Raw genomic sequence first — 285,741 nt, forward strand, 5'->3', positions numbered from 1 at the left:
GGCCAAACAGAGAGACAGCAGCCCCTGCCTGGCTCTTTGGAGGCTGCAATACTCCTGGGACCTGTCTACCTTCAGCCCTCAGTTCCCATGGTGGAGGCAGCAGCTGTTTTGGGGGAAGTATGAAAGAGCCTTCCAAACCTCAGCCCATCCCCCTGTAAGTGTATGAGCCGTTTCTCATTGGGCTTCAGGAACAGGCCAGGGCATTGAACAAGCTCAGACACACACAGAGTGATCCCAGGAGTGTGTGGCCTCTCCCCATATCATGAACTCAGCCCTATCACTGATACCATCTGTTGTTGGTTAAAGATTGTAGGCAGCTAAGTACCGTAAAATGGCTTTCTCGCTCCCTGGAAGTGGCATGGGGAAGAGAATCAGAAGGGTAAAAGTAAGAATACCTCTGGGCTGAGACAAAGGACAGATTAATAGTTAAAGCAAAACCTGTTCACACAGGCGCTCCCAGGAGCCAGCTCCCACACTAGTTGTTCTGTTAGGTCTTACATCCATCCTTGCTTCTTTTCCACCACCTGCCCCTTATGAGTCTGAAGAGATCCTTCCCCAGCAGCTTTGACAGGTGCTACATGGAGCCCAATCCTGGAAACAAGAAGACAACAGGATCCAGGCCTTGGAAATGTCTCTCTCCGGCTCCTTTCCAAGGAGTGGGCAAGCCCTGGCACTACCAGATGGCACAAGAGAAGCTGCTGACGCACTTAGCGGCCAAGGGCTGCGGACAAACGTACTCACCTGGGAAACACGAGGTCACTGCCAGAAGCCGCCTGGGAAGGGGAGTTCTTTCTGCCTGATGCGGCTGAATCTCTCGTCCCTGGCCTCTGCAGGAGAGAGACACCCAGGTGAGACCATTGCCAGGAAGGGATCCTGTTGTTAACCAAGGCAGCTGGCCTGTGGGCTGCTAAGGCAGCAAGCTGCCTTCTGGCAGAGCTCCCTGTCCTCAGCGTTAACCCCTCTTTATTAGGAGCAGGAGCTGCACAGTGAGCTCCTGCACCTGGGTGATAACACTGCCTGGCTTTGTGCAAGGGCAAGAGGCAGCTGTCTCAAGCAGGAGGCGAGTCAGACGCACGGGGAGACATCACTGCCAGTGGCCTCTCAGGGCATTTCCCAAGAACCCACGGCAGTGCTGGCAGAGAGAGACACTCACGCTGAGGAAAGATTTCAGCAGGTGGCCGGTGCTATCCAGAGCGCGAAGAAACTCTGCAGAAAACTGCATTTTGACATTTTTGTTCTGGAAGCGCAGGCAGCCAATGTCCTTGAAGATGAAGTCCACGTTCTGCTTGTTTGCCAGAGTGTAGGACAGAAAAAGCAGGGTCTCTTGAGCACAGTGCAGTACAATTTTCTGAGGAAAATGGGAACATGCAGTGCCGCACCATGTCCCAAGGAACATGGGTGTCCAGGGATGCCGAAGCATAATTCAAGAGAACAATCATAGAAGCACATGGGGAAAAGCAAATGGGGAGCAAATTAAGTTAGAGCTGAAGTGGAGGACTTCAAGTTTGGGCAAGCTGCTGAGCCAACAGACAAAGCTCAGCCAGAGAGCTGTCTTGCAGATTCTTCTGGTGCAGCTCAAAAATGAGGACTGTGTAGCCCCTTCCTGCTCTCTGCTCAAAGCATTCTCTGGGCTGAAGTACCCAGGAGACAGCAAGGATCTCTTAATAACACCAAGCCTGGGTTGCCCCCATGAGGAATCTTCTGCCTTCCAACCACACCCAGCAATTTGCTTTCCTGGGGAAGTTGTCCGTACATGGCACAGTTTTGGGGGACTGAGTCCTGTCCCCCAGGATACTGATCCCACACTATTAGAGCGAAGAGGATCCACATTGCAAAGAAGACAGTCTCTGAAAACAGGCTCCAAGGGCCTGATGCCTCACACCCATGGTGCATTGCTGGGGCCTCAGCACATCCTCCCTGCTGCTGCGAGCAGAAGCAACAGCCAGTGCGGCGAGCAAACAGTGCCGAGAGGGACCTTTTCAGGAGCTGCTGCTTGACAGACAGTGGAAGGTTTGGGACTGTCTTTGCCTGTGAGGAGCTCAGGCTGCTGTAAGGACCTTCTGAGGGAGCTCTAGGCTCCTCTCAGTCCCCTGGCAGCAGCAGTTCAGCATGTACCCCAAAGGCCCTGTAAGAGAAATCCATCCAGTTCATACAGAATCACACAGATTCATCTAGGTTGGAAAGGACCCTGGACATCATCTAGTCCAACCGTTCGCCTAGCACAGTTCCAGCCTACAGCATATCCTTAAGCTCTAAATCGACCCGACTCTTGAACACCTCCAGGGATGGGGACTCCACCACCTCCCTGAGTAGCCCATTCCAACGCCCAACAACCCCTTCTGGAAAGAAATGCTTCCTAATATCTAGTCTGAACTTTCCCTGGCGCAAATTGAGGCCATTCCCTCTTGTCCTGTCACTTTCTACTAGGTTAAAGAGGCTCATCCCCAGCTCTCTGCACCCTCCTTTCAGGTAGTTGGAGAGGGAGGTAAGGTCTCCCCTCAGCCTCCTCTTCTCCAGACTAAACCCCCCCAGTTCCCTCAGCCGTTCCCCGTATGACCTGTGCTCCAGACCCTGCACCAGCTCCGTTGCCCTTCTCTGGACACGCTCGAGTCATTCAATGTCCTTTTTGTAGTGAGGGGCCCAAAACTGAACCCAGGAATCGAGGGGCGGCCTCACCAGTGCCGAGTACAGGGGTCAGATCCCTTCCCTGTCCCTGCTGGCCACGCTATTGCTGACACAAGCCAGGATGCCATTGGCCTTCTTGGCCACCTGGGCACACTGCTGGCTCCTGTTCAGCCGGCTGTCAATCACCCCCCCAGGTCCTTCTCTGACTGGCAGCTCTCCAGTCACTCTTCCCCAAGCCTGTAGAGTTGCCTGGGGTTGTTGTGGCCCAAGGGCAGCCCCCGGCATTTGGCCTTATAGAAGCTCATACAATTGGCCTCAGCCCATCACTCCAGTCTATCCAGATCCCTCTGCAGAGCCTCCCTACCCTCAGCAGATCAACACACCTGCCCAACTTAGTGTTGTCTGCAAACTGACTGAGGCTGCACTCGATCCCCTCATCCAGATCACTGATAAAGATATTAACCAGAACTGGCCCCAGTACTGAGCCCTGGGGAACAACACTTGTGACCGGCCACCAGCTGGCCTGAACTCCATTCACCACAAGTCTCTGGGACTGGCCATCCAGACAGATTTCTACACAGCAAGGAGTACACCTGTCCAAGGCATGAGCAGTTTCTCCAGGAGAATGCTGTGGGAAACGGTGCCAAAGGCTTTACTAAAGTCCAGGTAAACAACATCCACAGCCTCTCCCTCATCAGCTAAGCCGGTCACCTTGTCATAGAAGGAAATCACGGTAGTCAAGGAGGACCTGCCTTTCCTAAACCCCTTCTGCAGTTGGGCCTTCTTGCCCACCATGCGAGATCATTCCCCGGTCACAGATCACCACTGCTGAGCAGTTACACTTTGACTTTCCCCATCGCTGAGCATGAAAACCCCGTTCTATGGCTTCTGGAAAAAAAAAACACCTGTCACAGAGTCACTGTCACAGAATCACTGAGGTTGGAAGGGACCTCTGCAGGCCATCTGGTTCAGCCCTCAGCTCAGGCACGGCAACCTAGAGCTGGCTCAGCTTCTTTGCTGCAAAAGCCTGCCTAGCAGCGATGCAGTGAATAAATTTCATGGGCCATGCTATCTCTGCAACCTTACCCCTCAATCTGTAGGGTGCTTTTAATTCCAGTCCAAGCAGCCTCTCCATCAGTGCTTACACGGGCACAGGTTTTCCATGAAACATTATTTTTATTAAAGAAAAAATTTAATGTTTAGAATATAGATTCTCTGGAACATCTTTCCTTCAGTAGCTCACAAAAAAAAGTAGCTCGCTGTGTACTTCATTATTGAAACAGCATCTAAGAAATACCATAAGCTGAGACATGTCAGAAACGTCTGGACTTTCATCCAGCTGCACAGCAACCCTCCCACATGGCCTCCCACAAATTCTTCTAATACTGGGGTCTTCAAATCTTCAGCAGTGTGTTTGCTGCACCTTCCAACAGTACTTGCTGACAAGGGAATGCATGTTAGCTTGTTGCCATACCATTCCCCTGTATTCTTTCAGCCATTTTTACCAGGGCAAAAAGAACAAATCTTTCACCCAACAGTATGTGGCTTTTTGTCTTTTGCTGTTAAGTAAGAAACTTCAGTGGAGGCTTCTCTGTCATTAACCTTAGCGTGGCTTCTCTCCGCAGGCCACAGGTCCTGCCAGCAGCCTGCTCCAGCGTGGGCTCCCCACGGGGTCACAGCCTCCTTCGGGCATCCCCTGCTCCGGCGTGGGCTCCTCCCCGGGCTGCAGGTGGGTCTCTGCTCCCCCGTGGAGCTCCATGGGTGCCGGGCACAGCTGCCTCCCCATGGGCTGCCCCACGGCCTGCAGGGGAACCTCTGCTCTGGGCCTGGAGCACCTCCTGCCCCTCCTCCTGCACTGACCTGGGGGGCTGCAGGGTTGTTCCTCTCACCTGTTCTCACTCCAGCTACTGTTGTGCAGCAGTTTTCACCCCTTAAGTATATCATCACAGAGGAGCTACCACGGTTGCTGATGGGCTCGGTTGGCCAGTGGCAGGTCTGTCTTGGAGATGGCTGGAACTGTCTCTGTCTGACATGGGGACAGCTTCTGGCATCTTCTCGTACAAACCACCCCTGCAGCCCCCCTCTTACCAAAACCTTGCCACATAAACCCAGTACAGTGAGCATGGAGGTTTCTACCTCTTCCCCACTCTGTCCTGCACCAAGCACCTCTTCATCCAAGCTCACCAGGCGCTCTTCTTCCTAAACTACTCATTGACTCCACCCTGTAGCCTGGCACTGCTCCTCCAGTTAGCTCTCTTGCCCAAGGCCACAGAGGTCTGGGGCTTCAGGGAAGGAGAAGGCTCTTTTTTTTGGAGGAAAAGCCATCTTTGTGGCAGGCACAAGAGAAGGACCAATGGCAGGAATTCTTCCCACACTAGATTGCTCTCTCTTGACCTCCCTCCCAACAAGAATGCCCCATAAGAACCCAGAGCAGCATTTTGGACCACCCAGCAGTGCTTATAGAGGTGTCAAGAGAGGAGGGATGCCCCCCCCCGGGTGCCTGTCCCGTGGAGTGTCAGTATTGGTCTCTCTGTCCCAAGGGGAAGGCCTGCATCTGAGCACGCCAGGCAGCAGTCCACAGCTGAGCAGCACAGCTGGAGGCTACTGCTCTGTGCATTGCACCATTTTCCAGCAGCCATGCCTTCTGCTGCACACATGGGTAACCTTGGGCTGAGCACAGGCTGAGGAGGAAACTCCTCCTGTTGTGTGTCTGCAGACTGCTCCCATCATGGGAGGGCAGCTCCGGCGGGATGCCAGAAGGTCAGCAAGAGACAGAGCCCAGAGGGAGAACTTTGTCTGAGATGGGCATAAGGGAGCCGGAAAGGCACCTTCTGTACCTCTGTGGCATTAGTGTCTGTATTTCACAAATGATGAGGAGCAGCAGTAGAGAGCAGAAGAGGAGAAGTGCCTCTGGGCTGATTTTCAGGCTCACACACAACACTTTTAGAGGGAGAGGGCACGGGCATGGGAGGCACTTTTAGATGTCTCCCAGAACAGCCATTGCCTCCTCCAGGGGAGCTGGGGTGCCCCATGTTCCAGGGGTATCGTTGTCCTCAGAGAGCCAGGCAGGGGCTGCTGTCTCTCTGGCTGGGCTCATCCCTACAAGGCATGACAGACATCACCCACAAACCCAGAGGGTAAAAAGAGGCCCCTCTGTGGCAAGGGCATGGCTTGATCCTCTCTCTCATGCATTCCAGCAGCCCAAGAATTAGGGGCTTCCCGGGGGTGGGCTGACCCCAGGGGAGAGACAAGCATCACTGGAACCCAGATGCCCTGGAGGGGCCCAACGGCCAGCTCATGAGGAGTCCCCCCTAATTGTGACGCGGGGGCGCTGTGACAATGAGGACAATTGTCACCTAGCAACACTTGGCTCCAAGGCCCTCAGGAGAGAGGTGCTGGCTGCTGCTCTGGCTGCCACTTGACTCTTGAGGAGACACCGTGCAGTGAGGAGCAGAAAGCACCTGGAGGGAATGAACCAGCGTGGCACAGCTGCTCGGCGAAGGGTGGAGGAGGTCTGGAGCCAGATGGAGGCCAGGAGTGCTCCCATCCTGCGTAGTGGACGCCTCATGCTTCCAACACTCATGCACCTCTCGGATGATGGTGAGGCCATGGGGAGGTGTGTGATGAGTGCTGCTGCAGGACAGGCTCACCCTCTTGTGGCAGCGTTCATCCTGGGGAGGGGGAAGGTGTATCCCAGGACACTGGCACCGGCCACCTTGGTGCCTTGGGCTGACAGAGAGCATGAACTCCCTTTCTCTTGCTTTCCAGACACTGTGAGAATTTGGGATGGGGTATCCCGCTACATCCGCCAGCAGATGGCGCTGAAGAAGGTGGGTTTTGCCATCGCCTCATCTCCTCCTACCCTGCTTGTCCCAGGAGTGCTCAACTTGCAAAACACCTCCTAAAGCAGAAGAAACATCCCAGAGGTAGCCCGTGGGCTACTACTGCCTCGACACTCGGGACAAAACAAAGAGCCCAGCTGCAGCGGAAGGAACTTATCCATGCTGCCGGCAGCTTGCTCATTGCCCACGACCAGTGTGGGCAGCCCAGCATCCAGCCTGAGCCATTTCTCCAGGCTTCCCCTACTTGCTGGAAAGCCCTTGAGGGGTCCTCCCCAGCTGAGGGTGTTGCTCTGCTCTTATTATGGCATCTCTTCTTGAGAGAGCAAACTGGAGGGAGGTGAAAAAGGATGGATGGGGACATCTCCAAAGCTCTCCACACTGCTACCGTCCAACCCCTTCCCCATAAGCTGGGCTACAACAGCCCATCACTTGCTTGCAGAAGCTATGTGACATCTCAGAAAGATTGAGCCCCGTTCTGCCTTTGGTCTCTTTTCAGGGTGTCACAATACCTGGGCTGGGCACCTTCTGCCTTATTCCATACTCTTTGCCCATGAGGAGCTCTCAGCTCCCGCCCATGCAGAGGCCCATCTTCCAGCTCTCGGAGAACTTTGCATGGGTTCACGGGCTCCAGTATGAGAAAGGAATTTTTCCAGGTAAGAAGGCAGATGAACACGATGGATTTCTCTCACAGGGCCTTTGGGGTACATGCTGAACTGCTGCTGCCAGGGGACTGAGAGGAGCCTAGAGCTCCCTCAGAAGGTCCTTACAGCAGCCTGAGCTCCTCACAGGCAAAGACAGGCCCCCACCTTCCACTGTCTGCCAAGAAGCAGCTCCTGAAAAGGTCCCTCTCGGCACTGTTTGGCCCCTGATGGCCGCACTGGCTGTTGCTTCTGCTCATGGCAGCCAGCACAGCTGCAGGTGCAGGCTGGCGAGAGGGAGGATGTGCTGTGACACGAGTGATGCACCACCAGTGTGGGGCGCCAGGCCCTCGGAACACTGTCTTTTCAGGGATTCTCTTCTCTCCAGTGTTGCCTCCCAGCCTGGAGAGTGCTCTGAGCTGGGCACGGCATGAGGCTGTGAACACTGCATTTTGGGGCTGCACCACAGCAGTATGCTAGACAAACTCTGCAGCAGAGCTTTGCCCGTGGGCTCAGCAGCTGCCCACATTTGCCCGTCGTCCACCTGAGCAAAGCTACTTCACTCCTTGCTTCTTTTTTCCTAGATGCTTCCCCCAGTGTACTGCTGAATTACACCTCAGTGTCCTTGGACACCCGCATTCCTCCGGACACGGTGCAGCGCTGCATTCAAGAGACCCTGCTTTTTCTGTCCTACACTCTGGCAAACAAGCAGAACGTGGACTTCATCTTCAAGGACATTGGCTGCCTGCGCTTCCAGAACAAAAATGTCAAAATGCAGTTTTCTGCAGAGTTTCTTCGCGCTCTGGATAGCACCGGCCACCTGCTGAAATCTTTCCTCAGCGTGAGTGTCTCTCTCTGCCAGCACTGCCGTGGGTTCTTGGGAAATGCCCTGAGAGGCCACTGGCAGTGATGTCTCCCCGTGCGTCTGACTCGCCTCCTGCTTGAGACAGCTGCCTCTTGCCCTTGCACAAAGCCAGGCAGTGTTATCACCCAGGTGCAGGAGCTCACTGTGCAGCTCCTGCTCCTAATAAAGAGGGGTTAACGCTGAGGACAGGGAGCTCTGCCAGAAGGCAGCTTGCTGCCTTAGCAGCCCACAGGCCAGCTGCCTTGGTTAACAACAGGATCCCTTCCTGGCAATGGTCTCACCTGGGTGTCTCTCTCCTGCAGAGGCCAGGGACGAGAGATTCAGCCGCATCAGGCAGAAAGAACTCCCCTTCCCAGGCGGCTTCTGGCAGTGACCTCGTGTTTCCCAGGTGAGTACGTTTGTCCGCAGCCCTTGGCCGCTAAGTGCGTCAGCAGCTTCTCTTGTGCCATCTGGTGGTGCCAGGGCTTGCCCACTGCTTGAAAAGGAGTCGAAGGGAGATTTTTTTTTTTTTCCCCAAGGCCTGGATCCCCCATTATTTCACACTTGCTCCTTTTTTTCTCGGAACAGGGCTGTATTCACAGCACAGCCCACGGGCTAGTGATTGCCCCTTCCTTTCCTAACCCACAGCAAGCATCTCTCAGAAGGTGGCACCGAGGCCAAAGCCCTGCAAGCCTGGGAGGGGGCACCCTGGAATCAAACTGGTGTTGTTTTCTTGCTTCCAGGGTTGGGCTCTACCTATCACCTGGAAGGGCTGCCAGGGAAGGGCCTCTCCAGACACACAAGGGGCAGCTGGAGGAGAAGAAGAAGGGAGAAGCAAGGAGGGAGGAAGAGGCTAAGAGATCAGGTACTGTGAGAGCTGGCTCCTGGCAGCAATGGCTCCTGCAAGACATCTCTGTCCTTCTTGCCTTTTGCACCTTCTCCTAAGGGCAAGGGGTCAGAGCCATGGCTGGAAGGCTGTGCGTTGTACAGGATGAGGTCCTCCTGCGACTGATTCCCTGTGCCAGTAGCTGTGCAGGGCCTTGGGAGGGACCAAGGTGGCGGGGCAGCCCAGCGCTTCCAGTTGCATTCAGTAACGCTCAGGTTCCTTCTGCAATGGGCTCCTGTATCTCCTGTCTCCTGACAACTCCTGCGTGGGCTTGATGTGCCCAGCAGGACACTCTGGGGCCACGACAGCAGCAGAGACCCAAGGCTCGCTTCCTGTGAAATGCAAGGGAGAAAGAAAGGGCAGTGGGAGCACTGTCGGGCCACAGAAAGGAAAAGCTGGGCAAGGTTCAGAGGGAGAAATCTCCAGGCACACATTGGCACGCAAGAGTGTCCCTGTGCCCCTCTGCTAGCCCCCTTCCCCACTGGCATGCAGGGAGGCTCGGTCCCTGCCTGGCCGCGTGGTCACCAAGGGGCTGCTCTGACGAGCCTTTCTGTCGCCTTCTTACAGGGTCTCTCACTGACAAGCGCCGGCTGCTCTCCCGAGAACGTCTCTCTCCGGCCAGACTGCCCCGGCTGACAGTGGAAGGAGAGCTGGGCAAGGCTGCCAGGGCAACAGAGCCTCTCAGGTGAGACTGGTGGGGAGCTGGAGGAGGCAACCCCAGGGCTCTGGTCCTTGAGGCAGCGACAGCCTGTCTTTGGACAGAGGGTCTTGGTGAACTCCAAAACCACTGTCATGTGTCCTGGCAAACCCCTTTTCCTTGCTGGGCAGCGAGCAGAAAGCAGGTTTTTGCAGGGGTTGCTCTCCTGCCCCTGCTGCCAGCATGAAGCCCTGTTGGAAAGTGCCTGCAGAAGCTCTCAGCAGAAGGCTGCAGCTGACTTCACATTCTCCAGAGCTGCAAGGGAGCCTCCCTCCTCTTTTGGTCAGAGGAGAGCAGGGCTCAGGGACTGGCAAGGGAAAAGGTTCCTCTGGAGGGGGTCTGGATCTGGCACCTGGACTCTGCTTCACGGGGGACCTGGTGCCACAGCTTGGGTTACAGCTTCTCCTTGGCATAGAGCACAGAGAAGAGAGGAGGGCTGATCCACACAGAGAGCTGCCGAAGCACCACCCAGCTGGTGAGCACAAGCCATAGCAGAAACTCCCCTCTTGTGTGCTTGCAGGCTGCCGGCAGTGCGCGAGGAGAGCTCTTCAAGGAAGGGAGAAGAGGGGAAGCGCAAGCCCTCTGCTACAGCCTGGCCCCAAACGTTACCCCCAGTGTACGAGGGCCACCGCAGAGCAGGACAGGTAACTCCCGTGGACGGCATGCCTGCCGTGTCAGATGGATACTGATCCCGTGTATTTCCTTCTTTAACATCTCTCTCACCGTTGCATGCTTTTCCTCCCGGCAGGCAGTACACTCCCTGTGCATGCAGCGGGATGAAAGAAAGCTCCAGGCGTTGCTGGCTGAGGAGCGGCTCCAGAAAAATGAAAGAAAGGAAGAGCGCATTCGGGCAGAGTACCAGGCTCGCAGGGAGAGGAATGAGGCATGGAGTGTCTGGGTATGTCAAGCCTTTTAAAGCACCCCAAAACCTAACTTTTCTCTGCCCAGGGGGTGCCTGTGCAGAGACCTTTACCCTCTCTGAGTCTGATCTGTAAGCTTCCCTCCAGGAGAAAGACCAGCCTCTTCTTCCTCCTCCCTTGAGGACAAGGGCTCCTTCCAAGCCCATTCAGGGAAAGCCGTCTTCCCCTTGGCTCCAGAGGCTGACGGCTGAAGCCTTTCCTTCTAACTTTCTTGGAGACAAAAAGTGGCAGAAAAAAACGTCCTGAGCGTGGGCAAACCCCTGCCATGCTGTCGAGCGACAGCTCCTGGCTTTGTGCCACCAATGAGTTCTGTGCTTTTGCTTGCCCCGTAGCCGAAAACGTAGGCTGGCAAGCTGAAGCCGCATCCTCCCCGCGGCTCGTAGAGCTGGAAAGGAAGGGGAAGGCTGGCCAGAGCACACCAAGTTCTGTAGGTGCCTTTTCTGGGAGGGAAGGCTATGCCTGCCCTAGGAGCTTCCTTGCCAAGGCTGGGGCATTGTCTTCCCAACGTGCAGGATTCAAAGCGAACCACTTGAGGGCTGTAGAGGACTTCTAACCGTAGCTTTTGCCTAGCCGAGAAGGTCCTTTCAGTGATACATCACATTTTACCAGGGACTGAAGCAGTGGCAATATTATTTTCTTGTCCAATCTTGTACAAGAAAAACTTCCTGTAGAGTCACTCCTTACTGAAATCAGAAATTGCTGTGTCGCTGCCCTACAAGGACACATTAACTAGTAAAAGAAATTAAATCAGCGAAGGAAAAACACAAGCTGAATATTGGGGTACTTTTAGCTGCTGTCTGCTTGTGTTTTGCTTTCTAATTTACAGCATATAATTTTGGATTTTTCCATTTGATCTTTTGCTCCCACTTTTACTCTCAGCAGCAGCAGAACAAGTCCTCTTTCCTAAAGTGTCTTTTTCTCTTCCTTTGAAAAATGAGGTGATTTGAAAGCAGTGACAAAAATAGCATAAATACAAGAAAAATATATCAGTACAGGTAATAATGTGGCAATATTAATACCTATTTCAAGCCCAGAAAGGATCACTGTGGCATCCTAACATGGTGCTAAGCCTAGCAGTTGACTGATATCTGAATTACCTCTGCCAGGAAAAACTTTCGCTCCTCTTTGCCTCATCATTCATATCTCTCCTCTTATTTAACAAAAATGCATCTTATTTATAATCCTAGCTGGTCTGCATCAGTCAGGTAGCATTTGACCCATACTAAAAGATGTTCTCCCTTCCCCAGCAGGGCCCATCTCTCAGCCAAGCCAGGGCATCGATGGGAGCATCTGCGGCAGGCTGCAGCACCGGCTCATCCCCAGCATCCAGGAGCCAGCGTGTAGCTCGGACAGCCAAAAGGTCTCTGAGCAATACAACAAAAATAAATTAGATTGAAGTCAGGGCCATGCTCCTCTGGCCCGGATTTTTCTTCAGCCTTTGTGCCTGATGTTTCTGTCAGCTGGCTCTAGGCCTGAAGGGCCAACTAATCCAGAAAAAATATCAGTCACCGACTACTCTGGGATACAATTCAGGTTATCTGATCATCCCATTCATGCTTAGCACACCAGGCATATTCTTACAAGCAGCCACCCCAAATTAAACCTCTACTCTTCCAAGTCCTTTTCTGAGGCTTCTTACTCACAAGGCTTGACTTCGTGTGCAAATTGGAGGTACTTGTCTTGCCCGCACTGCAAGGGTGTGCTGACATTTTGGTCCTGACAGGAGAATCTTGATAAAATCTCTAATTAATGACTGAGTTTGACTCATTTGTCCCAGACAATGTGGATAAACAAAGAAGCTAAAGGTCTGGCTATTAAACAGGAAAGAAAGGTTTTTCTTCATAGTGAGGTTCGCTGTTCAAATACCTAAAATGGTGGTAACTGATTTATATCCAATTATTTGAGTGCAGAGAAGCAATTATAGCTATTCTTCAAAGCCCAGCTCTACTGCGAAGTGTTACTATGCGAAAAATTATTCCCTCTGAGTGATCCCCTGAGGCGCCACGGCCGCCCTCGCCCCCGCCGGCCACACGCCGCCTTTCCCGCCCTGCCGCCATTTTCCTCCCGCCGCCCCCTCCCCGTGGGCACGGCGAGCCCGGGGGAAGCGCACACTGTGCCCGCAGCAACTCTGCTGTGGCGTCGGGCGCTGGGAGAGGAGGAGGGCGAGGAGGAGAAGGAGGAGAGGAGGAAGGAGAGGGTGCGGCGATACCGGCGGACTCCCGGCCCGTGTGCTGTGAGGGGCCGCCCTGCCCACGGCCGCCGCCGCGCGGTGCGACGGGCTCTGCCGTGCTCCTCCCTCCCCTTTCCGGCCCCGAGGGCCCGGGCAGCCCCGGCCGCCCCCTCAGCAGCGCCGCGGCGGCAGCCTGGATTCCTGAAACTGCTTCAGCGTTTTTTCCTCTCTGTGGCAACCCCAAATCGGCCTGAGCACTACTGTCACGCTACAGTCTATGTGAAAATGGGCACAGGTAAATTGTGAAGGCCATTTTAAATTGTATTTAGTGCTTTTTTACGTGTATTGCAAACATGTTCATGCAGTATCTCATTTATATCCTTTAATATTTATCTCAAACTGTGTAACAATTTTAGCTACTACTACTGTTTCTTCTCCACAGGGAGAGAAGCGGAGGCACCTTAAGACCTACGTTTTCATGCTTGCTTGACTTGCAAAACAGCAGCCCACCTCTTCAAGACTTCTAATTGTGAAATCTTGTGAAAGTGTTAGTGCATTTTGGTACTGAAATGATGACAACTATAGAAGGTGATTACAAATTGGTTTAGGTTCCTCTTATGCTTGGCTATCTGATGTTAGCCCTCGCAGCCATTCAACTTCTTCTCATTAATGCAACTAGAGAATAATAGTCCAACTCAGGAGTCCAACTCGACTCACCCAGGCTGTATTCATATAGTCAGCAGACAGAACAATAAACGGTTTTTTAATCTGTAACTCCTGCAGATTGCTTTGGAAACTCACTGAGATTTCCAGGGCTCTCGCTATGAACCTCACATTTAACTGTTGGAAGGAAAGAACACTTTTCAGGGTGCTCAGTCTCAATACCCAGAGAAGCATTCCAGCTAGTTTAGGAGCTGGACACATCAAAAAGACACGGCAGGAGAAGGAAATACTCTGTATGTCATACTAAGGCAGGGTCCAGCATAGCTCTCAAGGCCACCCTGCAGCATTGTCTCAGCCTGAATCCACAGCAGAGACCTGAGTACACTCAGCACAGGCTCAAGCTCTTCTCCCTGAGGTTTGCACAACTACCTGCAGAAAGGGCCATGTCTGCTACATATCAGAGAAATGGGTCATGCGCATCAGTTCCTATAAACTCATTACTGTTTCCCACAGTTTGTCAGCCTCCAGGGCAGCAATTTTTCCTCCACAGAAAGAAAAAAAAAAAAAAAAAAAGTAAATAATCTATATGCTGGAAATTATATGTGTTTTGACTGCAAACAAGATTCTGTTGCAACAAGAAAAACAGATTTTTAAAACTGAGCTAGAAGAACTTGCCCACATAGATAGATAATAATGGTCAAGTAAGAGGTGACAAGGTACAAGAAAATCAAATTTTGGGACAAATTCAATGCCTTGCTTCATCCCACAAAAGCAATATTGATTCTCACATAGTTCTAGCCAAGCTGATGGGAATTTTTTTTTGGCTTTAGTGAGAAATTGCTTAGGCTGACATTTCTTTTGATTTTCACTAGATTCACAAATGTCTTTTCATGCATGAAGTGTCTAAATACAAGCTTCAGTGTCTTTCAGTGAAGGAGAAGAGTAAAATCACTGCATGGAGAATAGGACTGCCATGCTAAAGAAAAACTTGGTGTAATGAGGAAAAAAAATGGAGAAATCCTGAGAAATTATTAGGAGCAATAGAGCAGCACCAAGTGCCAAACAGGGTGGGACCCGTGGGCATGCATACACCCATCCAGCAGAATAACAGACTCTGAACAGTTTCCTGCCTGGATGAGCTTGAAACACGAAGCAGTCACAGGTTGCCTCTTCATGTATAGCAAACTACTTGGTAGAGAAGGGAGGGCCTGATGGAGCCAGCAGTAATGAGGACGTCAGGTTTTGTGCTACAGCCAAAACTACACCCAAAACGCTGACTATTAGAGCAAAGAGGCTCAACATTGCAAAGAAGACAGTCTCTGAAAACAGGCTCCAAGGGCCTGATGCCTCACACCCATGGTGCATTGCTGGGGCCTCAGCACATCCTCCCTGCTGCCGCGAGCAGAAGCAACAGCCAGTGCGGCGAGCAAACAGTGCCGAGAGGGACCTTTTCAGGAGCTGCTGCTTGACAGACAGTGGAAGGTTTGGGACTGTCTTTGCCTGTGAGGAGCTCAGGCTGCTGTAAGGACCTTCTGAGGGAGCTCTAGGCTCCTCTCAGTCCCCTGGCAGCAGCAGTTCAGCATGTACCCCAAAGGCCCTGTAAGAGAAATCCATCGTGTTCATCTGCTCTTTGTAGACAGGCTTCTGCATGTGCAGGAGATCGGGGTCACCCCATGGACAAAGAGTATGGAATAAGGCAGAAGGTGCCCAGCCCAGGTATTGTGACACCCTGAAAAGAGACTAAAGACAGAATGGGGCTCATTCTTTCTGAGATGGCACATAGCTTCTGCGAGCAAGGTGATGGGCTGTTGTAGCCCATCTTATGGGGAAGGGGTTGGACAGTAGTAGTGTGGAGAGCTTTGGAGAGGGCCTCATCCTCTGGGCCTTTTTCACCTCTCTCTGGTTTTCATGGTACCCCTTGAAATGAATTAAACACACTTTTTTGCTTAAATAATAATAATTAAACAGTAAAGAACATCACAGAAGGCAGAGTCCTACTTCTATAAATATGTCTGCACGGAGTCTGGAAAGATGCATCACAAGGCAATTCCTTTGTACCACCAGCACAAATCCTGTGAAGGTCAGCATGGGGTACCTGGAGTCTAACCCCCAGCCCAGGTCTGCTACTCAAAAGTGCCCTCTGCACACCGGCATTCCAGGATTGCTACAAGACAGCGCTAGAGCTCTTTTGTATCTCATCACCAAGATAAACTTCACTCCCTTACAAGGAGTCCTTCTATCTCTGGCATTCATCCTCCCAGCCAGTTTCAAAGAATCATGGAATCATTTATGTTGGAAAAGACCCTTCAGATCACTGAGTCCAACCATTAACCTCACACTGCCAAGCCCACCACTAAACCGTATCCCTAAGCACCACATCTACACGTCTTTTAAATACCCCCAGGGATGGTGATTCAACCACTGCCCTGGGCAGCCTGTTCCAATGCTTGACAACCCTTTCAGTGCAGAAATTTTTCCAACTATCCAATCTAAACTTCACCCGATATAACTTGAGGTCATTTCCTCCCGTCCTATCACTTGTTCCTTGGGAAAAGATACCAACCCCCACCTTGCTACAGCCTCCTTCCAGGTAGCTGCAGCGTGCAATGAGGTCTCCCCCGAGCCTCCTTTTCTCCAGGCTGAACAACCCCAGTTCCTCAGCTGTTCCTCATAAAACTTGTGCTCTAGACTTGTCACCATTTTCATTGCTCTTCTCTGGGCACGCTCAGCACCTCAATGTCTTTATTGTAGTGAGGGGCCCAAAACTGAACCCAGGAATCGAGGGGCGGCCCACCAGTGCCGAGTACAGGGGTCAGATCCCTTCCCTGTCCCTGCTGGCCAAGCTAGTGCTGACACAAGCCAGGATGCCATTGGCCTTCTTGGCCACCTGGGCACACTGCTGGCTCCTGTTCAGCCGGCTGTTGACCAACATGCCCAAGTCTGTTTCCACCCCTGTGGTGGTTTAAGCCCTGCCGGGAACGGAGAGCACGTTGCCGTTGCACTTCCCCCACTCTCAGCCAGTCAGGCTGGCAGTGAGGCACAAACCCCAGGTTAAAATAAAAAAAGATTTAATACAACAGTGTGATAAATAACAATCTGAACAACAACAGTAGCAATGATAACAACAATAAACAGCAATAACAGTAAACAAGACAAAAGACATACAGAGAAATACTGCAATGGACACAGCCAGCCCGCTGTGTGCTCCCCGCGACAAAAGCCACAAAGGAAAGCTTCCTGTGCTGCCACGCTGGACCTGACATCAGCGTGGTATGAATAACCCGGCTGGAAATCCCTTCACCCTGCTTGGAGAAACTTAACCCTATCCTAGCTGAACCAGGACTACCAGGCAGCTTTCCAGTCACTCTTCCCCAAGCCTGTAGAGTTGCGTGGGGTTGTTGTGACTCGAGTGCAGGACCCAGCACTGAGACTTGTTGAAGCTCATACAATTGGCCTCAGCCCATCACTCCAGTCTATCCAGATCCCTCTGCAGAGCCTCCCTACCCTCAGCAGATCAACACACCTGCCCAACTTAGTGTTGTCTGCAAACTGACTGAGGCTGCACTCGATCCCCTCATCCAGATCACTGATAAAGATATTAACCAGAACTGGCCCCAGTACTGAGCCCTGGGGAACAACACTTGTGAGCGGCCACCAGCTGGCCTGAACTCCATTCACCACAAAACTCTGGGACTGGCCATCCAGACAGATTTTTACACAGCAAGGAGTACACCTGTCCAAGGCATGAGCACAGTTTCTCCAGGACAATGCTGTGGGAAACGGTGCCAAAGGCTTTACTAAAGTCCAGGTAAACAACATCCACAGCCTCTCCCTCATCAGCTAAGCCGGTCACCTTGTCATAGAAGGAAATCACGGTAGCCAAGGAGGACCTGCCTTTCCTAAACCCCTTCTGCAGTTGGGCCTTCTTGCCCACCATGCGAGATCATTCCCCGGTCACAGATCACCACTGCTGAGCAGTTACACTTTGACTTTCCCCATCGCTGAGCATGAAAACCCCGTTCTATGGCTTCTGGAAAAAAAAAACACCTGTCACAGAGTCACTGTCACAGAATCACTGAGGTTGGAAGGGACCTCTGCAGGCCATCTGGTTCAGCCCTCAGCTCAGGCACGGCAACCTAGAGCTGGCTCAGCTTCTTTGCTGCAAAAGCCTGCCTAGCAGCGATGCAGTGAATAAATTTCATGGGCCATGCTATCTCTGCAACCTTACCCCTCAATCTGTAGGGTGCTTTTAATTCCAGTCCAAGCAGCCTCTCCATCAGTGCTTACACGGGCACAGGTTTTCTATGAAACATTATTTTTATTAAAGAAAAAATTTAATGTTTAGAATATAGATTCTCTGGAACATCTTTCCTTCAGTAGCTCACAAAAAAAAGTAGCTCGCTGTGTACTTCATTATTGAAACAGCATCTAAGAAATACCATAAGCTAAGACATGTCAGAAACGTCTGGACTTTCATCCAGCTGCACAGCAACCCTCCCACATGGCCTCCCACAAATTCTTCTAATACTGGGGTCTTCAAATCTTCAGCAGTGTGTTTGCTGCACCTTCCAACAGTACTTGCTGACGAGGGAATGCATGTTAGCTTGTTGCCATACCATTCCCCTGTATTCTTTCAGCCATTTTTACCAGGGCAAAAAGAACAAATCTTTCACCCAACAGTATGTGGCTTTTTGTCTTTTGCTGTTAAGTAAGAAACTTCAGTGGAGGCTTCTCTGTCATTAACCTTAGCGTGGCTTCTCTCCGCAGGCCACAGGTCCTGCCAGCAGCCTGCTCCAGCGTGGGCTCCCCACGGGGTCACAGCCTCCTTCGGGCACCCGCCTGCTCCGGTGTGGGCTCCTCCCCGGGCTGCAGGTGGGTCTCTGCTCCCCCGTGGAGCTCCATGGGTGCCGGGCACAGCTGCCTCCCCATGGGCTGCCCCACGGCCTGCAGGGGAACCTCTGCTCTGGGCCTGGAGCACCTCCTGCCCCTCCTCCTGCACTGACCTGGGGGGCTGCAGGGTTGTTCCTCTCACCTGTTCTCACTCCAGCTACTGTTGTGCAGCAGTTTTCACCCCTTAAGTATATCATCACAGAGGAGCTACCACGGTTGCTGATGGGCTCGGTTGGCCAGTGGCAGGTCTGTCTTAGAGATGGCTGGAACTGTCTCTGTCTGACATGGGGACAGCTTCTGGCATCTTCTCGTACAAACCACCCCTGCAGCCCCCCTCTTACCAAAACCTTGCCACATAAACCCAGTACAGTGAGCATGGAGGTTTCTACCTCTTCCCCACTCTGTCCTGCACCAAGCACCTCTTCATCCAAGCTCACCAGGCGCTCTTCTTCCTAAACTACTCATTGACTCCACCCTGTAGCCTGGCACTGCTCCTCCAGTTAGCTCTCTTGCCCAAGGCCACAGAGGTCTGGGGCTTCAGGGAAGGAGAAGGCTCTTTTTTTTGGAGGAAAAGCCATCTTTGTGGCAGGCACAAGAGAAGGACCAATGGCAGGAATTCTTCCCACACTAGATTGCTCTCTCTTGACCTCCCTCCCAACAAGAATGCCCCATAAGAACCCAGAGCAGCATTTTGGACCACCCAGCAGTGCTTATAGAGGTGTCAAGAGAGGAGGGATGCCCCCCCCCGGGTGCCTGTCCCGTGGAGTGTCAGTATTGGTCTCTCTGTCCCAAGGGGAAGGCCTGCATCTGAGCACGCCAGGCAGCAGTCCACAGCTGAGCAGCACAGCTGGAGGCTACTGCTCTGTGCATTGCACCATTTTCCAGCAGCCATGCCTTCTGCTGCACACATGGGTAACCTTGGGCTGAGCACAGGCTGAGGAGGAAACTCCTCCTGTTGTGTGTCTGCAGACTGCTCCCATCATGGGAGGGCAGCTCCGGCGGGATGCCAGAAGGTCAGCAAGAGACAGAGCCCAGAGGGAGAACTTTGTCTGAGATGGGCATAAGGGAGCCGGAAAGGCACCTTCTGTACCTCTGTGGCATTAGTGTCTGTATTTCACAAATGATGAGGAGCAGCAGTAGAGAGCAGAAGAGGAGAAGTGCCTCTGGGCTGATTTCCAGGCTCACACACAACACTTTTAGAGGGAGAGGGCACGGGCATGGGAGGCACTTTTAGATGTCTCCCAGAACAGCCATTGCCTCCTCCAGGGGAGCTGGGGTGCCCCATGTTCCAGGGGTATCGTTGTCCTCAGAGAGCCAGGCAGGGGCTGCTGTCTCTCTGGCTGGGCTCATCCCTACAAGGCATGACAGACATCACCCACAAACCCAGAGGGTAAAAAGAGGCCCCTCTGTGGCAGGGGCATGGCTTGATCCTCTCTCTCATGCATTCCAGCAGCCCAAGAATTAGGGGCTTCCCGGGGGTGGGCTGACCCCAGGGGAGAGACAAGCATCACTGGAACCCAGATGCCCTGGAGGGGCCCAACGGCCAGCTCATGAGGAGTCCCCCCTAATTGTGACGCGGGGGCGCTGTGACAATGAGGACAATTGTCACCTAGCAACACTTGGCTCCAAGGCCCTCAGGAGAGAGGTGCTGGCTGCTGCTCTGGCTGCCACTTGACTCTTGAGGAGACACCGTGCAGTGAGGAGCAGAAAGCACCTGGAGGGAATGAACCAGCGTGGCACAGCTGCTCGGCGAAGGGTGGAGGAGGTCTGGAGCCAGATGGAGGCCAGGAGTGCTCCCATCCTGCGTAGTGGACGCCTCATGCTTCCAACACTCATGCACCTCTCGGATGATGGTGAGGCCATGGGGAGGTGTGTGATGAGTGCTGCTGCAGGACAGGCTCACCCTCTTGTGGCAGCGTTCATCCTGGGGAGGGGGAAGGTGTATCCCAGGACACTGGCACCGGCCACCTTGGTGCCTTGGGCTGACAGAGAGCATGAACTCCCTTTCTCTTGCTTTCCAGACACTGTGAGAATTTGGGATGGGGTATCCCGCTACATCCGCCAGCAGATGGCGCTGAAGAAGGTGGGTTTTGCCATCGCCTCATCTCCTCCTACCCTGCTTGTCCCAGGAGTGCTCAACTTGCAAAACACCTCCTAAAGCAGAAGAAACATCCCAGAGGTAGCCCGTGGGCTACTACTGCCTTGACACTCGGGACAAAACAAAGAGTCCAGCTGCAGCGGAAGGAACTTATCCATGCTGCCGGCAGCTTGCTCATTGCCCACGACCAGTGTGGGCAGCCCAGCATCCAGCCTGAGCCATTTCTCCAGGCTTCCCCTACTTGCTGGAAAGCCCTTGAGGGGTCCTCCCCAGCTGAGGGTGTTGCTCTGCTCTTATTATGGCATCTCTTCTTGAGAGAGCAAACTGGAGGGAGGTGAAAAAGGATGGATGGGGACATCTCCAAAGCTCTCCACACTGCTACCGTCCAACCCCTTCCCCATAAGCTGGGCTACAACAGCCCATCACTTGCTTGCAGAAGCTATGTGACATCTCAGAAAGATTGAGCCCCGTTCTGCCTTTGGTCTCTTTTCAGGGTGTCACAATACCTGGGCTGGGCACCTTCTGCCTTATTCCATACTCTTTGCCCATGAGGAGCTCTCAGCTCCCGCCCATGCAGAGGCCCATCTTCCAGCTCTCGGAGAACTTTGCATGGGTTCACGGGCTCCAGTATGAGAAAGGAATTTTTCCAGGTAAGAAGGCAGATGAACACGATGGATTTCTCTCACAGGGCCTTTGGGGTACATGCTGAACTGCTGCTGCCAGGGGACTGAGAGGAGCCTAGAGCTCCCTCAGAAGGTCCTTACAGCAGCCTGAGCTCCTCACAGGCAAAGACAGGCCCCCACCTTCCACCGTCTGCCAAGAAGCAGCTCCTGAAAAGGTCCCTCTCGGCACTGTTTGGCCCCTGATGGCCGCACTGGCTGTTGCTTCTGCTCATGGCAGCCAGCACAGCTGCAGGTGCAGGCTGGCGAGAGGGAGGATGTGCTGTGGCACGAGTGATGCACCACCAGTGTGGGGCGCCAGGCCCTCGGAACACTGTCTTTTCAGGGATTCTCTTCTCTCCAGTGTTGCCTCCCAGCCTGGAGAGTGCTCTGAGCTGGGCACGGCATGAGGCTGTGAACACTGCATTTTGGGGCTGCACCACAGCAGTATGCTAGACAAACTCTGCAGCAGAGCTTTGCCCGTGGGCTCAGCAGCTGCCCACATTTGCCCGTCGTCCACCTGAGCAAAGCTACTTCACTCCTTGCTTCTTTTTTCCTAGATGCTTCCCCCAGTGTACTGCTGAATTACACCTCAGTGTCCTTGGACACCCGCATTCCTCCGGACACGGTGCAGCGCTGCATTCAAGAGACCCTGCTTTTTCTGTCCTACACTCTGGCAAACAAGCAGAACGTGGACTTCATCTTCAAGGACATTGGCTGCCTGCGCTTCCAGAACAAAAATGTCAAAATGCAGTTTTCTGCAGAGTTTCTTCGCGCTCTGGATAGCACCGGCCACCTGCTGAAATCTTTCCTCAGCGTGAGTGTCTCTCTCTGCCAGCACTGCCGTGGGTTCTTGGGAAATGCCCTGAGAGGCCACTGGCAGTGATGTCTCCCCGTGCGTCTGACTCGCCTCCTGCTTGAGACAGCTGCCTCTTGCCCTTGAACAAAGCCAGGCAGTGTTATCACCCAGGTGCAGGAGCTCACTGTGCAGCTCCTGCTCCTAATAAAGAGGGGTTAACGCTGAGGACAGGGAGCTCTGCCAGAAGGCAGCTTGCTGCCTTAGCAGCCCACAGGCCAGCTGCCTTGGTTAACAACAGGATCCCTTCCTGGCAATGGTCTCACCTGGGTGTCTCTCTCCTGCAGAGGCCAGGGACGAGAGATTCAGCTGCATCAGGCAGAAAGAACTCCCCTTCCCAGGCGGCTTCTGGCAGTGACCTCGTGTTTCCCAGGTGAGTACGTTTGTCCGCAGCCCTTGGCCGCTAAGTGCGTCAGCAGCTTCTCTTGTGCCATCTGGTAGTGCCAGGGCTTGCCCACTGCTTGAAAAGGAGTCGAAGGGAGATTTTTTTTTTTTTTCCCCCAAGGCCTGGATCCCCCATTATTTCACACTTGCTCCTTTTTTTCTCGGAACAGGGCTGTATTCACAGCACAGCCCACGGGCTAGTGATTGCCCCTTCCTTTCCTAACCCACAGCAAGCATCTCTCAGAAGGTGGCACCGAGGCCAAAGCCCTGCAAGCCTGGGAGGGGGCACCCTGGAATCAAACTGGTGTTGTTTTCTTGCTTCCAGGGTCGGGCTCTACCTATCACCTGGAAGGGCTGCCAGGGAAGGGCCTCTCCAGACACACAAGGGGCAGCTGGAGGAGAAGAAGAAGGGAGAAGCAAGGAGGGAGGAAGAGGCTAAGAGATCAGGTACTGTGAGAGCTGGCTCCTGGCAGCAATGGCTCCTGCAAGACATCTCTGTCCTTCTTGCCTTTTGCACCTTCTCCTAAGGGCAAGGGGTCAGAGCCATGGCTGGAAGGCTGTGCGTTGTACAGGATGAGGTCCTCCTGCGACTGATTCCCTGTGCCAGTAGCTGTGCAGGGCCTTGGGAGGGACCAAGGTGGCGGGGCAGCCCAGCGCTTCCAGTTGCATTCAGTAACGCTCAGGTTCCTTCTGCAATGGGCTCCTGTATCTCCTGTCTCCTGACAACTCCTGCGTGGGCTTGATGTGCCCAGCAGGACACTCTGGGGCCACGACAGCAGCAGAGACCCAAGGCTCGCTTCCTGTGAAATGCAAGGGAGAAAGAAAGGGCAGTGGGAGCACTGTCGGGCCACAGAAAGGAAAAGCTGGGCAAGGTTCAGAGGGAGAAATCTCCAGGCACACATTGGCACGCAAGAGTGTCCCTGTGCCCCTCTGCTAGCCCCCTTCCCCACTGGCATGCAGGGAGGCTCGGTCCCTGCCTGGCCGCGTGGTCACCAAGGGGCTGCTCTGACGAGCCTTTCTGTCGCCTTCTTACAGGGTCTCTCACTGACAAGCGCCGGCTGCTCTCCCGAGAACGTCTCTCTCCGGCCAGACTGCCCCGGCTGACAGTGGAAGGAGAGCTGGGCAAGGCTGCCAGGGCAACAGAGCCTCTCAGGTGAGACTGGTGGGGAGCTGGAGGAGGCAACCCCAGGGCTCTGGTCCTTGAGGCAGCGACAGCCTGTCTTTGGACAGAGGGTCTTGGTGAACTCCAAAACCACTGTCATGTGTCCTGGCAAACCCCTTTTCCTTGCTGGGCAGCGAGCAGAAAGCAGGTTTTTGCAGGGGTTGCTCTCCTGCCCCTGCTGCCAGCATGAAGCCCTGTTGGAAAGTGCCTGCAGAAGCTCTCAGCAGAAGGCTGCAGCTGACTTCACATTCTCCAGAGCTGCAAGGGAGCCTCCCTCCTCTTTTGGTCAGAGGAGAGCAGGGCTCAGGGACTGGCAAGGGAAAAGGTTCCTCTGGAGGGGGTCTGGATCTGGGCACCTGGACTCTGCTTCACGGGGGACCTGGTGCCACAGCTTGGGTTACAGCTTCTCCTTGGCATAGAGCCCAGAGAAGAGAGGAGGGCTGATCCACACAGAGAGCTGCCGAAGCACCACCCAGCTGGTGAGCACAAGCCATAGCAGAAACTCCCCTCTTGTGTGCTTGCAGGCTGCCGGCAGTGCGCGAGGAGAGCTCTTCAAGGAAGGGAGAAGAGGGGAAGCGCAAGCCCTCTGCTACAGCCTGGCCCCAAACGTTACCCCCAGTGTACGAGGGCCACCGCAGAGCAGGACAGGTAACTCCCGTGGACGGCATGCCTGCCGTGTCAGATGGATACCGATCCCGTGTATTTCCTTCTTTAACATCTCTCTCACCGTTGCATGCTTTTCCTCCCGGCAGGCAGTACACTCCCTGTGCATGCAGCGGGATGAAAGAAAGCTCCAGGCGTTGCTGGCTGAGGAGCGGCTCCAGAAAAATGAAAGAAAGGAAGAGCGCATTCGGGCAGAGTACCAGGCTCGCAGGGAGAGGAATGAGGCACGGAGTGTCTGGGTATGTCAAGCCTTTTAAAGCACCCCAAAACCTAACTTTTCTCTGCCCAGGGGGTGCCTGTGCAGAGACCTTTACCCTCTCTGAGTCTGATCTGTAAGCTTCCCTCCAGGAGAAAGACCAGCCTCTTCTTCCTCCTCCCTTGAGGACAAGGGCTCCTTCCAAGCCCATTCAGGGAAAGCCGTCTTCCCCTTGGCTCCAGAGGCTGAGGGCTGAAGCCTTTCCTTCTAACTTTCTTGGAGACAAAAAGTGGCAGGAAAAACCGTCCTGAGCGTGGGCAAACCCCTGCCATGCTGTCGAGCGACAGCTCCTGGCTTTGTGCCACCAATGAGTTCTGTGCTTTTGCTTGCCCCGTAGCCGAAAACGTAGGCTGGCAAGCTGAAGCCGCATCCTCCCCGCGGCTCGTAGAGCTGGAAAGGAAGGGGAAGGCTGGCCAGAGCACACCAAGTTCTGTAGGTGCCTTTTCTGGGAGGGAAGGCTATGCCTGCCCTAGGAGCTTCCTTGCCAAGGCTGGGGCATTGTCTTCCCAACGTGCAGGATTCAAAGCGAACCACTTGAGGGCTGTAGAGGACTTCTAACCGTAGCTTTTGCCTAGCCGAGAAGGTCCTTTCAGTGATACATCACATTTTACCAGGGACTGAAGCAGTGGCAATATTATTTTCTTGTCCAATCTTGTACAAGAAAAACTTCCTGTAGAGTCACTCCTTACTGAAATCAGAAATTGCTGTGTCGCTGCCCTACAAGGACACATTAACTAGTAAAAGAAATTAAATCAGCGAAGGAAAAACACAAGCTGAATATTGGGGTACTTTCTAATTTACAGCATATAATTTTGGATTTTTCCATTTGATCTTTTGCTCCCACTTTTACTCTCAGCAGCAGCAGAACAAGTCCTCTTTCCTAAAGTGTCTTTTTCTCTTCCTTTGAAAAATGAGGTGATTTGAAAGCAGTGACAAAAATAGCATAAATACAAGAAAAATATATCAGTACAGGTAATAATGTGGCAATATTAATACCTATTTCAAGCCCAGAAAGGATCACTGTGGCATCCTAACATGGTGCTAAGCCTAGCAGTTGACTGATATCTGAATTACCTCTGCCAGGAAAAACTTTCACTCCTCTTTGCCTCATCATTCATATCTCTCCTCTTATTTAACAAAAATGCATCTTATTTATAATCCTAGCTGGTCTGCATCAGTCAGGTAGCATCTGACCCATACTAAAAGATGTTCTCCCTTCCCCAGCAGGGCCCATCTCTCAGCCAAGCCAGGGCATCGATGGGAGCATCTGCGGCAGGCTGCAGCACCGGCTCATCCCCAGCATCCAGGAGCCAGCGTGTAGCTCAGACAGCCAAAAGGTCTCTGAGCAATACAATAAAAATAAATTAGATTGAAGTCAGGGCCATGCTCCTCTGGCCCGGATTTTTCTTCAGCCTTTGTGCCTGATGTTTCTGTCAGCTGGCTCTAGGCCTGAAGGGCCAACTAATCCAGAAAAAATATCAGTCACTGACTACTCTGGGATACAATTCAGGTTATCTGATCATCCCATTCATGCTTAGCACACCAGGCATATTCTTACAAGCAGCCACCCCAAATTAAACCTCTACTCTTCCAAGTCCTTTTCTGAGGCTTCTTACTCACAAGGCTTGACTTCGTGTGCAAATTGGAGGTACTTGTCTTGCCCGCACTGCAAGGGTGTGCTGACATTTTGGTCCTGACAGGAGAATCTTGATAAAATCTCTAATTAATGACTGAGTTTGACTCATTTGTCCCAGACAATGTGGATAAACAAAGAAGCTAAAGGTCTGGCTATTAAACAGGAAAGAAAGGTTTTTCTTCATAGAGTGAGGTTCGCTGTTCAAATACCTAAAATGGTGGTAATTGATTTATATCCAATTATTTGAGTGCAGAGAAGCAATTATAGCTATTCTTCAAAGCCCAGCTCTACTGCGAAGTGTTACTATGCGAAAAATTATTCCTTATTAGTTATCCGCTGATGAAAAATGGTGGTAGAAAGATGGATTTTCCCTTTTATTTAGAATTCACACCCGATTTTACCATCTGATCTCTGCTCTCTGTATATTGGGAACAGGGCTCTTTACTCCAGACCTAACGAATCAAGCTGACAAACCACTGACAGGGAAGGGACTGCTAGAACTGGGAGGGGATTTGATCACAAAATTGTAACACTGGCTGATGTTATTCAAACAAGATCTGTAAGAGTCCAATTCAACTCACTCCCCCAGGCTGTATTCATATAGTCAGCAGACAGAACAATAAACGGTTTTTTAATCTGTAACTCCTGCAGATTGCTTTGGAAACACACTGAGATTTCCAGGGCTCTCGCTATGAACCTCACATTTAACTGTTGGAAGGAAAGAACACTTTTCAGGGTGCTCAGTCTCAATACCCAGAGAAGCATTCCAGCTAGTTTAGGAGCTGGACACATCAAAAAGACACGGCAGGAGAAGGAAATACTCTGTATGTCATACTAAGGCAGGGTCCAGCATAGCTCTCAAGGCCACCCTGCAGCATTGTCTCAGCCTGAATCCACAGCAGAGACCTGAGTACACTCAGCACAGGCTCAAGCTCTTCTCCCTGAGGTTTGCACAACTACCTGCAGAAAGGGCCATGTCTGCTACATATCAGAGAAATGGGTCATGCGCATCAGTTCCTGTAAACTCACTCTTTACCCTGTAGTATAGAAAAGCCTGTATCACAGTCTGCAGTCAAGAAAATGAGAAGAGATAAAATCTGGGCCACTGCCTCTCCTGTACCATTATCCCTTGTCCAGCAGCCTGTGTCAGAATTCTTTACATTTGAAGAATGTCTTGGCAACATCAAATTAAAAATCATTCACTGTATTTTCACCACTGTGGAGGCACACAGAGGTCTAAGCAGTGGGCCTGTATCTTGTATAAAGCTGAACAACAGAAAAAAATTTAGTAATGATAATGCCCACCTTCTACTCAATCAGAAATCAGTATTCCCTGTCTACAGCTGCTAGCAAAGTAATACTGATGTCACCCAGTTTCTCAGGTTTAACTAACTCTCAGTCTGCACAGATTTGCTTAGCTGAGCTGTGGCTGAAGCGGCTGAGCTGAACTCCAGCCATTTCTGAGCTACTTGGTACGACCCCCAGATCACTTCAAACCATCCTTGAAGATGGAGCTGGGCACTGGGCACAGGGTGGAGTAACGGAGGCACAGGCACAGTTCCCTTCAGTACACACAGCCAAGGGATGGCAAAGAAACAGGGCAGCAAATGGGGACAGTCCCCTCTTCAGCTGGCACAGCAGGATTTGCCAGAACTTGTTCAGCAGAGGCTGCAGACTGAATAACAATTAGCTGCTAAGGCTGAGGCAGCCTAAAATGCTCAGGAGGAGACACCCTAACACACAGAACATGCACTAACAGGAGCACCAGAACCCATCAGTACAAAGCTTGAATCCTGTCCTCCTTCCCTTATTACAGACCAATCCAGATTTTCTTATATGCCCAGCATTGTTGGGGAATACCTGGAGGGAGAACAGGGTAAAGCATGAAGTTCTAGCTGCCTCTGGGAGGGTCACGGAGATTTCCTAAGACAGACACGACTCCCCCATTTCAGAGGAGAGATGAAGGATCATTTGAGAAATGCTGCATGTTCCTCAAATCCTACACGCGGCAATTCAAGTAATTAAAAAAATTTTCCATGGACAGCAATGTGGTGATGTTGAGTCTGTGATCTCTGAACAACTGTGGGTCTGTGGCTTACAACCAAAATCACCACGAAAAATAAGAGTTTGACAGTGCCAGTGCATTTACATTTGACACAGAGAGGGTCCAAAAAGCATAAAAGGCTGAAAACCTCCAGTCTAGTGAAGAAATTCTCTACCAGGGAGGGGAGTCACCAAGGATAATCAACGTTACAGTGAGGTACTGAAAAATATTATAAAACACATAAAATAGAAGTGATCCCCTCACCTTTCATAACAGCACCTTTCAGCAAGCCTCTGCCAGTCTTTACCCACACAGATTTTGGGAGGGGGGGTGTCACTGCAATACACTCTATTTTTACTCTTTTACGTAGACGTGTTACAAAACCCACTGGATTTTAAACAAGTGTTTACCAATCTTAAAAATGAGAGATGAGTTTATTTGCTGAGTTTATTTGCAGAGAGGGCAGGCTGCAGTCTTCAGTCAATATCAAACTATCCTAAAAGCATTCCCAACTCTCATTTCATATAGTCTGGTCTGTAGGCTTGAACTCTCACATTTCCATCTTAATTGTGTGCACATCAGTACAGAATTGCTCTACCACCTTTTTCCTCCTGTTGCCAATAACTGCAGAATGACCTTCAGATTTTGCACTGTTGCCAAAAGCAGTTTATTCAAAAAGTCAGAAAACAAAAAGAGTTTACAATAAACTTCTGTATCTTTTTTACTAACATTGTTTGAACAACTACCTAAGCTCATCGAAGACGACTCATCATCGATGGTCAGGCTGTATTAGAGCAATCTCAAGGTCAGGTCATTAAATAGTTAGTGAGCCTGTTTCAAAGAGAATAAAGGAATCGTTCTGCTTTCTTGAAGCAGCTTTGGAAAAGACCCAGAACGTTTAAGTCACAAAATATTGAGACACAGTAATAACTATTCATGGTGAACCCTTTGTTATTGATCAGCAAGTCACTGTTAAGGAAAGGTAAGAGTCACTCACTTAAAAAGAGAACACAGGGTTCTTGTTATTCCCCTTTATCATCCTTGACAGCACATGAAAAATTATTAAGATGTATATGCTTTTCCACCAAAATGTCCTGTAAAATCAGATAATATGTGTAAAATACACCAGCAACAAAATGGAATTTAGTGTATTTGAGGAACTCAGTGCAGACTTTGTAAAACTAGTTTGATAGTCTGACCTTGATCCAACCAAACAGAACCCCCTTCCATTCAAAGAGACACACTTCTTTTAAGACAGAAAAGCTGAAAAGGCTCAGCTTTAGTTCCTAGGGACAGGAACTCGTAAAAGTGCACCAGAGAAACCAAAATATCTTGCTCGTTTACAAAAGGTTTTATTCTTACAGATGCTTAAGATGATGCTCTTCAGTGTTTCAGCGGTGAAAGCAATTTCCCAAGGGTGTTTCTGAGTGAGACGCTCATGTGGCATTTTCAGTGCCTGCACTATTCAAACTGGGGGCAACAAGGGCAACAGAAAGAGCCCACACATGCACAAAGAAGAGAAAGGATGCAGCTCCGCTAGATGGCAATCCCTGGTCTGGTAGCGGTGCCTCCTCCGCAGCGCGGAGAGGAGCTCCACCGCTCCTCCCAGGTTGTACAGAAGTCCTTTGTCTGGCCTCTGCTGTGGGAAAAACTGCCGGGATCGACCCAGCCATTGTTAGCCCCTTTCCAGCCTTAGCAGACTTCCCATAGCAGGTACTCCTCAAATACACCCTCTGGCAGAAATGCAGCAGTACTTCGAAGAATACTTAGACTAACTTATCTTTTTTTTTTTCCTTTTTTTTTTTTTTTTTTCCTAGTGAAGCTCCTACAAACTGAAAATCCTCCTTTAAGGAATTTTTGCACAATAGAGGCTAAACTGAAGCAACATCTGCAGCTGCTGCTCAGTTAGGCTGACTCCTAGAGCCTGCCCCAACTTCTTGCAAGAACCCTCCCAGCCTGGCAGCATCGGGAGCAGGCTGCCACGCCAGTTTTATACCAGCCCAGCCCAGCTGACACCCACAGAGCTGCTTCTCCCACTGGTTTGAGACAAGATCTCACCCAAGAAGGCTGATGATGCTCAGCTGCTGAGCATCACAGGTCACCATCTACAAGGGAGCAGAGCACCACAAACGAGTGAATACCACCAGCAGGTCAGATTTGTGGCATTTCACACTACTTGGAATAAAAAGGTGAGGCCTGTGGGCAACCAAACCACTCAGGTTTGCAACGCCTACCCAGCCTATCCCAAAGTCTGTTCCTGAAGACGTCTTTCAGAATTTTTTTAAACAGTCTCACTGACATCTGTGAGATGGCTGACGGGCTGTAAAGTCTCTGGGATTAGATTCCTGGTTAATACATATTTGCATATTGAGCTTGTGAAGTAAATAAATTGCTTAGTGAAATCTTAAGTGAAAGAAGGTGTTTTCTTTCCTTAGCAGAGACCAGAGCATTATCAGCTTCCCCTTCATTTGCTTGGCCTGCCAAAAGCGCAGATCTCGGGCACACAGCTCAGGTGAGAAAACTGTTGTAAGATACATTAGTGCAGCACCACTGAGCTGAAATACTCCAAGCAGCTACCAGTATGTGCTACAAATTCACATGAATTGAAGCTGTTGCTAAACAAACAAACAAAACAAAAAACCCACAAACCCCACCTCTCCAACTGAAATAACCCCCCAGTTGTCTGGATAATCTAAAACATAGTTATACACAAGCTCTGCCTGGACCTGGCAGAGCGGCTGCTTGTGGATGCAAACTCACATCGTCTTCCCCGGGAAGTTTGCCAAAGTGAAGAAAGCAGGACTGAGTTCACAGAGTAGGACACTGTCCTGTCATCAAAACCAGCAGCGGGGCAGAATTAACCTAATTTGTAGCTACCTTGGCTGGACTGGCCGCCCGTTGTTTCTCATACTTGTGAAGCTTAAATAAACTACAACAAAATTATACTTGAAAAGAGCATTTCCTTAGAAGCGTTCAGCTATTAGACACTGGAGTGTTGTGGACATTCATCCATGGTGGTTCCTTTCCATACAGCTTGTGGAGAGCTTGGGCAGCTTTTGAGGAGGAAAGAGGCAGCATAAGTGACAGCTCTTGCTGCTTAGAAGTAAAATTAAGCCAATTTCCAAAAGAAATTATCTCACGGTTTATTTCCAAAAGATCTTGCTTCACTTCTCCACACATCCCAACATCTTGACCCAGAGTCTCTGAAAAGTTAAATCTAGGCTGATGAATGAAGAAAGCTGTTCTACCTTTCACTTTATCTTTTAAAAGACAGAAGGCACAAGGATTTGTCACGGCCGAGGGTAAAACCTCAGGCTGATCCGTATGTGGGTCCCGTTACAAAAACAAACAATCCACTCGGTACTGGCGGGGAGCCAGACCGCAGAATTGCCTTTTAAGACTCGCATCTCAATAGGAAACCTCCGAGTATTTTGATCTGTTTTCATAACTGTAACAATTTTCATGCCTTGGCTTTGTAGCGTATTATCATTCCCTCCTTTCTAGTAAGTTAAAGGAACAGCCGGTACAAATGAAGGCAAAACAAGCACGGGTCGCTGTGGGTAAAATACAGCATTTCAAAAGATTTAGGAAAGACAAAACCCACTGCCTGTCTTAACTCCTGCCAAGAAACCATTACAGAGGATGGAGGCGCAGTGAAAGCCCCTTGAACGCTGCATTTCAACAGCAGTAACAACCACAGATCTTAGATCTATTGTGTAGCTTTATTTTTATAGGACCTATCATAGACTCTTTTACATAACTTAAATGATTATCAAATAATCTCCTGTACACAATGAGACCGAGCCACATTGCTTTCCGAGCTTTGACAAATTCCTGGAAGAAATCCAACGGTCTGTAGGAATCACATCGCTGCGGTGGCTACAGTACATTTTTGTCCCGAACTTACGCCATCAATTAACTTACATACCGCTGTAAATCGCTGTTTGCAAGATCCTGCAAGACATTGTTAAATTTCAGGACACTAAGTTTTGGTAGCAGCATTTTTAATTTTGCTTCACTTCAACACCAACGCTTTTTTTTTTTTTTTCCCCCTTGACTTTTGTGTCCTCAGCTGAACATCCGCCAATACTTGCGACGCACGCGAGCCTGGGAAAAAATTTAAGTGCACCGCAAGAGTTGACGGAGTTTTAGTTTTAGACTGAAATTCTTTACAAGTGGTCACGGCCGCCTTCAAGAAGAGCAGCCCCCGTTGCAACGGCGCCTAAGACAGGGACACCAAGCCACGTCCGCCTACAGTAAGACAACACCTGACCCCTAAGGAAGGCTAAAGGAAAGGTCGTCACCGGCCGCTAGAAAAACACCTGAAGGAACCCAATATTTCACATTTTATTTGCAGCGTCTCCCAAACCGCGGGAAGAGGCGACTGGCAGAGCGCAAGGGCGAGTCCTGCGGGCGCCGTGGCCGGGGGTGCGGGTGGGACACGGTCACACGCACACCCGCACACGCGTGGGGGGTGCCCGGCTCTCCCGAGCGTCCGTCAGGTCCCGCGGGCGGGCTCGCCCGCTCCGCTCCCCCCCCGCCCCCCTCCCCCGTTGCGTTTCATGGTCCCCGGCGGGGCGGCCCGGGGCGGGGGGGGCCGAGCCCCCCGGCGCTGCCCTACAGGCCGGGGTAGGCCGGGCGGGGGTAGCCGGCGCCGTAGTCGTAGGGCACCTGCGGGGGGGGCAGCGGGCACTCGGGGAAGAAGGGGGCGAACCCCGCCGCCAAGTGCCCGCCGCCGGGCTCCTCGCCGCCGCCGCCCGGGGCCGGCTCCCCGCCGCCCGGGTAGAGCGGGCGCAGCGCCTCGGCCGGCGGCGCCTTCTTGGGGGGGCTGCAGGGCCCGGCCGGGCTCCAGGGCGGCTCGGGGTAGAGCAGCCCGCCCAGCAGCGGGTGGTGGGCGGCGGGCAGCGGCAGCGGCGCTTCGTAGAGGCCGTGCTCCAGGCCCAGCTCGGCGGCGCGGCCGGGGAAGGCGTCCGGCGGGGCGGCGTGCTCGGGCAGCAGCGCGGCGTACTCGGGGCCCAGCAGCTCGAAGAACTCGCTGGCCTCCGCGCCGCCGCTCTTCTCCAGCTCCTTGGCCCCCGGCGGCGGCCCGCGGGCGGCGGGCAGCGCCGGCTCCGTGAAGAAGGAGGGCGGCAGGTTGCGGTCCCGCAGCGGTACCTTCCGCGGGCCGCCCGCCGCCCCCCCCCCGCCGCCCGCCCCCCCGCCGCCGCCGCCGCCGCCGCCCGCCGCCTCGCCGCCGCCGCCGCCCGCCGCCGCCCCCCGGCCCTGCTGCAGGGAGCCGAAGAGGGCGGCCAGGCTCTTGCTCTGGAGGCTGCTGGCCGCCTGCGAGGCCTCCCGGCGCGGCGGCGGCTTGGCGGGACAGGCGGCGGGCGGGGAGGCGGCGGCGGGCGGCGGCGGGGCGGGCGGCGGGGCGGCGGCGATGATGCCGGTGCAGCGCTTGATCTGCTTCTGCAGGTACTTCCTGTGGTTCACCTTCCGCTTGGACTTCACCGGCTTGTCCAGCGCCAGCTTGATGTTGCTGGAGGCCGAGTCGATGAAGCTCAGCAGGTCCCTGGTGGCTTCCTTAAAGTCCCCCGCGTCGCCCCCGCCGCCGCCCTCGTAGCCCTTCTCCAGGTCGGCATAGCCCAGGAGGCCGCCGGCGGCGGGGAAGCAGAAGGAGAGGAGGTGGTGGGGGCTGAGCAGCGCGGCTGGCACGGCCATGGCCGGCGGCGGGGCGCCGCCGCCCCGAGCTCCGCAGGGCTGCGCCGGGCGGGCGGCGGCGGCGGCGGCGGGGAAAAGGCGGCGGGCGGGCGAGGAGGAGGGCTCAGGAGCGGGGCTGGCCCCGGCCCTCCCCGCCTCCCGCCGGCTGCACCCACCCCCCGGCCGGGGACACCGGCAGCGGCGGAGGGGCGGGACGAGCATCGCCCCCGGGACAGGGACACACCCCCCCGGGACAGGTACACACACCCCCCCGGGACAGGTACACACCCCCCCGGGACAGGTACACACACACACACGGGGACAGGTGCACACATCCTCGGTGACAGGTACAGAGCCCGCGGGACAGGCTGAGAGAACGGGGTTTGTCCAGCCTTGAGAAGGGTCAGGGGAGACCTCATCACCATGTTCCAGTATGTAAAGGGTGGCTACAGAGAAGATGGAGATTCCCTTTCTACAAGGAGACACATGGAAAAGACAAGGGGAAACGGGTACAAGTTACTCCTGGGGAGATTCTGACTGGACACGAGGAAAATTTTTCACAATGAGAATAATCAGCCACTGGAATAATCTCCCTGGGGAAGTGCTGGATTCCCCAGCATTGGATTCTTCTAAGATTCAGCTGGACAGGGTGCTGGGACATCTTGTCTAGACGGTGCTTTTGCCAGAACGGTTGGACCAGATGATCCCTGAGGTTCCTTCCAACCTCCAACCTGGTATTCGATGATTCTGAGGTACACACACCCCCCGGGGCCACATACACAGACATCGCCCAAGCAGATACACACAGTCGCCCTGGACCAGGTACGCAACATCCCCTGAACCCCACCAGTGTGCTCCCCATCACCAGCGTGCAGCCACCCCCAGCGCTGTGCCCCCCTACCGCAGCTGGCACAAAATGTGTTTCTCTGCCCGAGGATGGAGCCGGTGGCGCTGGATCACCTGCACGGCTCTAGGTGCAAGGGCACAGTGGCACAGTCTTGCTCTGACACCTGCCAGGATGAGCGAGCCTAAATTAATTTGCAAAGGGTTTTTTTCCAAGCTCATAGCTATGCACATTACCCGGCATATTGTATTTTCCTAGCCAGGTCAAGTCCTGAGAAAATCCAGCACTCTGCTCCAGTAGGGATTTTAAATGACAGGGCTGCATTCAGTTAAATCTGATGATTTTTACTTGCAGGGCTTTAGTGAAGCAGCAGTATAAATCTTCCATGTGGAAGGCATAAAAATTAGTGAAATGATTACTGGAAGTACTGATAACTGCTCCTGAAAGAACAATCCTGTCTTTTGTGGCGGGAAAAGGTGTTTGGTTGATTTTCCTTTAGAAAAATTTTACATTGATGCAGAACAACCTCAAGCCTTTGAGCTCCAGATTTATTTTCAATCATTTTATATGTCCAAAGATGAATAAAAATGCATATCTGATTTTTATGGAAATGAAGTGAGCTTTCTTAGTCTGCATTGATTCATTAGAGATGCAGCAGTTTTGTGTTGGAAGGAAAGAACAGGAAGCAAAACTGCAGAAGAAAAAGGAAACAGACTCCTAAGACTGTACTTAGTGGTAAAAAATGGAAAAATCAGCCACACGCACCTCACTGTGGTTTCAAACACTTGTTGAATGCAAAGCAAATATTGCATGGAAAAAAAAAGAGGAGAAAGTACTTATTTCATGAGAGGGGAAAAAAGGCTCAAAATCCTCTACAAAATGAAAATGCTGATTTTCTTTATCTCTCACCTGCATCTCAGCAGGTCTCAGCAGGGTCCCAGCGGCAGGCAGGGCCTCACGGTCCCAGGGGCAGCCTTGGCTCTGGTGCCAGCACATCTGGACTGGGTCTCCTTGCAAAACCTGCTCAGCTGGAGCCTCCCAGAGTCTCTTACTTGGGGAGCTGCTCTGAGTGCAACTGAAGCAAAGAACCCTGGTAGGCAGAGTGCCATGGGAAATCTGTGTCCCTCCATGTCAGAATATCTACATAGAAGGTGGATTTAAACTACTTAGCTCCAATACGAGTGACATGGATTAGCTACCCAAGCTTTTACCCTCAGGTCCTGTCAAGCCCTGTCAAGCTTTGCAGCCTGCTTCTGTATCTTTATTGATGGGGAAATGTAAAGAACACATATATATCCCCTGTATGCTCCACTAGATAGCTTTGCATCCACCTTGAGGTCACTTCATACTGCAAATGGGTCTAAAAATTAGGAAATCACTCACTGTCGCTGGATGTGCAGCCAGTTAGGGACCATTTCTTAGCTGAGCAACGTGAAACAACTCTAAATAGAGCAGCAACTAGGTTGTCCTCAAGTTAGTATCTGATTCAGCATTATAGCGGCAATATTTCATAGCCCGTCTAAAGGAGGTTGTTAATGAGTCTGGGTGGTATTATATGCAGAGTGGCTAAATATCCGGTGGCTTAGAGAAAAAAAAAAAAAAAAGAAAGCTGAAAGCCCTGGCTTCTCTTCTGTAAGGCTGAATTCATTCAATTAAACAGCTTTGAGAGCTCAGCTACGGTTTAGCGGGAGACTTTATTACCTCCTAAAAATTGGAGAGTATTAAAACAATTGTCAGGCATGCAAAGGAAAGTTTGCATTCAGTTGTGCTAAGCAGCTGAATTTACATATTCTCAACCAGATCGGGAGATTTAGAAAGCCTTCATAATTGCATTAAACATGCTTATTCTCTGTGTTCTCTCAAGCAGAGCTGATTACCCCAAGTCGGGCAATGCCTGGAGGGAAATTTGCTAAGCCACATGATGTCAACAACTCGCAAAAGAAACTTAATTTTTCCAGGGAAATAGCGGTTTGGTTATTCCTGCAAAACATGTCTCTTTCCCAGCGGCTGTACGAGCCAATGCTTGTCTTCCGCTTGTGCTCTTTCGGGATGACGATGCTCAGGCCGCGCAGGGTGGCTCCCACGCCCCACCAGCCACCCACCTCAGCTCACTGGCAAGGTCTAATGTCCAGGCAGTGGTGGCATTAGACCCACAGAATAACCCCAACCCCAGGAAAATGTTTGGACCAGATGTCCTGCTCCCTACACTCTTTCCCCGTCAGACCGAGGTGAGTGAAGTGGCTACAGAAATGCTTTCCCTGCCCCAAACTCCATCCCGCAGAAGAGCTTTCAGTGCTCACTAAGGGGCTCTACTGCTATTTTCTTGCCCACTTTTGTGTAGGAAATTTACCTGGGTTTTTTTATGTTCTTGCTCATTATAGGTAGCAGCATCTCAACCAGCTCTGGGGATTAAACCATGGCTTTCCAGAACGATGCCCTTGGCATCGAGCTTGGCTTTTTAGAGGGAACTGCAGCACAGTGACCCTGTGAATCAAAGGGAGCGGGGACACGCCGTGCCCACTAATGCTTTGCATAAATTGAGCTCATAGCCACACGATCAAGCCCTTTGCAAGAAGAACAATTTGTTATCCTTACAGACCAAGCGGGCCAGAAAGGAGAGAGCGGCTTACGCAAACAAGAAAGCCTTGCACAGCTGAGGACTGTGTTCCGATGCCAGCACTTATGTGAAGCAGCTCCTCACTGGAGGCGGTTGCAGAAGCTGAATCTGCCCTCCAGATGCTCATGGGACTGCCCGTCTGTGTCCAACACCAGGGTAAATCCTCTGCAAGGCAGGCATAGGATCCCACTGGGATCCAGCCTGAAACATCTCATGCTGTGCCCCAACTCTAAAATAGGGTAGATTCAGGCTGATAGAAGGAAGACTTTTTTACAATGAGGGTGGTGAAACACTGGCAGGGTTTACCCAGAGAGGCGGAAGATGCCTCATCCCTGGAAACATTCAAAGCCAGGTTGGACGGGGCTCTGAGCAACCTGATCAAGTTGAAGATGTCCCTGCTCATTGCAGGGGGGTTGGACTAGATGGCATTTAAAGGTCCCTTCCAACTAAAACCATTCTATAATTTTATGATCACTAGCAAAACCTTCCCTTGCAGAAGGCAAACCAAATCCAGCGCTGAGCCCAGCCCTCACAATTCATAACACACGTTTTCCTTCCACCACGGCATCAGGAAGGCAGCATGAAAGTAAGACAATCTCTACAACCAGGGAGGGAGGGCTTTTTTTTTTTTTCCCCTGCCTGGCTGTATGGCCCATATGGTTATCGAGTTATGGGAAAATCTGGCTGCCCAAACAGGTGTCACTGCTCACAACCTACGGCCTCATTTCCTGATCGCATCTTAATCGGCGAGTTGGTTGTGAAAGTTGATTTCTTGCACATTCTTATATCAGTGGGAATTTCTGCCCTTCCCTGACAAGTATTATAGGCAGCCTTTGACATACAGCCCTACAGGACCTAAATAGGCTGCTATTCTTTCCCTACGCTGAAAGGAAGCTTTGTGCCAGGGATTCATTAAACTGCACTGCACAGCCCTTCATAAATGGGCTCAATAATGAACAGTCGATTTAACTGGAAAAGCTGCTGGAGCTGTTAAATTAAAGGGAAATAAAGTGCACTTCAGGCTCAGTCTGCCAGAAGAAAATGTTGACCTAAAAAAAAAAAAAATCTTCATTTTACTCAATCTCTTGCAAACAGGCTAAAATCTTCAGGAAGTTTATACTTGTAATAGTGGGAGAAATTTTAAAACACACTGGTTTGTTTCCCCACTAACAAAGAAAGCAAAACTGACAATAAAATATTCAATAAAATCAGAAGAAGGGATGAAAGGCATATTCTGCTTGAGCCAAATTTAAGCCACTTAACCCAAATTTAATATATGTGTGTAGCTACAAGTTTGTGTGGCTTATGTAGATCCAGCCCTCACGTGTCTTCAGTCACTATAGACCCCTTCAAATGATGCACGTTCATGCATGTGCATATACATGATTCCTTCCTTTATGGTCTTGGCTTCTTAAAGATGCTATTTTATTCAGATGAAATTATTAGTGGACACAGGACTGCAGATCTGCCACCCTGTAAACAAAGCCCTGTTTTCCTCCTGTAGCTTCTGGATGCCGTTGTCTCAGTTTCCCTTTCCTGCTTTCAGTCTCAGTGTGTGTTTCATGTTCTCCTGGGATATATTCCCTCCAGAATAAAGGGCAAAGCAGGCTTTGGTTGTTCTGTCTGTGTTTAGGGCATCATCACTCCACCAGGAGATCCTGTAAAGGCTCTCCTGGTCCTTGCCTGGGCTGGGCTGAGCTCTGAGATGCCACTGGAGACTTCTGGGTTTCAGCAAACTATTGCTGAGCTAAAGACAAGTGTCTGAGGTGGACTTTAACCATTTAACCTGAGATTTTTTTGTGCACTTATTTTAAGCAATCAAGGAAAAAAGAACATATATGGTTTAGAACTGGAAAAGAAATAGTGGGTCCCTTAGGGCCCTCATCCAATCAACTTTGTATATCCAAAGCTTCCACTGAAACTGAGTTCATAAATCCATCAGGGAGATACTTTAATTCCTATTTGCCAGTATTTTCTGAAACCTCAGGGATTTACGCAGCCCAGTCCTGCAGCACCCGTTTCTGGGATCATGTCGCTCATAAGGCAATGGTTGTTTCACCCACGTGAGGACTGCAGAACCCAGATGAAACGCGGACCACACATGGGGGAACTGTAATTCATCTTCTGGATGAACAGGAAAGTCCATCATTCAGCTGAGCCTGACCCAACTCGTGGTTTTAGAAGAGTAGAATTCCTTATTTCAGTGAGGTTACTTCAGCATAAAACTGGGGTTGCTTAGCAGTGACGCAGCTCTTCCATCACAGCCATCTCATTCTCCTTCATCCCAACAGACATAAATGCTGTTCCACAGCTGTGGTATGCCCTTTATACATGATATATTGTGAAGGAAATCTATGGGAAGGTAGACTGGAAGCTTGAGGACAACAAGATCAGAAGCAGCAGGCAATGGGGAAGGGACCATGCCCAAGTCTAATTCCTGGGGCAGCTCATCTGAAAACAGATCTCAGCACCACCTTAAAAAACTGTGTGTGGCTTTCACTGTTTCAGATTGTAGATTGGTTTTTCATTATATAAACTTTCCAGTTGGAGAAACACTCATCTTCTTCATCCTATTGTGAGTTTTGTTCAAATCTTCTACATAATTTTAAATGTGATGGCAGCAAGCTTTCAGCTCTTCACTGAAGTTGCCTTTAGTAGGTTAAATATTTTTTCATACTCCTGAAAATATGAGCATTAAGGAGGAGTATTAGCTGTAATATATGAGTCTTCCACCTATATTTTGCATAATTATGTATGGCTTGATTAAAATTTACATGGTATAGATCAAAATCTCACAAAAGTTGCAAAACCATGAACTTGTCTGCCACTTTATGAGTTTTGTGGGCTGCTTTCTTGAGTGCAGCACTTGGGTGTATCGCTGACGGCTCTCTGCCACCACCACAAGAGCTGTGCAAAACCCACTACTTGCCTCTTCAGGAAAGAGTTTTGGGGGTTCAAACTGTAATTTAATTTCACTAAATCCTGCTCCAAGTCCAGCATTTGGCTACTAATATGAATATGCATCGAGGAAATATTTACAGATACTTGAAAAGAATGAGAAAGGAAGTTATTTTTCATGTTATCGAGCAATGCTTTTTCATATATAATATGATAATATATATATATTATAATATATATAATTCCTCAGTTCCTGTGTATTCTTTGAAATCTGCAGAGTTTTATCTTCACTCAGAGACATTTCTGCAGGTAAATGTGTGGTGAGATCAAACTCATTCCTTTATTTTCGCTACCAGTGCAGGGTGCTGCTTGGAAGAGCTTTGCTGAGTGGAAATAAAATGTGAAATGCAAACAAATAGCAACTAATGATGTCAAGCGCTGTCTTGTTTGCTGCACACTATCCTTCCACTAATGTCTGTTTGCTTGGTCGGAACCAGTTTATTTGATCTCATGTTCCTGACAGGCTTTGCTGGGAGGTGCCGCATGGCTTTGGGGAAGGACAGGAGCCTCTCAGAGCTTACCTGATGCAAACAGTGAGGATTTTGCAAATGCTGCAAAATAGTCTTCATGTATCTCAGAATGGTCACTGAAACCAAAGGCACTGGGGTGTTTCTCAGAGGTCTGACCATGCACCATCCACAAAATGGGGGAGGGCTGGATGCTGTTTGGTGTGTGGTCCGTGGTCACACACTAGTGTTTCAGAAAGAATTGTCTTCTCATTTGTTATTTATGCTCTGAAGTAAGGATCCGGTCCAACTCCCAGTGAAGCCATTTCCACTGACTTTCACTGAGTGATGAATAACCCTGATTTATGGACCTAATTTTCAGAATTGCTGAGCATCAGCAACTCCCATGACTCTGATGAGCCAGTTCCTGTCTCTTTGCTCTCCATTTGAGAATAACCAATTTTCTTGGGCCAGGAAACTCCATGCCAAAATCTTCATGCGACATGTAGTATCTTTCCTCCATGTAGCTATTTGCTAAACTCTGCTTGTCTTTCCAGGTCTCCCACGGCCTGGGCTCAAGGCCTCTCTCCCACTCCAGGTAGCTCTCAAATGATGCTTCAACCATGCTGAAGAGTCTCTGACTTGGAGGTAACTTCAGGTACCTGTGATCACAGCTATGCTATCATAACTCTTTTTATCCTTTATGACTCTTAAACAAACCAGGTGCAGCTCAGCTGATGGATTTGTAATGTGATGTGGCAACAAAGGGGCCTCTGCCTATGGAAGCTGCTCCGGCACCACCTCATCTGTGTCCACACCAGGGAGACAGCTGGGGCTCGGGTGCTGAAATGGTGGGGGCTGTGTGACCCCATGGCAGACAACAACAGACCCCAATCCTCACAGGTATTTAGCTAAAGGAATTTTTTTTTTTCCTGGGGTCATCTTTAAAAATGTTGGTCAGCACCATGTCCCTGTATTTAAATGATTAAACTCTGTTTCTTTCCAACATTTTTTTAAAAAAAGAAAAAACTTTCCAATGTTTTTTTTTTTTTTCATAAAAAAGGACAACTGTGGAATTTTTAATTGCTTTATTTTAACTGAAAATACTATCAAAACTGTGGCCACTTTTGCCTATTAAAAAATGACCATGAGAAAGGTTCAAGCAGTTTTTAATAAGCTTAACTAAACAGGCAAATATGATTTTCTATTCCCAGCCTCACCACCCATCCACTGCAGCACTGGGCTGCTCTAAGGAGGCCTCCAAGACCTGGAACTGGACCAGGTATATGTTTTTGCCATTGTGACAGATTAATGTCAAAGGGGACAGATCCATGTTAGATGTAGGACAGCTGATGCCCCTTGCTGAGCTACTGTAGGGAAATCCAGATCTCAAATGTATTCCATGTTCTCTTGATACCAGCAACAATTTTATTAACTCCCTTTATATTTTTTTCACCATTTATTTTCTCCCCTGCTGAAGTATGTCTGAAGGGAGTTTAATCCCATCAGGAGCACAGATTGTTCCCAAGACCCCTTTCTTCCAGAAAAAATAACCTTCTTGGTGGTGCAGCACAATCCGCAGGCTGAGATGGCCGCCTGTCCGCAGGACCTGGGGACGGCAGGAGTCCCTGCTCCTGCACAAAGCACTTCTTTGGCCCACCCTTGGCCATGATACGTTCTCACATGGAAAGCCCCAGACCCTAAATCAGCACAGCGCAAGCATCAGCCAGCCAAGTCAGCCTCTGGATTTCAATGGGCTCACTCTCATGCTTAGGTTTGGGCGCATCTTGCTGAACTGAAGATTTTGTTCACAGCAAGAGGGGTCCAAAACCACTCTGTGGGGCACAGCTACCTTTTAAATGTTCATAGGATTCATTAAGAGTTTAAATCCTAATATTTCACTTGTCTATAAATTATCTAGTTAAACACATAATAAATCATTATATATACATACATACCCAGAGTGGGCGCATACTGTGGTCGTATGCTTTGCATACAGCTCTCTAAATACAGACTAAAAATACTGTAAAAAAAAAAAAAATAATGCCTTTTTTAAAAAAGCTATAGCTAACAAAAATGTTGGGTTTTTGGTTGCCACAAATGTTTTCTTAACCAGATGTTTTCAGTCTTTTCTTAACGGAGCCATTCGCAGATTGTTCCCTGAATTATTTCATGTTTAAAAATGGTGTCTTGTTAAAAGAGAGAGGGAGACGGAGGGAGAGAGTCGCACAAACTGCCATTATCATGCAAATAGCCCCAGAGGAAAAAGGACAGTGAAAATGATAGCACTGATCTAATTATCTGCAGGCCAATATAGCTAAGTCACTGAAAGAGGCCCACAGAAAAGGCTGCCACAGAAACACAAAAAACAGCCAGAAAACAATAAGGAACTTAGCAACAGTATAAAAACGGACTTCTTTCTGTGCACAAAGAGTAGTTTTATGAGCATTTTTCTTGCTTTCAGTTTGCAGAAAAGGTTAGAGCACATTTTAAATTCTATGCCAGGATTTTTTTCCCCCCTCTCAGCCCCTAAAGATCCTTTGGCACGCTGTCATATCGCTCCACGCCCGGCGGTGGGAACGCGGCCGCTCCTGCTTAGCATGTCCGAACTGCCATGCGTGTTGGGAGCTGCTGAGTTTGTGCGAGGTGGATTTTGGCAGCGCCCGGCTCAGGGGCTTGGATTTTGACCAAGACATTCAAGCTTTGACCTTTTTGTGTGTTAACGCTCTTATCTTCCTTCTGGGGCTCCCAGGGGGTTCCCAGCTGGAGGATGGAGGTTTGTATGCTGCCCACCCTCCCTCCGGTGACTCGTGCGAGGGTCTTGGTGCTCCCTCCACGGGGAGCCACAGGAGGAGCCCCGCTATTGCAGCCTCAACCCATCCACAGCCGTCCCCACAGCCATAATTCACCTCTGTAAGGACTTCAGTAAGGACCACAAGATGCTGCCCAAATACAGACACCGGCAAGCAACTACAAAAAAAACAAAAAACTGATCACAGTTGTCAAAGAGGACCTTACATAAGCTTCTCACCCTCAAGTCTCTTGTTTGTGAAGAGAAACAGGCAGCTCTAGAGTAACTTCTCTGCCCTATTTTAGAGATCTTGCCTTGCAATGGCCTGTTTTCCTGCTGAGCTTGATGGGAGGCCCCATAAACAATTTAATCAAACTAATCCCACGCAGATCTTAAAAGCTCAGGGCACATGCCAACTCGGCCCAATGTCTTCTGGAGATACAGGTGTCAAACCAGTGCAGGGCAATTGCCAAAACTGTCCTGAAACTGCTTTTTAGCCACTCAGAGGTCACCAAACTCCTTTTTGAGGGGGAAAACTCCCAGACAGTAACTGTTTCTGTTCACTGCACATTTAAACTGGACTGGGACCAAAGTTGGAAAGAGAAAAAATGCAGAGCATCTCTGTCTCCAAATTCTCCAAGTCATCTAATCCCTCCTACTCCCACTTTTAAACTTAACAAGCTTAATAATACCTCAAAATATTCACAATTAGCCTAATGTCAAGAACGTACAGACACTACAACAAAGACTTGCCAGATGTGGTAAGCCTTGTCCATATGGCTGGATGCTCTAGGAGAGTGAAGGTGAGGAAGGGCAATATCTTCTCTGGGGTATGGCTTTGAATTTTTTCTTTGGGGCCTATGGAAGGGACTTTTAAGAAGAATCTGAATGGCAACATGGAGAACTTGGATGGGGAGAGTCATCAATACAGGCAAAATTCAGTCTTCTGGCACCAGCACAATGAAGAAGAAGAGAAACCACTGGGAAACCCTGAGGCATGAGGGGATTCAGGCTACATCCGCAGGGGTGGGCACTTTTGCCATCGACTCAAGTCAGTTCTGAGCCTGGCACCCCTCACAAACAGCCAGGCATGCAAGATATGGTAATACAAACATTATGCACTCAATTTTGCCCAGAGACAGTTTGTTTAGTCCTGCACGGGGGAAATCTGATGATTTTTTTGTAAGGGACAATCTTTAAGCCATTCCTCTGCAGTCTGGGGCCTTCAGCTGTGATCTTCAGGTAAGGACCACTAGGTTTGGACCACTGCAGAGTGAACCTGGCCCGGATGCACTATTTAAAGGTGGATTTTCCGTAGAAGAGTGGTATGGGTTCATGGGATGGTATGAGCTTCATGGGGGAAGAATCAGAAGGAGAAAGAAGGTAGAAAGACTCAAATGAAAAAAAAAACCAAAACCAAAACAATGGACTTTTGGAAGGGATGAGCAGATTCACTTGAAGAATTAGGTATGTAAATGCTCAAGTGTGTAAAAAATTAATTGTGGATAAGGCTTGTTCTATCTAGCCAGCAAGTGCTTCTTGCCCTCCTGCCCAGTCTGTGCCCTAAGAGGACAAACTGGGGATTCAAAGTGCACATGACTTGAGTGGAGATCCATGGAAACACGAGTCAGTAAAGGGTATTAGTCTGGGCAGCATAGCCCTGTTAGATTAGAAATCTGCTAGCGGCCACAGACAGACCTGTGTGCACCTGCCCAGGTCCTTCCTTCCTCTCCTGCCTCAGCTCCAGCTCCCACCATGGAGCAAACATCGTGTGCAGCCCCATGGTGAACAGCCTGAGGAGCTGCTCAAAGCTAAACCTCTCCTTTTTCAATCTTGCCAGGTTCATCTGAACCCTGATCAACTTCCCAGTGCCCTTCACTGCATCACCAAGCACCTGTACCACCTTTTCTTTACTTCCTGAAAATACAGCAGAGAAAGAAAGAGCAGAAGTCAAGTTGGCATGAAGAGCGTGGCACGTAGCTCTTTCTCCAGCATGGCCATCCAACTGCACAAAGTCTTTCTGTATCTGAAGGCGCAACACAACAAAAGAAATAAATCAGATGACAGAAACTACGACAGATACTAAGATGGAGAAATAAAAAGCACTCAGCCCCTCCATCCACCTCTCTGGAGCACTCAGTACATCTAATTTGGACTTTATAAAGTGTCCCCAAAACTCACCTATTTCCTAGGAGAGCTTTGCTAGCATTTATACTATAGGAGGGGGGACTGTCATTTCTGTGAATAGTCGGTTAAGGTCGGAAAACAGATTTTGGTGGCAAAATTGGCTGTGTCAGATAAATGTTAGTCATGGTGATTATCTGCCAGGAACGTGAACAGGCTACAAAGCGATAAGAGGAGCTGCTGGCACCAGAGATCCTGTTTAAATTTGTTCCATGTACATGGAATTTAATTTATGCAGGCTTTGCAAACAACATCTGATCGCTGCGTCAGATGGTCCGGCAGCAGATCAGCAGCCACCAAACTTGTACCCAGTCAAACTCACCTCCTCATCTGCTGCACTGGAGAGAGATGGAAGGGATTTGAGCCTTCTTCCTCACAACATTTTGTGCATTTTTTAGGTCTTCCACACAGCAATTCTCTCCCCATCTGATCTCTTTTGTGACAGTATCTACCCAATACACATTCTTCCTTCCCTGTATTTTTTTTTACTTGCTGCTTTCCAGGCCACTCTGTTGGAAAAAGTGACATCATCAGAGAAATATCTGACATTTCAGATGACCTAAATTCAAAATACACTGAGTATTGAATAGCATGGCACAGCACACAAAGACCACTGACAGTCACAGGCCATAGCAGATACATCAGGGAGGAACTAGATCAAGAGCTACTTTGGCTAACATGGACCATGAAAACTAGACTTAATTGTCAATATCTAAACCACACCCTTATAATTTCAGTATGTAGCAGGTTTAATTCCTTTCTGTGTTTCCCAGATGCAAAATACACACCAGTAATCTGCTGTGATGGAAGCACGGAGATGGGCCTTGCAGTCTGATATCCACAGTCCATTATTATCCCATAAGAAGGGCTATGTAGAAAGGTCCGGCAGTAACCCAAGGGGGTAACACTTCCTTAGGACTCCTCTGGATTATGGGGGGAAGGGAGTTGAAACCAGAGGTGACACTGTGAGGATGCCCTGGGCCAGGCATCATCAGCATGCCTGGAAGGGCTGCCCATCTAAGCACCCCAGCTCTTCCCATCACCAAGCAAAAATATGACCTTTTTTTTTAAGTGCCTGGGATACACAGATCCCTTTCAGAGAGCATGGAGGATGTGTTTGTGCTGGTAGCCAGGAAGCTGTTTTCCAGCCACTTTGACTAATAGTCTGATTTCTGGCTTGCCCTAATCCTTGCCCTGGTTGATCCTGCTGGCCCGAGACCATAGTCACTGGCCAAGGAGGGAGTGGTTATGCCCCTAAGACATTAGCCGTAATTGGGCACTTGGGGCCACAGGAGCTGCCTGGGTGGTGTGGGACCAGAAGACACTACCTGGGCCACAAAGCCCAGACAGCTACACAGTAAGAGGTCCCCAAGTCACAAATTGGAAGAGGATGGGGACAGTCTAGGGGAGTGCTGCTCTGTGCTCATCCCATTCTTATGGCTCTTCCCAAGGGTCTCCTCTGACATCAAGCTGCTATAGCAGTTCAGAAAGATCTGTAGAGCATCCATTTTTCTTGCCACTACACGTGCTGGACCATAGGAAATAAACTCCATCAAAAGACCAAATCAACAACTGTAACGTGCCTCAGGAGGAGAGGAGGGCAGACCTGCAGCATTAGTGTCTGGGCTTCTACAATAGCAGAGAATTCACGGACTAAAATCTTAGATGATGCTATGAAGTGCCCCAAGATTCACTATGCAGCAGAAGGAAAATAAAATGCTATTTTAAAAACACAGTGCAGAAGAAGTTGACTTGCACTCCTCACACCGGTGTCCAATAATTCAGGATCCATAGGGACAGAGAACAGAAGTGTTCTTGCAGCTTCATTCCGAAGGTACCTGCAAGGGAAGGGAAGCCCTGGGTTCAGGTATCTGCCTCCAGTGCTGCTTTGGTATTTAACATGAAGGACCAAACTGCTGCCTCCTCTCACTTCCATCCTCCCCATCTCCTCCTCCATCAGCAATGACTGATGGACGTCCTTGCATCCCCAGGACGTTCCCTGATATGTCCCCTTCAGCTGTGACAGCAACCCTCTGCCCTGAGGAGGAGCCCCAAAGACAAGGATGTTTTATCCATTGGGGTTTTAACTGGAGATCAGATATAAATCCCTGCCTTTGCTTGGGACATTTCTTGGGCCAGACCTTGAGGCTCTCACCCCTAGAGGTGCCCAATCTCTACCTGTTTCTGGTGTGAGCCAGGGAATATTGCCTGAATTCAGAGATGAGCTGTGATGGCAAATGTCCAGGGCTGTAAGACTTAAAGGAGAATATGTCACACTTGGTCAGGTACAATCCCTTCCAAGTAAAGTAAATCAAAAAGAAGAAATAATTTAAAAAAATAAACCACCCAAATACTTTAGAAAATTTATCAGGTTTTATCTATATTTTCCAGTTTTTCTTTTTCTATTTGCCACACACAGTATTATACTTCTGCGTTTGAAAAAGATAGAAAAATGAAGTAGGAAATAGTAAAAGAAACCATTTTCTATCTTGTCAGGGAAGCAGCCTCTCCATTTAAAAAGAATAAAAACATCAGATTTTTTTATTTTGAGAATAACACTTGGTAAAAGCAATCTGACTCAGAAGTCTCAGCCAGCTCTTGGTAACAAGCTGCCCTAAGAGCAGCACTGTATTCCCGTGTCCATCACCACGGCAGTTGCACGGGCACATCATTCACGCCGCCTTTCTTCTTCCCTGACATAACATCGCTGCAAACACAAGGGCGAGCAGCTCGTGATCTCCCAGAGCTGCCTCCCTCCGCTGGCCACCGCCTGCCCTGGTGTGGGTCAGGGCCAGCCTTGGCCCTGTGCATGTGTCTGCGTGGGCAAATCCCCATGCCAAGCACGGGGCTGCTGTAGCAAGTTAAATTCCCATGCTAATCAAGGGGCTTTCTCTTAATAAAAGATGCGCACACCTCATAACTTGCTGCTGTTATTTTCCTCTTTTTTTCAGTGCAAAAACTTACCCAAAAGCAGTTATCTAAAAGATGTAATCAGCTAATTCCTTATAACTGCAATAACCTGGAAAGAGCAAAACTGGAGGACCGGTAATGTGGGATCCCTACCCATCCTGAGGGCACAGACCACTAAGGGGGGGCCAAAGCTGCCAGATCATTTTTGGGAGCCAATCGTTTCCTGACTGGGGTTACCCAAGGGTAAGAGCACAGTGGTCATTGCACTAAAATCCTGTTCTTCACTCCGGATTTGAGCTTACCGTGACCACAGGAGCAAAGGGACCCTTTGATGGCACCAAGCTGTAGGTCCAATCCCAGAGCAGCCCCACACATACATCAACAAACCCACCAGGACATCACTTATGTCACCCTCCCAAGCTCTCAGGGCTGTTTCTCCAGGAGCCACTTATTGACTTGCCTCAACCCAAAACAATGACGTCAGTCATCATTCCTCTTCCTGGCTCCATCCTCCCCCCAGAGTAAGGAAAAGCGTCGAATAATCCTCCTCCGTTCGGTGTGTGGTCTGGTTTTCCGTGTCGTCATGCAGACAGTACAGAGACGGGGGGTCAGGCGGGTCATCAGAATGCTAATAAGAAATCTGATTGATGAGCCGGTGCCTCGGGGATGAATGGGATACTTAATTAATGACTTCTGCTCTGTTTAAGAAAAAGTTTCCCTTAACTCCCATCTCTCTTTTTCTTAAAAAAAAAAAAAAAAAAGAAAAAGAAAAAAAGAAAAAAACCCTCTATAATCCCAAGTTTTCCAAACAACATAAAGGGAACTTCAAAGACAGACATGGTCAGTTTTTATGTGTTGGGTTGGTTCAGTGATTCTTTCCTTTCTTTGTTTACAAGGGCAGCCAGGCTTGATTCCAAGGCTGAAAAAGAAAAGGCCACATTGTTCAACCAGATTCTGGATTTTTACAAGAAATTTCCTCCTTCCCAGTAGGGCAATTAACTGCTTCATTTCTGGGTCCGCGAGTACCAAACCACGCTGCCAGCCCTGTGAAACACGGCAGCGGTCAGTTCCTGCCAAAACACAGCTCTGCTTCGGAAACAAGACATGCTATGGAGACACTATTGCCCCTTTAAAAGCTAACCAGCAAGCCAGGACTTGGGGACGGAGTTACAGGAAAATAAAAGCCCGTTGGGAAAAATACCTGATAGACACTTAGCTTAGGAACATCAGACTGTATTCAGGGTGATTCAAATGGGATTTCAAACCAGCAATTAGCAATGGGAAAGAAGCAACACTTTCAAATTATCTCTTCCGGATTGATTTGGAAGGTTATTTCATGCTAAATGAATAGCAGCAGGAAAGAAGATGAAAAGGAAAAAAAAAAAAAAAAAAAAAGAAAGGAAACCCACACAAATGAATTTTTTAACTCTGAGGTCTTTCTTTAGGAACCAGCTCAGCTGCAGCATTCAGGGTAGAACAAGCTGCAAAGTGTCAGTGCTGGGCAGATGGGAGATGGCAACAAAGCAACGCAGGGGACGGCTTGGGACCCATGTGTTTCCCACCCAAATTCGGTCACTCCCAGCTGGCAGCTCTGGCCACTCTGTGGGCGCAAACGCCACGACACACAGCCAGGCCCGTGTGCTCAGCAGAGCTGAGGGAAGGAAGGGGGGAAGGAAGTGTCACCCTTCAACCCCACATGGGCTTCATCCACCCTTCACTTGGGTTTAAGGACATCCTAAATGTTAGGCCCATTGCAAGCACATTTTGGTAAGCAGGAGCTGCTCATGCACTTGAAGTGTATATTTAAGTGACTGTTGATCTAAAGTGGGAGGAAGAGATGAATCCTGCCCAAGCCAGTGGCTTCCCCTGGCAGCAATGCTCAGCCCGGGCTCACAGGACCTGCAGGCTGCCTTCTGCTACATTGCTGGAGCTGAATTTTGATGTTGATGTCTTGTTTTTCACTTCTCCTTGCAGTAATCCTGTGTGTATTTGACATAACCTGCAGATCTGTTCAGCTGTAGCTTTAAAAACAATTAAAAATAATTTGTTTTTAAAAAGTCAAGAGAACCTGAGGGCACAGAGAGTCCATATCAGTCTGCAATTTGGGCATGTAAGAAAATGTGCCAACTGCAGAAGAAGAAATTGCAGACATGGCTTCAACCTGTCAGCCTAGTCTACTATTTGTAGTTTCAGAAAGAATAGTGCATGAATTTTCTCAGTGAGTAAACACCTACTTTGTCTTAAGGGTTCAGAGCACCAGTTACTCTCATCAGCTTCATTGGTTAGAATCCCACTTGTCCCAGTCCCACTCATGGGTGATTTAGGAGCCCCTCTTTTAGCTATTTTATTACCTAAAAAGCACTGATCTGTTTAAAGCAATGGGAAAGTTCAGAGTCACCTTCTTCCCTCTGATCTTGACTCCCTGCAGCCATGATGTCCTACTCGATTTTGTCCAGATGAACCCTGCAGAGAGGCAGCAAAGTAGGAATATAAAGTGCCCAAATGTTCTCATCTGGGACCAGTGTGGCTCGCTTGGTCATGATTTTAGGGAATTTGAGTGAGTCCTAGTTTATTTTTAGCCCTTCAGCTCTTTCTGCTCAAGGAGTTAATAAACAAACAGGCTTTAAACAAGTTAGGCAACAGCAGGAGGAGTAGGATGAAGAAGAGAAGGGCAGAGGTGTGGGAATGGAGCAGGTCTTTGACCCTCCTGGGGACCTTGCTTCAGACACACGGGCTAAAGGAAAGGGAGGAAAAGAAACAAGTGAGAAAAGACCCGCCAAGCAATGCTGGGCAGCCAGGAAAAAAAAAAAACAAAAACAAACAACAAACCAACATTTACCGCCTGGAGCTGATTTGCATTTGTATTGGGTACTTGTGGAATACGGATAAAACACTCTTTTATTTTTCAGGGGAATTCAGGGAATATCAGCAGCAACATCCGTGCATAAGCACAAAAGGGAAAACAGAAGTATTTTGGTGATCCTGATCTTAGGCAGCAACAGTGATAACAACAGAATAACACATCTCTCACCCCTTTTTCCTGGGTCTCATCAAGAAAAGCAGCACAGGCACAAAATTACAATTGCTTCTGGCAGTGACACGTGTGGGAGAAGTCAAAAGGGAGGTTCATCGGGGAGGGTGGATGTCACTAGCAATTTATTGCTAAACTGTGAACAAGAGGCAGGGCCCAGAGTCTAAAACTAACATCAGAGCCCTCCGTACCTCCTGTCATCGATGCTGGCAAGTGCTCTGTGGCCCTCCTGTCTGTCAGCTGGGCACTGGCAGCCTAAAAGCAAAGCAAAACCAAAAATTGGAAGAGAACACCAGCCAAACACTGAAAAAAGCCACTGCAAGAGGAGTTATTTGCGGCCAGTGAAGCAAGTTGTATGGCTGAGCTGCTTCCTAAACCTCAGGCTGTGACAGCTCACCATGGGTGTAGGACACAGTCGTCGATCCTGGATCCCCCCAGTTCCCAGACAGGGATGCCATCTGCATGTTTCCATAGATAGAATGGTTTGGGTTGGAAGGGACCTTTAAAGATCATCTAGTCCAACCCCCCTGCCATGGACAGGGGCATCTTTCTCTAGATCAGGTTGCTCAAAGGCCCATCCAACCTGACCTTGAACACTTCCAGGGAGGGGACATCCATCCAGTTATAGGACTGTGTATCTCTGCATTGCCCAAACACATTAAATGCCTTCCTGGTGGATTTGCAGGTTCAGGGGCACCTCTCCTGGGCAGATGGACTTCTATCAGTTGCTGGACCTCTGCTTAATTATGATTTCATTAAACAGCCATCTGAATTCTACCTAAGCTATGAAAAAGCAGTGAATTGGCTAAAGTTGTGACAGATGGAAAAGGAGAACCACGCTGTGTGCTTCATTTTCTTATAGGAAACATGAAGACTCGTCCCAGGGGCTGCTCCACTCTGTCTCCACTGGGGATGTGACAGCATTCCAGACTGTGTTCTGGCAGCCCCTGGTCCAGTAACACAATTATAGTTTTTTTGACAATGGAGTCAGTGAGTCTTGTTACAGCTGTAAGTGCTTTGCTGGATCGTGGGCCCAGACAGCTCTGAGGACAGACCCATGTTCACTCCTTGCATACCAGACACTCTCAGTGGAGGATGAACTGGTCCACCAGGTAGGGTATCGACTACCACCAGGCAGCTTCTTTTTTGTGGCACAATTTTCTGGAGATATACTCATTTTGCACTTTTAAGGACCAAAGAAAACCAATGAGTTAATCTCATACCCCAAGTCAAAGTGTTGATGCTCCTACTCCTGTAACCACCTCAGCCTGTGGCCACAGTGATGCCCCAGGAGGACTCCATGCAAAGCAGGGCACCACAGGCACAACAGTCACCTCACAGTCACCTATCATCTCCCACACACGTAATGGATCAAATGAGGACATGGGTCTACCACCTCAGGTAGTGTCTGAGGCATCAGCCTAGCTCTATTACCATGTTAAAGGAACAGCTCAGACAAAAATCTCTTCTGCTATAAACCAACGTTTGCTATTTATTCCTGAGATGATGGCCAGGAAGCCTTCTCTGCTCCTTTAAATGCCCTTGAGAAACATTTACCCCCACGTTTAAATAAACTATGTGCTCCTCTGCACGAGGAAGGGTCGAAACCAGGGAAGTTTTTCTTGTCTTCTTGGTACACACTGTACCAGATCAAAGCAAGGTAGTAAGTAGCCTTCCACTATCATTTCCCAGCTGAGAAACAACTAACTAAGGTTACTTCAGGCTTGATTTGCTTCAGGCTTCGCCTACGTAATTCCTTACTGCATCTTTGCAGCAATCTTTAAGCTATGTAGAGCTTCAGTTGGGTGAGGAAGGGTCACCAGACCCAAAGCAGTGCTGTAAAATGGTTTAAAATTGCAGCTGTGGCAATGTTACCCTGTCGACACTCACATCTGCTGGCACCTGTGTGCCAGGGTCCATACACATCGCAGAAGATGTCGCACGCTACCCCTGCTCTAAGGTTTTACATATGTCCTCTTCATCCAGGAAGTCTCCATTCACAAAAAGAAGTTTCTGCTGCCATTTCTAAATGTTTTGGAGGATGGGGGTTTGGAGAAGAAGGGAGGGACGGAGATAGCAGAGGTCGAGCCCCAGGCTTACTCTGCTGATCAAATCCCGGCTGTGGCATTACCTTCCTTTTCAGCTGACCCAGTTCGAGCGCTGTGACTGCCTATTCCCACGCCACGTCAAAGAGAAGGTTTACATTGTTCACTGGATATTAATTTAAATTATTCTAGGGTGCCTGGAAACCACCTCCCCCCCCCCGCCCCCATTCAGTCTCCATGGGGACTATCACAGAGGCTGGGAGATATAAATGAGCAGCCACTGACACACCGATCTTCCTCCCCTGCTGAAAACTGCCCTGAGCAATTTTCACTGTCGAAGGGGACGCATTAATATTTCACTGAATGACTTGCTAGGACAAGATAGACAGATTTTTTTACTCGTTAGAGACTGGTACAATATCCTATTAATACTATTTTCCATTTGTTCCTTAGGTTCACACGCTTGTGTTGTGGTTCTTTTCTTCACACCAACATCCTGCTGCTTGTTGATGGTATTAATAATACACCCAGCAGGAGGCTGTGCCCCCCAGGGTCCGAGCTGTCTGGATAATTATTGAATGACATTAGGGTTGTTCTGTAAATTACTTTGTGACCCAGGAATTCAGCAGGTTACCACTATAACTCAGGCTCTCGCACTTGATTGCACTCACCTCCCGCTGCCCTGACATTTATTAGTCTAGTTTGCGTAGCAAGTACTGACTTCATCTGTTGGGAGGAAAGGTGGGAGCCTCCGCTCTCCTCCAGCGTGACCTGGGAGGGCCTGGCCCTTTTTAATGGGCTTGTTCATGGTGATTGAGAATGGGGGACTGGTCTTTGCAGAGAAATAACATCCTTCACTTCATCTCCTGTCCTCTCTGGCACATGGTGAAATGTTAAGGGGCAGCCAAAGAGCCCAGTTTGCAAGGTTTCAAGGTTTCAAGCCATCAGCAGGCTGCAAAGGGGGAGAAGGTGGTAATTCCTTTCTTTCTGGAGGAGGAACACTATTTTTTTTTTCCGTGCATGCTCACACATATATATACCTTCCATAAAGGGGGGGCCCACCATTTTCCCCTTGGACCAACGGAATGGGGCTCCACATCACCAGAGCCTGCCTCAGCCAGGAAGCTAAGGGCAGCCAGTGGATCTGTGAGATGCCTGGAGGATCACCAACGGGAGTTAGACACAGCAAGAAGTTGAGTTGCTTCCTATCAAACTGGTGCACATGCCGGTGTGGAAGCAGAGCTCTGGGTGCTTGGGGAAGCCCAGTGTTGGGAATAGTGACCCACTGGACCATGCTTGCCATCCCTTCTGAAACCCCCCAAGCATCTGCCCAGTTGTACCAGATAACTTCCTCGGGAGGGCTGAGCAGCCCTGGAGCACCACTCAAGATTTGGGCAGTGATATCACATGAAAAGGTTTATAATTCCTCCTGAAGAAAAACAGTCAAGACCTCTCTGGTCTTATTCTGGTCCCAATTCCTCACTTATGAAATGGTGATATAATACCTGTGATAAAACAACAGTGATCCAAGGCATAGTTCTCTCAGACTCATTTGACCACATGAACCAAAATCCCTTGCTGTTTGCAAAGAGATAGCCCAGGCCAGTCTTCTTCCCCATGCCAGTTGTTTGGACAGTGCTTAAATGTTGAACCTGCTCCACAGACCCGTGCAGAAAAGACTGGGTTCTGTTTTCATTGCAGCATGGAGGCTGAGGTGACTCCGGCACTGCACTGGAGATCAGGCACTGCAGCAAGGCACATCTAAAAGCCCTGATGTACGTCACAGCTCGGAGGACAGAGCACCATGGGGCTTTCCTCCCTCATCCTGGCAGCTGGTCAGATCTCAGCTGCAGAATCCATGGCAGAATTGATGTAAGGATGCAGAGAGCAAGAAGGTAGTCAGGAAAGATATCATCCTTTCAGTGGAAGTCCTTTCAATCCTTTCTGGCCTCTGCTATACAAAAAAGCTGTGGACAGGCTGGAGAGGGTCCAGAGGAGGGACACAAAGATGATCAAGGGACTGGACAGCCTGTCATGTGAGGAAAGGCTGAGAGAATTGGGTTTGTTCAGCCTTGAGAAGAGAAGGCTTAGGGGAGACCTTAACACCATGTTCCAGTATTTAAAGGGTGGCTACAGAGAAGATGGAAATTCCCTTTTTACAAGGAGTCACCTGGAAAAGACAAGGGGGAACGGGTACAAGTTATTCCTGGGGAGATTCTGACTGGACACAAGAGGAAAATTTTTCACAATGAGAATAATAAGCCACTGGAATAATCTCCCTGGGGAAGAGGTGGATTCCCCAACACTGGGCACTTTTAAGATTCAACTGGAGAGAGCTCTGGGCCACCTTGTTTAGACCATGCTTTTACCAAGAAAGGTTGGACCAGATGATCCTTGAGGTTCCTTTCAACCTGGTATTCTATGATTCTGTGATTCAATGCTGTGAATACTTTAGAGAACAAGTGCTTTTCAAGGCCAAGCATATCTTCTACAACAGAGATAAAAAAGAAACTATGTTGTTCTTTCTCAGGTTTCAAATTCTTTGGCATTTCTTAATCTTGCAGCTGACACCAAGTTGGATGGAACAGTTGATACGCTCAAGGAAGGGTGGCCATTCAGACAGACATGCTGAAGGAGACAAGAACCCCATGGAATTCAGTGAGACCAAGCACAAACTCCTGCCCGTTTATGAAGGAAGGACTCATTGCAGTGGTGCAGGCTGGGCACTGACAGCCTGGGGAGCAGCTCTGTCGAAAAGGTCCCGAGGGTCCTGATGGACATCAAGCTGGGCATGTCCTGGCAGCAGAAAGACCAACAGCCTCCTGGGCCACAGGAACAGAGCCAGAAGATTCAGGAAAGGGATCATCCCCCCCTCGTTGGTGCTTGGTGGCCACAAATCAAATACTGCATCCAGTTTGGGGCCTCCCAGTAGAAGGCATTGTTCAAGTTCAGTGGAGTACCACTGGGATGGTTGGGGTTGGAGGACTTGACCTGTGAGGAAAGGATGGGGGAGCTAGACTTGTTCAGCCTGGAAAAGGAATAGATTTGGGGGCACCTAAGAGTAGCCCCCAGTTCCTACAGGGCTCATCAAGACGACAGAGCAGGGTTCTTCACAATGGTGCATGGTGGGAGGGTAAAAGCACATGTAAACTGAAACAAGAGGTTCAGACTAGATACAAAACATTTCTGCCGTGCAGACAGTTGAGCACGATGCCCAGAGAGGCTGTGCAGGCTCCGTCCTTGGGGGTTTCAGGACCCAACTGGATATATCAGTGAGGAACCCTGTAATCGACCCGGCTGTGAGCAGGAGGTTGGACTAGAGACCTCCTGGAGTCCCTTCAACCTGAACCATCCTACTATTACTGATAGTTCAGCAGCCTGCTGGGGAGATGCCAAGGCCTCATCTGTACAAATTGCTTTCCCTTTTTTCAGAAAATCTAGTTTGTTACAATCTGGGGCTGGTTTTTAGGTTGTGCACAGTCCTTCAATACTGTCTCTCTCCACAACAGAGAGCCCAGTGCCAACTCCACAGCCAGAGTAGCCAGACAAGCATGTAGGGCCACAGCTCAGTGTCTGTCTCCGTGAAGAGGACATGCTGATGTTGAGGTAACTCTTTTCCTTGTGTTACTCTGCTAGGTGCTGAGAGGAGACAGCGTGTTTTCATTCAAACTGGGAAAGGCAGCAGCTCAATATGCTTTTCCTCCTTATGTGCTGTTTTGAGGATGTTTGGATAACAAATTGCAAAAGGCAACACGTTTTCCTCTGATATAAAGCCAAATCCACATGCTAAAGTCCCAAAGCCATGACTTGCTTTGTTAAATACACCGGTAAGGCAGGGGGTTCTATCTATCTTGCTAACTATTGCAGACAAGAGGATTTCCTAATGTTTTTAAGATCTGCGTATCCAGATGGACATGCGGAAATCAAAGATTCACAAGCACAGATCTATGAACAGTGGAGGAGCTGAGCAACACGAGGCTGGTACCAGAAGAGGTCTAGCTATGGCTGCATGCCACAGCATCACCCCTCAGTGCTGTCCTCCCTGTCCGAGCAAGGGCATGTTCACCCCTGCTCAGGCATCACCCTGTGATAACTTATCAGCAGGTCCAAGCCTTTCCAAAGGGTTGATAGGGAAAACAGGACTAAAGCTGTGGATCCGTGTGGGAAGGGCTGCTCACCCAGCACACAGAACCAGACAGGGTCCTGTCATCCACGTAACTGCAGGCAGCTTCCCCGCATGCTCAGAAAGAAAAAAGCATTGCTGTATTTCATGTTGCAGGGAACGTGGTTTTGCAGGGGGGCAAAAGGAGAACCCTCTATTCAGGTGGCAGTCAAAGGGAGAGGAGGGTGCTCGGCTGCCTGCCGGAATTGGCCCCGTATTGGTTACACCCCCAGCTATTTGAGAAAAAACTTGGCCTCTCAAAGCTCTCTGCCTCTCTCCTGCGCCTTTGTATTCTCTAGAAGGTGAAGCGTAAGGGTATAAAAAGCTGCAAACAAGTTCCTACCTCTGGAGACCAGGCATTTACTCTAAGAAAGAAAGACCAATTGCTTCCCAGAGCATTGTCCACCCACATTAGAGAAAGGATTAAGCAGATACATTCAGCTATTCTAACAGATTTTCTTTAAACCTTGAATACGCCTCTCACACTTGGTAAGATAATCACATTAGTTTTGTCATTAAAAGATCCCTTTTATAGAAAGTACCTAAACCGCTTAAACCACCCAGAGAGGTCGCATACATTAGAAAACAACAAGACAAACGGAAGGGATTTGCTATTCCCGGTCTCAGTGTTTCGCTGCCCCTACTTTCTAAACTGGGGGATTGAACTAAAAGATTTTGCAAATCACCAGTGGAGGGGAAAGCCCCTGAGAGCTGGGCAGCAGCCGGCCCTGCCCGCCCCCGGGAGCCCTCGCTCCCCACGGAGGAAACACTTGGATATAGCACTGAGGGGAATGGAAAATACATTTTCCATGTGGAGGTACTCCCGTGTTACAGCCGAAGCACCCCAATACCCAGCTGATTTTCCTGCGCTCAATATCTGGCACACAAAACTCAACTGCAAGATGAGCAACAGCTGGCGTAGCTTATTACTGCCTTGGAGGGCACAAACATGGAGTGCTCCACGCTGAAGGAGCACGTTCTTGCTCTTTACTGCTGTGGGCATTTGTTGTCTCTGCATTGAGCCCCAAGACCAGGGGGACCTCCACTGTGGGGCTGCAGAGAGGACAGAGCGGGTCCCCACCTCCGCAAGGCTCAGAGTAGCAATGTAACTAATGCTATGAAGCAATTTCTTCATCAGGCTTCTAGTACTGAAAGGACACAGAGAAGGAAACTGCCCTAAAGCATGTGGGTGAAAGTTTCAGATTTGCTGGTGAAAATGAGTTGGGCTGGTGGAAAAAAATGAAAGGCTGACTTGGGGCTTCAATGCTTATGTCTCTACACCTGGAGGAAGCACTGTAAATCAAGGAATCAAAGTAATACAGGGGCACAAGTCTATTCATACCAGTTGCCCAGCATCTTAAAAGCAATAAAATCAGGATTTTTTTTTTTTAACGATACAAGGGGAAATTTGGAAAGCATTTAAACACTATGAATTTATCCCAGATATCATCCTCAGTTCAGATGTTTTGCCATTGCTTCACTGCTGAGGTAACATACATTTTCTGCTAACCTGTGCTGCCAAACCAGGCCATTTTAGATTTTTAATATGGACCATCTTAAAAAGGCCAGATTTGTAGTCAGTTTTGTAAGACCAAGGCTTTGGTTTAAAAATATACAAAGAGGCTAGATTATAAAAAAATCTAGAGGCTACAGTAATAACACCCAGTAATATGCTAAACATCACCAGTGACACTATCACAAATGACAGACAGAAGTGTAATAGGAGTCAAACAAACCCCTCCAGAGGATGATTTATAAATTGTTCCTAAGGAGTAGAAATCACATACAAGATTTCAACTTCAGAAAGATTTCTATTTTAAGGAGCAGCAGTGTACTTCGGAAAGATGAGACAGATCAGTTACTCACCCAGCTCTGTGAAGACCTATTTTATCGTTCCAGTGCAAGCACAAGTCTGTGGTGGTCCTGTAGTACAGGCAATTCCTTCACGCTGGTCAAGGCTGTGAGTGCAAGTATCATTGGGTCACAAGTCTGAGCAGTTTCAGACATTTTTAACTACGACAAAAATATTTCAATTTTTCCCTCTGAACACACAGTTTCATGAACATGTATCCCAAGTTGTGCATAGCAATGATGTTCTCCTAAATCAACAGAGGAAAGCAAAAAATGTGAGCTTCAAGTATACGATCCCCTGTGCTTTTAAACCCCATGTTTATGGGTTTTGTAGCATCATCCTGGCTGTCAGAAAGACACAATGATCCCACCATTAGTCCTGGAAGGAGCTAAGCTATCCCCGTGTCTATGTGCAAAGTCTTTAACGCACAAAAAGTTCTTTAGGTCATTTGGTGTTTCCTTAGAGATTAGATTCACAACAGTTAAGTATCCTTTTTAAGAGCAGAGGTAGAAAAAAAATATCCCTTTATTTAAAAGCATACTGACATTTGTCTGCAACTTATTTGGTGGACAGACTGTATGGGAGACAAAACTCGATTCTCATTTTGCATACACTTTTCCTGGGATTAGAAACCAGTTTACAGGTTCCTGGAGAGGCTTTCCTTTCTACAGTCTCCTCTGATGATCTTCAAAGTTAAAATTACCTACAAATACAAGCTGCAGAAGCTATTTAGCTCCTTCCCAAGACCCTGTAGCCTTAGCCCTGCCCAGTTAACTCTTTGGGCTACACAGCCCAGTTAAAACCTCCACTTGCCAGGTCAGGGAGTGTTATGGATCCATTCACACAACCTTCACCATTGCTGACACGTAGGAACCGTGTGTTTGCTTGGGACTGGAATCAGCTTGCAAAAACAAAATGATCTTTCATCATTATAGTTAGCTTAATTGTATTCAACATGGTCATCTACAGAGAATAACCAGGTCATACACCTGCTCCTCACCAGGCAACGAAACCTCTGAAATGAGAAACTCATCTGCACCAGATGAGTGCAGAGACTCACCATCTGACATCCTGACTGCTGTGTGTGTATAACTTGAGGATTACTTTAACTAGTTTTCCTCCCACTCCAGAGTCAAGCACAAACAAGACAACGTTATTTGCAGAACTCTGAATCTGCCAAGGGAAAAAAGTCCATTTCCTTGCAAAACAAAACAAAACAAAAGCCAGTTCCAGAAACTCTTCATTATTTTAATGCATTTTTATTGATACAAACTGCAGTTTCACCAGTAAGATTTGTGCTTTGGGGAAATCATTCATTCTTTTCTTTTTTGCATTTTGCCCAATGAGTACAAAACATACATTTTAAAATTCCAATCATTCAAGACACATGCCAAGGACATACATAAGCCTGAGATGAAGTATGGCCCATCATCACTCACCTGGAAAGAGAAATCAGCCATTTCTCATGGCCCATTTCATTCTCATCTGGATGAATCAAGCAGGAGAGCTAATATTTATGAGGTAGCCAAACACCACAGACAGTCCCTCAGCAGCACACAGATGTGTACATATATTTTTAAGATGAAGTCTGAAAGCTTGGGATAAAAAAGTTTCAACTACTCAACTTGAGGGGAAAAAAAGTAAAAAGAAAGAGCAATTAAAAATAACAGAAAGGCAGTCACCTAATTCATAAGCTGGTCCAAGCAGTAAGAACCTGGTCCAAAATGCACTCTCACTGACAGAAACTGAATGGAGTAAGATAACAAATAAACAAGAAAAAAAAAAGCCCACAAACAAAACCACACTGAACAATTTTTGTCTTTAAACGTAACTTCAAAATTTACAATTGAAAACTGCATGGTTTACGTTTTATTAAAGGCATTTTTTTCTGCTTATGAAAAGAGTGAAGAAATAAAGAGGAATGAAAGTTTAAGTTACTTATGCTGATTGAAACTAAAAAGTGTTTTCCAAACAACAAAGCAGTTCTTTCCTGAGACAGTAAGTTAGCTAGCATGGGAGAGAGAAGGAGACACGAGCTGATTAACAATATACAGGAGCTGTTAATTTAGACTGTTCACAGCTCAATGCATGAATATCCCCACATCTTTCTCCACACAACATGGAAAGGTTTATCCTAGAATTTTCACTTGGAGTAGCACCCTGAGCAATCAGTGGGAGCAGCTGGACCAGGCTCTTCCTTGCTCAGTTAAACCAAATTTGTATTTACTCCTGCAGATTCCATTCCTTGCCTTGCAGTAAACCAGGACATTACCATACATCAATTAACACACAAAAAGATACAATGGTATTTCTAAAAACTTGACTGTAACCCACTTGATTAAGAAAACAATAATTTCTGTTTCTAAAAAATGTAAGGCCACCATGTTATTATAAAGTACACGAGTAAGAGACTGGAGTATATTTACAGGAGAGTGACAAAAAGTAGAACTACTGGAAAAGGTATTACCAACAGCTTTCAGCTGACAGGTTTCAGGCAAATTCTATATAGCTCTTCCTTTTCCCCCTGTGGTGGTTCTTGTTCTCTATAGTCTGTTAAGTAATTATCTTGTTCAAGAGCATGAGAGGTTCAGATTGTGGAGTCTGAACATAAATGCCATGTTTAACACAAGACGAGGGAATGCAGGAACTCTACTGGAAGGAAGATGTACAGGAGTGTGTTTTAAAAGATAAAATTTCAGTGTTGGGTTTACTTTGTTCCCAGAGGATGGGAAGAGACTGGAAACAGAAAAGGCCACCTGGTGTCTTAGGAAAATACTCTACTATCAGGCATATCAAAGCTGAGAAAACTTTTCAACAGAATTGGAATTTTAAGAGTCTGGGGACAAGAAGCCTTGCCCAAGTCTTTCTGAAATGGAGTTGTCCTTTAAACTGCAAAGACTCCTTTCTGAAGAAGGGCTTCAGTGTGAATGAAGCCAAAGCTGGAAAATGAGGGGGCTGCCCCAGCCATTTATTAATGTCAGATATGCTGTCTCATGAATCAGGGCAGTTTGTCTGTTTTGGAAGCCTTACAGAAAGCCCAGTGCACCTGGCTTGTTGAGCTCAGCATCAGGCTTTAGGCTGATCCAAGAGGATAGCTGCATTCTGTGTTTTGAATAGTTTGTCCTGCAAACAATTTTTTTTAAAAGGCTTTTATTGAAGAGCCATCAGCAAACAGATCATGCAGAATTTGAACAATATACAGAATGGGGGAGGGAGGGAGGAACCCACACAAGGCACAGCCCCAATTATTTGTCACTTCATAAAATCTAGCCAGCACAAGTGTCTCTTCAAGAGAATAGCTTCGAAAGCTTCCTGATTTGAAAAAGCTAACTGTTTGGGGGGGGATACATATGCACACACACAAAATATTGCCAGAGTTTTCTTTGGCAACCATCATCACAGTGGCAGATATTTCAGAATTAGCACAAACAGCAAAGGAAGAAATAAAGCCCTGATGCAGATTGTGCATGCTCAGCCAGTTATCAGCAGAATGAGTCTGGGCCCAGCCCTGACCATTCAGTACAGCACAGAATGGAAAAGCCACCTGAGGCAGCTTTGATTAATAAGCTGCCAGAAAACTGAGGGGGCAGGGAAATATATCTATTTACTCTTTTTCAGCATTGATTCCAAAGGGTAAGGGCTGTTTAGTTTCTGTATGAACAGCACAGCCAGCTTCCCCATGCCTTCCCTACCTCTCCGCCAAACATCACAGTAAGATGTTATTTCTGTCCCGCCATTATCTTCATGCCCCTGCCAAGACAGTTTACACCAGCTGAGGAGGTCTTGAAATTCAATCCCACTGAAAGCAGCAGGAGTTTCATCAACAGCACTGCCACTTAATCAACTGTATATACCAGCAGCCAGGACAATCACCTAGTGCAGCGAGGAAGGCATCAAGCCCAGAACAGGAACTCTTTATGGTAAAGTACAGCATTTGAGAAGAGCAGAAGAGGAAAGCAAGCCAGGGCAGGCAGCTCAATCCATGCACTCTGACTAAGGTTCATTATCTGAGAACGCTCTCCACCCATATGCTGCCTGCTTCTCTCACGGGCACAAGCAATGGTTAGCACTGCAACACAGGTGAGGAAGCAGGAGTGAAATGTTCAAATGACCATGTGATAAGGCCTGGCCCTACTCCCAGCAAAGCCAGCAAAGGTATAATGACCACAGTTGTCTCAGGAACACTTCAGTGATTGTGCCTGGCCTTTTCAATCCACTGCTTCATGTAGCAGATTTCCAAGGCTCGAGCTTGCTGCACAGATTTGGGGTCCAAAGGGTTGCGGCTGCGCAGGTCCAGGTGATGGGCTCCATCCGGGATCACAATTGCCACGAGGGAATCGGTGATGTTCTGGGTCACCCCACCTGCAGACCACGGGTCCAGGCCACCATTGCTGTCAGGAAAGAATACTTCATTAGGGTACAGCTGCATTAGGGCTGCGGCTCACGTCAACATATCCACATTGACTTTCAACTAGCCTTGCAAGTGTACTGACAGAAACAGACCTCAGCTCTGTCTCAATGTCTTCTGCCCACTGCTCTGCTGAGAGAAGCCTTCTTGACAGAGGCACAGAGATTAGCAGCTCAAGCAAGGCCATGCTGCTGTTATTAATTATCTGCTAATTCAGATAATAACCTGTAATAGTGTCACAGACTCTGGAGATAAGATATGCTGCAACCTGTCACTGTCATAAAAGGTTCAGGTTCCCCTGTACCAAGACATGTCCAAATTCCAAAATCAAAGCAATTTGCTTTCCTTCTTCACAGTCTGTCATAAACTAATAATCAGCTGGACCCTTTTGGGCTGAATTTTCAGGAAGTTTACCTTTTGCCATCTCAGCTGGATGTCAACCTGTTTTTGCAAGGAAATGCTCAGACCTTCCATTAGTCTCCTTATTTCTAATAATAACCATATTAAAATAAAGTTTTTTATCCCTCAGGAAACTGTCTAAAATGACTCTTCCTCTATGACAAGACAATTTAGTGCAATTTACTCCTTCTCCCTCACCCCAAATCAAGGAAAACATGCCTTGCACTATAGATCTGGCTCCAGATAATGCCTGGGACATGGAGCAAATCAATGGCTGAACAGAGTTGAGAGTTTTTCATCTCTCAAAGCATTCCTAGCTTTGAGAACAAAGTTCTTCTCACATGTGGTCCATCTTTCTGCACAGAGAAAGCAACATCTGTATACTTATGGAACTACATAAATCTAGATCTGCTACTCACGTAAAACACTGGACCTACCCACAAATTTAGAGATTATTATTGTATGTCAGTGTAAAACATCCTTGGACATTAAGAGATATGTACCTAGAAAAATACTACAAAGGCAGCACCAGAAAATAACAGAAAGAAATAGTGAGTAAAAAAGAATATTTTAGAAAGAACTAAGAGACGTCTGAGCTAACATGTTATTTATTTCTCCATTAAAAAAACCCAACAAAATAAAACAAACAACTATCCTGAATCTCTGTAGTTCTTTATTTTCAGTGATTCTAAATATGACTTAGGAGAAGAGAAACATTTTGTATCTGCAAAACAAAAAGCATACAGAACTGACCAATAAGCAAAAAGCATCTGATTTAAAAGGTCGCCTGAATCAGCAGAGCACCTTGGCAACAGGGGGATGAGTTGCTGAGAGACCCAAGATGTACATGAACTTGGATCTTTTGGTCCCAGTCATGTGGAAACTAAACATGCCACAAGAAAACAACACTGTCTCTGGCTTTTCTGGGAGCTGCTGGCTGCATCCTCTGCAGCTCCTGCCAAATGATGGCACTAGAGGCACTGACGCAGTTTGGGAAGTCATACTTGCTGTGAGGAGGGGGATGGAGGGCTCACCACAAAATAACTGTAAGTCTTAACAGTTTAAAAGAATAAGGTAATTCAATACCAACAGGATTATTTATGTGTTAAAACTAAGTATGCATGCAAGTACTCAGTTGCCCATCTTACACGACAAGAGTTTCGCAATGTAAACAGAAGTAAAAGAAAGGGAAGAATTAAAAAAAAAAAAGTCAGCCATTCCTTTCTAGCAGTGGTCAGGCAAGTAGGGCTTAAGAAAAAAAAACCTAATGCAAGATATCAGCACACTAGTCCTGTTTTCAATTCATATTTCCTTGACAGCATAAATAGGGTCCTACCTATCCTACAACAAACAGTTCCCTTTCCCATCATCTCTTCAGAGCCTGCTCAGCCCTCCAGCCCTGCCCAGAACAACGAGAGGTTTTACACAATCTCAGGCAGCACGTCTGTGCATCTGTTTTTAACAGGTCCACTCTCCACAACCGCCAAGTTCCCTTTTATTAGGTTTTTTCTCTCGCCTTTTCTCTTCAGCCAGGCAGCAATCTGCCTTCACTTCTCCTCCATTCCCTTCCTTTATGCTAATAATCCCTGCTCCTGCACACAGCTCTGGTAGCTCTCAAAACAGAGCCTTTGCTTTCTGTCTCTCTCCTGCCAGCGCAGAACTGGATAGGTTGGTGCCCTAACTTAGAAGCATACAACCTAGGTGTGATCCATCCAGATTGAAAAATATCAACTTTTAGACTGTGCACACCAAATTTTGTACTGTCTGATATAACCTGGGCTGATTTTGACTACCACAGTATATTAATGATGAGACGCTACCAGCTGCTACAAGCTCTTTAGGCACCACATGCATGAATAGTGTTAAAACACTTTCCACCACTGTGCAGCACTTCCACACCAAGTACACAGCATGTTCCAGCAAGAGTATCAGGGTGGAAATTGCTGGAAGAGAAAGGGCAAACGGGGTTCTGAAAATCCCAACTTCCTCAAACTAGTGTTTTAATAAAGATGCACTGCCCAGGACAGGCAAGTAATACCTGCCTACAGCCTAAGTAACCACTCACACACTACATACACACCTCGAAGAAGGTACCAAGTGGCAATGGAGATTCCTGTGTCGATTCCATACGATACATATGACATGGTGTGAATCTGCAGTGATGCACTGCTCGCAGAGCAAGAACACTAGTTTAAGCATCCTGGCCAAATGCCACTGCAGCTGGATAAATCCACGCTACAATGTCTCTCTTTAGGTGAAGCGTTCTTCCCTTCCTACACTAAACTTGTGCAAGTTGCCTGACAGTGATTTTTACCCCACAGGCAGCCACATCCCCTGGTAAACATAGGGATATTTTTTGTAAAGCACTCTGCGGTGTTGGAGGATAAAAGGCTCTTATATAAAACGTACAGTGTTGACAATGTATTTGTTTGAAGAGAAACAACCCAGCTTGAGATCCGAAGCTTTGTGTGTACAGCAATGCTTCTTCATTCATTTGGTTGCTTTCAAGCTTTTCTTATTTCAAGCTCTTTCAGCTGGCAGAAATTCTTAAACACTTTAGATTTGTTTGCTTTGTATTGCTTACAAAGCAGATTTCTACTGTACAGAGTTGTGAAGCCTTGGAAATAATCAACACTCTGCAGAAATTAAGTTAAACGAACAATTACTTTTTTTTATTAAAAAGTTTTCAAAAAAAGTTAGAATTTCTCACTCTAGAGCAGATATCCTGCTGGGACAGAAAGAGCAAGAGGCAAACAAGAGGAAAGCAACAAGCCTTTGGAGCCACACAGACCAACACTCACAGTTGAAAATATGGAAAATAATCCCCAATTCAAGTGAGGACTTTCTACTTTTAAAATACACACCTATTTACCAAGCACAGAATAATTTTGAGTTTAGTTTAAAAAAGTGGCAGGGTTTTGGGTTTGGTTGGGTTTTTTTTAAATACCTTGCACAATATTAACCAGAGCACAGAGGAATATATATATATATATATATTTCCAGGAGCTGCCTGCAGCAGGCAATCAGTACAGCAAGTCAGAACTTCTGAAGCAAAATGCCTCCCTACTGTGTAATGACCCTTTGAACAGCCAGTACCTAGCTGTTCAAGATTTTGTATCACCTCACAGCAGAACGAACATCTCTTTAAAAAAAACAGTTTAACCTTAAAATTAAGGAAAGTGAAGACTGAGTAGAGAGCAAGTAGCATGTACTAGTCTGAAACATTTCTTTCACTTTTTATCCACATACAAAGGTGTTTCAGGCAAACTTCAGTATGCCTTGCTAGAATGAAAACATCAGTGTCTGGATCTTACACAGGTTTGTTGAAACTTGCCTAATTATGACTAAAAGGGCAATTAGCAGTGATACAAAGGCACCTCAAGTCACTTCCCTCTTTTCTGCATCAAAGGGAAAGAACAACGCCACACCAGCCCCTCCATAAGACTACTACCCTGAGCAACAGTTTTAGCGACCGAGATCCTGTGTTACAGATAGAGCTTATTTAGACTTTCCTTTCATGGGGAAAAACAGTGCTTTGACTTCATAAAAGCTAAACACACTTACCAGCACGGGAAACGTGGACTTTGGACACAAGATAAGAAAGAATCCACATGGGAAGAAAATCACATTTGGTAGAATCCCAGTTCAGATTCTTCTTTTAGAGTCACACAGTGACAGAAGAGTTGGCTTTTGGCCATTGTAGCTTGACCATTTTACTCTCAAAGCAACACAAATCATGCCCATCATTTATTCAGCTGGAGGGTTGGAGACAGATCCTTTTTCTACATAGGGCAAGCTCTCTGCACTGACAACCCAAACTGGTGCAAGACTCTCCAGAAGCTGAAACAAGACTCACCTGAAGACAATGTTGCTGTGTGAACTGATGTTTTTCCCTCCATACATAGAAAGAATCCAAGAGGGGCGAGGCCTCACTCCCCACAGCCTGTAACACTCTTCTGAAAGTGCATCAAAGTCCCATTTCTGAGGCTCAAACATGTCATTAATGCCATCTGTGCACATGGGCATCACCATCTCGGTGCAAGCCTGAAAGAGTGAGCAGGGCAACAAGGTGTATTCCCAGGATACTGTCCCATAGCTGTTACTGCAGTATTCAAATAAACAAGCTCAAACAGGATTTGATCAGTAATTACCATCAAACTATCATAGAATCATTTAGGTTGGAAAAGACCCTTCAGATCACTGAGTCCAATTGCTCCAGCCTGTCCAGATCCCTCTGCAGAGCCTCCCTACCCTCAGATCAACACTCCCACACAACTTGGTGTCATCTGCAAACTGACTGAGGGTGCACTCGATCCCCTCATCCAGATCACTGATAAAGATATTAACCAGACCTGGCTCCAGTACTGAGCCCTGGGGAACAACACTTGTGACTCGCCACCAGCTGGATTGAACTCCATTCACCAGCACTCTTTGGGCTCAGCCGTTCAACTAGTTTCTACTCAGTGAAGCCATCACCCATCCAAGCCATGAACAGCCAATTTCTCCAGGAGAATGCTGTGGAAAATGGTGTCAAAAGCTTTACTAAAGTCCAGGTAAACAATATCCACAGCCTCTCCCTCATCCACTAACCCTGATCAACTGGTTGCCCTGTACATGTCATGTAATGGCACTCAAGATGATCTGCTCCATAACCTTGCCTGGCACCAAGGTCAGACTGACAGTCCTGTAGTTCCTCAGATCCTCCTTCCAGCCCTTCTTGTAGATCATCCAGAACACAGATACCAAGCAAAAGTTTTGTCTTTCACACAAACTATTCTCTGACACCTTACTCATACTAGCAAAAAAAATAAAATAGATTATACCCTAGAAGCAACACAGTCCCAGCTGTAATCTAACCCTGTCTGTTCCTACTTGCCCCCTTCCCACATGCCTTCAGAAGCAGGCAAGGAACAAGCTGCACAGCGGATGTGTAGTTTTGATGAGCTCAGCTGCCATATTCTTTGTTACACATATGGCACTTTCCCCCTTTCTCAGAGGACAACTTATGAAGTCTGCAGATCTACTGGGGCTGTCTGGCACAAATACATAGGAAACTGTAGTCAAGAGCAGACAGTCATGACCTGAACATTGATTCCTAACACCTTATTTCTGGAAGCAGCTGCCCTGCTCCTCAGAAGTAAGACTGTATATAACTATATTGCATGTGTTTAGTAAATGGGATACGGAGACCAGAATGCCCTGGACATCAGTGATCTGTATTTTTGTTATGTACTTGATAGGAAAGGTTGAGTCTCAGTGAGCTACAGGATAAACAGCTTTAGTGGAAAGAAATTAGTCTCAACATATCCCCACATATTTGCTTGCACAAATTGAGGTGGACAGCTGGGATGGGGGGATTAGAAGACCAAGATGCTGCTGCACATCATTTTCAGTCAATATAAAGAGCTGAAACTCAACAATTAGCTAGATAACGAAGACACAACCTAAACCTCCTGGGGAAGATGCTTCTTTTTTGCAACATGTCCTCTCCACTCTAATCATGCTTGCTTCACACTTACATTTGTCATCAATACATCAGTTACATCTGGTGCAATATATACTGATAGTTAATTGAGCGGACAATTCTCAGCAGCTCCAGCCCCAAAAACCTCACTAAATTACAATGTAGAAAGGATTAAGCACATACCTGATAGTACCAACCCAACTGGCCCAGATTCTTTGTTGCAGTCTCAGACATGTCTAAGCATGAGGCTTGTCCTGAGAAATTGTAGTATAAATTTACTGCCTGGAAAACATTCTGTAGCAACAATTTGTCAGAGAGACTGGGATCCTTCAAGAACTTGCAGACTTCCTGCAACAAAGAGAGAAGGAGGAATTTAAATCTATCAGAAATAAAAATTAATATATGATACCTAATGGGATATCAATTTCTTTTCAAAGTAGTCAGACCACTTCCAGAAAGTGTCTTTCTATGCAATGATATACCTGAGCATTATCATAAAAAACAGTATTCAATTTGCATGGTGCATGCTACTGTGAAGGCCCTGAAACTTTACATTTCCTGATTAAGCCTTTAAAAACAGAGCAACATTAATATTTCGATCACCAAGCTTTTCAATCCATTTCCCATTCTTTACAAGAGATATTACTTAATAAAGAGCATCTAGCTCCTCTATAATGAAAGATAACACATGCAAGTATGTGACGAAGAAGGTCCAGGTATAGATTTGTGTTCCTTGTAGTTTGCTCTAGTATAAATGTAAGGCAAGCTCTAATATTTTTTAAGTCCTTTTATACAGCAGCATTGCAAAATTCTCACTTCTTCATGTTCAGAAAATAGGAGGTGGTAAAACAAGGCACTGTTTCACCAGTGAAAAATTAAGAGCAATGTCAGGCAGAGTTTAATTCAGAATCTTAACTGAGGACACAAGTAGCGGAAAAAACAGAACAAAAAAACAGAAAACAAAAGCTACTGCCCCAGAAAGTTTTTTCATCTTAAAACAGTCTCTTTGGCAAGGCTTTCTCCTTACCCCTGCTCCCATAGAGTTGGGACTAATAAAAGAACAGTGAAGGGCAAAAGCTGTGAATCTGAGCTCCCAGCCCACTGGAAGAATCCAAAGTTACTCTCTGCAGGGAGCAAAGGAGGCACTGCCACTCCAGTGCTGTTCAAGTACAGGGGCACAGCTACATGGACATAACTGTGCATCTTCCAAGGAGTGAACTTCCTATCCTTCCCTCTCCTGTATAATCTTTTTCCCTTATTTTCATTGTGCAGCCTAGAAAACCAATCCCTCTCTTGTTCCCTATAGACAACGCCAGAGCACAGCTTCCACATTTTCCCATTCCAAGTAGGTTTTATCCTTTGGCTAGCTCAGCCATCAGTTCTTAACTCAGCATAGATGTTTGGAAAGCTCACTAATTCATGCAAATATACACTGCAGACAGATAACAAAGCAGAAATAATTTTCAAGGTGTTCATACTGCCCTTTGCAGACAGTCACAGAGGACAGATGAATGTCCCTTCCCTTCTCCATCAGGCAGCTCTACACAAGGGAAAATTTTATTTTATATTTAACTACTGCTTAGCAGCCAAAAATACTAGTATCTTACCTGCCTCACCTGTCAGACCCAGTAACCCAAAGCCATGCAGGGAAATTCAACCAAGGTCTTAAAAAACCCCCAAACACTCCAAGAAAACAGAAATCTTGAAGAAAGCACTGCAGATTAAACAGAACTGCCCAAGTGAAGGTTTTCAAGTGTGAAAAGTGATTCTGCTTTGAGAAGTGGCCCTGCAAGGAATACATACGTGGGGATCCACATTTACTCTCACTTACTTCCCCCACATCAAAAAGTACATAGGCTCAAAACCTTTTCTTTGACTGCAAGCTCTGACAGATAATCTCCCATCGGAAGTTCTAATTGCATGTGCTTTCTGGGCAGCATTTCTGCTCTTCAAGAAATCTGCAGGACACCTGTTTTTCAGTCATCCCTGCCACTTTTCCTCTGGCTCTTGATGCAACTTATTAGCCCTGCAAGTGACAGTCAAACCAGCTGATGCTCACGAAGATATTACCCTGGTTCTCTTTTCAGCCATTGTGCTGGTTTCATGTGGCGGGGTTTTTGGTGGCAGGGGAGGGGGCTACAGCGGTGGCCCCCTCTGAGAAGCTTCTCAAAAGCTCCCCTGGCTCCAAGTCAGACCCAGCTCTGGCCAAGGCCGGGCCAGTTAGTGATGGTGGCTGTGCCTCTGTGATAACATATTTCAGAAGGGGAACCTGAGATGGCGTTGGGACTTATGAAAAGCGGTTACGAGAAGGACACCTGTGGGAACACTGAGGTCAGTGGAAGGAAGGAGGAGGGAGGAAGGAGGGGAGGTGTGCCGGGGGACAGAGTCCTCCTGTATCCTGTGGTGAGATGACAGGGCCGCCCCCCCGCCACCCATGGAAGTCACTGGAGGAGCAGAGATTCACCTGTGGAGGACCCCTGGGACTCTGTGGGAAGAAGCAGCCCCCGCTGTTGTTGTCTGGCACTGGGAGGACTGGGGTGACCCACGCTGGAGCATCTCAAAAAGAATGCATCCCATGGGGAGGACCCATGACAGGGAGAGTTTGTGGAGAACTGTCTCTTATGAGAGGGACGTCACACAGAGCAGGGGGAAGAACGCAGAGAGTGCTTCCCCCGCTTGGAGGAAGAAGAAGCAGACTGACTGCGTCCCCTGCCCCTGTGCTGCTGGGGGCAGAGGTAGAGATATCAGGAACAAAACTGAGCCCAGGAAGAAGGCAGAAGTGGGGGCAGGTGTTTTTAAGATATGGTAACACTTCTCACTGTCCCATTCTGTCTGTTAAGTGTTTTTACAGTTAATGTTTTGAATTAAAGCAATGTCCTTTTTCTTCCCCTAATAAGTCTGTCTTTTGATCATAATGGGTGAGCGACCCCTCCCAAATCTTGATTCCCAAGCCTTTTGCTTCATTTTTGCCCTTCCCAGTGTGGTGCTCAGTTGCCCTCTGGGCTCAAACCATGACAACCCATGTTGGTTCTACAGAGACAAATAAAGGAAAAGATGCAGGCTATGAGACAAGGAGAGAATTAGTTAAACCAAATGGTCAATTCTACAAAACACTGATTCTCGGTTACCTGTATAGGCCAAGCTGGCAGAGGCTGCAGAAAGTCAGCTTTATAGGGATAGTTCACCATAGCCAAGTTTACCCATGTTTCACTCAGCCAATTTTTCAATACAGCAGCATCCTGAAGACTTTTTAATGGGCTGCACAAATGAAAAGTGTTGGAAAGCCACTGTAAACCTGCATCTTCAATAAAAAAATAATAAATTAATGTATTGTGCCATTAACACATAAGACACTTGTTCTGCTGCTAAAAAAATATTTTAGCATAAATAATTTGGTGAAATTATTCCACATACATACAAGCATAGAGATCAAATTTTAGTCAGCACCTCTAAGTGAAGGGAAATACACTCTGCACACTTCAATGTATGGGTATGTCACTGCTAAAGTAACATTATCTAAAAAAACCAAAGACAGATCTACAACACATTTGGCATTTTTCTTGATAGAAAGCAACATCAGGGCACACTTCTTCCAATGAAATAAAAACTTCAAACCAGCTAGCTCACAGTGCAAGGACTATTAATAGATCTCTTGGGACTTTCATTATTTTATCTGGTCTAGAACTTATTCAATTCAGCTTCCTTGATTTTAATTAGTTAACTCATCATACCAGGCTTTCTCTTTAGGACACTGAACTGAAGTAGCAAGATTTTTTTTTTTTTTAATTTAATTCCTTTGCTGTACAGTTACCTCATCTGATACAGGATTATAGAATCATTTAGGTTGGAAAAGACCCCTCAGATCACTAAGTCCAACCATTAACCTCACACTGCCAAGCCCACCACTAAACCGTGTCCCTAAGCACCACATCTACACGTCTTTTAAATACCTCCAGGGATGGTGATTCAACCACTGCCCTGGGCAGCCTGTTCCAATGCTTGACAACCTTTTCAGTGAATAGATTTTTCCTAATATCCAATCTAAACTGCCTCTGGCACAACTTGAGGCCATTTCTTCTCATTCTATCACTTATTACTTGGGAGAAGAGGCCAACACCCACATTGCCACAACCTCCTTTCAATTTCAGTTAGAAAAGATGTTTCAGATTGTTGAGTCCAACAGAGTCCCTAGCACTGAATCCATAAGGATTGCTGTTATTTTTCTGTATCTGACTGCCTCAGTTGGTATGGGTTTGGTTTTTTTTTTTCAGACCAACAACTGTCTGGCCTGCTTTGTTAAAAAGCAATACAAGCCTTGAGGCTCTGATCTGGAGTCACCCTGTCTGACCTTAGGGACATTTGGACCTGGATTCTGAATCACACCAGGCCTGAATGAAGCTTATGATTCAACAAAACAGACATTTAAATAATAATGCTGAGCTCATTTGGCAGTTTTCAGTATTAAGAGTATAGTTTCAAAAAACCAATACATATATACAGGTAAAAGCCATAACACAAGCTTGCTGATTTTATGAAGTCATAACACAATCCTGAGCATTATGACCCTTTGAAAAAGTATTGGGAGGTCTTACCTGTTGAGGAAAGGCGGTTAATGGCGTTCCAGGAATTCCGGATGCTTTCTGAGCAGCCTGTCCCACTCTTTTTGAAATCATTGGTCACTATGCTGAAATAAGCGCCACATGGAACCAGATCACCAAACTGCCAGATTGGGGCAGAGGCCGCCAGAGCTCTGCAAAGGAACATAAAAAGATCCTAAACCCCTGCAAAGTGAACTTCCATCCTCTAGTCAATACCCTTCCCACAGCCACTATCTACACAGCATTTATAATTCAGCTTGGACACTGAGCCCTAGGCAAACTAACCATAATGTTGCAAAACTATTCCACAGGTCTGCATGCAATGGCTGTTGAAGGTTATAAGTCTTCGACACTAGCACAAAGATATCAATAATTACATAAAGTAGAAATTCAGACTTGCTTATTTTATAACTTTTCATTCTCATCTAATAACCAGGTCTTCCTCACTAGGCACTGTGAAAACTCAAGAGAGCCTCTGCCCACAAAAATCTACTGTCTAGGAGGTAAAGATAGGGAAGTTACTATTCTTGTTTCCAAGAAGGGAGCTAAGGTACTGAGGACATTAAAGACCTGCCTCAAGTCACCAGGAAGTCTGCACCTAATTTTTTTAGGGTCGCCAAAGTCAGTGTTCATAATAACTGTTTTCACAAGAGTAACAGATAGTTCTGAAAATATACAACCTGATGACCTACAACTGTCTATTAGGCAAACAGTGCCTCTTCCCAAATTCAAGGTAACTTCATTCCTCCTCTCAATAGTGAAAAATTCAAGCCAGTATGAGTTATGGTGCTTCTAGTGCTGTAATATTTATAGCACGGAAGTAACAAACGCCTGCTCTGTGTTTGAGCAGGATGAGTACACTCACCCAACTACCACATGGGGGTACTTCATCCTAAACCAGGCTGCAAGCATTCCTCCATAAGATCCTCCTATAGCTATGACAGGACTGTAACGGGCTCCTGGAATGGTCATCTTTAAGTACTCAATTAGTACGGCAAAGTCTGCCAGAGCTTGTTCTGACGTCAGGTAATTCAGATGCTTGGAATCCTGAGACAAAGAAAGCAGGTTATATACAGTACAGGAGTGACTTCCAGCAGCAGTCTTTCTATCCCCACAGCAGCTGTAGAGTTTTAAATCCATGCCTGATAACAAATGAAATGTTCTTTGCAGGTGTCTCTAAGTGTTAGAACATCTCAGATTATTTTTTTTTAATCCTAGAATTGATAGTTACAAGAATAGGACAGTTGTGTGATTCTAGCACATTTAAATCTTACTCAGGCTAACAGTCATTGCACTGGCAAGAAATACAGTAGGCAAAATTATGTTTGTATAGAGCACATTTAAGAAAGACAAAAGATGACACTTACACTGAAAGACTCATTCCCAAAGGGCAAAGATTCTCCATAATATCTATGTTCAGCAAATACTAACATGGCATTAAGTTCTTCAGCCACATCCCACATAAAACCCTGGTTGGATGAAAGCAGACATTTAAATAACCAGAATCAATTATTTTCAAAGTCTCTACTTTCAGCCTAGTCTATTCCAACTCTTATTCTCTGATTAGAAAGATATCACTATCAAAATACAACTAGAAAGACAGAGTACAATTTGGTTTTAAACTATTGCTGAAGAAAACACACAAAACAGATATCCACCCAGAGACAGGGACACATACAAATAAAATATGTATATTTTAATGCTGAAAAATATTAAGCAGTATTGTTTTGTGAGTATACACAGGCAATCCTGCCAGAACCCCTATGGCACAAGCTTAATCCACAGGAAATAACTACAGGAGAAAAGCACGCATTTGAGTTAGGACTACATTACAGAAAATACAAAATTTGTTTGGCAATAAGCAATAATCTAGAGCACTGCAATACAATTATATTCAACTAATAAATAACTACAACTTGTTATTACTTGTTGACAGCAGCTTGTTACCACCAGTTATGGAAACAGGCAGACAGAGATCGCCTGCTGACAGAACAAAGTGCGTAAGCAGTCCTTGGTTGCTTTGAGCTCAGCACATGCCACCTCCTGTTGTGTTACTCGACTTTGTATTGAAGTGTCTGAAAAATACCCACACACTTCATTCTGCATTTGTGTCACTCAGGGAAGTAAAAACTTCCACAGGATTGTCAGAGAACAAGAATCATCTACCTTTGATTTCCAGTCCCCTTCATTTCACTTCACATTTTTCTTACAGAAAAAAAATCCCCAAACCCCACAACACCAAATCTTCCCATTTTACTTGGGGAATCTAAAATACTAGGATAGGTATAATTTGGTCCAAAATTTTGCATTCTTAGCTTGAGGCACCTTATAGTGTTTCCTCTAGAAATTTTCTTCACTACTCCAGGAAATTAACACAAGCGTATCCCTTTGATTTCTGCAGGCTTCAAACAGGACCCCAAACCCCCAAAACTTTCTCTGTGCCTTTATTCAGCCTCCTCTTCCTCCTATAGCAATCATAATAACCATTACAAATGTCTCTTAAATGATATTCTGATGCTGTCTCCTCGTTCTTACTTATTTTTTCAGTACACCACTATTGGTAAGAAGGACTGTAATTCAAGAATTTATTTTCTACGTACTGTATTGTTGCAGAACCATGTGATGTCTCCTTCATTGCCTGTATAAAATAGTATCGGTCCATTGTCTTTCTTCCAATGCTGATCTGCTACTAGATACCGCTGCTGGAATGTAAGATTTTCATCAAATCCAAAATGATCAATCTGTAAGAACAAGAAATGTGTTCAGAAAGTTAAAATTGATCCTGGAGTCCACTGGAAGTGCTGACAGTCACTTTGCAGACAACAAATTTTAAAAAGAAAAAAAGTTCTACTAAGATTAAAAAAAAAAAGACATTGAATTAATTTATATTCTTAATACATCAAAATTCTGCTTTATGAAGAAAACCAGCCAAAATTACAGGTGTATACACAGAAGAAGAAATGTTATTTTCAGCCATAAAAAAAAAATCCATGCACTTTTCAGAGTATCATACTTAACATGAGATATTCTAAATATATTTAGGAGATCAGACAAATGTGCTGAGGGGTCAACAAAGTATCTGATGTAATAAAACTGTATCAACAAGTAAGAAGAGTCATTGTCCTGCAATGTTTTGAGTCTTAGGAAAATTCCTTACTAGCCTTATTTATTAAATAAAAAACCCCCAAACCAACCAAACAACCAAAAACCCCCAACTCTTCCTTCTCTCCCCTTTTTGGCATAAGATTGAAACTGAAACAGATACTTGTTAGAAAGTGGAGGTTTTTATTTTAATTCTTAGAAAATACTGATTCTCTGTAGCTATTGTGCTATTGACAGATTTTTCAGATAGTTTTGAGGAACGTGTCTTCTCTCCTTGCAATTTTCACTAATCCACATGCCCTTATTTGAGAGCAAGCCTATGTATATCACTTAACCCAAACCCCACAATGTTATTAGCTTTATTCCCTCATTAGAAATTCAATTTCAATTCCTAAGGTCAATTTTTCAGCTTTTATTCACACTGCTTTCTATGCAGTATTCCCTTGACCCTTTCCCAAGCATTCATCCATACAGGAAAGTTGATCAATCGCTTTTACAAGGTAGCTCCCAGTGTGGGCATAATCTTATTATGGAATACCCATGCAGCTTTTACTATAAAAAAAACCCAAACCAAACCAAAACACAAAATTACTCCTGAAGAGCTATGCTGTTTAATTACCACGTATTCACAAATCAAGACTACTTTTATTCATCAGCTGAAGATGAATTTTGACTTCCGTCAACACAAAGCATCATTTTTTCCTTTCACAGTTCCTTGCTGGCGGTAACAGCCTGACATCTGCTGGCTTGAATATCTCTGCTCGCCCATCTGCCTTTACACCAACAACTCTGCCAAATCTCTCAGCTGCTCCAGGAGCCAACCTTTCACGTTTCCTGTTTTGAGAACATCTGCAAGTTCATGTTAAAAAACAGCAAATCACACACAAACCCAAGCACTCGCTGCTAATGTAGCGACCTAACTGCTAGGCAGAGTCATCCAGACAGCTCAGGAAAGCCTAACTCTTGACCTGCAGGTTCCCACTACTCCACACCATGTACTTATATTTGCTTTGGGCCAAAGAGAGCACAAGAACTTAACATACACGATCTGCTGTCTTTTCCAAACTCTCTCAAAACTTACTCACTCTTGGACTGAAGTGAGAGTACAGTTGTGTTGCAGCTCACTGCTAGCAGAACAACAGGAGTGGTTGAAGGCTGTGCACAGTCTTGACAGACATGAGACAAGGTCTTCACTTTGAGTAAGTTAACTTCAGTGACTGCTTTCAGACCCAAATAAAACTAATTTATGTATGTTCTACTGTTTTGCTCAGTGGGACCATTTACTACCTAGTCATAAGTATGTGGTGATGTTATCATGTGCATATTTAAGATATTCTTTCACTGAATTCAACTGCTGACAATATATGCCAAGCTTATTTTATACTGACAAGGTACCTGCTCCTTTTTCATTTGCACAGTTATTAATTTTAGTTTCACTTTCTATATCAAGCATAATTATGAGTGATTAGATGTAGGGAGTAGATGCAGAAAGGCCAAAACAAGGTCAGCACAGCAACTGAAAGTCTTCGGTCATAAGACCGTTGGACAATTAAAGAAAAGGATTAGGTAAGGCACACCTAATAAAAATCATACTATAGTTTAATAAGCTCAATCACTATCAGAAAGTACAACCAATACAACTTTTGTTCCAGGTCTGTTTGTAAAGGGGAGAAGTTATCTTTTTCCATTTAACTTTTCTAGTTAGGCTGCTAGCCAGAAACCTGAAAAAATAGGCTCATGTGTCCTGTATGTCTTTTATGGAATCATCTAAAATCAAATGTTTAACTTTACAACTTGATTCTGCATCCTTCCTGCCTAAAGCCAGAGCACCAACTACAAGACTACACAACAGGAAGTATTCAGCTTTCCCAAACTACAGAGATATGTACCAAAATGTTCTCAGTGCAGGCATCTTAATATGCAACAGAGCAAAAACATATGGGGGTGTGGGGGGGTGGGTAGGAATCAAAATAGTTTAATGGATAAGAATCCTTTTAGCACCAGGCTGAGCTTATGCAATGGAGTATTGTGCAGAACAAATTCTAAAGCCCATCTTACTACTCCTGTTCCACAGAAGCTGGAAAATTAGGATAGTAATAATCCAGTTAGGATAGTAATCAACCAATATGAATATATTTTCCCAAATGATGGCTAATTTTCTTTAGAGATGATTTACTATGATTTTCTTGTGATCTGTCAGTCTACTTCCACAAAACAGATGCCAGAATCCCAATGCTCTAGCGAGTCTGCCTCAATACCAAGAGGGAGAAAAGTACAGGAGTTTCAGTTTTCTCTTGCCAGTTTAGTAACCACATTGATCAAAGTGTCATGTTTCTCCATCTTGATGCTGAACCATGCTGTAGACCACTCACTGCCATCAGTCACATTCTTCTTTCCCATTCCTCCCTCAATCTGTAAAATTCTGATAGTCTCACAGCAGCTAAACTGCTGCTGCTCATCATATTCATAACACATCAAACCATGGGCATATGTAAGATCCCAAGCAGCACGGTGTCACATCCCGCTCAGACGAGGGGGACAAGTGACTCAGATTCGCAAATCCCCAATTGGAGAAGACAAGTCTCCAAGTTCAAGCATTTAGTAACTACCTACAATGTAGTAACTGAACACACGATTATTGGCTAAGTACAGAGCAAGTTGTGGCGAGCAATATAATTTGCCTTGCATTTCTTAATGGAAAAAGGAAAAGAGGGCGATAGAGGGAATGGGGGAATACAGATCACCAGTCTGGGTTCCTGCACTGATCCCGCCGGCGAGGGTTCCAGGAGGCGGCCCTCTTTTTCGCTGGCACCAGTCTTCACTTCACTGCTCTTTCCAGATGGCCAGGGGGCAGAGGGGGGGCAGGGAGAGGGGCAGAGAGAGAGAGAGCGCCCTTTCTTTCCCCTTTTGATTTATACCAACTTTTCTTGGGTCTGTCCCCTAGGTCGACCCACATAGCTACGTATCCCATGTACAGGGAGGGGTAAGGTGTTTCATGGGATGATGTAATTAGTATGATCATGACAGCCCTCGTTAGCATATTGAGGGGTCTTAACTTTAATATGCATTTCGTGGATAATGAAGCAAAGTTCATTCACCGGACACATGGCCCTTGAAATTTGCCCAGGTGCCCCAGGGCAGAGCCATCCTGTCTCCACAGGGCTCTCTCCCCCAGCTACATCGGGCAGCGTTATCAGCTTCGGCCTCCACAGAATGCACCCTGGGACTCAGAGTTTTATCTTGCGAGTGTTTGAGGCATTTCTTCAATCAGCCTCAACTTTTGCTTTCCCAGGTTGTTTGTCTTAGTTTCTCACAGGCCTGGTTTCTTGTCTCTAACACACGAACACAAGTCCAGACTTCACCAGAAAAAAAAGTCACAAGTACCTATTACTCAACTGAAGAGCAGGAACGCTTTTATTGCTAGATGATGGGGCTTCATACCTTGTAGTAACCTGCCTTTACAAGGGTAAGACACATAACTAAAAAAAAAATACTGTTTGTCTAGCAGACATAGAAAGACAGAGATGTCACAACTGCTGCTTATTGCCAAGAAATTCAAAGAAATTCTGAATCCAGAACATCAAAACAGTTTGGAGCCATCCCAAGGAGTATCTCCTCACAAGAGTAAAAGCTCTCTGAAAATTTACTAAGTCAGGAGGAAGAAGCACAAGAATCAAAGGGAAAGCTGCAGTTCAAGAACAGCAGATGGAGCTGTCGTGTAGCCAAACGGCGCTGCAGAAACCTGCAGGGCTGCGATTGGGAGCTGCTGGTTTTCATTTAAGTCCTTTTCTTCCCCCATCCTTTATAGAACAGGTATGCAAACAATAAACCCCACAAACTGCGAGACGTATTCTTTATAACTCAAATCACCCAGATTTTTTTTTTTAGCTTTTTTTAAAGTCAGATTTCATTAAAAAGTTGAACCAGAAAGTTTCTTTTCCACACTTATATAAAAGGAGTAAGACAAAAACAATGGCTTGCACAAACAGACTTAATTAGAATAGACCACAACAAAAGAAAAAAGCAGTTAAGTACACATTTACAATACCTTAACTGTTGGTTAAAAGTAACAGTGGTAAAGGTGTACTAGCATATATGAGGTATTTCTAATTATAATTTTCATAATTACCATTATTGCCCAGATCTCAGATGTAGAAGGTCCTGAACAACCTAGTACAACTCTGAAATTGGCCCTGATTTTGGAGGGAGGTTGGACCTGATGACATGCAGAGTTCCCTTCCAAACCTAAACTGTTCTAGGATTAATCCAAACCAGTTACAAAGCCTCAAGTTTTAAGGTTCTGTAAACAGGACTACTTAGCAAGTTTTGTTAGAAATGAACAGTCATCATCAGCAATACAACCGCCATGTTACACAAATGAAAGTATGATGTACATAAAACACTGACACAGAAACAGTCAGTCTGGTACTAATAAAAGGAAAGATAAAAATAGAAAAAGGAGTACTGAAAGTAATATGTGAATAAGTTTAAGGGAAGTCAGCTGCGGTAGGCAGGATGGGAATACTCTGGGGAGCTACAGCTGTGAGGTAAAGAAAGTGAGCAACAAAATTTCAGTTCCATGTACAAAAACCTTCATGCATCTTGTTTGATTAAAAAAAAGGAATCACTTTGTATTTTCCTGTACATCTTCGAGTCCAAAGACTCTCAAAGCATTTAAGGAAAATACAAACATGCACACAACAGATTGCTTAAGAGGCAGCCAGCTCCAGATGGAAGACTGCAGCCACTACCCAAAGCACAGCTGCCGAGAACAACACACACTGACTTTGATTTAAAAAGGCAGTAGGCAGCAAAAGACATCGTGCCCAAGAGGCTAATGAGAGCTCCAGACTGAAGGTTCAAGTCAGTAGCTTTGATACTTTAGCTCAGAGAAACTTTCTACAGTGAAGTGCAGCTCATGGGCTCATCACGACCAGTCTTCTCCAGACTGGTCCACTCAACAAACTCACACTGGAAGCAAGGGCCAAAACCCACCTTGCTGTCTTCCACTTGACATACACGGCACATTTCCTTGACTTTACCTTATATGTGCACATGTAATTGTGCTTTTGTTGAGCTCTCAAAGATGACTTATCTCAGGGTGGGTTTTTTAAATGTGCTGTGGTTTTGGAAATCCATTTAAAAATAAAACAAGCCACTCTGCCACACATCTCCCCTGGGGAGGAGACAAAAAAGGCACAACAGATATTAGTTAGTTATTGTACAGATGTTAGTCTGCTTAATATACTCCTGGAAGTATTCAGGAACTATGGAAATGAGTAAAATACAAAGACAAAACAGGACACGTGGGCTAAAACCCACTTCCTCCTCAGCAACACCTTAAAGTCATTAGTGATTACAGAGACAGGACAGCAAACCCAAGACTCTTCCAAAAAAAGCTACAATTCATGGGGTAGCTTCTAACCAAAAGCATTTAAAGCCATTTGAAGTGGTAAATCAACACGTGATGGTTTTGTATTACTGAGTTTCAGGCAAGATTGTGAGTGTCTGAGAGCCCTTCTGTCACGTCTTGAAATTTAATCCTCTATAAAATAGCTTTATTTTCCCAAACTTGGATATTCCACATGAAATCAAGTCAGTTGTTCTACTGGTGAGAAGCCAAGGGACTTTAAGAGTCATGCTCCAACCTCCACACAGGTTCATGGAGTTGTTTTGCGTGCTCATCCTGTCTGAATTATTTCCTGAGGACAGGAAGATACAGGATAGTCTGAGGATATCCTCCTGCATGAACAGTAGTGTGGGCACCAGCCTCTTTGGGATTTCACTGATGTGCTTCTATTCCTGGTTTTACTCCTGACAGGCTGTGGGACCCCAGTCCTGTTAGCTGGCCCTATTAGTTTTGTTCCCTCTTATGATTTTTGCTTCCTCCATTTAAGTTGCAAGTTCATGAGGACAGGGAATGCCTTGTCATCTTCGTACAGCATAGTATTCAGAGGGAACGAAATTTTGTTACAAGTACTACTACATATAATTAAATATCTAAGCTCATAAAAACCATTGCAGCAGTGGAATACCACTAAAAAAAACAACTCACCCACTATTTATGTCTTCATAGCAGGGGAGACACAGAAATGAAAGCTAAATAAAAGTAACTTTTAAAAAAGTCTCCCTCCCTGACACTATTCTTGTTGCTTTGTTTCCTCTTAGCGCACATTTATGTGTATCATAGTCTGCCAGGACTGAGGCTACATCTCACTGACAGCTGGTAAGATTCTCTCAAGTTTGTCCCTGCTCATTTAGTGCAGAAGAAAAGGGAGAAAAAAAGACAAGAAAAATTAAGATTAGCTTTATCTTTTCTGTTTTAAATGCAAAGATTGAGGTGTTTCCTTCCTTTCTAGGATGGTACTTGGGCAAGGGACAACGGAGATTGAAGATGAGCACCAGTCTGTTAAATGCATAATTATTTGATGCTCTGTGAAAGAGAAAGGAGATGTAAACTGCATCTTCTTGAATCAGGCTGTGTTAACCCACTAACTTGAAAGTCCTACATGTAAATAATATAAGAAAATTGGAAGAGATGGACTCTGTCATAGTAATCTTCCACACTCCCCATAATTCAGAGGTGTTGTTCACCAGATTTATTTTTTTCATTAATCTGTCGCATTTAACAAAACACACAGACGTCAAACATATGCTTTTTGACTATCAATTGATTCCAACTTCTATACTACTAGCAATGGTCAAGAGCAACTGACACCAATTTTCCTTCGCTTGGAGTTAAGCTTTCAGCCAAACATGCTCCCCAAAACAAATGCAGGCTTAAGATCCTTGTAATGGAGGGATCTCTTCCACTGCAACTACATCCTTGAGAACACACTGGCCTTTGACTAGAGTCATGCTTTGTGTATTTTACTGAAAATTTCTTCTATGCTGCAGAAACCATGTCACCTGCTCTTGGGAGGCTGCAACTGTTTAAGGAAGTCTGCTTTTAGCACTCATTTATCACTTCAGTGATTAAAAAGCACTGACAAGGAAAACCCCAGACAGGAACTCAACCCCTGCCCTGAGTCACACCGTTTGGACAAGGCACTTGAAAAGACCAAAGAACATTTAAACAGCTACAGGATATGCTGTAGGAAAGCACCAGGCTACTCAGGTCAGCCCTTGTTAGAAACAAACAGTCCCCAAACAGCATGTGATGAAATATTATTTTCATGTTGGAAACCTAAACAGCTAACAAGAACACAAACAAATTGGTTTCAACTTCCACAAACCATGAGTAGTTTTGTGCTGTAACTGAAACTCCAGGTTCTGCTTACCATGTAAAAATGAAGCCCATAAACACATTTAGGCTTTAATTACTTAGGTGTAAAATCCTTCAGCAGTCACAGTGAAGATGCAAGTCCTTGTTAAAACTCCTCCAGCTGAAAGGACAGTCTGAGAGGTCCCACAGGCCCTCCTAACATTTTCTGCCCCAGACTTGAGGGCCACAACACTTCAGCACAAGGGAAAATGGGTGACAAAGGCAGGAGATGGCAGGAATCACTTCAGTCAGCTTTACTGCTGACACACCTTCACCTCACTCTCCATTCCCCTGCCACTCTGCTCCTCTCTTGTGCTGCTGAGAATTAATCAGCTACGTAAATTTATAAAAAACTACTATGGTGATAAACACACCAAATGTTCACATCATCGTTGCTTCCATTCAAGAAATTATTATCCTGGTGAAATCCTTCCATGGGAAAAGGGATGGGGCAAGGCGTAGGGGGCAACCAGGTCAGAGCTATATTACCCAAAGTGTGTTGGTTCATATGGCTAAAATTAGCATGAAGATGCACTACACCAGCAAAACCAAAGTTGGCCTTGTGAAAGATCTCTCAGACCCTTAACATGCAAAGGCCTGTAATTCTTTCCATCTGCCTTCCAGATTGAATTACAAATCCAACACATTTGGAGGATTAACTTCAGAGAAGAGGAAAAAATTGGACATGAACCTTCAATATGTCACAGATTAAGCAGTATAAGAACTTTCCAGTTTTGCTGAGAGTGTCCTAAAGTTTTGAGTAGGACTAATTGATTAAAAAGACTTTACAAAATAAGTTTGATCTTCTCTGATCAAATCAGTTTTCATTTGAAAGGCTTCCTCAGCCCTTTTTTAAAAATAAAGGCATGGGGAAGAAAAGCATTTCAGATTCAAGACAAATATTTTAAATTAGTCAAATTAAATATTTAAAACACTTCTACCCCTCCCCTAAAAAAAGAGCTAGAACTTTCTACTTTGCCAAATATTTTTAAAGGTTCAAGTCACAATTGTTTTACTTCCCAGACTTTCAGAGCTACAACGAAATTTGCCCTATTCTATTGTTCTCCCAGCCTTTGTTCAACCTCTATTATTTTTATTTTATTTTCTACAGCTAATCCCACACAAGACAGATGATCCAAGGAAGAAGAGACAGACATAGCGAAATCAAAGAGGAAAGTGAAATCAAAGAGGTCCTGTCATCCATCTGGGTATTCTTATAATTAGGCAAAGCACAGGCAAAATGGCAAAAGCTCAGTGCAGGGATAGCAGTTTATTTGTATTAAAAGGCACTGAATGCCTACATAAGGTCCAATGCTAGGGATTTTACACATGACACTGAGGATCATTTGTTTAATAGCCACCAATTCTGATGAGCATCTCGGGGGGGGGGGGGGGGAATTTAAAAAAACAAAGCAGCAAAGCAGCAATTAGTCTTAGAGCCTGTATGTAATTGCAAAAATCCCATGTTGCAACTGCTACTTTGGCAAGCTTGCAACATACCTGAACACTGAAGAAAACTGTCTGATTGCAGGGATCCGAGACATAGGTAGATGGGATGACAGGGAGACCAGCAGCATTCAAGGAAATAACAGCCATGGCTCAAGTTTTTCTACAGATAGCTCTATTTTACAACAGAAATGTCCAAGTCTTGTCACAATCATCACAAAAGTTCTCCAGTGACTGAAAAGCTCTTAGCAAACATACAGATAAACGATACAGTGCAGTTAGCACCCAGAACTGAGCTGGACCATAAATGCTTTTCTCCTCATAGCAAAGCAACAGTTTTCTCATCTAAATAGCTCTCAGATCTTTATCCAAAAATACTTTTCTATTTCCATCTGTATTTTCCTTTTTCCACTTAAAAATAGTCAAGAACTTTTTTTCTTATGAACTACCCTGTTCAGAACGGGCTCCATAGACATTGCTAAAAGCCATTTGCCATCATGTTGTAGGACAGGAACTCCTGCCTAGTTGAGAGAACTAAATTCTCCCCCTGGTAACAGTGACTTGCAGGACTGAAAACTGTACACTTGTAGGTGGCCAACCATTTATCACTGTTTAGGAAACAGTACAGAAACAACAGCACTCCCAGAGCAGCATGTGGTTCTGAACAGCTTTTGTGGAAGACTCCATTTTCAGGGAGTCACACAGTAGGGCATACATAGCAAGCTGCTGCTTTGAGGCATAAATCAAATGTTTTGTTAATGCTAGTTTTGCTTTCACCCACTTCCTCTAGTTCAGTCTGGCCTCAGTCCAAACCCTGCTGAAGTCAAAGAGATGCCCATCACTTTTTGTTCCTGTTGACTTGAAAGAAGTTCCTGCATGAAAACTATCATCTAAACCCACCTCCAACTAGATTTTTTTTCCACACCAACTGCCTTTATGGATGCTTTTTTGAAGGGTTGTTTGCCTCACAATGCAATTCCTTGCATTACTCCCCTTTGGAAGCAGAATAAATGAACAAGGAATGCAAGGAGATGCCCCACCAAGTCTGTCTGTATCTAAGCAGTCAGAGGGAGAAGCTAGCACACAGGATCACAGCTCCCTGGATACTCACATTCCATGCAGGCAGGCCTTCCAGTGAACCCCCTCCTCTTCAGGAAAGAGACACACTTCTCAGATCTTACCCTACAAACATCTTTTCCCGATAATCTTCACCTAACCACTCTCACTTTAAGCCTGAGGCAAGGGTAAGCTTGTGCAGAAACTGTATCTTGGCTGTAGTAATGGAAAAAGCTGTTACGTCAATTTGAAGATAGAAACAACAGCCCTAAAGGATCAGAGGTTTTGTTCTTTGCTCACTACATGTGTTTAGAGAACAGTAACCAGACCACAGCACAACTGACTGTATTAAGGCCACTTGGCAGTAGCACTGTAACAGCACTGAGTATCAGTAAATACTCCATGCACACTAGAGCTGAACTAAAGCACAGGAGACAGTAACTAAAAATTTTTAAAAAAAGAAAATTATCCCCCTACACCACAGGCAAGGAGGACAGTATCTACTGACTGTGATTAAAAGAAATGCAATTCCCATTCTTCTGTCCATATTTAACTTTGTTCTTCAGGCATATGAATTCAGAAAGAAATGAACCATTTTGCAAGTATATGGGAAATGACTGAGTACAACCTGGTTTTCCCCATTAAATTTTTTACAAGTTTCACCACTTTAAATATAAAATCTAAATATTCCAGAATGTATGCCATAAAGAAAATTAAGGTATTTCTTCAGTTTTTTGAAGATTTAAAATGAAATAATGAAGTGTGACCTCTAGTCTCTCACCAATTTGGCATAACGTTATAAATCATCTGCACAATCTACCACAACTTCTTATGCTGTTGGCTGGTCTTATCCTCCTATAAGTCAGATGAAGACATCTATACAGAACACATTCTCATCAAATTCCATTTTGAACTTCATTGTCCTCCCTATCTCCCCACACAGCACCACCCCCACCCCCCCAACAAAATCAAGAAATTCAGATCCAAGACTTTGATTCAACTGCTAGAAGCTCATGGACAATTGGTATCAGACAAAATAACTTCAGTGAAGTTAACAGAATTTCTTTCAGGCACGTCCAGTTGTAAACAGCTTCCTACTTCAGTCATAGGCAGTTTTGTTTATTGCTTAGTCCTTTAGACTTCCTTTAATCAAGACGGTCTATCAGAAATCTATCAGTAGCCTATTACAGCTTTTAATTATTAAAGCTAGCGACATAAAAAAATGCTTATTTTCAAGAGAGAGTAGTGACCATTGATGCTTTTCGTAGTCTCTAGTATTAACTGCTCACTTGAAGGAAGAGGCTGTAAGTTGTGAGGAAATTAAGTGTTTCCTGCTTAATTTGAGAAGCTGATGTCTGCATTGTGACCCACAGATAAGTAGTGCATAAAAATAAAAATTCACTGACAAGCTTTAACAAGTACTTCCCTGTTTTCCTGTCCACTGAATAAGAGCTATTGTTTCTGCTTATAGACCTGGTTTATAGCTTACCGCTCCTGTTTTAAATCACACTGTGAAATCACAGAGTAAGAGCTGCCAAGTACTCCTGTACTACTTGATGAGTAAAACATATTCCAAGTAATTCACCTCAGAGACAAACATCAGCATCACTTCTTCTCTAACCACTGACAGAACTTTTAATTGATACCAAGGGGCTCTGTAAAAAGCACTTTGTTTTTTCCTTCACCAGAAAAGTGCTATTGTATTATAGTGCCAGACATGAAAAAAACCCATCTTAGCCATTCCCAACATGTTACTATTCTGAGACATCAACCTGAGTCACAATAAGATGTTGAAAAACCTGCCAATCAGAATTAAAAGTGATAATTTCCATCCATCTTAATATCTTTATAACTGAGTTTAAGGCCCATGGTTGAAAACTACTCCATTAACATTAAAGGAGCTGATATATAACTGTTGCATATACAATTTTAATGCTGCTTGTTTACATACAACAGTGAAAATTTCAAATACTGAAAAATGCTGAATTAGTTTAAAGATATGTTGTTCTGTAATTGTACTCACAAGGAGGAAGTTTACAAGAGATGCAACATTTGCTTAAGAGCAAAACTACACTCGTAGTTTGGATTAATTTGATAAATTAAGACCACATTGTCATCAAAAAGGTGACACAATCTCTTCACCACACTTCCCTTTACTCTTTGCAGCAACCTGACTGAAGTCAATTTGGTTTTTGATGTAGTACTGATTTTCAGTTAAAGTAGGAAAATTCTAGGATTCACTGGCTTCATCTAAATTGGCCCTTCTCATAAAACAGAAAGGCCCATCTCTGAAAAAAATACATCTTTGCTTCTCCTCTGCAGTCCTTCTCAAATTCTCTTTTTCTTATTGAAACTTGCATTCTCATTTTCACACTTTCAGTCAAGGCTTTCATTTTCTATGCTTCAGAACTTCAGTCTGCAACACAAAACAGGGTATTAAAAACACCTGATAAAGCCAAAAAAGATCAAATTGCATTACTTTTTGAACTTCATTACTTTGAAGCTTCAACATAGGTTCCTTTTATGTACACACAATATGAAGTGCAGATGTGTTTTAGAGCACAAAGACTTGCATATGAATTTACCCAGCGATGCAATACTGACATAGGTGTGAAATCTAGGAAGTTATGAAGTCAGAACCTATCTTCTAGAAACGGTGACATAATTGACACGTTTAAAAGACAATCTGATTTAAGCACCAGGCTCAGTAACTTGCTGAACAAAAGTTAGTTGGTACTTGTTACATTGGTTCTTAGACAAGTTCACAGCAGTTCCTAAAGCAAGTGATGTGCTTACAAAGTGTGATTGGGGTGAAGGGTCCACCAGCACATTAAGTCTCACACGGCTGTCAATTATCAACTTGAGTGAAGAGATACCACATCCACTCTCTTTTCCAAAATAACAGTTTATCGCTGAGAAGCCTTCAAATATCAGGAAACTTAAGGCATCATCCTTTCAGCAGTACTGCACCACAAGTTCCCATGCTATGGTTTTTGTAACACTGGTATGTCCATTGAAGACAGAATGGAGAGGTGCAAGACAAGGCTCCCCAAAGATCAGAAAAGCTGCATGACTCCAGACCCTCCCTGCTATGCTGTAAAATTATTTCTACTTGGGTAAAGAGGCGGTTCTTGGATACCTCACCAAGTCCTTCCAGTGAATTTGAATTGTGGTCACACAGCTGCCTACAAAGAAACCATTCAGATAGTGGTGGACTTCCTGCAGCTTTATACATGCTGCACATTATTCTCTCTGTAACGTTCGGTTTTGTATGGATTAGTTCAACACAAAAACTATGAGCAACCTTTTAGCAAGCAAGCTACCAAAGCAGAAGTGAGAATAGTCTTGCCTGCAGAAGCCACACTAGGATATCAGAAGAGCTGAAAAATAGACCAACTTCCCCAATATAGATACAATTTGTTGATGTAAAGATGTGGGTGATGTTAGAGTTTCTCCTTCAAGAGCCATCGACTAATCTAGGATGGCATGAGGTACCTTTATATGGGGGTAATTTCACTCATGCACTGGAGGACTAGAGAGCTGAAAGGCATCAGTTACTTTTGAAGGGGTGGGGAAAAACACACCCCCAAACCAAAATAATAAGAGTTGTTAAGCACATACAAGGCCAGTATGCAAGCTAAGATCCTAGTCACACTGACACAGGAATTGCTTGACTTGTTTCTCAATATTCTAGACTTTAGCCCTGTCGTCAGGGATGTCTGATACTTAAAATGGTAAACAGGAGGAAGTTCAACATAAATGAGTGTTGAGCTGAACTCTGACCCTATTATTTCTCCATTTTTATCAAAGTAGATTTAAATATCATTGCTTCTCAGTAAAGGCTAACACTAAACCCTCAAGCAGTGCCACAGGTCTATAGGTGTTCATGCCAAGAGGCTCCATTTAGAAACTGTAATTCCACATGAAAATTCTCCGCTTCTGAAATTCACTTCTCTGCTGTGCAACATTAATCAATTGTTCACCGTACCCAACAAGTATTTTTAAGCAACAGAATTCATGCAAGAAATCTACTAAGACTTCAAAGTTTTCTTTTGTGGAAGTATTAAATATTTCAAGACTCTATTCAAAGAGATTTTTTAATATAAATAGGTATCAGAATTTTTTGTTTATGACAGCATAGTATTTTGTCATATTATGAGGCAATTTTTATACTGTATGATTTTATATATATAGTTTCAACTGATGTTGAAGACCATCAAAGGGAGAAACAAGCACCAAAACAGGAACTTCAGCTAAGAAGAAAGACGCCACAGCACGGAACAGAAGCAGATGATTCATGTCATAAGCAACTATGATGTAAATAATTAAACTTTAACAACCCTGAGATGTGGCAAAGTATCACCACCCCTATTTAATGTTAATCATGGTATTCATGTTCCACTACAGAATCATAATGTAATTACAGATTTCCAGACAGTAGCACTTGGTGCACGTTTCATAAAGCCTGAAGAGTTTTCCTGTCAGTTCTGCATGCTGCACCACTGATAAAAAGCAGCCTTAGGCCCTCTGCACGATTAGACCTCTTACGTTAACGCTACAGCTTTCAAGTGCGAGGCAGCAGTATTTAAATCTTTGATAAATACAAAAAATACATTAATATACACACATCTCCCACCACGTTCAGCAGTACTAATAAGTCTTCGGAGAAGGAAAGCAAGGCTTCCAAGGACTGTGAATAGGACACCTCTTTTCTGCCAGCAGCCAGTCTCAGCCAATATGATTTTGCTTGAAGTGTGAGGGGAAAAGAATGTGGAAGAGACTGAGGCGAGCAAGATGTGGCATCTACTTTACAACAGGATGTTACTGTGACTCTTCCTTACCTTCTCTCAACATCTATCTACCTCCCAAAATCCACAGATCTCAGGTACACAGCAGCTCTGCCACTTTGCTGGCAGCTGGAAGGCACAAGGGCCGTCTCTGCCGATACCTGAGGAGAATAACCAGGTGATACCACAACCCAGAGAAGGGACGAGGACAGAGGTTTAACAGCATGGTGACAAAGGGCGGTTCAGACCACGGCACAGAATTAGCATCACTGATACTATGACAGCAATGTGTAACAACTGATATGCCAGAACAATTAGGTGTCACACTTAGTGTTACAACACTACCGCCAGGATTGATATCCTGGCCAATGCTGACCACACACTGCAGATGGTATCTGCAGTATGTCACCAGAATTAAGCTTCAGGGCTATTAGAGAAGTTAATGAAGGGACCTAAATCTCAAACCACTACCCAACTGATTGAGAAGTGTTGGACCGAGATGCTTTCATGACACAGGAATTCCATGGTTTATGCAGGGAGACCCCTGACAAAGAAGGTCTCCCAAACCAGTAACACCATCTGCAGAAGAATATAATCTCAATGTATGGATTTGTCTCTAAAATTGTTCCCAACCAATCTCTCACTTCTCTAATGACAGGGACCTTGACTCTAAAATTATTCTGTAGCTGTTCAGGGCACTCTTACAAGGGTTATCTGTTTTCTTCATGTCTGTTCTCTCTCTTCCCATTCTGCTTATTTCATCAAGTTCACCTTCTACAAAGTTGAAACAGGAGATGTTCAATCTACATATCATCCAAGATGCCTGTGAATTAAACACCTTCTCACCAGTCCCTTCATAGACCAGGGCATGAAATTCAGGTGCAGGCTACAAGTTTCTAATGAAACCAAGAGAATACTAAAAAAATACCCTCTCCCCTTACTATGCCTCCCAGTAAGAAGAACCATTATCTCCCCTGTAAAAATCAGGTACAGGACAGGTGAAGATGCAGATGTTCCCTGACACATACAAAGGAACTGTTGACTACTTTTGTGAAAACTTATAAACAAGCGGTGTTTCAAGTTTTCTGCAAGGGGACCAGCACTTGTAGCCAACAATTGTGGCACCCTCTGTTCTGTCCACATGCTATGGATTTTGCCAAGAAATTGCGAGGAGAATTGTTGGAGTAGATGGAAAAACAAAGCTCGGGTTAGTAACAGAAATTCGTTGCATATTTGAAACAATCATCACAAAGCTGCTATTCGCAAATACCATCAGAGTCCACCTGAGGCCCCCCTCGCCCCTCTCTGCCAACATGCGGTGCAGCATATTTTGGAACACAGACTTTGGGGCGCTGATACGGCAGAGTACACTATGTGTCACTAAAGAGTTGCAACTTAAGTGGAATATTCAAGGCCTGGAACATTTTGCAAAAGGGACTAAGCACTGCAGAAATGTGTGAAGACGTACTACTGGCTATACACATAGAAAACGCTCCCCAAATCCCCACGGAAACCCGCTGCCCGAGTCTGACGCGGCCCACCGGCTCGCCAGAGCAGGTGCCCTTGGCTGGGCTACGGGCAAACTTCGCCGTGACAGCCGCTGCGCCGGCAGCACAGCGGTGCGGGCCTGGCCGGGAGACTTCCCCTCAGCAGCACCCCCCCGGCCCCGCACCGCGCCGGGGATCGCTGCCACCACCGCCCAGGAGCGGCCAGAGGCGACCGGCGGCCGCCCCTCTGAAAACAGCCTCTTGATTAATCAGAGCTACCCGGGCGCGGTGTGAGGGAAGGCAGGAGCCGCCCCCCCCGGGCAGCGGCGGGCTCCTACCTGCTGCCTGAGGTAGCGCGTGAGGTAGGGGGCGGCTGGCGGCGCAGCGCCCCGGCGGCGGTGCGGGGGGGCGGCCTGAGCGCCGGGTGCGCCGAGCAGCGGGAGAAGCAGGAGGAGCGGCAGCAGCATGGCGAGGAGGAGCGGAGGCCGCCCGCCGCCCCGCCGCTTTATAGCGGCCCCGCTCCCCCCGCCCGCGGGCTGCCCCGAGCCGGCCCCGCGGGCGGCGGCGGGACCCGGCGGCGGGGCGGGGCGAGCGCCCCCCGCAGGCCGCGCCGGGCGGCCCACCCCGAGGGGGAGGGGCTACCGCACGCGGGGGGGCGGGCACTAAGCAGCGGGGCTTTCCGATTGGCTGAGGCGTCGAGGGCGGCTCGCGCGCGCTTTCGCGGTTGGCTGCGACGACTTAGATAGAGGATTCGGTCGCCGTCCTGCACGAGGCAGCGATTGGCTGCTTGAAGCACGTGATCTGCCCTACTCGTTTTTAGGTGCTGGGGGGAAGCAAATGAGGGCGAGACTGGAATCTTATTGGGCAGGTGGGGCGGTCCTGCCTCTGGGCTGCGTAGCGATTGGGTGAGCACAGCCTCGTCCCCGCCCCCAGCAACCCGCACATCCGTCTTCCGGGCTCTCCTCAGGGCCGGGCCCGGGCCGTGGGGTCGCGCTGCGGGCGGTGCTTCCCCGGGGCTGGGCCCGAGGCCATGGGGGCACGGCCGCGATAAGCGGCGTTTCCTTCCCGTGCGGCCGGGGGGCTCCGAAGGGAGACGCTACCGCTAGCTGCCCGCGTTCCCTTGCCCGGGTGACGGCGGTTCTCCGTTTCCCTTCAGCGCAGTCCCTGGGCCGGGGGGGCGGAGACTCTGTTTGGTCACGGAGCGGTAGAATAGGCACCACGGTAAGAACGATAGTAGCGAAGCGCTTCCTGGGTATCCAGCAAAGCTTAGAGCGGCCAGGGTGGGGTGAAGCCAGACAGCTCCGTCCGGCCTTCGGCGTCCTTGTGCTGCTGTACCCGCTCCCCACTTGTTCGGCCTGGCGGCCCGCTCTGGGGTCATCTCGGGGCTGGAGCGGAAGGAGGCTGTTGGTGAAGGGATGAAAATTGCAGTGTGAGACCTGTTAACAACTTCTCGTGTGTGTTTTGGGTTATTTCTTAGGGCGCGTTTAAGGCGATGAGCCCACTAGAGGGCACCAGGCACTGGTGAAAATCTCGGTGGGACTTGTTGAAAAGTTCTCTGGAGCCTGGCGGTAGGGAGCACCTGAAGTGCCCTGTGATTCCCGGCTGGGTATGTGGGTCCAGAGGTTTGGTTTGTTTATTAAAAAAGAAAAGTAAAACATATATTTATACTGCCCTTTTATATACGTCCAGATAACGAGTATTGTATTTCTACCAAAGAGAAATAGAGGGATAGACCTTGAGTCTGTCTGCACTAAAGGGAACTCAGAACCTGTGTGAATACTTACGTTCTATGCTTTATCTCTCATATTCCAATGAAATACTTGAAGTATTTGCTCCATTTTCCAGGGTGTGGGGATTTTTAAATTTCATTTAAAAACTGCAGATAACAACATACTTTGTTTATGTAGCTCTGAGTTGAAAACCAGTTGGAATGTGAAAGCTGCTGGTTTCTGCAAATCCACCTTTCTTGGGCAATAACAAAATGAGACTTAATTTTGTTACTTCTATATATTGGTATGTTTTCTGCATACCCTTTACTTGTACTGTAACTAAACCAAAGTCATTCTGGTTTGGCAGAATTAAAGGCATGCACCACTTAACAGAGACTCATTTGACCTAATATATTAATATGTGAACTGAAGAGACTTTTTTTTCATTTTTGTTGGCTCTCTTGTAAAGCCTCTACCTTTCCCTGACTCTGTTTTCCTGGCCTTTCTGCCATAGGGAATATTGGGATATGTGATTTTTTTTTTTTTACCTTTTTGAACTACTGGGAGTAATGAGTTTAGTTACTCACATTTTTCTAGTACTCATGTTACAGATCATGTTTTTACCAGAATGCTGAGAATGGTGCCCCTAAGGCCAAAGGGATAACCTGTAAGTTGAACTTTTTTGTGGTGAAGTATGAACAAAACATCACTTGATTATTGAATAGGTTTTAAGATGTAAAAGCTGTACTTGAATCTCCTTTATCTCCTTGGTCTTCTGCCTCCCTAAAGGAGTTCTGGGATGAAGATGTGACATTTGCTCCCTATTCTGAGTTTACCCTGCAGTTTCCCTTAAAAAGTGATGTATATTTAGCTATTACTGTGATAAAAGTGCTCTTGCAAAGAAGGATTTTTAAGGTGTCCTTTAATTCAGCTGTAGAGAACATTTGGGCTGTTTAAGTTGGAACTCTATGATTTGAGGTGCTTTAGGGTATTTTCGTCTACATATTTCTAGCATCTGTGGAGAAAAAAGTTACGCTTTCTAAAATAGGGGATGTTTCCTAAAAATTGGTATTTTTGGACAGTAATAATAAAGGCAAGATAATACTGCAGAAGAGTTATACTGAATAAAAATAATTCCTTTTTATTTAAACATTTGGTTCATCATTTGTCAGATCCATACAGTCTCATCGTTGAATCAATGATATGTACCGTAGAGATGTCCCTTTGGCTCAAAGGGCATGAACATCGTTGCAGTTGCAAGCCCTTTTGAGGTTTTCTGGGCATTCTCTCCTTTCAGAGACCTTGGTATTGAAGGCATTTGCAGAGTTACAAGTGCAGAATCATCTCAGTTTTTAACCCCGTGTTGTAACTTCATTCTAAATTAAGGAAAAAAAACCAAAATGGATTTGTTGCTGTGTTCAAGGATAGTTCTAATAAAGATTCCCTAAATATGAATGGGAATTTGCATGATTTATCTGCAATGGTGTACAAATATCATGAACACTTAGAATTATAGAATCATTTAGGTTGGAAAAGACCCTGAAGGTCATCAGTCCAACCATAAACCTAACACTGTCAAGTCCACCATTAAACCATGTCCCTAAGTGCCATGTCTACTTGTCTTTTAACTACCAGGGATGGGGACTCAACCACAGTCCTGGGCAGCCTGTTGCTTTTTGTGACTTATCTTTTTTTTTTTTTTCTTTTTAGATGGTTGATTAAGGGTAATAAGAGATGTTGCCTCAGCTGGGCTACCCTTTTCAAACAGAGACCATAATTTCCTGAGGGCTGCCTTTCAAAAAGTTCAAAAAACCCAGCTGAAAGCAGTAAATGTTAATATCTCAAAAAATGAGAACTCTCTGCACTATTTTGATTTTCTTGTTTCAGGTGGTACTGTGAGCACATGAGTAGTGTGAGAGGACTCTTGGCTGCCTCTGTAACTTCTGTCCAGAACTCCTGCTTTATCTATCCTGCCTGTAAAAAATGCTTTTCTAGGCTCATACTGGATTCCAGAAGGTACATCCTGTTTTGGGGATCGTTAACTGTCACTGTCAGAGGCCTTGGGAATCTCTGTTAGCCTAACACAAGTTAAAACAAATTGGTGAAAATCTAGCCATTGTAGAAATAAGTTGTAATTTCAGTTACTTACCACTGTTATGATCTCTATATTCCAGTAGCAGCTTGGAGGTTGTTATGGATCAAGAATTCTATTCCATTCAGTGCCATGCACTATTGAAGGGCAGTTTAGGAGAATAAGTTGTATGTGTTAAGAGCTTCAGGTGCATCCCTACAGTCCAGTTCTTCAGTGCTCTTCCTAAATTGGAAACCATTGGTTGAAAGCACCTCCAAATCAAGTCCTGATTTTTTAAAATTTCTTTTCATTTTATATCAGGTCATCCTGTAGGACTCTTCCACTTACTGTGTGTCTAGAAATGTATGAATTTTCCTTTTTAATCCCACTGTTACATGAAATCTATGACACATAGAAGAGTAAATCAATGAATGTCAGCACTAAATGGAAGAAGCTGACTTTGCAGAGCAGGACTATCTGTTGTTTCAAATGCTGAAGTAAAAGATAACAGTGCCGTTTCCTGATGATTTTATTTAAATCTAGGTATTATACTAAAGCTACAGCAAGAAAAATCCTAAACCAGAACAAAATGGAAAAATGGAGGTGCAGGGAATTCAAAATTACTCCATAACAGGTCATTCAAAGCCCACTGTCTCTCTCCAGCTTTACAACAGGCTAGCATTTAATAAATCAGTAAAAGAAGCCAGAGGTGTTCTGTCATGATACAGGCACCTTGCTGAGCCTGTGGTAAGATTAGTGCTTCAAGGAGGAAAGAATAAGAAAGAATTATATAGTTTGTAATGGAACATATGATGTTACATTATAGTAGTAATACTTACAGCTGCCAAGGAGTTCTTACCTCAGTTCTTACCCTTTTTTTTTAATTCCTTTACTGTCTTGTCAGGTTTAATTGTCTAAAATGTGGCTACACAGGTGAAGCTAAAGATGCAAGCTACAGATATAGATTGTCCCTAAAGATTGCTGACACTAATGATTTGTTTGACATTACTGTGTTTGGAAGTTGCTTAGATCCATTCTTCGGGGTCACCGCAGAAAATCTGCAGAGGTAAGGAATGGATTTTTTTCTAACCACATAGCTGTTACTTTTTCTTCAGCCTAAAAAAATTGAGATGGTGGGGAGATGAGTGGGTAGAAGCTGATAAAGTGCTCACTTCCATCGTTTCCTTGATACCCATCACCTTGAGAAAATGCTGAAGTTTGATTCCTTCCTGAAATCTTGAAATTTTGAGATGGATTACTTCTGTGTAAGAGATCCTCTGCTCTTCTACTGAAGGCAGCTACCACCTGCTAAGTGAGTGTCACAATTTGGTTGATTGGGCTGCTTGTGTCCTTCTTTCTTTATTTGAGATTGAATTTTCTTTGTATAATGATAGATTACTGAGTAAGTTGGCTTTTCCAAAGATTTAGAATTTTTCTTTAAGATTTTAAAAGAGTCTTAAGGTAAAGATAGAGCCTCTGCTTTGGGGTGTTGTTTTTTTTTTTCAAGAGTTTGGATTTGAGGGAAAAAAAAGTGTGCACCTTATGATGACTGGTCTTCAGTGTGACCAGATTTTCCTTCAGCAAGGAGGGATTTCTAAGGAAGTCTCTTAGTCCTCAGAGCCTGACCACCTACGTTATAAGCTTCAGACTGATATATGAAACTGCTAGGATGGGAGATAGATTCACTGCTTGTTTCTCAATTCTGTTATTTTTCAATGCCTTGTGTTATCAATGGGTCAAAGGTGAACCCTTCTTAAATCCCATAATAGCCGCATTAATGACATTCTCATGGCAGGCATTCTACACTAGACTGCTGTACTACTGTCAGCTGTGGAAAACCAGTTATTTGCATGTCTTAATGTGGATGCTGCTGTAAAGACGTGGGCAGAAAGGGTGTGTAAGCAATAGCAGCATATTGACAGTGTTATTTAGTCATTGTGTTGATACAGAAATCACATCCACACAGGGAACACCTGAAAGTTGTGTGTATATTAAACCCATTCACATGGTTTGTTTACTTCACTTAACCTGTTAGTGAAATAGAAGTAAACAATTGAATTTACAGGTTCTTGGTTTCCTGTTTTCATTCTATGTTTAGTTTAACGTGCCACAGTATCTTCTCTTTAGCACGTGTCCTACCTATACTACATCTGAAATGCTACGTAAGGCTTCTTCTGTTGGTCCAATAATTGTATGTTTTTACTCAAGGTGTATTCAAGACTTCAATCAGCTGTCAGGAGAAACACACAGAGGTGCATCTCCAGGAGAGTTAGTTCAAGCAGTAGAAACCTGTTTCATTGGAAAAAGATTTATATTTGGAGTGAAGGTAATTTTAAATCCACGTTACTCTCTTACAGTGAGTTTTTTCATTAGTTTGCAGCCAGTTAGGAGCATAGACTGAGTTATCAAAGTATCATGTACCACATCTTTTAGGAATCTGAGAAAATTTAGGGCTAGGACATGGGAAGGATTCTGCTCCTCTTCCCCCAGACTCTTGTGTTGTTTTAAATGAGTCACATCCAAAAGCCATCTTGAATGGCAGCAGTCAGCTTGACAGCTTGTCAGGCCTGCTTTTCAGAGAGCCTGAGCAGTGCCAGCTCCTCTGCATATCAGTAACAGCTTGAAGTCTGTAAAAAACCATGTACAGTTCAAGCAAGAAACAGACTGTCTTTTCAAGCACTGCCCTACCTTGCCCATGCTGTAGTCTCCTGGTGTCTGAAATGTAAGAAGAAACACATCCCCTTGCAGCATTTTGGTATTTCTGGATTTAAGAGCGTGTTTAAAAATGTTGATAAAGTACAGCTGTTCAGCATATGCATCTGTGGCTCTTTTATGTGTTTAACAGACTTTGAAATATTAGTTCTTAGAAGATTGTTTCTATGGAAATACCACTAAGTTCTCTTCAAGTGGTGCTTGTGTGAGTCATATTATGAAGTCTGTGAACTAAATCCTACCTGGCAGGTGTTTTTCCTCTCCCACAGGTACCACGAGGTTTGTATTTGAGCTGAGATTTTCCTAATGCACAGCATCTTAAAGGAAGTTGGAGGACTTTATGGATTAACTTAACTGGAACCATTCCGCAGGTCTCTAGGTCTGATGCCTTTACAAATATAAGTAATTGTACATATTAACAGCCTTATGGCTGCTCTTGCATACACAAGGACTGAACGTGCATTCAAAGACAATTTGTTCAGCCTTTGGCTGTAGATGTTTCTGTATAGTTGTGTTCACCTATGCGTACAGTTGCACTCTCAGATAAAACTCAGGAGTCAACATAAGTCTTGTAAGACTTAACGTAGAAGAGTATTGTCCTTGGCTAACAGCCTTCAGCTCCAACCTTTGCATAGATTCAGGGAGTAGGAGGGTTGCTGAATTTGAAGACAGCTATATTTGCTTTTTTGGCCTCTGGCATTGCCAGACCTTGAAGGGGAAGTGAAAAAGGGTTTATCCACTTCTCAAAACATTAGATAATTCCCTCTACTTTTAATGTCTTTTTTTTCCTGTAATATCTGTGTAGAGAAAAGCAGGTTACATAAAGAATTGCAGCTGAAGCTTCTTTGAAACACTACGCCAAATAAAACTGAGAAGGTAGAGGTTGTATCTTATTTCCCTTTCGCAGAGGTAGCGCACAGAAAATACCCTGCTGGCTTTAGCTGAGCTGCCAAGTCAGGTATCTGGTGCTGGAGTGCTTTGCTTCAAGTACTGCCCAGTGCCTCTGAGATGAAAGAAAAGCATTAGCCTTAGGCAGCTAGCCATTTGCACAGAACTATGCTGGAGGAAGCCCGGAAGCACTTGGTGCCCTAAAGGGAGGAAGACATTTTCTGTGAAGTCCTTTCTTAGAGCTCTTCGTTGTTTTTCCAGCTCCAAAACTCTGCGTAATTGCAACAAGCAAAGCGCCTCTCACTGTGGTGCCCTTTATAGCCCTTGCCAGTGCTTATTTCCCAGGGAGTACTGCTTTGTGTGACAGACAGTTTTGTATTCTCTTCTCTGCAGATCCTGACAAAAAGTGAGACCTAAATTTAAGCCTGACTTAAAAGACACGAGTTAATTTATTTTTTTCTGTCACAAAATAAAGCATTGTACTGTTTGTTTTTTCTTCCCCCCCCAGGGTTGTTCAAGGGAAGATGGAGGGCATTCTGCTGCCAGCAGCGTCTTGCAAAACTGTTCCAGAATTAATAGAAGTACAAAAACCCTTACAGCTTGCCAGATCTTCCTGCCAAATGCTGCTGTTACTGGCTTTACTGTTATCAGCTACTTCTATCGGCTCCTGCAGTCGGCAAAATTCAGGAGCCATAATAACAGCTCATACTTACCTGATGCATCTTCAGCTCCAATAGATGAACCTATCAGTGAGCTCAGCAGCTTGTCTAGCCTGAGCAGAAACTCCTGTTTTGTTCAGTCTAGTGGCAGAGAAAGTTTTTTAGGGTCCTGGCAGCAGTCCTTCAGCCTGACTTCATCTGTTGCTTGGGTAACAGTGGAAGACTTTCCCACTCTGGAAGTGGGAAAGCTGGTGAGTGAACAGCATAAACAAGAAGGGAAGTCTGTGTCTGCAGAATTGTGCACTGTAAGCCACAACAATCAAACCCTTTGGGATTCACAGTATTGCAGCCCTTCTGTGAAGGAAGGGAATAAGGAGGGTAATGAATTGAGTTCACAGCCTAGTCAGACTGACAGTACCTCTGATAAATTAGAGAGACTGTCCTCTTCAAAGACTGAGTGTTTACATGGAAACAGTTCCAGGTTGTTACAACATCCCCTGGAATCTGCAGTAAAAAGCATTTACCCAAAGATTAACAGTAGAAATTATTCTTACCTAGAAAAATCCCACAACTCTCTTTTTTACAAGAGAGATGTCTCAGCGTCTAATCCTGTAAATGTAGCTGGAGTGTCTCAGACAGATTCTGTCCTTTGGGATGAGCTCCCATTCTCAGAAAGCTTAAATGAATTTTTAGCCAGAACAGAAGATGGCAAGAGTGTTGTAACATCACCCAGCCTTGACGCAGGCAAACAGGCCCTTCTTGCAAGTAGCCAGCTGGGTGTAAATATTAACAAATCCTATCCCAGGCAAACCCTAGTAGCTGGTGATTTACCTGAAGAAAATGTCTTGGGGAGGTTCTTGCCACCAGCAGGGAATGGTCGTTGGCAGAACATATCTGCTTGTCTTCACTCGGAGGATTTTGATTTGACCGATAAGGTGTCGCAGTGTGAGTCTTCCTCTAGTGTTTTATCTTCAACTGACAAGGAATGTGGAGCATCTTGCTTTATACCTAACGTTCATCTACCTGTTCTGTCACAGTCCTTGCCATTTACATCAGAGCCTTCTGTTTTGGAGAGCAGGTATGTGCAGCCCAAAGCAGCAAATATTGACATTTCAAAGTTGTCTTGGTCTTTTATTAGTCTGCAGTATACTGCTGAACGTGGAGAGACTTGTTTAAAAAGGAGCAAGTCAGCTACCCGTGTGCATTCTGCACATGATAGTTGTTTGGCTGGTTGTAAAAATAAAGAAAACTATTCTTCTACACCAAGCCTAAGAACAGATCTTACACTGACAGAGGCGTGGGACTCTGATCCAGCAACTCCCAACAATACAAGAAGGATATATAAAAGAGAATTAAAACCACTGACAGAGCTGTCAGAAAATACCTTCAAAAGTGTTAATGGGAGAGAGATGCTGTGGAACAGGATCTTCCCTGAAGGCAGCTACAATGCTTCTGCTGATCTCTTTGATGCAAGTGCAAGAGCAGTAGCAAAACCTGTAGAATTCTCAAATAAATCATGTCATTCCTTAATACAGGAAGATACTTTGACAGAAAAGGTCACAGCTCCTGAATTTGTGCTTTATCCTGGAGATATTCCCAGTAATGGTTCAAAACTGAGCTCATCCCTGCACAGGTCACCTCCTGCTTTTAGTACGCACAGTACACCAGTAACTTTCTCCTTTTGTGATTCGGAATGCAATTCAGTTAGTGCTCAAGACTTTGTTCCCTATTCTCAGTCGACTCCTATGACAAAACCTTTCCAGAAACTCTGGCCTGTTGGGGAAAAAAACTCTTTTGTCACTATCTTCACCCCTAAAAATCCCACTAAAATCCATTCCAAATGCAAGCGATCTAGGTCTTCCTTTCAAAACACTATGTTGCAGCAGCTTACTGGCAGGTTAGGGAAACGTGAAAGGCCAAGTAACAGGGAAGACAAAGGAAGTAATAGCTCTGTTTCACAGCAGTTCCTTAACTTGGAGTGGATCCCCCCATCTGCAAACAAAAGACTGAAACCAACTGCAGCTTTAAAAACAGTTAGCTGGGCTACTGACTTGCAGTCGACCTGTGGGCACACTGGCAGGAACCCTATTTCTGAAAGCAAAGAGGGGAATGGTGAAAAAGATGTGTACTTCCAAAATGAGACACTAAACCCTGGGGATACAGCCAGGATTCTGACAACTCCTGTATCTGCACGTGTCACTGAGGCCTTGTTTTTAAATGATACAGTCTTAGAAACTTGTTCCCCTTCAGAAGGCAAGAATCTCTGCTCAAGTGCGTATTCAGGGAGTGTATTGGAAGGGGCAACTGGCTGGTCTCCTGAGCTGTTCTTCCAGGCGCGGACCCCTTTTTCCAATAAGTCGAAGTACTAAAAAAAAAAGTTATTTCTATGCTGTATTCTCTTTAATTACATTTAAGACTTTTGGGAAGGAGACAGTAGATGGAAAGAGCTATTTAACAATTAGGTTTTTTATATACCTATTGGCATATGTCTTCCTAAGATGAGTTATGTTTATTTGCAGATCTTTGTACCACAGAGATGGGGGAAAAGAATTTGCAGTTACTATATTTTATTGTAAATTAACTCTAGAATGTGCAATAAAAACTTGTGTAAATGTCTGAGTATTTAATAGGTCTCACTTTATCAAGTACAGGTAGGTGAAGTGTTCAGTGTTGCCTTTTCATCACAAGAAGGGCCCAGGAGTCCATGTCTGCTCCAGATTCTTACCTGAGGACTCTCTGGGGAGAAGGGCCAAGTTTTCATCAGAGAATTTCAGATACCATATGGGAGCCTTGTATTGGAGCCCTATGAGAGGGATCCTATGACAGAGTTGAGTTGAGCAGAGTGGACCATCCTGAGAGGTTGGTAGCAGCTCCCAGTTTTCCTGTAGGCTTTTTCAAGTTAAAGTGCTGTCACGTCCCAGTTGGATGAGGGAGACAAGTGACTTAGATTCGTAAATCCTCAATGGAGTCAATGGTGAGACAAGTCTCAAAGTCCATACATAGACATTTATTAATTTCCCACAGTGTACTAACTGGATACACAGTAGTTGACTAAGTGTACAACAAATCAATGGCAAGTGGTGTGATAATGCCTTGTGTTAATGGTAACAAAGGGGGGAAAAGAGAAGAAGATAGAGATGGGACTGCAGGTCACGGTGTGGGTTCTGTGTCAGTCCTGCCATTGAGGGCTCTGTATTCTTTCACTTCACTCCTGTTACCCTTTCAATTTACACATGCTTGGTCCCTCCCCTCCACTGACCCACACATCCACCTATCCCATGTATGGGGAGGGGTAAGATGCTTTATGGGGTGATGTAATTAGCACGATCTTGTTAATGTTCAGGGGTGTCAACTTTAAGATGCAATTTGTGGATAATGAAGCAAAGGTCATTCACCAGACAGATGGCCCTTGAAACCTTACAAGATGCACCAGAGCAGAACCATCCTGCCTTCACAGGGCTCCCTCCTCCAGCTGGATCCTGTGCTGTCCAGGCAGCCTTATCAACTCCAGACTCCACATTATCCACCCTGTGACTATAGTTCTGTGCTTGTGAGTGTTTGAGACATTCCTTGCCTCGGAGGGCCTCCTCCCCCCCATTCCTTATCTTTACCAAGTCTTGTCTCTCAACTTGTTTATGCTTCTCGCAGGCTGCTTCTCTCAAGCCTTGTTTTGGGGAGTTACAAGCCGTCTCTTAAAACTGCTAGTGGCAAATTCCTGGCAGTGTCTTTCCTCTTCCTCGCTTTGGAGTCTTCCATATCCCCCACCCAGAACAGATGCATTTAAGATCATTGAACAGAGAAATCTTTGAGCTGCTGCTGCAAGCTTGTAGGTCAGGTCCTGCAGAAGGATGTGGGAACAGTATGTGATGGCACAGGATCTAATCAGCCTGAAAATGCTGACTTGTAGAACCAGAAGCGGGTCTAAAATTATCTGCTGTGCTTTCTTTTTTTTGTTTATTTATTTGAGGAGTAGAATGAACATGCACCATTTACATTGTGACTGGTGTGACGAAGAGTTTAGTTGGTTCATTCTCTGCTACAAGACAGACATTACTACATTTCTATGTTTGAGACTTCAATTTCTAATGTACCTACTTCAGCTCTAGACTTAGTGTGTTCAGAAGAGTGTTTTGACTGCATACAAGGAAGAAATTGTATCAATACTGAACTAAAGCTCTTTTAGGTTACAAAAACATCACCTCTGCTTTAGGGGCAGAGGTCTCTGCCTGAGAGGCAAAAGTGGCTGGAAGGTAGAAGAGTATTGTGGAAATGTGTCATTTTGTGCTCCTCTTGTTTCTGTGTACTTACTATCTGATGTTAGTCACTGTTGGAGTCAGGGCTAGAAGGGCCTCTTGTGTGACTCTGAAAGGCTTCTCTAACCTCACATTCATTTGGTGTCACCATAGGTACCTCACAGGGACATGCACACAACCCAGTGTGTGAAGGCAGGACCTGCCCAAAACAGCCAATGGAAACCACATTTGGGATGGATAAAGAAACAGACCTTTGAAATTTGAGCTGTAATCTTTGTGTACCTTCATATCTCTTCTATAAAATAATTATGTACCTGCTCATTATTTTCAGGACACTTGAGGAAGTATGAGGGCATTTATTCTCCCCACATTGTCTCTTATCTGCTATTTTTAGCATGGTTCACCCTTGCAGAACATACAGGTAAACCTTTTCAGTTTCTCAGTTCCTACCCTAAGTTCTGCAGCTTCTAATCAAATGCATTTCTCATTGCAGGGTGGGAAGGAGAAGAGTATTTGAAATCAAGCTGCTTTTGCAGCTGAGCAGGGTATTAATGAGATACAGCTTCTCCTACCAAGGGTACGAGTATGCTGAGTCTGCAGGCTGACCAAAGAAAACAGTTCCTCATGGCTACACAGCAAGTCTGCACAGGTAAATTCACCTTACAAAGGGAGTTCTTCCTTAGCAGTCGGTGTTGTTTCAGCTTTTTTTTCCCCCACTACTTAGAGTTGAGGAAATTGAGGCACAGGTTCAAAGACTTGCCCATCATTAAAAGAATGTGGAGCCTAGCTCTGGATGTCACTGGAAGACCTTAACCAGCAATCCATCTTTTCTCCTTGCTGTCCTACCCAGCAAGATACTCAAGCACAACCCAGAAACTCTTCCCAGTTTTTTAAGGATGCTGCAACCGTAGGTGGGGCTTGCAAGAGGCTCAAGGTTTCTTCTTACAGGTCCAAGCCTAGATTCCTGCAGTCCCTGGATCCTAGACATAAACATAAGAAAAAGGAACAGCCAGTTATAGCTAAAAAAGGGGAGAAGAAAGCAGAATTAAACATCATTTATGACCAAAGTAGCTTCAAGCATCGTACCTGTGAGTGAAGTCACTTATTAAGTGCTGTGCCAGTGACACCTGCCTAAACCACCGTTGCAGAACAGGGCAATGCTGTGCTGTAAGGGATGCACGGATCCCTACGCAGGGCTTCCTGGCACCACCAAAGGGACAGGATGGTGACAGAAGAAGACACGTAGCCTTTATAAGCTGTTAAGGGCTTGCCCAGCTGAGCTTCAGTCCTGCACTTGACAGCAAATCAGAGCACCAGAACTGCACCAGGGTTGCTTCAGTCAGGATAGTGCAGGGCTCTAGGGTGAGCCCAAGCAAACAGGCCTGTGGTTTTGCCTGCATTTACCAACACTGTGCCTGTTCAAAAGGTTTTATTTGTTGCAAATAAAATCCTGCTTGATGAATCTATGTTGGGGCAAGTAGAAAAGGAGTAAGAAACATGGCCTGCCTGGAAATGGTAAATCTGCATTGTTATATTATGTAGAAGTAGTAAGAGGAAAGAGCGTTACTCATACCCAAATCACTGAGCACTGGGAAGGCAGTATTGAAAGGGTTTTAAGACATCAGTGCTCAAATAAAGCTTGAAACTTGTTTCTACTACAGCCTCCCACATAATACAAGACTGCAGTATCACTGGCTCTTTAAGCACTCCCTTGTGATAAACTGGACAAACACCTACTTTATCATGGGTGTTAGACTTGATCTAAGTGATACACTAGAGACTTGGTGCAGCTAGCAAACACTGCCAGAACTTCTATATCATACACCTGACAGCATCTTGATGTGAAATTTTTTGTCCAGCATGAGTGATTTCATTCAGCAGAGAATTCATCCACATACTAGGGTAAGTGATGGCTTTGGTGCAAGCTGATGTGATTATAATTATAAGCTTGTAGAAAAAGAATAAAGCTCAGCATGTTTAATTCTGAAGGTAATAAAACTCCTGAAAATACATACCAGGTTTGTGGTTGATTTCCTATGCATAGAAACCCATAAATCAAGACCAGATTTTAAATTAGGTAGGACTGTCTGTACTGTATCATTGAAATTAATGCAGGGCAGTCACATCTCCTATGCTTTGTGTGAGAGGACTGCACATACAGACCAAAAAGTACTGTGTGTGACAGGCCCCTGTCAGCAAGATGACATATTCTGGGCAGAGCTCCCTGAGGGCTCAGTAGGAAGACTTTGTACATGAGAAGGTGGAAGAGAGGCAGTAACCTGTCTCAGTTTTGCTCCTGTAGTCTGTCAGTCTTGCATTTCTTTCTCTGGGCAGTTTGTTCCCTTTTTGCAGGGAGCCTTCACACTTCTACAATCCTTTTACCCACAGCAAAGCCTGGCACAGGCTGTGCCCTTGCTGCTACGCCTGCTGAACAAGAAGGGGAGGGTTGCAGAGCCCACCTGTTACATGCTCCTCGTGAGGAAGAGCTTCCACTCTTCACCTGCCCCTTACCTTTCCTCAGGAAGAACTTGGTCTGGCTTCTCCAGCCATCACTCCCCTGAGGCAACACATTCCAGCCCTCTTCTCTTTCAGTAAATAATCAATGCCTAAGCTTTCTGAGCTCTGAAGATGGTTTTTTTCCCCTCCCTTTGCCAAGTTCCTACCATACAAGCATGCAGGAACTTTTCCCTCTACAACCACCTTTCTGTTTCATCACTGACTCAAACTGCCAGCTTCCTGGGGAACACAGAGCAGATGGTCCAACCCTCATGTCAGACATTTACCAAGGAAGGAGCTTCAAGGTCAGGGTAAGAAGCAATAAAAGACACATGGTGTCTTCAAGCTTCACAGCTCATTTCTCAGTGTAAGTGTTAGCAAAAAACATCTTTGATGTGGAGCAGAGCACTGGGGATGAAACCTGATCCCCACAATGAGTCAGAGCACAAACTATATATTGACCAAAAGACTAAAGGCTTAAAATGGGAGATCTTGTCCAAAAAGACTCTAGGCCCCCAAAACAACAGGTCATTGTGAAACTCCCGTAGAGTTCTATGAGCACAAAAAGAGCAAGGTGATGGATGAAGAGAAGAACCAGCATTAAAAAAAAAAAAAAAAGAGGCACTGGGACAAATAAAAGACAACTGAAGCATCCAACCATCATCTCCATCCAACACAAATCTAGCATCTTGCTAGAACCAGAGTTTAACCAGCTACAGGTTTGCAGTGATAGTGAGTGAAGATGGTACCTCTGTCAAAGACCACCCTCTAGTGACTGATGCTGGCATTTCTTTGGCATTTCAAACTGCTACGCTCTGTTTTGAGTAAACTTTTTCTCCATTCTTGTGTGAAGTGACTGCTCCCATGGACAGCAGCTCTACTTTTGCTCTTCTTGTGAGGTCCCAGTGCTGTAAGAGCCTTGGCATGCTCAAGCCAAGCAGAAAATCCTTAGCAGCCATTCATTTGTTGGTCTGACATTAAATCATGTCAAGTACATATTTTTAAGGCAACTTTGCAGTTCAAAAACCAAACAAATCAAGCACTTTAAACACCAAGTGGAAAGGATTAAACATTTATTTACATACAGATACATATGTAAGCAATTTCTAAGTATAAAAAGGACATTACAAATAAACATGAAGCATCATACATTCGTCATCCTGGTCATCCAAAATACATTCCTTTCTCAACCCCACTGCACCACACTTGACCACAAGAACTTAAAAAACAGACAAGCCAAATGCTTCTGACAGTCAATGATTCACAGTTTGGTGATTTGCTAACACCTATACCCTTCCCAAAGACAGCACTACCCCAGCAACTCAAGATCAATGGTTTGGCCAGCTGTAGTGCATTTTCTCCACTGAAACAGTTGTGCTTGATCAACAAGAAACACATCCTCTCCTCATCCTTCTGACCACATGTTTAGGAAGCAGGATTCTTGCTAAAATTCTGTACATTGTGCTAAATTCACAATTGTTGGGGAAAAGACAGTAGACTTCTGTGGGAAAAACTCCAACCCAGGAAATTCCTTTAATGCTTTCCCTGGCATGGAACTTGCAAACAAAATGCTGCTTTTAGTACTTAACCAGGTTTTTAAACTACAAACTACAGTTGATGGTATAAAACATACTCTGTTCGTGCTTTAAAAAAAATTACGTGCTTCAATATTGATTTGCTAGTAATCAAAGCTGAGAGTAATTCAGGTTTTCTCCTGAGGAAATGAAGATGCCTTTATAAACATCTCTAAAAATGATCATAGCTTTCAGGAAAGAGGAAATATTTTAGACTCAAAAACCTAAAGGTAACCCAGAGCACAATGAACTTGTCAGTTAGATAACATTACAAAGGGAAACAAGCCAGTAAACATAAAATTAAAATGACTACTCAAAGTATTAATGAATTGAAATGAGAGCTGGGTGAGTCTTTCTGTATAGATCAAAGGCAGTTTGAAAAAAATTTCATGATCTGCAAATTCACAGAACAGCCAAATATGCGCAGAACAGAGTGAAGTGGAAATAAAAGAGGAGCAGAAAGAGCCTTGTCCCATATTGACAGCTGAGTGACTGCAGCTGCTCCAATCTCAGGGTGTTTTGTTTTTTTTCCTTTTGTAAACAGCTGTGGGAAATAAAATGGATGTGACATATCTGCAGTGCATCTTATTATGCTAAAAACCATGGCACATTTTAAACTACTTCTCTAATATCCAGAGATATACTTGTCACTCCAAACTAGCATAGCAACAAACTCTGGGCTTCCTCCCTACTCTCATTAGATGGCCTTTTCTCCTCCCAAATGTTGGCTTAAGAAGTTCCTTTTCCCCCTTCAGTGCTGACTGTACTCGGGGGCCAGCAGTAAGGCTTTCTCCCAGTCTGCAAGAGTTGAAGCAGCAGCAGTGCCTGAAATCATGGCAGTTTGCCCCACTACAGACCATTTTATTCTCACTCCATTAAAATGTCAAAACAGCATTCCCTTCTCTTTTGCTTCCCCCTCAGTAAAGGCTTGACTGCTGGGGACACCACGGCCGTTACATTACTGAAGCTCGTGCCAGTGATGCAACTCAGACCCTCGGAGATACTCACACCACCACCCAAGTGATAGCTCAGAATGACTCTCCTCTTCCACAATGGCCATAAATCTCCCTGGATGGAGAGCAGCCTCCACCTGCTCACTGGAGCTTTACTCACACCAACCCCCCACCGACTCTTAACGTCTGAATCTCTTATACTGGTCCCATAAGAAGGGAAACATTCCTCACAGGGTGCCTTGGCGAGAATGGGCTTATCAAATTAGTTAGGTTTATGTTCATAGTAAGAAACTCAAGGTGGCACAAACAACAAGCCACAGATGCTCTTCCTTCGAGCTAAAGCAGGAGTTGGATGCAGTGTTTCATACAACCAGGACTGTTTCCAGCCTGAGACCTCTACAGGCATGAGCAGATTCACGGATGAAAGGTACTAGAGGAATCAGACTTTGAAAAGCTCTGAGGTTTGCATTCATGTGACACCAGGGCCCTTGATCACTGCCCATGAAAGCATGAGAGTAATTTTAACATCCCCTCTCCCCCAGGGAACCATGCACAGCTAAAACCATGACTGACACAGGTTTGGGCCATGTCAGGTGCCTGTGGACCAGGGCTGGACTCCAGAGGATGCTTGGCAGGGACACCACCACAGCGCCCTGACAAGCATGCCTGTCCTTGGGAATGTTACCCCAAGATAAGCAGTTGTGGAAAAAACAAAAGTAAAGGTGGCATCTGCTTCTAGAGCACTAACCAGAGCTAAAATTATCTTCTGAGCTTGCTGGAAAAGGATAACTGGTTCAACAAATGGGATCACATCCAGGAAGTGCTAATAGCTAGTTATTAATGTGAAAACAGACAATCTCTGAGTACAGTACAGCCAGCTCCTGTTTATCCAGACAGATGAGCTGAGCTGTTAACCCTGCTAAACCAGTCTAATTTTTCACTGACGACATTTACAGCCTAAATTACACTCACTACCATCTCAGTTTCTGCTATATCTGGGTTATCTTTCTCCAGGTACCCAGCTGACTGTATTTGGAGAGGCAAGCATCAGAAATGAGGGTATTTCCTGGATCTGTGGCTCCCACTTGGAAAAAAACAAACACCCTCAACTCACATGGCATAGCTTTTACTTCTGGTTTAAGTTACAGCTTATTCACATGAGGGGAAAGGGTGTGATGGCATCCATGGGTGATGACAGCCAGCAATCTCTCTCGACTGGATATAGTACAGTACAGCAAAGGAGACTTTGGGTCAGTTCAGTGAGGTTGTGATTAGCGAGGTAAGTCAAAGCAATGCAGTGGGCTACTTTGGGAGCCTTGCATCACCATCAGCATGATTACCCTGTTGTCTATTTCCCTAGCCAAGATAAATCCTAAACTGAGGCAGATGTGAGATACGTAACCTTTACAGTACATTTAACTGCGGATCGAGTGGATGATCACATTTCAAAGACATGACCAGTTCCAGCTGAGGGTGCTTTGCTTAGGATGTACTACTCGCTTGCAGAAAAGTCAAGCTTAGTGTTTCCCCACCACTTATCATCATAAGACATCAAGACTGTCCTTCAAAATTATGATCCTTTACCACTTGTGAACAGTAACTAGAACTATTATTACCTACCACAACAAGAGGACAGACTTGATGCAAGGATAAAAAGATGGTCTCAAGAGCCAAGTTTGTTCTGACAAGCAAAAACATTTTATACATGGAGGAAGAAAACATTCTGATGTAACATCTTTCACAAGGTTTTCACTACTAGAATTGATCAGAGTATTTCCCTTGGCTCCAGTGGGTTTTCTGGTGAGCCCTTAGGAACATCACCATTTCAGAGAGTTTCCATACTTGTTCATTAGGAATTCACAAAGTGTGCTCTAGAAACACCTTTTTCTAACTGAATTAACTCAAAAAGGTATTTGTTGGTACAAGCAACCCATATAAGGATATTGGGTGCTTTGATATTGAAAGTGAAAGAACACAGAATTTCAGTTAAGACTCAAATTCAAAGCATCCCTTAAACTCCAGAGCAATCAAAATCTAACTCACGGATGTATTTTTTAGAAGAGGATAGGACTGAGAAAATCCTGAGCGAGTAGAACTATCTCTTTGCTTTGCATTTTTTTTGCTCCACACACTCATCTTCCCCCTTGCACAAAGGGCTACAGCACTCAGTCTGCCCCACAGCCAGGAGAGGGTTTCCGTGACAGCTATCTGACCACAGTGGCACCACAGGTCCCCTAAGGGCAGTCTATCATGCACATTTGCTCTGCCTATTTTAATAGCTGGAGATTTTCACCTATTTTCCAACTAAATTCAGTCCCTGACTACAGAAATCACGCTAGCTCAACGTCTCAGCCTGATTTATACAGTTCTTCATACCGAAAAGAGAAGACAAGTGGAAAAGCAGCTGAGCAAACAGCATTCCTTAGGGATAATGAACAAGGCAGAACCCAGTGGGGTATGACTGTAATTGCATCCCTTGTCAGCAAAAGCTCAGGAAAGCCTCTTGTCCCATGTGTGTGCACCCACCATGCTTCTGCATCACTAATTTTGACTTTCCCTCTTTTCAAATCACTGTCTCCTGTGTCAGCCTCAGTCTGCTGCTGTTATTACTGATGCTGAAGGAATTCAATAGCCATTAACCACTAAAGCTAGACTAGCAGGAGCCAACTGTTACTAATAGAGCTATTTCTAAAAAGACAAACAGCACCAGCAGGCTGACAGATTTTAAGGGCTGTTTCATGTGTTCTACAGCAAAGAACAAAGTATCTCGCCTGACAATTTGTCATGTGCGGTTTCCATTAAATAATGATCACAAAGCCATTTAGAATTCGGCACAAACAAATGTCTGACTGCATGCTCAAACAACTCACCTGTAGATCAAATCAGGACTTCAGTGTTAGAGGTAGGAAGAGGCACAGATGTCCTCTTCTTTACAGAGTTCATAATTCTACTTTTTCCATCATAACTCTGACCCGGAAGGGTTTTTCTTCCCCCAGCACTTGGTCTCTCATGGAGAATACAAACAGAAACAGAAGGGAGTCATGGCTTGTCCCAGCAAACTTGCAGTGTAAATACCCAACACAAAATCCCAGCAAGTACTTCATATACAGTGGTCTGCAGCACCGAACATTTGGTGGTTTACCCAAGATCATCCCGACTGAATCCATGGCTGAACTGGAAAACAGAGTTTAGACTATCCAAGTTTTCTGGAGATGCTGTTACTAATCTCTACAAACAGGTTTGCTAGATAAAGCAAACATCTGTTGACCATCCAATACTGGCTTCTGCTTGGACCTACTCACTGTGCTAAAAATTTTTAAGAAAAGGTCTCACTAATATAAAAATTAGTATTAACCCAGAAATAAGCCTAGTACTCCATGGCTGTGAATATATCACCCTGAAAACACATCAAAATCTAGCAACCACTCTAAAAGCAATGCTTTGCTCTCTTGTAGTAGAGAACATTTCCAGTCAGATTTGGTCCCATTATATCAATTCTGCATGGCTTTTGGACACTCAACCCAGCAAGCACCACATTTTACTGAGAGTTCTCTCAAAAATCCCCTCATCTAGCAAGGTGTTGGCCATAGTTGGAGAGCTGATTGTCAAATAATTGAGATCTGTATTTTTTGAATCTCCTTTTATTTTTCAAGACTTTGACCACTACACCACAGCACTAAGCTGTCATTAGCAGTTGATAAAGCTCCTCTTCTAGTTGGGAAGCCTTCAAACAGTGGAACAGACTGCAGGAGAGAAGATAAGCCCTCAGTTCTACACAGAGAAGTGGGTTGTATGCAATACAGAGATATTCAAAGGTGTACAAAAATAACTCCTGCAAAGAAATTACTACAATAAAACATCACTTTTTCAACCGGTAGCGTTTGTTAACTGCAGAAGGAGCAGAGTTTTAAACTACAGCTTTGGCTTATGACCTTATAACGTTTTGCACATAGCATCATTGTTTCCTTTCAACTTTTTAAGTCTACACAGACTAAACCTTGAAAGGAATCAGTTCAGATTTGTTCCTGGAGAAGTCAGGATGTTCACTGTAACATCAGCCCAAATGCAGCACTCCATCTGCCCCCGCTCCAAGCCTGCAAAAGCACATCACTGTTTGGAGACGGAGCCTTTACATGGAGAAGATTTGCTAGCAATAAAAAGAACCAATGCTCCAAGGCTGCTAATAGGCAGCTACTCTCCAAAACAGTCACCTACAGGTTAGGAAAGCACTGGAAAAAGAGACTTAGCCTTCTAGAAACCTCAAAGTGAATATCCAAGAAAAATAAAAGCAGTTTCTGCTACATGACCAGTTCAGCTTGTTTAGTCATGATAATGTGTCAGAGTTCAACCTCCAGAAGTGATGTAAGGAGCACTTCAAAATGCATTTACAGTGGTACTCAGCAGGAATAAGAAGTACCTGCACAGCTTTGATGCTTTTGGAAATCAGACTGAGGAACCCACAGGTGTTTTAGCAAGCAGTCTCCTTCTTCCTGGATTAACTCGATCAAACAGCCTTGCCCTATTTGTTATCAATTCTATGCTGACAAGTCCAGCATCTGGAGAGCAAGAGCTTTTACAAATTAAATAGTCTTAGTACTGATTTTTAACTTGAGTGTTACCTCACACGTAACACCCTGAGCCTTGCTCTAAACAATTACCTAAATAAAAGCCGTGTGGAATCAGCTGTCTCAGAGCTGGGCAGTCTTCACAAGCTCAAATGAAGCTGCACTTGGCAATTTGGGGAGCGCTCAAGACAGACCTTGCTCTTCAGCACAGGCTGTACCACACCGTCCACCACAGCAGGAGCCACCAAGTCCCACACACTTCTAAATCCTCTGGACTACACCATGAGCAGAGACTGAAAACGGACCAGGCCAGTGCAGCAGATGACATGTCCCCCAACATCTCCCACTTACAGAAGCTCTTTGCTAAGTGTTACCTAAATGACAAACAAGCCTTGTACCACAACTTCTACATCGTCCTTTTTACCACTAGTCACAAAAGAAGAAAGTGACCTAAAAAACAGCAAGAAAATATTAAAAATGGACATATGACACACTGATCCCCCCTCTCTGACACAGAGTCAGCTCCCCATTACAGATCAAAGGCACAACATGATACAGCCCAAAGAAATCTTTCCAGGAAAATGTAAAAAAGCATTTTAAAATGCTTTTTTTAATTGTTATTCAAGAAGTACTTACTGGCAGCTTTTTAAGTCAATCCAAAAGCTCTGTCATAATCTTCAGTGAAAGCCAAATAATATTAAGTTGTTTAACTCTAAATTACAGCATATCACAGCCATGTAATTGTCAGGAGAGATTTATCCAGATTAGCTAAACTGAACTCAAACTTCTAAATATAATTTTTCATGTGCGCATTCACTATCTTCCAATTTCACTTTAACATCAACACGTAAATCTGCAATGCATTATTCGCATATGGCACTAGAGGTGTAATAACATCGCAAACTCTATAGCGCCTCCACTTCAGGGGTTTCGTGGGAAGAAATTGCCTAAACAGTTACACATACACTGGAGTCTGGGATTAAGAGTACAAAGCATCAAGTAAATTAAGTGACTCTACAGCCCTGAACTTGAAAGCTACACTAGCAGAGAGACTAGATGCCAAGAAGATACCTTCAAGAGCATCTTAGAGAGCAGTTCCACAAGGTGAGTACTGGATGGGTCACACACAGAATGATACCACTTGCAACCCGTCACTATTTCCACTTAGCATTAAAAAAAACCTTCTACAAAATTGTATGCCTGCCTTTCAACAAGAACTGTATCTACAAGCTTTATTTTTAAGCCAGACATATTGCAGACTGCCACTTCAAAACTGTGCTCTTTGAACCCTTAAACACAATCCATGCACACACAAGATTTTGATCGTGTCTGGTATGCTTCTTCAAACTCCACAAATAACCTTTCCAAAGGCTAATTTTTCACCTTAGGACATTACTAATTAGAGAAGGAACAGTTAATTATTTTTTTCCCCCCCCACTTCTGGAAAGTCTTTTTATTCTATGTTGGATATCAAAGAAGCACGGTCCTTTCCCACTGCGTTCAGGCCTATAAAAAGAGGTAACAAGATTTTTTTATTTTTATGAACAGTGCTTATTAGTGTTTTTTCCTAATCAGTCTAAGTTACACATTCAGAGAACAGTAATGTAGTAAGACTACGTTTGGTCTATGGAATATTTGCTGAACTTCTAGCACCAAAGGGAGCAACTGAACTGTATCCATTTTCTCTTAAATCTTGAAAATGTTGATATATGTAACATTTTTTTTTAAATTTCATGTTCATGAAAGTGCCTGTAGATGAAAGACATAACACTATTTCAAACACCAGAGTCCTCCATGAAGATGTGTGTGCAGACACTATGTACATGTCCTAAGAGCTCACTCACTGGCAGCCCGAAAGATTGCCAGTGTAGTCCAGGGTCAGTGTTCATTGTCGGTTTTCTCTTTTTATTTATTTTAAAAAGGACCAAACACATTGTTCTATACGAGAGACTTTGATCTCTTCAGTGTCTTCAAGAGAGGCTGCTCTAGTCTCTTATAGAAGGAAATGCAGTAGCTCATGTTCTGCATGACATGAAGCACTTGTACAACTCTCTTCTTTGCCTAATCCACTCCAGAGACTGCAAGAAAAACAAAATTTCACCCATGTTATATTCTGCTATGTTGCCATGCAGCAGGAGCCATCAGCCTGCCGTGCTTCCAGGTCTGCAACCTGACTCAAGGTAAGTCAGACGGTTCAAAGTGGCAGGAATTCCCTTCAAGTAGATAAATCCCAGCCAAAAAAAAATCCTCTTGGCCCATGATGGAAGGAAGAATCACATGCCAGCTCTTTAATTAAAATTACAGCAAGTCAAGTAGCTGATACTTTTCCCCTCTCCTGGTAAAGGGGATGAGACATTGTTCACAAGGGTGTTCTGTCGTGCCTCACTAATCAACCGGCAGGCCAAGTCCAGGAAGAGTTTTTCCACATTATCCGATTCTTTCGCTGAGGTCTCCAGATAGTACATGTCCTGTGCTTCAGAAAACTCTGCAGCTCTTTGCTGGAAGACTTCCCTCTTATCAGCTAAATCAATCTTATTACCTGCATTGATAAAATATTTTAGAAAAGAAATTAATTTGACTTCCAAAACAAGATAAACAGAGGTTGATAAGGGATAAAGAAGAGTTTAGTGTTGTACAGATGTATGGACAGTGGGTTTGATGTGAAACTCTTAGTGCTTGCTCTCCTCTCCAAATAATGGATTCTCTAATACAAGCAACCAAGTTCATTTAATGGAATATGCCCAGTGAACATTCAAGTCAGTTAGCTTTAATTTAGCGCCAGTGTATCTGTTTGCTGCTGTCAACCAACATTAAAGGATTTTCATTTTAATATCTATTGAAAATTCTCCTTTTTTCCTCTGAGGAGCACTTAAAATGTCAATTATAGCATACGAGACACTAAATTTGGATTTCTCATGTCATTATAAGCTTTAAAAGAAGCCTGGCATGGAAGGCAACTTTCCTATTTCAATATTCCCATGAAAGATTTGGCTGTTGAGGCTGGAAGAGGGACAGGCTTGGGGGGCACCCACAAAGCAAGGTGGGCCAAGAAACCAGCTCCTTCCTTCAGAGAGGCTGGTTTAGCTGAGAGTTGATTAAACCCTCAAGCAAGCATCTGATATGATTATACCCAACATAATCTGATATGATTACATATATTACCAGCCACTTAACTTCAAACATGATGTTTTTGCAAAAGATCAATCTTACAAAAGATAACAGACCAGGACCTACAATAACAGAGGGCTGGGGACCAGGCAGATTCAGAAGGAAACATTTCCTGGCCTCACTTCTACCAGCAATTTTGTGAGAACTAGTAGGAGGAAAAGACTGCACTTCCACTGGCAAGCCACGTTCTCATTGCCCTCCTCTCAGATGAGATCCCCTTTCTTTCCCGATAAAGCAGTTTCTTGGACATGTTATATACACTGAAATTAACTTTCTGAACAAATCACCACTCAACACAAGCAGTTTATGAGTGTCACCATCTTCAAAGTGTGTGTTATCACACCATCCATTTATACTTTGTGCTGTAGATGTTTATAATCAACTTAGTGTTACCTAAAAAAATCTTGTATACATTTGTTAGTCACATATTATTTCTGTGCCATTCGTACATGTGCCATAGCCTTCTCATGGAGTAGGAGTTTCTTGTATGGAAGCTCCATAAATCCCAAGGCTCACCTGCAATACCACTGGGGCATGTAAAGCTCAAAAGATTTTTTTAAAGCCACCTTAAACACATTTTACAATCCTCTAGATTTTTCTTTTAAACAGCAAGCTATTAAAGGTGATATGAACACTGCAGCATGAAACTTTTTGGCTTTTCCCAAGGTATTTTTCCATTGTTCTTTATATGTTCTTGGGCTTTTAAAAAGCCAAGTCCTGACTATCAGATGCTGTTAGAGCATGGAAAACCACAGGTAGGCAAAATAACATTCACCTTGCTTGTAGCAGACAGATGGCCTGAGGTCTGCTTTAGCTTAATTTGAAGCTCGATGGATTAGCATAACATTGTTATTTATTTTTAGTTTCTCTAAAATCCATGCAAAAATATCCAATCTTCCAGCTCTGCCCTGCCTATGAATGCTATGATCCTCACAACCATCACATCCTGATGTTGTTCCCAGATCCTGACCCACTCTAGACAGGACTCTGCTTGTCCCACAGCTACGGGGTACAGCAACCTGCAGCCATCACCAGTTTGAGCAGATCCTCATATATTTGTAGAGATCCAAGCTGGGAGTCACAAGGGAAACTGCTCTATTCTTAGCTCAGTTGGTAGCTGCACCATCAACACTTTAGTCCCATATGGGACAGACCAGCGGGAAGCATCCACCTCTGCACGCAACAGCCTTAGACCTGAGACAGGACCTCACCTGAAGTGGCCATGGTGCCCTGAACATCACTAATCAGCATCTTGGGGCTATTTGCAGAAGGAAATGTCCAAGCACTGGGTTGGAGATACTGGCTGTATCCTGAGCCAACCTGCAGTTACAACTGGTTGGCAAGAAGATGGCTGCTATACCAGTTCAAACATCCTACACCACCAGTTCACACATGTTTTCCTCCTGCTAACATCTCCATCTGCCACCAAGCCCTCGACACACACAGCTCACCCCCTCATCACACCACCCCACTAGGGACGATTGTCACTTACCCACTAGCACAGTTATGACCTTATTGCTGGCATACTGCTCGATTTCTCGCAGCCACTCGGGGAGACACCGGAAGGATTCTTCACAGGTGATGTCGTAGGTCAAGATTAACGCATTAGCACTGCGATAGTAACTCTGCGTGATGGATCGGAACCGCTCTTGTCCTGCTGTGTCCCAGATCTGCAGCTTTTGGCATAACAAACAAGGGTGGTAAAAGCAAAAAAATATATTTTTTTTTTATTTGATAGCAGCACTGTTTTGACCTAAAAAAAACTCTTCAGGATAAAGCCAATGCTGGGAAAGCACTTAGCTCTTTTCTCCTCTGGCTTCCCCTCCCCCAGAATTTTTTGTTTCCATTTCTGCACTTGTGGATTGAAATGCAAGGCACAAAGTCAGCTGGCACTGCCGCCGATGGTCCCTGGAAGCTGCAGGTCTGTGGGTTTTCATGCAGCTTCTAGCATCTCCCTCTCTGCTGTGGACAGAGCTGCTGGCCTGGTGTTACAACACAGGTGCTGGAGGGAGAAAGTCACTCCTCCTGCCCCTGAAGTCCAACTAGCAGCATCCATCCCAAGAAGAAATAAGCAAGCCTCTCCTCTAGCTCCCCAAACTAGTTACAGTTACACTGAGATGATGCACTGATGGGTGGAAACCACAGGACTGAACAAGAAGTTCAGCTGAAGGCTGATCAGGGACTAACACGCTTCCTCTCTGCAGCTTCAGCCATCTCACTCGGTTTCTTGCCACCTGCCTTCCCAACATGTAGAACTGGTTGACATGTCCTTAACTGTATCGAAGAGGTCATGAGTGTTTGCCAAATCTTCTGGGTCCAGGAAGACAACATGTATTTCCCAATACAAACTAAACTCACACTGTTTTTATAATATGACCACCTGACAGTTTTTGGTGGGTCATAAAAACCTCAGTTCTTCAAAATGCAGTCAAAGAAGCAAATATCCTAAATGAGACCATTTCAGTATAAGAGTACTTCTCTGCTTCAGCTTCTATTTTTTCAAGGCACCCCTCCCTGAAATTAAATATGTGAAAGGATGATTTCCAGCCAGAATCCTGTGTACTTTGGGAAGAAAAAGCTAAAGTATTTGAGATTTTTTCCATATATTCAGCAGCCTGTAACAGAGAAAACTTTATTCTTGCCCAGTTCCAAAGTCAAACTATGCCAGATACTCATCATAAATGTGTTAGTTTGAAATGAGAGCTCCCAGTAGCAGCTTTCAGACATGGGGTACGATTTTTAAAAAGTACATTTTTGCAGAGAACATAACTTGTGGCTGGCTTACAACTCCTGGGCACCTTTGTGCTTCATCTCTTGGCACAGTTGTGTTTAAATGGCTGAACCTGGCACCTACAGTTAAGTGACATATAAAACCAGAAGTGAAGTTACTTGCACATGAAATTCAGATAACAAACGAGCCCCTGTTAAAACAAATGGCATTTGCTGAAGTTCAACAAGGCCAAGTCCCAGGTCCTGCACACAGGTCGAGGCAATCCCATGCACAAATACAGGCTGGGCAATGAGTGGCTGGAGAGCAGCCCTGTGGAGGAGAACTCAGGGGTATCAGAGGATGAAAAACTCACTATGAGCTCACAACATGTGCTCATGGCCCAGAAAGCCAACTGTATCCTCGGCTGCATCAAGAGAAGTGTGGCCAGCAGGTTGAGGGAGGGGATTCTCCCCCTCTACTCTGCTCTGGTGAGACCCCCCCTGCAGTGCTGTGTCCAGCTCTGGGGGCCCTAATAGAAGAAGGACACAGACCTGATTGAACAGGTCCAGAAGAGGCCATGAAGATGCTCAGGGGGCTGGAGCACCTCCCCTGTGAGGACAGGCTGAGAGAGTTGGGGGTGTTCAGCCTGGAGAAGAGAAGGCTCCGGGGAGACCTTTATAACAGCCTTCCAGTGCTTAAAGGGGCTACTGGAAAGATGGGGAGGGACTCTTATCAAGGAGTGTAGCAACAGGGCAAGCGGTAATGGTTTTAAATTCAAATAGCATAGATTTACACTAGATGTAAGGAAGAAATTTTTCCCTGTGAGTTTGGTGAGACACTGGCACAGGTTGCCCAGAGAAGCTGTGGCTGCCCCCTCCCTGGAAGGGTTCCAGGCCAGGTTGGACGGGGCTTTGGGCAACCTGGGCTAGTGGAAGGTGTCCCTGCCCATGGCAGGGGGGTGGAACTAGATGATCTTTAAGGTCCCTTCCAACTCAAACCATTCTATGATTCTATAAAACCAACTCCAAGCTCTGGCATATAGAAAAATACAGAAAATATTGTTGTTGCTCTGCTATTTTCTTATTGGCTACGGTCATGAGTCTACCTGTGAGCTGGGTGCAGAAGGCAGCAAAGAGCCCCCAACCTTACAGCCACTGATAAACTCTTTCTGCACGCAAAACAAACATCTCACTTCAGCCCACTGATTATGCTGCCAAATAAAATATTTTACAGCAACCATTTTACTTGTACCATTTTTTCAGACAAACCAAAGAACAGTGCCTCACTCAGCCTCCACATAACCTAGATGTTTATTTTCTCAGACCCAGCTGAGTTTCCCACTCTCCTACCATTTGCACATATATTTAGCTTTATGTATATGAACACTTCCACCAAGTACAATATCATCACCATATAGCATAGCCCTCTGTCTGCAGGACTGAGGATGCTCAGCTTTGACCTGCACAATTCTTTCTACTTGGCTAAAATTTGTGTAGCCTCTTCATGCAGGTGGTATACATATTTTTGGTTTTATTAGGAAAGGCCAGGCAGATCAAAAGCCCCCTCCACTGCACAGTGCTGTCTCAGCTCATCTGTCAGCAAGCTTTAGTAGCCACTCATATCCAATATGGCTCGCACACAGCTTTTATGCTTGCAAGTTCTCCTCCACAGACATTCAAATGCAATTTTGAAAGCTGGGAAGTATTTTTCCCCAGAAATCTATAATTTATTTTCAAGTCTGAAAACCTTTTTGGTAAACAGCTCTGCTCTCTCATCCTGGATCCCAGCAGATATGCGGCAGATGCTGCCCAGCACAGAAGTGGAGTCACAGCTCGGGCACTGTTAAATAAGCTCACAGTCAGAGAAGCGCCTTGTTTGACTGAGATGTCATTTTTATTGCTCTGTGCTCTGACTCATTTCTGATTTTCCTGCTCATTAAATGTTTATTCTCACTAGCACCATTTACTCAAAAAGTTTTGGCTATAAGATCACTCCCTGAAAGAAATCCGTTTTCCTTTCAGATGCCGGAAGACTCATTCAAACACCCAAATGTATTATACTAAGCTTCCTCCCAAGCTTGGTCATTGTGGCTGAGCTCCGGTGACTCTAATTTACTCCACTGGTGGGGTCGGGAGAGGGATTTTGATTTATCGACTCATTACTTGTTCTGTGAAATATAGCTGGTGTACCAGCTACCACTTGGGGCTGAAACATAAGCCAGCCCCAAGGTCATTAAGAGAGCTGCTTGGGTGAACACTTGTGCATTCACCAGGCATTTGCAGAGCAGCAGGGGTTTACCACACTGATAAGTTTTCATTTAGCTTGTAAAGCTTCCCTAAATGGTCCTTGCTCCTTAGACAGCCCACGTTGGCACAACTGCTCCCAATATTCTCTTAAGGAGTCTTAAAGCTAGTCTTAAAATGAGATTATGTCATGGGAGCAACAAGTCCAACAGACAAATCCTGAGGGTGAGTTCATCTGTCCAAAAACCAGACCTCAGATATAAGCAATGTTTTTAAGGCCCCATCTGTACCTGACAGGGAACCAGATGCTTGGAAAGGAGAGGTGTCTAAAGTGGATGGGATTCACCTTCAAGATTGCTTTTCTCTCTCCATTGACCAGAACAATTTTGAGACAGCTAGTTTAAGCCAGGTTTATAAGAGAAAAAATGAATTCCACCTTCAGTGCAGTACTTAAGCCATTTACCAGCTTAGATTCCCGAGCTGCTCCAATGGAGCTGGTTTTGGCTGAAAGAAGCATCTCTGCTGTCCGAGGAGCCTGGACAAGGAGCATCCGTGTCCTGACCAACCCTGCCATGCCAGACGCCTGCTAATGAGCATCACAACCACTGAACCAAGCACCAACACCACAAGGGCTACACAGGATCCTCACTGCTTTCCTGTCTGCTGCTCTGTCCCACTTTCACAGCCATGCGCTGAATATTAACTCCGACTACATCAGGTGAAGGTATTTACACCTCTTGTCCTTGACCTGCTCAGGTTGGAAGGTCTTCTGCTCAAGGACCATCACTAGCCATAGGTTTGTACATCTCCTCACGCAGCGGGGTGGCAGCCTGCTGACATGATCATGGCTTTTAAAATCTGTCCTAAATTTAAGAATACACCACCTGATTTCCTTCTTAAAAAAATCCCTCTGTGCTGACATGAAGGTTAAAAAAAATCCAAGGCTGAAAACCAGCCCAAGTCCACTGTTTCCATCCCATCACTTACAGAAGCTTAAAAACTGGTCTAGATGTCACATCAGCCACAGACCCACTGCTGCTGCTCTCCCATTTCCTCACTACTAGATTTGATGAGGGCAGCAAGGGGAAAACCACTGTTTTTCCCTTGGATGCCTCTTGATCTAATGCAGGCAGAGTAATTCCAGAAGCAGGTCAGGGCCTCTGGACACCTTGACATCAGAGGCTCAGATAACCATACTCTCATCTCTTGAGCATCACAGTAGGTCTAGCAAAATCTCTGCTAATGAATAAAGTGGCGCCAGCCAACATCTCTGGGTGCTGGAACCTAACCATGGATCCCATTAGAGAGTGAGATTGGCCCCCAGTGTATTTTGGCCCAGGCAAAGTGGGCCAAGCAATGCTCAGGCTCAGTTGGGAAGTCAGCACAGGATAAGGACAGTTTCCCAGCAGCAGTTTGGTTGCAACCACTCTATTTTGGAGAGTGAAAGAGTTAATATAGAGGACATTGCCCTTCTCAATTCAACCTGTTGACTGAAGCACATGTATTGTGATCACCTCCTCCCAAATCCGTAACTCAGCAGAAGTGGAAGATAAGCCCTGCACTGTTGTGCAGAACTGCACAAGTCTGGAAGCCTGCTCTCCCCAGCGACCATCTTGGGAGCTCACAGAAGACCGTCATCAAGCATATCCCAGTGAGAATGCAACAGATTTCTTCTTACCAGAAATGCTGTGAGCAGAAGTTGCACTGAAACACTTTGTGCTTTCTCAACCCCAGTCAGGCACGATCTTAGTGTTTCCTAAGCAAGGACAGAGTTTCACAAGACCTCCCTTTTCTATTTTCTCCCTTAGAGTAGGTTCACTGTTATGATCCTGATGGAGGTTGTGGAGGAGTACAAAGACTGTCGGACCCAGCACTGCCTGAGCCATGCCAGACAGCCCTGCACTCCCCCACGTGCCTTCCAGCAGTGGGAGGGCTGCAGCAAGAAACCTCTGCTATGATACTCCTACATGAGTTTACACTTAAAACCATCAGGCTCCTACCTTTACTTTTTCACCATTTATCTCCACAGTTTTAATCATAAAGTCAACCCCAATCGTGGCTCCTTGACCCGGTGGGAAAAGTCCCTGAAAGAAAACAAGAATTTCATTAAGCAATTTTCTGTAGCAAGACAAAATTCTCTCTGGGCGCTAATTCTCACCCTTTTCTATCCTCAAAACTATTCCTCCCCTGTGACCTTCCCAAGACACTTATTTCCATCATTTCTAGAGGAAAATATGATATTTCCCCAGTACAAAAGTTCAACCCACTGGTGTTTTCATTGCCTACACATCCCTAGTTGTGTAGCAAACTGATGACTTGAGAGCTGGGAAAACAGAAGGAGGATGCATACAGGGAAAAAGAGAGGGTAAAAGCCCTTATGCTTCTGTGCAGCTGGCAGAGGCAGGGGAAGGGTAGATGGAGACACTGTCCCACTTTCCAATGCCTTGAAATAGATGGGAGCGCCTGTGTGGGACAAGATGCCTTTGTTCCTGCAACTTCACACCTTCCCTCTCCCCTCCACCACACACCACGCCATGGGAAGGCATTTCTGGCAGCACCAGGGTCATATCCCTGCATAGCATTTCAGGAGTAAAGCACTGAACCAGCCACTTACTGGTGCCACAGCAATGGCAAGTACCAGCATGACACTGGTGGTCTTTGTAGCACCATTGGAAATGAGCAACAGCAACAAATAAAAAAAATAAGAGAGCTTTTTGATCTCTGGTGTCTAGCTCTACAAAGTCAGGTTGATTTTGGGGTACATCCATCCCCGACAGCAGCTGTGCTGTCAAAGCACAAGCAGAAGTGACTGCAGATTACTGGGGTTAACCCTTTGGGATTGACTAGTTGTATTGCCACCAGCTGTCACATGCAGTTGGAGAGTGTTTAACGTCACCACAACTTTAAAACTAAAATTAACAGTGAAGGGGAAAACTGCTGACAATTTCTAGTGGAGAGTACAACAAAAATCCCACAACTTCTTTCATAGTCCATCAGGCAAAACCTTCTCTTACCCCAGATCACAGAAGCCTGATCCTTTGCCTGTGATTCTGCCACAGAAAAGGTCTGGTGTTTAACAGAAGACACTGGACTGACAGGCCAGGGCCCACATTATTTAATTATCTGCTAATGACAAATAACAGGGAGAGCTTTGTGCAGCAAGGAACAGGGAGAAGGCACTTAGGAGCACTCTAGGAGACATGCTGTTCCTTATAACCACTCCAGAGCATCTCCAAATCAGGAGTTGTCCCAGCAGCTTTCAGAGGGGACTTTTTACCTTCAGAGAGGGATAAGCTTTCTCCAACCCAAGATCCTCAACAGGGCCAAGCAGACCATTAGATACAGATGTGCTGCCTGTATCAGTATGTCACTATAAGTGATGCACACACCAAGAGTGTGGACAACAAAATGCTTTGGAGCCACGACACCAGCAGAGTCCTCAGTACACAGTTATAGGCTCCATTCTCCCATCCCAGTGCTGTCCCCACCCCAATGTCCCATGTCCAAGAGGCAGCCAACCTTACCTGAGTGAAGCGACGGACTAAGCAGGTCTTCCCCACACCGGCGTTGCCAATTAAAACAATTTTGAAGAGGAAATCATAATCTTCCATACTCATTTACGCAGCTGCAAGATAGACAGAAAGTGCAACATGTGAACCAAGGCTTTGGGGAAATGCCCTTATATTCTGGCAGAACTTTATTCCTCCACATATTCAGAACAAAGGTCTCCTGGCACATGCATGGCTCCTCAGATAAGGGAGAAGAGACCTTCCCACTTTGAGCAGGGGCATCCACGTAGTCCAAAGTCAGCTGCTGTGAAACCTCACCCACATTTTGGCTTTAGCACCATCTCACCTGGCCGCCCATGAATTAGAGATGCTGGTTTTCAGCTTCTCAAGAAGCACTCCACAAGCCCAAGCCACCATTTCTCAGGTTTCCCCAAATGTTTGTTTCATTCTTAATATCAGCCCCAATGTGGACTTTGCCACATTGTCCAAGGGCATCGCATAATTTATTTTTGTTAGGGCAATACACAGAAACCCCCCATGAGTTCCTCCAGGTGGGCGTTAGGTACCCACAGAGCAGAGCGAGGGCACACGAGGGCAGAACAGATCAGGAAATTAAAATAATTTTAAAATAAAAGCAGCAGCCTTAAAGACAAAATGAGCCCATTTGTTAAAATCATAGTGAGGAGTGGAGTAACAGTTTGGATGAAGTACAGTAAGATATATTTTTTTAAAAAGAAATAATAGATGTTATTAGGAATATTGCTACTACTGTAATTTTCTTTAGTTTTGTGAGGGAAGCTTGCTTGACGTGAAGCTCAAAGGGGAAGTGAACACAGAGGAGCCTGGTGGGAGAACCCAGCACACATTCCCCCACCAAGTCCAACCTCCTTGGCAGGATGCAGACACCAATGTTTTAGAAATGTCATGGGAATGGGCAGGGTTGTCTACACAGAGGAGGACCTACAGGGCTTCCTTAGGCCACTTGAACTATGGAAAGGACCTAACAGATAAATGTAGTTTGCTGCAGCTGAGCAAGGCATGAGAGATGAGTATCCACATCTCCATCTCCAGTCCACGCAAGGGTATTGTCAAAATTGTGACCAGAGATGGGCTCTGTAACCTTCAAGAAAAGCAACAACAGGCAGAAGAGATAAGGAGATTTTAGGCAGACAGAAAAACCTGCAAAAGGGCAGTGTCCAAGTGCAGCTGTGTCCAGGACCCCCCAGATACTATACAGCATCATCTTGGTTGGAAAAGACCTTGAAGATCATCCAGTCCAACCATTAACCTCACACTGACAGTTCCCAACTCCACCAGATCCCTCAGCGCTATGTCGACCCAACTCTTAAACCCCTCCAGGGATGGGGACTCCACCACCTCCCTGGGCAGCCCATTCCAACGCCCAACAACCCCTTCTGGAAAGAAATGCTTCCTAATATCCAGTCTAAACCTTCCCTGGTGCATCTTGAGGCCATTACCTCTTGTCCTGTTGCTTGTTACTTGGTTCAAGAGGCTCATCCCCAGCTCTCTGCACCCTCCTTTCAGGGAGCTGTAGAGGGCGATGAGGTCTCTCCTCAGCCTCCTCTTCTCCAGACTAAACACCCCCAGTTCCCTCAGCCGCTCCTCGTATGACTTGTGCTCCAGACCCTGCACCAGCTCCGTTGCCCTTCTCTGGACACGCTCGAGTCATTCAATGTCCTTTTTGTAGTGAGGGGCCCAAAACTGAACCCAGGAATCGAGGTGCAGCCTCACCAGTGCCGAGTACAGGGGTCAGATCCCTTCCCTGTCCCTGCTGGCCACTCTAGTGCTGACACAAGCCAGGATGCCATTGGCCTTCTTGGCCCCCTGGGTACACTGCTGGCTCCTGTTCAGCTGACTATGAGTCAACACCCCAGATCCCTCTCTGACTGGCCATGTGTGGTGTCAAAGACCTGTTCTCAAGACTGGTCTGGGGTAACAGCATAAGAGACTTCCATAAAGATTTAGAAACTATTGGTTGAAATACTGGGTAAGGTGATACCTGAGCAATGGTACCTAACCCACCAGTACCTACAGGTTAGGCACTGGATGAAGAAATAGAGCCAAAGATGGGAAGCACAGGATATGGGTGGGGCAAGAAAAGGTAATGAAAAATAGTATTAGGAAGTTACTACCCTCAGTGAAGCCCCAGAATGCTTAGAGGGTTTTTACAGAGATGACAAAGGGAGCAAATGCAGCACAGGTGAAACAAGCTTCCCACACTCAACCCCAAGGCAGAGCGCCCTCTCCCACTGCCTCCAAAAGTCTTTCCTTAGGAGCAGGGTTCATCGCACACCAGAAGGCTGCAGCTACAGACCCCAGTCCCACCATACAGCTGTGATAGTCTTATAGTCAAACAGTCAGAAAGTAAAAGATAAAACTGAGACGGTCTGGTCTGCCTGGCAGGGCACACTGAAACAGCTCTCCCAGCACCACTGAGAGCCTGCTGGACCTGAAGGCAAGAGGTGGAAGACTGACTCAGCTGCTTCATGTCTATGTGACCCTTGGCCTTTCCAGCAGCCTAAAAAAAGGGTAACCACGGCAATTAGTGACTAATGATCTGCATCACATCAGCAGATGGGTAGCAGGGACACAGCTGAGTCACTACACAGATAACGTCACTTTGCCTGGGCCAGTGACACAGCATAGCACTTGCCCTGCTGCTGCTGTGCTGAGCTGGAGCTATGGTCCCCTGCAAAGCACCACCAAACTGCAGCAGCTGGACCTGTCCCAAGGATGCTCTAACCTCGCCTTGCTCCAACACACAACACCTTGCAGCTCCCTCCTATCTCTTAGTAGAGTGAAAGAGTGGGACCTTAAAAAAGCAGCTTCAAAAAATGCCCTTTTTTATTTTCTGGCGTTATTTTGTGTAATCATTTTGTATCTCCATGCCCAGCTTTCCCAGAGTGGGACTGGATAACAGCAGTATTAAGAACATGTTGACAGTGCTCTTACAATGAAGGCTAAATGTTAATGTACGGTTTCAAGCTTTCACACTAGCCAACAAGAAGAAAAACATGATCATCCACTAAAAGCTATTTCAAGACTAACAAGACTTACTCAGCACTGGATAATTATTCCTGGCATGCTTCAAATCCCAGAGGGCACTGCTCCCCCCTGGAGGGATTTCAGTTCTATTACTTGTACCCTAAACAATCCAAAATTCAAATTTATCTTCTCCAGAAGCTTAAAAATAAACTTCCTCTGCAGATCTTTATGCTCAGAACCATTAAATGGCTTGGACATACCCTAGAGTTATGTCTGATCCTCTTCATTAGGCTCCAAGATTAATCAGATATGATAATGACCCCAAAAGGGAACTGGAAGATGAGTCAAGGCCATAAACTGAACAACACAATGATGCACTTAAATGCCAGAACTGAAGAGACACAAAAGTGGGGACACAGGAAGGGAGAAAGCAATGGAAGCAACAAGGAAGGGAGAAGTGATTTAGGAGGTGGAACAGGCAGGTGAGGTTGACCATCCCTGCCCTATCACCCCAGTCACCCAAATAAGCATTTCTCTCCCTGATGTGCATACACACTAACCTACCACGCCATCATCACTCAACACAGAAACATTGCATCAGTTACCATTACGAAATCTTCTCCTGCAAGCCAAACCTCTCGGCCAAGTGACCTTTGCTGCTGACTCAGGCTCACACAACCCTCCCTCTCCCCAGAGAAAATGTGTCTCAACCTCTGCCTGGCTTGCCACAGCCAGGGAATGTGCATCTCAGCAACACATCACACTTTGAATTATAGGCTTAAAAAAAAAATTGAAGACTGCAAATTTTTTGTTTGTTTTTGTTTTCTTGGGGGTTTTTGTGTTGTTTTTTTTTTTTTCTCCTTTCTGTTTTCTTGTGTTTGTAGGTGCAGGGCTCTGCCTTGCATCCCTGCAGTGGTTTAAAGCACTGGGCTGCAGCTGCCTGTCCCACCCTTTGGCAGAGACAAGATCCTGCAGCAAGATCAGGGGATAGGATGCTGTTTTGCCAATTATTAGGCCTAGCATAAAGGACACAGCCAGCATAAAGATGAACCCATAATCAAATTGTATTTGACACAAAAGGGTCAGTACAGGGGTGAGCACTGGGGGTACAAACAAGTCAATCACATTATACATAATAGACATCAATCCCACTGACCCCAACAACACCACCAAACAACCAACAATGGGTGGAATAAACAGTGAAATAGTCTCCCATAGAAGGGACAGGAGACAACCAAGTCAACAAACCAAACACGTAAGACCAAGGAAGCCACGTACTGAATCTCTACACAGCCCGCATTTACAAAAGCCAGACCTGACTGGAGCCCAGTCCCAGGGAGGCGGGAGGTCCTTCCCCAACAGGGAACTCTGCACAGGGCATCCCCCTCACACACAGACACTGCCCCTCCTGCAAGGGGTCCCAGCTTTTATCCCCAGGTGGGACACCTGACCTTGGGTTACTCAATGCTGGACCTGGGGCTCCTTTACCCAACGGCTCTGTCTGCCAGGCCGCAGCACCCTGGAGGGAAGCTTAGAGGGAAACTCACCCCCCCTTTGTGAAGGGCTGTGGCAATCACCCATATGTCAGCCTTAATTTGGGGCTTGGGGTTGAAACCCCAGCATTTCAGATGCCTGTCTGTGCCTCAGCCACCCCCCACCACATTCACTTAAACCATGAACAGGGCTGGCTACAGCACAGAGTCATGCCCTACCATGAGATGAAGCAGGAGCAGAGCCTGAGGCTGGCAGCAGGGCAGAAAATTGGGTTTCACAGCTGTTCTTCCCAGGGGTGATTTACATACCTCCTTGCATCCCAAGCAGCCCCCATGGCCCATGACCCCAACACACCCCCCCCACCCCCCCCAGGCTGTTCTCACCAGCCTCACAGGGATCTCTTTCACAGGGTTTTACTTCACTTGTGTCACTGCTCCGCTCCACTCCATCACATGGCTCCATGCATGGTCACTGTGGGCAGGAACAAGGGGCCAGGAGGGATAAATTGAAGCAGGGCAACCACCCAGAGGGGTGGTCTATCAGCAGGAATGCAGCTGAGGGATGGCAGGACATGTTTTAGGCTCAACTGTTTTGCTTTACTTGGGCAAGACAACACAGTAAATGATCTTGGTATTTATCAATTACTAATTCTAATTTAGCCAAAAGACTGGTGAAATCCACCCACAACAAAAGCACAGGGGCCATGGGCTTTGACCTCTCCTTCCCCCCATGCAGGCTTGTACAAACAAGCTCCAGCTTCTGTGGAGGCACCTGAAAAAGGAGACACAGAAGCCATGGGCTGCCTTCCTCATGCAGCAAGCACTGCTGTGAAGACAGATGCACACCAGTCCTTCCCATTTCTCCCAGTGTCTTGATTGCTAGAAACCCTCCCATAGCATGGTCGGCAGGCCTTGGCCCTCTGTTTCACCCTGCCGTGGGCTCTTCACTACCCGTAGATGTGGGACAGCAGCACAGATGATGGAGAAAGACACATTCCCACCTGCTTCTCCTGCTCACCACGAGTCACAAGGCAAGAAGTTTATTTACAGTAAGTACATGCTTCAGGGAGTAAGATATTCAGATATGTTTTCATTTATTCCCTTATATGATATTCTCTCCCTGCATTTGCTCCATTCACCTCTTAGCTCTCCCTGATCCGCTTGGTTTACCTAACAGTGTTTATAATCTGAACCAATTATTTTATTTTTGCAGTGTTTTGTCACCAATTAGTTTGGAAGGGCACAGAGGGTCCCTCTTCATCTCTGACCATGTCATGCTCATCCTCTAGGTATCAATTAAGTGGCAGAAACACAACGCAGAGGTTCAAATACTACCTGGGAGACATGAATGACTTTGGAGTGATCAAGTTCTCCTTCAAATGGATGAAACCACTATTCTGCCTGTCCCTCATCAGCTTTTACACCAGCACCAGCCTTTGCACAAAACAACCAGCAAGCATGAGTGAAGTTTTTAACTGACAAAGACATCTCTGGCACTTACTCTCTTGATTCCACCTCTAGGAATGTTCAGAGCAGGCTCTATGATGATGATTTTGCCCCGGTTTTCACAGAATCATCTAGGTTAGAAAAGACCTTGAGGATCACCTAGTTCAACCATTAACCTCACACTGACAGTTCCCAACTACACCAGATCCCTCAGCGCTATGTCGACCCGACTCTTAAACCCCTCCAGGGATGGGGACTCCACCACCTCCCTGGGCAGCCCATTCCAATGCTCAACAACCCCTGCTGCAAAGAAATGCTTCCTGACATCTAGTCTAACATTTCTCTGGTGCAATTTGAGGCCATTACCTCTTGTCCTATCGCTTGTTACTTGGTTAAAGAGGCTCATCCCCAGCTCTCTGCACCCTCCTGTCAGGGAGCTGTAGAGGGCGATGAGGTCTCCCCTCAGCCTCCTCTTCTCCAGACTAAACCCCCCCAGTTCCCTCAGCCGCTCCTCGTACAACCTGTGCTCCAGACCCTGCACCAGCTCCGTTGCCCTTCTCTGGACACGCTCGAGTCATTCAATGGCCTTTTTGTAGTGAGGGGCCCAAAACTGAACCCAGGAATCGAGGGGCAGCCTCACCAGTGCCGAGTACAGGGCTCAGATCCCTTCCCTGTCCCTGCTGGCCACGCTAGTGCTGACACAAGCCAGGATGCCATTGGCCTTCTTGGCCCCCTGGGCACACTGCTGGCTCCTGTTCAGCTGGCTGTCAATCACCCCCCCAGGTCCCTCTCTGACTGGCAGCTCTCCAGCCACTCCTCCCCAAGCCTGTAGCGCTGCTGGGGGTTGTTGTGGCCCAAGGGCAGCCCCCGGCATTTGGCCTTATTGAAACTCCTCCAGTTGGCCTCAGCCCATGGCTCCAGCCTGTCCAGATCTCTCTGTAGAGCTCTTTTCTTGGCTCATGGAACCAAAACTGGAATGGGATACTTCAAAAGAGCAAGTTTTCTCAGTCAACCACAAGGTGTGCCAACCTCTGCCTGTCTTTTACCCTCCCTGAAGATCACAAGATAATGTGCTCAGGAAACACAATGGACAGCCTTTGAGTCAGAAAAACCTTTCATGTCTAAAGAATGTTTTGACGCCTTCATTTTAGAAGAACAAAGCAGAAACAACCTGTTATTTCTAAACCTCCATGGTATCTCAGTACTCTCCTGAGTTAGAAGTGCAGGAGTCATGGAGCAGTAGTTCACATATCCACAGAGCCAGGCAACAACTGGAGCAGGGAGTGCATGGCACATCACGGCATCACCTTCTCTCCCCACCAGTGTCACTCATGGATTTTCATTTCCTGTAGCCTGAAGAAGCATCAGAAGGTTTTGTGGCATGTCCTGCTTATAAGCCATGGTGAGGGGACCACTGTCCTCAAAGTAGAAGAGGTCAAATCAGAGCAGGCTTAGTGCAGCCAGGTGATGCAGACCCATGCATGGCTAGAAAATCATAGAATCATTACTTTGGAAAAAACCTTTAAAATCAAGTTGTCCCGATCCAATATCAGTGAGGGTGCTTAAATGATCCCAAGAGGCCGTAGAACCTTGTAAGCTTTATTTCACAAAAATAACTAATAATAGTGACAGGACAGAGAGAAGAAGAAAGAAAAAGTCAGAATACTTAAGCAAGCAAACAAAAAGAAGCAGCAATACTAATTACCACCACCACAAGTCCAGCCATGTCCTGCTGGTCCAGTCCCAGTGCAGGTAAGAAGCTTTGGCAGGCAGGAAGCTTATGCAGGTGATACAGCGAAGACACCCGAAAAACTACCGCAAGTGAATCTTCACTACATAGGAGCATGCAGACCCTTTTACAGAGTCCCTACCACTAGTTCACTCCTTGCCACAGAGCTCATTTCATATTCCCTCCCCGTGTTCCCCCACGTGCCCATGCCCAGATGTCCACAGTGGTCGTACGGGGCGGGGGGGGCATCGGCCATTGACGCCTTCAGCTTCCACACGTCCCCCTCACCCCCCGGCCCTGCACACACCCACAGCTTTTCCATCTCCGGGTGGATTTTGTCCTCCCAGCAACGGGACGTCAAGGCTCAGCCTATGAAATGCCATGGGGCTGAAACAGACAGCTGCCATCTTACACCACCCTGAGGCTTGGGGGGGGTGTGTGTGAGGTGTGTGTAATGGCATATTAGCAATGTTGAGACAAAATGGCTGACAGTCCCTTACACAAGTCCAACCATTACTCTAGCACTGCCAAATGCACCACTAAACTGTGTCCCAAAGCACCAGATACACGTCTTTTAAATACCTTCAGGGATGGTGACTCAACCACTTCCCTGGACAGCCTCTTCCAATGCTCGACAACCATTTCAGTGAATAAATGTTTCCTAATATCCAGTCTAAACCTCCCTTGGCACAACCTGAGGCCATTTCCTCTTGTCCTGTCGCTTGCTCCTTGGGAAAAGATACCAACCCCCACCTCGCTACAGCCTCCTTCCAGGTAGCTGCAGCATGCGATGAGGTCTCCCCTCAGCCTCCTTTTCTCCAGGCTGAACAACCCCAGTTCCTCAGCTGTTCCTAATTAAGACAGCTCTAGACCCATCACCAGCTCTGTTGCCCTTCTCTGGACACGCTCCAGCACCTCAATGTCGTTCTTGTAGTGAGGGGCCCAAAACTGAACCCAGGAATCGAGGGGCGGCCTCACCAGTGCCGAGTACAGGGGTCAGATCCCTTCCCTGTCCCTGCTGGCCACGCTATTGCTGACACAAGCCAGGATGCCATTGGCCTTCTTGGCCCCCTGGGCACACTGCTGGCTCCTGTTCAGCTGGCTGTCCACCAACAACTACAGGGTTTTTTCCACCAGGCAGCTTCCTAGTCACTCTTCCCCAAGCCTGTAGAGTTTCATGGGGTTGTTGCACCCAAGTGGATGACCCGGCACTGAGCCCTGTTGAACCTCATACAATTGTGCTCAGCCCATCGCTCCAGCCTGTCCAGATCCCTCTGCAGAGCCTCCCTACCCTCCAGCAGATCAACACTCCCACCCAACTTGGTGTCATCTGCAAACTGACTGAGGGTGCACTCAATCCCTGTGTCCAGATCACTGATAAAGATATTAACCAGAACTGGCCCCAGTACTGAGCCCTGGGGAACAACACTTGTGACCGGCCACCAGCTGGATTGAACTCCATTTACTATCACTTTTTGGGCCCAGCCATCCAACCAGTTTTCAGATCCAGCAAAGAGTAGGTTGAAAAAAAAAAAATCCACACCTGAAAAGGCTTCTGCACATTTAACAATAAAGACTGAAACTATATTGAGCCAGGAATGCTGACAATTTGCACCTCAGCTTTATCCCACCTCAAAACCTCGTTTACAACCTACTGCTTCAATCAGGCACGGAGAAGGATCTGCAGCCTCTTTCACCTGCTGGATCTAACCAGTAGGTCAAGGTGTGTTTTGAAGTATTTATACAGTTCTTAATGAACAAGTATCTTGTGTTCTTCAACATTCAGCAGCTATAAACAAAAATAAATTTACCTAAACATCTCAGGTTCAAACAGCAGCAGTTATGTATACAGATATTACATTGATTACACATGCCATATGAGCCAGGAAATTCAAAGCGAAGTCTAGTATTTCAAGCAGAAAATTATTCCTTGCCAGCCAGAAAATTGCAGGGAACACAGGTCTGGACATGCTGCTGCATTACGTAACTCAGGATGAAATATTTTCATTTCCAAAACACCGGCCAACTCAAGCAGGCTCCTGCAGTCAGCAAGCATGAACCCAGCTCATGCCCCTCTGCAAACAAGCAGCCTGGATTTTCTTCTGCTCCCTTGCCCACCTTCCTCACTCCTCCTCTCTACAAGGTTTAATTTTGCTTCTATTCACACTGGAAAAATTGAGAGACTTCATCCCCACGAAAGCCTCTGTGCTGCCAGTGGCAAAGCTACAAGCACATTGGATCCATGCTCTCAGATTGGTGCAACATTAAAACTCCAGTGATGTCTTTCCCAAATTCAAGGGAGAAAGATTTACTGCAGGCATCTGGGGTTTCAGAGCCCAGCATTTCCCATCTCCTGCCATCCCACTTGCCATTCCAGGCAAGCAGTATCCAGTTGCCTGTGCACTGGCAATCCTAACCATGCCTCTTATCAAGGATGGTCCCTCACAGGAAGGGAGAAGGTCCTGAGTGCAGAAACACCATGACTAAGTGTGATGTCTCAGGATGAAACACGGCAGCTTTTATCCTGCACACACATCACCTACAGACTATTAGTGCATACCTCTCCATAGAGCATTGGGCTTGCAGCGTGCTCACAGTACCACAGACAAATTCAGGCTCAGTCAGTCCATCCAGCACTTTCAGGAGCCATCAAGCAACTATGCACACAGTGCAGGGAAATGTGGGACTTCCCTGTGCACAGCAGCCCCATCAGCATTGGCTGACCAGCTGTCAGTCACCCAAAAGTCTAGACACATTTAAAAAAAGAGCAAATTGCATCCAAACTTTCCAGATGAAAAAAGCATTATATTATGAAAACTTTGGCCCTACCCTATTTGGAGAGCTTCCTGCTTCTCAACCCTTTGCTCAGGATATTTCTCCTACAGAAACCAAGCAAGCTGTGTAGGTACCATGTACCCCAGGTATGTTTTATCTCACAGATATATTTCTATAAATAACAGGAAAAAGCCAAAGCTGAGGGGTTTTGCATCAATGCCCTCAGAGAGCACACAGCCTTTTCCCTTACCTCTTTTGCCACTGGGGAATATTTGCAGCTCACTGGACTACTTTGATCAGGTCAAGGCTCATGCATTAGTTGGCCTCGAGGAACTTGTGCAAGTGCTACAGAGAAAACTACTAACCAGCAATAACAAGCACTTCACCATAAAACAAACAGGTAAATCTAACACCAATATCAGCCCAAGGATAAGTCTGGAGCATGAGTTCTGCTTTACTGGGCAGAAAGATCTCAGGAAAGCAGGATGCTCAGCTGTGATGCCCACAGTCAACACGAGAGGGCCCAGCCTTGCCACAGCCCACGGCTGGACACCAGCCCTCCTCACTTCCAGAGACTACTGACTGCAGACTGTCCTGCTTTGCCTAACGGTGGAGGTTATAGATCTCACACTCAGGAGCAATCTTTGGTTTTTTTACATGTTCGCATCCTCTGATGGTGCAAAAGGCTTTGTGTCCATGCTGTCCACCTCTAGGTAAAGTCTTCTGAGGGGCTTTGCTAGTATTGGTGTCAAGAGCAGCATTCACGCACATCAATAAAAATTTTTTGTTGGATGGTTGATGGATGGGTCGTATGTGGGTTGGACACTTCCGTGAGTATCTCAGTGCTGCCAAAGGCTCTTCAGGAGAGACCGGGCAAGTCACAGCTTCTGTGGTCTGGAGTCCTCATTTAACTTTCCCACCTCCTGGAGGAAGGAGAGACTGACATTCGTAATGCACTTCAGTGTTGGGAACAGCCATGGAAGTGTAAAATATCACATGCAAAAAAAAGTTATATTCCATCAAATATAGCTATCTGAGGATTGAACTAGTAATCAGCGATGATTCTCCTCGTGCAGATAAATGAACTAATCTGATTTCTGCATTACTTAGGGAAAATGAGATATACACACACACACAATACTTACAAAATAACAAATAGAAAATTAATTCTTCTAGGACTGAAAAAAATGCTGACATGCATGTCCACAATGCCACAACAGTTGCTGACCAAACCACACACCAGCAGCAGCACACCCAGGATGCACATCATATTTGGGAAACTGTTCCTAAGCATGAGAACAGCCCTTCCCTCCATTACTAGCAGAATCTGGGTTCTGACTGAAAAAAAAAGTCAGTGCAACCTTAAAAGATGTTTATAAAAGCATGTGTTAAGACATGCCTGGACACAGACACCTGTGCCCGGACACGGACACCCGTGCCCGGATGCTCAAAACACTCAGTTGATCTTGGCCATGTTTTTGCAAATCATGCAGTCACCGAGCTGTATGCTCTGCAGCAATGCACTGCTGCATGGAAGTGGTTAAAGACTCAGCCAGCACAGCAGACAGGCTGACTTTCAAGCATGGAAAACTGCATTGCCAGAAATGCAACCGAAAAAGGCTGTTTTATCTACTCAAAACCAACAGACTCTTCCCAAAGGAAAAAAGAAAATACAAAATGATTTTTTAAAACTACAGCCAAGCATTAAACTGGATCATGCCTCGCATGGAAAAGCCAGGAAAGCTTCCTAAGCCCAGCTCTCTACAATGGGAAATAAAGCTCCCTCTCCCAGACCTGACCCACTGAAATGGGGAAACCCATCAGCACCTTAGGTGAGAATTACTCCAACTTTATAAACCAGGTGCAGGATCAGGCTTAACCTCAGGTGTCTCCCATGAGCTGGGCAACAATTTTGGGGACAGCAGCCTACAAGCAGAAAGGCAAAGCAGGAGGAATGTTTTGCCTTTGGTGCAGAAAAAAAAAAAGGTATGTGCATGTCAACTACGTAAGAGGCAAAGAAATCTCCTGATGCATTAGTCTGCGGGGCTGACACGGGTTTGAGTGGAGTCACAGTTGCACGTGGAGATGTTTTGACACTGGGTGACAGGGCTCTGATAAAACACTTGCAAGATTAGACAGTTTGACACCAATGTTTTGGAAAAGATAGGAGAAAAGCTATCACAACTAAAGGATTTTAATAAAATATTTAGGAGAACATCATGACTCAAATGAGGTTGCAAATACAAAAGTATCATAAGTGTAAGTATGTCATTAACCAATGACGTAAGTCCCATAAATGTACTGTGGAAATATGAATACATGTATTAGATAGTTTGCGTCATAAAAGACCATCCAAGAAAAATTTTCTTCAGTTTTAACTACAACGACATGTCTTACTGCTGTTGACCATCTTGTTTTGATTGTGCCAGAGATCATGGTATGAACAAATTAAATATTTTTGCTAATAAGGTTTTGGTTTTTAGGAATGTCTTTTAGTTAAAAAAAATACATATTTCCACCTCTTACGTTCTGCTCAAGTTAGCTTGTGACTTACCGGGATTTACATCACTTCTCCATCAAGCCTAGTAGAAATAAAAAGTAATTAAGCCTTATCTAATCTCACTTTCACACAGCTGAGGTCAGTGTCCAGAGAGTTGTGCTTGGTACCCTGCGGCTTGGGCTGCAGGGCCCATGGCACCATGTGTGATACTCCCATGTGGTGCTGTGTTATGCCATGCCATGCCATGCCATCTTCCACTAGACCAGGTTGCTCAAAGCCCCATCCAACCTGGCTTTAAACACTTGCAGGGAGGGACCAGCCACAACCTCTCTGGGCAACCTGTGCCAGGGCCTCATCACCTCACCATTAAGCAAAAAAACAAACCCCAAAAAAATGTCTTGCACACTGTTCTTGACAACATATTTCATCATCCATTGAGACTGTCTTACTAATATTCAGACAGCTACACCTCCTGCGAAGCTGACACAGTACCTATCATTCCTTCATACCAGATTGGGTCCTGCATCCCAGATCACTAAAAAGGAGATGCACACTCTACTGCTGCAGTTACATGCACTTGCACTAGCTCTCTTAAAATAGCAAGAATCAAAGCCAAGACACTACAGCTGCACTGTAGAAGCAGTAAAGAAAAAAAAAGAAAAAAGGGAAAAAAAAAATCACCTTCCTCTGAACATTAGGATTGGTAAGGTTTCAGTAAGAATGTTAACCCCTAAGTAGCACCTCTTCTATTTTATGTTGCAGCCTGAAGTGCAGTGAAGAAGCCTTCTAAGACAATTGCTTGAAGGAGCCTTCTCCAGGAAGGAACACAAAATTATTAGGGCAATTAATCACAGTGCAGGTAACCCACTATCAATCAGACATTTGTATCTGGATTTTGTAAGGTAGCATCTTCCTGGTGACTCAAGAAGGAGGCCGACAGCACCAAGCAAAGCTTTCAGGCATGTCCTCTAATTCAAGAGCACAACCTGCTACTATAGAGTAGGACTGCTAAAAGAAAAGGGGGTTTTGTTGGTTTGGGGTTTGGTTGGTTGGGGTTTTTTTTTAACTTACATGAGGAAATAAAGAAGTGATCCTGCGTTTCAGCTGGAGGCTCCCTTACCACCACCACGCGTGCAACATCAGCCAGCCGCATGGGAGCTGTGCATCACACCCCTGTGCCACCCCACAGGAAAGGTGGCAATTTGCAACAGCGAATTGGTATGTAGGAGGGACTTTGCCTCTGTTATGCATTTTAAAGGAAGGTTTCTTCCCCTGAAATGACAGCTTTTTTTTGAACATGAAGTGATGGAGGAATATAAGAGTTAGCATTAACAGAGCAGAGGCAATGCAACAGCACTGGCTATTTAAATCCAGGGCAGGAGATCAAGATGGACACAATAAGGGCAGCTCAGGGAAGCTCATCTCCCGGGCCTCCATTCCCTCCAAAGATGAGCTTGAAATCCCAAACCAGAGCACCCTCTTTGCCACTAAGATCAAGTTTTGGGTGATGGGTCTAGGCTATCCCTAGGCTAAATATTGCCCCAGTGTTCCCCATTTCATCACCACCTCTTATTTCCAGATGGGAAGCACAATTTACCCATAACATCATACATGATCTTGCACCTGAGCATGTATGCTTTGCTTCCTAACAAAACTACACTGCCAGTGCAAGCATTGTGCCCTCTAAGTAAAGTTTTCCCCTCTAAAAATGCTCTCATTTGATGGAAACGCCCCAAGATGGGATCAGCCAGCCCGTCTGGCAAGTGGCTGAGCTGACAGAGAATATTCTTTGCATTTCTACAAAAAAACACTTCAGTACGGTTTTAACTGTGAGTATATGCCAGAGAAGCAGATGTTTTCATGAAAACAAATTGTTCGGAGAGGGGAGAAAGTAGAAATAGCAGCAACTTGGGTGTAACTTCAGGGCTGATTTAAATTGATTAAGAGGGAAGGTTCCCAACCCTGCCCACACAGCCCTGCCTGCACCCAGCACCCTGACAGCTGCAGGAGCAACCCAAGCCACATGGGAAAAAAATTTGGGGGCAGGGCAACAGATTTAGGTTTTCTATCCCATTTATATTTCATTTTTGTAAAAAAGTATCTTTATTATAACTAGTATCTATAATTGTCATTTGATTATCGTAACAGCTCCCAGGTAAGATTTTTATAAGGGTATCAGAGGTCTCTTCGTTGAGTAAGGAACCGTATTCATGTTCTGGGTAAATTTTAGCTCACACGCTATCACATAGCCTGTTTTCAGTTCCCCTTATAGTTTCAGGTGGTTACAGGACTTGTCATTTGTCCTAAGCCTCCACAAAAGTACAGTTACTCATCTAGGGCAACTACCAGCTGTTAAAACCTCATTTCAGATTCAAGCCAGCTGCAATTCAAGAGACTGCATGGTTTAAATTTAACACTAAAAAGAAAGCCCAAAAAGTAAAAAGCAGCTGCTCTTTAGGGGAAGCTTTCTGCTCTAGGTCTCCTACCACTGCAGGGACATTACTCAAACAGCTTACCTAAAAACCTAAAATGTAAAAAAAAAAGAAAGAAATTATAAATGTGTTCCAGGGGCAGGGCCTTTGAGATTTATTATTTAGAGCTGATGCAGCAAATGGTACCTTGAATGCTAAAGCAGGCAGGCCCCCACAAAAGCAAGCATCACATGTGCATGCACACACAGACCTTAAAAGACAGGGTCGGTCACAGCAGCTCTCTAACCCAGTTAAATCATGTCTTCACCTCTGCACACCTCTCCTCCCAGCTCAGCCACACAGGTTAATAAATTATTGCAGTGATTTGCATTTGGAGAGAAGGTGAAGGCACAATCGCATCTTTCGCAGTGCCATTATTCACGCCTCTGATGTTGTCAATATTCAACAACCTTATGACATAGCCCGGAATCTCCCAAAACACAGTACGTGCATGCCCTTTGCTCAAAAATATATTCCTGTCACAAACACGACCTTTCAGGGCTTTGCTGATACAGACATTACTGTGTTATATATAATACCACATAAAAATTCAGATCAGTCAAGCAGCCTACTGAAATTCTGACCTCTTTGGGACTAATACTAGGAAGCAGAAAGTTACATCCTTTAGTTTACGTAAAGCAAGCAGTAGCCAGTCCTCCACAGGCACTGATGCCAACATGACGTGTGCAGCCTGGGCAGTGCTGTCACTGCCCTGCTAGGGACCTTCACACTCACAGCTTCATGGTCATGGGGATGCAACTTGGCACGTCAGCACCATGTTTGTGACCGTTTATTTTTATTCCTTAGCAACAGAGCAGCTCTTGGGGTTGAGTTTTGGGTTGGGATTTTTTTTTGTGTGTGTTGAATCTATATTTGGCACCCTGGGGAAATTCCTGAGCAGAAGATAGCAATTTTTAAGAGAGGATAAATGCTGGCACTCGAGCTTTGCTGACAGTAACACCACCCCCAGGCTTTCAGTTAGCATGAAGTGCTCAGACCTGGATCTGGCAGGAGTCCTTGCATGGACCAGGCATCAAGAGTCACATACATCACATTTTCTGCCTTTGCAAAACCTTGCTCTGACAGGAGAAGATTTATTAGCTCATCAAGTCTCTAAGCCATTTGTTTCATGTGTAAGCCAGCATCTCCAAGGCTCCGAACCTCATCACTGTTCAGCAGCACTCATGGGTCCCATGATAGTTTTTGTCCTGCAGGAACCAGGACCCCTCAGTAATAGCACTGTCTCAAAGAGAAAACAACAATGAGAAAAAAAAACACAAACAAAAAACAAACCCACAAAGAGACTTCAGTATAATACAGTAAATCTGAACTAAGACACCCTTCTTACCATGAATCATGGAAAGATCAATATCCTCCAGCTCTCTACAGCTCCCAAGCAAACATGCAAATTAAATCCTGCCTAATCTACATGAGAAAAACAAATAACACCTGATGTTTCCCAACTCTGCTAGCAACATCGCCTTTAAAAAAAAAAGATTTAATCATAGGAAGGATAGAGAAATCACATGGCTCGGCAGTTTCATTGGTTGTCATGGTAAATTAAAATCCCTGACTCTGACTTGTGTGTTTTAGAGGAAAGGAGACAACAAAAATGCCCTTTTTTTAATGACTAGAAAGGAATGTTTTCCTAATAATCACTCATGAACCCACTGCACACTATATATATAAACAGCTGCTCCTTCTCAGGGAAAATGTTTGCTGTTTCTTACTGAGCAACTCCCAGGGATCCAAGCAATTCAGCCCCAGCAGACATTCAGGCACGGGTAATGAGAATCATGTGCTTTTAAATGTGGTGACTTCTTGCCTGCCAAAGGGAGTCGGAACTAGCTGGGGGGGGGGTCTCAGCTCCATGACAGCTCCGCCACCAGCTCCTGGGGGAGGCTGCTGGCACGGCACAGCCAGGGGAATCTGGCAGCGGCACAAGTCCCCTCCCCTGCTCCTACACTCAGCATCACTGCAGCATTTCTTGCCACGTGTCTAATAACAGGAGTTTCTTCATGTGTTCTCAAAGCAAGCCAAAACCACAAGTATTTGCGTGAGTTTTAATCTGCCAGACAGGTAACAGTGGCAGAGACACCCCCACATTTGCTCCAACACAGGCAATCCAAAGCACCTTTCCTCCAAAAGCCTGCACGACCAGCACCACACACCTTTGTTAGAGTAGATTTTCTGAATGTAGACAGGAGATAATTTGGCTGTAACTTCAAGAGCAGTTCCCCAGACAGCCAGCTCCTTCCAGCTGTGCTGCCTTTTGTTTTTGGCTGCATGCTAGAAGTCTGGAAAATTGAGGATATCCACACAGCAGATTTACATCACTCATTTCACCACCAGGTCTTACTTGGTTGGCTTTGCCTCCAGCCCTTCCCCTCTTGCAAATCTTTCTCTTCATTCCCAGGCTCTAATGCAAGGCCTTTTGTCTAGAAGGAACAACAGGACCCTAAAGAATAATGTTTATTATATGACATTGTAAGCAATGCTCCTCTGTGGGTTATGTTTTTTCTGCCACCCCTGTCCATCACAGTTGCAGTGGGGCACCCAGAAATTGCACAACCACATTCATGTGGCTGGCTGGAAAACAGGCGCTTCTCTAATGAAAGCCACAAGCTCAGTCCTTTCTATTCCCCAAAAAGCAGCTGCGTACAAAACCACACCACTGCACTCCAACGCTGGCTGCGTATGTACACCGAGAGCCACATCTGACCAAAGCCAGAGGCCTCAGCACGCGTTTGCGCTGCAGAGCCTTCATCACAACCACAACCCGAGCCGGGCTCCTCCCCCGACTTCATCTGCAAAACTGAGCCACAACCAGGGACACCCATGCAAATCAGCGAAAGGCCACAGGATATAACAAGAGTAACTAGTTTGGATCCTTTATCTTTTGGATATGAGGCAGAAGCAAGGACATTCATCACCATCATCCCTGGCCTGCCCACAGGACTGAGTGAGACACCCACCTTCTTATTTACAGCCTGCACATACCAAAAAGAGATCACTTTGTATCGAGCATGAGATAAATTTCCACAATAACTTTTGGCTCAAACACTGAATTGTATCACAAGCCTCATACTTTAACCCTTACCCACACCACGGAGCTGAAACGTTGAGGCTGCTGAAGTTCCTGGAAATGCAATCACAACCCAGGGGACAAGGGAACTCAGCACTTTCACCCAGGCAATAAGCCAAAAACACAGAAAACAGGAGTTTTCCACACAGCACTCCAGCCAGAGTACTCCCCGGCACACCAGTCCCGCAGCATCCCTTCCCTGCAAGGGTTGCTGGCTTAAACACTCAGTCCTCCAGCGGTTCAGGGTCTGGAGCATTTCTAGATTGCTATGGACGTGGGTGGATTCAGGGAGGGATGGGCAAGGAAGAAAGCACAGGCCAAAGGGGAATTAAAAGACAGGCTAAGAAAAAGGAAAATGGAAAGAAAACCAAAACCAAGCAAGAACAACTCTCTTAAGGTGTTACCTTAAGAGTGGGCTCACACTGTTGAACACCACACAGTTTTACTCCTCTAAGTTGAAGGCATGTGACAGAGCAAATGTTTTTCATCCCAACTAGGAGACTTTCTCCCAAGGCTAATGCCAGCTGGTTTCAGGTGTTCAAGATCTTGATACACAATCCTGAAAGAAAAGCCTTTTGGTCACAGAAAAAATACTGCATTAGCAGCTTCTTAAATACATATATACTTTGACATTTTTCTTGAGGATACAGTTTATTAAAGGAGATGGCATGCGCCAGACAGACTGTGCTTATGGGGTAAGGAACATCCCACATTTGTTCATTCCTTGCATTTCCCCAGTTTTACACAGAACTATTTGGACTGCAACCATTTGTTCTTTAACAAAATGGGCAGTGTACCCAAAAACACTACTTGTAATTCAAAACTGAACATAAGGCATTTTCATTTGGTAAAATACAGAATTACCTCTTCATGTTTCAGTTTGCCATTAATTCCACCAAATTCCAGCACAGCCTTGCTGACCCCCATCAAGTATGAAGCAACCCATAAGCACCAGCTCCTGTTGCACAGCAAACTGTCATTAGTTAAACAGGTTTCATGTCTAAGAGCCCGTCTACAGCAAAGAAATGACTTCTGGAAGCTTTGTATTTATTTCTAGTCCATGCTATACGTATTCCTGTACTCCCTGAGACTGAAAGTCGATAATCCTGGACAGTACAAATCAGAGAATAAACAGATGATTATTTTGGGCATGTTTGTCCTCTCAGCAGGGGAGAAAAGGTAAAGACCAAGTCTAGAAGTCAGAATATAAGACGACTTTTCAACTGCTTGCAGGACAGGTCCTACACAGCACTTTAGATTTTATTCTTCCCTATGCAACAGTAGTTGTGTGTATTGCCCTGAAGTGGCACTGCAAGACCAAACCCACCCATCCTGCAAAGCTCTGTGCAAGGAATTTTTGCGGAAGCATTAAGACTTAACTTTGAAAGCATACTTACAAAGTCACTGGTTTTCTCTCTGAAAACAGAGGGTTTAAAACAACTTGCACAATTTTACTGCAGTGAGCTAATTCCTGCAAGAACAAGCAAATTCCAGCTTTGAACCACCTTTTCCAACTACTCCGTTCTCCAATTTATTTAGTTTCTCTCCAAGAGAAGAGAAATCTTCACTGTTAATGTGTGCTGCTGCTCCCTTACAGCATAAGCACCTCAGTGTCTCTGCAATAGTCATGTGCAGAACAACTCATCTGAGCCAACTTGAACAACTGGATACATGTATGATAAAAAGTAGAACAGAAGCTGCTGTGGTGGTAAAGAATCCAGGCAGGGTAACAAAGTCTTGCCAAACTGGCTTCATCTGGACTGGGGTATTTTATTTGCTTATCTGGCAGTACACTGAATTGCTACAGGTAATGGTGAAAAGAAACATGTTATAGTTGTAAAAATCCAGGTTTAAAGGGGGAAAAAAAAGTTCTTTAAAGAGACTGTGGGGCAATTTCAGGTCAGGATTATAAAAGGAAGAAATAAAAGTCATAGGGTGAAAAGACAGGGAAAACAGAAAGCACAGAAAGATACAGGATGAATCTGGGATAAGAATGTTTAGGAGGATGCTGCTGGAGCACCAAGGCATGAGCCCAGCCAGCAGCACTGCGGAGAGGAGCATCCGTGCCCAGCACAGCAAAACGAGGGTAGGAGAAACACAGCCCAGAGGGAATGATGGGAAGAGTAAACTGGCAAAAAATGACCACTAACCCTGGAAAGACACCTGCCAGCTACCTACAGAGACAAAGTCAAAGGCCTTAGGTTTACCTCTGCCAAAAGTCAGAAAACATTCCGTTTTGAAAACGGCAAAGGAGATGTGTCTGCTGGTGAGACTGTGCATTGGGTCGGGGAATCTGAATTCAAACACTGAGCATAAACCAGGTTCAAGTACAAATCTCAGTGCCAGTCTAAAAACAATCATTACAACCCCAGCTAACACATCCATCTGTAATAAAACATGAATTTGTAAGTCACAAAAGGGCTTTTGGTTCACTGACAAAAGCACAAAACAACCCAAGACAAAGGAAAATTAGGTATTAAGTGTCAAGTATCCCATTTGTGGTGCAATACAAGGGGACAGGTTTGAGTATAGTTTTGGCATGGAAATGTAGGTTGGCTTCAGGCAAAGACAAGTGCTCCACATCAAAAAAAGTCTTTGTAGTCTTTGGAGTGAAGAACTTCACCTCCAGTGGAAAAATCCAAGTTTTCACTGTGGGCTCGCTGATCTGCCGCTTTGGTTCACAACTCTATTTCTGCTGCTCTGCAGTAGCCTCACATACTGCCCGGCATTACAGCTGGCAGCTCCAAGTTCTCCCTTAAATTAGTTTGAGTTTCTTTTCTTGGCAACTAATAGCCTCTCTTCCTCCTCCCTCAAAACTGAGTAAGCACAGAGCGAGACTTCCCAGGTACAATACAAGAGTTGCAGATAACAAGGATCACACAGAAAGCACCAGGTTTGCATTTCTTGGTAAATTTATTACACTTAAATAGTCAGCAAAGACAGTGCATGCTCTTTGGAGCCCGTGTGTGTCCTCTCACATCTGCCCCAAAGCCAGCAAAATGAGGTCTGAGCATAGTCACAAACAATCCCCTTCACCCTCAGTACAAATGCACTATTGGGACAGATCCAGATCCTGGTTGTGATGAGCACATAGGGATTAGGAAGCCATGATTAAATATATAATATTGTATCATGTTAAATTACTCATTCATCATGCCATTACAACAACCAACAATTTGAACATGAAACAGATTCAAACATCAGCTCGGTTATTTAAGAGCACAAGAGGAGTGTTACAGACCCAATACATGTGGCTTCTCTGGTTTGCCCACTTCTACAAGCCATTGTGCTCCCTTTTGTTCTTTGCTACTGGTTGGTATACCTCAGTGTGCATGTACACAAGGTTGTATGGGCTCCAACATAAATAGGAATTGTGCTTTGAGAGAACATGTTACAATTTTTTTTGGTCTATCATGTTGAAAGAGGCCTGTGGCATTTTTTAAAAGGTTGAAGTTACAACTCCAAGGCTTCACTCAACATTTAACTATTGCATGGAGGGAGTGTCCAAGCACACTTTCCACCACATGCATGCCCACATCTACACCCTTTAAATTTTAAAGGGAGAGCAAGTTGTGCATAAACAGTATGTACATTTTTCCCCTTTCCTCATCATTAAGAGCTCCTTCAAATTCTCTCCCAGCCACCACTGCCTTAGTGACACCTCCATTCCCAGACTCCAGTAGAAATGCTTTCTATGCTAATTTAACATGCTGCAGGCAGCAATTGAAGTGGTAAAGCTGTGAACGGCAAGAAAATACTGTTTTTCCTTGCGATACAGGTTGGAAGACTCCTCAACAGCAAAAGCAGCTCTGAAGCTCCAGTAGCAAATTGAGGAAGATTTCCAGCTTAAAACAGGCATCATCCACCTCTTCTTAAACCCTCTCCTCCCTTTGCTCCAGAGCACAACCCTTTCCTCCTCAACCAGAACCTCACCAACTATCAGCTTTGCTATTCACACAGGTAACTCATGTGAAGAACTGATTTAATCTCTGTGGCAAGGGAGCTCTTTCCTGCAGAAGTACATCAGTGAAGCCTTCTAAAAAAAAAAGTCCCTTGAGGATTAGTCCAACCCTCACATCTCAGTTGTTGTCCCTCTCTGGCCTTGACAGTCCTCAGCTTGGATCACTGGCATCCCCATTAAAAATTTTGTTAAAGGACAATTTTTCCAGTTTTCCTGATTTGTACTTTCAGGGCTTCCTGTTCTTCCTTCCATGGCTCCCCAACTCCTTATTATCACTTTTCACATTTCTTTTACAGCCTAGCCTACAGCCCACTAATACTCAACACAGCAGCAACTGTGTCAGCCATGCTCTCCCTCATGCATGGTCAGATCTCCCTACAAACACCCACCAAGCTTTCTCCTCCTCTAAAATACTGCTGTTACCTGGCCTTTCCCTGCCTGTTTGTAACTGTGACCTGTTGTCACCCACCACAATCTGCTGGGTCTGCCAAGTGGAAACTGTGTTTTATAAGTGCACAGTTACTTGGGATGCAGTGATGGGCCATAGGATGCTGCAGCAACACACAGCAGCAAGAAGCAGAAGAAGGGATCCTGCTTGGTGGTCCACTCTTAATTTAAAGCAGCAAGTCATTCCTAAAATAGAAATGCCATGCTGTTACTCCCATGTCACTCGTTTTCCTCAGGTCTGATCCAGAGAGAATTGCAATCCCTCCTGCCTCCATCAGGCTGAGATGCTGACAGTGAGTTGAAAGCACATAGCTCAGGTTTCTTGAAAACAGCAGAAGAGCAGGGAATTATGAGTAAGGATTTGAAGCATCACAAGATGTGGTTTTGATATTTACAGGGATTTCTATGACCTCAGAGGGAGCCCTTCCCACTCAAAAGTAGAAGTGTGATGAAGAATATCTTTATTTTCCCAGGAACAACCAAAACAGCCAAACTTGTCCTTTACAAGAAGACAACAACCCCAATCACAGAGACACACCGGGACCCACTTCAGGATTAGAATAAAACGACAGGTATTCCTTTTTAAAACCAGAAGTTGGAGAGTAAAATGTCAGAGCCCTGGACAAAGCCCTCAAATGCCAAACAAGTGTCACAAAACAACCTGTACGTTGGTCCTTCAGCTCCCAAGAACAGCTCACACTCCCAGCAACATGCATGTCTTGCACATGAGAAATCCAGCTGGTTTCAGTGTACAACTTTTTCCAACATAGCCCTATGTATTGCAACACATATTAAGATTCAACTGATACAATCTCCTTTTAAAAAGGGCACACAAGTTACAAGCCCATCCTAAGGAGACAGATGCTGATTACAGGAAGGTGTTCTCCATAACAATTCTCTCCCGAAATCATACCAATTGCCTAGTCCATTTAAAAGATGCATTTGCTATATCAGAAGAAAAAAGACCCTTATTATTAGCAATGTCTGAACCACTAGCCATCAAAGTTGTTTGCATAATGGACATGTTATTTTTTTCTGCATAGTACTTCTTGAATCCCAGTAACACCTTCCCAGACAAAGTTCCATTAACATGCAAATGAAAAGTTCACACTCCTCCTTCCTGCAGTCCTACTCTAGACAGTACATAATTTAAGTCATAAGTGAAGGTAATGAAAGGATCAAGACAAGACAGGTTGGTTACACATGTGACAGTAATGCTTGCAAATCAGTCTCTCCTCTAATTACCACAGTATTTCCAGGAGGAATCGATTACAGCAATATGGATGGGATCCTAAAACTGAAAACATACTGGATTAAACACTAATGTAGTCATTGACTGTTATCAGTATATATATATTTAATGGAGGGTAGGGCCTAGCAAAATACAGAATTGATGGGGTTTTAAATATCTAGAAAGACCAGAATCCTGGACACAGAGGCTTTAAAATAGTCCCATCAACACAGCATACCAAAAATATAAATTAATCCACCAGGCTATAATTATACTTTGTGTTTTGTTTTTATTGTAAAGATTGGCGTAAGCATATAGCCAGGCAGGATGCCAAGCCTCAAACTGTGCTCTATTGACTGCTGAGGTCTCCATTAGCCCAGGGTGCTCCAAACAGAAATATTGGTTTGCCCAGACCAAGCCTAAAGATGATGCAATGCAACCTCTTCTCCACATCAGGCAAGCTTTGGACAAGAATCTAAATTAAACAGGTTTCTAAATTGAACGAGTTCCCCTCTCCTTAAAGCATTATACACACATTACCCTATTTTCTGAGGAAAACAAGCTTTCGTAATTATCTAGCCTGGCCAACAGGCTCAGAAGTTACTGAAGGAAAGACTGCTTCAGCAAAAGTACACAGACAATAAAGCTTCTACAATTTTTGTAACTAACAGGTGGTCGGGATGAGCCCCAGATCAGCATCCACACTGTAACTGTGGGGCTGACCTCTGCCCTTGCCATTTTTTGTTTGGCTGCAGCTGGCTGGTTGCTCAGGACACTGACACCTGTCAACCAAGAGCTCACATAGCAGCCATGCATTTATTCTCCAGATGTTTCTGTCACAGCTTCCAGTTGTAGCTACACATTTGTGTTACCCAGTTTCTACACTTCTCTGTCTTTGTTTTTTAGTAGTTCTGAGCCCTTGAAGCTTCAGCACACAGCCACCAGAGCTGGAAGTGCTCAAAACCACTCCAAAATACATGATCTTGCATAGGACACAAAAGCCAATGAACCTCTTGTTAATAAATGACTTCACAACTTGAGCCCTGTGTCTGGTCTCTTAAAGCACTACTGGTCTGGCAGATTACAGGGTTGCATTATTTTGTCTTACTGACCCTTGAGGAGCTAACCAAAATGTCCAAGGTACTCATATACAAGGTCTGGCCTCCCTACCAAACTGTAAGACAAACATCTCTGAGCATTTCTGAATCTGCCATCTCTCTCCAGTGATGGTATCTGGGACTTACAATAACAACATTCAACTTCAGACAACCCAACTTAGGTGCCTACAATTCTGGGAAGAAGCCAAGGCTCCATCATTAAGTGATCAAACCCAAGTGAACATAAATTCTTAGCCAAGGTATCTTTGCAAAGGTATTCACACTTTCTGAAAGATCTTAAGTCTTAGTTAATGGGACTGCAGTTTGAGAGTAAGTTACCTGGGTTATACTTCCAAGTCTTTTGAATGTACAGAGCAAACTCCAAGTGACTGTATGCCTTTTGCCTCCATAAGAGGAAGAAATTACACAGCCAGCCATACCAGCCTGAGAAACCACTGAAATCCCACTGTTGTACCACAGTATTTGAATGAAGACTCCCAGAAATGTACACCTTCTGCAAGAAAGAAACCCCTCAGAGTTAACAAGGCTCTTTCTGCTCAAGTGGAATTGAGCCAATATTGCAGCACCATGGGACTGCAACAAGAGTGCCACGTTCCACATGAGAGTCTCCTGATCCCTAGGAATCGCTGATCACATCAAAGCTAAAACCACAATTCAGGTAGTGTCATTTTGTCTTCCTATTTCTCTGACTGTGTCAACTCCACCACTTGCAGTATTATTTCTCTTTTTTGCTATCCTCTCACACAGGGCTGCCAGCTGCATTGCAACATCCATCACGCAGCACCTCACTGATAGCTGGTGGCTGCTAAGGCAATATTTACACTACGGTTTGCATTACAGACTATAAAATTCTTTGGAGCTCTTCCAAAGGAGAAGCCCCATGTAAACTGAAGTTATTATTGTCATCTAGCGGCTGAGTCCAGTTAAGAATTCGCTACCACTCACTGTGGAGACTGCGGATGTTTGAGACACTGATCAATGTGCAACAGAGGGGCTGAGCAATAAACTTCATTAACATTGCCCGTAACACTTTTCTTCAGTGGCATACAATAAATCACCGATGAATATTCAAGGCATCCCTCCAAAGGTATCTCAATTTTACAGATGGAGGCAACCAAGAGACAGAAAGTTTAGGAGTGACTTGCCTATAAACACAAAACAAATGCAGAATTCAATTGTCTTGCCTTCAAAGTACAAACTACTTCCTTCTAGAGGAAACAGATTTATATAGATTGATTTGCAGTGAAAGTAAGGAGACCATCATTCTCCAAAATCACTAATGGCTATTTCCACCTCAAGTTACAGCACTGGTTACCCACATTACAGTAACACCTACAGACTGCAGACAACTGCAGATTCACACTGTACAAAGTAGGGACTAACAGATAAAGCCTATACCAAAGACCTTATCATGGCTAATAAAATCCAATCCATACATAAAATACAGGAACAATCAAAAAGAGACTAATGACTCAAACTGCATCAGAGGAAGAACCAGAATGGACCAGTCCTCCAGAGTATCAGACATAACTAAGCATCACCCAACATTGCCCAGGAGATATTTTTAAAACCTTCTTCTGCGTCTCCAAGAACTGATGTCATCAAGCAAAATAAGGAATATTGTGAAAAATGTGTTAACACGATGGAAAGAATTTTTATGTAGTTTCACACATTTTCCAACATGGAGTTTGACATTTAAGCAGGATGGACTGGTTACTAAGGGCTACTCTATGAATTGATGCAACACGATCACTGCTGCAATGACTGACAGCTGCAGTAAACAAACAATAATTCACACCAGGTTCTTTCTCCCTGTGGCAACAGCTTTTGTAAAACTGCAGGACTTAATGAGACACCTTATTTAATATTTATTTCACAATCAGCCTCCTTTAACAGAATTAGCCTCAGCCCACAATGAATGTTTTCCTTCGTTATTTCATTGTGCAAATCAATACTCAATTTATTTTGAATTTCTTCAGTCCTGAATTTCTAACTAGGAGGGATTTGTTTTAAATATGCCTTTGTTTTTATTACTAAATATCAGCTAACCACCCACATGGCTGCAAAGGGAATCCACCTGAGGACACTGTCCCAAAAAAATTAACCTAGCAAACAAGATTAATTTTAAGATTGGTTTTAACCAAGCAGTTTCCCAGTCCAGAAGCACAACAGATTAAAGACAACACTGATACAAATGTGACAGCCATTGACAAGAGACTGAAGGTTTACAATGAGTAAGGTGAAATTACTAATGAAGGATGCACAAACGTCTCTGGCCATGCAGCAGCTTGAGAAGGAGCTTTAAAAATTCCCTGTAATACATTCACATCTGCAGTAGAAAGTTGAGGAATGGTCCATAATAGGGGTGTATAATGGCACAGAACAGGGAAATCTCAAGCATCTCCAGCACAGAGACGTCCAACATGACCCAGCAGACACTTCTCACAGGCCACTTTGAGAAGACACTTTTGTCAATGATTCCCAGTGACATATAGGGACCAACTACCTGCACAGCTAAGTGCAAGTGCACCAAGACACAGTTTTCCTACAGAACTGTCACAGAACTTCTACTTAAAAGGAAAAAAAGGAAAAAAAGTATTTCCTAGTGGAGGGAAATACTGTATTAACAAAAGTAGTTTTCAAGGTTTACAAACATAATGGAAATACTGAGAAGTACCTCTGGATCACAATACGGATATATTTAAGCTTGTTTTCCAGTTTTGGGGGAGGAAAAAGACTTCAGAATTTGGGGTTAGCGACTTAAAAAGACATAGTTCGTTTCTGCATCAAGCACACACTACATCCCTGCAAAAGGTGACCAGGGCATGCCAATGGCCAACAGCAGGTCACAACACAAGAGGAGACCTCATTCCTACAGATACTGCAAACCAGTTTCCAGCTGAGTCGCACACTCACGCCTCCCTCTCCTAAATAGGTCGAGCAGAAATCCATTAGCTCAGATTTAAGAGCTTGACTTTAGACTTCCCATTTGCCTGCTGAAATTAAAGAATTAACAGAAACCTGGGTTTATTTGGGTGCTTTGTACGCACACACATCCATCTATCTATCCCAGCAAAACACTCCTACCGTATTTTAGAAATGTGAATACTGCTGGCTTGAAGAAAATGGGCACAGTTCCCTTTTTAGAAGGAACAAATTGTTCAGAACAAGGACAAATGCAATAAAGAAATCAGGCACTGACTGCTTCTGCTGTTTCAAGCTTCTGGTTCATGCAGCTCAGTTGGATACAGTATTTGCATGATTTTTTTTTTTTAATAGACCCAACATTGTTCAAGAATCCCCCCATAACTACCTAATGCTCTCAAGAGCAAATATTTACAGTGGAGATTTTCATATTATCAGATACATGAGAAATTAGAGGGCACCATTATCTTCTGTTGGCTACAGACAGGAGACAGCTATTCCCCACAGGGCTGGAGTAATTGCGATGGTGCAGATACTCCCTTCACTTGGGTGTATTTTCAATAGAAAATGTGAAATTAGTTGCAAATTGTGTTAAAATGACCCCTTTAGAGCAAAAGCACTGTTCTGTATTTATGTCACAGAAACCATGATTCCAAAGAGGAGCAGAGCCCAAACCCATCATCTCACAGGTTGAACATGCAGCTGTATCTCCAGTTAACCAGGACATGGAGCCTGATGCTGGAACCTAAGCCATCTGGAGCCATCTTAGGGTCCTCAGGAGTCAGTATGTCCTCAGAGACACATGGAAATCCCAAACCTGCCCTTATGCTCTTGTGAAAGCTACAGATTACTCCAGTCTTTGCTGAGGTTTTAATTAAACTCATTACCACGGGTTTATCCGAGTTAATACCTTTTCACCATAGGACACAATGCACCATGAACTTCAGGGGAGATGCAAGAATAAAAAGGCAATGTTATTCCTCTTAATCGTTTTCCCGCTATACAAAAATGAACGATACCCCCACAGCAATTTCAGGCTAGCTGATTCTCACCTCCAAAAATTACTCATCTCAGGATGGCATAACCCGATGTCTCCAAAGGACTAACAGGGATACCAAATCAGTCAGGAAAGCTTTTTCAACCCTACATTTATTTTTCAGTTATTCGTCTTAAAAACAATAAAGCAAGAACAAAAAAATTATATTTTTTTTTCAAGTGACAGTCATCTCCTCTCTCAGTTACTCAAGTTCAGTAGCCTTTATAATAAAGCTTGAATCTCCTGTGTTGGAGAAGATGGCATTTAAAACTCTCTTGTGCCATCAGAAAGCAACAGGTAAATAAGACCACACAGCAGCCCTTAGGGGATTTCTTGAGGTCACTAACAAGAACTTAATTTAAGAAATAAATTTACATACAAGTTTGTCTATGTTTTTTAAAAAAGGATATTATTTTAAATAAAATAAATACTCCCATGCTGCAGCCATAACTGTCATGAAAACACCACACGTTAGACCCTGGAAGCATAAGAAATGGTACTGTGGAGAACTTCACTAATTAGACATGAAGCTGGCTTTCTTAAAAAACTTGTTAGATAAAAAGCCTTCACTGATCTATTTTCCATTACTGTGAGTTCAGGCAATGAAATTTAAATCACACAGAAGTGCTAATGATTATTTTTCAAGTCATCTTTTCATTACTGAAAGCATTATTTGCACCATAGCAAACCCAAAAATCTCTTTTCTAATCCTGGCAATCCCTTTTACCTGTTCTTTGATCAACTGTAAATCTGCACATTGGTGTTCACCTCTCAACTCAAGGTGTTGATCTACATCCTGAACATGGATCTGGGATTTTTCTGGAGCATAGATTTTTCTGGATCTCCCATCATTTCTGTATTTATGGATGAATGGGTATTTGGAGCGAAAGAATGACAAAAGACAGGAGGGCTTGACAAGTTCCTGGGCCTTAAATTTCACCCACCACAGGGCAGAGGATTGGTTGCCTGATCTACTAATCAGATACACATTCTTCTTTCTACCCAAAATCTTTAATAACCTGCTCCCTATTGGAGAGTCATCTGAAGAAGACATGATGCCATTTATGCCCATTCACAGCATTCCTCAGATTCATTCATAGTTGGGGAGTAGCCAAGCTCCCAAAGGTTATTGCTGAACATCACTAGATAGAAGAAAAGCAAGAGGGCTTCGAAGGGGAGGTGGGGGTGCTGCACTGGAGCAAAGAGAGGCTTAGGCAGATGAAAAACAAGCACAGAGAAAGCAGTTGGAAACAAGCCTGCCCACAGTTCCCCTCAAGCTGGTACTGTCTCAGCAGTGACACCCCAAACGAAACATCCCATACAACCCCATGCAGCTTTGTCAGAGGGCAACAGAGCTGGTGAAAGGGCTGGAAGGCATGTCCTGTAAGGAGTGGGTAAGGACTTTGGGTTTGTCTAGTTTGGAGAAAAAGAGGCTGAGGGGTGACCTCACTGCTCCCTGCTGCTCAGGGAGGTGCTCATCTCTTCTCCCTGGTATCCAGTGTCAGGACACATGGAAATGGTTCAGAATTGCACCAGGGGAGGTTTAGACTGGACATTAGGCAGCATTTCTTTACCGAGAGGGTGGTCAAACACTGGAACAGGCTTCCTAGAGAAGTGGTTGATGCCCCAAACCTGTCAGTGTTTAAGAAGCATTTGGACAATGCCCTTAATAACATACTTTAACTTTACGTAAGCCCTGAATTGGTCAGGCAGTTGGACTAGATGATCCTTGCAGGTCCCTTCCAACTGAAAATATTCTGTTCTAACCACCTGACTACTGTGGAGAGGGATCCCACATTCCACAGCCAGGTAAGGGAGTGATCCCTCCTGCCAAAGAAATAAAAGCTCGGTTTTTTTGGATGCAAAGGGCTTAGTCCAAAACACTCTGGCAAGCATACACAACCGATTGCTACTGTGGGATCCAAGAGTCTCATGTGCAGCTGGATTCATTTTCTTCACTGTTCCAAACAAAGTGCCATCAAGGCTCAGCACCAGCCTACAGGATGGTAGCTCAATGGCGATTCCCTTTGTCAATAATGGGCTGGATTTATATCAAGAAATACTCCAACTTTAAATGCACACATGCTGCCCCTTGAGTAACTGACTTTTTGCTTAATCAAAAAAGCAGAATTTAGTTTTCATACAGAGAAGCAGCAGCACCATGCAGTACTGGGTTGGGCTGCCAGGGCCCTGCATTAAGTTCCTCTATCTGTGAAGAGTATCTTCAGCAGGACAGAGTTACTCAAGCACTGCTTGACTTTTGTGCACTTTGGCATCTCTAACACCATTTTTTTTTACCCTACTCTTAAATTCACCCTGCAGGATATAGTCTTTTGAGAAACCATGTGCAAACTCACATTTTGTCATACCAGCACAGCCTTTCCTCCCCTTCCTCTTCTCTCTCCTCCCTTTCCCATTACTCTTTTCAAGGTCTAAAAGAAAACACTATTCAAATATTTAAAGGTTACAGTTAACTTTTAGTTCAGCAGTACATAAAAGAAAGTATTTCTGCTAAAAGAAAAGCAAATAAACAGGGTATCCTGTGATCTTTAAAAGGACAGTGGCAGATTTCCATGAGGCGCTCTCTATATCAAGCAAAGCAAGACCTTACAGAAGGTTTTCTCCTCTGTACAAATACTCCTTAATTATCTCAGGAAACTAATAGCTAGGTTAGTTTAAACAGGTGGCTTAAATTTTGCCTTAAGTATGTAAGGGAAAAGTGCACCTCTGCATACAGAAGTGCAGTGTAGCAAGAGCATTAACTCCAGGAGAGGCAAGATGACAAATAACAATTCAGTCTCAAGCTGTTTGCAACCTAAATATCTACCCCCAGCTCAATGCAACAAAACTCTCTAATGATTTTTACCTACGCAGGGTGAAATCAAATGACATTATAACACAAATCTCATTAAGCCCTTATTCAGGGGCAATGTTTAGTAGCATGGATTAATTATGAAGGTGCTCTAGCAACAACGGACTTTAACATGGTCTTGACTATGTTTAAATACTGACAATGATTTTAAGGGACAAGTTCATCCCTGTTCTGCCCTTATTAATTCAACATACTAGCACCTAAGGAATATTTGACTCACAGACACTTTAAATTCATGATTTAAGCACAGGCTGACCAAGAGGTACCAGGATGATGAGACAAACGTGACAGATCAGTTGTTTCACGTTGTAAGAGCGCCATTAAAAATAAAATGAGGATTTAGTTAGCTATTGACAGAATCACTGGGGGGCAGGAAGCTAAGTAATTTGCTGCAGAATGAAATTATGGGAACTGGAGAGTCAATCAAAACATTGCCTTAGGTCATCTCATCACCTCCAGCCAAAGCAGGGCTGTTGCTGAGCATCTTTTCCCCAAAGGTCGATGTTTTTGGTGTCAGAAACCCATCTGTAATACAGAAGATGATTTCATTGTCTCCTCAATCTCCTGCTGTGAAGTCTCTCAAGCACCCATGTGAGCTTCCCGGTTTAACCAGCCTCATCACCGCAAGGTATGCCCACCCTGAGAGCCACAGTATTGCAATGAATCCCTCAAACTTTTGCATTGCCTGGTTATTTGGCAATACCCACAAACAAGCTCCTAGCACATTCCCCACTCCTCTTTCTGTACTTGCCAAGAGCAAGGCTTGCACTCAAACTGTTGGTTCTGCTCTAAAAAAAAAAAGGCAATATGCCTTAAAATCTAATTCTCAGCTATTATAATTTCTTATTTGGCAATATTTTATGTAAAAATATTAAAATGCCAACAACCCTATACCCCCTCCACAAAAAACAAACCCAACTGCAGATACATCTGCCTGGGACACACCACAAAACTTAGAGCAAGCGCCTCAATTTGCAGGTTGATGGATGCCAGCACGGCTGTCACAGCAAGGACCGAACAAGGGCAGCTCCAGAGCTAAAACCAGAAGCTCTGCAGCTTGAGTTAGAGCCCCCCAGTGCTCCAGCTCAGGCTGCAAGCAAGATCTACCACCTGCAGCTGGGCCTGAGAAGAGGAGCATGCAGCCTAGATCTGGGGAAGGCAACAAATGGAGTTTCGGTTTACTTGCAGACACATTTCTCCCACTCCTCAATTCTCACCTTCCCTCCCCATGCCTGTTTGCAAAGTGACTACTCACTTCTCCCTAAGACCCTTCTTCATCCATCCACCTCTCCCTTCAGAAACTCCAGGTGCCTCACCAGACCCCAACTCCAGGCTGGGGGGGGAAATCACTGTCCTCTCATAGCTCAGCTCTGGGGCAGAGATGAAAGTGAAGTTTAAGGGACAGCAAGTCTGCCCAGCTTTGCTTTTCCCAGTTCCCTTATCTTACCAATCTTTGAGTCCCCCTATACCTGAGGTTGGGAGACAGAGCAGCTTGAACCTCCTCCTGCAATAGTTCTAGGATAGGCAACTTAATACAGCACAGGGTGTGTAAGTGATGCCAATAAAGCCAATTTGCAAAGATGTGATTTTTGGCTTTACTAACAAGCCAGTCAACAGCATCAAACTCAATTTGATTAAGAATGGAACTAAAATACAAGAAAACTGTACAGAGTATGACCACAAGACCATCTAGCCCTGAATCCCCTTTCAGAAACTGAACACTAGGAAGAAATTGGGGAAAAAGTAAGAGACCAGAAATATTTAGTGTTGCCTTCCTGGGACAGCCTCCCTGCTTCCAGCAACTGGCATCTCAGGGACTTCTTGAATCACAGTAAATGCATACATTGCATCTAGGTCTTTGTAAAATCAGGACTCAAATTACTCAAAAGGAAGGGTGCCTTAGCTGATCTGTGCTTTTTTCACAGCAATTACTCATCAGCTGAGTGATTTGCAGCTTTTGGCCCATATTTATGTGTCTATATTTCTGTTCCTACAAGGCAAAATTTCATCTTATTAATAGTGTGGATTTCTGAGCTATATTTTTAATCCATCTCTTACTGTAATATAACACAGCTTCAAATGCCAGCATGCAGGACAACATTGTCACAAGTCTCTCTAAATTCAATAAATCTAATAATTTGGAAAAATAATACCAAGAAGCATCAATAACAATATATACATATTTGTAAAGATGAAAGCAGAATCAAAAAGAGGGACAGCACAAAAATTGTATCACTTAAATACAGAAGCCCTGACCATGGATTTCTTGCTTGTTCTCCCCAACTTGTGTATCAATATTTCCCAGAACAATTCCCAGGCTACACTTTCAAATTATCACTTCATTTCCAGTGTGTTCTCTCCACAGCTAACAAAATCACTGCTATAAAACTTCCGCTTTTACAGCCAAGATGGGAAACCCTCTATTAGATTACCCATTTCCCTCCCTTGTAAAGTAAAGAGGAAAATGTTATTCCAGGAAATAAAAATGTTAAAAAAAGACCAACCAAACAAAGGCAACTCCTGCACACACTGTTGTTCTTCCCCTTTAAGTCAGTAACAAAGAGGAAGGAAGGAAAAAACACAGATAAAATAAAAGCAAGGAGGAGGTGTGGATGCAGCATGTTTATCCCACTTGAAGAGGGGAGGCTGTAAAAAGCCGTGCACTGCATACAGACACCCCAACCACCGCCTCGGTGTTTACAAACACTTTCATCAAACCAAACAGGGAGTTTCATTGTCCCCACTGCACTCATGTCACCCGTCCCCCAGCGCTGCAATTCCAGGGAGAGTCTGCCAGAGGACACACAGTGCCAGTTACACAAGAGAAGCGCAGAAGCAAATATGCAGCAGAGGGAAAGGGGAAAAAAAAAAATCTCCGCTCAGCTGCACGCTCTCTTCCTGCCCTCAGAACAGCCTCCAAGTCGGGCTTTGGAGCGGATTAACTTTAAAGGGCATGGAAAGATGCTGAGAGATTTGAGGTGAGCAGGACCCCTCTGCATTCACGCATTGCACTGCCACCAGCACAAAATTAGATGTGCAGGGTCCACGAGCAGTTGCAGCGATAATGTAGCTACAGAAGGGGATAAAACCTTCTTATGTGATGCACTAAGGAAAAAAAATTTAGTATCTTGCACTAATATTATAGCACTGTTCAAGTAAAGACCTGAACTGCACCTCGCAAACAGCACGGAACAGGGAAACAAATAAAAAAGCCACACTAAAATAAAGCTCTGCTGGACCGCAAAGTTTTTACAAAGTTTAAAATATACACACTTCTTAATGATAAAAAGAAAAAAGACCAGAGTGATAGTTCGGAAGTTGAAATAAGCCATCGGGCTGTCTAACCGACAATTTTTAAGATGCATAGCACTGATAAGACTTGGAAAAGAAACCTGGACCAACTACACGCAGCTGGAATTCAGAGTCAGCTTGACTCAGATTCCCATTTCCCTGAAAGAAGGGAGGAACGAGAATGCCAAAACATTGAAGTTGCACGACACCAGCAGCCTAAAACCGATCCTATACCAGACCTCGTTTATTCAACTTTATAATTGTTGTGGGTCGTCCCCCCCCCCCCCCGAAACCCCGGGTCTCAGAGGCGCTCAGTAGCACTTAACGACAGCAATTTGAAATCCATCTTATTTTCCGCTCCTTTATAGTGCGGAAGACAAACGGGACAGGGCTCGCCCTCAGTGTCCGCCGTTGAGGATCGCGCTATTTCGAGGTGCCCAGAGCATCCCCGAGTTGCGGGAGTTGCCCGGAGGCTGTGGGACGCGCAGCGCGGCCGCGGCGGGGACGTACCTGCCCGCCGAACCCGAAGGTCTTCGCAGTAATTCTCTGATTTAAAGGTTTAATTGGTTTTTGGTTTTTCCCCCCTTTTTCAGCCATGCCAGGGAAAGGCGGGGCAACCCCGCTCCGCAGCGCTTCTGCCCGCTGGGGAATGCACAGTGCGGGGAAGCGCATCGGGAGATGGGGGGGTGGGATAGAGGAGATAGGTAAAAGGAGAAGAAAAACACACACAAAAAAATAAGAGGATCACAGAACTCACCTGGTTTGGGATTTTTCCTCCCTCTCCACGACCATAAAACAAGGCGGGAGCCAGGAGCCGGTGACCGGCGATGGGAGAAGGCTGGCAGCCCCGGGCCGCCCCACGCCGGCGCGAGCGGGGCTGGGTGCGGCGCAGCCCCCACACCCCCAGGGGTAGGTGCTGGGCCGCCCCCAGCGCGGCGCAGCCCCCGGGATGGGTGCAAGGCAGCCCGCTCCCCCGGGGATGGGTGCTGGCCACCCACCCGGCGCAGGGCAGCTCCCCAGGATGAGTGCAGCGGGGCTGGGCGCAGGGCAGCCCCGCTCGGAGATGGGTGCTGAGCCCGAGCCCTCCCCGTGCAGCGAACCCCCCCCCCCCCCCGGAATAGGTGCTGAGCCACCCTCGAGCCAGGACAGCCCCCCCCGGGATGGGTGCAGCGGGGCTCGGTGCGAGGCAACCCTCCTCGGGGAGGGCTGCAGGGCCACCCCCGGTGCAGGGCAGCCCCCCAGGCTGGTTGCAGGAGCAGGGCCACCCCGGGCCGGTGCTAGGGGGCCTGAGCGCAGCGAGAGCAGGAGCGGGGCCCCCCCGCCGTGGCCAGCCGCGGCAGCGGGAGGCGGCACCGGCGGAGCACAATGAACGGCGGCGCGCCCCCGCGGCCGCCCGCTGGGCAATGACATCACCCCTCTCGCCCGCCGGGGCGGGGCGAGCGGCCGCGCCGCCGCCTCCCCATTGGTTGGCGCCCGCCGGGGCCGGAGCCTTCTGGGAGTTGTAGTTTTCTGGGAGAGGTCCCGGGCGGCGGCCCGCGGGGCGGGGACTCGGTTTCCCGGCAGCCCCCGCGCTGCGCGGCCGCCGGGCGGAACGGGGGAAGGAGGAGGATGCGGTGGCGGCCGCCATGTTGATGGCGTGGGATGCTTTTAGCTCGGGAGAAGCGACCAGGGAACTGGGTTAAGATGTTTGGAAAAAGGGGGCGGGTGGGAGCCAGGAGTTGGTTCAGGGGGTGAAAAGAGCTTGCGCGAGGGGGTGAGCGAGAAGGGGGAGGTTGGAGGGGCGTGGTGGGTTGTGGAGGGCCCTGAAGGGCATCGTGTGGCGGCCGCTTGCCCTTCGGTGCCCGGGGGCTCTGGGTAGGGTAATGCCTCACCGTGGAGGGAGCGAGGTGTGGGGTGGGAGGCTTTTACCGGGGCTCGCCCCTGCGTGGGCCGGAGGGGCCTGTGCGCCCCGGCAGCGGGGCCCTGGGGCGGGCGGGCCTCGGCGGGGTGGGAGCGGCGCCCGCTGAGGCGGGTCTGTGGAAGGAGCTGGAGGGTGGGGGTGGAAGGGGCCGCTGGTCGCGGTTGCGAGGGCAGGTGGGTGCTGTGCATGGCGGGGCTGGGATGGGGGTGGTGTTTGGAGAGGTAGGCAGCCGTGTGTGGTGGAGGAAGCCGGGGTGGCTCCGGTGGCCCTCGGGGTGCTGTCCCTTGCGCCTTCGGGGAAGAGGGGTCACTGGCGGGGTCTGTATCTGCTGAGGTGTTCGGCCTTTGCCTCGGATGAAGTATAGAGAGCGGTTTGAAGAGCAAGGCTGAGCTCTTGGCCTGGCCTTGGTGAGGGAGGCCCTCAGCATGGAGCAGGCTGGGATGTGCCCTTGTCAAACACCAGGCGACAGCCTGTGCTTGCTGATTTGGGGCTCTTTGTAAGGGTTGTGGCTTCTGTCTGTCTGATAACGACACTAATAGCGCTTTGCTGTCATAGATACGTTGCTTAGTGTGACCAGCAGGTGGAGCTTTGCTCCCGCCTAAAGGTAGTTGTCCTCAGTATGACCATGGAGACATAAATCAACCTTGAAAAAGCTGAGAGTGGATGAGGTGGTGTAAGACCTCTCAGCATGGTATGGGAGCAGTCAAGCTAACTTGCTTCCCAGTTTTTCACCTGTGCTTGCTGTCTAGTGTTGGCATGGGTTAGCCAGCTGACTAGGTGCTGTCTGAGTTCAGCATGCCCTCTGACTGGTGTGTAGGAGGTAGGCTAGATTTTGAGCAGCAAGTTGTAGACTTTCTATACTGAACATCATCCCTGCTTGTGCTTGTCTTTGTGCTGCGGAATGGGAAATGAGCCCTTCACCAAATGAGAGACTAATTAAATCTCACTTAGACTTAAGGGGACTGAAGTTAAATAATGTGGAAGATCTCTGGTCAAAACTGGAAAGGAAGATATTCAAAGTATTGCATGGTTTGTGAAATAACACCATTTCTAGTTACAGCTGATTCCTGTTAAATAAAGTATTATTTCAAGAAGATACTCCATTAAAAGAGTTGTAAAGAGTTTTGCAGGCTCGCTGGAAGTCTTGGCTAAAGTCCAGTAGTAGTCGTGTAGCTCATGAAAAAGGGGGTTACAAGTTTTTATTTTATACTTTGGCTCCTCCTGGAGGTAAGTAAAATGCATTTGCTCAGGATATTTCCTCAGTAACTACACAGCTATAGTAGTCTGTTAGCCCCAGGATACACTTGAAAGGTAGAGGAAGGATATCATGAAATGTTCTGTGATGCAGTTACTTAACTTGAACCTTTCAGCCTCTCAAGATTTGTTGATATTACAGCAGTGTGTGCCATTCTTCTCTCTCTTTAAATACAGCTCCCTCCAGTTAAAGAATTTGAACCAATTGCTTGCCTTCCTGTAAAATGTGCAGTGTCCTGGGTCAGGAGGTGCTTCTCCCCACCCCCAGCTTGTCCAGTTTTGCATGTTAATCACTGAAGAAAAGAAGTGGAGAGAATGTAATGCTCTGTTGCTTCTATAACTTTCAGTAATAGTTTCATATGTCTGAAAAATTCTGGATTACAGGTACAGCCCCTTCTTTTCTACTTCTGTTTCTTTACACAGGTACCTTTAGATTAGGTGTGCTGTAGGTGGGGAAAAAAGGGGCAGTGACATGATGTCTTCTGTCACAACAGTTGCCCACTGTAGGCTTTAAGTCTGCTCATCTGTGCAGCTGATGCCAAGCAACGATGGTAAGTATTGCAGTGGGATAACGGGGCAGCTTGGTTCTCTTTTCTATAACTGGCAGAAAACATGTATGTGAAATCTTCCATCTGAGATGATCTGCTGACCTAATGATGTTATACTTTGTTTTTTAAACTGGTTAGAAGCAATTGGTTTCACCGGCACCGATTCCCTCTCTTCCTCCCTTTCCCCATTGTGTCCTCTAGGGAGGAGACAAGGATGCATCCTGCTTTACAGATAACTTTATTTCATTGTTTAGACCATGTTTATCTGAATATGTAGATGCCACAGATGTCTCAGCTAAGAGTTGCTGTATCATATTGAAATGCAGAAAAAAAGAATTGTAGAAAAGTTACAGAAAAAAGGAAATACAGAAACAAGGCAAATGAATGCCTGATGCAAGAGACAAGTAAAATAGTTCTCTGTGTGTGTAGTTCCCTTTGTCATTTTGGAGTGTGTCTGCTATATCAGTGTATGGATTTACTTACTGATCACAACTTGTCAGAAATGTTAATGGTGAAACCTGTGTTATATGTCTCAGGCTTCGATACTCAGTTCACCTGAAAGCGCTCATGTCCAAGTTTCTTCTGACCTAACAGGTCTTAACTGCAAGATCCACAAGAAGCTTACAGTCCGATTGCAGAAATAAGTTGTCTCAGCATTTCATATGAGAAGACATAAGCTGATGATAGATTTGAAAGCCTGCCTTTGGTGTTTCTTAAATACATGGTTAAACTCTGGTTCAGTACTGTTTAATGAAAAGTTTTTCCGGTGTCTGTACGTCCTGAGTCTGTGATGCTTAGACTTTGTACTGGGCTACTATGCTGATACCCTACACTGCAGAAACTACAGGTTGTCTTTGTTCCTAAAGTGAATTTGGTCACTGTGGAGTCAGGTAAGCAACCACCCGGTGTCCTGAGGACCAGGAGAAGCACTTGGAGGACCCTGCAGGATGGATGTAGAAGATAAGTATGAATGTGTGATGCCTTTGTTCAAAGAAGAAATTGCTTAATCGAAGTCCGTATGTAGTAACCTGGCTTCATATCTTGGCTTTTATTCTGACAAGTTCTTGCTTTTAAGTAAAACCTCAAGGTTTGGGATGCTCTAAATTGAGCCTGCACTGGATAGCACACCAAAACCATCTCTGCAGCCTGCATGAGAAATACACGGATTTATGAGACTAAGTATACAAATAATTCTTAAGGTGTCTGTTACTTTGGTGTTGTGGTGTCAACATCCATGTCAGTGCAGCAGAGAGGACTGTCAGGATGTTGGGGTTGTCTCAGTTCTTGCAAATTGTCAGGCCTACATAATTCCTAGTATGCAAATTAGCTGGATGAAAGGATTTTCATACGCGCTCAAGCAGGGACTGCAGTATGGTTTCTAAGGGTGGTTGATAGGATCTATGCTAGTCTTGGCACATAATTTTTGTTTTACAATCCCTTTTTCTTAATTATCCCAGCTGTAAAGTTTAGTTGTCCACAGTCCCCTTGGAGGAAGGAGGAGAGTTGAAGTGTCACTGACCAACTGTTTGCTTCAAAGCCTATGGGGGAAGGGTGTAAACTCTTTAACATCAAAGTTACTGCTCAGATTCTGGAGGCTGATGAAGCTGCTGTGAAAGTTTTTTTGTTTGTCTTCCATGGATGTAACACAACTATTTCCCAAAGAGTCTGGAACTGCAATGTGAAAGGTAAGAGAGTTAATTGAGCTGAATAGAATAGGTAAGTACTTCTATATTGTGTTACAGTTTCCAGGTATCTTGCTGATAACTACAGAAAAATACATTGCGTTGTCTTTTTTGTTCTCAAACAGGAAGAGCTTGAAGAAACAGCTAAGAGTGGAAGGCTTCTGTGCCTTGTTAAGCATTCTCAATGAAATTGTGGGAAGGTAGCTGTCAAAGCAATTTCTGGAAGAACCCAGTATTTCTGCATAGCCAGAAAAGTGTGTAAAGCATCTCTGAAAATAATTCCAGTGACTAATTATAAAGTGTTAATTTATTTTATCTTTCAGTACAAGAAGAGTGCTCTAAGAGCAGTGGACAACCTCTTCAGGCAGCACAGACATGCTCTTCAACTGAGACATGGCAGCAGTTCAATGGCAGTTACACAACACAAAAGGGTGTGGAGGTTACTGCAAGTCCCGGGGTTCATAAGAACTGGTATCTGAAAGAACTCACTTTAGAGAGAAAAAAAACTTGGTTTCTTCCCCAACTTTTAACTCCCTTGAATTTTAAGTGACAACTCACCTGATACTGAAACAGGAAATTACTTTTATTGTAGATGCTGGAGAAGGGCATCAGAATAGTGGACTTAAAAGTGCTAGTCAGGGCACTGTCATGGGCTTCGGAAGAACTGCAGGTAGTTTGAGTACAAGAGACTCCAGTTGTGGGAAGCTCCTTTTTGAGAAGGCACCCTAGCAGTGGGGGAAACCTGCTCCACAGAGGAGACTCAAAAGTTGTGTATGTTCTGCAGCTGTTTCTTGGGTACATACAGCTATCTCAAGGTGGGATGGCCTAAGATGACCACTGACGAGAGCATATATGCAACTATCCAGAACCACCTAAACCGCTTCAGTTTTTGTTGAATTAAGTATTTCCTGATTTAAAAATAATAGTTTTGTTTGGTTCACCTAACTCCTGCAGAGCTGTTTGGCTGATTGCAGCACTGCTCTGAGGATAAGAAACCTTCCCCACCCATGGGTTGCTGGAGACTGGCACACAAACATGACTCAGATGGGCTCCAGGGCTGAGGGTAAATCCTTTGGTTGCCCGTGTTCCAGTTTAATGTACACACCAGGTGCACCTAAGCATTTCCATGTCGAGCAAGAAAACACAGGCTGTGCTGGTTCAGGTGAGCTTTGTGTGCACAGCCCTCTTCAGCACAAAAGTAAAACCCTGTATTGCATAAAGCAGGTAGGGGTATCATGCTGTGGTTACACTCTGCACCTCATTTGCCACTAATCCTGGAAAGGTCCCTTTTTGTTGTGTAAGTGGTAAAACTGAGTTGGTAACTGATACTGCTCAGCTGATGTGCACATCTTGCAGACAAGCAGTCTGTGAGCTGACATCCTCAAGCATGGTACTAGCTCTTACTCCTTAAAAAAAAAAAAAAAAGGCAGCAGGGAATTTGTTGGAAGGGTCAACATAAACTACTGAAATTAACAGCCCGCTAAAAATATCTTTGTGGCTATAATATGTTTTGGCAAATGATGAATGGTGTGACAAAGGTAACGTGAACATTCAGTTATGGCAGACTTCCAACACTTGTCTTGTTTTGGTGAAGTTTGTAGGGGAAAAGAGTTGGAGAATGTGCAAGCCATAACCAGAGGTAAAAAATTAATTTTAACAACTGGAATTTTGTGAAATTATGCACCATTATTTATTTTCTAAGGAAGTCCTGCAACTAAATAGATAATGCATGCTAGTGTTCTCAGGTTCTCCATCTATTTGGATGCAGTGGTACAAAATATATGTTGTATTTTAAGCTGAATCATATAGGAAGCAAGTTTTGGCAGTGTGAGTACCTAAATGACAGTATTGCACACAAACCACTTCCTTTTGGGTAAGTAATGCTTCACTGTGGAAAAAGTACAACTCCAGTGAGAGCGTCATTTGATAGTATCTCCTGTGCCAGAATTTCTTGGATTTTCTCTCTTCCTTGCCTTGGACTCTGTTGTTTACCCACACTCTTAGCTTTTCTGTACATTATCGCTGGTTGGCTCTTACCTACCACCCGGTTATTTGTTTGTCTTTTGCTGTTTCTCTGCAAATACCTCTTCTTGGAAAACTGGGAACAACTATCTTAGGTTCCTGGCCAAGTTTCCACTCACATGGTTTCACTTGCTCAGTTCTGTCATGCAGTATCCTAAGGATACAATTTAGTGGACTGCTGGTAAGCAGCTAACCTTTATGTCTTGGCCCCAGTCCACATAGGTCAGGTTTACACAAGCCTGCTTCCTCAGGATGAATTCAATGGCTACTCTTACAGCCTCTGGTTTACTGTTCCACGACTTTATGAAAAAAACAGCGTTAATGCTGCTCTTGCAGACTTAAGAAAGGACATGCTAGGATTGATCACTTTACCTACCGATTTGCACGACCCAGAATCTTACAAGTCTTGCTTTTCTGCACGCAGAAGTCCTCAAGGTGAGAAAGATACTTTTTTCATGTCTTAATAGGTCTGACGCTGCAATATAGGAGAGGCTTCTCAAAACAACATAGAGGTGAGAAGATGGCTATTTACCTTGCTCAAAGTAGAGTCTTTTCCTCAGGTTCTGGATTCATGCACGTAAGAGTTGTTTCGTATCCAGTAGAGCCTTTTTGGGCATGCATTCCTGGGAGGTGTATTACCTGAGCTGCCTGCTTTAAACTGTCAGAAAATACAGTTGCATGATGCAGCAGCTGTGGTGACATTGGAGTTTGGCATTATATTTCGCCTCTTGGGCTTCCTGTGCCACAGTACACCATTCTTTTTCATGCCAACACAACTATCTGGTGCAGCATAGTGAGCTATCGGTGTCTTAATCGGGGTGTTAACGGACACTCCCTGCCCTATGTATGCTTTTTTATGGCTCCAGGTGGAAGCAGAGGAGGTTTGCCGTTGTGCGGCTTTGTAAAACCTGGATCAGGTTAGTGAGCTGGTTTAGAGCATTTGCAATATGGCCAGGTGCACAGCAGAAGTCAGAAATTCTTGGTCTTGTTGCTGAAGCCTTGGTCTCCAAATCGTGCATCTAAGGCTGCAGTTTATTTTGTGGGGGAGGAGCAGCAGCAGCAGGGTGTCCCTTGTGCACATTGATGCTTTTGTTAACCATGTTTTTCTACTTTAGTTCTCATGACCCAGCCAAATGTTTTGCTGCGTGTAGCCGCCTGACCAGGCAGCAGCAGGTTGAGAAACCCTGATGTCTGTAAGCAGCACTGGTGATTGCTAGGCGTGGTCCAGACAAATCCCGGCGGGAGAAGCAAACTGGAATAAAATGTGGAGGAGTTTTCCTCTTCAGTTTGGGGGGGTTTCACTGTCACAGGGAGTACTGATACATTCTCTTATGATGGAACTAATTACAGTTAGGGCGTTGTATGTTACCCCTGCACACACAGCCAAATATCCCTTTTTATATTTAATGGCAGAGTACATCTGCAAAAAAAAAAAAAAAAAAAGAATTAGGTACTAAAATGTTTCACATATGTTAGCTTAAAAGTCCAATCTCAGTTTTCCAGTTCAGTGTTTTTGCAGTGCTCCTGATATGAGTGAAGTCAGCTTTGCTACCATGAACTCTTCACGATGCAAATACGATTAACAGCCTCCATTCTGATAATGGTGAAGTCTTCGATGAGGATGATGTGGTGGCAGCGGTTTCATAGTGACATGTGCAGTGGCTTGCTCTGCTTTAGCAAATGTCAGCTAAAATAGTAATTGCATCCCCTAAGAGATTATTGCTGTTTACTTCTCATTTGTTTTTCTAGAAAGGTTGAGGGAGATGCAGTCCTCAGGTGAACTGGCAGGAGGGTGTTGCACTGCGAAGTGGGTCCTACGTCTCACCAGGGATGAAGGGCAGTCATGATTTACTAGCTCCTATCATGAGATCCATTTAGGTGTCTGCAGGTTCCTGACCACTGAAAGCTCCCTCATCTCCAGGGTAGATTGTGACTGGAGCAACCGCTGTCCCAGTGCTACCTCCTGGAAAACAAGTGGGTGAAGAAAGAGTTTATTTTAGTAGGTCTAATGAAAAGAAATTAATTTGCTTACTCTTCATTATAAGTAATGAATATTTTTAATTTCTACAATATAAATATTTTAAAAGTGTAAATGTATTTATAAATACATACCTGGGAATATATATGTATCTTAAAATGTATATATTTAAATACATTTGCATACATTATATTCCTACATTAACAATTTATTGTATATATATAAAAATAATAAATTTATATTTTATAAAATATAAATTAAGCCAGGGCAATCAGAAAAATAGAGGAGCTCTGTGTTGCCAGCAGACTCCTGGGATGGAGTAGCTGTTTCCTCTTGAGACCAGATCCAGCATAACAGTCTGGTCCCCAACAAATATGGTTGATCTCCAAGGTATTTTCCAACCTAATGATTCTGTGAAATACAGTTTGTGCGAATTCTCTTGTTCTGTTAAAATTTCTAATCATATCTGTCTCTTAAACTCTCATCCTTAAGGAGGTTATTTGGTTGTGGATTACCCGTGTCATGAGTACTGAAGCATGTGACATGCTTGGCCACGGAAGCAGGTATGTGTGGGGTCTCTCACAAGTTTCTGTCAACACTTAAGTGTTGTGGCTCTCCAGAATGGATAACATTGCTGCCATTCATTCTGAGTGGCATTGCAGCCTCATTCACATGGGTTTGACAGTATCTCAAATATCCTAGCCTTTTGCTATAGTCAGTTCTCTGTTATCTGAAGGTAAATATAGGTACGAGTCATGACAGCCAAGATCCTGGGTTTGGAATACGCCTGCCTCTCTAGCATTCAGTCATGCTCTCGGGTGTGGGTGGACCTGCTTCCCGGGTGCAGCTGACTTACCAGTGTTACTCCTCCCGAAGGAAACATGCACTCTGAACTTTCGCTGTGCTATGGTAGTACTTCATGTGCACAACCTCCAGGTGATGTTCACCTCTGTGGGATGCAAAGGGATGGCTACCCCAGTCTCCCTGAATTTACTACTGGGCAGTGACACAGCGGGGCATGCAAAGCATCACTTTACTCATGTCCACCATCCACAAATGGCATTTGGTTTTGGTCACCTTTTTTTTTTTTCTAGCCAATAACACAGGTGTTAAGGAAGGTTTTTCCAACACACAGGCTTTCCAAGCTTTGTTTTTTTTTCCTTTTCTGTAGTGTCTCCTTGTCACCTATACCTAGTACATCACACTCAGTGTTCGATCTGTAGTTTATGCCCTGATGTGTGTGAGAAGCCCTAGGATAATTCCCTGTTTGTTCAGCTGTGTGGAGCTGGTAATTCTGGTGACTGCAAAATTCCAACTATTGCATCCCATCATTATAAAGCAGAAAAAAAAAAGCTTGGAGGAAACAGCTCCCTTCTTTCCTTCTTGCCTATTGGGTTGTCCAGAACAGCCCCAGAGCTGGTGCAGGGGTCTGGTCAGATGCTGCCCTCCATCCATCCCCTGCCCTGGGTGGTGGAACAGCAGCACCCTATGGTGGAGGTGGTGAGGGGCCATCAGCAAGAGGTGCTGTCTTCTGCCTTTGTCCCTTTCTGTCCTCATAGCTTCCGTGCCCCCTTCCTGAAGCTCATTCCCATTCTTGTTTGAAAACAGCTGCTCTAATATGGCCCTTTAGCACAAGCAGTCTTTAGATACAGAATGTGGATGTGTCTTGGTGTGCCATCAGATGAACTTTTTTCATGTCCTTTATGTAGTGTGTAACAAGGGGGATGTTGTGTACAAGGTGCAAGAAATCTTTATGTAGAGTCTTGAGTGTGACTTCTGCAAAATTTCACAAAGCACGTTATGTGGCTTGGTCCTCTCTTTAGTGGTACCAGGATCAAATATTCTTTCATGGCCCTATCATGGTAATCTTGCATTAGGGTTCTGAAATCCTCTGCTAAGTAAGAAGACCCCGATGAGTTCACAATGTGAAAGTGGCTCTACACTTTTTCCAAGGGTCCTTCAGAGCAGATATTGATGGGAAGAACATGTTTAACTTGTTTCCATTTTTTTAGCAGATGTTTCAGCCCCAGAGCATCCCTACATGTTCCATGTAACTTAATTACATTTCTCCATTTTGTACAAATATGAACATTTTTATGCAAAGGCATTTAAGTGGCATTTCTGTCATGTTTCACATTACAGCTGCATGTATCCACATTAGATAAGTCAGGAATATTTTAATAACAAATGTTAAAATTGGGTCATAAATCACAAGAGTTACTGAGCTTAAACTTCAGAAGACCTAGATCCTCTTCTAGTACATTCATTGGGCAAATAATTTATACCTCGGGACCATGTGTTGCACTGGAAGACATCTGTTAATATCTGGCAGTTGCTAATCCAGCATCTCTTATCTCTGGGACAAAATATTTCCTCTAGTTCCCACTGAATCTTGGGAGGGGGGGAGGGGGAAGAGCTCTAGTAGCACTTAAAAGGTAGATGAGAAGTGCTGTTCATGTGCTGAGTTTCATATTTTTAACACTTGCATTTTAAAAATTTAAAGTAGCACCTTCCATTTCCTAAACTGATGACACCTGAGGCTAAATAGATCTCTATAGCCAGTTGCCTCAAATATACGTCAAAGACAGAAATGCCATTTTGCAGGTACCCAGGGAAGATGCAGAACCATGGTATTGCTGGGAACCAACCAGTTGCGACAATACAATAGTGCAAAAATTTGTCAGCAGGCTGAGCAAGTTCATCCCTTCTTACAATATTATGCCTACAGTGTTCTGTCTAAAAACTATTATCCCTTAGAAAACTAGTTGACATTTTAAAGAGGAGAATCAAATACTTCACACTACCTCTGTAGGGTTCTCCCCATTTTAATGCACTAATAAGTGTGGCCAACTACCACTATCCCAAAAAAGATTTTATTGGAAGCCATCTGTAGATAAAATGTAACTTCTTTAAATAGTTTTAACTACTCATCTGTTTCCATAGTCTGTGGCATCATTGGATATGTTCACGTTTCTAAGTCTTAAGGTGTAAAGTGGTCTTGTGTTGCTTCTTTAGAAAACAGTAAAAATCATAAAGGAAGCCCTGATTTTTCAGAACATGAACATTATATTTAAATTTTATTTTAAATAAAATGAAAGCATGCATGTGCTTATACAGTCAACGTTCAGGCAGGGTTTGTGGTTTACTAGCCCATCTGTTTTGCCTACAAAGCAGCAAAGAGAACATGGATCGTGTTAGCAGTCAAATCTTTCCCTTTGTGTCTTCTCCCCTATCACAGAGTCTTCTCTGGATGCAGCTGGGCTGGATGCAGCTGCAGGGGGAGTGAGGGAATGGCAGTTCTCTGACTGCAGACCCCCTGGCACCCTGTACTGCTAACGGGCAGAGAGGGTGTCTGGGTCCCTCCAGCTCCCCATCACTCGATCACACCTCTGAGTCTTCAGGGTAGCCAAATACTACATGGTGCTGCAAGATGCGCCACAGAGGTGTTGATCTCTGCTAGGTTTGAAATGAGAGGCTGCTCTAGCTGCCAGTCCACTGTACTTGTGGGTCTCTACCAGCAGAGGGTGGCTGTAAGACCATTTATACATTGCTTTAAACAATTTACAGGCTGAATATTGAGCATGGTGGCCTTAGTGCTTCCTTTATTTCCTAATCCTCCATTTATCTTCAGTTAGTAATTGTAAGAAATTAAGCATTTAATAGATTTTCATTTGAGGTTTTCCTCTGTGTTTATTTTACTTTGTCGTTATTCTTCCAGATGAGAATAACCAAACATAATTACATTTACAAAATCAGGTTTGGGATAATGTTACTCTTGATTGGGAACTATTTCAGTCTAGGACCCAAGTATTTGAAAAATAACTTTGTGAAAAGCTGTCAGTGTTATAGCATTTATTAGGGATTGAAACTTAAGACACTAATAGTGAATGGAATTCATCTTGCTGAACTTCAGACACTGAACAAATGCCCATTCTGTGCTTAGGCTTTCCTTAGACTCTGTGGAGAGGACTGCACACATCCCAAGGCTGATTTCAGTACCCCTTATCCTAATGTAGGTATCTAAGGTTACAGAACACAAGCTAGCAGGAGCCTGATCCCAAACTCATGCAGAGTCCCACTGTGTGTGACAGTTAATTGTGTAACTATTATGCAGGAAGGGGCTCAATTCTCATGCTTGTGTTTCAGGGAGACTAATTTGTCTCTTGAGATGCCTGTTCCTTTCTGTTGACTACAGAGGGAGCAGAGGTTAGACTAGCTCAAAGTTAAACCTGCACATCTAGCTGAGACACATCTTACCCACTGTGTCTACAGGGTGGTGTTACTATTATTGGGTAATACTCTGCATCCTCTTTAAAGGTCTGTAGACACCTAACAGATTTTATGGATCTGATTTCACATCCAGTGGCATAAAGTATGACAGTTACTTGTATAATTAGTAGATAGTCATTAACTTTTCTGAAATCAGTGGAATTCCACATGAGAGCAATTGCATGAGCATGAGATAAGTAGTTCAGGCTGTCGTTGACTGCAGATCTGTTAGGGAGCTGTTCATAATAAAAGGTAGTAGTAAGTGATGATGGCAAATTTATCATGTTCTAATATATAGTGATTTGTATTCTGTGCTAGATATTCTGTTGAGAATTTGCCTACACATATTTAAGTCGTTTTTAAAGGTTTGAACAAGTCAAAAATTCCTGTCTTTAATTTCAGTTTATTTACCAATCGGAACCCGTTTTCAAAAATGAATTCCTATCTGAAGTTCTTTAATTTTGAAAAACCTGAGTACCAGCAGCCTTCATTTTTAACTGTTTCAGAAGTATAGCACAGATGAGGCCTTGGTACTTCTAAAGTAGGTAACATTCCTCTCTGCAGAAATAGAGCAACCTAGTGACCAATTCAAGCAAAAGACTGAAGAGGCATCTTCCATAATGGCTACAAACAGCAGATAAGCTCTGGCTTTCCCTTCCACAAAACAGGCAATACTAAACACACACATGAGTAGGATTGGCATCCTCCTCTTCTGCAGGGATGAAGCCTTTTGAACCAGTTTCCAAAACTGTATTCACAATGCAAGAATGGTGTTTGATATATTTGAACACAGAGAAATGTCATGGGAATGATAAAAGGATTAGAGGAACAGGGTCAGGAGGATAAGACAAGGTTATTGTAGATACAGGAGTGTATTCATGACACCAGCATATGCTGTGCCTCTTCCAGAGCAGTTTCCAGTCTCCACCGGACTGCATAGAGCTTTCTGCAGGATTTAAGTGTGCCCAGCAATTACGCTCTGCTCGAGGTTAATATGGAAAATTGTGTGTGTGATTCCTTGTTGTAATGACCTGTTAGTGTACATATGGGCTTTCCAGTTATGGAGATGACCCATGATTTATGAAATAGCCTCTTCCTGTTTGCAGTGATGCAGTGACATATTGAGTCATCTCTAACCCTTTAGCCTTCCCTGTACAGGCTCCTTGTTGTTTGCTGCCTGTCCCCTAGGATTTGGACTGATGATAGTGGACAACAGGTTTTACTTGAACTAGTCTCAGTTTTATCAGTTTTGGATTAATTACTGCCTTTTCCTAGGGAAAAGGTTTGAGCTACATTACTGTTAATCTGAATTATAAATTGCTAAAAAGATGAGCTGTGTGTAATTTGGGTTAAATTAATGAATTCTTGATTTTTGGATTAAGTACTTGCATTCACTGCAATCTCTAGGTTTTGATTCCCTAAAGCGAGGTTAAATTATGTTAGCGATTTAGACCTTAACCTTTTCATGGAGGAGGCAAATTCTGGTTTGCTTTTGTTTTTCAGTATGATGACCATCTATACAGAGAGGTTAAGTGTGGGAAGATCATGCTCTAATACCATCTTGATAAGTATGATTTTTTGCTTTGTTAAACGGAGCCAAGCAAGCTATAAAGAATGTCCTAAAACCATATTTCAGGTCTGTAGTTATCAAGACCAATTTCATTCACATCTGTGGTATTGTATTCATTGATGCCTTTACTCTTGCAATCTAGTTCAACTCCTAACAGGGTTTTGGTTCTGTCTGCTAAAATGAAGACTTCTATTTCTTTGTGTAGTAACAAAACCCTGCCATCCAAAAGTCTATTTGCCTATGAAAACCTGCCTCAATGGATCACAGTCCCCTATAAAGATCTCTTCTGCCATCTGTACAAACCCTTCTGGTTTTGTAGGACTTGCAGTGATTTGTTTGTATGCCTTAACTCTATGCCTTGAGTGAGTCATGGCAATAAACACTCCTGTCTCCAGTTTCTCCAGCATCTTACAGGGAGCTTCCCACCTGGCATATTGACTTGAAGTGGTTTCTTCCCCAACAAGAAGACTGTTTTGTGTGGCATGCCAAGGCACCTAACTCCCTTCCCATAGCTTAATAAGCCCAGGGGCCCAGGAAGTTCTGGTTTCAGCTGGAAGGCAGATACTGCAGTACTCCACCAGATTGTATTTCACTGCCTTTGGGAGTGAGCCCCTAATGCTACTAAAATCTCAGCAGTATGACATCTGACCCTTCAAGGGCTGAAATGTCTGAAAACAGAACATAAGTTCTTTCATCAGGTTCTTACAGTTGGATCCTTTCTCTACATAATATAGCAGGGTCTTAGGTAAAGCAGGTTGGATGCTCTTTCTTATTCAGGGTGGCCTAGTTTAGTTTAACTTTGAAAACATTGGCTAAAGAGCTGCATATTCAGCAGCTACACAGTGATGGGTGTGCTGACAAATAGCTGGAAACCACAGAGCTATGTTGTTGTTAATTCCTTTCTGCCAGCGAGACATTCCTGTTCATCTCTTGGACAGTATCATAAGTCAGTTATTGGTCTTGCCTGTCACTGCATCCAGATGATACAGTGTGAACTCACACGTAATCTGTGTGCCAGTTGTAGAGCCATTGTGTCTTCCTAGAACCAAGTCTTTTTTAGATAATATCCCATAAAGAAAGAGAAAAGAAGATAGAACAAGCTAAATGACATCAGTGAGGTAAAGGCCAACAGTTTTCCAGATTTGAAATGCAGTGCCTTTGGATATTGACAATTTACAGGTGCTTCATCAAGGCACAGCATTTTGCAAAATCTTTGACGAGGAAAATACAGATGTGACATGATGGTTTTTCTTGTGGGACATTTTAATTGCTATGCTCAGTGTTCCCAGTGGAATCTTACTTTCAGCAGGGGTTTGTCATCACTTACTTGATTTGGATGAACTTTTACCAAAATCAACAAGGAAGGAATTGACAGGATGGACTTTAGTAACGGAAATTGTGACACGTTTGAAGAGAACACATGCTTGGAGGAGGGGCTATTTCTGTTTCAAAAAGTAGCTTCTTATCAGCAAAACACGCTCTGCTCTTTCCTGCAGATGTCTTGTCTGTGCCTTGCAGCCGTGCTAAGAAGATATTACATCATGTGAGAAGGCAAGGGAAAGAGATTTACTATAGTAACAACATCTATGCACATGCTATTTAAACTCCAGTCATTATATTGAGTTGAACTAAGACAAGCATTAAAACCACCTGGGACTGTAATGATTAGAAGTCCTTGCAGTTATTGCAAGATCTGTTTTTCTACTGAATCAATACGTGCTGCAGCTTCTATGATGAAGGAAATACATATTGGTACAACAGCACATGGAAATATCACTCACTGCCTTTCTGTCTACTGGTCATGGGTGGCTCAGGGCAGACATGTCAGTCTTTCAAGACAAATCAACAGTGTAAAACTTTAGTGTATGAAAAATGGTGCTTTTTTTAATACACAAAGGTCAGTTTTAAAGCAGTGGAGATGCTAAGCAGTACACAGAGATCTTTCAGAAATCAAACTGAACACAAGTAGCCAGGAGTCCAAGAACTGACTTAAAGCAGTGATGATGCCTTCTGTCCTACTGTTTCTACTCCTCACTCTTCCCTGAGACACTGCAAGCACAACTGATAGTGTACGCTGTCTTCCCAAACCTAAATATTCACTCACACACACAGAAGAACATGGGAGGCTTTCTAAAAGCCCCTTGATAACTGGAACAAGAAAATTTAGCTATGAGTGGAATGTCCTTTTATAAAATGCCAAATAGCCTTGTGTTTTTTAGGTCAAAAGCTAACAAGATGAGCTGTGAGCTCTTATTACTTCTTCTTACTCCTTCACAGTAAAAATCCGGAGTGCTTTAAAAATGCTGAGAACATGACAGCGACTGATAAGAAAAAAAGGGATCTAAGGAGATACTGTGCTGAAGAAATTTTAATTATTTTTATATACAAAAAAATGATACTGATGTAGGTCTTGCATTTGCAATCTCAGCCAGAATTCAGTGCTAAGTTTTCACAACCAAGACCCTGACACATGCTGCCTTTCACCCTTATGAAAGAACACCTAATTTGGTAAAATCCCAGACTAAGGAGAGAGGTCCTAAGAAATTAAACAGCTGCTTGAGCTTTTTAAGTTTTTCTCAGTGAAAGCATGTCTTGGTTTTAGTATGCGTGCAGTGTGTGTGTGAGGCTGCTTCCAACATTTTTATTACTGGATCCATGCACTAGTGTATCCCCAAACATATGCTTTGGTTCCAGTTAGGAGTGGGCATGCGACCACATTTCCACTGAATTGAGTATCTATGGTATGGAGTTCATAGGAGTTTTATAACAGCTGGTAGCTGATAGCTGATCTAACATAAAGTGACAATGGCACAGAGAGAGCAGTAGCTGTAATCACATTAAGCGTGTCAGTATGAAATCAGTGAAACTTTTAGAGAAATTTTAACTGGCAGCATGAGTAAAAGCTGGATCTACACCTTGGATAGTGGGTTATGGTATATCTGGTCTGATACTAAGGATCCTAATGTTGGATTTACTCTGTCATTAAGCCACAGCCAGAGAGGAGGGTGAACTGTATCTTTTACAATTGCTAAAAATGGAAAGCACTCTGTCACTGGTATGTTCTCAGTGAAAAAAACAGTGCTATTTGAAAACTGCTGTTGGAGATGATTCAACCATCATCTACATGTTAAATCTTGAAAATATTTTGTGTTACTGCATAATGATAACAAAGAACAATGTGGAACTGCTAACGTACTAACAGGGAGATTTAAAGATGTGGCACAGGGTTTTTATAACTGTACTTTGTTGGGCTGAGCATGGGTACAGGTCTTGTCTGCTTGGATCATGTAACTGGCCTAAGACCAAAATATACACTTACTATTCAACAAGCCACCTATGCCCAGTAATGACAGGGTCCTCCAGTGACATGTTAACTATGTCAATAAACTATTAACTAAATAGTAGCTGGGCTTTCTGGTTAAAGGAAAACTAGACCTTCATTAAATTCCACGATAAGGGTAAAAGAAAGAATTACTTCTTTCATTCTGTAATCTGGTTATCTGCTGTGTTAACTTGGTGACTGGATAATTTGAATGTGCTAATTTATTGACTTAACTGAAATTGCAGCCTAAATCATATAAAATGTAGAGCATTGCTTTGGTTTTAATCAGTTTGGTGAAACTGTAAGTAAATTAGGTAAGTAATGTGCTCTGTGAGATTCATGTTTGTGCACTCTCCCTTTTTATGCCACCTGTGCATGGGACACAAAATGCGTTCACTTCATTAGACTGCAACCTGGGTCACAAACTGAAGGCATACAGAAGCTCTGGTGTGAAATCACCAGCCTCTTGTGTCTGTTTCCAAAGCAACTACCTACATCCCTTACATTACACGGGCTGTAACATCCCTGATAAAAAACCCCATGATAGTTACCTATCTAGCAATAATGTAGCTGTTTATAAATTATAAATATGCTTACGTGCTAGGGATTTGCTTCTGTTGCTTCCATCACCTGTGTAAGGCGACACAAGACACACAATTGCCAGATATATTCACCTGTAATGAACACTTACCTGGATACCCAGCAGGCTGGAAACAAGACAGAGTAGGCAATTACGTGGGGCATCTAACTGACTGCTGCAGGGCAAAACAGCCACAGCCATTGGGCCTACTCTTCCAGGCTGCAGGGGTAGTACTGTTCTGCTCAGTTTTACTATTCATCCTGTTCCCTGGAACATGATATGTAGTAAAACATGCGGGGTGGTGTTTGGCACCAGGGAGGAAGGCTGCCTCTGTCTTGTTTGGATGCCGCAGCCATGGTTGGACCCGCGGAAGGGGACGCGATACTTTCTTTGGCACAGCTAAGCACAATGAGTGGGGTGAACCATTTTTAAAGCGGGATGGGACAGAGAGAAGCATTTGTAAAAAAGGACCTGTCCCATAAGGAGTTAATTTAGAAACTTTCTGTTTCTGTTCTGCCTCACTTGAAGTGTTCTCTAGTTTTTTAAAAAAGGTATTCCTTCATGTTTTAACAAAATCTGATTTCTGAAGTTAAGAGCTTTGTGGTTTGGAACATTTATTTCAAGGGAAGACTGAAGGTAGGTCCACCTCAAAGATCTGCTGACTCTACCATAGTGCTAATATCATTATATATGTTTATTACCTCCAAAATTAGGACGTGCCTGCCTTTAGGTGTCTTGCAGGATTATAATGTGAATTCCTTAGTTAATTGCTGAAAATGTTGTTCCCCCACCCTATGCTTAGTGTATTGATTTGCAAACTTAAAAGGCAAGAGTAAATTGCAGAACATAGTGACTTGAATTTAAACCCTTTGTTAAACTTTGGCCTGAAAGCATCAAGTTGCTCTCCTGATCATTCACATTTACACAAGGTGAGTACAGAGGTAAAGCGCAATAAAAGGGCAAGGCAAAGGAGAAAGCTCTGCTGAGGTGCTGTATGAGTCTAACTTGTTGGGCTATATTAATCAGTTTGATTTTTGCCCTTTTAAATGCTCATCCTTTTGCAAAGCTTTCAGCATGGGGCCCCTTATAACAAATGCAGAGCTTGAACAAAGCGTATTTCTGTCCCCCTACTTATTTATGTGTTAATGTGTAATTTTTCACATAGTGTAACAAATAGGTACATGTGTACTTCCTTATTCCTGTGATGGAAGCAACGAGGGGGAAAAGGACAAAAGGAGAAGTCAGAATTTCTGCTGACAGGAAGAAAAAGCAGATAAGAATCTAAAAAGATTTTATATGAGCAACCTACTAATGCAGCTGCTTACTGCTGAGTTCTGCTGCAGTTTACCAGCTCATCAGTATGTATATATTCTGGTTATCTGCTGTGTTAACTTAGTGACTGGATAATTTGAATCTGCTAATTTATTGACTTAACTGAAATAGCAGCCTAAATCATATAAAATATAGAGCATATATATATATATATATATGGATTATTGAGGATTGGTTTTACTATGGGGCTAGATTCTGGCTCCTTTCACAACAATAAAGTGGTTAATTAGGCATAGAAATACATTCCCTTCACCCTTTGTCTAAATGCCAAGCTACCCAAACATGGTATTACCTCATATAAACCCAACTCGAAGCAAGAACTGATCATTACCAGGCTAGTAACCTGTCCCAATCCCCACCTCACTTGGCACATTCTCCAATTGGTGATTCTCACAGTATATCCCAATTTACCAGCTGCCCCCGATGTAAAGAGAACAGTTTGTTAGTTCATTACGGATTGTTTATGATTGCAAATATTTACTGTAAGTACTTTCTGGACAAGCGCAGTGCTGTGAACAGACGGGTATTGGGCAGCTGTATGTTCCTACAGCATGCAGATAAACTAGTTGGGAGTTTTCCCTGCTAGCAACTCAAGCAAATGGATTGTAAAAGCACTTGGGAATTATCCCAGGGCTTTTACGATGGTCTTGAAGAAGAACATTTTGAGTACTTCTCTAAACATCCCTGCTTAGGCCAGCCAGTGAGTTGTTTTTCTGTGCTGTCTGTGGAGTCCTTAAGAAGGTTACACTTCAGTTTGGCATTACTGGGGGCTCAGCTGGAAAGTCAAGGGCTTTAGGCACCACCAGTATGTAAAGAAGTCATTGTGCTTTTATCACTTTGTCTTGCAGCCTTGGAGAACGGGCTGACAGGCACAGATCTGCTGCAGGGCCCTGCTTTCAAGACCATATCCTCTGTCCCCTCCACATCCCCCACATCAACATGCCACCGTTGCACTGATGTGATGAGCAGGGTGGGCTCAGACCACGGATGAAAGAAGTGCCTGGTTCACCTGACCCTTGTGCAGGAGCCCTCAGGTAGGGTCTGCGGAGTGGCGGGGGGGGATACTTTCAAGAGCAGCATAAAAGGTGTATGATCATACCCTTCTGATTATTCTGGCCCTGTATAAGAAGCAGCTGTGTGTCGTATGCTTAATATTAAATGGACTAGACAGGTCACTTGGTTTCTCTTTAATTCTTTTAATCTTCTTCTTACAAGGTACAAAATAGGCTTAAGTCAAAAACTATTTCTTAATGTAAAGGTTTGAGGGGGGCGGTTGCTTGCTTGGCTGTTTTGCTATGGCGACAGCTGTCCGCTAGAAAGACTGGGTTTGCAGAACACTGATGCCACTCTGCCGAGCAGGTTTATGCCTCCTTACTCAATATCCATAAAGATCTCTGGGAAACAATTACAATCATAGCAGTAGGAAGAGTCAGACTGTATTTAAATCTTCCAGCCCACACACAGTAACAGGAAAATCCTGTTTGGAGAATCAGGGAAAAGCTTATTCTGGATAACAAGAGATAATTTGCTGATAATGCTGCTGTCCCCCCACCCTCTATATGGTTACTCCGGTGTAAGTGGCTGCAGAGTCTGGCCTGCTGCGGTCTGGTATTTTTTTATATTGTTTTACACAGGAGGGCTGACCAGGGTGGGATAAAGATAAATTAGTTTCTTGGAAGCGTTTCTGCAGTTGAGCCAGCAACAATTTTATTTAATGACCACACAAACTCAGGTCACTGCAAAAATAATTGTCTTCTGACCCATGCATGCATTTTCTTGTCCAGACTGAAAATTAGAGAAGAAAAAGATGTGTTGGTAGGGAGATGCATAGCAGTGCAAGGCATCCAGCATGGGAGTGTGAAAAGAGAGGGGGCTGGTTTTAGCACCTACTCAAGGTCCTGTGAGTGTTACTGGAACACAGCTGTGTTAAGTAAGTTATAATGCCATCCTGAGACCAAATTTCTTCTCAAGAGAAATGCTGGAAACCTTTTGCAATACAGTACACACACAAAGATTTTTCACCACAATACAAAGCTATCACTGGGCTAGCAGTGTAAGTTGGACCCCAAAATTGACACTTCTAAGCAAGTGAGAAGAGATTTTCAGTCAGGAATCACATTTCTTCCCAGAAAAATGCCCCGAGGAGCCGTATCAAATTCAATTCCTTCTCATCTAACTGAAGAGCTAGAAAGAAACACACCCCCCTTATCTACTGACTTTGGGGAAAACTACTTTGTATCTCAAGTTGAACCATGCATTTTCTGATGGACAGTGTGCTTTTGTTAAAGAAAATATGGAACTTGATTTATTTTTTTTTAATGAATACATATATTTTTTTAAAATCCCTTGCAAATCTTTCATAACATTCAATTTTATTTTTTTATTCTGCAGTAGGTAACAACGACATTAGCAATTGGCAACATAAATTTATCTGAAAAAAATCTCATCGAACCAATCAAATCCTTGTATGGGTAAGAAGCCACTTGGAGAGGGAAAAAAAGCACTGAAGATGTCCACTTCAGTAGGGCTTTTGTCTAACATAACAGTCCCATAAGCAAAGCAGCTGTAACTCCTATAGGGTTGGTGCAAAACTGGTTGTGTAACTGTACTCAGAAAATACTTATCAGTGATTCATGGGCACAACAGAGTTGATGCACCTGCAGGGCCCTGTCTCAGTCTGCTTCCATAAAGACATAAAGGAACAGCTCTTCCTTTTCAGAACTTGGTGTTTGCATTGCATTTTTTAAAAATTGATTTTTACAGTGTTAGAGATCAGATGCTTCTCTGCTAATCAGATCCTCACTCACTGTGAGCAGGCAGTTGTGCAGGCTGTAAATTCATTATGTAAAACACTTCCAGCATTTCTAGTGTGTTAATGTAAGGTGTGTAACTTTAATATTGTCAATAAAAAGCAGAATCTAATGGGTTTGGTCTTTGGAACTAACAAATTAAGGACCAGCCATCTTCAGTTCCTTCAATCTGAAGCAGATAAAAAGTTATTTGTAAGCATTTGGAAAATAGCAAGGACAGGACTAGCAGCTACTATGGATTCATCAGGTAGAGATTATATCAGGTAGAAACCGCAATCAGTTTCTTTCTATGATAGGCTAAAAAGTCTCATAGATAAGCAAGAAGCAGTAGATATCAGATATATGGACTTTAGTGAAGTTTTTGTCTCATGGCACATTCTCATAAACAAACTAGCTGAAACTCCTACAGGGTCAGTACAAATCTGGTTTCATAAATTTTCAACTCAGAAAGTTGACTGCAGGGGACTATCCTACTTTTTTAAATGTTTTCACTAACAGTGCAGATGATGGAATAGAAAATACATGTATGAAATTTGCCAATAGTGCAAAACTGTGGAGGCCGTAGCTATAATGGAGGATAGGATTCAAATTCAAAACAAACATGACAATCAGAGTGATGTTTTGAGGACTACAACTCAGTGGGGACCAGTGGAAAGTCATACACTAAGGCATAAATGATCAGGTGCACAGATACAAGCTGAGATGGAGCTGGTCAGCAGTTGGTTTTCCCAAACGGATCTGGGAAGTAAAACGGATCACAACACACCTTCCACCACCTGTCATGCCCTGCAACTGCTTTCTGTGGCAGAAATGGCAGTTGCGTGGATATGGCTGGAATAGGTCCTTACCCTGACATGGATCCATGTGCTGTCACTGTTCAGAGTGGAGACCATGACCAGAAGTCTAGAGCTTTTCAGTCTCTTTATAGTTTACTCCACAGAGTTGGCAGGCTAAAAATATTTCTAAAAAGGGACCGAGGAAAAGCAGATACATTCTCCCACGCCAACTTCAAAATATTGAGTAAGCTGGTGCAATGCACAGAAGCATCAAAAAATACAGAATGTCCTGTAGCCAGCTGTGATGGGGACAGGGGAGGCAGGGGGGGCTGTAATTCAGGTGGCAGTTCCCAGTACAGTGATCTGGCACCCACAAACTCCAGCAGATGCAGCTGACCACTGAAGAAGACAAATGTCATGTAAGTGCTAAAGGACTTTTTTATTTTTACATGGATTACATACCATAGAGTGTACTTCTTATAAGACCACACTGTAACACAACAAAAAGGTCAGTCCATGACTTGAGCAGAGGCCAGACTAGCTGCAGTCACGTTAAACACAAATGCAACCTAAATACTGTTTAATTACATGGGATTTACTCACAAAGTTCTTAGGCAAGTGGATGAGAACTTGGCTTGCTGCTGCAGACTCTCATCTATCCCATATTCTTTGACATCTACCCCATACTTATTGATGGCCATCCCATAGTCATTGACATCCATCCCATATTCATTGAAAATAATTGTAAAGTGGGATGTTGTTGTTGCACAAGGAAGAGTTGAACTCCCAGATCTGAACAGCAGAAGCATGGTTGAGGGGGGAATGGAATCAATACTGGACTGATAGTTTGTACAGATGGCAAAAGTCAGAGTGAGAAGGGTTTACAACTCGTACAGAGGGAATCCTCTTGAATTTATCTGTAGAAGTATTCTAGTAGTTACACAGCTTAATGTGAAATTTCAACAAGTAGTTCCAGCACCGTGCATAAACAGAGCCTAAATGTTGTGAGTCCTTCACCGCTGCGGTTACCCAGTGATACCTGTGCCAACAGCTGCTGCTACCCGCAGGTAGAGAAGGCCAAACAAATCTGAAACACCAGGCAATCTTTTCCAGGTTAATTCCACAGTGTTACATGACCGTGCTTTATCAGTCAGAAAGCCAGCTGCCTCCTTGGCGGCTGTACTGCAGTGGGGGACAACTGGTGGAGTGTGATGAGATATATTAGGAGTGGGTTTAGTTAAATGAAGAGTCTGCCCTGTTATCTTTCTGAAAAACAGTTGGCAGACAGGCTTACTGGTGTTGCCTCTCTCCAAAAAAGTATTAGGCTCTGAAGCAAAATGTTTTGAAAATATAATATACTTTAATAAACATGCCTTTAACTCCCTAGAGATGAGTTCCAGCTAATCACAGCTGCTTTCCCTTGAGCCACCAGCCTGCTTGTAGGGAAGGCATGGAGAGCAGGCCAGCAAAAATGTGAATTATTTATGTTCCTGCTGAAAGTCTTGTCACTAGAGCCTTGCTTGATTGGATCTGCAGAGACAGTTTCTGTAGCAACTCAGAACCTTGCCCAGCAAAATGTCACCCAGTTACAGGTAACAGAGAACAGTAATGAACATCTGCCTGGGTAGCTGAAGATGACACAGAAGTGCCAGAGTAAAATATATCTGGGTTTTGAGTCCTTCAGTTTCCCAAGACCCCCCAAGATGTCATTTCAGAAGGTGAGTTGGTGGCATGTCAGCTCAGGTACCGGTAACTATCTTGCCGTGACAACATGAGGTTTTGAGTGTTTACACAAACCTTTGTGGGAACTCAGCAAGTCTTTAGCACCAGGAGCACAAGCTGCTGCGCTCAGGCTCTTACCAGCAGCCCAGCTAGTTAGAGTCAGTGTAATAAAGACTTGGTTCCTGAAAGCCTACTGTCACATCTTTGGGTGTTATAGCCACATACCAAATATTGGGTTTGATAATATTGTCCAAAATATCGAGAGATCTGGTTTTTATGCCATGGTATTTAGTGTAGATTGACAAAGGCAAGAATATGTGACTTCAAGAGTTTCTTCACTACCTAACCTTAGCCTTTGATCCTGGCTCATTGCTGTTCATAGTCTCTCTGCCTTCTCGTAAAGATGAGCCCATCACAGTGAAAATGTTACGGAAATTACAAGCTGTCAGGACCATCATGCAAAGCTTTGAAGGGCAATATAGGTTAGTACATTGGTCTAGACTTGCTAAACATATTTTTCAGTATGTCAGTATTTGAATTTTTTCTAATTATCAACCTATCAAATGATCTTTTACTAAATATATTCAGCTTGTCTTAAGAATTTCTGAGGCTGTGAAACCCAAACCATATTATAAAAGTTACAATATGCAGAATTTCATAAGTAGAAATGTTAGTAGATGGTTCCTTCATCATGCATCTTCAGTTCAGCCCTATTCACCACTAGACACTTGAAGAGTAAACTGCAATTTTTTGTGCTTTCCTGGGCCTATAATTCCAGTGTTTCCTACATTTCAACCTTATGAACAAAACTGGGCTCTCCGCATTCGGAGTAATCTAGGTGCTTAGCTCTAAACAGGAGGTAATCCAGTTGTAGAAGGCTTACAGTTATTTGGTCAAAGGTCACCAAGGTACAACTCTAAATGTGAATAAAAGTGAGGGACCTGCATGAGACCCATGTAGCCTAGACAAGGAGTCTGACTGGCAGACAACAGAGGACTGGTTTATATTTAGAAGTTTTGCTGATTTAGCAATAGCAGGACTATAACAACATTCACCAATCAATACAGTTTTGCTGGAGAAAACCTGCAGATGTAGTTTCAGTGGCAAAACATCCTTTGCAGTTCTGACATAAGCAATACATAGTTATTAAAGCAATTTAAATTGGACCCCATCTTTAGGAGGGTTTAGCAGCTATTCCATTGTGGCTATGTTGGCAAACTTTCTCGTCAAGGCTGTTCTACAAATCAGCTACTGAAGAGTGCAAGGCAGATGACAGCAGAGCTGCTTTGGAGGCTTGACAAGAGTGTAAAGCTTTTCACCCTTTGGGAGGCCCACAGCGAAACACTGTCTGCTTCCTTCAGCGAATCTGGGCTGGAGAACAAAGGACTTAAGCTCATATACAGAGGGATAATTTACATCTCATTAAACCAATATTTAAAAATCTACACTGTGTTTGTTTGTTTCGTGTCTGTGTTTTTCTTTTCCAAACATGTCAAAAAGGATGCATTTCTTTAAAGGAATTTTATTAAACTTCCCAAGAAAATTCAGCTCAAGCATAAACACAAGTCAGAGTATTTTCAGGTACAACTACAGATGTTTTGGAATGTAATAAATTCTTGAAAGACTTCTTACCTGATATATTTTCTCATGTAGTACTATAATTTCACAACTATCCAGCAAAACTTCTTTAAATATCAATTGCTGGTGATGCTCAAGTCAAGTGTGTTACATGTAGGTCTAGTCTAGAGCCCTTTTAGTGGGTTTTATACCAGCAAAACCCCTATCTGCATCTGTTAAAAAACACGACAAACTTTGACAGCTATGTCAACTGGGATAAGAAGCAGTAGGACAGAGCTGTACCAGAAACATTTCTAACTAACGATTTCAGCAAAGCTATGCTTTTGATAGGGGGTGGTTTCAGGAACACATGTATGAAGTATGCTTTTGCAGGCAGAGATAAAACCATGCTCTGCACATATTGCCTGTACAACACAATTCCTGTAATAAACAACTTTTCATTAGAGACCCCAAGAAGAGACTCAACGGGCATTTCTATGCCAGTCTTAATGAGCTGTTTCAAGAATTGCTTAGAGCACAGAATGTTCCCACAGCTCATCAGCGTGGGGGCCTCACGGGCAACTTCTCACTAACAGCCTGTAGGCCTTGCTGAGGTACTACTGGCTTCATATGAAGACTAGTAAAGACACACTAATAATATACTAAAATACTGGATCTGCTCAGGCACGTAGGGTGTACTCGGTCTCAGGGAGCCGGGTGTGTTTTGGAGGGTCGCAAACTACTTCGCCTCGCATCAGGCTCGGTCCTTTGCTGATTAGTAAACAACAAATCTGGTTTTGAGGGTGTCCTTGGACCACATGACATCCTCATGAAGGCAGTTTTGCTCGTATTATTGGTTTTGCTCCTGTAATTAGTATGAACAAGCATTCTAACTTATGAATATAGTAGTACCAGGAGGAGGTAGATTTCCCCACCCCCACATTTTTTCTCTAGGAGCAGAACAATATCTACTGTTTTTGCCAAATAAACTGGGTTTACATTATGGCTTGATTCCCAGTACGTAATTAATATTCTTCATGGACAGCGTGTCTTCAAATAGCTGGCTAATATTTACACTGAGAAAAAGTCTTGCAGTCCCAGCTTCGGTTGGCCGGAGACAGAAACTTTAGTTTCATTTTCTTATCTTGTGGTGACACACTGTAAAGGCAAAGTGGTGTGTACAAAGTACGGCATTTCAAGGCTTACAGGAACAAACATATACATACAATTCAACAGGCAAATAAAAGATGCCATTGCATTTCCCGTCTCCTCTTCCCTGCTTTGAAGGTCACATTTTTCAGAAAGGGAATACAACTGTGAACATAGATACTAAAATACATTCTTATGCAGAAAAAATGGCAAACAGCAGTTTTTACTGGAAACTTGCCAGATCTCCATTTTTGCTATCTTTCTGCTATATTTGCAATATATATATATATGTGTGTGTGTGTGTGAAAGTTTTATATATATAATTTGCATTTTTAAAAGTGATCCCGCAGAATGTGTTTTTCAAAACGTATTTTAATGAAGCATTCACCCATGGATTACTTTCAAATGCCGACAGCTCTCCAGAGTTAATAAGTAATATGCAGCAGGGGGAAGGAATGGCTGTACCTCAAAATGCTTTGCAAGCAAGTTAACTTCCAAGAGGTACCTTTGGGCAAATCTCATCACCAAGGGCAGGTTTTGTTACTTTTGACTTTACTAGCACTCTCCTACTAGCGTAGTAAAATGAAGAAACGCTGCTTGTGGCTTCATTTAGTGGGGCTGCGACCTGGAGCCACTGGTGTGAGGGATGATCAGTTCAAGGTGCAAGACAGGTGGGTATCGGGGAAGAGGGGAGGCCAGGGTTGCTGCCTCCTACCCCTGCCGGGGCACATGAATTCCTGTCAGGTAGGGAAAATCCTGTGCCCTGGATCAACCGGCACCCAGCCGGGCGCCGGCAGCCCCGGGTCACGCCGGCCCTCCCGGCCCCTGTGGCGCAGCCACCCTGGAAGGGCACCCGGCTGCGCTTCGCTGCCAGGTCTACATGAGTGCCGCGGCCTATACTGGTACGACTCGCTTCGCTGGAGCGAGTGGCTCCTCCGGTGCGGGGTGCCGGCGGACAGCGCGCCCCGCTCTCCCGGCGCCGCTCCCGGCCGCCCTGTGCGAGGCGCGAAGGCCGCGGCCGCCCGCCGGAACCCGCCGCCGGGCCCGGGGCGCCCGGGGGCGGGGAGCAAGGGCGTTGCCACGCCGACGGGTGGTCCAATAGAGAGCGGGAGGCGGGGCGAGGCCGCGCAGTGCCGGTTGAGGGCCGGCGGAAAGGCGGGGTTGCTCGGGGACACCGATCGCCACTGCGGGCGGCGAGGGGAGGCGGCAGGAGGGGCGCAGCGCCTCAGAGCAGGGAAACGCAAGCCGGGACGCCGAGGCGGGGGCGGGGCTTTAGCGCAGGAGCAAATCGGAGGGACCGAGGGGCGGCCCCCGCCAATCAAAGTTTGCTATGGTGACGGCTGAGCCAATCGCGGGCTGAGCAGACGGGGCGTCAGCCAATGAGGGCGCTGTCGGGGAACAAAAGGGGCTTTCCAAACCGCCGGCCCCTTCCCTGAGAACAATTTCACATGACGCAACGGTTGGAGGAAGAGGTTTGCGAACCGTAGCCGCCGCCGCCATTTTGTGAGCGTTGAGACTGAGTCGGCGGCGGCCGAAGGCGCAGCAGCACGGACAGCAGCACCACAGCCAGCGGGAGCCGCAGCCCGGAGGATGCGGTAGAGGAGCCCAGCGGCAGCGGCGGGGGGGGCGGCATCGCTCGGCGGCGGCGGCGGCAGGGGAATCGCGGGGAGGGGGCTCTCGGTCGGTGGGTCGGGTCCTGGTGCGGGCCCCGGTCGGAGAAGCATGTCGGCCCCGGAGAGCAGCGCTGGTAGCAGCGAGGCCCGGGAGGACGCGTGCCGCGATTACCAGTCGTCGCTGGAAGACCTGACGTTCAACAGCAAGCCGCACATCAACATGCTGACCATCCTGGCCGAGGAGAACGTGCCCTTCGCCAAGGACATCGTCTCCCTGATCGAGGCGCAAATCGCCAAGGTTTTTATATTCCACCGACTACTACTCCTACCTATACTGCTGGGGGGACCGGCCGGGGCAGCGGGCTAGGGCGGCCTTGGGGGCTAGGAGGAAGGGCGTGGGGCAGATGGCCTGCTGAGGGGCGCGGGAGGAGCCGGGAAGCGGCGGGCCGAGGGGTGGCAGGAGGAGGAGGGAAGAGGGGGCAGGAGAGACAGCGAAGCCGGGCGGGTGAGAGGGCCTGAGAGACGGGAAACGGGGCGAGAGAGAGGGAGAGGCTCAGGAGGAGGCCGTGGGGCGGCTGGGGCGAGGAGGCCAGTGGCGGGGTGGGTGTAGCGGGGCCTGGGCGAGGATGGAGGGGGGCGGCGAGGCAGGAGAGCTCAGGGGACGGAGGGGGGGGCTGGCTACTTAGGGGGCGAGCAGAGAGAGCAGGATTTCGGCGGAGTTGGAAGGTGCCAGGGACTCGGGTGGGGTGGGCAGTGCCCCGGCCGGGTCAGTGGGGAGAGGGCCAGGAGGCTGTGGCCGCTGTGGGGGAAGCAGGCGGAGGGAAGCGTCTCAGATGGGATCAGGGAGCACGGGGCGAGACGTCGGGGGCTCCTCCTTTATAAGCTTAAGACTGCTGCTTCTTCTACCCTTCACCCCGTAGGGAGCAGGGGACTCGAGGGAGGGGAACAGCCCCCACACCACCCTGTTCCTAGTAGGGGAGGGTTTGGGACTCGCCCCACCAAAAGCTCGGGGAGGGCAGCATGGCTCGCGATTTAAGCCCCGTATAAATTTCAGACACAACATGGCGGCCTGGCAGTGACTGGGCAGCAGCACCTCGCCCTTGTAGCTGGGTTTTCCCCCTCTGTGGAGCCAGTATTCAGTGTCTCGAATCTGGTGTCTAAACCCTTGCATTTAGCGATTTCGGCAGTAGATGAATATTGCGATCATTAGAGAGGGCCTGACGGGGAGATTTTTGTGGAGGGTTGGGGTTTTTTGGGGGTAGTTTAAAGGAATGAAAGTAAGGTTAAATTTATAGCATGCAAATTGTCCACTTCTGAAAGGCTAAATATAACGACTTCTAAGTATCAGTTAAGATAAGGCTATTTTCCCAGTGTGGTCCCTGTGAGATATTAATTTGGGGGTGGGGGGTGGACACCCTTATCTTATAGAAAAGTTTGTGGGTGAAAGGTGATCATCTGCTCCGGATAGAGAAGCGTGTGTGGTGGTGATGGGGGTTGTTTTGCTCTGCCTGATTAGAGAAAATTCTGTGGGCTTGGGATAATCTTTGGATTTCAGGTGATCTGTGCCCTGAGTAATGCTAGTGTTGTGTGCGTACTTAATTTATTTTGGCTAGAAAAGTTTATTGGTTGAGGATGGGGAAGAAGAAATTCTCCCTGACTGTAAAAACTGCAGCAGCCTGTAGGATCCTAACATGGCGTCTGAAAGGCACATGATATAAAAAGAAGGGAAAGAGGAGGCTCCCTCTGAGCCCAACCCAGGCAGTTGCTGACATCAGTCAGCCACAGCACATGGATGGGGGTTTACAGCACCTTTTTAACTAGAGCATTTTCTAAGAAAAGGGTTCTTCTTTCAGTCCCCCCCTATTCGTGCCAGTCACCCCTCCCCCGTTGTTTCCCTTGCTCCCTCTGATCTCAGGTGTTCACAGGCTTTTTTCCTTTGGCTTTAAATCGTGGTTTATAATGGTGAGAATTGTACTATCTAATGATGGGGAGGGAAGGATCTCTTAAGTTATTTAATCTTATCTTTCTGTCAATGCAGGATGGCTTTTTAGTGTTCCACAGACTTCTTCCAGTCTAGTTTTAAATGCTGCCGGTGGCTGAGTTTTGCCATTCTTTGTGGAGGTGACCTCATAATCTAATAGATCTCACCATTATATCTCCTAAAGGGCAGTGGATGTGTATAAAATGATTTGTGATAAATATCAATGCTGTCAATTTTTTTTTTTTTTTTCATTTCTGGGTGATTTAGAGCCTGCCCTGAAGTGTGTTTTTTTTAAAGATGTCTTAAATCCTGTATCAATGGTTAGTTTTGCCTAGTTACTGTTTGTGACTGTAGTTTATTCAAGGCAAGTTTTTAGTTGTTTCTGGGAAAGTGATCTCCTTTACTAAGCCACTTTTTAAAAGTGTTGCCTGGAGACAGTTTGTTTAGTGTAAAACTTGAGTGGTCTGCTTTACAATTTAATAAATGGTTCTGAAATGTGTGACTGGTATTATAATATTTGTAAATAAAAAGTGTGAAATATGTATTTGTCTTTTTATTTACCATTGTATAGTGCAGAATTTGTTTCCAAGACCCATTTTGTATACAAGGTTGTTTTTTTTAAACAAATTTTTGGCACAAGTTTGTGACTTGGGGTTCAATTGCCAGATATGATTTTAAACTTGAACTCTTTTAGGAAACTAATAAAAAAGCCACACATTTCCAACAATAGCTTTCCTACATTATTTGAAGGAACAGTGGGAATTCTGTAATGAAGTCTTTAATATTATGCTGGTGAGCTCAGAGTTAGCGTTCTGTGATTATGCGGCACCTCCCTGCCTTTTGGTTAGTGTCATGCGGGCATCTTTCTTGCTAGGGGAAACTGTATAGACCGTCTGAAAACAAAATACATTCAAGTCTGGGATCCCCTTTTGTGGTTTTTGGAATATGTGCTGGATACTTTGACAAAATAAACATTTCCAGAAGAGAAGACTTAAATATTCCAACCGTATTTAAGTCATGGTCCTTTAAAACGTGACACCCGAGTAGCTTATATTTGAAGCAGGGTATGCTGCTGAGCTTCTAATTCTGTTTGAAGTAGGCTTGCTTACTAGATTACGGTGCTTCCATGTATGATGACTTTTTAACAGCCTGAGCATAATGAAAGTGACAGTTAAACTTGTACAGTGCCTTTGCTACTGTATGGATTCCCCAGTGTATCAGACTTGAAGCTTAGCTTAGCGAGTTACTTCCATACATTGGTGAAATGGGCGTAGGTACTTCTGAGACAGCTCTTTGTTTCACTAGCAGCTGACTTTCAAAGTCAGAAACAGTGCACTGTCATTTTTTTAGAAAGGAAGGCATTCAGAGCTTAGAGTAGTGTTTTTAATGTGCCATTGTGCAGACTGCTTTAAAGAAGAAACCATTATTCCACAGGCATTTTAATATAAAGTAGTTGTAGACCCACAGTCTTTGATTTCTGAGACTAGAGAGATGCCTTTATTCTAACACTTGCATATTAGCTTGTTTACAGTTCAGTGTTATGTCATAGTGTAAGATAGGCTTTTAATGTGCTGCAGTAAGTTTTAACTAACCTAACTGCGTTTTTCTGTCTTTTTATGTACAAAATACACCACCTGCCTTTTTTTACTTTTTTCAGTATGCTCAGAGGCAGTGACACCACCCCCACCCCCAACTAACAAGGAATTCTGCCCTTTTCAATATTAAATTTCAGGTCATGGTAAAGTAATACACATTTAAGGGTGAGGAGACATTGTGATTTACCCATATTACAAGTACTGTTGACTCGGTGCCCTTCTGTGAACTACCTTAAAGGGGAAGGAATTCCATCTAAAATTGTAAAGGAAGAGCACTTCCACACACTTGTCTGGACAGTGGGGCTGCAAAGTAAGGTGTTGTTAATTAACCTAGGAGCCTATCCTGTTTAAAATGAGCAGTGAGTGAAGTTATTCTGGTTTTATCCTGAGCTTACCGGATGGTGAATGGGACTTAAAAGTATTACAAGTGGATGCTCTTCTAAGGGATCACGGTCACCACACGGCTTGTGGTGTTGTCTTTCATGTTGCCCATTTCAACAAGTCTGTGTACTTGTTGATGTTTTCTGGAACTTTGCTGTGCCTTCTGTTTGTGAAAGCCAATGGTGGGCATTAAAATCACCTTGATTTGGGCTGGTAGTGCTTTGTGTACATTAGAAGACGCTGTAGTGGTCCCGCATCACCACACTTCTATGGAACAAACTTGCTACAAGTTTTGAAAAAGGATCTTAAAAAAACCCAAACCAAAACCGAAACAACAAAAGCCAAGTCTCCTCTTGTAGCAAAGATGTGTCCGAAGTTTGAAGATTCCTGTCTGTGAAAATCATGGTTGCAGTTCCTGAGCTTGTGCGTTTACCTGGTCAAGTAGATGATTGGAGTTTTGTCTGGATTTTGAACTTTGTTTTGACTGTGCATTTTTGCATGCACTCCGGAATTCTGAACTGTCACTACAGGTGACAAGAGAGAATGGGACTCCTTGCTTCGTCTGTTTGGATTACAGTGAAATAGTTGTGACCTATTCTGCGTGTAGTTTATGAAAAGACTGTGATACTCAACATATAATCTGCAGCTACAGAAGTTCACTAGTTTGGGCTATTTGCCAGAAGTCTGATTTGTGTTCTGTGAAATCCAGAAAAACAAGCATTCAGGAGGTTTGAATTATAAACTATTTTTTAGAAGTTCCTTGAAGTGCTAACGATGGTTTCCTGCTAACTTAAAGTTATTTTCTCAAGTGGGTTTTGAAAGGTTACACTCAGTGCACTAGCAGCAATACTGTCTTGTGGGCTTCTTTTTTCTTCTTTTTTTTTTTTTTGCCTTTTTCCAAAGCTTTGATACGCAAACAAAATAAGGTGTTATTTTTTTCTGTGATAGACCCACTGCGTTATACTTTGAACTGAGTATCGATTTTCCAGATTTAAGTTTTTGTATAAACAATCCCAAGCCAAATCCCTTGGTGTTTATAGTGGCAACCAAAAAGAGAGGTCTGTATTTCTGGGATTGGCAATCCCTTTATTTAAAAAGCTTAAAATATGTTTTTGTTGTACTAAACTTCTCAGTTTCTTCTTATTACTCCAGGCTCCTGCATCAGAGAAGCTCCCTGTTATGTACCTTATGGATTCCATTGTCAAGAATGTGGGAAGAGAATATCTTACTGCATTTACTAAAAACCTAGTTGCAACATTTATTTGTGTATTTGAAAAGGTATATACACTTTCAGAAAAGTTCTGTATTCTATGCAAAATTTCTTCCTGGTAAAATAAATACATGCTTTCAGTTTTGGGTTTTCTTGGGTGGTGAAATACACAAATGGATTGGTTTTTATAAATCTCAGTACTGTGTCTATACTGTGGAAGATTATTCCTGCTGCTATCAAGCATGTAAATTACATGGTAGCTGAAGAATGCAAAGTCTTACTTAATTTGATTCATAAACGTGTGTAATTTTCCTATCCAGGCAAGATTTTACTAACAGTATTTTGGGTGCAGATTGCTTGCCTGGATGGACTTTTTGTAATGTATAGACCAATTAATTATGAATTGTTGGTTTATTTTTAAGATAGTAAATAGTTCTTATGAGAAGAACAGACCGAGAATCAGTCTGTTGTGAGTTTCTCAGAGCTTCTCTGTCCTGTCAGATTTGGTCTGATCTACTTAATTTGTGGTGTGCAAAATGAGCACTTAAACTGTATAAGATTGAATAGCACTGACACCTGATTCTCTCCTGGTGGTCTGTGATTTGAATGAAAAAAATGCTAGGGGGAGGAAGGGGTCTTAGAATGTATTGCTATATTACTTAATACCTGTTGTAATGTCATTCAACATTGAAAACTGCCATATCTTTTAATTTTTGCTCTTAATCTTTAAACTCAGTGAAGTAATTGTGCATATTCCTCAGTGAGAAAGGCAAATCAAAGTCCAGTTTTTGAAAGGGTGGGTTTGGGTGGGTTTAAGTTGGATCAGAAATGAAGGGTTAACTTCTGTGGTCTCCTGTATGCTATAAGAAAGTGGCATCTCATATGAATGAGATGAATGGAGCTTTTGCATATTTACTGATCATTACGTATCAGCAAGGATCTGAGATCCCAGTGTGCTTTATATATGATTTTCACATATGGAATGCATGATGAAATAAGGAACAGATAAACAACTGTGTGTAGAGTAGATAGATAGCTAGACACTTGTTTTTCCCATACTAAATTGTGAATTTTATTTTACTGAGCTGCATTTAATGTTGCAGCTGAAGCTCTGGATAATAACTAATCTTCATAGTTTTACAGGTTAAGTGTCTACTAAGCTAACTAGAACTATTTAATTAATGTGTATTAATTAAATTTGTAGAGTGGCAGTCACTTCTAATAGCTTAATTTGTCGTGCTGAAAGATGCAAGCAGAATTCCAGCACTGACATTGTTACAAATTTTGGTTTAGCAGTAAAATGGTCACTAAGGTGTCTTTAGACACTTGAAGTCAGAAGCTTTTGCTCAGTCATTTCCACACCTTTTGCAGTGAACTTCATACCCTTTCATTGAAAACTGTATAGAGGCACCCCCCCAGTAGCTAAGGATGAACAATTTTTGTTGAAGTTCCTGCTCCTCCCTGAAAGAACCGCCGAACTTTCCAGATTATTCTGTATCTTGCTGTAACATTTTAAAAATAAAACTGCAGCAAAAACCATCTACACAGTCAATACTTGACATTAGGACAGCTGCATATATTTTGTCCTCAGATGTGTTTCATTTGTTGTTTAATTGAACTACTCAGGTTACGATATTAAATTTTGCTTTACTGTAAATTTCTAATTTACCTGTCATGAGATAATCCAAACTAACCATGAATAGATAAAAGAGGCACTGGTCCTACAAGTACGCTTGATCTGTGACTCACGGATGGGTCTAATTTTGCAGCTGAACTGAGATATAATTGACTTCATTTTAGCTAATACCCCTTTTGTTGTGTTCGTTGGAAAAAAATCCTTCAGTGACTAAACAGCTGAGCAAAACACCTTTTCTGTTCACAAAGTTTGTTGTTTCCTGATTTGTTTGTCATTGTTATACTCTGTTCAGCACAAACACTTGAATAATGTATTGTCTCAGAGGCTGTTGCCTTTCAGTATTTTTGTTACTGTATTTTTTCCACAGAAATTGGGCAAGTAAAATGAGAATTTTGGTAATGGAAAAGTTGAAAAGAAAATTATCAGAGAATGGTAATATTAACCCAATAAAACCTTCAAATGGCTTTGAAACAACAATTCCACATTTGAGCTTCTGTTAACCGATTCTCTTGGTATAGATGTATGATCTGCACTGCTTATAAATTCTGTATAATGTGTTAAAATGGCAAACTGTTGATAGAAATAGTAAATAAATGAAGTCTTAAGTTCTACAGAAAAGTTTAAGAAATCGTTTTATATTAACTTAACAAGCCATAGAATTGTTTTATTGTTTTAGGTGGATGAAAATACTAGAAAAAGTTTATTTAAATTACGCTCCACATGGGATGATATTTTTCCTTTGAAGAAACTATATGCACTTGATGTCAGAGTCAACTCATTAGATCCTGCTTGGCCAATTAAACCTCTGCCCCCAAATGTGAATACTTCTAGCATCCATGTGAATCCTAAGTTTTTAAATAAATCGGTAAGTTTTTATGCCTACTGTATGAACAGATGGTAATACGTGTAGTTTTCATTGTTTGTATGTTGCTTTTTGACAATTTAGTATATTGAGAATGAAGTGTCTGACCTTTGTAGACAGGTAAGAGGAATTTCTGAATTCAGAATATTTCATGGGTTTGGATTTTATATTTCAAATCTGTATTCTAGGTTTTGGAACATTGAGGACTTTATATTAAATGACATCCACCTGTCACAGCAGGCAAAAGTTTTAAATTGTTTTAGTTATATTTTGCATTAAAAATGCAATTTATAACTGCTGTACAAACTAAGTACCAGTACTGGATCATGATAACAGTTAAAGGAGATGGAGTTAGTGGATTCCATCAGGATTTTAAGTGTAACTTTTTTTATTCTGTTTTTAGCCAGAGGAATCTACTGCACCTACCTCTGCTGTCACTTCTGGTGCCTCTACTCCTCCAGCTGTTCCTGAAATACAAAAGAATTTGACACAGGAGCAACTGATAAGGCAGCAATTGCTTGCAAAGCAAAAGCAGTTGTTAGAACTTCAGCAAAAAAAATTAGAGCTGGAGCTGGAACAGACTAAAGCACAGTTGGTGAGTAGGATAGTTGATGAAATTATGGTTGGGCCTTTCTCTTTCAGACAGTACTTGACTAGAGTGGTAACTGCAGTACATTAGTTTTGCTCATGTTAGGCAAGTGTAGCTATTCTAGGACTAGAGCAATGCAAGTTGATCTGGGGTTCCTGAACAGTATTTGTTACTTAGAAACCTTCAGAATTACACTCAAAAGTAGAAGTAGAAAAAACAAGTTCTTTGTGGTTTGTTTTTAACGTGTGTCCAGAATGATGCTTGCCTACAATCCTCGTCTTCCACCTCTTCCTGTGGCTTACAGGAACACAGGCTTTTTCAAATACATTTGCTCTTATAGAACAAGGAAGCCTGACTGTTGGAAATAAAGTCAGTTCCCTCGTTAGGTCAGGTTGGTTTGATGCCACCATCTGAAGATGGCGGTTAAGCTGTATTGGTTCACATTTGTAATTGAAAGTCTTGCTATGTTGACAGTTGATGATACCAAAATAAAGCATCTTTGAAGTGTAGAAGTATGAAAATTGTATCAGATACTTGGCAGCTTAGTTGCTGTGAGCATGTGGAATATATAGAAAAAAGTAATGCAGTAATGAGAAAACGTGCCTAAGTTACATATTTTGCCATATTGACTTGTAGTACTTATTTTGCATATATTTGAATTTGGTCTTTTGTAATGGTACTGCATTATTTTAATGCTTCTAATTAGTTGGGTCATTTTCAGTTAAATGGCTGAATCTTATAACTTTCAAGACATTTCTACTTACAGTTTTGGATTCCAGACAGAATACAAGCATCCTGGGGTAGTTGTGTCATGCAGATTAATGCTGGGTTTTTTCCTATTTCAGGCTGTATCTCTTAGTGTTCAGCAAGGATCATCTACTATAGCTTCAGTTCCAGCACCTTCCAAGCAACACGTGTCTCCCACACCTCATATGACAGTTAAACCACCTCATCAAACTGCTGTGCAATCCGAAAAAAATAAACCATCCCCAAGCCCTCCACTTCATGATATCAAAATAGTAAATAGGGATCCTCGACTTAATCGGATGGCTCAACATTCTTCTCATGCTAAAGATCAATCTCATCGGAAAGAATTTCCACCGAACACAACCAGTCAGTCTGATACCAAGGCAAACAAAACAACACAGGCTGAAAAACAAAACTCAAAACAAGAAAAATTAAAAGCAAGTGAAAAAACACAGAAGAAAGAACTTGACCAGTCAGAAGCAAAATCTAAATCACCATCTCCTTTGAAAAATAAGATACCCAATACTAAAGATACTAAAACCCAGGAATGTGAAAGCACAAAAGTATCTGAAATTAGTAAGCGGGATCCAAGACTGAAAAGACATCTTCAAGATAAGTCAGAGGGCAAAGAGGAGGAAATAAAAGAAAAGAGGAGAAATACAGAGAAAAAAGAAAAAGAGGAACATAAGACATGTGAACATAGACCAGTTGGCAGCAGAAATAAAGTAATTAATGGTGCTGTTCAGAAACAAGACACAAGTACAGAGGAGTCAGAAAAACAGGGTGGAAAACAAGGGAGATCAAGTGGTAGAAAACGATCACGATCACGGTCTCCTAAGGCACGGTCACCATCTACACATTCCCCAAAAAGACGAGAGAGGAGATCACCCAAAAGACGACTTAGAAGTTTATCTCCCACTTCATCAGCACCTAAAATTGGAAAGATACGTCAGATAGGCCCTAAGCAGTCTCATGTTGAAGAAGGCACACAAGCAGCAAGAGATGAAAGAAATTCTAATAAGAGAAATGTTAAACAAGAGGTGCGAGATCCGAGGAGAGTGAAAAAAGCCCAAGAAGATAGGCCTCAAGAAGCAGCAAGCCAGCATTCCACAAAAGCTTCTCCTGATCCAAAGGAGAATGCAGAAAACTGGCAAGGATCCAAATCAGGCAAGAGGTGGAAATCTGGTTGGGAAGAAAATAAAAAGTAAGTTACTATCTTTTTAAACAATTTCTGTTTGAAGTCATTCTACTGCTGTCTTCAGCATAGTCATCTTTGGGAGGCAGTGTTCAGATTGTTAAAACTGATTAATTTATTTCTACTAGTGAAATATGGAAATGGCGCATACTTAGATTTTAAGGTGATAGTGATGTTTTGTCCTGATCATTTCTAATTAAGAATGTAACAGTTATGTCCTGAATAAAGAAGTAATCTATATTTTAAATGTATGCTTGCTTTCAGCTCCCAGCAGAATGAAGAACACCAAGCACTTGGTAAATCCCCTCACCAAAGACACCGGGAAAACTGGCCTAATAGTAAAGGAATTTTATCACCCCGAGCACCAAAGCAGCAGCACCGGTTAAGTGTGGATGCCAATTTACAGATTCCCAAAGAATTGACATCTGCAAGCAAGAGAGAATTACTTAAGAAGGTAATACTAATAAATCTGTTTCCATAGAAGCATCTTTGGTATCGTGTGCTTTGCTTTTCTTTTTGGAAGCCTAAACTTTAACTTTATATTACAGGCCAATGAACGCTTAACATCTGGTGAAATAACACAAGATGAGTTCCTCATGGTAGCTCATCAGATCCGACAGCTGTTCCAGTATCAGGAAGGGAAGCACAGATGTAGTGTCTGGGATAGCCCTACAGAGGAAAAATGTGGTTTGAAAAAGAAACCTCTTCTGTCGGATGCAGAATTAACATATTATGAACATAAGGCTAAACTAAAAAGAACACAAGTCCAGCATTCGTTGTCGAGGCTTGATCTGTTGGATCCAGATGATATTTTGGAATACCATATACCTGATTCATTGCTTTCTGGGATAGAATGTGAGCAAGCAAAAGCCAAGCGTGGAGTACAGTTTGACAGGAAAGAACCATTTGGAGAAAGATCAAGGAGACACTCTCCTGTAAGTGGCACTAATAGACCTTTTGCTGATAACCTCTCACCACTTGAGAGTCGACGAAGACTTGAGGAACAGAATGCAACTAAAGGAGCAAGAGGTTCTAAGAACTTTGATCCTTACGACAGCTGGGGAGAATCAGATGAATTTAGAGATACTCTCAGACAACAGGGGAAAAGCACAACAGAGTTCCAGAAAATAGATGGTGATGCAATCTGCAGATTTGATAATCGTGAAGAAAGACAGCTACTTGGGCAAGCTGGTATGTGCTTTTGCTTTATTTTATACCTGTTAAGTAATGGGCAACATTTTAGTGAGTGGTTATCTGATCTGTTCTGGTTTTTTTAGGTGTTCGAGAAGAACCAAGATCACCATTCAGTGAACGTTTCAAAAGAGCTAGATATGAAGATCCAGAGAAAGCACCATTTCCAGAAAGCCCAGGATCACGATTTGGGGGCATTGAAGCAAAGCAGAGGATAAGTGCACTAATGGAAGACAGACCTCTATTTGATGGCTCACCTAGGCAGGCTGCTTCCAGAGTTGGAGTAGATGGACAGGGCAGCCCTTTTGTTGATGGTGCTGCTGCTGGTTCAAGTTCCAGAATTGACGGGCCACCTGGACAGGCTGCTATGAGATTTGAGGGGCCTTTGGTGGGGGCAGGTGCATCTCAGTTTGATGGACCGCTGGCAGGAGCAGGGGGAGCTGGAGCTCTAAGATTTGATGGGCCACCAGGGCAGCTGGCAGGGGGCCTGAGGTTTGAAGGACCACCAGGACAGGTTGGTGGAGGAGGTCCACTGAGGTTTGATGGACCTCTTGGGCAGATAGGTGGGTCTTTGCGGTTTGAGGGGCCTGCAGGGCAGCCTGTAGGTAGTCCTAGATTTGAAGGAACTGGAGTTGGCCTCAAGTTTGAGGGTCCCCGTGGCCAGCCTTCAGGTGTTCTCAGGTTTGAGGGACTTCATGGTCAACCTATGGGGCCTCGAGGTCAGCCAGGTGGTGTTCTCAGGTTTGAGGGACATCATGGTCAGCCCTTGGGGCCTCATGGTCAACCAGGGGGTGGCCTCAGGTTTGAGGGGTCACATTTACAGCCATTGGGGCCTCATGGCCAACCTGGAGGTGGCCTCAGATTTGAGGGGCAACATGGTCAGCCTATGGGGCCACATGGACCATCAGGTGCTGGGCTGAGATTTGACGGGCCACATGGACCATCAGGTGCTGGGCTGAGATTGGAAGGACCACATGGTCAGCCAGGTGTAGGTCCTAGATTGATTGATGGACCAGTACACCAGGGAGCTGGTGGACATAGATTTGATGGTCCTCTGGGTCGGGCTGGTCCAAGATTTGATGGTTGTCATGCAGCTGCATTTGATGGTCAGCCTGGACAGCTGCCTCTCTTGCAAAGATTTGATGGAATTCATGGACAGCCTGGTCCAAGATTTGAAAGGACACCTGGCCAACAGGCACAACCACGATTTGATACAGCCATACCTCAAAGATTTGATGGACCTCACCAGCCAGCCTCTAGATTTGACTTGCCCCTTGGCCTTCAAGGTGCGCGTTTTGAAAATGTAGCTAACCATCCTGCCTCAAGACTAGAAATGTCACCATATGGACAAGGTGGTCCGTTTGTCGAACATCCCGGCCAGGGCTACAATGGACCATCTCATGGGATGCCGTTCCAGAGACCTGATATATTTGATGGTTCACCTGGACCAAATTTCAATGGGCCAGCTGGCCCAGGAGCACAGAATTTCCCATTGAGACCAGCTGGACATTACTTTGATGAAAAAACTCTTCAGGGTCCTCAATATGGGAACTTCAATAATATGCCACTGGGAAGTAATCAGGTAAGAATTGATTGCATTAAATGGCATGCTTGCAGAAGTAGAATGTAGAAAATCAGCAGTTTTTCTTATAAAAATGGAAGATTTTTCTGAAGAGCTGGTAGACTGAGAGCCAGTTTCAAGTTAAAGTCATCTTTCAGTAATTTCTACATAATTCAAGAACATGCATTGCTATTTTTATTTAAGAACCTGCTTTTAGGAATTAAAATAGTGGGTCCTTACAATTACTTTGTAGCTGAGAATGAGAGTGAAATTAGTATTTTTTAAGTTGAAAACAAAACTAGGTAATTGGAAGCCTGTGGTATTTCCATTAAACTTGCACAAAAGTGAATTATATATAAAGCGTGACAGCTAATGTAAGTGAATATACATGATTAATTTTTTTAAGAGGTTGTCGTGGTTTGAATCTGGCCAGCAGCCAAACACCACGCAGCAGCTTGCTCACCCTCCCCTATCCTGGGGAATGGGGAAGCGAATTAGAGGAGTAAAGGTAAGAACATCATAGGTTGAGATAAAAACAATTTAATAATTGAAGTAAAATAACATTATTATTAATAATAATAATAGTAATAGAAAATACGAGTAATGCACAGTGTGATTGCTCACCACCCACTGACCAATGCCCAGCCCTTTCCTGGTTAGCTATCCCAGAGAAGTGAGAATTCTGAAACCGCAACCCTGGAAGAGAGGGTCAAACCTCATCTGTATAGTGAGCATTGCTCTGGCTCCTCTCTGCGCAACCCCACCCCCCCAGCTTCTTGTGCACTTGCAAAAGTCCTTAATTTCTTAGCAACAACTAAAAACATGGGTATAGTATCAACATTCTTCTCATACTAAACCCCATACTGAATCCAAAACACAGCACTATTCCAGCTACTAAGAAAAAACTGGCTCTATTCCAGCCAAAATCAGGACAGAGGTGTAGAATTAAAATGGGCCAAAATAATTCTGCTGTCTTTTTGCAGCTGTTAGTACTGGTGACAAGCCAGTTTTAAGGAGATGGCCCTAACTTGTGGGAATTGAGAAAGATGGAGATATTGTTGAACTATAGTCTTAAAATTGTCCTGGCACCAGCATGCTTTATGAGTTCAGTTATTTCTGCTGTTGCCTGTTGGAAATGCTCTCTTTAAAAGGGGAGAATGCTACTTTACATCAGTGAAAATGATGTAATTTCTTTCAGTAGAGATTTTAGAGAGCATTTTTAATTTGTGGGATAATAATTGAAGAGTTAACTGGCTGTACGAAAGCAGGTAATGTGTCCTGCTAACCTCTAATGGGGTAAAATTTTAAACAATTTGTAAATCCAGAAAATAGCCAATTAGGAAAAATTTATTTTTATTACAAGTGTGTTATAAACACTTTTTCTATCTGAAGCATACTGTAGCTGGTTTGCTGAAAAAATCTGCTTTCAGGATTTTTTTTTTGTATAATGGATGCTAAAATAGAGATGGCATTTGTTAATAGACATTTACCAGTTTCTCAGATTTCTTTCTGATGAGCTCTGCTTTGGTGAACAGGAGCAATTTAAAAGGAAGAACTGTGCAAAGTGTGATTGAAGGCTCGATAGGTAGAAGAAAAGGTCTTGGGTTTTTTTTCAATGTTAGGCAAAATGAGTATATGTTCAGAAATTTTTCTGGTGGAAAACGAGAGAAAGGTTATGTAGTCATTTGCAGACCTTTCAATAGTAAACAGACATAGTTTGCTCCAGGAAGGAGTTTAATATATATGAAATTATTGAGAAACATCTAGAGGTTAATGATAAAATTTTAAAAAGAAAATCTAGAATTGGATATTATACAAAAAAACCCCAAACCTGAATGTTTGCTTTCACAGGTTCCTCTCATGTCTGCTCAACCAGGGCCTTATGGCCAAGGTCAACAGTATTTGCCAAATCCTGGAAGTTTTGTTCAGAACCCTGCAGGTGCGTAAAAAAATAATTAACTTCCTTTTATTTTTTTTTTGATTGTTCTGTTAGTTGCCATAAAACTTAAGCCTTTTGTAATGAATGCCCTGGTGTACTAGGTCTGTGTGGATTAAGAGAAGCCTCCTCAGAGAGGTGACCATAGGAGTGGTTTCTGTAGTACCATCATCTCTTCTGGGGTTTCCCCTCAAACAGTGAAGGCTTTCATTAGTTTTCATTAACTATGTGGTTTTGGTGTGCAGTTGTGCTAAAAAAAAAAAAAATTTGGTCTGTTTTTCTAGAAGGCACCAGTTTGTAGGTCTGGCTTGCATTTGCGAGGATGTGCAGACATTCCCAGTATATGAGTTGTTAGTAACAAAAATCTTCTAAAAAGTCATAAATGGTTAAAGTAGGTGTAGTAGATTGGCCCTGGTGAAATATACTGGGTAAAAAACTGGCCAGATGGCTGGGCCCAGAGAATTGTGGTGAACAGAGATAAATCCAGTTGGCGGCCAGTCACGAGTGGTGTCCCCCAGGGCTGGGTGTTGGGGCCACTCCTGTTCAGCATCTTCATTGATGATCTGGACGAGGGGATCGAGTGCACCCTCAGTCAGTTTGCAGATGACACCCAGTTGGGTGGGAGTGTTGATCTGCTCAAGGGTAGGGAGGCTCTGCAGAGAGACCTGGACAGGCTGGAGCCATGGGCTGAGCCCAACTGGGGGAGTTTCACTGAGGGCAAATGCTGGGGGCTGCCCTTGGGCCACAACAACCCCCAGCAGCGCTACAGGCTTGGGGAGGAGTGGCTGGAGAGCTGCCAGTCAGAGAGGGACCTGGGGGGTGATTGACAGCTGGCTGAACAGGAGCCAGCAGTGTGCCCAGGGGGCCAAGAAGGCCAATGGCATCCTGGCTTGTGTCAGCACTAGCGTGGCCAGCAGGGACAGGGAAGGGATCTGAGCCCTGTACTCGGCACTGGTGAGGCCGCCCCTCGATTCCTGGGTTCAGTTTTGGGCCCCTCACTCCAAAAAGGACATTGAATGACTCGAGCGTGTCCAGAGAAGGGCAACGGAGCTGGTGCAGGGTCTGGAGCACAGGTCGTATGGGGAGCGGCTGAGGGAACTGGGGGGGTTTAGTCTGGAGAAGAGGAGGCTGAGGGGAGACCTCATCGCCCTCTACAGCTCCCTGACAGGAGGGTGCAGAGAGCTGGGGATGAGCCTCTTGAACCAAGTAATAAGCGATAGGACAAGAGGTAATGGCCTCAGATTGCACCAGGGAAGGTTTAGACTGGATATTAGGAAGCATTTCTTTCCAGCAGGGGTTGTTGGGCATTGGAATGTGCTGCCCAGGGAGGTGGTGGAGTCCCCATCCCTGGAGGGGTTTAAGAGTCGGGTCGACATAGTGCTGAGGGATCTGGTGGAGTTGGGAACTGTCAGTGTGAGGTTAATGGTTGGACTGGATGATCTTCAAGGTCTTTTCCAACCAAGATGATTCTGTGATTCTGTAAGCATAAAATAAGGAAAATACTGCATTTCAGTAAATACTACCCAGTAAAGATCTGCATATGGACAACTAGCTTGGATAGCACTTCTGAGTACATTATGAAGGGAGCTGTTGCAAGGGAAGAAATTAGCCAAGGACATAAAGCAAAGACATGTGATAAAAAAATTGAAATTAACCCCAGAAGAAATAGGAGGCAGGAGGAAAAGTGTGTTATGAAATATGCTGATAAAAGTCAAGTAAATTTCTAACCTTTTGTCTCCTTGAATGTCAATGTTTTTCCCCAGGAGCCCTTCCACATTCATATCCTGATAACCATCTTGGACAGCTTGATGTCAATGAATTGTTTGCTAAACTGCTGTCAACAGGGATCCTCAAACTGTCAAAAACTGATTCCACTTCAGCACGTATGTAGATCCTTTATGTTCTAACTTCTCAGTTTATCCACAGCTGAGCATAAAGCTAAGTATAAGAACTTTTGTGAACTCCTGCATGTTGGTTTTTTTTTTAAACTGAACTTTGGTTTTGGGAAGAAATTAAGTGCATGTGATGGAGTAAATTCTTAGTATCTTGTTTATTTTGTACACTTTGGCTATCCAGAGCAGTCAGTTTTGTCTTTGATGCTGTGCCTGAGTAACTTGTTCTTGATTATAATCCGGTTCTTACCAGTTTCTGAAACATTTCTGTGTCTTTGAATCAGAGACTGAATTCTAATACCAAAGACTGAGGTGAAATACTGTTCTCCTAAATTGAAATTCTGAGTAACTTCCAGTTATCTTGTACGCTTTTAAAAATATTGTTAGAAGATCGACTTAGCTATTGCACACTTTTATTTTAGCATAGTCATATCATATTTATTAATATTTGAATAAAAATAACTTGCAGGAGCATGTCATTTCTTTATGATGATGTACTGAAAGTTTCATTAAATGGTTACTTTATGCTTTCTAGAAGTGAATGAAACATCAGCCCAGCCAGCTGCTGAAGAGGAAGATGATGACCAGAATGAAGATCAAAATGTTCCAGACCTCACTAACTTCACAGTTGAAGAACTCAGACAGTGCGTATAGCAGAATGGGTTTACAGTGCAGTAAGAGTAGTGACATGGTAGTATCTAGATAGTTAATCCAAGACAGCTGAGAGCTTTTAAAAGTCACTTTGTGATTACGAGGATCTGCAGTTTTTGATACTAGCCTTGGAGAATTTGAGGGAGGAAAAAGAGGGAAAATTAATGTGGGAAAACTATCTTTACACAAATTGCATGTTGTTACTTAATCAGTAAGGTTGTGATACATATTTAAGTCAATTGTTTCTTCCTTTATTACTACTAATTTTAACCACCTTTATGGTAGTTTGCAAAGCTAAACGAAATGCAGGCGTTACCATTTTATGCACTATTAGGTGATGAAGCTAGTAGGCATGACACAACACTAGCATGCTTCTCATGAGTATTAATATGAGCCCATTGTTTGTTATCGAAGTGCTTCAATTGATTGTGTCAATCACAATCAAATAAGGAAGAATTAAGCTGTATTGTGTGCTTTAAACTTGTGATAGATCCGTGCTTTTCCTCTAGTCTTGTGGGCATATATGAAACAACTTACTGAGAAATGTTTTCTAAGATATGTGAAGGCTTTCTTTTTTCTTTTTGTAGGCGCTATGATAGTGTTATAAATCGACTGTACACTGGGATTCAGTGTTATTCATGTGGAATGAGATTCACTACTTCACAGACAGATGTTTATGCGGATCATTTAGACTGGCATTATCGTCAGAACCGGACAGAAAAAGATGTTAGCAGAAAAATTACACACAGAAGATGGTACTACAGTTTAACAGTAAGTAATGCAGTAGGACACTTGAGAAATTATAGGCAGGATTCTGTGCTTTACTTATGTACCCGCTGTAGGATTGAAGTTGAAATTTGCATCATCGCAGGAGTTGGCCTTTGGTAAACAGTGATGTCTTAGATATTTCAAGTAGTTCTCAAATGGCTGTCAAAATACAAAAGGCAACTGTATGATGAACAATAAACAGTTTGAAGCTCTTGGTACTGTTTTCGTCACACTGAGAATGGAATGGAAATTAGAGGATAGTGGTTTTTCTGGAGAAAACCTTTTTTGAAGTATAGCATTGTGAGAAAGCAGGCACTGTGCTAATGCTGCATGTGAAAAGCATTTCAGTTTTAATGAAGTAATATTAAATATGGTACTTCGGGGCTGTCTTTTTTTTCCCCCCCGAGATTGATTTTTTAAAATATTTATGGCTATTTGTCAGTGTCTGAGTGTGAATTAAAACTTCTTTTCCTCAGGACTGGATTGAATTTGAAGAAATAGCTGATCTAGAGGAGCGTGCAAAAAGCCAGTATTTTGAAAAAGTTAATGAAGAGGTTGTGTTGAAGACACAAGAAGCTGCGAAAGAGAAGGAGTTTCAGAGTGTCCCTGCTGGACCAGCTGGAGCAGTTGAGGTAAGTTTTCAGCTTGCCTTTATTAGCCTCAATACTGCGAATGATTTAATACTTCAGGGAAGTTTACAGCATTCTTTCATACAGTGGGCTGTATGTAGGTTGAAGTCTTGTTCTTGGATCTCTGCAGCCACTTCACAGGTGGTGTATTTGTGTATGTGATGGTTGTTGCCTGGGAGCAGACAGTAGTATAAATCACCTGTAGTTCAAAAAGATCTACACCCACTGGCACTCCATCGTTTTAGCAAAATGGAACTGGGCAAAGTGTGTTAATTTACTGAACGTTTCCGTAGAAAAAGTAAATAGAGCAAGTGAATTGGAAATGGTACTTTGTCATTCAAATAATGATTGGGTTTGCTGGATTTCTGATGCTTTGACACAGAGTAGAAGATGGGCATCAGGACAAAGAAATATCTCAGTGTTAAAGTAACCACTAGGTCTGTGTTTTGATAGATGAGTTGGTGTACTAATCACATAGAAATGTTGGTAGAATTACAATTTAGTTTTACATGCAAGCCTCTAAGAAACTACTGATCAAGCCATGAAGGCCTCTGTTTTAATTTTAAAAAGTACTTTTTGTTCTCAGAGTTGATTATTTTGCACAGAAGTACTAAAAATGTTAATATTTCATCTAAAAGTTCTGCCTTTTTAATTTGAGACTCTGTGTTAAGGGGAAGAGTGAAGATAATGCCATAAATAAAATTAACTATCTCCCTGTACTGGATTGTCCTATGTGACAGTAAAACAGTATTAGATTTTAATGAAGTGTTTTGCAGAGACTTTCCAGCTGAAAGGGCAAGGCTCACCTTCCTCAAGTGACAACAGTCTTCAAGGCCAGATGATGATCGTTGCTCTGTCTGCAAACTATGCTCAAATAACTTATAATTAAAGATTTCTAAAGTTATTTTTAAAGTGTGGAGGAAAGATCATGTTGTAGTCTCAATGTACTTAATTTAAAGACCCTTTTTTGACTTACTAGATTCTTGAAGTTCATGTATTCAGTAAATTGTTGCAATAACCTGATTTATCTCTGTTACCCAAATAACTTTACAGAGCTGTGAAATTTGCCGAGAGCAATTTGAACAGTATTGGGATGAAGAAGAGGAAGAGTGGCACCTGAAGAATGCTATCAGAGTAGATGAAAAGGTAATTTGTTCTTACTTACGTGTGATACTTAGAGTAAAATATCCTGAAGAATTATAGCAAAAATGGGGGGGGGGGGGGCGGGCACCAAGTGCTCTTCCTTTCCTGAAGGATTCCCATGGTAGTTTTTCTGCCTTCAAATACATAAATTTCTCAACCTTTGGAAGTGCATGAAGTCCTGGTGTTGTTACTATAGGCTTACTAACCTTCCCTTGTACTGCAGTGCTAAAAGAAAATTGAATGTCTCTGTATATGGGTGTAGATATTGGTTCAATTATTTCTGTATGCAGCTGTACACAAGTTTAATTCCTAACACTTACCAGGCTTCTGTAGGATAACTTTTCGTAAATAAATATACACAAAATACTTTCCCAGTTATATTTGGCACCGTACTTCGGCCTGCTCATACCATTGTTTTTCTAGACAAATTGTGTGGTATGTGTGATTGAAACTGTTCCGTTCGTAGCCAGTGATCCTGCTATAACGTGTAACAATTCTTTTTCAGATTTACCATCCATCTTGCTATGAAGATTACCAAAACGTAAGTGAATCTTTCATATTTTTGGAGGTATTTTGCTTAGTTTGTTTGCTTGATCTTTGACTTTGCAGGGAGCAGATGTGTTCAGAATGTGCCTGTGACTAGACAGTGAATCAAAGGCCTTGGGCATGGCAAGTTTGTAATACAGAATTAGCTAAGATGTATTTCTCCTTGTGATGGACTGTGACAGTTTGTGTGTCATACATGACTAAAGCAAAACCGTGGTTTGAAAATACATCGTGCATTTATTTTTGAGTAATGTGTGTAATCTTAGGAATTTGCAAAAATTAAGTAAATGGGTGTTGGTGTGCAGTCTGTTTTTAAGGCTTTGGGAGTTACAGCTCCCCTGGGGATAGCAGAGAATAGTTTCTGGCAATGTGTTAAGCAATGTTTCATCAGTGCTTGGATGATACCTTTTCAAATTCAGTGTGAAAAAGTTGTTGAAGAATAAATTTGTTTTCTTAGGATCTTGATAAAGTAGAAGTTTCGATTTTGAATGCCTAACTATCAACATGCTTGCATTTTCAGAAAAAGGGATAAGAAGCTAAAATCAGTTATTTTATTGTGTCTTAATGCTGTATTGACATTGACTTTGCAGACATCATCATTTGACTGCACACCATCTCCCAGCAAGACTCCTGTAGAAAATCCACTAAATATAATGTTGAACATTGTTAAACAAGAAACACAAGAGTCCTGTGACTCACCTAAAGTCAAAGAAGAACCTGATGACACCCCTACTGCCTGTGCAGAAGAGAGCACACCTGCATCTACAGATATTAAAACAGAACCTGATGAGTCTATTTAAACAAACTGAGGTATGATTGTTTTTTCTACAGAAGAGCTGCTGTGTTAACTCTGGAAGGCAAATACTTTTTATATGAAATAAAATCAAACTGAGGCAGGGCCTCAACTACTGTTTTGTTAATAAATACATTTTTGTATTTGAATTTCTTATTGCCTGCACAGTTTCAGGTGTCATTGTGTGAAAGTTCTGTGGATGCGTGAAAATTTAATGGAATGAAATGGTATATGTAAAAATGTACAATTTTCACTTGTGGAAATGTAAATTATAAATAAAAGATATTTTTGCTATATATGGAGTGTAATGTTTATGCACACCATCAAATGAAGACAGTGTTTCTGTACTTTTTTCAGTTTAAATGGAATTAAAAAGAACTTTTGCTCAGTAAGATTCAGAAAAATTAAGTAACTTCTTTCAATTATCCCGTAGGTGGGTTATCAAGGGGAATCAGCGCAGAACTTCAGACAACCTTAGCTTTCTTTTCTTTTCTTTTTAAACTTATTTAAATAAACTTACATATCCAGATATAAAAAAAAAAATAACCAAAAAGACAGTTCTTGGGTAGAAGGGGAAAATTTAACAAACCAACTGGAGTGCTTGATTGTGAACACAAGTGCCAACAACCAATTAACAAACCAGGATGCCTGGTAGTTAAGACATTTTTAATAATTTTTTTCCATTAGTCAAACACATAAGAATTTAATCCAGCTGAACAAACTTTTCTTTACATGACAGGGGGGAATGAATGTAAGAATGCTCATTTGAAACATAGTTAACTTTTTTTTTGTTGCTTATGACTGGACTTAGATGGTAAACCAGATATCCTGAGATGTTAATATTTCTTAAATGTAATAAATAAAATTAAACATATATTTGAGTGTGAGTCTCTTCCTTTCAGTAATGGGTTTGTGTGGCTGGCATGTTTGTGGGATTGTGTTTTAGGACAATATGCATTTAATGTTGTTTTCACAGCCATGCGTCCAGTGAATATTTTTCAAGCTGCTGGGAGCAAGACACAAGCACTAAAAGTCAGTGTAGCAGTCCTAGTGTATTACTCTTGCAGCCAGGATACTTGGGAGACCAAAATTCAAAATAATCAGCTGTGAAGGTGATTTAGCTGTTGGCTGCAGCACTTCTTCCCGTCTTCCCAACCAGGCTCCAAACAGTTTTTAAGATGTGAATTTAATTCCTTGACTCTTGTATTAAGGGTTGTGGCCATAGTTGTGAGTGTGCTCTGTTTTAGATGTCAACCTTAAAAATACAGAGGAACAAAAAAGAGACAATCACAGAAAATCCCTCCTGATGGTGTGTGTGGCTGCTGGCTGTGCTGTAGGGAGTTACTTCTTTGTTACTTGCAACTTCTTCCTGGAACAGGGATGTAGGCTTGGCCCAGCTGATACTTTGTGTACTGCAACACTGTAAACGAATTGAAATTCAGAGGAGACTGAGCGGTGATGGCAGGTCTCTAAACATGTAGAAGGCTGTAAGGAAAAGGGAGTAAAATGCTCTACTAGGGCTAGATAGAACAAAGAGACCTGTAAGTTGCAGCAAGAGGATTTACGACAATTCTCTTAGTGACAAGGAGAGTTCTCTCTACATGGAGCTTCTTTGATCCATGTAATTATCAACGTGCACCTGTCAATCTGATTGCGAAGGGTTCATCCTGCCGTCAAGCCGGACTCTGGAAATGCAGGGTGCTTCCCCCCATGGAAGGAACCTGTCTCAGCCTGGGCACCAGCTGGTTTTGGCTAAAGGGGCTGAGGAGCAGGACTGTAACTGCAGGAAAAAATCAACCCCCTACAGCCACCCGCGGGCAACTATCGCAGCTCCTGCGGGTGACTCTTCCCTCCAAATGAGGGGCAGCCTCCCCTCCCCGAGGGAGAGCGGGCTCCGGCCCCTGAGACGCCACGGCCGCCCTCGCCCCCGCCGGCCACACGCCGCCTTTCCCGCCCTGCCGCCATTTTCCTCCCGCCGCCCCCTCCCCGTGGGCACGGCGAGCCCGGGGGAAGCGCACACTGTGCCCGCAGCAACTCTGCTGTGGCGTCGGGCGCTGGGAGAGGAGGAGGGCGAGGAGGAGAAGGAGGAGAGGAGGAAGGAGAGGGTGCGGCGATACCGGCGGACTCCCGGCCCGTGTGCTGTGACGGGCCGCCCTGCCCACGGCCGCCGCCGCGCGGTGCGATGGGCTCTGCCGTGCTCCTCCCTCCCCTTTCCGGCCCCGAGGGCCCGGGCAGCCCCGGCCGCCCCCTCAGCAGCGCCGCGGCGGCACCTCTCCTGCCCCCGCCCTGAGGGGTGATACAAGGAACTGATCACTTGCTTTGCAACTTATTTACCAATAGCAACTTACAATGATTTCTGAATATTGCTTAATAATCCTTCTTGCCCTGACTGTTGTGTGGAAGTTTACCAAGGGCTACTGCTGCTGTGTTCAACAAAACAAAACGGTTTTCTGTTCCTTTCACCCTTTCAGTAATGGCTTTGTATGGCTGGCATGTTTGTGGGATTGTGTCTTAGGACAATATGCATTTCACAAAATCACAGAATCATCTAGGTTGGAAAAGACCTTGAAGATCATCCAGTCCAACCATTAACCTCACACTGACAGTTCCCAACTACACCAGATCCCTCAGCGCTATGTCGACCCAACTCTTAAACCCCTCCAGGGATGGGGACTCCACCACCTCCCTGGGCAGCCCATTCCAACGCCCAACAGCCCCTTCTGCAAAGAAATGCTTCCTGACATCTAGTTTGAACCTTCCCTGGTGCAATCTGAGGCCATTCCCTCTTGTCCTATTGCTTATTACTTGGTTCAAGAGGCTCATCCCCAGCTCTCTGCACCCTCCTGTCAGGGAGCTGTAGAGGGCGATGAGGTCTCCCCTCAGCCTCCTCTTCTCCAGACTAAACCCCCCCAGTTCCCTCAGCCGCTCCCCATATGACCTGTGCTCCAGACCCTGCACCAGCTCCGTTGCCCTTCTCTGGACACGCTCGAGTCATTCAATGTCCTTTTTGTAGTGAGGGGCCCAAAACTGAACCCAGGAATCGAGGGGCGGCCTCACCAGTGCCGAGTACAGGGCTCAGATCCCTTCCCTGTCCCTGCTGGCCACGCTAATGCTGACACAAGCCAGGATGCCATTGGCCTTCTTGGCCCCCTGGGCACACTGCTGGCTCCTGTTCAGCCGGCTGTCAATCAAATATTGTATTCACTGCCATGTGTCCAGTGAATATTTTTCAAGCTGCTGGGACCAAGACACAAGCACTAAAAGTCAGTGTAGCAGTCCTAGTGTATTACTCTTGCAGCCAGGATACTTGAGAGACCAGAATTCAAAATAATCAGCTGTGAAGGTGATTTAGCTGTTGGCTGCAGCACTTCTTCCCGTCTTCCCAACCAGGCTCCAAGCAGTCCTTAAGATGTGAATTTAATTCCTTGACTCTATTAAGGGTTGTTTATATCCTGGGTTCTCACTGCATCCTTACCCTTTTAGCATTTTCCTTCTTCTGGTTTGTCACATTATTTGTTCCAAATAGCATATTTTTTTTTTCTCTCTAAGCTGTATGCAGTTAATTTTTAAGTCCCTTCTTGAAATCTTCTACCCTCTGTTAAGCATCACTTTCCTAGTAAACTGATGATCTATCTTCTGCTTTGCAAACTTGGGTCTTGTGGAAGATGCGAGGCTCTTGCATCCCAGCAGGACATCAGGTGTATTAGCAATAAAGGGTTGTGACGTTAGGCACCCTGGTGGCAGCGTGGAAGGCAGCTTTAGTTGCATTTGGGAAGACTTCCCTGATGACAGACTTTCATGGACAGATAGCAAATGCCAGCACAATTTGTATTTAAGTGCTTGTATATACTGGTTAGTCAAAAAATTGGTTTGGTTGTTATTTTGACACCTACAGAAGCTTGCTCTTCCAGTCTTTGTTGTGTTCCGTTTGATCTTATTATCATCCAAAGGAAGGGAAAGGCTTTACATGGCTACAGAAGATTAATAGAAGTGGTGTGCTGTACGGGCCAGCCTTTCCTTAGCTTGTGTAACAGCAAAGTGAACTGAAATCATTTTTACCTACTTCAGGTTCAAGATTAGCTGGGCAGTGCTATAATTTTTGCTAAGAGTATACTGGAGGATATTTACTGAGGTTGCAATGCCATCCACCTAAACCTTAAAAACTGGCTGCACCTTTTGCACGTGTGTGTTATAGCAGTGGCTTTAACTATCTGCAGTACGCTAATTTTTTGAAAGAACCGCGGCTCATTCAACATACAGAATGGGCTGTATTTATTAATTCAACATTTTGGCTTTGATCTGTATCGGGTTTTGGGCCATATCCGTGCTTCTTTCCTTGCTCACTAGTCAAACCTGTTCTAAATATAGTATTAATTTAATCGTAGCGCAACATCCGAATTTTTCGGAGACACTGGTTTTTAGCTTGCAACTTTGAGAAGAGTGAATAGTGTTAGCCTGGTTGTATAAAAGGTGAGATGAAGCACAGAGAAGTTGGGATACCAGCGCCAACTACCCACTGCCTGTTTGTGATGCCTGAGACAAGGTTTTCCAAAGTTCTTGGCACTAAGCTGTGTATTTTGTGTTAACGTCACAGTACTCTTTGGCTTTAGTCTCAAGTGCAAGGGCTCAGCATGCCTGGGGATGGGACAGCACAGTTATATGTTGGGCACTGGCTACTAAGAAACACCCGTGTTAAAAGCCACCTATGAAAATCTCCTCTCTGTGTCTTCCGCAGCATCCTACTGAAACTGTGCAAGAAGACCTGCACGGAATATCATTCTTTAATCTATTTTCCCCTTGCCATCTTTGCAGAAAATGTTGAGCTTTTCTGACTGCTTTCTGCACAGAACAGGCATCTGATTTAAAAAACAAAAAGTTTCATCGCAAGAGGTGAAGTTTTATCCCTGAGATTTTAGGTACCTGAAAGGGATTCATAAGGGTTGAGTCAGTTTTTCACCAGCTGACGTGTAATCAGTACTTAGCTGTAACAAGGTACCTCTTCTTTTCACTTCTCCCTGAGTAAGTAACTCACTGAATAAAATAAAGGCAATGGGAAAAGCTGCCGTGGTTTCAGTGAGGCTCAGATTGTGTTGTGTCAAATTTTAGCAATCATCTATACCTAAGTGTGTCATCTTGCTGTAAAACCAATATCCACCACCTTTTAGAGCAATTATGCTCTGGAAAGCTGTGGATGGTTTGCACTTGCATGTGCTGAAACTTAAGCGATGAGGGTTGATTTTTTTTGGTCCTGGGTACAGTGTTTGTTAAGTGTGAAGATCATTTTCTTCTCACCTGGAGACAAATTAATCCTTTTGCCACATCAGCCAGCTTTTCCAGAGCACTTTCATGGAGTGATAACACATAGTACACATTTATTTGTCAGCAGTCTTTGAAGCAGTCATTGCCACGGTGAGATGGAGCAGCTCCTGCGCGCAGCAACTGTCTGACAACTGAAATGCAGAGTAAAATCATGGAATAGTTTTAGTAGTAGTTTTTTCTCCCTGGGGAATACCATGAAGACACTACCCCAGAGCTGCCAAAAAGGTGCCAAAAATACGGCAATGCAAATTCCTCTGCCCCATCCTTTCCCTGATACCTTACCCTTCGTGTGCTACAGCCATCGCTGTTCCTACCGATGACCCCTCCCTCCAAATCCGCCGGGCCCTTGCGCCGCCTTTCGAGGAGGAGGAGGAGGAGAAGGAGGAGAGGAGGAAGTAGTGGAGGACTTCGGGATGTATCTGCTGTGAGGGGCCGCCATGCCCGCGGCCGCCGCCGCGCCGCCCCCGGCCGGTGAGACGGGCTCTGCCGTGCTCCTCCCTCCCCTTTCCGGCCCCGAGGGCCCGGGCAGCCCCGGCCGCCCCCTCAGCAGCGCCGCGGCGGCACCTCTCCTGCCCCCGCCCTGAGGGGGAAGCCCCGGGCTTGGCGACGCTGTGGCGCAGAGCGGCCCGGGGCTCGGCTCGCCCCACTTATTTTGCCCGAAATCCCCAGTTTGGGACACGGGGCTCCGCCGGCCCCCGCACAGAACACCGGGATCGCTCAGGACCCGCCAGACGTGCGGGGAAGGGCGGCAGAACGGCGGCGGCCACCCCGTCCCTCAGCGGCCGGGCCGCGCTGCCCGGGCTGGCGGCGGCCTTGGCCTGCAGCGGGTCTTGGCAGCTCCCCCTCGGCCCCTGCCGCTGCTGCCAAGACGTGCTGCGGAGCTTTGGGTTTGGGCTTTTTTGCGTTACAGATGCCCCGCAAAACCTAAAATTGTCTCCTTCCCCCATTCTGAGCCATATTCTTCTTCCCTTAATTTCTTTAATGAATTTTGGGTGGGCACTCATCTCAAAACAAAGTCTTTCTACAAAGCAGTTTTCTCTTAGAAGAACCAGCCAGCATTTGGCAACACTTTTGATTAAAAATGGCACTATGGAACTTATGGAACCTGTTCTTCACTTTCAAACCCAGCGTACTTTGTACAAAATTGATGTTAACAGCTGCTTACCGAACTTCAGTCCCAGGGCAGCTGCCTTTGGCTTGTTTGTGGTGGCCTGCGCCAACAACCCGTGAGCAGCGGTTTGCTTCAGTCCCCATACAGTTGTAGGTCTCCAGAGGGGGAAAGGAGACAAAACTCACTCTGCTGGCAGGCCTTGTCTCTTGCTTTTCTTCTGGATTAAAAACAAAACAAACCAAAAAGGATTACCTTGAACTTGCTGCACTGGAACGTTGTGTTAAACACGTTAGTACTGCGGCAAGTAGTGTAACTGGCCAGATCCTCTTCTGATGTAAGCCTGTATAATTGCGCTGAAGGCTGTAACCTTCACTTGGCATAATAAGAAATTACTCCCTTGTGGGAAAAGTATGTTCTCGTGATACTGTCTCTTTAAAAAAAGCCACAAAATGTGCTTAAAGATTTATTGGAAACGTGAACTAGATGACCTCCCGAGGTGCCTTCCGACTTGATTTGTTCTGTGTTTCTTTGCTGCTGCTGTTTGTTCATACAGTATTTGGCAGGATAGAGTCCCAGTTCCTAACTGAAGCCACATTTTGCAGGGCAACGATACAGCCCACTGAGCTGGAGGAGGTGGAAGTGGAGTGAGACACAGCCACAAGATCAAGTGGTGTGTTACAGCACAGGGTGTGTTACTGTCAGCCTGGATTACTGAAACAGCTTCAGCCTCTTTTTCCTCTCTGTGGCAACCCCAAATCTGCCTGAGCACTACTATCATGCTACAGTCTAAGTGAAAATAGGCATGGGTAAATTGTGAAGGCCATTTTAAATTGTATTTAGTGCTTTTTTACATGTATTGCAAACATGTTCATGCAGTATCTCATTTATATCCTTTAATATTTATCTCAAACTGTGTAACAATTTTAGCTACTACTACTGTTTCTTCTCCACAGGGAGAGAAGCGGAGGCACCTTAAGACCTACATTTTCATGCTTGCTTGACTTGCAAAACAGCAGCCCACCTCTTCAAGACTTCTAATTGTGAAATCTTGTGAAAGTGTTAGTGCATTTTGGTACTGAAAAGATGACAACTCTAGAAGGTGATTACAAATTGGTTTAGGTTCCTCTTATGCTTGGCTATCTGAAGTTAGCCCTCACAGCCATTAGACCTACTTATATATTTCTGTTTACAAGTTTTGGCATGTTGCAAGGGGGTTTGGATATGTAGCTTCCATTGTTTCCAGTTATATAGTTAATCAGTGGAAAGGCCTGAAGGAGAGACAACACAGGTTATTCGATCCAATGGCCTGGTGATGGATTTTTTTTTTTTTTTTGACCTCATGCTTCTACACTTGAGTTTAATTCTGTGGCACTGAGGTCAGTGAAAATGTTACTGACTGTGGTGGGAGCAAAATACTCAGGCTGCTAATAGTGAGCTGTGAGAGAGCAATGGCATGTTTGTAGCAAGAGAACGACACAGGATGACTAACACACTGTATAAAGAACTGCTTTTCTACAGCAGCTTTAATTTTGACATCAGCTTGACCTTCAACTGATCTATGTAGCTCAGTCAAGAGTATTTGCATGATGTGCTCACCTGGTGAAGGCTCTGGTGCCCTTCAGCATGGTATGCCATGCTATGCCCAGTCCTGCGGCAGCAGCAGCAGCAGCAGCACGGCCATGTGGAGCACCTGGGAAGCAATGGCCGAGAGCTTGTTTGTCAAGTGAGAAGCCTCACTGGTGGTGTACTTGAAAACGTGATTAATGAAAGAGTTTGTGATGTTCGGTTTTGGAGGAGAGGCACTATTGGTGTGGACCTTGTCCAGCATTTGTATACATAGGTGGAGTAGCTGTGCTTCCTGTTCTTGCTGTGCTTCTTGTCATCTTTCTTCTGGGTCTTACTCTTTTGTGCCCTTTTCAGGGACTGGAGGGGGCATGGCTGTCTCAGGTTTTTGCATGTTGATCTATTTCTGACAAACAGAAGAAGTGATTTAGGATTCCCGCTGATATGAATCTCAATCTCACACTTTACTCTCAAAGTCAGTGTTGGTCAGTTCCTGCGAAGCTGACACTCTCATGTTTCTTTGATTAATCACGTATTTCCTATCTCTTAAGTGTTGCTGAACTGACTAATGCCCTTTTTATTATTCCTCACTAGCTGTAAAGAAGAAGCAAAAGTATACTAGTGTGCATGAGGCAGTGAAAGCTGGTGATGTAGAGCAGCTTGCGTCAATGATAAAAAGTGGAGCTGGTATTAACGAGGTGGATTTAGTCCACAAATTCACACCATTGCACTGTGCTGCACACTCTGGAAGTCTGGAGGTAAAACATTATATTCGTGTTCAGACACAGCAAGGTTTTTGTAAGTTGTTTTCCTTCTCTGGGAGAGGCTGGACACAAAACTGCTAGCTTTGATCAAGCTAAATCAATAATCTCTGCTTGTTTTTCCCATTACATATATTCAGCAAGAGCGGAAGTACAAGATTTTAGATTTTCATTTTCCCCTTCTGAAGCCTCAGGCAGCTTATGTAGTCAGTGTTGCCAGATTTTACCAAATCAGTGATTTTCTTACTCTGAGCAAAATGTCTTATGACCTCCCATCCAGACTCATGACCTTCTTTTGTCACTGTTGTGGTTTTGCCTTCTCTTGGGACACCTAGAAAATCCCATAGGGTGTATAAAATGTTCTGAAGGTGATTGAAACAGGTGAGAAGTGACATGAAAACATGTTCATTCTCTTTACCAATGTCCTGTCTCATGCCTCATTTTCTATATAAATAATCCTAATACATTTTATTTTAATAAATGACACATTGAATATTGATGGAGAAATCAGCAGGTGCTTGCACGAATGTTTTGAACTTCCAGAAGGACTGAACTGCTGTATTCAGCACAACATTCACCTTCTTGTTGCAGCCTCCTGGTACAATCTTTATAGCAATCTAACCTTGAAGCAATAATGCCATGAATAACCATATAAAAATTCATGTCCCAAAGGAAAGAGTGTAAAGTTCTTGTTAAACTCATGAAATAATAAGTGCAGTGCTGTTTCTGGAATGTACAGAAACTGTCAAGAAAATGCTGATCATCATGTGTTCGACCCTAAAATAGATTGCTTACCCACCCTTTTCCGCTTCTATAAATTCTGCCATTTTTCATTTGACTCTCCTACTTTGCAATCAGTGTATTAGACTTTATTGAATTATCTGTCATCTATTTGTTGCTAAGCTCCTAGGTGGAAACAGTGGATGAACCAGAGCCGTAAGCTGGCCTAAAAGAACATAATAAATCATAATAATATATAATAAAAGGTTTAAATTGGTCCTATAGTTGTTTTTGGGTAGTTCATAAAGCTTTCCATTGCAAGCAAAAATATCTGCTGGATGAAGGTGAATAAAACAAAACTAGGCTGTGGAAGGATAAGAAGAGAGATGGGATTACACACACCTAAGAGGACTATTAAATTAAATGAGGCTTTAGATTTGGTTCATGGTATTTTTCCTGCCAGTAGTTTTAGCTGGAATTCAAGTGAGCGTGTTCGCATTGTTTTCTCCAATGCTTTTACCTCATGCCATGTGAATACTCTCACAGATTACATTTTAAATCTGGAAGAGAAAATTTAGGAAGCCATACTGTAAAATCAGTGCTGGGGTCTGATTTAGTAGGTTATTTGCACTTTTTGTACCCTTGGGTGAAATCTGAAAAGTCTAACTTACCTGTAACTTCCTAACACACAAATATCTGGCTAAGGCATGCTCTGGGCTGTCATATTTCCATTATGAAGTATTCCAATACTGTTTTGAAACGTAATATCGAGTGATAAATTATAGCTAAAATGTGCTTCAGATTAACGATAAGAATAGTTAAATAAAAACCTTTGGTTTTGGTTGAGCAGTGCCTTCACTGGTTGCTCTGGCATGGAGCCGATACAAGACGTGTAACTGCCAGAGGCTGGACAGCAGCTCACCTTGCGGCTATCCGAGGTCAGGATGCTTGCATGCAGGTACGCATAAATACTCACTCTCAAGTGAAAGTAAGTAGGGCTGAGCTTCCGTTTGGACAAATTCATTATGAAGATCAGCTGGGAGAGCTCCTAATGGAGCCATGAGTATCTCATCTTGATGTCTTTACATCTCGAATCAAGTCACTCTTGTTAAAACCAGTGCACTCACTTGCACTCTCTGTGCAAACAGATTTATTTTGTGTAGTGTGGGCCTTGAGGTCAGCCCAGAGATACTCTGCTGATCATCTCAAGTCATCCTGCTAGGCAGTGTTTGCTTTTGCAGCTCGTGAACTGAACTTCTGCTTTGCATTTCTTTTAGGCTTTGTTAATAAATGGAGCAAATGCAGAAGCTGAAGATGATGGTGGGTGCACACCGTCACACTTAGCTGCAGCCCATGGGCAGTCTTACACCTTACAAACCATATTGCGGAGTGGAGCGGTGAGAGACTTTTACCCGTAGTTCCCTAGCACAGAGCCAAAGTCTGGTATCTTTTCCATACAAAACTCCCTGGTTTAAACTGAGATTTAGGACTGTAGATTGATTACTGTTGGTGAATTTATTTTTAGGGTAAATTTCCTTTTTTTTTGTAAGACACAATGGGGAAATGATTGAACAATGAGACAATCAATAATGTGAGTAAACCACATTCCACTGAGGATGTCATTAAATGAAGATCAGGTGCTGTGGTAGTTGTTACTTCTTGAAATTGTACAAATCTTCTGTAGTAAAGGAGAGACAAACTGTAAAAAAAAAATAATCCAGATGCATATTTAAGGAATAATGACCAATGCAGCGATAGAAGTATGTCTAAAAATGCAGCTTTTATATGTGTATTATAGAAATAAAACCAAGAACCTGTGAAAAGTCCCTATCATGGAATGGGAACTGCATACATGGCATGAACTTTGGAAAACGTTACTTGGTTTGATTTAAAAACACAATGAACAGCTGATTCCTATTTATAAAATTTATCTTGTGTCTAAAATTAAAAAATTAATGAATTAACCTTCTGCTTTCCTTTTAGAATGTGAATGTTTCAGACAGGAATGACTGGAAGCCTGTTCATTATGCTGCTTTTCATGGTCGCTTGGGGTGTTTGCAGCTTCTTGTTAGATGGGGAGCGTGTATAGATGATGTGGATAACAATGGAAACCTTCCAGGTATATCAGGATAAATCATGCATTTTTTTAACCTTTGGTTTACGGTTGTTGTGTTACGTGATAATTTAGCAAATGAGAAATAATTCACACCAGCAGCATTTGCTATTTGGTTCCATGTAGTCAACACATTCCATTTTTATAACGATAGGGGGATTAAAAAAATCCAAAGTATTTATCTGTGGGTGACAGTATCCTGTTCACTTCCTGCTGCTCCCTGTTCATGGGTGCTGGAACAGGGAGCAGGCTGAGCCTGGCTGAGAGCACTGTGTAGGTGGGCAGCATCTCTGTGCATGCGATGGAGCGCATGTGAGAGTGGAGGTGACAGGAGGAGAAGGTTAGGTGGAGCAGGAGGCACTTTCAGCTGCTAGGTGCTCCTGTTTGCATTTGTGCCAGGCTTTAATGGCTGTGCCAGTGTGACCAGATTCTGGCATGTTCATCTGCAAGTTTTTGTATCCCACTCTTTTCTTAACTGCTTTGGTAAAACCTTTGTTCTCATTCACCCGTGATTTCTTCATCTCGATTTCCAGAACACTGATATTTCTGTATTATCTGTAATCTGTACTCTTTTCATAATCATGAGTATAGTTGCTCTAGCACAAAAAATGGGCAGCGTTTGTTCCTTGCTCTTTCTAGTTTCTCCAACATTCCTCTGCCCACCACGCCGCTGTCTCAATACCCTCTCTAAATTGAATGGTATTGTTTATATTCTGGGTTCTTACTGCATCCTTACCCTTTTAGCATTTTCCTTCTTCTGGTTTGTCACATTATTTGTTCCAAATAGCATATTTTTTTTTCTCTCTAAGCTGTATGCAGTTAATTTTTAAGTCCCTTCTTGAAATCTTCTACCCTCTGTTAAGCATCACTTTCCTAGTAAACTGATGATCTATCTTCTGCTTTGCAAACTTGGGTCTTGTGGAAGATGTGAGGCTCTTGCATCCCAGCAGGACATCAGGTGTATTAGCAATAAAGGGTTGTGACGTTAGGCACCCTGGTGACAGCGTGGAAGGCAGCTTTAGTTGCATTTGGGAACACTTCCCTGATGACAGACTTTCATGGACAGATAGCAAATGCCAGCACAATTGTACTTAAGTGCTTGTATATACTGGTTAGTCAAAAAATTGGTTTGGTTGTTATTTTGACACCTACAGAAGCTTGTTCTTCTAGTCTTTGTTGTGTTCCGTTTGATCTTATTATCATCCAAAGGAAGGGAAAGGCTTTACATGGCTACAGAAGATTAATAGAAGTGGTGTGCTGTACAGGCCAGCCTTTCCTTAGCTTGTGAAACAGCAAAGTGAACTGAAATCATCTTTACCTACTTCAGGTTCAAGATTAGCTGGGCAGTGCTATAATTTTTGCTAAGAGTATACTGGAGGATATTTACTGAGGTTGCAATGCCATCCACCTAAACCTTAAAAACTGGCTGCACCTTTTGCACGTGTGTGTTATAGCAGTGGCTTTAACTATCTGCAGCACACTAATTTTTTGAAAGAACCGCGGCTCATTCAACATACAGAATGGGCTGTATTTATTAATTCAACATTTTGGCTTTGATCTGTATCGGGTTTTGGGCCATATCCGTGCTTCTTTCCTTGCTCACTAGTCAAACCTGTTCTAAATATAGTATTAATTTAATCGTAGCGCAACATCCGAATTTTTCGGAGACACTGGTTTTTAGCTTGCAACTTTGAGAAGAGTGAATAGTGTTAGCCTGGTTGTATAAAAGGTGAGATGAAGCACAGAGAAGTTGGGATACCAGCGCCAACTACCCACTGCCTGTTTGTGATGCCTGAGACAAGGTTTTCCAAAGTTCTTGGCACTAAGCTGTGTATTTTGTGTTAACGTCACAGTACTCTTTGGCTTTAGTCTCAAGTGCAAGGGCTCAGCATGCCTGGGGATGGGACAGCACAGTTATATGTTGGGCACTGGCTACTAAGAAACACCCGCGTTAAAAGCCACCTATGAAAATCTCCTCTCTGTGTCTTCCACAGCATCCTACTGAAACTGTGCAAGAAGACCTGCACGGAATATCATTCTTTAATCTATTTTCCCCTTGCCATCTTTGCAGAAAATGTTGAGCTTTTCTGACTGCTTTCTGCACAGAACAGGCATCTGATTTAAAAAACAAAAAGTTTCATCGCAAGAGGTGAAGTTTTATCCCTGAGATTTTAGGTACCTGAAAGTGGATTCATAAGGGTTGAGTCAGTTTTTCACCAGCTGACGAGTAATCAGTACTTAGCTGTAACAAGGTACCTCTTCTTTTCACTTCTCCCTAAGTAACTCACTGAATAAAATAAAGGCAATGGGAAAAGCTGCCGTGGTTTCAGTGAGGCTCAGATTGTGTTGTGTCAAATTTTAGCAATCATCTATACCTAAGTGTGTCATCTTGCTGTAAAACCAATATCCACCACCTTTTAGAGCAATTATGCTCTGGAAAGCTGTGGATGGTTTGCAATAGAGAACTTGTACGTGCTGAAACTTAAGCAATGTGGGTTGATTTTTTTGGTCCTGGGTACAGTGTTTGTTAAGTGTGAAGATCATTTTCTTCTCACCTGGAGACAAATTAATCCTTTTGCCACATCAGCCAGCTTTTCCAGAGCACTTTCATGGAGTGATAACACATAATAACACATAACACATTTGTCAACTTCTTCTCATTAATGGCATTAGAGAATACTGCTCATTTCAAACCAGTAAGCATGCGTTTTGTACCTCTTACTTTATTATAGGCCCCGCACTCTGGTAGTATTAAATAACTAAATCTCAGCGTAGCTTAAAGGCAGGAGAGGAAGGACTTGACCTCTGCAGGAAGCAGTCATTGCCATGGTGAGGTGGAGCAGCTCCTGCACTCAGCAACTGTCTGCAACAGTTGAAAAAGTATAATGTAACGCTGTGAATAGAAGCCTCTGTCATGGGGGGATGTACCTTCTAATACTTCACCCAGCAAAGTGAATGTTGCTGTCCTTGTTTTATAGGTGGGGCAGCTGAGGGTGTGATGCAACTTGTTTGGGTGGCATAGTAGAGGTGGGAGTAAAGCAGAAGTGGCCTTATCTCCTAATCAAGGACACTGCTTGCTGGCCATCTGTAATGAGCATCCCTACGACAGTGAAGTCAGGCAGCTGCTGAAGAGTGAGATTTGTGTTCGTGGGGAAGATGAGACCCCAGCAGTGCACTCTCCTAGCTCGTGCTCGGTGGTCTCTTGGCAGTGTTGTGTTGTCACCTGCAATCAGCTCTGCCAGGGAATCTTCTCTGCAAATCCCGTCCTTGACAGCTTTCACCTCTTTTGAGTCGAGCTGAACTCTTGTCCTGGATAGGAGCTGAACATCCCCTGTTCAGCTGAGACTGCTCCTCTTTGTGCAGTGTTGGATGGCTTCAGCGCTGGTAGGTGAGCCAGATGTAACCAGCAGTGAGAGCCTGCTATCTTGGTGGGCAGCAGTGCTCTGCTCTAACATACTTTGCTTCACTTTGTGCTATAGCTCATCTGGCAGCGGTGGAAGGACACTTGCATTGCTTTAAGTTCTTGGTCAGTAAAATGGCCAGTGTCACACACACTCTGAAAGCCAGGAATGACCAAGGAGAGACTCCAAGGGACTTGGCTGAACGCTTCTATAAAGATAATATTCTGCAATATATTGATGGTGTGGAAAAAGGGGGGGAGCATCTGGAGACACAGGAAGGTGAGTATAGATCAAGATACTATTAAAATAGGCATTGTAATTCTATAGAAATGCTTGATTTTGAAAACTTGTATGAGCAGAAGTATAACATTTAAATGAGTGGTACAAGGAAGAGCAGTTCTTTTCAATGCTTGTTACACTTATTGATTGCTAAAGACTGGGATACTATGTGATTTTATAAATGTCTTAGGTTTACCCATGTTCAAAATAAAACTTGTTGCACTGTGTTGCACTAGGGATACCAAGTTATCCATGTTCTTCTTAGACTGCAGCAGAGATCCAGAAAAATGGTGTGATTTTCATGAGTTTGCAGATCTGCCTGCTCAGAATCCCTTAGTGGCATTGAACAGCAGCTTAGCCTGGAAACGGCCCACTGAAGTTAAGGTTACTTGCTGTCCAGCGATACTATTGCAGTCAGAACAGCTGAAGGATGCAAGTGTGGCAAGGTCTGTAAGGAGAACCTCCAACACAGCAAGGACATGAGAACTGCACCTTCACCTCTCTGCTTTTTCCAGGCACTTACTGTCCTTACCTGCTAGGTCGTTTTTAATTTTTCATATATGTATATCTGTCAGTACTCCCTGTCTATGTAAAATAAATAGAAAAATCAAATTGTCCATATGGGTAGTTTTTAAACAAGGAGAAGTGAAGTAGTTTATATATTTGGTTAGACTATGGAATTGAAAATAGGCAAATTACTCCAGTTACTACCAGTAATACAACATCAACTGTAAAAGAAAGGTATACTTGTTGTTTTGGGTTTATGAAATTAATCTCTTAACTGTTACGCCTGTAGCCATAACCAAGACATGTTCAGTCAAGTCTGTGATGAACAAGTGCTGGTTATGCAGCTGCATTTTACCTGATTAAGGGTGCATATACCTTGCTAGCTACAGCTATGAAGTGTCCATGCGTAAGTTGCTACGAGAGAGGCAAGCTGTGAGACAAATACAGCAAGTTTTGTGGAATTACTGGCATCTGTTTGGAAACACGTGCATTTCATTTTCAGTTTTAGCTTTCCCAGCTCATGGTGCTGCTTTCAAAGGGGACTTGTTAGCGCTTAGAAGATTAGTGAGAAATGGAGTAATCAATGTTAATGAGCGGGATGATAAAGGATCCACTCTCATGCACAAAGGTCAGTAATTATGATCTGTGTTTCAGCTTGTTACTGTTTGTTGCTGACTTGTTTACTTAGTTTTTCAAGTGGCTGCTCATCAGATAAATCTAATGAAAAACAGCATCTCATTTCCTGAGAGCTCAAAAGGGCAACCCCGACGTATTTTGTGATGTATGTGTGTGTAGGTGTCACTTTAAAAACAAAATAACCAAGCTGAAGTCAAGAAAGAAGAGTTTATATTAAAGAGAAAACACCATCTAAACTGAAAACTAAGTAAGTTGTTTTTATCAGGTGAGATGTGACTTTTAGAAACATTGGCTGGCTGGCTATAAGAATGATCTGTGTGAGAACTGGGCCTTTGTCTACTGAACATATCAGTACAGTGAAGATGTGTTGTAAAAACCACAGCAAAGTCATTTGGTAGGATGCTGAGAAGGAAGGCAAACTTCTGGTATCTGACACCTTGATATGTAGTGGAGTTCTGGCATTACAGAAAAATGGCTCTTGTGTTGGGGGTTTCATAGTAATGTCTGAAAGAAGAAAAAGAAATAGGATAGGAAAGAGGGAGGTATTTTTGTAATAATGCTTTTAAAACTATTTCCCACATTTCTTTTTGACTAGATAGAAATGGTAGAATTTTTAAAAACATTAAAAAAATTAGTATGTAGTGATTTAAAAAATGTTTTCTACATTCTTTCTCTTTTCTTGGAATGGTGCTAACCTACAGTTGTTTCATCCCCAATCTTTTCATGCAATGTTGGTGTTATGGGGAAATACTACAGCTGATACTGTAATTTCATTTCCTTATCTCAGTAAGAAAATAAATATGGCAAACATCCAAAGGGGGTGCTGTCAAGAAATGGATTTCTCCCTTGAGAAAAACAGTTTACAGGTTTCTGCTAGACACGCCAAATACCACCTTCCATATGTGAGATGTTGTTCCTGGCATCACCTGATATGAGCCATAGCCATGCCAGATCCTATGAGTAGGCAAAACTCTTGTGTTAGGCTGCAGCTGAAAAGCGTTGCCTTGAGTGTCTGGCCCAAGAAATGAGGTACCTGCAGCCCCAGAACAAAGCCCTGTCTTCTCTCCTCCGTGAGACAACATCACACACCACAGACCAGGGTGACCAGCTGTGTCTGGTAGATGGGAGCCCAAAGCCAGAGAGAGGGACAGCGCTTTGCTGCTAATCTGTGACGTAGAGGCCTTACTGCACAAGGCATGGCAGCAGTTATTTGTGTGTCTTATGCTCAGCACAGTTAGTTTAACTTTTGTCCAGGAAGAGTTGCCAGTAGAATTCTAGAACTAGAAGAAGTCACAAAACCACAGTGCGTGATCTTCCCCCAAACTGTGAATACCCATGTGACTTGAGCATCTTGACATACAGGCTTCTCTTGAAATAGTGTCTCCCCTGTGGTGTCTTAGTGAACCCAACCTCTGGCATGTCAAATAATGACAAAAGGAGGACATTTTAGGTTTGAAACACTTCAGTTGTCTATAACTGTCTTGTGTGCACGTTCCTTCCCTCAGCTGCTGGACAGGGGCACATCCATTGCTTACAGTGGCTGATGGAAATGGGAGCTGACTGTGACATTACGAATGATGCTGGAGAGACTCCAAGGGATGTAGCCAAGAGGTAGAAGTACATATTCTGTAGCTGTCATTTATTTACTTACTATTTATATATTAATATAATGTCATCTTTGTTGGAATTAATCCTGTTTTTCAGGGATGGAGCAAGAACAGATCAGGCCCATGAATTCCAGCTCTGAGTGATAAGCAAAGCTTTATTGTAGCTATCAAAGGTTTTAATTTTCACTTAATTTAATTTAAGGGGGTTTTTAACAAGGTCAGACATAAAAGGTGAAAACTAGCTGATCTATAAAAGGAAAGTTGTGAGGCAGTATGTTCACAGTGTGCTGTACAAAGTAAGTGAGAAGTAGCACAGGCTGGCTGATTTTTGCATCAATAAAATAATGCAGTTTCTGATAAGATTCAATTAAGAAATTCTGCAAAGAAAAAGATACTTCTGATGTAGGAGTCATTGTTATAAGATTCCACTGAGCTAGAGCTCATTCCATTGGAATACTACAAAAAGCAGATTAGCTGTTCATAGTTTGTGTACCAGTGCTTCCTTTAATCCTGAAACTGCTGGTGATAAATGGCAACATGAAGAGTTCAGAGAGCTTCTGTCAACCACATGCATGTTTCCAGATGATGGGGTTATTTCAGTGTAGATTAACTGTTCTCTGTCCAGATTTTCCCAGCTGGCAGCTGTGGAACTGTTGACACAAAGAACTGGAGACAGCAACTCTAGTGATGAAGAACCAGATGCAAACAACATAAAGTTTTTTGAAAGACATGGTGTGGAAGGGAGTACGGATAGCAAAGAAGATTTAACCCTGGATAAAGCAGAGAAAAGGAACGCACGCAGTAAGCAGTCTTTCCATCAATCCTTGTTTGAAAAAGATGGTCTCAAGACGTTATTGTTCTAGTTGCACAGTTTCTGCCAACTGCTGTGACTTTTGTTATAAGATGAGATAGTTGACAGGATATCTGTACCACCTAGCAGTCAAACAAATCGTGGAAAACTAGCATAGCAGAGGGCAATCAGAATAAAGTTGTTACACTGTTTTAATCTGTGTTTGCTGAAACCATGTTGGGTTGCTACTTGTTTTTGAGATCTCTTTGCTGTGTGGGTGTCAGGCGTAGCTCAGTATTTGCTGAGCAGCATGTTTCCTGCTCTGTGTTTGTGAGATTATTTTCCAGACTATTGGATTCCAGCATGAATGGCTTCTGGATTTTACTGACCTGGAGAACTCTGTCTTACAGTGAGGGCCTATGGCAAGATTCAAGAACTTAAGCAACTTCTAGAAATTGCCAACAGCAACTACAGACAGCTGGGTGGAATAACTGAAGAGGAGAAGAAGATGAAAAAAGAAGAAAGAGAAGCTGAGAAGTAAGGTTAATTTACCCTGCTAACACTTAACTCTGTGAGGCTGGTTTTAAAGCCTTTTTTAAGGCTAACTTACACTCAGATTGCTTTGGCCATTCTGTCCTTTTCACTTACCAACTTTAGCCAGGTCAAAAAGAAATGTGACTTCAGCAATTTGTCTGACCATTTCTAAACTTCTACCAGCAGTATCAGTCCCACAGCACAACACAAGTGTTTGATGGGTCTACACTTGTTGTGCAAGGTCATCTGTTTGTTCTTCAGGTTTTCCTGCAGCATATGTGCAGTAGGTCTGATAAATCCTGGATGTTTTGTTTGCATTGAGGATGACAGATACATGTATGCACTTTAATAAATATGAAAAAAGGCATTAGTCTTAGCATGGCTTGGATGGAAGTGCATATACAGCAGAAATTATTCGAAGACCTGCTACATTTCTGTGTCAAGGGCAATATATTTCTATGCTCAAGAAGGCATTAGCTCATATCCAACCGCAGCAAAAAGAAATCTCAGCAAACCTGCCCTTGCATGTGAAGCATTTTTCATAATGTCTGTCTGATTCTCAGGGTTTCCATTAAATGAAAGGGTTTTGTTAGACTGGTCAGGTGATTCGATGGGCAGACTGTCTTAAGTTTCAAAGAAAAACCCTTCTGTCTGTCAAAGATTCAGAGCTTAAACAATGATGCAGCATCTGAAAGGCAGCCCTGTCTCCACCTCTACCTGTCAGAGATTTGGCTAGCCCCTGTTCTCAGTCTCTCTAGATAACCATGTCTGTTACGTGTTTGGGCCACCCCAAACCACTGTCTTGATTTGGTCACTGAGAGGAGACTGTATCCAGACAGCTTGTATGGCACTGAGAAAGCAGCAGATTTAGCAGTCTGTGTATGTCTGGAGCAGGTAATAGGTGTCACAGATTGGAATTAAGTAGTATATCATCCAGGAAACTGAGGTCAGGATTTCTTTTGGCTCACCCTTTGTCTCAGCCCAGGCTGAAAGTTCATCTTCCTTAACTTGATATATCTGCAGTGTAAATACCTTCATCCCAGTTAGTTACCTTGAGCTCCTTTTTAGACTTGGAGAGGTGTAGGCACTTCCAGGGCATAATTTGACATGTACTCCAGGATGAGATTCATCACTTCTAGGAGTGTCTCTCCCGGCTTTAAATGAGGGTGACCAGCTCAGATGTTGATGCCTACGTTGGAAGGTCAGACCAATCTGTTTGCAATGATGGAAAAGTTGCTGTTGACTAGTGGCAGAAATTAGAGTTCATTTCGGATAGAGCAGCTACTCAAAAGCTAGCAGTGCCTGTTAGAGGGCTCTGATAAGGATCTTTAAGGGATATTGCTTTCTGTGGCATGTGTAGCTAAACTAGAAAAAATTGTGAGGATCTCTGAAGGGTCTCTCCCACCTGTGGAGGCCAGAAAGCATCCCTAGCTCCACACTGGCCTGAAATGGAAATACTGCTGCTCAGCATACCTACCTGCCTTCCCAGGGTACCTACCTGTGAATAAGCCCCAAGATGTTTGTATCATATGCCAGAAAAACTCATTATTTAAAAATATTTAATGACAACACCATTTTGCTAGATGGAAAACAGGAGTTGCCACTTGGGAAGGCCACTGTAGCAGATATTGAAGGTTTCTGCTTTAGTCCAGGTTTTCTGGCTGTAAGAGCCCTGGTGTGAACCACTGCACAATGCTTTGACCAGGCTTCATTGCATGGAAAAAAATGCCACCATGTGTGTGCCACACAGTAATGAGACACGCTCCAGAAATCTGAAGCATGCAAGAAGTCAGCCTGTCCCCCCTGAGCACTAATTTCCCAGCATAAGCAGAGGCTGTTCTTTCAGTGTCAGTAAGGCTGCTACAGCCTGCGAGCTTTGGGCTGCCTGAGTCAGGAGTACCTCAGCCCGGGAAATGCGGTAGCTCTTGCTGAGAGCTTTCCTGCTGTGCTGTGTGAATCCACAGGGCAGACATCTCCCTTTTCCTTTTACCAGTCTTCCATCTTTGTAGCTGTGCTAATTCATCCTGAAAGAGTGGAGAGCCAGCTCAACTCCAGATGACTCAGTTGCTGAGGTCAGTTGCTGTTATAATAAGAATTTATGTGAATTTTGTCTCCGCTAACCAGTTCCAGGAATCTCAATTAATTTAGGAGCCGTTGTGGGTGTGACCGATGAGATCTTGGGCAACTGTCTACCAGCCAGTGCTTCAGTTTCCATTTTGTAGGTGTCATGCAGACTGTCGTTTGAGTACTCCTCATCTGTGGCGAAGCCAGTCCATAGGAAGGGTGTAGAGGCACCAGACGTAAATGAAAAAGTTGCCTTTGACACCTCAAGAACCCCAGTTTTATGCTTTATTTCTCAGTTTCATCCTAACCGTTTTGCTCCTGGGGCACTTCTCCCTCTTCCGCAGCTGGAGATGAACCTGGGTTACAGCCTACCCAAGGCTCTAGCGTTGGCTCGGTGTGTGGGAAGACGTCTCCATCTCGCGGTCAGGTTGCGCTGAGCACAGCTGACAGCAAAGAACGAAAACCAGCTCGTTAGGGCTGTTAGAAAGTGTCCTGAGCCCGGAGCATACTGTAGCTCTCACCAGCACAGCTGGTGTGAGGAGCACTGCACTGCTTTCTGCTGTGAGCAGCCTTAGCAAAGGCACGGGGACGCCCTGGAGCAGCCAGGGCAGGTTTGGGTGTGCTTTGTGCTCTGCTTGTCCCCTTTGCTTCTGGCAGGGCTGTGAGGGAGCTGGAGGCCCAGCTGGAATACGAGCGAGTCAGGCGGGAGAAGCTGGAGAGCCAGCTGGATGACTGCCGTGCTGAGATAAGTCATCTTAGAGAGAGCCTGGAGAAAACCCGCATCCCCCCTGCTCTCCCCGTGGTGAGTGAGTGCCACACACACACCCCCCCCCCCCCCCCCCCAGCGCGTGGGACAGAGGCTGCTGCCCACTGCTTGTGGTGTTTGCTCTCTGAGAGTCCCAGGCGTGGTGCTAGCAAATACTGGAGTAAATGTGTTAGCAGCTTTTGGCTTGGGACGCTGAAGTGAGCAGTAGCCTTTGTTGCGTCCTGATAGCGTCTCTGCTGGGAAAGGATAACAGTTTCTCTTTGTACCCTGGCAGAGAAGCACTGATATTCTGATATTTTCATATTTTCATACTAACAAAGGGGAGTGGACTGATCCCTGAGTACTTCCACGCTGCCTGTGCAGTGACTGCCAGTTCATCTTGGCTGGTGCCTGGTATCAGAGCCTGGACTGGTGCTCCAGGACAGGTGTTGTCACCAACTAAAGGGTTACCCGGCCTGCGGATGGGTAGACCACAACCTGGGTTTGTAGGATTCCGTAATCCACAAGGACACACAGGCTTGTATTCTCTACATTTCTCTGCTTTATTACAGGTTACCGCAAACACCACAAAAATCACCACCAGCAAGTATACTACCACAAAATCACCACTGGCAAGTATACCTATGATTAATAAAGCAAATATATATCAAACTATTAGAAAATACTGTTAGCAATCAGTAATATAGTATCGATCAGTAGCAATCAATGATAAAGCAACAATCAGTAATATATCAATAACCAGGTATATACTATTAGAGGTTACTACAAACTTCGCATTAGTAAAGCAAACTTATCAATAACGTAACAGCTGATATATTTATGATTGATTACCTCTAAGGATATATAATATTGATATAAAGTGAATTAGATTTCAGAAGGGGTCAAACTATCCCAGAGGGAAGGACAAACTGAACGCCAAAAGTGGGGCCAGAGGGGGACCAAGAAAATAACAGGGCCTCACTTCAAAGGTGATCCACATGACAGCATCTGGAGGCAGCCAGGCATCCCAAGCGAGTGTCTGGTCTCTTAGAAAGCTTGTGCAGAGAATTCAGCTTGCTTAGGAAAGGAAAAGTATGTGTGTCACAGAAAGTTTTCAGAGGGAGAGGCTTCATTTTTGGATTATATCATTTATATATCATAAGAGATGCAAAAGGGTGGAGGATACGCCACTGCAAGCAGCCAGTAGATGCTGATGTTTCTCATTTTCTACTTTTCACCTGTAACAGTCAATAGATGATGAGGATTCTCTCCTTTCAGATATTTTTTTTCCAGACTGTCTTCCACCTTTTCAGACAATAAACTGGCTTTACAGTGACTTGATTTTGCACTTATTGGTGGTATCTCAGGATGCCTCTGATTTCTAGGTACCACAGCTGTACTTCAAAGAGACCGGCTGCACTTTTCAAGGATGTTTCTTGATCCCAGCCTCACAGTTCCCAGGCTGGCAGACATTTTCCTTGTCAGTATTCTTCAGCAGGCAGTTTCTTCTGTTCAGTAATTTTCCCCTTCTAACCAGGTCACCTTTCTGGCCACTCACATCAGGTATCACCCCCAGCTGGCGTGGTTTGTATCAATCACAGCACATGTAGGATATTTTTTTTGCTTCAGAACTCTCCTTCAGAACTGGTTTGTTTTCCTCTCTTTTACACCACACTGGGAAAGGAGAACTGTAGTAGAGTGTTGTGCTGCTGTGTGCAGTGCCTGATGCAGTCTGTTCTCATATGCCATCTGCTATCATCTTCCTTATCAAGCCTGCTGATAGCAGAGAAGTTGTAGGTATGAACTATCGATTGGCTTAGCAAGCAAAGACAGAAAAACTGTAGCTTTTTTAAAAATCAGATCTCGAAGACAGATCCGAAGTTCACATGCTAACTTTGGGGACAGCAGAGGTGACATTTCAGACCTTGCCCTGCCACGTAACTCCCCCAAACTGACGTGACAGCCAAGACCCTGTTTTTCAGATCTTTGCCATCCAGTCAGTCAGCAGCCTTGGGTGAGGCACCTGAATTCCTCCTGCTGTGGGTTGTGGGCACTGGTGTGTGCTGTGGGCACTGGTGGTTCTGCCAAGGGTACAGCTGGTGGAAAAGGCTCATGGCCCTGTCAGCCCGGGCTGTTCAGTGCTGTTCGTGGAGCTTCACTTAACTGCCTTGACCACTGTCCTGCCTTGGCTGTGTGACTGTTTATAGGGCCCTGCTATAACCAGTATAAAAGTTAAGTGAGGACTTTCAGATTTAGCTCCTTCCTCTGCCTTGAGGAGCTGAGAATATCTATCATCCTGGGGGGACATTCTAACCAGCACAACATCTGCTTTTCTGAGACGGAGCCGTATTCATTTCCCTGCTGGCAGTCATGCAGAGTGACCACTGTACTTCGATTTTCAGTGGTCTAGAGGGAGTGAGTGAGAGCAAACAGCATTATAAGCCCATTATTAGGACAGTCATGCAGGAGGGGGAAGCTGGCACCCCTTCACATGAAACATGTATGTATTTATTGGAGGAGAAATTGGGTCACTGGATAAAAGGGGTAACATTACTGCCTTCTTCAGCCAGGTTGGAATGAGGCCCAGGTGCTTGGAGTCTACCTACTAGATAATGATCCTTTTCTGAGTGTGAGGGGGAAGAATGTTTGATGGATGCTCTGAGCAGGAAACAAGCATTTACAGCTCAATTTTGTTACCATTTAAGCTGTGCGTGGATTTGGCCACTGAAACATCCAGGGTATTTCAGGCCCCTTGAGAGCAGAGCTGATGCTACTCCCAGGTAGCTGGGATCAGGAGCTGTGGACTGTGTTGTGCTGCTCGTCCTTGGAGGACAGAGGCATTTCCATCCCAAGAATTTTATTCCCCTGTTGCCATCGTCTGATCCCAGGCTAACGTGGCACAGCTGCGTGTGCAGCATGACCTGACCGATTCAGCTGCTGTAACTCAGAGCAGTGAGGCCTTCAGGTGGCTGTGGTGTCCATGTCACTCACGTGTGCAGGGTGCTGGCGTCACAGCCTACGGTCAGATGTGCCCATGGGTGCCTGGGCAGTGCAATGTGCTCCGGCAAACCACACTGCACGGTTCTGTTCCTCTCCCTCTATTCCCCCCTCCCTGCATTCTCCCTCCTGCCCACCCTTGCAAGATTCCTTCTGTGCCTTTCCTGCCCCCCTGGGCCTTTTTTCCCCCTTCAGCCTGTGCCAGCTTTCCCTGCTACCACATACAGGCTGCAATGCTCCTACAGCTGTTTGCTCCCCGCTGTACCCTTGGGACTGATCCTTCCCATGCTGCCAAGACCCCCAGGCCAGCCACGTGCCTCCACCTTTGAAAGAAAAGCCACTTTCTGCTTCCACAGCTCGCTTTAAAGACATTACCCATTCTACTCCTCTGGCAGGTTTAGGAATCTACGACAGCTATGGCACAGAGTGCCCCATTTCTAGGGTGGAAGAGTGGCTGTAGTTCTATTTTTTTACCAGCCTGAAAAAGTCCAGTTGGGCATTAGGTTAACTAGCTGGGGCTGGAGACAACTTCTACTGAGGCAGGTTTGTTTTCAAAAACTTCTGAGTGCTACAACCAAGGGGCCTTCAAATCTCACCCTGCTGTGACTGTCATCCCATGCCCTGGACAACACTCTCCCTCAGCTTCAGTTTTAACACAATAATCTTTACTGAAAGTCATCTATTTTTAAATACTGTCTTGTGAGGTAGCAGGTTTAAGTGATTTTATTTAATGGCTACAATGTCCTTTGTTTCAGGAAGCTGAGACCATCTCCAAGTCTTGCAAAGAGAAAAAGACAGTAAAGAAGAAACCAGCCTACAGCCCTGGAGGAGTGTTTGTGAGACTGCGCTGAGGTGTGAAACTCCAGTGAGGGGCAGGCAGAGGGAAGAGGTAGAATGGGAATATTCTAGACAATGCAAAGTGTTTGCATAGCCCAGCTCCACAGATGAGTCATTTTCTGCATTCCACTAAATTATTTTTTTTATTTCTCTGGGATAGAAAATATTTTTAAGTCACAAAAGCAGCATTTTTAATAGCAAAAAAAAAAAGCAGAAAGACTTCTCTTCCTGTCCAGGTAGCAGTTTAGCAACAGCTTTGCAGACTATAAGGTGAGATTTCAAGAGTTAACTGCAGGAATGGCATAGGCCCTCCTAGGTCTGGAAAAATATTCTCATGTACTAGTCTGTTTTGTACTACTACCTTAGGAGGGGAAAAAAATAAAAGCACCTTACCTCCTAAAATAACCAGATAGGGCCTTCAGTGTGGAACCAGAATACAGTCTCTGGGAGTAGTTCTCAGGTGCAGACTGGTGCCAGGCCACTTGATTTTCATCTTTGTCATTCCTAAATAACCAGGAAGCAGCTCCTGTGTCAGGTGCCAAGTGAACAGCAGCGATGGGGCTCCGTCTGACCGAGGGCTGAGGAGCTCACTAGGTCACGGGGCATACTGTGGTTAGAGACAGCAATCCTAACCTCTCCTCCCGTGCCTAAAAAACATTTTGTGACTTCACATATAAAGATTTTTCTCTAATCCATGTGCTATTGTGAAATTATTTTCTCCTTGGAACCCTCATTGTGCGTATTTTAAAAGCTTTGATTTCAATAAGAAATCCTTGCACTATAAGGTTAGTTTGCTAGTGCTTGAATCCTGAGCTGCCCTCTCCTTCCTTACCAAAGGAAACTTGATCTCTGAGAATTTCAAAGGTTCTGGTTTTACGTGCACAATTTTGAGGGAGAGGCATGCTGAGAAACAGCGTAAGCCTTCTACCAGCTGAAGAGAAATCCAGCCTCTAGAGCCCACTTCAGTGAGTAGGGAGAAGCTGCAGCAGATGAGCTATTTCCTACATCACTGTTGGTGCTGAACTCTCATGTAGCAACACTGCAAAAGGTCAGCCCGAGTCATTCCATGTCCAGAGGGGGGCAGCGAGGCTGGTGAAGGGTCTATCTAGAGCGCAAGTCTTAGGAGGAGTGGCTGAGGGAACTGGGGTTGTTTAGTCTGGAGAAAAGGAGGCTGATGGGAGACCTCATCGCCCTCTACAGCTCCCTGAAAGGTGAGGGGGAGTTGGTCTCTTCTCCCAAGTAACAAGCAATAGGACAAGAGGAAATGCCCTCAAGTTGCACCAGCAGAAGTTTAGATTGGATATTAGGAAAAATTTATTCACTGAAAGGATTGTCAAGCATTGGAACAGGATGCCCAGGGAAGGAGCTGAGTCACCATCCCTGCAGGGACATGATTTAGCAGTGGACTTGGCAGGGTTAGGTTAATGGTTGGACTTAGTGCTATCTTAAAGGTGTTTTCCAACCTAAATGATTCTATGATTTTGAGAACCTCAGAAACGGCTATAGCTTACCAGAAGACGGATTTGTACGTGAAACAGTTACAACAGACACAAGGGGCTGCCAACACCCATGCCTGTTTGACAAACAGAGACAACAGAAAAAGCAGCTTCACTTGCCAGCGTAACAGCCCTGTGCCTGTTTACAGGCTGGTAATGTCTATTCAAGACCCTCAAGGTAGTCACATAGCAAACATAAGAAATTAATTTTATTTTCTTAAATGAAGATGATAAATAATTTAATGCACAGAGTATAAGAACTGGCAGGATACCAGCAAGTTCAACTGTAAACAGAACAAAACCGCAATAACAAATTGCCACTAACTGGTCCTACATACCCTTTAGCCCACAAAGGGCCTACTCTTACTTTCCTGTTGTGAGGGGTCACCACCAGCAGTGAGGAGCTGGTGTCCCCCACGGCATTACAGAGCAGCGCGGAGGAGCACGGAGATGGGAGGAGGGTGACCACCGCCACACCGGCACCACCGAGATGCTGCGTGTTTCCATGTTACAAACCAGATCCTACGCACGGAAAACACGCGAGGATTTATTGGAAATACTCTGCCCTACTTGAAGGGAGGAGTTAAGAGCACTTATCTGCCCCAGGGCTGCACAGAGTTGCTGAGAGTGGAGGCATTTCCCTCTGGAAAGACAAAGAAGTTCTCCCATTCTGTTGACCTCTGGGGTTATGAAACTTGCAAAAGATTCTAAAAAAAAGTAAATCTATGGAGACATTTTAGTTCTAAGTGAGATTTTACATTTATGGAAACCAGTTTTCAGGAAAAACAAGGATTCTTTAGTAAAGGCCTTGGAGTGTGTGTTTTTATATATATATATATATATATATATATATATATATATATATATATATATATATAAGAAAACCAAAGGGCCATGCTTCAGTCAGTCAGGAAAGAGGAACAGACCAAAGACAAAAATACAGATCCTATACTTAAGATTAATTTACCTGGATCAGAGTACATCTATTGGAATCTGGTATTAGTATTCCCATATTGGGAATATTATTTCCATTTCAAGGGGTTATCAAATGTTCAATATTTCCATTCTGAGAGGAGCTGAGAGTGAGAATGTTCCACTGAGAATGTTCCAAAAAGGAAACAAAATGAAGTCTGAAACACATTAAGTAACAGTTTCTGATTTACCATAAGGAATCCTTTGAAATAAATACAGTCTTCAATAGGGGACAGTGAAATACTACTATTTGCCTACTTCCCCTCCAATTATTTTGATCTTTAGTGTTACATATTCAGAAAACATTTTTAGTGCACAGTAAGAATATCAAAAACAAAAAGGTACCAAGGTTATCTACAGCACAAACACGATCGCTGAACTGATGTTGCCTGGGTGGCCCTTTCTTCATCTGTATTTGATGCAGTCATTCCATTTAGATCTATTTCCAGAACCTGTAAAATCCCAGTGCTATTGCTAAGCAAGTGAATACCGAAGCTGTTGAAAAGAAAAAGAAAGGAAGTAATTAGCTGAATGCTAAATTGTATCACCTTCTACATAAAGGAAATTAACTGCAAACAGATGGAAGAACAATAGAATAATTTTAGAAGACAGTGAGTTGTCTTAGAGGTGATATCCTGCCCAGGAGCACTGCCCAGGTGGTGAGATGGGAGGTCAGGGTCAGCAGCCTGGGGAACTGTTTGCAGGTACACATCTGAGTAACAACACTGGGTAATACTGAGCACAACAGGCTGCAGTAACTTTTACTACTGTCACCTATCTACTGGCAGTTGTATTACAGGAGAGATGGCTGTACCAGGTCTTGCGTTAGACATAATTAAAATGATTGCCCACTGAACAAAATGACAATGAACTAGCAATACACACTATCTGACAAAACATTCAGGACACCTAGGCAGCACCCCTAGGCAGCACCCCTGAAGCCTGCTGAGTTGTCTTTCAGATTAGTTAAGCTGCTGTTTCAATTTGTCTTAGAATAAAGCTAATTATATTTCCCTTTGAACTTGTTCTCACTTTCAAATGTAATGTGTTACCCTCTTTTTATCCAGCTCCAGTAGAATAAAAATTTCACTGGTTCGATATATATTGAGAAGACTGTGGCAGGTGCCCCCGCCCAGTGAGAGCAGAGCTTCTTGGCTGCCGAGGGGTGGCAGGTCGGGGCTGCCTTTGTTCTCAGGGCCTCGCGGTATTTGGGGCCTTTGGCCAGTGGCAGCCGCTATTGACCACAGGTCAGATCGGGCCCGGGCGTAAATGGAGTCCCCTGGGGGAGCCATTGGGAGCTCGTCCCCTGGAGCAGCAGCTGCGCTCGAGGACTCTCCCCTGGGGTCAGGACGCTGCCCAAGGAAACTCCTCGAGGGGCCTTGGGTCGGGACGGTGCCCGGAGCAGGTCCTCGGGGTTGAGAGCCCTCACTTGTCAGGTGAGAGATAATGCGTTTTGGGTTGCTGTCAGACCCTAGGGAGTGGGGCTTTGTTCTGTGTTTTGGGTTGCTTAAACCCTAGAAAGTTGTTCTGTTCTCCTCTCAGAGACATTTGAACATGTCATTTCTGGAGAGCTAGTTCATTCTGTTAATAATAAATTTTTAATTTTTGGTGGTTGGTGGTTTGAGAGCCTCTGTAAGAATCTTGAATCAGACTGAAATTAGTTCTGCTTGGCAGGGAAAAGTACCAGTACGGCCACACTGAGACTGTGTGGGGGACTGAATGGGAGGCAGAACTGGTCACTCAGACTAGTCCTCAGTATCCAAAACATCCAGGATAATTTAAATAAATGGCAGCTGGGCAGCAAGCAGAGGTACTTCAGACCAGACAAGGTATTTAGGCTTCTTTCCTACGCTTTAAAAAAAAATAAGAAAACATGTCCATGTTCCTCCTAATCCCAGTTCTGGGCACAATCCTAGTCCAAGCGCAGCAGTGTCTGCATGTTCCCACCTCTTCTGTGTTCTGTCACATTCCTTTCACTTGGGGAGGGTTCCATCCCCCCCAGTCCCAGGTGTCTGCTGTTACACGACTGACCTCCTGAATTCACTTTGCATATTCTTGAACAAAATTTTATACATCCCAAATATAATTCTGGTACTCACCTGCTTGCCTATCACATACCTGCCAAATAACGTATCGTATCAAGTTTATTTGATTCCATGAGCGTTTTTAAGGAAGCTATTTCAGTGTCAATTTTATTACTGATTTCTGAGATAACACTGTTGGTACTTGAGTCCTGAAATATCAGAAGACAGCATAATTTGACAATGATCCCTAGCCCTTTCAGCTTTGCAAAGCCAAACAAGAATACCATGCTACCAGCAATACGAAAGAGAAACAAATTTCCAACCTATCACTGAAGTAAAATATGTAACTCGAAGAAAACTTAGAAGACAAGGAATAGCATTTTATACAATCCAGGAAGAATATTGGAGAGAGAATGAGAAAACTCAGATCATACAGACTTTTGTCTCTCATATGGCAGTATATCACTGAACGGTGTTCAGTGAAAATCACAGAATCATTCAGATTGGAAAAGCCCCTTGGGATCATCAAGTCCAACCCTCAGCCCTACTCTACAAAGTTCTCCCCTACCCCACATCCCCCAACATCTCATCTAAATGGCCCTTAAACACACCCAGGGATGGGGAGTCCACGCCCTCCCTGGGCAGCCTATTCCACTCTCTGACCACTCTTGCTGTGAAAAATTTTTTCCTAATCTCTAGTCTAACACTCCCCTGTTGGAGTTCACATCTCACAGCTGTAGACAATAAACACGTACAACAGACGTGAGCAGTACCACTCAGCCTTTTGCTTTACCATATTTAAAAGTCTACTAACTTTCACAGAAGTTTGGGATTTACGTAACATGCAATGTGTAACTGTATCCTGTTCAATATCAACTGAGCTTTGTTCAGTACTTACTTTTTTATGAAACTCTGTAGATGCTTCCATCAGTTTCCTCTCCTGATCTGTAAACTGTGGATAAAAGATAGATGACAACTGTAGTAACAAAAAACAAGACACAGAACCGATAAGGGTATCTTCATAGAGCAGCTTACCATATCTGTCACTCTGCTTCTTTCCAGGTTTATGTCTAGCTTGCTGTCAGCTCGGATTTTACCAGTTTCATTCTTTAAAGCAAATAAACATTATGAAAATAATGTTGCTTTCCCCAACAGAAGTGTGTACGTACTTGCTGTTTACTTACCATTAGCTGCTGTTTAATTTGATCCAATTCAATTTTCATTTTCTAGGTGCAGAAGAGGAAAATAAAAAATAATTTTACAAATTCAGAAAACTGCTGACCAAGTTTATCATTCATGTGTTACTACCACACGCATCCAATTACTCTTCCATAATTTTTCTTCCAATACACCAATTTGTTCTTGATTAAATATCCTAAACTAGTGTGTTCAATCTGTATAGCCACATGTAATCTGCTGAGAATTTTCCTTAGAATAAAGGGATTATTTTGTAATAATGATAATTATTAAAAATTAATTTATTAAGACTAAAAACAGCGGAAAAATACCAAAATGCTATCAAGCAAAGAGAAATGTGCCTCAATCACCAGTTTAATTGTAGCAAAGAAACAGGTGACTACTCTCCCTGCACTGTATGGTTAATGCTGACAAGACTGTATCAGAATCACCCTTAAATAAAATTACAGAAGATGATTTAAAAATGTGTAGATTTTCTTCTTTACAAAAGAACTGAGCAAGTCTTATCATAGGAAATATATTTATGTGATCAAAGAACTTGAAATCTGCAAACACTTCCAACTCTGAGAAAAGTATCCAGAATTACTTTTACATTCATATTTTGTTCCACAAAAATGTACAACAGACATAAATATTTTTAATTATATAATTAGTACCTCATTCTCTGCTCTCAAGTTTGCAAATTCACTTTTCTCCAGGATGACCATATCTTTTCGAATGGAGTCCAAATGTGCCATTATCTGCTGTAAAGTTATTTCCTTACAAACAATAAAACATGTCAATGATTAACTTGCACACTTTCTGGTCAGTAGGAGAAAGTAGATTTTTAGGTCTGAAATTATAGGTCTGCAAAAGCACAAAAATGGGGGGATTCTGCAACAAGAAAGTGACAGAATTTTATAGCTGCAATTTGTTTGGAAGAGTCCAGAGGGTTTGGGTTTGTGTTTTTTCTGTTGCTTTAATACACCAACTCTGAATTTAAGCAAAAAAGCCAGAGTATGAAATAACTACAGGTTAGTCCTTCATTCTCTTCCATTTTCAATGAACATTCAGTAGGCTATAAAGCATTAATTATTGGTTTGAATCCAGTTTCTAAATATGCATTTGCACTTCTTGCTCACAAAGTCACAAAAAGCCAAAGATTTAATGATATGAGTATCACACCGTCCTCTCAGCATTAAAGTCTGACACATACTAGTAAAACATTGCTAAAAAGCACGGAGAAAAGCCTTCCTGGTGTTTGGACTAACAAGTTCAAAATTCAACTTGTATTTAAAATCTACAGAGTAAAAAAAAAAAAAAAAAAAAAAAGGAAGAAACTTTCTGTTTTAGAATCTCAAAACAATACTGCTTTAGTTAGCATAAGGAAGCTACCCTACTATTTAGCAGGGAAAAGGATGTATTTTTGCGGGATTCTGCTTCTAAAGCTGAGAGCCAGCAAAATAAATAGCTCTCATTCAGACTACAAGGCATCAGGATCTCTCAGAACCTATACTGAACTAAATTTGTTAAAATATGCCCTGACCCAACTTCCACTGAAATCTTTGTTGAACACAATGAAGTTTTTTAAATTCCTGGGAGAATTTCAGTTGCATTTACACCGAAGAGCTGATTTGCCTTGTACCATCTTAAAACATTCAGCCGCAACACTAACTACACTATAAAAGTCAGTGTTTCTACTTAACACAATTCAATGCAAATTACACTGGGCATACTGACTTTGTGTACACTTAGCATGATTTCTGAAAAGGTTTCCATTTTGATAAAATAGAGACACGTTCTTTTCTTCTGAGATTTATAGAAAAGAAAGTTAGATAACTTTTATAATGAATAAATGCCAGTAAAATAAAAATCTGTTGGAAGTATGGCTCAGCAGTTAAAATAAAACAGCAATGAATGCTTGAATGCTTAATTGCATTAACTCACGGAAGATATGGCACGTAATTTCCGCTTGCACAGCCTTCCTGAGTAATTATTAAAAACCATTACTGTGCATCAGAGCTTTATTATCCTGGCCCAGGTGGCTAGCCTACAAAAATCCTAAAGTTCTTTTTATTTTGGCATGTTAAAATGAAACTTATCACCACCTCTACTTGTCACCTCTCTAGAAAAAAACAGCCATGCTACTTAACTGATGCCCTGCCTTCAGATAGTCCACAAACACGAACCTGAATATCTAAGCAAAGGAGACACCCCTATGCTTTGCCTGAGTGCAGGCTGAGGTGCCGACCTGACCAGCACCAACAGCCACCTTTACACACAACTAAGTAATTCAGAGCCCACGTCCTGTCCCCAAGGGCACATGACACACCACAGATTACATCCAGATGGATAAAATCTCTTCCTTACCTTAACTCAAGGTGGCTGTGTCCACCCTGCCTGGTGGGAACACTTCCTGGCCCTATACTTTCAGATAAACTGTGCCCACGTCAGGCAGACTGAGTTGGCACGAGTCAAAATCAAGCCAAGGTGCTGCAGTAACTGCTGAGCATTCTGGATGACTATGGTGTTTGAGCCCATGCCCAAGCCATGCTTAGCTTTTACTACAGATTTAGCTTTAGGGACTGAAATGCAGAGTAAAATCATGGAATAGTTTTAATAGTAGCTTTTATCTTATGAATGGGAAAATAGGACAAACACAGCGTATCTCAGAACAGCTGACATCGTTACTGAAGAAACTGACAACGTCCTGGTATTTTAGGTGGTCTTGTTATCTCTCAGGAACCCTGCCTTGGATCTCTCCTCTGCCCTCAACCATCGTAAAGCACACTTAAAAGTTTGGTTTCACCTCAGAGCTTTTCAGCAGCAAATGAAGCAATCTCTGCATTACATTTACATATTGTGGCTGTAATTGGCAAACACTCCTGTGAGATGAAAGGTGTAAGATATTACTAGTCTTAATACCTTGAAACTTAGGAAAACCTATCTCAGTGAAGTGTTTAGAGTACTACAGAGTTGCTCACTTGTCTTTTAAATAAGCAAATATGAGCCATTATAGTGACACAATGCTGTATACGTACAGCAGACATTACTTTTTACCTGCTGAGCCTGTGTAACCATGTCCTTATAGACTGTGTCTAAGCTGACATTCGACAAGGTTATTAATGCCGATACGATGGTCTCCGCTTGTTCCTTCCCAAAGCCTAGAAGACAGTTGAAGGATGACAAGTTAATATTAGAAAGCTGGATGAAGAGCAAGACGTACACAATAGAGTGGGAAACTCAAGTGCTGTACCTAACTACAGCAGCAAATGGGAAGTCACACGGTTACTGAAAACTGACAGTGAGGAGCCAGTCACTGCGACTTTTAAACCAGAAAAGACACAGACAGTGCTGCAAAAATTTGAAGCACATTAACTTTTAATACACTTAGTCTGTGCATGCAGCTGACAGGACCAAATTTCTATACAAAGTTTACTGTACATGCATTCAACAGAATTTTACTTTGTAATTAACTTTCACAAATTCTGTTAAAACCAAATTTACCTGGAGCTACAAAGCATGCATTCTACACAATAATAAAATTAAAAGGTACATCTGTATAAATTGAAATTGGGCAGAGATATGAACACACACAAAACTGATTTTAAAACTGCTGCATTCTGCCTGAATAATGAATTCAAACTGGGATTTTTGCTTTCTGATGATAAAAATCAAACTTTCTCCACAGCTTGGTGCAATTTTGAAGTGTGGAAGATGATGTATGATGAATAGTGAGAAAAAAAATCCCAGCTATCATGTTAGCCATATCTGATCCAGTGCTGAGAGCTCTGGCCCTAAGGATTTATTTCCAGCAGTCTCACTGATGCGCTGTATTCCAACTGACCCATTTTATAAAGTGAGATCGATTAACTTTTTTGTTGAAAAATGCTTTCAGGGCAAATTATGTAGAGAAATATGCCACTGCTCCCTTCTAAAATACTGGTACTGTCAAGGTGCCCCACTGGTTTACATTACTAAAAAAGCTATGCATGCTTTATGACAGTTTCTTTCCACTAAGAGGTGTGATTGTATTGCTTCAGTTCCTCTGAATTTTCAGGGTTGCTTAGGTTTTTGCCAATTCATTATTTTGTTCTTCCTCTATAGCAGGAACTGTCCTTGTTGCATGGAAGTTTAGAAAATATGGAGAATATAATATAAGCAAGAGAACGGAGCTTGAAAACTGCCTGAAGCAAGTTTGAGAAAAACTAAATGCCTCTTTCTCTTTTGTGGTACGTATAGGTTTTACCTACAGAGTCCAGTCACTTTGGTACTGAAGTATTTGTAGAACTTATGGAACAAATTAAACTGAATAACAACACAGTGTACCAGCACCAGACAGACTTCACCCCACGAGCTCTAAAGAAACTCGAAGAAGAAATAGCTGAATTAGTACTGGGGACAAGTAACATCTCACAAACTACCTCAGTTACCTGAGGACTGGAAAATGGCAAACACAGAGCCAGTTTTTAGAAACAGTTCCAGAAGAGATGGAAGGAACTACAGTCTGACAAGCCTGATGTGCATGAAAACAATAAACGTTGTTAGTGGACTATCAGGAGTCTTCTAACTACTAATACATATTATCATTAGACTCAAATAGTGGGAAAAATCCTAACCTCAGATTGGATAAAGTTCCAACTGTCGCTTAGGAGAAAGATCTGGGATTTTAAATGATAGTTGCTAGTCTGATGAAGGTATCAGCTCAGTGCTTAGGAGGGATCAATAAAGCAAACCAAACCCTTCGGAATTACTATGAAAAGGAACAGAGAACAAACCAGATGCAATGTTAAGTCACTGTTCAAATCCACAGGATGTTCAGCTGTCAAGTAATGCCAGTGGCTCTGTTCCCATCCCTTTGAAACAGGATGCAATAGAAGTGGAAAAGATTGACATAAGGGCATCATGAATGATCAGAAGTATGGGAAAGCTACTGCTCAGGGAAGAATTCAACAAGCTAGGATTCTTCTGTTTGGAAAAGAATGATGGGGGAAAATGACAGAAGTTCACATCATGATGAGTGACATAAGAGATCAAATGTTCATTCCCTCTTTCCACAAAGAGCTGAGCCGGCATCTAATTAACCTCACAGAGGACAAATTCTGCACAAACAAAAGGAGTGGATATCTGACACTCCATGGGAAAGGATGTTTTGGGGTACTAATCAGTCTGTAGTGGTTCAGAGACTGAAAAAGCTTGTGAAAAAATTTCCACTGAAGATTACTAAAACTCATAGCTGACCCAAAATACCTCCAGCACGAAAACACTTGGAGGCATAGAAAGTGCAAGAGGATGTGTCACATACATCTGCCCCATTTCGACACAGAACCCTGGACAGACCTTTCATCTGACTTCCGACAGCCACACTCACAAAATCAAAGTGCAGGTATTAAGAACGTATCAGAGTACCGTGCTGCTGCAAATATTTATAGTTAGAAAAAACCCCTTAAGTTACTCTTAGCAAGCCAGTAGAAGGAACATTACTATTAAAGCTTCATTTTTGCAAGGAAACTGTTTTTAACTGTTAGTGTTACTTTACTTTTGCTAACTGTACTACATTCCTTAGCTGGAAGACAATATATAAACTTGTCTACAGCTACAAGTAAGGTAAAGTTAATGTCATGTTATTTGTATGGTTACAGGGGCATCAGACAGTGTCAGATGCTTCCTTGAGAGGCTGCCAAAAAATTTTATAACGCCAAGTATTGGTACTTTGGGAAAATGGACAGCACTTAAAGTACTTAAACAAAAAGCTTTCCTTTAAATTATTTAGCAGGTATCACTTACCATGGGCTTCCAGATCCTTCACTAAAGCATGGGTATCAAAAGTTACCTTCCTCTGCTCCAGGGGAGTGATTTCAACTCTTCTGACATCATATGACTTCCTAATGAGCGTGGCAGCAAAACCTGGAAGTGACAACATTTGCCTTAAACTTGACTGGTTTATCATGCAATATGCTAATTTTAATTTCTTTCATCACAGCGAAGCTGTATCGATGTTGCAACAAAAAGCTGGGTCCTTCTGACTGCTTGGTTACAGCACATGTCAGAAACCATGGATCCCTTTTCCGTAGGAAATCTACACCAACTAGGACTCATATATTGATCTTAAGTGCATTCCTATAAGAAAACTGTGCAACAGACAAGCATCTGGATACAATAAAAAAAAGACCACCATATCCAATTGTTTGGTAATATTTGAGACACATCACTTTCAATCATATTCTTTTTACACTTTCTTCTATCGCTACCCTTTCCAGCAAGGAGTGCCATGTGTGAAGATAAACCTATAGAATTTTTTTAGAAAGCTATGCAAATCTAACAGTCAGAATAAATTTGTTGGTTTGCCAGGAAAGTACTCGGGAAACAAAGCAATACAATGTTTGCACCTAATACCTCAAAGAAGGGCATTAGTTAAAGATCCACTGTATTTCGTGACTGCCTTCCCACAAGATGTTTCACTAATTCTTTGACTTCATGCATATTTCTCCCTTCATCTTATCTTTGTGGGGTCTTGCATGCTACAGATTCTGTTATGACAGATTCTTTGTTATCTAAAGAGCCCTGTTACTTCTAAATCCATGCTTATCTGAAACTTTTTGCACTGCTGGCTCTCTACGCTAATCAAAATGCTGTCCTCTATCTTATCTAGACCTTTACTCAGAAGCTTTATATCATTTAAACAACAGGGAAGTTGTTTAAATAATTATTGTGTCACTAATAGATAAATCGGGTTCCATGCTGCCTTCCATTTAGTCTAAAGACCTGGCTGTAAGTAAACCAGCCATAGTATCCAAATCAATGTCCATACTAAATTTAAGATGAAAAAAGATGGAGGGAAGATTTAAGTGCATGAACACGGAATACTCCATAGAAATAATTAAAAATAACTCGAAACACCCATTTTTCACTGAGTCATAATGGCTTTTAAAGACACAGCTCTTTGCCCTCTAAATGCATTGGTGGATTATTTAATTGGGTCGAATAACTGTATCGCAAAGACATTCTCTCAGAAGGGCTGATGTTACTGCATGAGGCTTCTGGTTGCCTTGATAAGCTGCTCTTTTCTCCGTTGCTTCATTCCCGTATTAACCGATGCACGGCTCTCAGACCAGCGCTGTCTTCAACACTCACCGATGTTCACACAGACTCTTATCTGAGGCACCATTTTCGCGATGCCTTTCCGCACCCCTTGGTAACTCCCGCCGCTCCTCCCGTCTCAAACATTCTGCCAGTGCCCGTAAGCTGCTCCTCGGCTCCTCTCGCCGCTGTGACGCGCCCCTTGCCTCGGGCTTGCCGCAGCCGCAGAGGCGGCGTTTCGTGCTCCCTCCCGCACCGCCTCAGGACAGGCCCTCACGATCGCTCTCGGGCAACCGGCGCTGCCCGCCAAACGCCCTGAGCAGCCCATGCAGCCCGCAAGGCCCCGAGGCCGAGGTTACCCCCTCCCACAGCCGGTGGCCGTGTGCCCCCTCCTGCCGCCGTCTCTCCTCGTCCCCCGACGAGCGCAGCCCCGCGGAGGGGCCGCCGGCTCCCAGCGGGCCGAGGGGCCGCGCCCGGCCCTCCGGCGCTTCTCACCTCTCCGAGGAACCGGAGGCTGCAGAGCCCAGAGCGGGCGCGGGCCCGACCGAGACCCGCCGACCCAGGCCAGGAGCGCGGCGCCGCGCCGACCTCCGCTCATGGCGGCACCTGCCCGCCGCCGCCCGCCATGGCCGCTGCGCAGGCGCCGTGCTCCCCGCCGGGCCGCGCGGGGCATGCTGGTACCGGCGGGCGGGCGGCGCCGCCATGCGGGGCGGAGGACCCACGGCGCCCGCTGTGCGTGCGCGCGGCGCCCTCTGCCGGCGGGGCGGCCGCCATGCGCGTCCGGGCCGGGCGGCCTCGGGGCTTCCCTCGGGGCCTCCCTCGGGGCCTCCCTCGGGGCCTTCCTTGGAGCCTCCCTCGGGGCCTCCCTCGGGGCCCTCCTCGCCGCTTAGAAGCTCAAATCGCTGTCAGCAACGTGGCTGCTCCACAGCACAAGCGTTTCTCGTCGCTTGGCTAAGGTTTGGCGATGCGAAAGCGGCTGAGCTGTAGTAAATCAGCTGTAGCAAATCAGTCTGCGGTGGTTGTGGTTTCAGGCCGGTGACAGCCGCGAGCAGCCTGGGCTCTGGTGCTGCAGGGTGTGTAAAAGGTGTGGATGCCTCTTGAGAGCCACGATGAACAGGCAGAGTTAAAACGCCCACCGAGCACTGCGTGCGGAGAGCGAGATAGGAAAAATAAATCTGCAGACTGCTTTTGCTTGGAAAATGTACAGAGAAGGGATGTCCAGAGAGAGCCCTGTGTCAGAGGGCTGGTCTGAGGGATCAGAGAGGCGCAGTGCTCTGACAAAGCTCAGAAATGGAAAAACATACCGGATATTGCACTGCAAATTTGAATAAAGGACACCTGGCTTTGCTGCCGGACAGCGTGTGCACCCAGGGGAGGAGGTTGGCTGTGACAGATCTGGCTGAAACAACCCGTGAAGGTGCGGTGGCTGTATCTGTGCCACACTGTGGAGCAGCAGCTGGGCAACCTCGGGGCCAGCTGAGTTTCTTGTCAGCCCGGTGGAGCATCCTTGAGTTGTATGCGGGAATCCAGGAAGGTGTGCCCCATGCTTTCAATATACCACAGAGAGTGCTTAAACCAGGGTTTGAGTAACACAGGCTTCTTAATTTATCCAAGCACTGGAGAGCTTGTCAAAGACCTTCCTTGTAAGAGCCCTGATGTTGCTTGGCTTCTGGGCAGGCAGTCTAGAGAAAAAGCAGGCTGCCTGCAATAGGCCATACAAAATTCCGAGCAATTCGAACCTGCACAGGTGCAGGCGTAGAGTATCCATGCAAACAGTGTGAACAGGAAAATACAGCTCTGGAGGCTGCAAAAACTATTGGACAAAAATACAGTGTCTAGTGACGTGAGAGCTGAGTACTCACTGCACATGTGCAATCTGAAGACGGACTGGAAAAAGAGCTGTGAAGTTCTCTGACATACGGACTTTCATGCCTGTATACAGAGTTAGAATTAGATTTGTGATGGAGAGGACTGTGCATAGTCTAAGGGGCCCTATTTTCTCCCAGCTCTGTTTGGATGATGTGAGCTACTCGTGCCTGAGCCTGATTTCCCCTTATTCTCTGTCCTGAACTTACTCCAGCCTCAGACCACTTCCATAGGTGAACCACTCTAAGCCTGGCTCTGCCTATGTCCAAATATCCCTAACTCTAAATGCAAAACCAGCCCTGGCTCCAGTTCTGAAAGATGAAACTGTGACTCTGGATCCTTGCGCTTTTGAACTCCGAAGCGTTCAAATTGCAACCTGTTTTCATTTTATTTCTTGTCAGAGCAAAATGTAGATTTCACAGCCTCAGAATATTTTTGCAAAATTGAATTCTTGTTTTTCAGTTTGTGCTAGTTACAATACAATACTTTAGGCTCTGTCAGACATCTGCTTCACTCTAGAACTTCAGGGATACATCTTAAAATAAAAGTGCAAACCAAAAAAAAAGATTGCTAGTGGTACTTCTTAGAAGTTCTGACTGAAATAGTAAAGTTTGAGAGCCATGATAGAAGACATCTGTGAGTAAAAAGGATGCATTTTTCTGCAGTTACCAGCAGCTGCAGGTTGTTTGAACTCAGCCTTCTGTGCTTTTCCAGAAGCCTGCTTCTCTCACAGCTAGTATGATGCAGTGCTTTAAGCTGAGCACATAAAAATTCAGGCTTTCAGAGCAGAAAAGTCTCCTTGGTAATAAAACTCCCTTGATTTTCAGCTACTTGAAAGTCCCTTCTGCTGCCAGGTTGGCTTCAGGCTTCATTGAACCACTCATCTCCATTTGGTGGAAGGGGCTATGGCTTCAGTGGACTTTGTTACATGAGGCTTTGGTCCTGCCTTGTTTCCTTCCAAGAGCCAGCTGGGAGACTCTTATTTCATTCAGAGGCATTTCCTCTTTCAGGGCATGACTTTCATTCAGAGGACTTCTAGGAAGAGGACAAAGGTGGAAGGAAGACATGTATGGGATATTTGGGGGAAGAAGCACTGCTACCAGTGATAAAGGGTAGGGTGATAAAGAAGGCAAGCAGCCAGGGAGCTCACTGGAAGGGTGTTCTCAGAAAAGCAGATGCCTGGTACCTGTGCTGAGGTTTAATTCCCAGTCCTGCCATGGTAACAGATGCCGGATTCAGCAGAAACGCTCAAACAAGCCTAGCCTTATTTAAAGCACTGAGTTTCCAAGTCAACAACTCCTGTGTTGCCAAGATACAGATATTAGAAAAAAAAAAACCAACAGCAACAAAAAGCTGTCACTGAGGGCGATCCGTGCCCTCTCTGCAGGGACATCATTGTTCAGCACTAATAATGTCAGACGCAGGCTCAGGATGGCAGTTGCAGTCCTTCCCAACCACAGAGGCTTCCCTCGCAGGACAAAAAAGCTGAGTGCCCCAGGGTGCTAATTTTCTACTTCAGACAGACAGTGAGCCGGCAAACTGGGTGTTTGGAAGGTGTAATTTCTGGCAGCCGGTACCAGCAACTGAACTCAGTTCAGTTTAGTAATACGGAGAGCTGCTGTGGAGATAAGGGCGGCTGCCCCAACTTGCCGTAGGAGGGCAGCAGCCTACAGCCAGACAGGGTCTGACGATGGGACTGTGTGTTCTGAACAACTCACCCTTTTCCTCTGTTTTATTTCTTGTCATTTATACAAATACAGTGGAGGGCAGCTATTCCTATGCTCTCAGCCAGCCATCCTACAGCTTTTTCATGCATGCAAGTAACACATCTCTATATTGTCTGTTCATCCATCTGGATGAGGGCCTGCAGCAGGGATTACTGCGTGCTGCCATACTCTGCAAAGATGCTGTAGGGTAAAAGGCACTCCTCTCAAACAGATGATAATAAGGAGGGCAAGCAGCTGTGGACCCCAACAGAAAAATGTTGAAACCAATGAGGTGGTTGAAAAGAGGGAGACAAATGAGACAAGATAACTAATATCTTAGCCTTACCCCTTGTTTTTCATACAATGTATGTTTTTCACTGTCTGGCATCCTTCATGGGAGCTCTCTGTTGTCTCCATTGACTTCAGGATACAGATCAAAGTTTTCGTATTGTCAATGGCGGTGCTATCTAGTCATTGGTATGTGAGGCTGGAAAGGACCATCTCTCTTGAGTGCACTCCTGCAAACAACAAGCACACATATATTCTTTTTTCTCCATTTCCTTTGAGATCTTTGCCATCCTAGGGTTGATTTTCACACTGAATCACTAGCAAGTTCCTGTCTTGAGTTTAGATGAACAAAAGATTTTCAAAGCTAGGTGTCTCCTAAACTGCATTCAGAAACCTAAACTGCTGCTGGACTTTCAGAGATGATGAGTACTGAATGCCCTTTCTCTCTGCTCTCAGAGACAGTAAATAATTTCCTTCTTATATATAATCTAAATCTATGCTCTTTCAGTTTAAAACTATTACTCCTCCTCCTATCCATACACCCCCCGATAAAGAGTCTTTCCCTTCTTTCCTGTAGCCCCCTTTAAGTACTGGAAGGCTGCTATAAGTCTCCCCAGAGCCTTCTCTTCTCCAGGCTGAACCCCCCCCAACTCTCTCAGCCTGTCCTCACAGGGGAGGTGCTCCAGCCCCCTGAGCATCTTTGTGGCCTCCTCTGGAACTGTTTGAGCAGCTCCATGTCCTTCTTCTGTAGGGGGCCCCTGTGCTGGACACAGCACTGCAGGTGGGGTCTCACGAGGGTGGAGTAGAGGAGGAGAATCCCCTCCCTCAACCTGCTGGCCACACTTCTCTTGATGCAGCCAAGGACACAGTTGACTTTCTGGGCTGTTAGCACACATTGCTGGCTCAGAGTCAGTTTTCCATCCACCAATAACCCCAAATCCTTCTCCACAGGGCTGCTCTCAATCCACTCATCACCCAGCCTGTATTTGTGCTTGGGATGGCCCCAACCCATGTGCGGGACCTTGCCTTGTTGAACTTCAACTTGGCCTTGTTGCACTTCATGAGGTTTGCACTGTCCCACCTCTCCAGCCTGTCCAGGTCCCTCTGGATGGCACATCCCTGCCCTCCTGCGTGTCAACTGCTCCACACAGCTTGGTGTTGTCAGCAAACTCACTGAGGGTGCACTCATCCCACTGACCATGTCACAGACAAAGATGTTAAACAGCGCTGGTGCCAACATCAACCCCTGAGGAACACCACTCCTCACTGCTCTCCACTCAGACATGTGGCTCTTTGTTGACTGCAACTCTTTGAGTGTGACCATCCAGCCAATTCCTTATCCACCAAGTGGTTCATCCATCAAATCCACATCTCCAATTTAGAGACGAGGATGTCATGTGGGACAGTGTCAAATGCTTTGCACAAGTCCAGGTAGGTGGCGTCAGTTGCTCTTCCCTTATCCACCAGCACTGTAATCCCATCGTAGAAGGCCACCAAGTTTGTCAGGCATGATTTGCCCTTAGTGAAGCCATGCTGGCTGTCATCGATGACCTCCTTATTTTCCCTGTGCCCCAGCATAGTTTCTGGGAGGAAATGGAACAGAGTATAAGAGAAAGAGGAGTTTAAAATGGTAAAAGTGTCCAAGTGATTGTTTGCATGTCGTAAATCATGCCTCCCTGATAAAGCTGGGGCTGATGGGCAGGGGTCTCATATAGATTTTATTTCTGTGGATGCTTAGGCAGAATTCACCTCTGTTAGTCTATTCTCTGCTGTTAGCCTCTTGTCAGTCCCTGGTGGTCAGGTGTTGGTTACACAGCTTTTATTGAAGTCTGGAAGCATCTTGTTCCCTGCTAAAAGATAGTTCAGTATTGTCTTTTCATGGTGCCCACCCTGATTCTCTGGAGCTCTTTCTGCTCATTTGAGTAGTTTTGTAACAGTCCTGCTGCTAAGTGAACCAGCATGGAAAAGGATATTCAAGGAGACAGGGAACTTTGGTAGCAGTGGTAGGTGATGCCTGTCTCCTTGAGTCCTTCAGGACTCCACCTCAATCCTGCAACTGGAAAAATAGAGCATCACACTGTCCTGTCTCACTCTGTGGGCTAGGGTGAGGTTATTTTAATTCTCTGTGCCGTAAGAGGAGTGATGACAATCACTCAAAAGGTTTTGCCAACTAACAGATTTACTTGAAACTCATCAGTGACACAATGGACAGTATAACAGCTAGGCAAAACTCGAATAATGACCAAAACTTCTGAACACAATGGAAAACAGTGGCTTAGGCAAAGCTTGAAACAAGATCACTCCTGTGTGCCTAGAATGGGGTCAGAAAAGAGAGAGAGAAAAAAAGAATGATAAGAAATAAGGAGTGGGATCAAGAAGGAGAAGAAAAGATATCACCACCATTGGATCCAGTGATGACCTCTGCTCATAGTTGGGGTTCTTTGGTAGTGGGCATATGCCTGACAACACTACATATACTACAAGTGCCCACCCCTACAGGCGGGGATTCTGGCGTCACTGAGAAAGTGCAATGCAAGTTTGAGAATGTTCTGGAAATGAGTTGGTGGGCTGTGGGGGCCTTGGTGGTCTTGCACTCCTCCCTCCCCAGACTTGACCGAGGGTTACTTTCCATGGGTGCACACATGCAGTGGCATGACCAAGGGTTACCTTCCACAGGCATTGTAAGTGCAGGAAATGGGTAGTTTATGTGGTTCTCGGGAGCAGGGATGAGGGCTCACCAGACACTGCCCCACCTCTGCAGACCCTGTCTGCTTGCTTTTACTCATATCAAGATGGAGATTTGAGACAATTCCCCACTCCAATTTGACTCGGGACCTCACACATGCCACCACCAAGACCTGAAGCACCACTGCACCTTGGGGGAAAGAGGCCAGATGGGGACTTTTGGAGAAGGTTGCCTTCATACATGCTAAAATCTCTGCTGGGACTCAGCCTGTGAAATTTGCCGTAATACAAAGTGGTCCAGTGTCTTGAGTGCAGCACAAGTCCTTCATCCTCTCCCAAGTCATCCTCTACCTGGTGTTGGGACCATCCATCTACCATCCCTGCCCCAATGTACACCTGCATACCAGCCTCCCAACCCTGTTCACCTACACCTCATGGGGGGAGTATAGCGGGGGGTTGTGCCACGGGAAGTAGAACAGGCTCTGATGCCTCCCTCAGCACACTGCTGTGACAAAGCCAAATTGCAAGATACAGCTTGGGAGGCAAAGGTGGTGAGGTCTAACAGCCTGGAGTGGGAGAGAAGACAGCCGGTGTCTAGAAGACCCTTGCTATTAATCATAGTATTGTCCTCTGATCATTTCAGCACTGTTTGGGATTGTATATATTAAGGAGCACAAGACAGCATAAGTCTTTTTCCATCACTACTCAGGTCAAAGTGTCATGCTCTGGTTGTCTTTGGTGTCGCAAAGCCAGGCTATACCACTGCGGGCTACTGTACTTCAGCATTTTGCTAGTAAACATCTGACACAATTTCATTCTCATTTGCCAGAGGTACCTTGCAGGCAGGATGTTGTTAGCCAGCAGCTCTCCAGAGTTGCTTAAGCTCGTTACAGAAAACCCAGAGGAAAGGGCTGGTGGATTCCACTCAATTTTGAATTGATCTGGGCTTAGGAGTCTTAACTGTGCTTCACAAATATGTGGAGACAAAGAGCAGGGAGCAGGTGAGTAATTTCAGTGTAGAATCAGCAACAACACAATAGATTCTATATTCCTCATATAAAGGAATTCACTGAGCCATGCTTTCTGGAAAGCTTCCTTCCTCCTGGAGTGCCTATCACAGTCTGCTTTCCAGCTAGATAACGACATCTGCAGCAAATCACATTAGATTACCTTTGAAAAAAACATGCAGGGTGGGGCACAGGAGCCTGTGGTAGGATAGGCCAGTGCTCTGCATTATTAATTTAGTTACACTGGGCTCAGATAAATCTTATCAAATTTAATTTAGATGGAGTATGGGACAGACAGACTTTGAAGCTGTGGTAGGTACTAATGACACTCTGTTGACTTTTGTCCTTGTCAGTGTCTTGAATAACATTGAGACCCCAGTGGGGAAGGAAAAGTGGGATAGTGAAATGAAGTGCCTGGTCATGGATTTATTTGATTAAGTCTTGTCTAAGTTGCTGTAGTCAATGGAGGCATGCTGACTTGTATCAGCAGAAGCTATTGCTTGTTCTTTGTACTTCTGTAGTACTGAGAAGCTCAAATCCTGTGTCAGCATCTCACCATTGTGAAAGATCAATATGTAGATTCTGTGTGTGGCTGAAGGCAAGAAAATTCTAGTACGGAAATTAGTTAGGGAAAGAAGACTTCAGTGCTGGGTTGCCTGATGTTCCTCTTGCCTATCTTTCTGAATTATGGAATCATAGAATCATTGAATCATTCAGGTTGGAAAAGACCTGTAAAATTATCAGCTCAACTGTTCACCTTGTGCTGCCAAGCCCACCACTAAACCATGTCCCGAAGCACCTCATCTACATGTCTTTTAAATACCTCCAAGGATGGTGACTCAGGCACTGCCCTGGGCAGCCTGTTCCAATGCTTGATAAACCTTTCAGTGAGGAAATTTTTCCTAATATCCAATCTAAACTTCCCCTGGTACAACTTGAGGACATTTCTTCTTGTCCTATTGCTTGTTACTTGGGAAAAGAGACTAATACCTTGCTACAACCTCCTTTCAGGTAGTTGTAGAATGCGATAAAGACTGCTCTGAGCCTCCTTTTCTCGAGGCTCTACAACCCCAGTTCCCTCAGCCATTCCTCATAAGACTTGTGCTCTAGATCTTTCACCAGCTCTGTTGCCCTTCTCTGGACATGCTCCAGCACCTCAATGTCGTTCTTGTAGTGAGGGGCCCAAAACTGAACCCAGGAATCAAGGGGCGGCCTCACCAGTGCCGAGTACAGGGGTCAGATCCCTTCCCTGTCCCTGCTGGCCACGCTAGTGCTGACACAAGCCAGGATGCCATTGGCCTTCTTGGCCATCTGGGCACACTGCTGGCTCCTGTTCAGTTGGCTGTCGACCAACACCCCCAGGTCCTTTTCCGCCAGGCAGCTTTCCAGTCACTGTTCTCCAAGCCTGTAGAGTCACGTGGGGTTGTTGCACCCAAGTGCAGGACCCGGCACTGAGCCCTGTTGAACCTCATACAATCGGCCACAGCGCATGGCTCCAGCCTGTCCAGGTCTCTCTGCAGAGCCTCCCTACCCTCGAGCAGATCAACACTCCCACCTGCGGGAGATATGGACACGCACACGACCAGTATGATCAAGCAATGCCAATTTATTGAAGGTAAGCAAGCCCTTTTATAGCTTTCTCCTGTGCACGCGAACGGTACATGGTGCAATCCTTATGATTGGACAGTTAGCTTTGTCCACGCGCTTCAAGCCTTCTCACGATTGGATAATAAGCACCACACTCAAATGTCTTTCTCCGCCCAACCCATCTCCTGGAGTTGGTTGCCGAGTTCTTTGTTCTGTGTCCTTGCCAAGGCGTGCACATGTGTAGGATTGCTCACATGTCCATTATCTCCCAACACCCACCCAACTTGGTGTCATCTGCAAACTGACTGAGGCTGCACTCAATCCCCTCATCCAGATCACTGATAAAGATATTAACCAGAACTGGTCCCAGTACTGAGCCCTGGGGAACAACACTTGTGACCGGCCGCCAGCTGGACTGAACTCCATTCACCACAACATTTTGGGCCCGGCCATCTAGCCAGATTTTACTCAGTGAAGCCATCACCCATCCAAGCCATGAGCACAGTTTCTCCAGGAGAATGCTGTGGAAAATGGTGTCAAAAGCTTTACTAAAATCCAGGTAAACAACATCCACAGCCTCTCCCTCATCTACTCAGTGGGCCACAGGACCTTCCTTTCATGAACCCATGCTGACTGGGCCTGATCACCTGGCTGTCCTGTATGTGCTGCATGATGGCACTGAAGATGATCTGCTCCATAAACCCCAGCATCAGAGTGACAGGCCTGCAGTTCCCCAGATCCTCCTTCCAGCCCTTCCTGTAGATGGGTGTCACATTTGCTAACCTCCAGTCAACTGGGACCTCCCCGGTTCTCCAGGACTGCCGATAAATGATGGAAGTAGCTCAGTGAGCACTTCTGCCAGTACCTTTGGGTGGATCCCATCCAGCCCCATAGACGTGAGTGTGTCTGAGTGGTGTAGCAGGTCACTAACCATTTTCTCTTGGGTTAGGGGGGCTTCATTCTGCTCCTCGTCCCTGTTTGCCAGCTCAGGGGGCTGTGTATGCGGAGAACAACTGGACTTACTCTTAGAGACTGAGGCAAAAAAGGCGTTAAGTACCTCAGCCTTTTCCTCATCTTTTTGTCACTATGTTTCTCCCTGTATCCAGTAAAGTTTCCTTTTGTTTCTAATGCATTTAGAGAAACATTTTTAATTATCTTTTATGGCAGTAGCCAGGTTAAGTTCTAGTTGGGCTTTGGCCCCCTAATTTTTTCCCTGCATAGCCTCATGACATCCCTGCAGTCCTCCTGAGTTGCCTGCCCCTTATTCCAAAGGTGATAATCTTTCGGGTTTTTTTTTTTTTTTTCCCCAAGTTCCAGCCAAAGCTCCCTGTTCAGCCAGGCTGGTCTTCTTCCCAGCCAGCTCGTCATTTGGCACATGGGGATGGCCTGCTCCTGCACCTTTAGGATTTCCTTGTTGAAGAATGTCCAGCCTTCCTGGACTCCTTTGCCCTTCAGGACTGCCTCCCATGGGACCCTGTCAACCAGGCTCCTAAACAAGCTAAAGTCTGCCCTCTGGAAGTTCAAGATAATAGTTCCGCTGACCCGCCTCCTTACATCTCCAAGAATAGAAAACTAATTATCATTTTATGATCTCTGTGCCCAAGATGGCCTCCAGCCATCACATCACCCACAAGTCCTTCTCTGTTCACAAATAACAGGCCCAGTGGGGAGTTTTCCCCAGTTGGCTCCCTCACCAGCTGTGTCAGGAAGTTATCTTCCACACACTCCAGGAACCTCCTGGACTGTTTCCTCTCCACTGTATTGTATTTCCAGCTGACATCTGATAGGTTGAAGTCCCCATGAGGACAAGGGCTAGTGATTGTGAGACTTCTGCCAGCTGCTTATAGAATATTTCATCTGCCTCTTCATCCCGGTTGGGTGGTCTGTAACCAACTCTGTGCTGGTTTAAGCCCTGCCGGGACTGGAGAGCACGTTGCTGTTGCCCCTCCCCACCCTCAGCTGGTCAGGCTGGCAGTGAGGCACAAACCCGGGTTAAAATAAGAAGAAATTTAATACAACAGTGTGATAAACAATCTGAACAACAACAGTAGCAATGATAACAACAATAAACAGCAATAACAGTGAACAAGACAAACGATATACAGAGAAATACTGCAAAATAGTCATGGAACAAAGCCGACACGTGGGTCCCGCCACCAAAAAGCCAAAGAGAAAGTAAAATCAAAATTTCCCACCCCTGGACCTGACGTCAGCATGGTATGAATAACCCGGCTGGAGATCCCTTCCCCCTCTCTCTCTGCTGGGGAAACTCAACCCTATCCTAGTCGAACCAGGACAAACTCCTACCATGATATCCTCTTTGTTGGCCTTCCCTAATTCCTACCCATAAACACTCAACCCTATGTGCAGGTTTAATTCCTGCCGGGATCGGAGAGCACGTTGCCGTTGCCCCTCCCCCACCCGCAGCCGGTCGGGCTGGAAGTTAGGCACAGACCCGGGCTAAAGTAACAAGGAATTTAATACAACAGAGTGATAGAACAATCTGAACAACAACAGTAACAATGATAATAACAATGAACAGCAATAACAGTGAACAAGATAAAAGATATACAGAGAAATACCGCTAGATGATCAAGGAGCAAGCCCGCCGCGTGTAAGCGACCCCCAAAACCAGAAGCGAAAGTAAAAAGGCTCCGCCCCTGGACCTGACGCCAGCATGGTATGAATAACCTGGCTGGAGATCCCTTCCCCCTCTCTCTCTGCTGGAAAAAAACCCAAAATAACAAAAACCCAAACTTGACTCTATCTTAGCTAAACCAGGACACCCTACTGTCACCATCATTAAGCTCTAGACAGTCAAAACACTCCCTATACATACAGGGCTACTCCCCACCTCTCCTTCCTTGCCTATCCCTTCTGAAGAGTTTACGGCCATCCATTGCAGCACTCCAGTTCTGTGAGTCATCCCACCATGTTTCTGTGATACTATGTCATGGTTTTCCTGATGCCCAGTGGCTTCCAGCTCCTCCAGTTTGTTGCCCGTGTCATGTGCATTGGTGTAGATGCATTTCAGCTGGGCTATTGATCCTGCCCCCTTTTTGTAGGGAGAAGCCCTAATTCCTGTGTGACCATTTTCAGGTGTTTCTGTGGTTTCTAACACATCAGTAACCCTTGTGTCTGCTGCCTCATGGATCTACATCCCATACATCCACTGAGATGGCAGACTGGAGGATCTCACTAGCACAATGTCTCTCAAACACTGGCATGCTGCCCCCAGGCTTATCTCTAGTGAGCCTGGTTTTATCCCTTTCCCCCTTCACATCTACTTTAAAGCTGTCAGGGCTTCAGCGCCCTTCCTGCATATCCTTCTGCACAATCCTCTGCGCAAACTGCTATGCCATGCCCTTGCTGACATGGCACACCCTGTTTGCCCTTCCTGATTGCAGTGCTCCTGGTCACTAGTGCTCCCTAAGGGTTTCTTTTATAGGTGTGGGGGAGCTTGGCCACCATTGCTCCTGACCCCACCAAGGTCCCATCAGCTGCTGTAGCTGAGCTGCTGGCTCCTGGAGGGTCTCTTGGCTCCCCTGAGGTTCTCCCAGTTTGGGAAACCCCCTGTACGCTGCATTGGAGTGCTCTGCTGCCCATCGTGCCAGCACTGGAACTGCTCTCCTTGGCGACTGAGTTATGTACCACCTTCTGGCATATGGACTGGGTGCAGTCCCGCCATCTCTAGTTCCCTCAAGCGTTGGATACCCTCCTCAGTGGTGGTCCACTTGCCCAGGCAGCATACCACGTAGTCCTTGAGGGAGTAACAGGCTTTGACAGTCAACAGGAACCACGTTCAAAGGCTGTGGGTTTCAATTCCCTTTCCAATCACTTTGTCAACCCCAGTGTTCCTACTAAGGGATCCCAGCTGCCTGGCATGCCTGCTGTCTGACTCCTGACAGTGGACCCCCAGTATCCCAACACTGGGGGCAACCAGGCAGCAATCTCCCACCTGGCTTGTGGCTGTCATTTTTCCACAGAACTCACAGCTTCTTTAGGTTTAGGGCCCAAGTGGTTGTGCCATCCTTGGTGCCTGTCATTTCCTTGTCTTGCTTCCTCTGATGGTGCTGGACAGAGGGTCAGTAGGCCCAAGCCAAGCCCCAGAGCATTTCTAGAAGTCGCTAGGTCCCATTGGGTTAGTCAAGACACCCTTCATTCAAGTGGTGTGCCAATTCGCCAGGCCTGTTCAGGTGTAAAATTTCAGGCTGTCAGTGGTGATAACTGCCCTAGGCACAAACTCTGCCACCACCAATTGAGCAACTTGGGACACATTTCTCTGACACCTCTCCAACAAAATGTTTACTCCATGCCAGGACCAAGCCAAGTTCCACACACCAAACAAGCCAGTGATGTGAGATTATAGAATCATAGAAAAGTTTGGGTTGGAAGGGACCTTAAAGATCATTTAGAACCAGTCCCCCTGCCATGGGGTTATGATAATATTTATTAATATAATATAGATAATGTGATCAAACAGCATACATGAGGATGTAGAAGAAACTTGGGGCCCTATGCAGCAGAGCTGGACACATCCATCCTGGAGAAGCAGAGGGAGGTGTTATCCCTTGTTGTCTCTGCAAGGTAGCTCACAGTGCAGGAACACCGTCGGTGCCAGGGCCATATGCCAGCCCTGGCACATGGCCATTGCTTTTATCAAAATGTGTCCAGGCACAGTGGAGTAAAGTGATAAGCACCACAGCAAACAACAAAAGCAGCAACTGACAAGCCCTGGACTCTGGTGAAGCAAGCAAGCTCCATGACCAGCACAAACCCTGCAAGTTAACAACTGTAACTGCTATAGGACACTTAAACCCAAACTGTTGTTATCTCAAGCCCCATAATGTGCTTGAAAAAGGAGTGTTGTGGGTTGACCATGGCTAACCTACTCAGTTGCTTGCTCACTCCCCTCTGTTGTGGAATGGGGGGAAAACAGAAGGAGGGTATGGCGTCTTGTGGTTTGAGGTAATGACTTTTTAATAGGGAGAGCAAAAGACAAAGTGAAAAAAAAAGAAGGAAATTTATTCACTACTTCCCATTGGCCGGCAGATGTTTAGCGACTTCCTGGCAAGGAGGATCTCACCATTTGTCACCATAACTGCAAATATCCCCCCTTCTTCCTCCTTTCCTTGAGCTTTTATTGCTGAGCATGACATGGTATGGTATGGAATATCCCTTTGGTCAGTTGGGGTCGGCTGTCCTGGTTGGATCCCCTCCAGCCCCTTGCCCACCCCCAGCCAGCTTGCTGGGTGGAGTGGGCAGAGTAGGAAAGAGAAAAAGCCTCGATGCTGTGCAAGCTCTGTTCAGCAATAGCCAATTATTGGTTTGTTATCAACACCATTTCAGCCACAGATCTGAAGCATAGCTCCACAGGGGCTGTTAGGAAGACCGATAACTCCATCCCATCCAGACCCAGAACACCTCTCTAGCAAAGATCCTGAAGGACCCAGATGTACTGGAGAAGCTGGCACAAGTTCATAAACAAGTTCATAAAAGTCACTGATCTTATTTACAAGTTATTATGGAAATGGTTGATAGGACCCAGGGAGACAGTTTTTCATGGCTCCTGAAGTTGCTCAGAAATCCTGATGGAGTCCAGGAAGTTTTGCCTTGGATTACACAGGGCACTTTTAGTGTTTTGAGACCACATAGCATCGATGCACTCCTACATAGGCACAAACAGCACCCACTTAACCACAGTGCTCTGTATCATGGAAACAGCTTGCAGACCATTGTTTTCACAGATTTTCTTGCTTGAATAGATTATACCAGGACTAAGAGCTTTTCACAAAGAGGTCAAGGATTTATGAGCCTGGAAAAAGAGCAAATGCATTTCTTTGCAAGTTAAAGTAAATCCATCTGGGATCTTAAAAAATTTAACAGATTAACTTCAGAAAGGTACACTGCTTGCTTCAAGACAAGTGGAGACATGGAGACATCTCCATTTAGAGCTCCCCCAACACACAGAGGGTACAGTCATCCTGAATTGTGAGGCTGTATCAAGGGACACGTCACTGTAGCAGCTGCTCATTTCTAGATGCTCACTTCATCCATGTGTCCTGCAACCCATCGTGCTGTTAGCTACATTTGCCTGTAAGGACATTTGTCTTCTCAGGAATGCCGTAATGGTTAGATATGCTACAGCCAACTGCAAAATGTCACAGACCTTCAGAAACGACTGCAGCGAGTCATATGTGCCGTTTCATAATGAAGTTAAATGAGGTCATTTTTCTCCCCTGTTCCAGGTACAGCAGTTTACACTGAAGAGCTCTGTCATCTTACACAAATGTTCATTAAACATGAAGTGTCTAAACTACCAAAATAAGAGAGCCCACACCTGACCTTCAGTCCTCAGGAGTCAGTCTTACTCAGTAGGTAACTGAATTATGAAATTGCTGACTTTATGATGTGAACGCACACAGATTTAGCTAAATTCGGTTCCCATTTTCATGTCTATAAATTAGGAGTGGGTTTACTGCAAAACTGTTAGACTCTTTTGCTGGCAACCTCTGAAGTGCTTTATGTGAGTTGAAATTCACTCAAAACCAAATTTCTGCTGATGTCTTTCAAGTTCTGATCATTTTCCCCAAGAGCAAATTCTGCCCCTGCTTTGTTACAGTGCATGAATAAAAAGTATTTTGTTCCTGGCCAAGAGCACACAAACCGTGCAAACAAAGGCTTTCTGCATCGGGGACCTCCAGGTCAGTTTGCTGTAGTGATTGTAAATGGGAATGAATAAGCAAATATACTACAGACTTGATTTTTATTCTGTTAAAGGAGCAGGAGTTCATTGCTCCAATGTTGTGCTGATTCCTCAGCAATCAATCTCATTAAATGTTATAATGCTCCTTTTCAGCAGTTTTACTGACTTATGTAACAGATACTCAGAAAATGGAAGCCATCTCCCTGATGAGTTTTTTTCCTCTGTTTCTTATATTGAGGGGAGATGGGTTTGTCCTAACAAGGGACAAGATTTATGTGAGCTAATGATAAGTCTTTTTAATAACCAGGTTTTGGCCATTTCAGCTTCCCTCTCCAGGGCAGATGAAAGCTTGAGTGTTAGGAACTCAAATGTACGGTCATTTGCCCTTTCTGGTTTGCAATCGCAGCTTCTTCTAAAATGAAAAAATCCTGGTTTTGGGGTTGTGAAGAAGAGCTTGAAGCTATGAAGCACATGGTAACTGCTGTCTCAATTTACAGGATACATGAAGTGGTTACTTTGAGAAAAGTGCACAACAAATTCCCTATCAACACCATCTATGCATGTCCAAAGACATGTGTGTTGGGTTTGTGTGTGTGTGTGTGGCGGGGATTTTGGTAGTGGGAGAGGGGGCTACAGCGGTGGCCCCTGTGAGAAGCTTCCTGAAGCTCTCCCAGCTCCAAGTCAGACCCAGCTCTGGCCAAGGCCAAGACAATTAGTGACGGTGTCTGTGCCTCTGTGATAACGTATTTAAGGAGAATCTGGGAGTTGGAGTTGTGAGGAGGGGTTGTGAGGAGGACACCTCCGTGAACACCAGGGTCAGTGGAAGAAAGGAGGAGGAGAGGGGAGGTTTGCTGGAGCAGAGACTCCCCTGCAGCCCGTGGTGAGGGGGCAGGGCTGCCCCATTACCGGCCATAGAGGGCCACGGTGGAGCAGATGTCGACCTGCAGGTCGTGGAGGACCCCACGCCGGAGCAGGTGGCTGTGCCCGAAGAAGGCTGGGACACTGTGGGAAGCCCCTGCTGTTGTTCTGGTCTGTGAGGACTGCAACATGTAGGAGGGACCCACACAGGAGCAGTTCGGGAAGACCTGCAGCAAGTGGGAAGGACTCATGTCGGAGAAAGTTTGCAGAGGATTGTCTCTCATGAGAGGGACCCAACACTGGAGCAGGGGAAGAGTGTGAGGAGTCCTCCCCCTGATGAGGAAGGAGCAGCGGGAATGACCACAACACCCAATCCCTGCCCCTTGCACTGCTGGAGGGGAGGAGGTAAAGAAATTGAGAGCAAATCTGAGCCCAGGAAGAAGGGAGGGGTGGGGGGAAGGGGTTTTTAAGATGTGGTTACACTTCTCACTGTCCTACTTTGTTAAGTGCTGTTGTTGGTTGTGTTTGAATTACACTGATGTTCTTTTTTCATCCCCTCACAAGTCTGTCTTCTGCCTGTGACCAAAATGGTTAAGTCATCCCTCCCTGTCCTTACCTTGATTCCTGAGCCTTTTGTTGTATTGTCTCTTTCCCATTCCTGAGGGGGAAGGAGTGAAAGAGCAGCTGCCTGGTGCTCAGTTTCCCTCTAGGCTCAAACCACGGCAACATGAGGAATGCATCCAACCATGAAGAAGGAGGCTTCCCAGCCACCAGTACAAGGTTAGAGCTGAATTGGAGTTTTAGACTCCCTTAAGATATCTCTATTCCCTTCTTCAGAAATTAAATGTTTCTCAGTATCTACAGGTGTCATGCAAAACTGAACTCTTTCTCATCACAATAGGCAATTCTAATTAAAACTCACGTAAGTTGTTCAAGGTGGTCATGTCAAGGTGAGGTTGAATGGGGCTCTGAGCAACCTGATCTAGTTGAAGGAGTCCCTGCCCATGGACTAGATGATCTTTAAAGGATCCTTCCAACCCAAACCTTTCTGTGATTCAATGATAAACCTCCCAGGCTTGATGTGGCAGGAGAATGACTTCTGAATAAATGTTGGGTAGGTCGTCAGTTCCAGCCTAAGTCTATGAGAGGGCAAATGATGCTCAAGATCAGAAGAGCAAAAAGATGAGATCTTAAGGGGATGCCAAGGGAAAGCTGGCTTGGGGAGGGCTTGAAGTGAATTCAGACTCCTTTGCAGTAAAATCAGAACATTGGGAAGGAGAGAGCATGGCTCTATACAACAGATGAGGTCTTTTGTTAGTGTGGAAATGTTGCCTGCTTGTACCATTTACAGAGAGAACAACTGAGGAAACAAGGGCATGACACTGCTCAGAGGTCTGAAGTTGCTCAGTGGCAAAGATGAGAGTAGCACAGAGGCTTTCTGGCTCTATTGTCAGGGTCTAGTCACTTCCTAGTATAAAATCTTTTTTCTTACTACAGTTTAATCATTGGGGTGAAATTTTCCAAGTTGGAAATTCTGTTCATGGCTAAATTTGAGAACTTAAGACAAAATGTTTCAGGTCTCTCTGAGCCAGCAGCTCTGGTATTCCCATACCTTGAAGCAGCGTGGGAATTTTGGCAGGGCATTAGCTTGGGTCAAACCCTTTGCTTTCTCTCTTAGCTTTCTATTGTATAATGAAGAGACTAGAAGATGCTGCAAGTTCATCACAGCTCTTCAAGTAGAGGGTTAACCCACACTTCTGTGAACCACTGAGGTACATACTTAAGTGTTGAATGAACAGAGGTCTTAAGGAAAATAGCCTGTGATCATGGCATTTACAACTGAGTCATAACACGTGCACAATGTGAGCACAGGTAACCTTAAATCTGGCATTATGATACTTGTATATGTTTGGTTTTGCAGTTTTAATAGTATATGTATAACATATTTATGCATGTGTGTGTGTCTATATATGCACAATATATATATTTAAGCTTTGCTGTTGAAAAGCAGCCAACCTCTGTTTCAATAGCAGTTAGAAACAAATTATACAGAACACTGAAATAAAGCTGAAGAAAGGATTGTTTTGATCTGAGGTATTATTTCTGTTCTGATTCCCCTTTTCTTTTCCTCCCTTGCTTTAATCAAAACTATTAACCCAAGATCATACCTCAGAGCTAAGACAAGCCCATGGGGGATTTCTGAAATATCCAGAAGGAGTGCAATGAAGCAGTTTTGTTTTATTTTGCTAGCTATGATTGTAGATGTTTTGTGCCAGGTCTAATCTCTCCTGTATGCTCAGGAAAATTACTTACACAATCCTAATTGATGAACACCAATTAACTGACATAGGTGAACTAGCATTAGCATGCCATCCCCTCCATGCATGAGATGAACCACCCTCTGGAACAGACCCCACTGAGAAATTGTGCTGCTCTGGGAGCTGTGATAAAATTATTTGACTTGCCACATTTTAAAGTAACTCTTCATCTCAGTGTTGATGTGTGGACATGGCTAGCAGCAACAATCCTGGTTGTAATAGGATTAAATTAAGGAGTAATAGGATTAAGTTAGGGAATGGAAAATGAAACCTCTATAACGAATTTTCTGATGATGAGACTTGAATAACCTGACAAGTAAAGCTCATCACCTGACATAGAATCACTTAGGAAATAGACAGTACAGAAATTTGGTATGTGAAGGGATTAAATCTAATGCCTCCTCTCCATCTCAGAGTTTTAGTGATTCCTATCTTCTTTGCAGATTCCTGTAATTTAGCATGAAGGAAACAAAAAGAACAAACACTATTGCAAGTTTACTTTTATAAATCATCCCTCTGGAGAGAAGGTGGGCTTGTGCTGTCATTGACTCTGAACAAAACGTTCATGGTTTGAGAGAGAGGTTGGAGCAAAGCATAGTCCGAATGCTCACGTGAGTCCCTCATGTTTACAAAGGTGAGAGGAAGGTATCCGACACTTTAAAGGATTTCAGGCTGCTATTCTATAAACCTGCTTTCAACCAAGGCAAATCCTTTTTATTTATTTCAAATGCCTTTGAAATACCTTTAGTTATTTGCATGTTGCTTCCTTAAAACAGAAAAGGTATGTGTGTGTGTATGATTCAATGGGAAAAAAATCTTTCAAATGGCCATTCTCATGTTCCCAATACAGAGATAGCACTTTGTTACTATTTGTTTGCGTTACAGAAGTTCCAGCAGAAATTATCTCTCACTGTAGCTAGACAAGATACTTGCTCAGGAAAAGGTTATTCAGGGTCTAGGAATGTAAGTCTTAAATCAGAATTGTACGCAGCTGGCAGTGCATCGGATATTTCCCTCCTGTCTGCCAACTTTCTCCCTAGAGGAGCTAAAGACTAGGTTTACAGACAGCGGACACAGATGGAGAAGTTAAACAATTCCTTTTGTCCTCAGAAACACCTGGAGAGCAAGATAAAATGCAGGGTGCATCCTCACTTATGCATCATGCTGTCTGCTTTCTGTGTGGTGGGTCAGCAGCCTGCATCTCATATAACGCCTAGGGCACTTACAGACACCTCAGCCATGAGGAAGGGTGTGCATGGCCTTTCACTAACAAGCAGACCAGGCCTTTTTTATTTCAGAATGTGCTGGAAAATTATTCCTAAGAGTGAATTTTATATTGAAATTGTTTGGATTCAAGGAGAGCATGGGCTCAGGCTATCAATTAGACACAGCCAGATGGTTATGTGGCTTGATCTGAAATCTCTTAAAACTTGGATCAATATCTTAACCAGAGATCCTATTTCCCTTTTGGGCCAGTGGGATTTTATCCACCAGGGCCAAGAATCTCACAATGGTAGATGTATAAGCAGAACCTACTACAGTTTTTACTAACTTAAAGCCATGACTTTCTCCTTCCTTGAAATTGCGTTGGTGATGGGAAGGATCACAGAGTTAAAACAGTTTTATCCTTCTTCTCTACTTTCTCTCCCTTTCTGGGAGGAAAGGAAGGCCCTCTCCCCTTGTAGGCTGATTTTATCACCTGCCTTCTTCAGGAAGCTTTTGACACACTGGGGCAGTAGGGGAGGCTTGTGGACGTGGTTGTTTGTGAGGCTGGATGTGACAGCCACTGCCTTGTCCTGGGGCAGATCAGCCATGCAGACAGAGCAGTTGCGAGTCTGATCATGAGTAGCAAGGACGCAGCTTTAGGAGACAGCGAGCAATTCAAAAGGATGCAATGAACTGCCTACTGCTGGTTTAGAGCCAAACATTTTTTCAGGTGCTCCTGTGTGAGGCATAGATAATAGGTTTGAATAGCAGATGCAACATGGGCAAAATTGGTTAAAAACTTCAATTTCTTCATGAATCTGTCAGAAAACACTTTCCAAAGTGTTTCGTAGCCTAGGAAGTCTTGGTACCTTCTGGTCTCTGAGACCAGTACATCAGCAGAGCCCTGTCTGCTTGACAAACAGACCTAATGTTATTTCAGTTTATATCAGCTGAAGACCAAATAATGTGTGCTTTGCAGATGTGAAGTCCAGGTAGGTTGCTAACTCAAGTCAGAACAACTCTGCAGGCAGAATTGGAAGTGTTGCATCATAAAACAATTTCCTAAGTCACCAATAGCAGCAGAATTTGAACATTTTCTGTGTGCTAACAATCAAATCCAGGAGAGTACATGGCAAGGCAATGGAACAGGAGAAAAATCAGTTTTTATTTAACTCTGGTAGGAGTTAACTGGAGTGTGAAAATTTGGTGGTCAGTTCCTGTTGTAGAAGGAAACTATTCTTGTTGTCCTGAGTTGCAGAACTGTGGAAACAGCTGATTTTTTGTATTCACAGCCTGAATGAAAAACACTAAAGTTAATTTATTTGGGCTTGATCCAAAGCCAAAAAAAAAACCAAACCCACCCCCACACCAGTAAAACCAAACAGATTTCATGTCAATTGGAACAGTTCATTTTCTTATTTGAAAAAACTGCATTTAGGTAAAACATGGGTCTCAAAACTGTTTCTGTAAGAGAAAATTCCAAATGTTCCATCAAAAAAAAAGTGGAAACAGGACCTGACACTTTTAATAGATGACAGTATCTGAATTTGTAATTTTTGACAATTAAACGATTTAACCATAACATTTCATGCCTGTCTGCTCAAGGAAGTCTGGTAGCAGAGTTACAGGCTGCACAGGGGCATGTTTCTGTATGTCAGAGCAGGCACAGTTAAACAATCCTTCCACCCCACAAGAGAAAACAGGAAAATGAAGTGTAAGTGAAAGCTCCAGTACAAAGGAGACAGAAGCCTATAAAAGATGAACGAGCACTGGCAGCGCAGTGCTTTCCTCATGACGCAGGTGGTCCATCAGTGGTACTTGCAGGGAGGGCTGAAGAGGAAGTCTGTCCCAGGGTTGCCAGGTTTTGCCTTCATGTTTAAAGCAAGCTGACATGGAGAGAGGGGCTCTCCTGGGTGTGGAAGGCTGTGGCTTGCACTGTGCTGCACGTACAGCATGTGTTGTGTTGCACGAATCCCTGATGCAGCCAGCTCACTGCAGTGGTGGAGCCTGCAGGCAGTTCTCAGTTGGGTATCAGGGGTTACACCACCTGCGTGGCCTTGCCTTTATTAAAAAGTACAGCAAGAATTTCTCATGCAAAAATCCTTCCTGTTTGACGGTACAAATGATGCACAGAGGCATTTCCTTGTGATAAAATCCAGTAATAGCTCCAATGACAAAAAGAGGAGAATCTCTTTTATGGATAGGATCAGCACAGCATGCTGTGTGTGGATCGAAGGGCTCTTGGATGCTGTACCACTCGGAGTTCCCAGCATCTCAAAGGGTGTAAGGTTACCTGTAGTATTCATTCTTTTTTTATGGTCTTAGCTCTAATAAATAACATCATAAATTATAGTTTACAGAGTCTGAATGCCCCACCATTTAAAAAGGATGCTCAGGTCCTTGAATGCATCCAGAGGAGGGCAACAGAGCTGTTGAAAGGGTTGGAAGGCATGTCCTGTGAGGAGCAGCTAAGGGCTTTGGAATTGTCTAGTTTGGAGAAAAGGAGCCTGAGGTGTGACCTCACTGCTCCCTACAGCTTCCCGAGGAGGGGCAGTGGAGAGGGAGGTGCTCATCTCTTCTCCCTGGTATCCAGTGTCAGGACACATGGGAATGGTTCAGAATTGCACCAGGGGAGGTTTAGACTGGACATTAGGCAGCATTTCTTTACCGAGAGGGTGGTCAAACACTGGAACAGGCTTCCTAGAGAAGTGGTTGATGCCCCAAACCTGTCAGTGTGTAAGAGGCATTTGGACAATGCCCTTAATAACATACTTTAACTTTCGGTCAGCCCTGAATTGGTCAGGCAGTTGGACTAGATGATCCTTGTAGGTCCCTTTCTATTCTATTCTATTCTATTCTATTCTATTCTATTCTATTCTATTCTATTCTATTCTATTCTATTCTATTCTATTCTATTCTATTCTATTCTATTCTATTCTATTCTTACTAGGAACAGAATGGCCCAACGCCTCCTAATGCAAAATAGTGTGTAGATTCTTTCAGTGTGGGAGCTGTAGTTTCAAATGCAGGAAGGTAGCAAGAAGCACTTGCCCCTGCACCGTGAGCCCCAAGAAGGCTCCAGAAGAGGCTTTCACAAGTTGAATTCTGTAATGAGAGTATTGAGACCCTGGAACAGCTTCTCCAGAGAAGTTTTGAATGTCCCATCCCTGGAATTATTCAAGGTCAGGTTGGACTTTGAGCAACCTGATCTAGTGAAAGATATCCCTGCCCGTGGAAGGGGGTTTGGATTAGATGATCTTTAAAGGTCCTTTCCACTCAAAACATCCTATGATTCTATCATCTGGGTACTTTTGTCCATATTGCTGCCTTGTGGCTTCAAAATGCCATCACTGTCCTCTATAAAGGTACAAACTACAGAGCTTCAGTGTGGGCATGCTTCCTTACCACTGCCCCTAGTCCATCCAGAGCACAAGCCAGAACAGATGGGCAGTGTTCCCTGAACTGTCCCTACACTCTCTGCCCCAGTGGGAGCTCTGGACCTGGGTCTACATCTGCACCACAGCATGTCCTGCATAAACAGCATGGAGAGTAGAAGTAGTAGATGCACCAGACACATGGACAGGCTGTGAAAATGATAGAAAAAGAAAGTAATTTACTGTGAGCTTGCAATGGTGCTTGCAGTGGTGTCTTCACTGGATTGGCTGAGATTCTCCAAGCTGCTGTTCTTCTTAATTCTTGCATTCCTTTATCCACTTGGTTAATGGTCCTATGGGACCACTACAGCACAAGAATGATCCCTTGCTACTGGTTATCTTAAACTATGTACAAATATCTCTGGACTATCTTAACTATGCACTATGCCCATGTGGCCATTTCTGCACCTGCAGCCACTTGTCGGGGAATGCAGCTGGTCTGCTGATAACCTGATTGAAGAAGAGTTTGACTGTGACAAGATTCCAGTGTACCCTTGAGATAAGGAAACTATGCTTAAGGCAAATAACTTTCAAGGAGCTGCTGACACTACATAGCAGGATGAAGCAAGCAGGGAGGAAGCTAATAAAGGTTATCCAATGAGAATGTTAAAAACAACTTTTTGACCAATTATATTATAACATTCTGGCACCTGAAATATATAAAAATGCATGCTTTTAGTAATAAGAAGAAACAAGCCGCTTGTTCACCCATGTGAGCGTGTGTGTGTGTCGCTTTGTCCGTCTCTACAGCGACAGGCACTGTTACTGCTGTATACTAAAGTATCTTATTTGTGTATAATTAGGTCAGTTCTGTAGCAGAAACTGCTTGGGAAGTCTCTGGAATGGCTGGATTCACTGCTCCAGGATGTGACTCAGCACATTGCGACAAAAAACTTGGTCTAGGCACAAGCAGGAGCTGCCAGGAAAAGTATCTGAAATTGAGTTAGTCAAGAGTGTAGTTGCAGGGGTCTCTAGGAGGGCAGTAAGTCACCTCGTCTCAGGTTGGACTGTTGTCTCAAGCTAGTCCATTGTCTCATCCCTGCAGATAATGAGCTCAGGATTTTCTGGACACCCCAGGGAATTAATGACTCAAGTGCACTCGGTGTGCACATAGACACAGCCTTGATACCCAGTTACACCACAGCTATAGCTGTAGCACAAGTTTGGGCTTCACATTTACGACTTAAATGGTCTATCTCTTGCCACAAAGCCTGCACTCCAGGTGGCTCTAACTCACATGCTGACAGTGCTGGCCTAATGAGAGGTCTGCTCGGTAACTTCGCTGCCATTTATCTCACAGATCTAATGAGGAGGAGGCTGCTGACTGGGCTGTCCATTGACAATGTATTTAACGTTTGCAGGAAGCTTCTCCTGGGTGCCTCTATTCCCTTACAGTAGCCAGTAGGGCTTCTTGCATCTTCCTCAGAAGCCTGTGAATGTTAGGAAAAAGATCCTGAGCTAGGTAAATCATTCCTCTGGTTAAATGTGGCAGTTCCAGTAATCCTTGCCTATACCTACCATGTGTGATTTATCATAAGATCACAGGGTAATGGGGGCTGGAAGGAACCTCAGGAGATCTCTAGTTGAACCTCTTGCTCACAGTATGGTCAGCTAGGAGATTAGACCAGGTTGCTCAGGCCTTTATCCAGTTGGGTCTTAAAGACCTTGAAGAATAGAGGCTGTCCAGTATCTCAGTGTCACCTGTTCTAATACCTGACTGTCTTCATGGGGAAGTTTTTTTCTTATATCCAGTGTGAACTTCTCTTCCTTGAATTTACATCCATGGTGTCTTCCTCCTGCCATGCACCGCAGTGAAGAGATTGGCTCTGTCTCCTTCATGACCTCCCATTAAACACTGGGGGCTGCTGTTAGGTCCCATGAAGTCTTATTTTTTCCAGGCAGAACAAGCCCAGCTGCCCCATTCTCTCCTCACAAGTCAGGTGTTCCAGCCCTAACCATCTTGGTGGCTCTCCCTTGAATTTGCTCCAGTTTATCAATGTCTTCCCTGTATCACCCCCAAACTGGATGCAGTATCTACATGTGGTTCAGTGAATGCTGAGCAGAGGGGAATAATAACATCCCTGGATCTTCTGGTTCTGCTCCTGTTGAAATATCCCAGGAAGCTGTTGGTCTCTTCATACTGACTTTCTCCTCAGTGTGGGGAGAAGAGAAGGTAGATGAAGAAATGGGGGTGGTGGTGCTTCTGCCTCTCCCTTTTGTTCTTTCAGCTGCAAAGAGGTTTCTTTGGGGGACAAGATCAAGAAGCGTTTACTATAAAAGTATAACTCAAGAGAAAACTGATCAGTAAGTTCCACTTGAGTAAGTAGGTAGGCATGTCTATGTTTGAAAAGTCAGCTCTGGACAGGTTTTTTCCTGCATGAAAAATTTTAAAGAGTTTTTATTGAATGTAAAACAATGTTAGTGTTCTGTAAAAAATATTCAACTTGTGAAATCCCTGTTTGAAAAAACGTAATCATGGACATTTGGACCAAAGCCTGTTTCATCTGGTTGGAACATGAGCAGAACTGTGCAGCACCCAGAAGTGATGAGATCGGTGTCACTGCCTCACTTGATAGGGAATTACACTGAACTAGTGAACCAAATAAAGGCAGGGAGTTGTGATTCAAAAGCCTTAAGTCTGGCTAATTTTAACTGCCTGACATGAGCATGCTGTTGCTCTTCCCTGAAGATATGCTGGTGCCTACTAGTCATCTCATTCCCGGGATGTCTGAACTCGGGCGGTGGCTGCTCCAGGCTGGCTGAAATGGGTGCTGTGCAGAATGAATGAACTTGGCAGCAGTTAGGCTCACACTTGAGGAGATAAGTTATGCCATAACAGTGTTTGGATCCTAAAATGGGAAAGGCTGGCATTTTGCAATAGGAAACGTGCTGCATCTTTTTTCCAAGGCCATCACTTTGGGACAAATGCACTTTGAATGCCGAGTTGGTAAGAATCAGTAATATCATAAACGGTTCTAACGCAGGTGTTACTACATATGAGAGGAGAAAACACCATGCTCCTTGAACAGAGGGTTTATTTCTTTCTATTGGAATAGAAAACGTTACCAAATGAGAGCTCTCCCTCATTCACATGAGACTAGTTTTCTCAGATCTACTTTCTAGCAGGATAAATAACCACACTAAAGTTCTCAGAGTGCAAAAGGGACAGGCAGGCTCAGGGACTTTGTATATTAACAGTTGGCTGTATAGAACATTTGGACTTTATCTCTGAACAGTTCTGGACACAGTAAACCATATATTTTCATGTGGAATAGTCTGCTCAGAAGACTGAACACTGGACCAGTGTGTCTGGCTTTATGACAACATAGGGTATGTATCAGAAGGACAGCAAGGCTACCCTCACAGCCCGGCACAGCAGCCTGGCCTCTGCTGTGGTGTTGTCTTCCCTGTGTCTCCTGCCACTCCCTCCTGGCTTAGCTTCTTTGGAGCTACCGGATGCTGTAATTTATAGGAGTTTTCAGCCTTCAGTAAATTAACTGAATGCACATCTGGTCTGTAATTGTAGGACTACAAAAGTGACATTTATACAATTTTCATGGTGTGCTCTCGGAATAAAGCTGAAGATTGGGGCTGCAGGCTTGCTCTGCCTTCTTTGAGCCTGTGGAGACATTGTGACAACTGTACTTTCTGCTTATTTAATCTAAGTGCAGCTTGTAGCCATCACCACTGCTAGATAATGTGGAGTAAAACACAGCTTAAGCCTATGTACTGATTGCATCAAGGGCTTTCAAGGAGTAACTCTAAGATCAGCTGATATCCTCATTAGTTCACCCAGCAGTTTTCAGCAGGAGCAGCTCAGCAGCCTTTCTAACCATTGACAGGAAGGTTTCTTCCTGCTTGCAGGGAAGAATATAAAATAAGGTGTTATTTTTCAATGTAAAAGATGGATTTTTTTTCTTCACATTATGAAGCTATAAGTGTGACAGCCTCAGGAATACTGATTAAATGCAAATAAAGGAAAGTAAGATATATTCTGTACAACCTCTACTTATATATATTGCTAATACAGTTTATGTTGAGAATTTCAATGCAAGAGTAGCTGTGGTTCATCTTCCAGCTGTAACTTTTAACTGTGACTGTAACTGTCCCCTTGCAAAATTACTGCTTGTAAGCTGGAAGCAACTATGCTAAACACCATTAAATTGATGTGCTGATATACACACACAAAAGGTTCAAATTCCAGCTGCTGCATTACTGAAATACTCATTATACATATAAAGTCAGAGTTAGACATAATGGCAAATACTGCATTTATTGATGAATAGCCATCATATTACTATGCGGCTTATTCCTTGACTCTGGGAAAAGCCTATAGATGTGAAACAAATTTGCTTGGCTAAATGGTTGATGTTGTAAAGATCAAGTTGAAATTGGGGTAGAGGAGAAGGGAGTGGGGAAAAAAAGCATATTAAAAATCCAGCAGCAACAACAAAACACTCTCAAATGTATAACTGTGATTAAATTGTAAAGCACATCTTCAGTGTTGCTGGGTGTGATTCTCTTTCATTTTCTTTTGTTTGGGGATGGCTCATGACTACAGGAGATACTCAAATCCCCAGTAGAAGAGCAGTCTGGGAAAAAGGATGGAAGGGGTGAGACAAATCATCATAATATGCATGAATTTATTGTTACCATGTGGCTTAGTCTGTATGATGTGTGTCATTTGAGGTTCTCTATCTCATTCAAATCACAAAATTATCAGGTTGGAAAAGACTTCTGGAAATCTAGTTCAACCTCCTGTTCAAAGCATGCTCACCCAGGCATCAGACCAGGTTTCTCAGGGCTTTTTCCATTTAGGACTTTGTATTGGGTTTGTGTGACAAGGTTTTGGTAGTAGCAGGGCAACTACAGGGGTGGCTTCAGTGAGAAGCTGCTAGAAGATTTCCCTCTGTCTGATACAGCCAATTCCAGCCAGCTCTGAAATGGACCCACTGCTGGCCAAGGCTGAGCCCAGGGCTCGGCTCTCCTCATGGGGATTTTTTTTTTCTTTATCAATATCTTTCTTGTACTGGGGATGTGTGTATGTGCAAAATTGGACACTATGTTTTAGATATGATCTACAAGTGCTAACTAGAAGGGGAATGATCTCTTCCCTGGATCTTCTGGCTCAGCTCCTGTTCATTCAACCTAGGAGGCTGTTGGTGTCTTTGCTTGTCATCTGCCAGGACCCCTAAGGGCTTTCCAGCAGAGCTGCTCCCCAACCCATTGGTCTCCAGCTCATCCTTCAAGGGGCAGGACTCCGGCTTTGCAATGTTTTTTTTGTTTGTTTTTTTTTTCTTTCTTTTTTTTCTTTTTAAATTCCATAAGGTTCTTGTGTGCCCCTTTCTCCAGCCTCTCTAGGTTTCTCTGGATGATAGCCTTGCCCTCAAGAGTTTCAATGGCTTCTCCCAATGGGTATGACACTATTGCAGGAGAAAACAATGAAAAGTTGAAGTTGAGGTAAATGACATCCACTGGTCCCTCCCCCCTCCCCAGATCCAGTCATTTTAACCTAGTATCTTGTTGGTCAGGCGTGATTTACCTCTGGTCAATCCATGATGACTGTTCCGAATCATCCTCTCGTTCAGCTGCCTGGACATGGTGGACATGGCTTCTAAGGTGACTTGCTCCAGGAGGACTTGGTGTATGAATTTTCCAGAATTTGAAGTTAAGCTGACTGTTGTCCTGTTCCCTGAATCACAGAATCACAGAATCATTCAGGTTGGAAAAGACCCTTGGGATCATCGAGTCCAACCATCAGCCCTACTCTACAAAGTTCTCCCCTACCCCACATCCCCCAACATCTCATCTAAATGACTCTTAAACACACCCAGGGATGGTGACTCCACCCCCTCCCTGGGCAGCCTATTCCACTCTCTGACCACTCTTTCTGTGAAAAATTTTTTCCTAATATCCAGTCTAAACCTCCCCTGTTGCAGTTTAAAGCCATTCCCCCTTCTGTTGATAATTACCTGTGAGAAGAGACCAGCACCAACCTCTCTACAATCATCCTTTTGGCACGTTTTGAAGATAGGTGCAATATATTTGCTGTTTCCCAGTCATCAGGGACCTCTTCTAAGCTCTAGAAACTTTTGAAGACCACTGACTGTGGCTGTGGCATCGGCCAGTTCTCTCAGCCGCTTTGGACAAAGCCTGTGAGGTCTCTGCTATCTCATGGGAACTAGAGCCAGGTGTACCAATGATCGTGGCATCCCCAACCAGTCTTTCGGTGGCAGACAGCAGCAGATCCAGCTGTGTGTCACCCTTGACTGGCTCATCCACTATCAATAAGTTACTCCTGACACAGTCCAGAAATGTCCTGCTTCCATCCCACATAGAAGACGAATATCTGAGAGTACTGGTTTTATCTGTAACCATACATTTTCCATATCAATTTGTAGGATACAGGCAGTAGTTATACGCTCCTTTGTATAGTGTAGTCTATTGTCTGAATATCATATTGCAATAGCTATTGGTATACGCACATTGCTCTTCCAGCAGATTTCAGGTAGGTTAAACTCCCAGATGGGAACAAGGGTGTGTAATCCAGAACTGTTTAGAGAAGGCTCATCCACTTTCTCATTGTGATCGGGTGATCTGTAACACAATCCTATCACAATGTTGTCCTTACTGGCCTTTTTTCCGAGCCTGTAAATGCTCAAACCTGACTGTTCAGCCTGTAGAGAAGCTCCCTGCATATGTCTGAGCTGCTCCTTCCCATAGCAGGCCACCACCATCCTCACTGCTGCTGTCCATCATTTCTGAAGAGTGACCACATGTGGAGCTTTAGGTGCTTTGTTTACCCAAGTCATTGTGAAGCTTTGTGTGCATAGGTATCTTTATGATTTTTCTTTTTCTTAAAAAAAAAAGATAACCTCTTTTTCTCCAGGTGACTGTTTCTGATCTATTCAGGTCATCTCCAAGTTAGCTTAGAATCTCACTTGACCTGAGAGTCTGGGACATGCTGGGAATTGAAGGGTTTAATAGCAGAGAAAAAAAACAACAAAAAAAGTGAAATAAACAACGAAAAAATCTCACTCTAGTCCTGCAAATATGAAAGGATGCAAGGAGGCTTTTACTGATTCTCTCAGACCATGAACTTTATAGCATGTGTGAAAACAAGTTCTTCCTAAATGGTCATTGTTGCCATTTTTCTTTGTTGACAGCCAAAATGAGCAAGAGAAGCTTATATATTTATATGTTGGCCATAGCCCAGGAGTTATTGGGAAGGCACATGGAGACATTGGTGCATATAAATGACTTTCAGTGTAAGAGTTATTGCAAGGGTGATCCTCCAGTAGTGATAAACAGATTAGCTTATCTCATATATTACAGAAACAAGACACTGAGTAAGAACAATCAGATTCAATAGGACAGGAGATTGAAATATTAGTCATATTTCTTCTCCCATAATGAACAAAGTCTAGGCAGCATTAGAGAGGCTCGTTTTCCTTTTCTTCTTGACCACTTCGTTAGAAATTAGTACCTAATAGATAAACTATAAGATAGTATTTTTTTTTTTAAATTAGGTTTGTCCTCAGCAGTCATATGGCAATATGGAAAAAATACGCACAGGCACAGTAGAAACTAGATACAGGTTTAGCACTAGCATCAAGTAAGCACATTAACCAAGGAAAATCCTTGCATATTCATACTCCCAAATAATGAATACCACAAATCTCGTCTTGGGCAATCAGTTCTTTATTTCTAAGCTTTTAAGAATATTGGTTTTATCCCATAACCATACATTTTCTGTATCAATTTGTAGGATACAGGCAGTAGTTATATACTCCTTTGTATAGTGTAGTCTGTTCTCTGAATATCACACTGCAATAGCTATTAGTATACTTACATTCATCCTTTGTTACAATCCTTAGAACCAGTCACAAGTGCAAATAGCTGTAAGATTTACTGCCTGGCAAGCACATCTTAATCTAAAATACTCTTGTGATTTAGTATAGAGACATTTTAAACCCTAATGTATTAATGTCTACAGTAATGCTGTTATTAACACTAATAGTGCTATTACTCAATTAAGAAAAATATATGCTTTCTCATTACCCACTTATGTTAAAGGTCTTACATTTATTTCTGTTCTGCTGAAGCTTTGTGCATGTGATGTATACCTCCATAATCAGTAATGGGAAAAGAGCCAGTCTTGTTAAAGAAGAGATATTGATGACTTTTCTTAGCATAGCTGAAGGGTTAATGAGATTGCCCAGGATGTAGGAGATCTCTGTTCAGGTCAGCCAAAGGGATTCAAAAACTACACCTTGAGAGGGAGTGGTTTTCCCAGCCTAATCAGGACAGGCATTTTGGAGTCTCTCACCACCCCGGGTGAATGCAGTAACCCAAGGCTGCTATATAAGATGTGGTACACTGACATTGGCCCTCTTTCTTCCTGTGTTTTAAGCAGTTACACCTGTACTTTATACAAGTAGGCTCTTGGGGTCTGAGGCATGCTGTGAGAGTGTGCTGATCTGATTGGGCCTCTCAGGGGTCTGCATGCTCCTTCATCAAATTTTTGGGTCTGGCTTGAGTAGAAATAGGTGCCAAACTACTAAGAGGGGAAATATGCACAGCTCTATGCATCTGGGGAACTTCACAGTCCAAATATACCAGATGAGCTGCATCTCTCCAGTACAGTCATAACAAGAACTGTCCTGTTGGGAATTATTTCCCAAAAATTATTTTGGGAAAGACAGCACTAATGCTGGTTGTAAACTATTTCTTACTTTAGTTTTACAGTGGGGATAGTCATTGTGCAATAGCATTCACTACTGGGACATTGACATTTGCATTTATGAAATCTAACCAGGATATCTCTTAGTTTGGAAGACATCTGAAATGCTGGGGTTTCAACCCCAAGCCCCAAATTAAGGCTGACATACAGGTGATTCCCACAGCCCTTCACAAAGGGGGGGTGAGTTTCCCTCTAAGCTTCCCTCCAGGGTGCTGCGGCCTGGCAGACAGAGCCATTGGGTAAAGGAGCCCCAGGTCCAGCATTGAGTAACCCAAGGTCAGGTGTCCCACGTAGGGATAAAAGCTGGGACCCCTGGCAGGAGGGGCAGTGTCTGTGTGTGAGGGGGATGCCCTGTGCAGAGTTCCCTGTTGGGGAAGGACCTCCCGCCTCCCTGGGACTGGGCTCCAGTCAGGTCTGGCTTTTGTAAATGTGGGCTCTGTAGGGATTCAGTATGTGGCTTCCTTGGTCTTATGTATTTGGTTTGTTGACTTGGTTGTCTCCTGTCCCTTCTATGGGAAACTGCATTTCACCATTTATTTTGCCCATTGTTGGTTGTTTGGTGCCGTTGTTGGGGTCAGTGGGATTGATGCTGATTATGTATAATCTGACTGACTTGTTTGTACCCCCAGTGCTCACCCATGTACTGACCCTTTTGTGTCAAATACAATCTGGTTATTGGTTCATCTTTATGCTGGCTGTGTCCTTTATGCTAGGCCTGATAATTGGCAAAACAACATCTAAATGCCTCTTTTCAATGCTCAGGAACATAACCCTGAAGAATAATCAGGGAGCAATAGCAAGTTAATTGTCCAATAGGTGGAGGGAGAAGACATGTGTTGGTCTGCCCTGAACATTCCCA

At 44.6% G+C, this 285,741-nt stretch overlaps 9 protein-coding genes and 1 long non-coding RNA gene across 19 annotated transcripts; 6 read left to right on the forward strand and 4 right to left on the reverse strand.

Annotated features, from left to right (window-relative positions):
• The first annotated feature begins 5,653 nt into the window (after nt 1-5,653).
• Nucleotides 5,654-11,906, forward strand: LOC141958685 (coiled-coil domain-containing protein 81-like). Its single transcript, XM_074901555.1, has 10 exons — nt 5,654-6,225; nt 6,394-6,455; nt 6,964-7,120; nt 7,690-7,946; nt 8,273-8,358; nt 8,693-8,814; nt 9,403-9,520; nt 10,053-10,176; nt 10,281-10,430; nt 11,700-11,906. Exons 1-10 carry the CDS (start codon nt 6,096-6,098, stop codon nt 11,841-11,843), a joined length of 1,350 nt encoding a protein of 449 aa, XP_074757656.1. The 5' UTR covers nt 5,654-6,095; the 3' UTR covers nt 11,844-11,906.
• A 7,760-nt stretch (nt 11,907-19,666) lies between these two features.
• Nucleotides 19,667-31,540, forward strand: LOC141958695 (coiled-coil domain-containing protein 81-like). The gene is made up of 10 exons (XM_074901563.1): nt 19,667-20,028; nt 20,197-20,258; nt 20,767-20,923; nt 21,493-21,749; nt 22,076-22,161; nt 22,498-22,619; nt 23,208-23,325; nt 23,859-23,982; nt 24,087-24,236; nt 29,751-31,540. The coding sequence occupies exons 1-10, from the start codon at nt 19,899-19,901 to the stop codon at nt 29,751-29,753; spliced, it is 1,209 nt and encodes a 402-aa protein (XP_074757664.1). The 5' UTR covers nt 19,667-19,898; the 3' UTR covers nt 29,754-31,540.
• A 96-nt stretch (nt 31,541-31,636) lies between these two features.
• FAM181B (family with sequence similarity 181 member B) lies at nt 31,637-33,693 on the reverse strand. Its single transcript, XM_074917619.1, has one exon. The coding sequence runs from the start codon at nt 33,628-33,630 to the stop codon at nt 32,551-32,553; it is 1,080 nt and encodes a 359-aa protein (XP_074773720.1). The 5' UTR covers nt 33,631-33,693; the 3' UTR covers nt 31,637-32,550.
• A 27,014-nt stretch (nt 33,694-60,707) lies between these two features.
• PRCP (prolylcarboxypeptidase) lies at nt 60,708-94,013 on the reverse strand. Its single transcript, XM_074917633.1, has 9 exons — nt 93,799-94,013; nt 76,919-77,059; nt 75,686-75,787; nt 75,184-75,365; nt 74,313-74,470; nt 72,849-73,021; nt 69,904-70,068; nt 68,113-68,300; nt 60,708-63,840 (listed from the first exon to the last, which is right to left on the reverse strand). Exons 1-9 carry the CDS (start codon nt 93,925-93,927, stop codon nt 63,636-63,638), a joined length of 1,443 nt encoding a protein of 480 aa, XP_074773734.1. The 5' UTR covers nt 93,928-94,013; the 3' UTR covers nt 60,708-63,635.
• Nucleotides 94,014-94,428: 415 nt separating this feature from the next.
• On the forward strand, nt 94,429-107,764 carry DDIAS (DNA damage induced apoptosis suppressor). 3 transcript variants are annotated; one of them, XM_074917666.1, is made up of 6 exons: nt 94,429-94,681; nt 97,057-97,185; nt 98,145-98,306; nt 99,449-99,566; nt 101,349-101,750; nt 105,906-107,764. In XM_074917666.1, exons 2-6 carry the CDS (start codon nt 97,073-97,075, stop codon nt 106,014-106,016), a joined length of 906 nt encoding a protein of 301 aa, XP_074773767.1. In that variant the 5' UTR covers nt 94,429-94,681; nt 97,057-97,072; the 3' UTR covers nt 106,017-107,764. The 3 variants fall into 3 exon arrangements, with proteins under 3 accessions (XP_074773767.1, XP_074773757.1, XP_074773749.1); XM_074917656.1 differs by lacking the exon at nt 105,906-107,764 and adding an exon at nt 94,938-95,066 and having other exon boundaries at nt 101,349-104,115; XM_074917648.1 differs by lacking the exon at nt 105,906-107,764 and having other exon boundaries at nt 101,349-104,115.
• A 1,535-nt stretch (nt 107,765-109,299) lies between these two features.
• RAB30 (RAB30, member RAS oncogene family) lies at nt 109,300-163,440 on the reverse strand. 2 transcript variants are annotated; one of them, XR_012634502.1, is made up of 6 exons: nt 163,114-163,440; nt 126,986-127,086; nt 125,462-125,545; nt 120,001-120,184; nt 113,646-117,879; nt 109,300-110,366 (listed from the first exon to the last, which is right to left on the reverse strand). XR_012634502.1 is itself a non-coding variant. In XM_074917680.1 (5 exons), the coding sequence occupies exons 2-5, from the start codon at nt 127,076-127,078 to the stop codon at nt 117,629-117,631; spliced, it is 612 nt and encodes a 203-aa protein (XP_074773781.1). In that variant the 5' UTR covers nt 127,079-127,086; nt 163,114-163,440; the 3' UTR covers nt 109,300-117,628. The 2 variants fall into 2 exon arrangements, 1 of the variants encoding a protein (XP_074773781.1); XM_074917680.1 differs by having other exon boundaries at nt 109,300-117,879.
• A 6,911-nt stretch (nt 163,441-170,351) lies between these two features.
• LOC141965728 (uncharacterized) lies at nt 170,352-184,011 on the forward strand. Of its 2 annotated transcripts, none has more exons than XR_012634503.1 (3): nt 170,352-171,736; nt 172,233-172,303; nt 183,662-184,011. It is a non-coding gene; the product is annotated as an uncharacterized LOC141965728 (long non-coding RNA). The 2 variants fall into 2 exon arrangements; XR_012634504.1 differs by lacking the exon at nt 183,662-184,011 and adding an exon at nt 179,076-182,889.
• Nucleotides 184,012-192,042: 8,031 nt separating this feature from the next.
• Nucleotides 192,043-214,299, forward strand: PCF11 (PCF11 cleavage and polyadenylation factor subunit). Of its 6 annotated transcripts, none has more exons than XM_074917760.1 (16): nt 192,043-192,738; nt 197,550-197,675; nt 199,920-200,108; nt 200,509-200,700; nt 201,540-202,645; nt 202,901-203,090; nt 203,185-203,287; nt 203,914-205,409; nt 207,240-207,327; nt 209,088-209,207; nt 209,755-209,860; nt 210,455-210,638; nt 211,112-211,267; nt 212,318-212,410; nt 212,913-212,948; nt 213,544-214,299. In XM_074917760.1, exons 1-16 carry the CDS (start codon nt 192,550-192,552, stop codon nt 213,751-213,753), a joined length of 4,584 nt encoding a protein of 1,527 aa, XP_074773861.1. In that variant the 5' UTR covers nt 192,043-192,549; the 3' UTR covers nt 213,754-214,299. The 6 variants fall into 6 exon arrangements, with proteins under 6 accessions (XP_074773861.1, XP_074773822.1, XP_074773832.1 ...); XM_074917721.1 differs by having other exon boundaries at nt 192,044-192,738; nt 203,185-203,827; XM_074917731.1 differs by having other exon boundaries at nt 192,044-192,738; nt 203,185-203,665; nt 203,923-205,409; nt 209,752-209,860.
• An 8,090-nt stretch (nt 214,300-222,389) lies between these two features.
• On the forward strand, nt 222,390-242,092 carry ANKRD42 (ankyrin repeat domain 42). The gene is made up of 11 exons (XM_074917772.1): nt 222,390-222,497; nt 224,071-224,178; nt 224,498-224,617; nt 225,204-225,339; nt 228,813-229,013; nt 230,023-230,148; nt 231,662-231,767; nt 232,389-232,564; nt 232,964-233,090; nt 235,809-235,953; nt 236,469-242,092. The coding sequence occupies exons 1-11, from the start codon at nt 222,408-222,410 to the stop codon at nt 236,586-236,588; spliced, it is 1,455 nt and encodes a 484-aa protein (XP_074773873.1). The 5' UTR covers nt 222,390-222,407; the 3' UTR covers nt 236,589-242,092.
• On the reverse strand, nt 241,416-253,110 carry CCDC90B (coiled-coil domain containing 90B). Its single transcript, XM_074917773.1, has 9 exons — nt 252,974-253,110; nt 251,186-251,305; nt 248,459-248,562; nt 246,076-246,177; nt 245,407-245,448; nt 245,258-245,329; nt 245,121-245,174; nt 244,317-244,431; nt 241,416-242,693 (listed from the first exon to the last, which is right to left on the reverse strand). The coding sequence occupies exons 1-9, from the start codon at nt 253,074-253,076 to the stop codon at nt 242,638-242,640; spliced, it is 768 nt and encodes a 255-aa protein (XP_074773874.1). The 5' UTR covers nt 253,077-253,110; the 3' UTR covers nt 241,416-242,637.
• Between the last annotated feature and the right edge of the window lie 32,631 nt (nt 253,111-285,741).

This window comes from Athene noctua, chromosome 1 (genome assembly GCF_965140245.1).
Source record: "Athene noctua chromosome 1, bAthNoc1.hap1.1, whole genome shotgun sequence".
Classification (NCBI taxonomy): Eukaryota; Metazoa; Chordata; class Aves; order Strigiformes; family Strigidae; genus Athene; species Athene noctua.

Bases quoted from the DNA above. Each gene is read 5' to 3' on its own strand.
- LOC141958685 (XM_074901555.1), top strand. From the start codon at position 6,096: ATGAACCAGCGTGGCACAGCTGCTCGGCGAAGGGTGGAGGAGGTCTGG. The intron at 8,359-8,692 runs GTGAGTACGTTT...TCTTGCTTCCAG, and splicing joins AGTGACCTCGTGTTTCCCAG to GGTTGGGCTCTACCTATCAC. The intron at 8,815-9,402 runs GTACTGTGAGAG...GCCTTCTTACAG, and splicing joins GGAAGAGGCTAAGAGATCAG to GGTCTCTCACTGACAAGCGC.
- LOC141958695 (XM_074901563.1), top strand. From the start codon at position 19,899: ATGAACCAGCGTGGCACAGCTGCTCGGCGAAGGGTGGAGGAGGTCTGG. The intron at 20,924-21,492 runs GTAAGAAGGCAG...CTTTTTTCCTAG, and splicing joins TGAGAAAGGAATTTTTCCAG to ATGCTTCCCCCAGTGTACTG. The intron at 22,620-23,207 runs GTACTGTGAGAG...GCCTTCTTACAG, and splicing joins GGAAGAGGCTAAGAGATCAG to GGTCTCTCACTGACAAGCGC.
- FAM181B (XM_074917619.1), bottom strand. From the start codon at position 33,630: ATGGCCGTGCCAGCCGCGCTGCTCAGCCCCCACCACCTCCTCTCCTTC.
- PRCP (XM_074917633.1), bottom strand. From the start codon at position 93,927: ATGCTGCTGCCGCTCCTCCTGCTTCTCCCGCTGCTCGGCGCACCCGGC. The intron at 77,060-93,798 runs GTAGGAGCCCGC...TTGTTCTTACAG, and splicing joins CGCGCTACCTCAGGCAGCAG to ATTGATCATTTTGGATTTGA. The intron at 73,022-74,312 runs GTAAGACCTCCC...TTTTTATTGAAG, and splicing joins TAACCGCCTTTCCTCAACAG to ATGCAGGTTTACAGTGGCTT.
- DDIAS (XM_074917656.1), top strand. From the start codon at position 97,073: ATGAGTAGTGTGAGAGGACTCTTGGCTGCCTCTGTAACTTCTGTCCAG. The intron at 97,186-98,144 runs GTACATCCTGTT...CTGTCTTGTCAG, and splicing joins CTCATACTGGATTCCAGAAG to GTTTAATTGTCTAAAATGTG. The intron at 99,567-101,348 runs GTAATTTTAAAT...TTCCCCCCCCAG, and splicing joins GATTTATATTTGGAGTGAAG to GGTTGTTCAAGGGAAGATGG.
- RAB30 (XM_074917680.1), bottom strand. From the start codon at position 127,078: ATGAGTATGGAAGATTATGATTTCCTCTTCAAAATTGTTTTAATTGGC. The intron at 125,546-126,985 runs GTAAGGTTGGCT...GTTTTCTTTCAG, and splicing joins TAGTCCGTCGCTTCACTCAG to GGACTTTTCCCACCGGGTCA. The intron at 117,880-120,000 runs GTAAGTGACAAT...TTATCAATGCAG, and splicing joins GGTCATAACTGTGCTAGTGG to GTAATAAGATTGATTTAGCT.
- PCF11 (XM_074917712.1), top strand. From the start codon at position 192,550: ATGTCGGCCCCGGAGAGCAGCGCTGGTAGCAGCGAGGCCCGGGAGGAC. The intron at 192,739-197,549 runs GTTTTTATATTC...TTATTACTCCAG, and splicing joins TCGAGGCGCAAATCGCCAAG to GCTCCTGCATCAGAGAAGCT. The intron at 205,410-207,239 runs GTAAGAATTGAT...TTGCTTTCACAG, and splicing joins TGCCACTGGGAAGTAATCAG to GTTCCTCTCATGTCTGCTCA.
- ANKRD42 (XM_074917772.1), top strand. From the start codon at position 222,408: ATGATAAAAAGTGGAGCTGGTATTAACGAGGTGGATTTAGTCCACAAA. The intron at 222,498-224,070 runs GTAAAACATTAT...TTGGTTGAGCAG, and splicing joins CACACTCTGGAAGTCTGGAG to TGCCTTCACTGGTTGCTCTG. The intron at 231,768-232,388 runs GTAGAAGTACAT...TTCTCTGTCCAG, and splicing joins CCAAGGGATGTAGCCAAGAG to ATTTTCCCAGCTGGCAGCTG.
- CCDC90B (XM_074917773.1), bottom strand. From the start codon at position 253,076: ATGAGCGGAGGTCGGCGCGGCGCCGCGCTCCTGGCCTGGGTCGGCGGG. The intron at 251,306-252,973 runs GTGAGAAGCGCC...TGTCACTTCCAG, and splicing joins GCCTCCGGTTCCTCGGAGAG to GTTTTGCTGCCACGCTCATT. The intron at 244,432-245,120 runs GTAAGTACTGAA...CTGATATTTCAG, and splicing joins CTACAGAGTTTCATAAAAAA to GACTCAAGTACCAACAGTGT.